This window comes from Phascolarctos cinereus, unplaced genomic scaffold (assembly GCF_003287225.1).
Source record: "Phascolarctos cinereus isolate Bilbo 61053 unplaced genomic scaffold, phaCin_HiC Scaffold_1;HRSCAF=81, whole genome shotgun sequence".
NCBI lineage: Eukaryota > Metazoa > Chordata > Mammalia > Diprotodontia > Phascolarctidae > Phascolarctos > Phascolarctos cinereus.
Genome location: NW_027555514.1, coordinates 202,821,124 through 203,109,481, shown reverse-complemented (window position 1 = coordinate 203,109,481; position 288,358 = coordinate 202,821,124). Strand labels below are relative to the sequence as shown.

Below are 288,358 nucleotides of genomic sequence, written 5' to 3'. Positions count from 1 at the left end.
GCATCCCATAAATTTTGATATGTTGTCTCATTGTTGTCATTCTCTGTGATGAAACCATTGATTATTTCTATGATTTGTTCTTTCACCCACTCTTTAGGACTAGATTATTTTGTTTTCAAGTAATTTTTAATCTATCATGGCCATTTATTAAATGTAATTTTTATTCCATCATAATGTAAAAAGGATGCATTTGCTATTTCTGCCTTTCTGCATTTGAACATGTAGTTTTAATGCCCTAATACATGGTTGGGTTTTTTTTGTGTATGTCATATACCACTGAAAAAAAGGTATATTCTTTTCTGTCACCATTCAGTTTTCTCCAAAAGTCTATCATATTTAATTTTTCTAAAAATTTTACTCACATCCTTAATGTCTGTGTTGTTTATTTTGTGGTTAGATTTATTTATTTCTTATGCCCAAAGTACTATAAAACCATGCTTACCTTTTACCAAGCAATATCACTATTAACTCTGTATCCCAAAGAGAAAAAAAAAAGGAAAAAGATCTATGGAGACAAAAATATTTATAGCAGCTCTTTTAGCGGTGGCCAAAAAATGGAAATTGAGGGGATGTCTATCAATTGGGGAAGTGGTGAATAGTTATTGTATGTGATTGTGATGGAATACTCTTGTACTATAAAATAATGACAAGCAGGATGATCTCAGAAAAACCTGGAAAGATTTCCATGAACATTGTACATAGTAACAGTAATACTGTATGATGATCTACTGTGAATAACTTAGTTATTACTCAGCAATACAATGATCCAAGACAATTCTCAAGGACTTATAATGAAAGGTCCTGTCCATCTCCAGAGAGAGAACTGGAGGGGCCTAAACACAGATCAATTTACTTTATTTTTCTTGTGTTTTTTTTTTGTCTGTATTCTTTCACGACATAACTTACATGGAAATGTGTTTTGCATGACTACACATGTATAAACTATGTCAAATTGCTTGCCTTCTCAGTGGGGGAAAGGGAGAGAGGGAGAATAGTTTGAACTCAAAATTCAAAAAAAGAATGTTAAAATTGTTTTTATATGTGATTGGGAAAAATAAAATAATTAAAAATTATTAATATTATAAAATTAGTTAAATAAATACTTTAGAGGAGGGCAGAGCCAGGATGGCAGAGTAAAAGCAATGATTTTCTTGAGCTCTCCCCCAAACCCCTCCAAATACCTGTAAAAAATGGCTCTAAAGAAATTCTAAAGCAGTAGAACCCACAAAAAGACAAAGTGAAACAATTTATAGCCCAAGACAGCCTGGATGGTTGATTGGAAAGGTATATTGTGCATGGCTGGTAGAGGAGCACAGTTCAATGGGCACACAGGCCTCAGAGAACCTGGAGCAGGCCTCAGAGGACTGAATCTCATGCAGCTGTGCCAGTTTCCAGACTTCTCAACCCATGAACGTTAAAGACAACTTAGAAGGTCAGTAGGAAAAGTCTGTGTCTGCTGTGAGACAGAAGCTGGTCCCAGCCCCAGTCCCTGAGCATGGCCCAGGGGCAGCACCTGCTTCCAGAGATTCTGGCCCATAGACTGAGGGAGAATCAAGTGACTGATCAGAGGGGATTGCATGGATCTCTTTGCTGGTGCAGGATTCTCTTGCCTTTCCTTGGATCTGGGTCACAGTTCTGGGTGGCAGTCTTGGGGCAATGAGGAGCATTGGCATGGTAGAGTTTGTCGTGGCTGTGGAGAGAGAATCCTCCTCAGAGTTCCAAGGCAGAAAACAGTGCTAGTGCTAGTGCTAGTGCATAGACCAGAGCAGAAGCCAGGAAAGGAGAAACACCTTGCCACCCTGGAAGAACTGAAAATTTACAGGTCCCTAGAAATATCTCTGAAAACAGCTGCCCAAAACCCCCAAAACTTGGGACAGTACATTCTCCACACTGGAAGCAGACCCCTACCTTAACAAAGAGTTTAAAGCTCAAGTAATTGGCTGGGATCATGAGCAAGCAGTGCAAAAAGAATCAGACCATAGAATCTTTCTTTGGTAACAAAGAAAATCAAAACATACAACCAGAAGAAGACAACAAAGTCAAAGCTCCCACATCCAAACACCTTCAAGAAAAATATGAAGTGGTCCCAGGCCATGGAAGAGCTCAAAAAGAATTTTGAGAAGCAAGTCAGAGAAGTAGAGGAAACACTGAGAGTAATGCAAGAAAATCATGAAAAACAAGTCAACAGCTTGCTAAAGGAGACCCCAAAAAAATACTGAAGAAAATAATACCTTAAAAAATACCCTAACCCAAGTGGCAAAAGAGGTCCAAAAAGCCAATGAGGAGAAGAGTGCCCTAAAAAGCAAAATTGGCCAAATGGAAAAGGAAGTCCAAAAGATTGCTGAAGAAAATACTTCCTTAAAAATTAGAATGGTGCAATTGGAAGCTAGTGACTTTATGAGAAATCAAGACACTGTAAAACAAATCCAAAAGAATGAAAAAATAGAAAACAATGTGAAATATCTCACTGGAAAAACAACTGACCTGGAAAATAGGTCTAGGAGAGAGAATTTAAAAATTATTGGACTATCTGAAAGCCATGATCAAAAAAAGAGCCTAGACATCATCTTTCAAGAAATTACCAAGGAAAACTGCCCTGATACTTTAGAACCAGAGGGAAAAATAGAAATTCAAAGAATCCACCGATCTCCCCCTGAAAGAGATCCCCACAGGAAAACTCCTAGGAATATTATAGCCAAATGCCAGAGTTCCCAGGTCAAGGAGAAACTGTTGCAAGCAGCCAGAAAGAAACAACAATTCAAGTACTGTGTAAACACAATCAGGAAAACACAAGGTTTAGCAGCTTCTACATTAAGAGACCGCAGGGCTTGGAACAGAATATTACGGAGGGCAAAGGAGATAGGATTACAACCAAGAATCACCTACCTAGCAAAACTGAGTATAATCTTTCAGGGAAAAAATGATCATTCAGTGAAATAGAGGACTTTCAAGCATTCTTGATGAAAAGACCAGAGCTGAATAGAAAATTTGACTTTCAGATGCACCACTCAAGTGGAACATGAAGAGGTAAACAGGAAAGAGAAATCATAAGAGATTTATTAAAGTTGAACTGTTTGCATTCCTGTATGTGAAGATGATATTTGTAACTCATGAGACCTTTGTCAGTATTAGGGTTGTTGGAAGGTAAAAATTATATGTATGTATGTATAGATAGATAGATAGATAGATAGATAGATAGATAGATAGAGGGCACAGGATGAGTTGAAGATGAAGGGGTGATATCTGGAGAATAAAATTAAGGGGTGAGAGAGGATTATACTGGGAGAAGGAGAAAGGGAGACATAGAAAGGGATAAATTGTTTCATATAAAACAGACAAGAAAAGGCTTTTACAGTGGAAGGGAAATGGGGAAAGATGAAAGGGAATGAATAGGGGAGAAGGGGACAAGAGAGTAGGAGGACAATCGAGGGGAGGGCAGATTGGGGAAGGGGGTAATCAGAAGCAAACACTTCTAAGGAGGGACAGGGTCAAAAGAGAGAATAGAATAAATGGGAGGTGGGATAGGATGAAGGGAAATATACTTAGTTTTTCACAACATGACTACTGTGGAAGTGTTTATGGGACTACACATATATAACCTGTATTGAGTTGCTTGCCTTCTCAATGAGGGTGGGTGGGGAGGGAGGAAGGGAGAAAACATTTGGAACTCAAAGTTTTAAAAACAAAAGTTAAAAATTTTCACATGCAGCTGGGAAATAAGAAACATAGGAAATGGGATATAGAAATCTATCCTGCCCTATAGGAAAATTGAAGGGGATAAAAGAAGGGGATGAGAGATAGAAGGGAGGGCAGATTAGGAGAAGGGGTATTCAGAAAGCATGCCATCTTGGGATAGGAGAGGGACAAGATGGGGAGAAAATTTGGAACTCAAAATCTTGTGTAAGTTAACGTTGAAAACTAAAAATAAATAAATTAATAATATTGTAATTTTAAAAAAAGTTTTAAAAAAGTGTTTTCTAATTGTGTTCATATGGTTCCTGGGTTTGTTTTGGTAGGTAGACTTCTAAATATTTTATAATGTCTGCGGTAACTTTAAATGAAATTTGTCTTTCCGCCTTTTGCATTGAGCTTTGTTGGTAATATATAGAAATGACAATGATTTATGTGGGTTTATTTTGTAGCCTGCAACTTTGCTAAAGTTGCTTATTATTTCAAGCAGTTTTCTCCTTCATTCTCTAGGATTCTCTAAGTATATCATCATATCATCTGCAAAGAGTGATAGCTTTGTTTCTTCTTTGCCTATTTTAATACCTTCAATTTCTTTTTTCTTCTCTTAGCCTTCTATTTTCTTATAAGGCAGGATAGATTTCTATACTCCATTTCCTGTGTTTCTTATTTCCCAGTTGCATGTGAAAACAATTTTTTTTAACATGTGTTTTTAAAACTTTGGGTTCCAAATTTTCTCCCTTCCTCCCTCCCCACCCACTCTCATTGAAAAGGCGAGCAACTCAATACAGGTTATACATGTGTAGTCATGCAAACACTTCCATAGTAGTCATGTTGTGAAAAGCTAAGTGTATTTCCCTTCATCCTATCCTGCCCCCCATTTATTCTATTCTCTCTTTTGACCCTGTCCCTCTTTAGAAGTGTTTGCTTCTGATTACTCTCTCCCTAAATTAATTTATATATTCAGTACCATACCAATCAAACTACCAAAAGTTTATTTTTGTAAGGCCAGAAAAAATAATAACAAAATTCATCTGTAGGAACAAAAGATCAAGACTATCAAGTCTTCACTATCCCACAAAAACTGTTGGGAAAACTGAAATGTGGTCTGGCAGAAACTAGGTATAAACCAGCATCTCCTACCATCTTCCAAGACACGCTTCAAGTAAGTACATGATTTAAACAAAAAGGATGGCATAAAAAATTGGAGGAGCATGGAAGAAATTACCTCAGATCTAAGGGTAAGGGAAGAGTTTTGTTGCTGGGGGTTTTTTTTGGTAAATTTTTTATTCATTTTAAACTTAAATACAAAACAAGAAAAGACAAGGAAAAGAACATTTTTGTGTACATAGCAAAACACAAGAGGATTCAACATAAAACAACAAATTTCCATTTCAAGAAAACTTATAGAATGATTACTACACATTGTTTTCAAAGCTACCCAATTTTTCTTTGATTCTTTATAGGTTTTCTTTTGTTCTCTGGTGTGCACCTTTTACTTTATTTTTTCCTCCCTGCCCCACTCTCACCCTAAAGAAGGCTACAATTAAACACCAACATATATGCGATACAGAAATATCTATAAACATACACATATATGTAAGACCATACTATGCACAATTCCTCTTTTGAAAACTGCCACTTCATATCCTTTGACCATTTATCAATTGGAGAATGGCATTTATTCTTTTTTATGTTAATAGTATTTTATTTTTTTCCAATTACATATGAAAATAGTTTTCAACATTCATTTTTTAATAAGATTTTGAGTTCCAAATTTTTCTCCCTCCCTGCCTCCCCTTCCTCCTCCCTAATGCAATCTAATAGAAGTTATACATGTGCAATCATGTTAAACATATTTCCACGTAAGTCATATTGTGAAAGAAGAAGCAGCAGAACAAAAGGGAAAAAAACCCATAAAAAAAAAGAAAGTTAAAATAGTATGCTTTGATCTGCATTCACACTTCATTAGTTCTTGCTCTGGAGGTGGATAGCATCTTCCTTCGAAGGTCCAAGTTTTTCCATATTTTTCTAAACCGACCAACTTATCATTTCCTACATCACAGCAGTATTCCAACATAATCACATCTTATCTGAGAAATTGTCCATGAAAGGTTTTCCCTAATTTTCTGCATTCTTTCTATTCTTGGCTACATTGGTTTTATTTAAACAAAAAAAAATTTTTTTAATTTAACACTTCAACAATGCTCTCACCTTATAATATAGTTTAAGGTCTGATACTGCTGAATCTCCTTCCTGATCTTTTTTCCCCCTATTTCTTTGAAATTCCTGACCTTTTGTTCTTCCAAATGAACTTTGTTATTGTTTTTTATAACTCAGTAAGATTTTTTTTAGTAATTTAATTGGGATGGCATTGAATAAACAGATTAAGTAAAATTGTCATTTTTATTATATTGACTTTACCTGCCCATGAACAATAAATATTATTCCAACTATTAGATCTGAGTTTATGTATAAAAAGTGTTTTATGTTTATGTTCATGTAGTTCCTGTGTCTGTGTTGGCAGGTATACTCTTAGATATTTTATACTGTCTGGTCATTTTAAGAGGTCTAAAACAATACTGAATAATATTGGTGATACATAGCATACTTTCCCTAGTTTTCTCTTTTGATTAAATCTATTTTAGCTTTAACTTTGTCTGAAATCATGATTACTACCCCCTGCTTTTTTTTAAATAATAAATTCTACTCCAGTCCTTTATTTTATCTTTGTGTGTATCTCTCATTTTTATTGTGTTTCCTGAAAGCAACAAATTTCTAATTCAAAGTTTTAATCTGGTATCCATTTTCATTTTATAAGTAAATTCATCCCATTTATGTTCTAAGCTATAATTACTTGTATATTTCCTTCCTTCTTATTTTTCCTCACTATCCTCCTTACTCCTCTACTTTACTTCTTCCCACTGACTTACCCTCCTATTCTTTCACCTGCCCACCCCTCTAAGAACCCCTCCTTTTTTCTCCCCCCCATCCTATCCCCTCATCCTCTTATTTCTTTCCAAATTTAGAAGACTTTTATACCCTTCTGGAAATATATGTTGTTCCCTTTTTGACCCATTCCCCGATTGAGAGTAAGGTTCCAGCACTACCCTCACCCCCAATTTTTTGTATCAATTCTTTTCATGCCTCATTTGTATGAGACAATTATTCCTTTTTAATCTCTCCCTACACAGTTTTATTTTTTTAGAATGACCCCTCATACACAGCTCAGCTCAAGTCTTTCTTTCAAACTACTCTAAAAATGATGACAATCATAAATGTACTGCTAATATATTTACATATATGAAGTAAACAACTTGACCTTATTGAGTGCCTTATAATTGGTCTTTAATGTTTATCTTGTATTTCTCCTGGATCTGATATTCCAAATTTTCCATCAAATTCTGCTGTTTTTCTCACAAATGCCTGAAAGTCTTTCAATTCATTAAATGTCTGGGGGGTTTTTTGTTTGTTTTTTTCATTCAGGATTATACTTAACTTTGCTGGGTAAATTACCCTTGGTCATAACCCCAACTCTTTTGCTCTACAGAATATAATATTCTAAGACCTCTAGTCCTTCAATGTCATAGCTGCTAGGTCATGAATAATCTTTATTTTAGCTCCATGATATTTAAACTGGTTTTTTTCTTGTTACTTCCAATATTTTCTCCTTAGCCTAGGAAGCTTTGAAACTTGGCTATGATATTCCTGTAAGTTTTCCTCCAGGGATCTCTTTCAGGTGGTGGTCAGTGGATTTTTTTTTTCTATTTCTGTTTTTCCTTCTTGTTCTAGAACCTCAGGACAATTTTCTTTGATAATTTCTTGTAATAGTGCATCAAGATTCTTTTTTTATGGTAAATTTCAGGTAGCCCAACTATTCCTATATTATTTCTCCTCAATATGTTATCTATATCAATTGTTTTTCTAATTACTTATTTCACATTCTCTTCTATTTTTTCATTCTTTTTATTTTTTTTTATTTTTTGTTGTCTTATAACATCATTAGCTTCCCTTTGCCTGATTCTAGTTTTCAAGGAATTATTTTCTTCTTTAAGTTTTTGATTCTCTATTTCAAAGTGGTTGATGTTCTTTTCATAATTTTCTTGATTTTCTTGGATTGCTCTTATTTTTTTCTAGGTTTTACTTGATCTCTCTTATTTGATTTTTAAATTGCCTTTTAAGTTCTTCCAAGAACTCTTTTTGTGCTTGGGATCATTTGCTGTTTCTCGTTGAAAAAGGAGTGGGTTTTTTTTTTTTAGCTCCACTAGCTTCCTCTGAATATGAAACCAGATCTTCTCTATCCCCATAGTAACTATCTATGTTTGGGTTCTTTCTCCTTTGTCTACTCATTTTTATTTTGTTTTTTAGCAGCTATTAATATAATCAAGTTCTAATCCACACTGTGAAGAATGATGCCTCAAGCCTCAGGTCCTTCTTACTTTGATTTTCTGAGGTTTGTTCCAGGGTTCAACCTTGGGCTCTCCTTTCCACTCCTAATCACAACTAGGGCCCCCAGGTACATTGTCCCACAAACACTCTTGCTCTCTGCAAACACTCTTGTTCCCTGAAGTTCCTCAGATGGATGCAAACTACACTTGAGTTCTCTGTCCTGGAAATGAAACTAGGAACTATGCAAGTGCCCACAGCCAGCCAGCAGGGTCTTTGCCCCTCTGCTACTGCACTCACCAGGTGTGTGCTAGCTCCTTCTTCCCCCACAACCACAGCCTAGGACCGAGTCTGGTGAGCACAGCTGTGCTTGGCATCCTTTGACAGTGGAAGATCCTTCAATCTTCTCCTACTTGGTCTTCCAGCCTCCTCATTGTCCATGAGATGAAAGTTCCTGAGGCTGAGGCTGCTTCCCGATCCAGCTGCCCCTAGAGCTTCTTGCTTTTAATTACTTAGAGTCAGCCTGGAGGTGTTTGCCCTTCACTGAGGCAGAGCCTCTTCCCCTGGAGGTCAGGTCTTTCCGAGGTCTTTTCAAGTTGTCTTAGGAGGACATCTGCTTTACCCTGACTTTTATTCATTTCTGCTACTCTAGGTACCCGTTGAGGCGATGTTCTGTCTTTTTTTTTTTTGAAGAATTTTGGAGAGCTGAAAGTTTTCTGACCTACTCTGCCATCTTTGCAGAATCTTCTCCCTATGGGAAGAGTTTGTGAATACAAAACAGATAGTAAGGTTCACAGGAGATAAAATGGACAATTTTGATCACATAAAATTAGTTTCTGCACAAATAAAACCAATTCAGCTAAAATTTGAAGAGAAGTGGAAAATTATGAAAAAATATTTGCAGCAAGTTTCTCTGATAAAAGTCTCATTTCTAATACAGTCAATCTTCAACATTCACACATTTAAGTTTTGCAACTTCAAGCATTCATGTGATTTTATTAGTAACTTCATTTTCACTTTTGCATTGGCAACTCTGCACATTTGAAGGTATGCACAGCAGAGAAAAAAATGAGTGTGATGATGGATGCAAGTTTGTGGAGTAGCTAATATCCTACTAGGTGCTTCACTAGTCTTATTCACTCTACCATTGTAGAATTAAGAGCAACCTGTGCATTCATTGCATATTTTCAAAACTCAAGTTTTGTGTTGCAATTATGTCCCAAAAGCATAGTGCAAGTCCTTTGGGCTTTAAGCTCGAGCATGCAAAGTCAGTGATGCAGCTTAGTAAGAAAATAAAGATGTTAGATTAACTTTGTGCTGGATTGTCTGCAACCACTGTCAGCTACAAGTTTGGTGTTAACAAATAAATGTGTGTGTATATAGGGAAGTGATTCGTATTTATAAGAATAAGAGCCATTCATGATAGAAAATGCTATCCACATCCAGAGAAAGAACTAATGGAGTGTGAATGCAGATCAAAGCATACTATTTTAACTTTCTTTTTTTTTCATGGGTTTTTTTCCCTTTTGTTCTGCTGCTTCTTCTTTCACAATATGACTTATGTGGAAATATGTTTAACATGGTTGCACATGTATAACTTCTATCAGACTGTATTAGGGAGGAAGAAGGGGAGGCAGGGAGGGAGAAAAATTTGGAACTCAAAAATCTTATTAAAAAATGAATGTTGAAAACTATTTTCATATGTAATTGGAAAAAAATAAAATACTATTAACATAAAAAAAGAATAAATGCCATTCTCCAATTGATAAATAGTCAAAGGATATGAAGAGGCAGTTTTCAAAAGAGGAAATCCAAGCAATTAACAGCCATGTGAAAAAAAATGCTTTAAAATTAAAGAATAATTTTATTAGTTAATAGCCACATTATTAAATAATCATTAAATAACATTTTATTATTATGTAATCATTAGAGAAATATAAATTAAAACAATTTTGAGTTACCATCTCACAGCCATTAGACTGTCAAAGCAGATAAAAAGGAAAATGGCATGCTGAAGAGGCTGTGGGGGAAAAGGTGCATTAAAACACTGTTGATGGAGCTGTGAACTCATTCAGGCATTCTGAAAAGCAATGTAAAATTATGCCCCTGATATTATTCAATTATGCATATCAATTATACTGCTATTAGGTTTATACTCCAAAGAGACCAAAGAAAGAGGAAAAGGACTCATATTTACAGAAATATTTGTAGGAGCTCTTTTTGTGGTGGCAAAGAGTTGGTACCCAAACAATTGAGAAATGGCTGGCCAAGATATGATATATGAAGTGATGGGATACTACTATGCTACAAGAAATGTTGGAGGGGATGGTTTCAGAAAAGCCCAAAAAGACTTGTGTGAACTAAGGAAAAGTGAAGTGAACAGAACCTGAAGAACAATTTATACAATAAAAACAATATTGTGAAGATAAATACCTTTGAAAGATTTGGTCATTTTTATCATTTCAGTGACCAATTACAATTCCACAGTGACTCATAAGGAAATATAACATCCATCTCCAGAGAGAAAGCTGTACTCAGAGTGCAGACTGAAATACATTTTCCTTTGAAAGAGGGGAGGAAAGAAAATGAATCCATTTGGACATGTTGGTTTTAAGATGTCTACAGGACATCTAGTTTAAGATGTTCAATAGGCAGTTGAAGATAGCAGCAAAGAGGTTAGGCTGGATAAGCATGTCTATGAATCATCAATATAGAAATAATAATTGAATCCATGGGAGCTAATAAGTTTACGAAGTGAAATAGTTTAGAAAGAGAAGAAAAGAGGACCCTAGACTGAACTCTTGAGGACAACCACTATTATCAGTATGACTTGTATGCAGATCCAGCAAAGGAGAACTAGAAGAAACATTCAGACAGGTAGGAGAAGACCCAGGATAGAGGTGTGTCTTGGAAACCTAGAGAGGTTTTCTGGAGAGGAAACCTACAGAGGTTAAGAAAAGGAGGGTGGTTAACAGTTGTTAACAGTTAACAGTGTCAAAGGCTACAGAGAGGATCAAAAAGGATGAAGATTGAGAAAAGGCCATTAGATTTAGCAATAAAAAAATTACTAGTAACTTTGAAGAGTGTAGTTTCAGTTGAATGATGAGGCTAGAATGTAAAGAATTAAAAAGAAAGTGAGAGCAAATGAAGCAAAGGCACCTCTTGTAGACAGCCATAAATGTAGCCACAGAAAGGAGAGATATTGGATGATAGATAGCAGGGATGGATGGATCAGGTGAGGATTTTTGAGAATGAGAAAGACATGGGCATGTTTATAAGCAGTAGGAAAGCAGCCCTTTCATGGCAATGATAAGAGTGAGAAAGACAGAGAAGGTAATCTTCTGAAGAAGATAATATGGAATGGGGAGCACTTGTGCTTGTAGAGATGTTTGCTTTGGCAAGGAGAAGGGACACCGTCTTATGTAAGGCAGATAAAAGCAGGGAATATGAGGCAAGGTATTTAACTGAGAGGGTGGGGGAGAGAAGCCATGGGAGATTTGAGGAGTGATTAAAAAAAAGTTTAGAAAAGCAAATATATGTGTAACAGTTCTTGTTATGGTAGCAAAGAACTGGAAATTAAGGGCATGCCTTAGTAGTATTATAGTATCAAAGAACAAATTATAATATATAAATGTAGTGGAATATTATGGTAAGAAATAATGAAAGGAACAGTTTCAGAGAAATCTAGGAAAACTGTGTGAATTGATAAAGAGTGAAGTGAGTGGAAGTCTAGAAAAATTTATACAATAATAACAACATCAGGCAGACTTAAGAATGCTGATTAAGACAATAATCAATGAAGACTCTGTGAGATGAAGATGAAACATGAAACCCTCTTCTTGATCAAGAAGAAATGGACTCAGTGTGCTTATCAAGACATTTTTTGGACATGGTTAATTCAGGAATTTATTTTGCATGCTTATGTGTATTAGTTACATGAATTTTTTTTCAATGGTAGGGCTGATGGGAGAAAGAGAAAATAATTTTTGTAACTGAATAAAATATTTCTAAAAGAAAATATATTTACAAAGAAGTTATATGTAATAAGAACAGTTAGTACAAAAAGTTTCCCCCAAAAGCTTGAGGTGCACTCTTCCACAAATACAGAGTCCATTATAGGGAGAGTAGGCAGAGAACATGTGTGGCAAAGAGGTTTCTCCCAACTCCTAGCTCTAGAAGTCATTTTTCTCTTCATGTAGTTGTTGAATGCAGACAAAAGAAGGGCTACTTGATCCTGACCACAGGGTAGAAACAGGTTCAAACCAGTTGGGCCTGTTTTTGTGGTTTCTCTGGAAACTCCCTATTGTACCTGGAGCCTGCTGTTCTGACCACATGTCACCATTCCCCAAGCCTCCCCAGCCTTCTCTATGGATTTTCGGGTGATTTTGCAAAACAACTTATGTAACAGCTTAAGTATGCTGTGCCTTTAATGAGACTCCTTCCCTGTTGAAGTATATTTAAACTGTGCCTTTTCTGCCCCTCCTGCATGCTCTAGTACTTCAGTGCTGTGTGGTGTCCAGAATTGCATTTCCTTTGCCTTGATTAAAGACCCTTGTTGTTACTACTTTGGTAGTCTTCTATATTTCAGATTGACACTTCTGGGTCAGAAGTGGGATTCAAAGACTCCTGCTTAGATGGCCACCATTTTCAGCTTCAGACACTCACCAGTATAGACCCCTTCTGAAAGTCCATATTCAACTCAATGATTCAGTTTGATAGGTGATCTCTCAAATGCCTCTCGTCTCTTTCAGTTAAGTTCCTGGCTCTTTGATTGGATGTTTATTAAAAGACCCATGGGCAATTTTGGGTCCACTACAACAACAACACCACCCCAAAGGGGTGTTTTCAATTATGAACTGTGTACTTACAAGTACCTCGATATTTGGCAGAATTTAACAAAGTCTGAGCACCAACACTAATGGCCATAGTGGGGCTCCTTTGATCACAACAAAACTAACTTTTTGTGGTTTACTCTTGATTCCGTTGGCCCCAAGATCATAGGCCTTGAGTGGGACACCTTTTTTTAATAGCTCCTTCAGGAGGACATCTCCAAATTAAAGAGTTAGAAAGAACAAATTTAAAGTCAGGTTAAGGTTTCAAACAAAGATATCAAACAACTTAAAAAGGCCCTGAAAGATAGTTTTGAAAAGCCAGTCTCTCCAAAAAGTCCTCTTTTTCTACCCTTCACTTTGTCTGAGGACCTCTTACCCCATTTTCCCTTCAAAGTCAAAAGAACAGGAGACACTAAAACATTCCAGGCATCTTTTACCCCCAGAGCAAGGCCAAACTCTACATCATGGCCAAAGACTTTCCTAAGGCCTGCAGGAATTCTGTAGATTTTGCTTGCAAGTTTGTGCATTCTATACCTACCAACTTGGCCTCTCTGACTTTTATCAGCTTACCAGGTACTTTGTTGCTGTCTGAGAGATTGAGAGGTTGTGACCCCTCAAAGACTGAAGTACACGACAGGTCATCTGGAACGAATTGACAGACTCAAGCATTCTTTAAGTCAAGGTGGCAAAGATTTATTGTTAAGCTTTCCAATGGGCAAGGATTCTTAAGGGTCCTGCAACCTTAGAGTGGTACAGTTAAAGTTTACATAGGATAAAATACAATAAAACATGTGCCAAATATGCTAACTAGGTGATTCAGGGTGGGATTAGGGACTGGTTAAGGAGTGGTCAGTTCTTAAAAGAACATGCACTTCTTGTACCCACTGCACAGGCGTTTTACCCAGAGTTCACTAGGAAAAGCCCACAAAGAAGGCCACATGGAGGTGTGGTTTTAGGCCTGCTACATCACTAAGTTAACTAGAGGTCAGGGACAACTGAGAGTTGTCCAGTCTGCCACCAATCAATGTCTTGTTTGACAAGATAGATGTAGGGAGTATACATATGTCTTAAGTCTAGAATACAGTTAATGAGGAGCCCAGGATGTAGATAATGAGGTAGGGTGGTAGTATAGATAGTATAGTGGGTAGGATATCTTTATGACCCAGTGCAAAGCCACTTCAAACTAATAATTCCTTCAGGTGCTGTTTGTAACTACACCAAGGAGAGAGATAAGAGTCTTGCTGGGGCCCACTCATGAGTAATTGCTAGGCACAGTGTCCTTGGGCTGGGAAGAAATTGTCAGAGACAGTGTTTCGGAGGCTAGGGAGAAATTGGGGTCCAAGTACAAGCACCCAAACACAAACACCTAAGCACCCCATCACTTTTAGGCCCTAAGGATGCCACCCATTGGTTTTGAATGCTCCTTGGGATAATCACCTTGAGCACATTGGGCTCATTACCTGGAAAAGATAGGGCCTGATGTTCATTTTTAAAAGAGGCTCAGAAAATTGGGGAATCCTTATTAGAAGTAATCCTCTAGGCTTTCCTTGAGCCAGCTGACTGGGGGAAAATTCAGTCCTGCACCCAAAACACAGGAGAGTTGTTGTCTTTTTTTATTTTTATAAGATTCTCGTCAACCTTCCAAGCCAATTCTGGCCTCTCTCCTGATAGTCCAGATACCTTTAACACTCTCTATGTGGCAGGATTGAATAATCCCTCTTTGGTTCTTATTAAGGGAGGTAAATTAGATTGGAATATGACTCCTACATCTGATTTGATTCATTTAGTTAGTAAGTACCAACAAATACTAGTAGGAGAGAAGGTTAAAGATACCAAAGGGGGAAAAATTTTTAAAAAAGAATTAGATCATGACCCTGCAGCTACAACAGTTGCAGCAGAGGCAATAGACCTCTGATTAATCTCTACCCTTAGATTTTTCCCCATGGGATACCAAGCCCCAACCCCCAGAGTAACAAGATATGCTTTTATTGTAAAAACAAAACAATATAAAACAAAAACATGAGCTACAGCACCATCAAATGCCACCTACCTCCTCCTCTGTTTAGAACTTCTCCCAGCCCCCTGCAAAAAACCCCAATTGATCTAGCTCAAATTAATGGGGCTTCAGGTAAGAGAGGATTTTTCTCATGGTGTCCACTTCTTCAGTTGGGGTCACTTACCTTTTGGTGACTTCTTATCGTTTTGAGATCTTCATTGATACTGGTACCACGATGTCTGTCCTAAACCCCACTGCCTTTCCAACCCCCTCCCTAAGAGTTCTAGAAAGGCTTCAGTAGTGGGGATCTGTGCAGTCTGTGTATATATTTCCCACCCCCTTCCCTTTATCCTTGGTGATTTGTTTAGAAACCATCCCTTTGAGAGAAATGATTATTTCTCTCTTACACTAATACCCAATTATTGAGATTAAGGTTTTCCCTTTCTACTTCCTCACTTAGAAATAATCCCCTTTAGGGTATTGTGCCAGTCTCTGAAGGGCATTACTGATAGACCCAAATCAATCTTGGGTGGGAGGCCACCCAACTAGAAAACCTTACATAGAAAATCTAATCTCCCTGAATTCTAGCCTTTTGTGTTCTATTCAGGCAGGCTTAGGTGGACAAAGATCCCTTTGTCTACATTGCCCAAGGCTACTGTTGTCTGGGTAGTGAGGTGTAAGAGTGACATAATCCCAGCCCCTCATAGAATACACCTACTTTTTATTACTATTCTCATTGTTAACCAATGAGAATTGATTTCCTCTGTTGGGAGCACCCATTCTTCCAAGGGCATATGAGCATTGAATAGGCTCCATGATTTGGCTTTGGTTTATGAGAGAAAACAAATGAATATTGTATTAATTATATGCTAGTCTTAATTAATAAAGTTATTACTTATTCCAAAATTATGCCTCTCAAACTTTTCATTCATCACACCTTAATTCTCTCCTCAGATACTCTTTACCTTCTAGGCATCAATTTTCTCAAGGGCCACAACTGAGTTCTTTCCACAAATGATATTCTCTCTTTCTCTCTCTCTCTCTCTCCCTCTCTCTCTCTCTCTGTCTCCTCCCAACCTGTCCCCCCACTCTTCCCCCATACTCTTGTTGCCCCATCTTTGTTTGCTCCTCCCCACCCCTCAAGGAGGTTCCACTATTCCTCCAGACATCTAGCACACCCCCAACTGATCCCTCTAAGCCTCTCCCTTATGTCCCACAGTATCCCTCCTCCGGAGAGGTGGTTGAAGGGATCAGGCCCCGCGTCAATGACTACTTATCCTCTGACCTCCTGGCTCATTGCACTAGCCCTTGTAACACCCCATCCTTCCTGTCCATGAGCCTGGCAGCTGCAGGTGGTGCTTTGTCCAGGACCTCTGCACTATCAATGCTTGTGTGATCCCCTAGAACACACATATGATCCCTAACATTCATACCCTTCTGAATCCTATCCCCCTTGACTCCACTGTTTACACCTCCACTGATTTGTGTAGTGCCTTTTTCAGTGTTCCCTTTGACTCTCATAGTCAGTTCCTTTGAGCCTTCACCTGGGTAGGCCAGCAGTATACCTGGACTGTACTAACTCAAGGCTACACTGAAAGCCCCATATATTTCTCACAGATCTTGAGAGCAGACCTTGCTGACATTGAGTTGCCTTCAGGTTCCACCCTTCTCCAATATGTAGCTAATTTACTCCTGTGCTCTCAAGATCTTGAATCTTCCAAGATCGATTCCATTTTTCTCCTTACCTCCTGAGTGGATCCCCTGGGACAAAGTTTCTAGGACTGTGTTTGTCAGTCTCAAAGTGGCCTTCTCATGGCCTCCAGCTATTGGCTGCTCTTACTACTCCCTCCCCTTCCATCTTTTTCTAGTGGAAAAAAAGGAGAATAGCCCTGGTGTTTTGTGTCAGAAACATGGGGACAATTTCTGACCACTCAGGTACTATGGTGGCCCTCAAGCTATTGCTGTGGCTTCTGACCTTTGGTCTCGATGGAAGAGGTGACTCTAGACTCTGCTTTAACCTTGCATGTTCCCCCATGCAATTGAGACTCTTCTAAACTCTCATCTCACCCAGCATTTCTCCATCAGCCACCTTGTGGACTACAGGCCTCCCTTCTATCCAAACCAAATGTCACCATCTCCTAGTATAAGACTCTTAACCCAGCTACCTTTCTCCCTGATGTAGACGATGGGCCCTGATTACACCAAGGATCATAATTGTGTTAAAATTGTTGACTTTATTTTAACCCTATTAGAGGATCTCCAGAAAACTGAGTTAGAAAACCCAGATTATTCCTGGTACACTGATGATTCCTACTTTTGAATTGATTCCGGTGACCTGACAGCAGGGTATGTCATCACCACCACTGAGGAAGTCATAGAGGTAGGACCCATCCCTTCAGCCTCTTCAGCCCAACAGGCCATACTTGAAGCACTGACCCAAGCCTGTGAATTAGCAAAAGAAAAACAGTGGCATTTCCACTTCCAGGAGCCAAGATGGCAGAGTAAGAAGTTAAATCCCTCTCACCCTCTCTTATTAACCTCTGAAAGCTCAGAAAATATTGTCCCAGGAAAAACCCTGGAACAGCTAAACCACCAGAAAAACAGGGTGCAGCAGTGCTATAGCCTATAAAGTTTGAAGGATTAATAGGAAAGGCCCCTCTTGCCCTGGGCTAGGGGGAGCAGTATAGAATGGGAGACTTCCCAGTAAGCTAGTGAGAAGCCCCACCTCAGCATACCAGGGGGAGATCCTGAACCACAGGTAGTAGAGCAGGCAAACACCAACACCAGGACCCCCCAAATACCTCAGTATGGGCAAGGGAACCAGTGGGAACCGGCTTAGAAAACCACCACATGCCATGCGTTCTCTGGCAGCCAAGTTTCCTGGTGCCTAAGCAAAACTCTGGGAAGCACAACTCCAAGATGGAAATCCCCAGGTGGAGAAACATCCTGCAGCAGCAAAACATCTATCTACAAGGAGCCAAAGAAGGGTGTGAAAGGCCCAGTGAGCAGGCATCCTGTAACCTCCAACTGCCAGCATCTGAGACTTCAACATAGAGCCAGTGTCCAGGCCCCAGGCTCTCAGAACAAGAAGCTTGGGTCAGTGTCCCCTGCTACCTAGCAGGAGAGCTCACTTTTTTTTAAAAGGCCAGGAAATAAGCAAACAGCATGAGCAAAAAGAAATGCACCATAGATTCTTATTACGGGGACAGTGAAGATCAAGGCAAAACTTCTGAAGAGGACAACATTGTCAACAAACCCACATCTGAAATCTCAAAAGGGAATATGAACTGATCTGAGGCCCAAAAACCCTTCTTAGAAGAGCTCAAGAAAGATTTTAAGAGTCAAATAAGAGAGGTAGAAGAAAAATTGGGAAAAGAAATGAGAGGTATGCAAGAGAGAGTCAATACCTTGGAAAAAGAAGAACAAAAATTGCCTGTAGAAAACAAGTCCCTAAAAAATACAATTGGCCAACTGGAATGAAAAGTACACTGAAGAAAACAGCTCCTTGAAAAGTAGAACTGGCCAACTGGAAAAGGAGACACAAAAACTCACTGAAGAGAGGAACTTAAAAAATAAAATGGGTCAAATGGAAAAGGATGTACAAAATCTAATAGAAGAAAACAATTTGTTAATAATTTGAATTGAGCAAGTAGAAGCTAATGACTCTATGAGAGAGCAAGAATCAGTCAAACAGAAGAATGAAAAAATAGATGAAAATGTAAAATACCTAATTGGTAAAACAACTGACCTGGAAAATTGATCCAGGAGAGACAATTTAAAATTATTGGTCTACCTGAAAATCATGATGAAAAAAAGAGCCTGGGCAGCATCTTTCAGGAAACCATAAAGTAAAACTGCCCTAAGATCCTAGAACCAGAGTGTAAAATAGCCATAGAAAGAATCCACCAATCACCTCCTGAGATTCCCAAATTGAAAACGCCAACGAATATGGTAGCCAAATTCCAAAATTACCAGGTCAAAGAGAAAATACTGCAAGCGGCCAGAAAGAAACAATTTAAATATCATGAAACCACAGTCAGAATTATGCAGGACCATGTAACTTCTACATTAAAAGACTGTAGGGCGTGGAATATGATATTCCATAAGGCAAAGGAGCTTGGATTACAACCAAGGATCAACTATCCAGCGAAAATGAGCATGATCTTTCATGGGAGGAGATGGACATTCAATGAAATAGGGGTCTTCCAAACCTTCCTGATAAAAAGACCAGAGCTCAACAGAAAATTTGATCTTCAAATATAAGAATCAAGAGAGACATAAAAAGGTAAACAGGACAGAAAAAAACAGAAAAAAACCAACATGTTATTAATAAGGGCAAACTATTTACATCCCTACAATGGAAGATGACTTTTGTAACTCCTGAGGACTGTATTGTTATTATATCATTTTAAAGGGGTATATGTAGAGGGGATGAGTATAAGTTGACTTTGATGTAATGATAAAACAAAATCTAATTAAGTAGGTTAAATGGATGTAAGTAAGTGGATTAATCTGATCTAATTAAGGGATTGTTCTGGGAGAAAAGGAAAGGAGGAGGCAGACAAGGGTAAATTACCTTACAGTAAAAGGCACAAAAACTATTACAGCAGGAAAGAAGGGAGGGAGATGAGCATTGTTTGAACCTTACTCTCATCAGATTTGGCTCAAGGAAGGAATAACATCATCAGCTAGGTATAGAAATCTAACTTGCCTTATAGGCAGTAGCAGGGAAAAGGGGAAAGAAAAGGGAGAGGGGGCTAGAAGGGAAGGAAGAAGTAGTAAGGGTAAAGGGCAGAAAAGGTAGGGGGTAATAGAAGGGAGGTAAGACTGAGGGGGGTGACAGTCAAAAGCAAAACACTAGTGAGGAGGGGAAAGAAGAAAGAAAAGGGAAATAGGTTGGAGAGAAAGACACAGATAGTAATCATAACTGTGAATGTTCTCAGATGAAGGAATTAAAGCCATCTATAGTCATATAAAAAATGCTCTAAATCGTTATTGATTAGAGAAATGCAAATCAACAACTCTGAGGTACCGCATCACACCTATCAGATTGGCCAACATGACAAAACAGGAAAATGATAAATGTTGGAGAAGATGTGGGAAAATTGGAACACTAATACATTGTGGGTGGAGTTGTGAAATGATCCAAACATTTTGGAGAACAATTTGGAACTATGCCCAAAGGGCTACAAAAATGTGCATACCCTTTGATCCAGCAATAGCACTTCTAGGGCTATATCCCAAAGAGATCAAACAAATGGGAAAAGGACCCACATGTAAAAAACTATTCATAGCAGCTCTTTTTGTGGTGGCAAAGAATTGGAAATTGAGGGGATGCCCATCAATTGGGGAATGGCTGAGCAAGTTGTGGTATATGAATGTAATGGAATACTATTGTGCTATAAGAAATGATGAACAGGCTGACTTCAGAAAAACCTGGAAAGGCTTATATGGTCTGATGCTGAGTAAAGTGAGCAGAACCAAGAGGATTTTGTACACAATAACAGCCACTTTATGCAATGACTAAGATTGTTAAACTGAACCCTTCTCAGCATTACGAGGACCTAAGCCATCTCCAGAAGCCTCGGGATGGAAAATGCTGTCCACATCCAAAGAAAGAACTATGGAAGTCGAATCGCTATCACTTATTTTTACCTTCTGTTGAGTTTTGTTTCATCTTTCTGATGGTTCGTCCTATTGGTTTTGATCTTTACTTTCAACTTCACTGATGTAAAAATATGTTTAATGGGTATGTAAATGTAAAGCCTATATCAGATTGTGCACCGTCTTGGGAAGGGTGGAGGGGAGGAAGGGGGAGAAAAATTTTCAACTCAAAAGCATATGAAAGTGATTGTTGATAAATCAAAATAAATTAATAAAATTAAAAAAAAAAAGAAAAAGACCAACACACGTAGAGTAAAGGTAAAAAGGCTGGAGCAGAATATATTATGCTTCAGCTGAATTTAAATAAAAAAAAGCAGGGGTAGCAATCGTGATCTCAGACAAAGCAAAAACAAAAATAGATCTTATCAAAAGAGATAAAGAAAGAAACTACATTGTGCTAAAAGGCACCATAGACAATGAAGTAATAGTACTAAATATATATGCACCAAATGGTATAGCATCCAAATTCTTAGAGGAGAAGTTAAGGGAGTTACAGGAAGAAATAGAGAGCAAAACAACCTTCTCCCCGAACTAGATAAATCTAACCACAAAATAAACAGGAAAGAAGTTAAGGAGGTAAATAGAATATTAGAAAAGCTAGGTGTGGTAGACCTCTGGAGGAAAGTGAAAGGGGATAAAAGGAATATACTTTTTTTCTCGGCAGTACATGGCACACAAAAATTGACCATGTACTAGGGCATAAAAATCTCACAATCCAATACAGAAAGATGGAAATATTAAATGCATCCTTTCAGATCAGGAGGCAATAAAAATTATATGTAATAAATAGCGATGGGGGCAGCTAGGTGGCACAGTGGATAGAGCACTGGCCCTGAAGTCAGGAGGACATGAGTTCAAATCCGGCCTTAGACCAAACACTTGACACTTACTATCTGTGTGACCATGGGCAAGTCACTTAACCCCAATTGCCTAAAAAAGGAAAAAATAAAATAAAAAAAATAAATAGCCATGGAAAGATTGACTAAAAAATAATTGGGTCAAACAACAAATCATAGAAACAATCAATAACTTCATTCAAGAGAAAGACAATAATGAGACAACTTACCAAAACTTATGGGATATAGCAAAAACAGTTCTTAGGAGAAGTTTTACATCTCTAAATGCTTACATGAATAAAACAGAGAAAGAGGAGATCAATGAATTGGGCATACAACTGAAAAAACTTTAAAAAGAATAAATTAAAAATTCTCAATTAAATATCAAATTAGAAATTTGAAAACCAGAGGACAGATTAATAAAATTGAAATTAAGAAAACTATTGAACTAATAAATAAAACTAAGCTGGTTTTATGGGGGAAAAAACAATAAAATAGATAAACCTTTGGTTAATTTAGTTTAAAAAAAGAAAGAAGAAAACCAAATTACCAGTATCAAATATGAAAAGAGTGAATCCAACACCAAGGAAGAGGAAATTAAAACAATAATTAGGAACTATTTTACCCAACTGTATGCTAATAAATTTGACAATCTCAGTGAAATAGATGAATATTTACAAAAAATATAAATTGCTGAGACTAACAGAAGAGGAAGTAAAATATTTAAACAAGCCCATCTTAGAAAAAGCAATTGAACAAACCATTGATGAACTCCCTAGGAAAAAATCTCCAGTAAAATCCAGATGGATTTACAAGCAAATTCTATCAAACATTTGAAGAACAATTAATTCCAATATTATATGGACTATTTGGGAAAATAGGTGAAGAAGGAGTCTTACCAAATATTTTTTATGATACAAATAGGGTGCTGATACCTAAACTAGGAATAGACAAAACAGAAAGAAAATTATGGACCAATTCGCCTAATGAATCTAGATGCAAAAATTTTAAATGAAATATTAGCAAATAGATTACAGTAACTTATCACAAGAATACTATACTATGGCCAGGTAGGATTTATACCAGGAATGCAGGACTGATTCAATATTAGGAAAACTATCAGCATAATTGATCATATCAACAACAAAACTAACAGAAACCATATGATCACCTCAATAGATGCAGAAAATGCTTTTGACAAAATATAACACCCATTCCTATTAAAAACACTAGAGAATAGGAATAAATGGAGTCTTCCTTAAAATAATAAGTAGCATCTACCTAAAACCTTCAGTAAGCATCATATATAATGGGGACAGGGTAGAAGCATTTCCAATAAGATCGGGGTGAAACAAGGATGTCCATTATCACCACTGTTGTTCAATATCATATTGGAAATGTTAGCTTTAGCAATAAGAGAAGAAAAAGAAATTGAAGGCATTAGAATAGGCAAAGAAGAAGCAAAGCTATCACTCTTTGCAGATGATATGATGATATACTTAGAGAATCCTAGAGAATGAAGGAAAAAACTGCTTGAAATAATAAGCAACTTTAGCAAAGTTGCAGGCTACAAAATAAACCCACATAAATCATTGTCATTTCTATATATTACCAACAAAGCTCAATGCAAAAGGTGGAAAGACAAATTCCATTTAAAGTTATTGTAGACATTATAAAATATTTAGAAGTCTACCTACTGAAACAAACCCAAGAACCATATGAACACAATTAGAATACACTTTTTTAAAACTTTTTTAAAAATCACAATATTATTAATTAATTTATTTTTAGTTTTCAACATTCACTTACACAAGATTTTGAGTTCCAAATTTTCTCCCCATCTCGTCCCTCTCCTATCCCAAGATGGCATGCTTTCTGAATACCCCTTCTCCTAATCTGCCCTCCCTTCTATCTCTCCTCCCCTTCCCCTTCAATTTTCCTAAAGGGCAGGATAGATTTCTATATCCGCTATGTTTCTTATTTCCCAGTTGCATGTGAAAATTTTTAACTTTTGTTTTTAAAACTTTGAGTTCCAAATGTTTTCTCACTTCCTCCCTCCCCACCCACCCTCACTGAGAAGGCAAGCAACTCAATACAGGTTATATTTGTGTAGTCACATAAACACTTCCATAGTAGTCATGTTGTGAAAAACTGAGTCTATTTCCCTTCATCCTCTGAGGCCTGCTCCAGGTTCGCTGAGGCCTGTGTGCCCATGTTGAACTGTGCTCCTCTACCAGCCTGCACAATATACCTTTCCAATCAACCATCCAGGCCATCTTGGGCTATAAATTTGTTTCACTCTGCCTTTTTGTGGGTTCTGCTGCTTTAGAATTTCTTTAGAGCCATCTTTTACAGGTATTGGAAGGGTTTGGGGGAGAGCTCAAGAAAAAGTCACTGCTTTTACTCTGCCATCTTGGCTCCACTTCCTCTACAAAACACTTTTCACACAAATAAAGTCAGATTTGAATAATTAGAAAAACATCAGTTGCTCATGAGTAGGCCTAGCTAATATAATAAAAATGACAATTCTACCTAAGCTAATTTACTTATTTAGTGCCATACCAATCAAACTACCAAAAATTATTTTATAGAGGTAGAAAAAATAATAAGATTCATTTGGAATAACAAAAGGTCCAGAATATGAAAGGATCTAATGAAAAGAAATGCTAAGGAAGGTCCCTAGCCATTCCAGATCTTAAATTATATTATAAAGCAGCAATCATCAAAACTACTTGATACTGGCTAAGAAACAGAGTAATGGATCAGTGGAATAGATTAGGTATGCAAGACACAGTAGTCAATGATTATAGTAATCTAGTGTTTGATAAATCCAAAGACCCCAGCTTCTGGGATAAGAATGCACTATTTGACAAAAACTGCTGGGAAAACTGGAAGACAGTGTCGCATGGACCAAAATCTCACACCATATACCAAAATAAAGTCAAAATGGGTTCATGATTTAGATATAAAGGTTGATACTATAAGCAAACTGGGAGAGTAAGGAATAGTTCATCTGTCAAATTTATGGAGAACAGAAGAATTTATGACCAAGCAGGAGATGGAGAACATTATGAAACGCAAAATGGATAATTTTGATTACATTAAATTGAAAAGTTTTTTCACAAACAAAGTCAATGCAACCAAGATTAGGAGGGAAGCAGAAAACTGGGAAAGAATTTTTACAACCAGTGTCTCTGATAAGGGCTTCATTATATGTAGAGAGAACTCATTATAATCTCATTATATAGAGAACTAAGTCAAATTTGTAAGAATACAAGTCATTCCCCAACTGACAAATGGTCAAAGAATATGAACAGGCAGTTCTCAGATGAAGAAATTAAAGCTATCTATAGTCATATGAAACAATGCTCTAAATCAATATTGATTAGAGAAATGCAAATCAAAACAACTCTGAGGTTGGCCAACATGACAAAACAGGAAAATGATAAATGTTGGGGAAGGTGTGGGAAAATTGGAACACTAATGCATTGTTGGTGGAGTTATGAAATGATCCAATCATTTTGGAGAGCAATTTGGAACTATGCCCAAAGGGCTATAAAAATGTGCATACCTTTGATCCAGCAACAGCACTTCTAGGGTTGTATCCCAAAGAGATCATACAAATGGGAAAAGGACCTACCCGTACAAAAATATTTACAGCAGCTCTTTTTGTGGTGGCAAAGAATCGGAAATTGAGGGGATGCCCATCAATTGGGGAATGGCTGAGCAAGTTGTGGTATACGAATGTGATGGAATACTTTTGTGCTATAAGAAATGATGAGCAGGATGACTTCAGAAAAACCTGGAAAGACTTGTGTGGACTGATGCTGAGTGAAGTGAGAAGAACCAGGAGAATGTTGTACACAGTAACAGCCACGTTGTGTGATGACAACTTTGATAGACTCAGCCCTTTAAAGCAATGCAAGAATCTAAGACATCTCCAAAGATCTCATGATGGAAAATGCTATCCACATCCAAAGAAAGAATGATGGAGTTTGAATGCAGATCAAAGCATAGTATTTGCTATTTTTTTCTTCTCTTGTCTTTTGTTTCCTATTTCTGGTGGTTCCTCCTATTGGTTCTAATTCTTCCTTACAACATGACTAATTTGAAAATATGTTTAATAGGAATGTATATGTAGAGTCTATATCAGATTGCATGCCGTCTTGAGGAGGGAGGTAGGGAGGAAAAGGGAGAAAAAATTTAAACTCAAAAGCTTATGGAAGTTATTGTTGATAAATCAAAATAAATTAGTAAAAAAATTTTTTAAAAAGATCTTTGGAATTGTTTGTGTGAAATAGCACATACTACTTAGCTTGTGGTACCCTCATCTGAGGAAATGCTGTGTTCTATGAGCAAAGCAGAATTGATGTGGCTCAAAAGAAATATGAGATGCTCAAATTTAGAGAAGCCACCCTGAAATATTCCCATGGACTATTTGTGCCTGACTTGTGGTAGAACATTCCAAGCTCGTATTGGTCTGATCAGCCACCGTGAGGAACACTGAAACTTGACTCTAGCATAGTGATGTCATTTTAGTCCTCTTCAAGAATGAAATAGAATAATCAGCCAGCTAATTTGTATAATAGCTTTTAAATTTCAAAATTATCCATTTTACATTCTATGATATCTCTTGTTTGATCACGAACTCTTACTTTATCCATAGATCTAACATTCTCCCATAATTTACTTGCGCAATCACCCTTTATGTAAAAATTAATTATCCATTTTGACCTTTTTTATATGGGGTGTGAGATAATGGTTTATGCCTACTTCCTGCCAACCTGCTTTCCAGCTTTCCTGGCAATGTTTGTCAAATGCTGTGTTCTTCCTCCAAACGCTTGGTCTTTGGCTTTATCAGACAAGACCAATGGTTTTTTCCACTACCCGGCATTTTTTGTGATTGATGATACACAATCATTCAACTGAATTCCGTGAAAATAAAGGTATATTCAATCATCAAAAAAAAAAAAAGAAGAAAAAGAAAAACAGTGAACATTTACATGTACAGTAGGTATGCCTTTGGGGTGACACATGACTTCAGGATATTGTGGAAATATCAATAGTTTTTTACTCCCTCTGGCCCTCCATTAAAAACAGGATCCAGAGTTTGCTTGATTCCTTCTTGTTGCCAGCAGCAGTGGCTAATATTAAGTTTTCAGGACACTCTCCTGAGGACTCTCCCCATGCCTGAGGAAATGCTCTTGCTGACTTGTGTACCAAGCAGGTCTCCATGTAACCCTCAGTCCTCATAGTCCTGTCCTCCACGTTTGTGGGGCCTGTCTCTAGATTGATACTGATCCTGGAAGAAATTGTGACAGCCCAAGAGACCATGTCCTAGCCTGTCCAGGACAGACTTGAATGAGAGGGGTGCACAAAGAATTCTGGCCTTTCGCACAAAACAAATGGTCTCCTAGTTCTCCTCAACTCCCTGTGACATCTTATGATTGAATATTTACATTCCCTAAGTCACTGGGGCCCTGACATACTTCTTAGTTTGACCTGCCAGTATTAGTGGGAGAAGATGAGATGAACTGCACATGATGTTTTATCTGCAATGTGAAGTCTGCTACAAGCATAACATTAGCCAACCCCTTTGGCCTTCCCCAGGCTAATTCCTCTCCCCAAAGCCCCCTTTCAACTCTGGAAGATTTGTTTCATTCAGATCCTGCCCTCATCTGGATATAAGTTTGGATTTGTCATGGTTTGTATGTTTTCCTGGTGAGTGGAGACTTTTCCTTGCAGCAAGCCACTGCAACAGCTATAGTGTTTGCTAGAAAGGATTTTCCCCACCTGGGGGATCCCCAAAGAAATCATAGTGGTAGAGAGGAAGCTATTTCACCAGTTAAGTTGACACCCAGCTGTTGGCTGCTTGGTCAGTACTTCAGCACCTACACTGAGCTTACACCCCCTGTCTTCTGACCTGGTAGACAGTATCAATGGAATGATTAAGGTTCAGTGGTCTAACTTTTTAAATGTTTTGAGTTTGTTTTGGCCCAGAGCACTTCCCCTAGTCCTTTTGAAACTTAGGGCAACCCTTTTGGGAAAATTTTCCTTTTCACCTTTTGAGATTGATACTTGGGCACGTGATGCCCCTCCTTTTACCCCACGGTGACTCCCTCACCACCAAGGTTTCCCTTCTGTCCTACTGCAGGGATTCACTCAGGATGTCTTGTTTCTCAGTAAGTTTCTAGGGACCAAGCCCTAGATCAGTCTAATTTGCAGCTGGAAGAGGGACTGGGTCTATTGGAAAAGACACCTGTGCAAGGACCCTACCACGCTCTCTTGACCAATTCCTCTACCACTAAAGCTGACTGGAGTTGACAGTTAGATATATCTGTCTCATTTAAAGAGGAACCCACCACTGGTGAACCTTCATCTGACCTGGAAAAAGAAGCAGATGATAGCAGTAAGATAGCAGAAGATCCCCCAAGATGCCGGCCATGAGCTGTTACATGACACCACTTTTCAGTTTTGTGTTTTTTTTTTTCACTCTATTGCTTTGTTGCATCTGTTCTTGCTCTTCGTTACCTTGTCCATTGGCTCTCCCACAGCACATATCCCCACGCCAGCTGTGGAGCCCAGCACTGTTATTAATGCTTTGTTTACTATTTATGGTCGTAGCCATCTTGCTCACCAGTTTGGGCTTCTGGCCCTACCTGCCCTTTTTTGTTCCTTCTCTATCCTCTACCACTTGAGCAATTCCTTTGCTCCTGGACTCCAGCAGGTTGTGTCTTCTCTGGGGCTTAAGCTTAATTCCTGTTGGATCTATGCTTGTAGCAGCATTTCTGGCCTGGGCCTGGAATTACTCACCCATCCTGTTGATCTGACTTGTTTTGTCATTGTGGTTTCTCTGGAAACTTCCTGTTGTTGCACCTGGAGCCTGCTGTTGTGACCAGATGTCACCATTCCCCAAGCCTTCCAAGCCTTCTATATGGACTTTTGGTGATTTTGCGCAACAACTTATGTAACCGCTTTGACAAGCTGTGCCTTTTATGAGACTACCTCCCTGTTAGAGTGTATTTAAACCGTGCCCTTTCTGCCCCTCCTGGGCACTCCAGTACTTCAGTACTATGTGGTGTCCAGAATTGCAATTCCCTTGCCTTACTGTTGCTACTTTGGTAGTCCTCTTTATTTCAGATTGTCATAGCCTTCACAAAGATCTCTTTATATACCTCTCTGCTTATATACCAAATCCAGCACTTCTCTTTACCACAATGGCTCATGCTCCCTGCAGCTATTTGCATCAATTCTCTCCCAATGCAGCCAGTTCCATAGACCCTCTGGTGGTCACCACTATGAATGCCACACCTATAGCCCACTAGACCTTTTGAAAATCTAGAGCTCTGTGTCTGAACAATTTCATTATGAGATACTCATTTCTTTTTTTAATTTTTTTTTTTTGGAGAGACAATCGGGGTTAAGTGACTTGCCCAGGGTCACACAGCTAGTAAGTGTCAAGTGTCTGAGGCTGGATTTGAACTGAGATCCTCCTGACTCCAAGGCTGGAACTCTATCCACTGTGCCACCTAGCTGCCCTTATGCTCCCTTCTCTTTAAGAAAGAACACAACTCAAGGTCCTCTGTTTTTCTTGTTTCTTCTGCTTTTATTAGATGGTTAACACTATCACTATATAACCCCTTTCAATCACTTTCATTCAATCAAACTTTGTTTCTAGGTTTCTCTTGACAAATATATATATTTGAAATTTCATAATCAGCTCTGCTTTTTCATTATATAATATTTGAAAGTACTCCATTTCATTAAAAGTCCATCCCCTTTCCCCCCCTCCCCGCCCACTTCAGCTTTACAGGGTAGGTTATTCTTGGTTGTAAGCCCACATCTTTTGCCTTTTGTAATATCATATTGTGGGATTTTCATTCATTTATAGTAGAAGCTGTTGGATTTTTTATCTTGACTGATTTTAAGATACTTGAACTTCTTTTTTCTGGATGTCATATTTGATTATGTTACGGAATATTTAACAAAGAAAGAGGTTTATTTTGCCCTGGCACAGCTAGGATATGTGAAAAGAATATAGTGGCATTAAGCTTCTCTGTATGCAGGCCCTTGACTCTATCTGGAAATGTGTCTGGTCAGACATCAAACTATAGCTATTTGCATGGTCTCAGAACCCACAAAATCTAGGAGGCATGAAGCTCTCACATGACTTGAGCTTTTTATTGGCCCTAGACCAAGAAGTTACATCAGAGAAAGTAGGGCCAATCAGGTCTTGTAGGGAGAAGAAGCTTTGCCAGGGAATCCATTGGGAAACTAGGGCAGAAGGGTTGTATACAGAGGGGAAACTTTGTCAGAGTAAGGGAAGCTGTGTCAGGAAACTGATATCCTACAACAGTGAAGTTCAAATTTGCCTAGCATACCCCCTCCTCCATTTTACAAAATTTTGTGCACCCCATTTATTTTAGAGAATTTCCTTCATTTTTCCTCTCCCTTCCCTCCTCTCCAAGTACATTCCTCTTCCTTACTTTTCTATTCTTCTTTAGAGGTCATTCAAACATAATAGAATCACACCCAGGCTTTCTGTGCAATTAGATTGCCTTTAATAACCCTGGTGATGATAAAATTCTGTTCGGTTAGGTGTATCATCTCCTTATATTAGAATGAAATGAGTTTAACTTTGTTTAGTACCTTTTGATTTATCAGTCATGTACATCCTTTTATGCTTCTCTTGAGTCCTAAATTTGAAAGTCAAATTTTCTGTTTAGTTCTGTTTTTTTTTTTTTCAATCAGGAATATCTGAAAGTCCTCTATATCATTAAGTATCCATTTTTCACCCCGAAGGATTATACTGTTTTGCTGGGTAGGTTATTCTTAGTTGTAATCCTAAGATCTGTTGCTTTCTGTAATATGTTGCAAGCCTTCTGTTTTTGTTTTTGTTTTTGTTTTTGTTTTTTAGTGGTGTCTGCTAAATCTTATGTGAGCTTGACAGTTGCTCTGTGGTTCTTGAATTACTTATTTCTGGCTGAGGAAAAGTCTCTTTGATTTGGGAGCTTTGGATTTTGGCTATAATATTTGTGGGAATTATCATTTTGTGGGGTTTTTTTTTTGGTGGCTAGTAGTGAATTCTTTCAAGTTCTTCTTTTCCCTCTAATTCTAAGATCTGGGCAGTTTTCCTTCATGGTTTCTTCAAATATTATGTCTAAGTTCTTTTCTTGTGACTGTTGTTGTTCCCAGCTTTTAATGATTCTTTTTTTTTTCCTTTTTGGTGAGGCAATTGGGGTGACTCCACCAGGGTCACACAGCTAGTAAGTGTCAAGTGTCTGAGGCTGGATTTCAACTCACGTCCTCCTGACACTTTTTCTATGAGATATTTCACTTTTTCTTCCATTTCTTCAGTCTTTTGACTTTCTTGTTTCTTGGTGTCTTATGGAATTATTATCTTGCATTTGGGCAATTCTGATTTTTAAGAGTTATTTTCTTTAGTAATGTTTCGTACCTTTTTTTTTAAACCAAGCTGTTAATTCTCTTTTTACAACTTTCTTGCATAGTTCTCATTTCTTTCCTGATTTTTTATCTACCTCTTATATTTGGTTTTTGAAATTATTTTTATTTTTATTATTTTGCTTTTTCTTCTCTTTCCTTAACTCATAGGGATACTTATTGGGCTTGTATACAATCTGCACTTTTCTTTGAGCTTTGCTTGTAGATGTTTTCAAATTACTGTTGTGTTTGTCTTGAGCTTCTCTGTCACCATAGCTCTTTATTTAAGTTGGGTCCTTTTTTTGTTTGCTCATTCTTCCAGCCTACTTCTTAACTTTGAACTCCATGTTAGAGTTGGGCTCTGCTCACTTCAGCAGGGGAAGTCGAGGAGACCTCTGATCTGAGCTTCTGTCTTTTTTATGTCCTTCTTCTACTTCACAGCTCAGTCTAAAAGCCTGCAAGTTTTTGGTGCACTCATGCAGGAAAAAGAGGGGGAGGAAAGCCTTAATTGGGCTAGTTAGTGCCATACTCATTTCTGACCAAACAGTCAATCAAAAATCTGTTTCTTCACCATGTGGTTATCAGCGTGGGAAAAAAAAAACCCAACAAAACTTGTGCATGTTCTCAAGTGGAGGAACATGTCAGTACTCAAAAGAAGAAAGGCAAGCAATCAATAATCATTCTTAATAATAATTAAAAAATCATTAAAATAATAAAAGGAATGCAAATTAAAACAATTGTAAGGTTATACCTCACACTAATCAGATTTACAAAAATGGCAAAAAAAATTTGTGTTTGAGTAACTATGGACAGACATGCACACTAATACACTGTGAGTGGAATTACAACCATTCTAGAAAGCAATTTGACTCAAAAAAGGTCATTCAACTATTCACACCCTTTGACTCAGCTATACTACTGCTAGGTACATACCCTCAAAAGATCAAGGAAAGAGGGAAAGAACCTGTATGTCCCCAAAAATATTTATAGTGGCACTTGTTGTAGCAGAGAACTGAAAATAACATGGGTGCCCATAAATCGGGGGATGATTGAACAAATTATAGCACATCAGAGTAATGGAATGTCATTGGATAGTATGAATTGTCAAAAGGGATGGATAGAGAGAAACATGGGAAGAGTTATATATGACCTGATGCAGAGTAAAGAGAGCAGAAACAGAACAACTTATACAATGACTATAATGTTATAAAGGAAAATAATGCAGTGATTCATTGCGAAGGATGATGATTAATATTTACTATTTCTTGACAGAAAGGTGATGGACTAGAAAGTGTAGAATAACATATATATGGCCAATGTGTGGATTTGTGTAATGTGACTATGCTTATCATAGTCAAGGGAAGGGAAAGGAAGTTTTGGGGTGTTTTTTTGTGTTGGGGGGAGTTTGGAAGAAAGAGGATGGGTTATAATAATGAGACCAAAGAAAGATAGAAAAGTTTCACTGAAACATTTTAAAATGCACAGAAGAGATTAAAAGGAAGTTCACAGGAAGACACAGAGAATACCAGTTTTGATACCATCATGCTGAATTTATCAAATATTAAAAAAACAACAACAACCCAATCTTGTACATTCATGGTTTCCTATTTGCTCCTCTTTTTCTGTGCTTTTTTATATATATGAAAAATAATCATATTTGTTGATGCTTGTCAAGTTCAATAATCAAAAAGAAAATATTTAAAACCACATACAAAGTAGACATGTTATTCTTTGGGGTGTATTAGCAGCATTAGCAGCTGGGTGGGTATAGAGGGAAGGACAAGGAAAGATCTCATGCCTGAAATAGGTCCCAGAAGACATGGGCTAAATGTTGATGAATTTGGAACTGGCTGAATGAACAGCCCGAAGAGTAATTATTAATGTGTTGTTGTCAACTTGGACAGAGGTCTCTAGTGTGATGCTCCAATGATCTATCTTTGATCCTGTTCCATTCAATATTTTTATCAGTTATTTAGATGAGTTCATAGAAGGCATTGGTATACAATTTGTAGATAACAAAAAGTTGATAAGGTTACCTAACATAATGCAGTCTCACTCTACAACATATGAATCTATAAAGGATATAGATGGTGGGCATGATTCAGGGTTGGAATTTGGCAAGATGTGATTAATGAAAGTACAGTTGGGCAAGTGATTTGAGCCTAGAACATAGTGTAGATTTGAACCACTTCACCAAGGAGAGAGGGAAGAGTGTAGCTAATTCAGGCATATGGCCTGGGGAAGAACTGAATGTTGGAGGGAATAGAATTTTATGACTTCTTAGCTATCTTGCTAAAGATGATCCTGACTCACAATAGAGATTGGTGACTGTATCATGTCATCTGTGCAGTAGCACTGATTTTCCTGGTACCGCTCATGTTCATTACCATCATTTTACATCAGAAGACCCTTTATGAATTGGCTATGATGTTAACTCCCAACACTCATTTCATTTTTTTTTTATCATTGGTAGTTATTTTTTAAATGTAAACAGTATGTTATTATTTCCAATTACATGTAAAAAGTTTTCAACATCCATTTTTCATAAGATTTTGAGTTCCAAATTATTCTTCCTCCCTTCCTGCCCTCCCTTCTCCCCAAGATGGCAATTTGATACAGGTTATACATGTGCAAACATGTTAAACATATTTCCACATTAGTCATATTGTGAAAGAAGAAACAAAACAAAAGGAAAAAGCCATGAAAAAAACCCAAAGAAAGTGAAAATACTATGTCTTCATCTGCATTCAGGCTCCATCAGTTCTTTCTCTGGATGTGGATAGCACTTTCCATCATGAGTGTTTTGGAATTGTCTTGGATCACTGTATTGCTGAGAAGAGCTAAGTCTATCATAGTTGATCATTGCACAATGTTGCTGTTACCATGTGCAATATTCTCCTAGTTCTACTCACTTCACTCAGCATCAGTTTATGTAAGTCTTTCCAGCCAACACCCACTTCCAATGTTACATCCCAAGTACCCCCAACACCTCACTTCCAACATGGATGACACTCCTTCTGGAGGTTATTGAATTTTGTCATCTTTCAGTCTTCATTTTATTTGTAGCATGCTCCTCTTCCAGTGTTGCTTGTGTCAGGCTTTTCAAATCTTTAAGGTCTTAGTTGTTTGGTAGTAGCCTTAAGGCAATTTGAGTGGTAGAAGGTCCCTTAGGGGAGTTGTGGGACCTTGTCACTAATGGGCAGGATATAATAGGAGTGGCGTCTGTTTTACTTACCCTGGACTGCTTTCTCTTTAAAGAAGTAGGACAATTGATAAATGGTCAAAGGATATGAACAGGCAGTTGTCAGACGAAGAAATTAAAGCCATCTACAGTCATATGAAAAAATGCTCTAAATCACTATTGATTAGAGAAATGCAAATCCAAACAACTCTGAGGTACCACAGCACACCTATCAGATTGGCCAACATGACAAAACAGGTAAATGATAAATGTTGGAGAAGATGTGGGAAAAGTGTTGGTAGAGTTGTGAAATGATCCAACCATTCTGGAGAGTGATTTGGAACTATGCCCAAAGGGCTATAAAAGTGTGCATAACCTTTGACCCAGCAATAGCACTTCTAGGGCTGTATCCCAAAGAGATCATACAAATGGGAAAAAGACCTACATGTACACAAATATTTATAGTAGCTCTTTTTGTGATGGCAAAGAATTGGAAATCAATTGGAAATTGATGCTCATCAATTGGGGAATGGCTGAACAAGTTGTGGTATATGAATGTAATGGAATACTATTGTGCTCTAAGAAATGAGAGCAAGCAGACTTCAGAAAAACCTGGAAAGAATTGCATGGACTGATGCTGAGTGAAGTGAGAAGAACCAGAGAATGTTGTACACAGTAACAGCCATGTTTGTGTGATGACTAACTTTGATAGACTTAGCCCTTCTCAGCAATGCAAGAATCTAAGACATATCCAAAGGTCTCATGATGGAAAATGCCGTCCATATCCAAAGAATGAACTATGGATTTTGAATGCTGATCGAAGCATATTATTTTCTATTTTTTTTCTTCTGTTTTGTTTTGTTTCCTCCTTCTGGTGGTTCCTCCTATTGGTTCTAATTCTTCCTTATAACATGACTAATGTGAAAATGTTTAATAGGAATGTATATGTAGAGTCTGTATCAGATCGCATGCCATCTTGAGGAGGGATGTGGGGAAAGAAGGGGGAGAAAAAATTTAAACTCAAAAGCTTATGGAAGTGATTGTTGATAAATCAAAATAAATTAATAAATTTTTTTTTTTAAAAAGCAGGAGGCCATCCCCAGGACTTGATTGGTTTGAAGGACTGGAGCTCAAACCATTGATATAGCTTCCTCTTCACTTGGAGCATATATGCTTTTGAAGATTAGGAACTCCTCAATCCTGGCAGAATTCTCATTGCTGTGTGAGTCTGCATACCTCTAGGATCATGTAGTATTCCATGATAAATGCAGAGGTAGAGAAACTGCATCCAGTTGAATCAATGTTATGTTTTTATTTAATTTCTCATGTATACTTTGTTGTATCCCAGGTATAGATAGTCTTTATTACTCAAAGCATCAAGTCCAATACCTGTTATAGGCTTTAAAGGCATTTTCCCCAAATATATGCTATAAAAGATTGGAAAACAACAGTAACTTGAGATTCACTGTCCAGGACACCACTGTAGTCCATATTCTCAATTTTCCCCATCACTTCTATACAAGGTCCTCTTAGTGCACATGGAATAGATCCATAAAAAACTGATGATGAGGTTAGTGTGACTGTCCTCACGGCCCAATACTGGCTCCTTTTTCTGCCCCAGTTTTCCAAAGCTGGATCAAAAGGTTCTACTTTCTTTCTTTGGCTAGGCAATAGGGTTAAGTGACTTGCCCAGGGTCACACAGCTAGTGTTATGTGTCTGAGGCTGCATTTGAACTCGGGTCCTCCTGAATCTAGGGCCAGTGCTCTATCCACTGCACCACATAGCTGCCCAAGGTTCTACTTTCTTAATGACTTAACCCGCATCCTCTTTGCTAGCAAATACACCATAAGTATAGCCATCTAATCCAAAATTATAATAAGAGAGTGTTACTTTGATGATTACTTTATGGGGATATTGTTATGTCATATACTCATGCCCTCTATTTCCTTGGTCACATGATGCAGCTACATGAAGCCCTGGATAGAGTGGTGGGTCAGGAGTCAGGAGAATCATAGTCCTAGTCTGGCCCAAGACAATAGCTAGCAGTATGACCTTGGGCAAGTCACAACCTTTGTCTGTCTCAATTTGCTCAACTGTAAAAGGGGAACAATAATAGTATCTACCTCCCAGGGTGGTCATGAGGATCAAATGAGAAAATATTTGTAAAGTGCTGCACTTAGCATCTAGCAAATAGTAGGTGCTTAATAAATGCTTATTCCTATACCTCTCCAAGAAGAAAAGGATTGTACACTGACCTCTCACCAAATTGTCTCTGAACCTGTGACTGTAACTTAACATAGATGGTGCTATGCTTTGCTTCCATGATTCACATTCAAGAAAGTATGGGGTCTGCTGAAGTTGAGTCCTTTGTAGTAGATTTACCCCTGAAGTTCAGGAATCTTGCCTAAGAGTTGTGAGCAATGGTTTCTGTGTCTGCATGGTTGTGATGAATGAGAAACATGAAGATCATGTAACAAAGCCCTGGATTAATTTCCACAATGCCATTTTACTTTCATTTTCAGGATCCACAGTACCTATCTGTATGTCTCTCCATATATTGCTCCATTCTGAGGAGGAATTTGATAGGCTTTTCTCCTTTATGCTGTACAGTATTAGAGATGAAATTAGTAGTCATCTTCTAATCCTCCACTCTTCATTGACATCTCATCAGTTGGTATACCTGAACATGCCAGGTGACATCTGACCTTGTATCAAGGAGGTTATTCATTGCTATTTTGGCAGTCCCCCTTAGATTCTCTTGTCAGTATCATCACTATGTCTAGCTTAGGGGTCTTCCAATATGTCAGGCCTATGATTTTCTGTCTAAATCATGTCTCCCAGTGTTGATTTCCTGGGGGACATAGTTCACATCCAGGGAAAATGCCAATATGGACCCTCTGGTATTTGTTTACCACATAGGGTATTTTTTTAAGGCTTCAAAAAATAACAGATATGATTTTAATTTAATTTCAAATAAAGGAAACAATATCTACAGAATAAGGTAACCAAAGTAAAAACATCTGCAAACTGAAAAGCAGGTAAGATTAAAGAGTAACAAAAGACAAAAAAAGGAAGATGAAGTAGAATTTATAATTCTGGTATTGGGGGACAAGACTAACACAACATCTTCCATTATAGGCTAATTGGTTTGTGTGTTAGGTTACCAAGTAATAGCTGAAAATAGACCTATAGTATAATCATATAGGGTATTGCTTTAGCCTTACTTACAGATGAAATGGCATTTTTAGGTTTTACTGTGACATTAAGTTTCTCTATAGGACTGTCTCCTTTGATTAGAAAGATTCCCATATCTTTAAGATCCTTAGAAAGTTATCAATTATGCACACACACACACACACACACACACACACACACACACAGAGTTGAAATTCTCAGGAAGACTAGAAAATCTTCCTGAGCTATCTCACCTGTGTTAATTGTGGTCTTAACTGTATACTCTCCCAAGTGTTTCATTTTTCTTCCTAATATATTCAGAATGCTTTCATTCTTAAGGACTGGATCTATTTCTAATATTAGGAGACTATGCTTTTCAACTTCAAAACCAAAATAATACCACTCTACTGCATTAGTTTCTATTTTGTTTTCTAGAAATTTTCCTATATGAGCTCACATTAGTACGTAAATATTAATGCAAACAATAAATGTGCAATATCATAGCAAAATGTTCTACGGGATATGGTGCTTAAACACAGCAACAGATATGAATTCAAATTGCAAAAACAGTACCAGTAACTTCTTCATGTATCATAACATAGCAATTAATTATGCCAAATCCAATGGTCTTTAGACACTGATGATCACTCTCTTCTCCTTGATACTCTCTCCTAAGTTTTTGGGACACCCTTTTCTCTTGGTTCTTGTATTGTTCCTCATTCTCCTTTGCTGGATCCTTATCCAGATCATATCTTTCAACTGTAGGAGTCCCAAAGAGTTCTTACTCTTCTTTTTACTTCACTTGGTGATCTCATCAGCTCCCATCACAATCTTTATGCTGATGATTTTCAAATCTACCTATACAGCTCTAATCTCTCTGCTGACCTTTAACCTTGCATCTCTAATTGCTTTTCAGACATCTCAAACATCTCAATGTCCAGTAGACATTGTAAACTCAACATGTTCAAAATGGAACTCATCTTTCCCCTTCTCCTTTTCCTATTATTGTAGAGGGCAATGCCATCCTCCTAGTCCCTCAGGCTCACAAACTAGGGGTTATCTTTACTCCTCACTATTTCTCACTGCTCCACATCCTGCCCCATATCCAATCTGTTGCCAAGGTCTGTTGATTTCACCTTTGTACCTTCTTTTCTCTGATACTGCCTCCACCCTGGCATAGGCCCTCATTAACCTACCCCCCCCATTTGGCAAACTCCAGTACCACCTATCACCTTCAGATCAAATACAAAATTCTCCATTTTGAGCTCAAAGCCCTTCATTATTCAGTGCACCTCTAACTCTCTTTCCAGTCTTCTTATACCTTACTCCCTGCCATCTACTCTTTGAACCAATGACTTTGGCCTCCTTATTCTTTCTTGAATAAGACACACCACGGAGCCAAAAACAGCTCCAGGTTGGCTATCTTCAAAGTCTGGAATTCTCTCCCTCATCTCTACCTGTGGGCTTCTCTGGTTTCTTTCCCATTTTTAACCTACAGGAAGCCTTTTCCAGTACTTCTTAATCATAGTGCTTTCTCTTTTATTTCCTATCTATTCTCTTCATAGCTTGTTTGTAGGTATGTTTGGTTGTTGTCTCTTTAAATATATTGTAGCTTCCTCAGCATGTCTCTGATATCCAGCTTGCCTCTCTAGTGATTTTTGAGATTTTTCCTTGGGAGAGCCTCTCTTGTTTTTGAGATGAGACGACTTCATCTGACTCCCAGAAAAGGGCTCATTCAGTCTTGCATATTTTCTAGCATTTCTAATCTGTTTAAAAATCTCCAATTTATGTTTGTTGTTTGCTTGGATACATGGGTTTAATCACTATTCCACATTTGTGATGGTGTTTAGTGTAATCAGTGTTTGGTGGGAAAGGTGCAAGTTGATGTATGTAAGCTTGGGGCTATTCTCTCTCCTTAAGCTAAGGGTTAGTAACCAGAGAAGCAGTTTTGGTTTTGAATCTGACTCATACCTGTAGACCAGAAATATTTAAAATGGCAGGTAGAGATGTCTTTTCCAATGCCCCTTTTGGAGACAGTTGAGCCTGCTCATAGAGATAATCTATCCATGCGACCCCTGCACATGAACTGCATTTTAGACAGCCCTTGACATTCTTTTCATTATTGTGTAAATTATTCTCCCAGTTCTATATCCTTTGTTCTGTATCTGTTCATAAGATGTATGGTCAATTCAGGTATACGCAGAGAACTTAGTCTTAGGGAGGAACTGGGATACTTTTTGTGTTATCAGGGAAGGAGATTAGGTGATGACACTGAATTTTGAGGAATGGAGGATATGGGGCTGTGAGAACTCATGTTGGATGGCTTCAAACCAAAATACCAAGAATAATGAGATTTTTGGCTAATACACAGAACCATTATTAAAACAAAATGTAGAACTCACTTCTCATTTTCTCAAAGGATTTTTTAAAAACAGTGCAGCAAAATACCTTCCTTTTGGGGCAGCTAGGTGGCGCAGTGGATAGAGCACCGGCCCTGAAGTCAGGAGGACCTGAGTTCAAATCCAGCCTCAGACCAAACACTTGACACGTACTAGCTGTGTGACCCTGGGCAAGTCACTTAACCCCAATTGCCCCCTCCCCCAAATACCTTCCTTTTTCTTCTAGAGGAAGCTAATGTGGGACATTTTTGAAGAAACTGATTAGACTTTATGGATATTTGAAAACTGTTCATGTAGGTATTCAGTAATGAATAGGCAATGGCAGAATCCAAAGAGATGTGACTTTTTAATGATTTTATAGTTGGGAGGGTGACTCAAATTCTAAAGCATCATCTGTCAGGTAGTCATTTATTTATGTAATTAACTTATTCGTGTTTTATATAAGTAGAATACATAGTAAATTGTATTCCTCTTCCCCAATCCTGCTATTCATTTCATTTTTTTTTTTATTCATTCTTTAAAAAAATTATTTTGGGAACTTTAGTAAAGAACATTTCTAAATACAATTAAGTTCCTGACTTTCTTTAATTTTTAGGAAGCTTCTGTTAAAATTAGAGTTTGATAGGACAGCTAGGTGGCACAGTGAATAGAGCACCGGCCCTAGATTCAGGAGGACCTGAGTTCAAATGTGACCTCAGACACATAACACGTATTAGCTGTGTGACCCTGGGCAAGTCACTTAACTCCATTGCCTAGGCCCCCCCCAAAAAAAATTAGATTTTGAGAAGTGCTCAAGTTAACATGTGAAATGTGAAGAAAGCTCTAACTTTTTAATAGCTTTTTAAATGCATTTTCTTCAGCTCTTTAATGCACGTCTGCAGTGACATGACAGTATTTGGCAATTTAGTTTTATTCTTATTACTGAATGCAACTGGTTAGGTTGCATTTAGGTATGGTTTTAGAAGGGTAACAGTTTTAGAAGCAAAATTGGATTTTTATTACTCTATTAAAATAAATTTACATCCAATTGCCTCACCAAAAAAAAATTTAGAAACATGATACTTCTAAATTTTTTTTTTGGTTCCCATGAAAGTAAACTTTGTAATTCTAGTTTTAAAGTACAAAACTGGTTAGTTATATGTTTCCTTATATTCAAAATTCCAAGAGTAATTTTAACACCAATTAAACTGTGCTTTAAGATTTTTATATTTCTGTGATATATACATAATAAATCAATTTCAATCACCAAGTTCTTCCTCATCACTGAAATATGCACTTTTCTTTATCCTTGGGCGTCTTGAATCATCTGATGTTGAGGGTTCCCCTGCACTGGCCTTCCATCTTTGTTGGTCTTCTTCAATTTTGGCTTGCTATATAATGGATTTAAGAAAAAAGTTTGGATGTTATTTCTTTTATACTGAGAATAACCAAAAGTTATAACTGTATTTTTATTATGCAAAATCATTTTTGCTTATTTTTTAATGAATGCAATGGATAACGCAGTGGAGAGAGAGAGTCATGAGACTTGGGTTGTAATCCTACCTCCAACACTAATAAGATGTGTATAATCACAGGAAAGACAATGAATCTTTCAAAACCTGTTTCCTCATCTGTAGAATGGGAATAACAATACTTATACTACCAAGGAAATCGCTTTGCAAACTTTTAAGATTATAGAAATGCCAAATGTCAGTATTGTTCAAATGAATGGAAAAAATAATTTGACTTATGCTTTTTACATTAAGTAACTCAAGCTACTGTGTCATAAAAATAATTTTTACTCAAATAAGGAAATTATATCCACTATTTTCAAAGGTATTTCTTTTGTACTCACCATGGATGAGTATATAACTTTTCTGTCTTTTTTTGGTGGAGTTCTTTCAGGAAACAATGCTGTGGGTAAATGAAGATTTTTTTTCTGTCATATAGTAATTAAGATTAGTTTCATTTTTTGCCTCTGTAGTAGAAGTAGAGGCAAGACTATGAGAAACACTGTGGGACACTGGTCTAGAAGAACACTGGAAATGCTACTCTAACACATTATACCCATTTGTCTTGACAGAAAATTTCCCCCCCCCAGTTTATGTTGAAGAGTGGAAAGGTGGAGAGACAAGTGGTGATAGAAGTAGGGCTCCTGTGGCTCTTCTATGCCTACATAAGTGGTTTCTGGCAGTATGCAGAAAGTAGTGAGTTGCTAATTGCAGGAAGATGGAAAGTTATACTAACCTGGAAAGCTATGGCTTGGCTGAGGCTATCAAGAGCAGGGTCTTCTCCTTCATCTTCACTTTCTTCCACTTCTTCACTGAAATACACACATATACATACACATGCACAGATGTGTGTACATATTATATATATCATACATACATACATATATATGTATATATGTGTGTATATATATATATGTGTGTGTGTGTGTGTTCATTTCTATATTTTTCTCTCAAATCAGAACATATATGACCGATAGTAGGTACACATTAGGCAATGTAATATCTTATTCTCAGAGAAGAATGATATACATACATTTCTTCTTCCAGTTCAATAATTTTCTTTCTCTTTCTCTTTTTCTTTTCTTTCTTTTTTGGTGGTTCATGTTCTCCAAGCACATTTTTTGGACAAGCGTAACTTAGGTGACCTGTTTCCTTTGTTACGTTTTTATTATTTGAGGGGAAAAAAAAGACATTAAAAAGTATTGTGTGGGTGAGCAGGAATTTTTTTTTTGTTTGTGGTTAAGAACAATATGTTGTTGGAATTAAAAAAAAACAAATCCAAAGAAGTCACGTCAGAACAAGCACAAGATTACTATGACACTGGTAACATTTCTTATCTCTTCATTAAAAAAAGCAAAACAAAATGGAAACCAAAACCTGGAATGACAAAGCTTGCATTTTTTTTTTGTATTATATGAATTTTTCTACAAATCAAAGATTTTTCAGTTGGAATGGACCTCAGCAACCATTAGTCTAATCCAAAGAAAAGGGAAAAAAGGAATCCCTACTATGATATCCTGGACAAGTAGTCATCAACACTTTGCTTGAAGACCTCTAATGAGGCAGAAACTCACAGCTAAGGGAGCCCATGCTACTTCTAGCTGTCAGGAAGTTTTTCCTGACATAAAGGCCTTTATTTGCTTCTTTGCAACTTCTGCCTATTGCCCTTAGTTCTGCCCTCTGGGACCAAACAGAAAAAATTCAAATACTTGAACATAGCTATCACATCTCCTTTGAGTTTTCTCTTCTACTGGCTTAGCATCCTCATTTCCTTAAATTGAAGTCCATATAGCATGGCCTCAAGGACCTTCAATATCTTGGTAGCCTTCCTCTAGTTACTTCCCAGCTTATTAATACCAATCATTATTAAATTATTGTGCCCAAAATATACAATACTCCAGATGTGGACTGATTAGGGATGAGTATAGGAAAACTATCATCTCCTTATTTTGTGATATAATGCCTTTTTTAATATTACAGCCCAAAATTTAATTAGCTTCTTTTGGCTACCACATTATAGAGTAACTCATATCAAGTTTATAGTTCACTAACTGTCAGATCTTTCTCAGAACAACTACTGTCTAACTATGCCTTCTCCATCTTTTATTTGTTGACTTTTTGAACCCAAGGGTAAGCAAGACTTTACATTTATTTTTGCTGAATCTCATCTAATTAGATTAAGCCCAAAGCTCTAGCTAGTCAAGATCTTTTTGGACCCGATTCTGTCATAGAGTGTGGTAGCTGTCCTCCGCTTTGTGTCTTCCACAGATGAGTATACTATCTGTGTCTTTATCTGAATCACTGATAAAATTTTTTTTTTAATTTAAATTTTAAAAAGAACAGAGCCAAGAACAGATCCCTGGAGTACTCTACTGGAGACCAAGTTGATATTGAATAATCATTCAATTTATCATTCAATCATTCAATAGTCATTAATAACTATTCTTTGATTCTAATCATTCAAACAATGGTAAATTTCTGTAAATGTGTTATTGCCTCGTCCACATTCTCCAGCTTTTCAACAGGAATAGTATAAAATATTTTATCAAATGATTTGCTAAAATCTAAAGTATGTATACAAAATTTCCTTGATCTACAATTTGAATAAGACTGGGAAATAATTACTTTATATATTATTTTACAAGTTTTACTTAAAGACTAAAAAAAAGTCTATCTCAAAAATAACTTAAATTTCAAGATTCAGAGACTGAAATGCTCCAATAGATCTGTGATTTCACTGAGGTCAGTACTCCAATGACGCATATTGCAATACAGTCATACCTGACATGCCTGAGTATGCCATGTGATTCCTGAAACTCTACTATGTTAAAAATAACTCAAATGTAAATGGATACAAAATAACATGTACACACTCTGAAATTATTGTGACACTGAAGCTTATCTAGGATGCAAAGATTACAAATAGAACAATTAGAAAAACATTGATACTAAATTAGTGAATAAGCTCTCTCTATGACAAAAAGATCTAAGAGCATGGTGCTTTTAGAATTAAGGGTTTTAAAAAAATGGCAAAAAAGACAGGAGATGTATTCACAGGTTTCAGAAACTGGAGTAAATACCACTGCCAAATGCCTAGGACTTATTCTTGCATCCACTTTTACTGGTGACAAAAATGGAGGAGGGAGAGAGGATGTGTTGCAGAAATTTATTTTCTACACCATTCCAGTTTATATCCAGGCATTTCCTTTACCCCAATTTCAGTTACACCTATGGATATGTCCACTGAATCTACCATATAGTTATCTGGTTAAAAAATGAAGGGAATGAGGCCTTAAGGGCCCATTAAACTATGAGCTCCTCGAGAATAGGGACTGCTTTTTTGTCTACCTGCTTAGTACAGTGCCTGGCATATACCAGTTGCTTGAATTCTTTTTAACAAGCTTGTTGTTATGAAATTTTGTTCTGTGGTCACAATATACTTTTCCTAGCTACGGAGCGTAGTTTGAAACAGTACAATTTAATTTTATGCTGCATTTTGGAGGATTCTTAGTATGTGAAGTGTAATGATACAGCCACCAAAAACATATCCTTATTAGATAAAATATTCTGCAATTTTTCAAATTTTTCAAATTTTTTCTTCCACAAAGTACTACTCCTATGCCTCTTTGTGGAACTGAGGTGACCTAATTGGTCAGGGATTATAGGCACCAGCAGGTTCTACCTTGCTAGAAAGGTTTCAAGTATGATCTGAGAAAGAGATTGAGTCTTCAGTTTGGGGATTAACCTAGAGAAGGTCATAATCAGTAGGGTGGCCACTTGAAGATGGACCATGGGAAAAAAAAAAAAGAAAAATATATAGGTGTGGTCCCAGTCCTTCTGCTTCTGCAGAGGCAATGGCAAAGCATTAAAAGAAGGCACTCAGAATCACAGCTTTAAAGCTATTAAGACCATCAAACAAATACAAAAAACTCACATCTATATATTTTTCTCAAGAAAAGAATAAGAAGGTTTTGGTCATGGCAAACACTGAATAATATCACCAAAAATAAAAAGCTTACGTGTTAATAGGCAGGAAACTGACTCGGTACAATCAGACGATTAGTGTTAAAAAGTAAAGATCAAAATTAGTACAAAGTTAGATAAACAAAAAATCAGAAAAAGATATGGCATATGTGTGTGTGTGTGTGTGTGTGTGTGTGTGTGTATATATACATATATATATATACACACATATATATATATATCTATATATGGCAACTCAATCCTGATGAGTCAAACAACTTATTGATAGCTTAAAATATGGGCAATGGAAGAAAAAAGAGTACACAGATGGATTATAATACTTTTATTTATTTATAATTAATTAAATTTTAGTTTTCAATATTCACTTCCATAAGATTTTGAGTATGATACTTTTATAAAGAAGTTTAACTGCTAGAAATCAGTTGCCAAAATAAGGAAACCTTTAAAAGTCTAAAAAATTGCCTTAATTAGCAAACATAACTTGATCACCAAAGACATTACGAATAGAAACACCTCATAAAACAGGAAAGCAGTGGAGGGAAAAAACAATTTAGAGAAAGTTTACCAAGAGATCCAGCAAAGCAGATTCACCTCAAAGACAAAATGGAAGGATAACAAAGAGAAGGAAAATGGAAAAGAACTGCAAAGATTTTTATAAAAAATTTTTTCCACCATCAAGGATAGTGAAGCTACCATGCTTGGATTCTAAGATCACAATGATGGATATGCTTACAGAAGTATTACATCAAAGTGAACAAATATGGAAAAAGAAGTTAGATTAGAACAAGTATATATTGTAGACATGATAGGGACCCACATAATGGTGAGGTTGAGAGACTGATTCACAAGACATCTGAAGGAGAATAAAATACCAGAGATACGGAAAAATCTCAGATATAATTAACAAAATTAATAAAAAGGAGATGGAGAAATCCACAACTACCAACCTATAACTCTATCTTTGCATCTACATAAAGTTTTTATGAGAATCATTTAAACATATACTGAAAGCATACTTGAAAAGGATATGCTTAGAGATTAGGAAGACTTTTGTAAGCAATATTACACAATAGACCACTATTGACCATCATACAACAGACTGAAAAATATAAAGAATACAAGATTCTTCTCTGTGTTGTTCACTGACACACAAAAAAAACACAGTTGATTTAGCAGAGCACAACATACTGGTGTCTCCTATTCACACATTTAAATTATTCAGAGGGCTGATAGGTGGAACAGTGGACAGTGTTGGGCTTGGAGTCCAGAAAACTCATCTTCATGAGCCCAAACCTGGCTTCAGACACTTACTAATTGTGGGACCCTAAGCAAGTGACAACCCTGTTTACCTCGGTTTCCTCATCTGTAAAATGAGCTGGAGAAGGAAATGGCAAGCCACTCCAGTATCTTTACCAAGAAAACCCCTAATGGGTCATGAAGAGTCAGACACAACTGAAAATGACTAAAGAGCAAATTATTCAAAATTTCTTGGGTCATGACATTTGCTGACAACTCTCCTTCACAAAATATCAAGAGAGGTAAGGAACAGGGAGACCTTTCTAGCTGAAGGAGTTTTTCGTTGTCATAGAAGAAAGACAGTGCTAGGTCCAAGGTGAAAAGGGATTCCATATGAATAGTGAGGTCCTTCATTTGTTTCTGTCTGAAGATAACATTGTCCTAGTTACATCAAATCCTAGAATGCTGCAGAGCATCATGAAAGAGTTCTGTAATCATTGAAAAGAGTTTGGCTTAACCACACATAAAGGGAAAAGCAATGAGGAATGCCGGTGTCCCAGATTATGGACTGCAGGTAGGAGGACAAGCTTTATTGCTTATCCATCAATTTATATGTCTGGGACAGTCAGTACAAATGGACAATGATTTGAGGGAATCAGATTTAAACAGAAGAGTAGGTTGTATTTCTCTCAGGAAACCGTAAAGTTTCTTTAATAGTCCCCAACTTTTTCTCAAAACAAAGTCCTATCTTTTTAATATCTACCAGTGTTGCAGAATCTTTCCAAGTCATGAGAAAGTACAATCTCTAAAGAATCAAAAGATGGCATCACATAAGAGTACAATAGTGTCATATGGTGGGTGTGAATAGGCTGAAACATTTAAAAATAAGAAACTATTTTACTATTAAACTATTATTTAACAATAAGAAACTATTTAACTATTTATTATTTAACAAATAAGAAACTTCAAAGAAGAGGATATTTTCAGGGAATGGTTTGAGGAAAAAGAAGAATTACTGGTCATGGGTAAATTCTTGCAATTTCAGGAGAAATTGAGGAAGTCTCTCACCGTGACAGGTAAATCCACTGTGGCAAATTTAAGGGACAATATGAACACAAATTGAAGAGAATAGGAAGGAACAGATGGGTTGTGAAATATATTATTGGAAAGAATATACAAACTGTTTAGTACCCAAGTGATTTTTCATTTTATTCTTACTCAAATCTTGACTATGTACTCCAGGTTAAAGGAAATTAACTTGATAACTGGCATGTATTACAGAACTGAAAATCAGGGAAAAGAAAAATTATATCTGAACATGGTAAATTCCTCCTAGGAATTTAGATACTCAAGACTCTTCACATACATCCTCCTTACATCACAGTTTTATGAACCAGAGTACTAGATAACTACCATTAATGAAAAACGGATGTGAAACATACTGAATATTAATGTTTAGAAAATTTTGTAAAGTTTTTTTTTTACTTACTCCACATTCATAACACCTAGATTTATCAAAGTAGTTGCGCCTTCAGATGAACTCAGCAGCTCTTCCATTGTCAATAGCAATGCTTGCTTTTATCACTCTCCCAAATAACTAAACCATGGAAGGGTGGGGAGAGGGGAAGAAAGTAGAGCAAAGAGTAAATTTTACAAATCAGAGAATTCAATTTTTTTCCCAAACTGCAAATGTGATTTTTTAAAAGTTAATTTAGTTACTGTGATATAGGGATGCCTGCTTACCTGAAGCAAGTGCTACTAAGCAGTGGGTCTCCTATGTTCTCTCTCTTTTGAATCCTCTTTTCATTTTGGAAAGGTGAAGGCCTATGAAGCTCCGTAGCCTTTTCATTTATTATATGTTTTCCCAGCCAATCTACTGAATTCTCTTGGACTTTATTTTCATCTTTTATCCCCCTTTATTCTTTGAGTGGGTGGTCAGACAGGCAAGGTCTTTATGCTGCCTAGATGACTGGCCTACCTGCTTATTGTTTAGTGTCCTCGAACAGTTTTGTACTGATTCTTCATCCAAAAACAAAATAAATGCAACACCTTTACTCTTCCTGGTATCTTTGTCTTTCATAATAGTAACCCTGAAAAGAAATAAACAAAAGTACTGATAATCCAAAATGGGCATAAGTCAATACTTGGGAGGTGCAAATAAAATCAGTATGTTCACATATAATTACTTTAATGCATAATGAATTAATTTAGTAAATCAGCAAAGAAAATATAGTGCTAATTTAATAAAATAAAAAGTATTTTAATTGCTATACTCCATCAAACTTAAATCAGTGGTTGAAGAATGGCATAAATTGGAACAATGGAATCTTCAAGAAAAAACAATTCTTTCTTTTTTGTTATCAAGAAAGGCAATACATCTTTGAAATTAAAAAAAAATTACTTGCAATGTCTATTACTTTGCCTTGTCTGACTAGATTTTTAAAAGCTCCCTGATCCTTCTAATGCGTTATGAATGACATACTAAAATGGAAGGGTGATCTATTCCCCTCTCTCTGTTCCTTAGTTCTCTGCAATAACACTGGCAGTTTAGAGCCTGTTGGCATCAAGGGTTCAGAGCCTCCCTTTCCTGGCACTGGCAGAGGCTGCTTTCCCTGCCACTGGCATTGGTGCTTCCAGGTTGCAGCCCTTGGCAGGCTTTTGCTCCTGAAAGATTGTGGCCAGGCTGGTTGTTATGGCCTGATGAAATTTCCACAGCCTGGAGCTGGGGTTCTATGGCACTGGGAAGAAGGGGATGAGAGTTTAAGGGTGGGTTTTAATGTAAGTCTATGTTATGTCCTTGGGGTTGCTAGTGTAGCCTCTCTGACAGTAGCATGGGATATGGGGAAAGGGTGCTAAGTGAGCTCAGAGTCAGTGAGTGTCAGTTCCTGGATTTTTCTTTAACTTTCTGGGTATCCTAGACTATGGAAACAGCAGAAGTTCCTTTATCTTTGGCACATTATTTCTGTTTTGAAGAGGTCTGAGAGGTTGTGGGGATCAGAGAAAATGTCTAGTCTGCCATCTTGTTGCTCACCTTTCAGATGATTTTGAAAGAATAAGGTAAGAAATGTTTTATTTTTTGGTAGGCTTCCTTTGACTTCCTAGCAAATGTGGTGATTTAGAAGTTAAGATTACTTATTTTGCCAAAGAATTATGTTATTTAACCTAATATTTTTGACATGTACATACATTCATACACAAGATAAAATATTCTTAACTAATTATTCTTTCAAAATAAGATAAAAGATTCACTCTGAACTAGATCCTTCCTAGTCTAGGGAATGGTGCTGAGCATCTGGGAAAATTTTTCTTTGTTTGCCATCTTTGCTCTTTGGAATAATTAAGTCCTTTATAAACATACACTCACATGGAGACTCTCTAAGGAGTTTATTATTCCATTTTATAACTGTATTTCTTTATGTAAGTACTGGTTAGTAGTAGTGACAAGATATCAGTAAAAAAATTAAAGATGCCTATACATTCAAGTTGCATCTGGTTAAATATTTTATTTTTCCAACTTGACTCAGTGATTTTTTTGTTACAGTTGGGAACTATTTTATAAATATTCTAGTGATTGTGAAAAACAATGATAAGAGGTTTTATAGTTGGACTTCAGTTTTTTACAAATTTAAAAAATCATACTTGACTCATTTTTATCCATGCACACTGAAGTAACCTATTATTTTACTTTTCAGGAATATGATATAAACACACACCTTAGTTTTGCAAGAACAGTTCTAGCCTCTAACTCAGTATACAAACTCTTATAAACAAATGGTTGCAGAAGTCTGACACTGTAGTGCAAAGGATCAAATGAAAATTTAATTTTGATTTAAAATCCAGAACAAAAGATTACATGAATTAGATAAAATCAGTTTTCACATTCTTATGATCACAGGATATGTATCTCAGAAAATCTGGCACTTTTCAATTAGAGCTAAATATCTGGTGGAAAGGAAGAGATCCATGCCTTTCTAGGTATTTCTACATAATCAGACTTAAATTTAACCCTTAAATGTTACTACGTACATTTGTATAACTGCAAAGATCAATGAAATTTTAGTTTGTTAAATATCTATTTGGGTACTCCCAAGGTATATGGTGTAAGAAAGGGATACATGGAAAAAGTTCAGTTGAAGGTAGGACCTAAAATTGGATTTGGTAACTTTCCTTTAGTACTCTATACATATAGTATATGTAATATCTGATTACTTTTGTGATTAGAATGAGTTTTAGAAACCAGGGTTTCATCGAAAAGTACAATGGGGGGAGGGGAGCAGCTAGGTGGCACAGTGGATAGAGCTCCAGCCTTGGAGTCAGGAGGACCTAAGTTCAAATCTGGCCTCAGACACTTAACACTTACTAGCTGTGTGACCCTGGGCAAGTTACTTAACCCTGATTGCCTTACTAAAAAACAAAAATCAAGCAAACAAAAAATACAATAGGGGCAGGATATGTAAATTTTTCAGTGCTGTGTTTTTGTGGTTTTAATGTGAAGGTCATGACAAAATTCTGAGCAACACCTAGATCATCTTGTAAAGAGGCACATTAAAGTAGCTATTATCACTGTGTACCTTCCAGATACTTCTGTGGTCTGCTAAGAGCTCGAAATAGATTATATGTTGTAGGTACATGTGTTATGATTTTGCTCTTCTGAGTATTGACATCTGGTTACTACTACCTGCTGAGAAAAATTATGTTAAACAGAACAGAAAAAGTTCTGCACATTCAAATCAGATGCATGACTATAAAAAATTATGTTAAAAAAAAGCATTTCCTAAATCTATATATTTCAAAAATATAAAAGCAATCTATTAACTGGGAGACTTCATTGATAGCCGTTTGTGAATGTCATCAGGAAAACTGATGTTTAGAAAACGATCATGAAGCACTGGTCCCTATGTTTCCACTGAATTGGAGATTAAGGTTATATTTCATAACATTTTAATATTAACATAATTTATTAACACTTCTGTTGTTGTCAACAAGTACAAAGCATAATTTATTAACATCTCTATACCAATAAAATACAAGTCCTGCACCTCCACAAACGCCTGCTGAACACATCTGCTTGCCAGTTAGACCCTTGTTTTAAACTTGACATCATCTAAAATGAATCTGGCAGGGCGGCTAGGTGGTACAGTGGATAGAGCTCTGGCCTTGAAGTCAGGAGGACCTGAGTTCAAATTTGACCTCAGACACTTGACACTTATTAGCTGTATGATGCTGGACAAGTCACTTAATCCCAATTGCCTCAACCAAAAAAAAAAATGAATTTAGCACCACTTGCCCCAAATTGCAACATTTTTCAGTTAACTGTAAGAAGATAAAAATGTGGCCCCATTGTTCAATACAGCCTGTGAATGCCTGTTGGTTCCTCAATACCCTCATTAAGCATGCATGCTCTTGATTCATGTATAAATGACTGTCATAAAGATTTTTTATATATGAGAAGGTAGGTACACATGTTTAGTGTTCTCTCTGTCTATGGTATTAATAAGGTTTGAGTTTTTTCCCATGCTTTTGGTTATCTTCCCCACCTTCAGGTATCTTGTCCCTCAATGTTATTACAATTTTGTTGCCTTTAGCATGTATCTCTTCTACATATATCAGGTTCAATCTGGTTATTTCTCCCCTCTTTGTTCTCTTTATTGCCATTTCAATCCCCTCTATAAGCGAATTCAGAGTGATTTTTAGGGTTCACTATGTCCATTATTCTTGATGGAGCAAATTAGTTTGTCATAAAGCTTTTAATAGATTTTTCCAATTTTTCTTGAGTCTTCTTCTCATTCCCCCCTTCCCCCCAGAGGAAACAGAAAAATGTTGGTTTATGATTGACCCAAATATTTCTAAGAATTTTCTTTATTTCCTCTTCATCCACTACAAAATCTCTCTCTCCCTCTCTCTGTCTTTTTGGTGAGGCAGTTGGGGTTAAGTGAGAAATCTCTTTTCTAAAAGGGCTTATAAGTTTCTGAGAAGAAATACGAACCTAGGTTTTTTTTTCAATTCAACAAATATTAATTAAATATTTGCTTTGTGCAAGGCATTGTGCCTGGGTGGGTTTTTGGTGCAGGCCTAAAGGACCCTAAGTATCTCCCTGAAGCAAACAGGTTCTGAACCATCCTTACATTCCCCAACTTTTTGCAGCTGGAATAAACCTTGCCAAGAATTCAATTCAATTCAATAAAAATGTATTAAGTACCTACTATGTGTAGAACTCTGTGGTAGGCACCAGAGATATAAAAACAAAAACCCCAATAGTACTTGCCCTCAAGAAGCTCACATTCTAGTATAAAGTTAGAAGTGGAAGAAAAATATGAAGAATCCTGCTTCTATCACTTTAATTCATGGGCAAGCCATTTAAGTTTGTAGAGCCTCAGTTTCTTATTTTGCTAAATAGAGAGAATAATGTTCTACCACCTCACAAAGTTCTTTTAAAGCTAAGATTTAATCATTTACGTAAAATGCCTTTTAAGTTACGTGATTCCTTCGAACCTGTTTTTTCTTCTTCTATTTTTGGTATTACCCTTTTGACCCAGGAGCTCTAAATTTTGGCTAAGATATTACTGCTTGGTTTCTGTGGGGTTTCTTTCAGGAAGTGACTAACATATTGATTCTATTTTTGTTTTATTTTCGGTTCCAATGCATCTAAGCAATTTAATTTTGTGATCTCTTGAAACACAGTGTACAGGTTTTTAATTTGGTCATATTTGCTCTGATGATTTTAAAATTGTTTCTCTTCAAACTGTTTTCCAGATCTCTGGAAGTCAGTCTCTGATTTCTCCTACTTGCTCCAGGAAGCTCATTATTTGGAAAACCTCAACATCATTTAAGATCTCATCAGCTTTGGTATTCTACTTCCTCATGACGTTCTACCTCTCTGATTGGAGGGTGGGGCCATAAATTCCACCTCTAAGGAGAGATATCAGCTCAGACATCTCATTTCCCACTTGGCTGCACAATCTTGGGTCTTTCCTAACTGACCTCTTTTCACCATGCCCTTAAATTGGGTGCTTTTCCCCTACCCCCAAGTTTTCAGCATCATTTTGTATTTTGTTTTCCTCCATTAGATTATAAGCAGCCCTGTTTCCCTCTTGTGGTCCTAAAAGGACCTGACCATCTTAGGCTTTATGGAAGGACTTAATGTGAGGTGCTCTGCCCCAACCCCCCACCCTTGGCCATTCAGGTACTCAGTAGCACTGTTTCCTGCTGTGGTTTCATCCTTTATGGTAAAGAGAATTTCTTTTATCTATTTGTTGGTTCCTCCTTTTAGTTTCATTCTTAAATGTCACTAGAATGATTTTGCTTAGTTGAATCTCTTGCCATGTTTTTAATGAACTGATTTTAACTTTTGCTTCTCTGTCTTTTGAGGAGATGCTGCTTGTAACTTTTTCCATAATCTTTCTATCTAAGATTTTAGAAACACATTTTTATTCTAAACCAGTGTTGCCTTTCGCTGCTATATCTCAGCTTGGCATGTTCATTAAGAGACTGTAACTAAGATTTTAGAGGCTTTTTTGGACCTGTTTATTAAGACAATTGACTTATACCTGTTATAGTTTCATGTGAAATTATAATTAGCATTGATATTCTTTCCTTTGTCTATCTCCTGTTTTGGGGGTGTGTAATAAGTATAGTTATATAGGTCAAGTTAGAATTGTTTTAATTGCATACCATATCTTTTTCTGATTTTTATTATTTTTTCTAGCTTTGTACTAATTTTGATCTTTGCTTTAACAAGGTAAGGTGATAGCCTGATACCCAGAGATCTAATTCAGGAATGAATCCCACATCAGGGATAATAATTTATTGGTTGTTAAAATAGAATCTATTTTATTCTTAGTAATAGCATTCAATGTTTGCCATGACCAGAGTCTTCTGACTCTTTCTTTGACATTTCACAATGTGAAATTTTTGATGATCTACAAGTCTTTGGCCTCTCTCATTCCTTATTCCTAACCCATGTTTTCCAATATTTTTTCCAAAATCTTCATTTATTTCCACTTTGTACTGAGGTCATATTCATGCCATTTGGAGAATTACTGAGTTATGAGAATTTCTCTTCAGCCTCTGCAACATGTATTGGTCTATAACCTGCAATTGCTTTGGAACACAAATTTGGATTTATGTTAGAAAAGTAACTAAACTGTTCGCTTTCTTTTTATTTTAATTTTTTCAATGACTTTTTAATTTATTTATTTTTAGTTTTCAACAATCACTTCCATAAGCTTTTGAGTTTTAAATTTTCTCCCCCTCCCTCATTACCTCCCTCCCCAAGACGGCATCAATCTGATACAGGCTCTACATATACATTTCTATTAAACATATTTTCACATTAGTCATGTTGTAAAGAAGAAATAGAACCAACAGGAGGAACCACAAGAAAGAGGAAACAAAACAAAACAGAAGAAAAAAAAGAGCAAATAGTGTGTTTCGATCTGCTTTCAAACTGCATAGTTCTTTCTCTGGATGTGGATAGCATTTTCCATCATCAGACTTTTAGAGATGTCTTAGATCCTTGCATTGCTGAGAAGAGCTAAGTCTACTAAAGTAGACAACGTGGCTGTTACTGTACAACATTCTCCTGGTTCTGCTCACTTCACTCAGCATCAATATGTACAAGTCTTTCCAGGTTGGTTTTTTTTATTTTAATTTTTAGGCAATTGGGATTAAGTGACTTGCCCAGGGTCACACAGGTAGCAAGTGTTAAGTGTTTATTCTGAGGCTGCATTTGAACTGATGTCCTCCTGACTTCAGGGCCAATGCTCTATCCACTGAGCCACCTAGCTGCCCCAATAATGACTTCAAACTTTTTTTTTCTTTTTTGGTGAGGCAGTCTGGGTTAAGTGACTTGCCCAAGGTCACACAGTTCGTTCATGTCAAGTGTCTGAGGACTGCTCCAAGGCTGCAGCTCTTTTCACTGCCCCTCCAGGTTTTTCTGAAGTCAGCCTGCTCATCATTTCTTATAATACAATAGTGTTCCATTACATTCATACGCCACCACTTGTTCAGCCACTCCCCAACTGATGGACATTCCCTCAATTCCCAATTCTTTGCCACCACAGAAAGAGCTGCTATAAACATTTTTGTACATGTAGGTCCTTTTCTCATTTTTATGATCTCTTTGGGATACTGCCCTAGAAGTGCTATGCTGGCACAAAGGGTATGCACATTTTTATAGCCCTTTGGGCATAGTTCCAAATTGCTCTCCAAAATGGCTGGATCTAAACTGTTCACTTTCAATCAATTAATCAACAAGCATTTATTAGGTACCTACTATTTATCAGGAACTATGCTAGGTGCTGGGGATACAAATTCAAAAATGAGATTGTCACTACTCTCAAGATGCTTATTATATTCTACTGAGGGGAAAAATGTGTATATATAAGTATATACGAAGCAATTATGAAACAATTGGGAGGGGCACTAGTATGTAGGTAGTATTTAAGCTGAGTTTTGAAGGATATTAGGGATTCTAAGAGGTAGCGGTAAGGAGAACATTCCATGCACAGAGAACAGCCAGGACAAATGCACATGTGTGAAGAACAGTAAACACGTCAGTTTAGCTAAACTAAAGTATTTGTGAAAGGGTGCAATATGTAATAAGGCTGGAGATGTAGGCTTGGACAAGTTGTGAAAAGCTTTAAAAGACAAATCAAAGAGTTTATATTTGATCCTAATGGTAATGGGGAGCTACTGGGGAGTGACACAGACTATTCAGAAACTCACTTTGGCCTCTTTGTGGAGAACAGAATTGAGAAGAGAGAGACTAATTAGGAAATTATTTATTACATTAATCCAAGAAAGAGGTAATGAGGGCCTAACCTAGAGCAGGAACTATGTGAGTAGAGAGAAGTGGACAGATTTGAGAGATTCTGTAGAATTAGAATGAAAATGGCTTACAAATGTATTGGTTGAGAAAGAGTGAAGAATTGAGAATGACATTAATATTTTGAACCTGGGTGACAAGAAGGATGGTAGTGGACAGATATAGGGAAGTTCAGAAAACAGGTTTAAGGGGAAAGATAATGAGTTGTTTTGGACATGTGGAGTTTTTTTTGTTGGGGGGGGGTGAGGCAATCTGGGTTAAGTGACTTGCCCAGGGTCACAAAGCTAGTAAGTTTCAAGTGTCTGAGGCCAGATTTGAAAGATGTGGAGTTTTGAGATGCCTACAGGACATCCAATTTTAAATGGCCAAAAGGCATTTCCTGATGGAGACTGAATTTAGGAGAAAGACTAGGGCTGGATATATACATCTGAGAATAATCTGCATAAAGCAACTAATGAAGCCACCAAATGATAAAGTGTAGAGACAGAATAAAGCCTTGCAGTATACCCAGACTTAGGGGGTATAATCAATATGAGGAGGTGGGGAATAGGGAGGGAAAAGGGGAAGATCATTGTCTAGAAAAGACAGAAAGAGATGTGAGACCAATGATACATGAAGAAGGTTGGGCCTTGGTGAGGAGAAAGGTTATTTCCTCATCAGTGACTAGTGTAAAGTAGGAAAGAATAGGGAATAAGACCAATGGGTTCTGAGACGTAGAAAAAGGAAGAGAGAGCCCACCTTCTGACCTTTTACTATATTTATACCCCAAAGAGTTCACAGAATCACAGAATTTTAAACTTACAGGGGACCTTCAGTCGCTATTTAGTTAAACCTATACCTGAAAAAGAATCACCACTACAACGTATCTGACAAGGGTCAGCTTTTGTTTGAAGGCCTACAGTAAGTAGGAATAGCTCTAATTATTTAGAAATTTTTCTTTTATTAAAGCCTAAACTGGCCCCTTGCAACTTCTACCCAAAGAAAGAGGGAAGAGTTCCATAAAGCAGCACTTTCTGTGGTAGAAAAAAAGCCAAATTAAACCAAGGGTATGGACATAAATTAGGTAATGGCTGAACAAACTATGGAGATCTATGAGTACAATTAAACATTATCATGCCAAACTTTTTTTAATCATGTACTCCTATTAATAATGAATCACAGTAATGAATCACTGAAGGAATTCAGAGGAACATGGGAAGAATGTGGTACAGTGAAAAGAGTGCCGGATTTGGAGTTAGAGCACCTGATTTTGAGTCTTTGCTATGTTGATTACTTACTACCAATTTAACTTTGGGCAAGTCATTTAACCTCTCTGGGACTCGGTTTACTCACCTATAAAATGAGAAGGACTAGATTATATCTAAGTCTCTTCCAGCTCTAAATCTATGATCCTATATATGATACTTGTATAAAATGATACTGAGTGAAATAAGTACAGCTAAAACAAAAATACAAAGACTATATTAATGCTAACAAAAACAACACTTAAAAATGCTGATTCAGATTAACTTTAATGACCATTCTCGTCTTAGAGAAAGATGATGAAGACTCAATAAAACTAATTATGGAATATATAATCACCCTGTAGGAATCAAAATACCTGATTGATCAGAACTCTTAACATTCTCTGATCACGTCAGCTAACTTATTATAGTCAGACATTGGTATAGAGATCTTCTGTTGAGAGAAGTCTATCCGTGCACACTGGCTATTGTTCTGCAAATTATAATCTTAGAAGGTTGAATAGAAATAATGAGAAGTTAAGTAACTTTCCTAGCCAATATGTTTCGAAAGTGAAATTTGAACATGGGTTTTCCTGACTCCAAGGTCAGTTTTTTATCTACTACACTGTGCTGAGGTGTTAAATAGAAATGAAACCATGTTAAAAAACAACAATAAAAAACAGTTTAAGAAACTTAAAAGTTAAAATGGATACTTACTTTACAACTTTTCCATATTTGGAAAATATCTGCAATAGAGACCATAAAGGGAGACAATTCATTCTAACAACATACAAGTGTGTGAATATTCCAGTCACCACAAATTATAAACTGATGAAATTCTTCTTTAGTGAAAGTCATAAAAAGTTCTACAATCCAGTTCTAAAATTTAGGTTTAAGACAAAGAAAGTAAGGTAAATGATTTTTTTATTGCCTATGGGTACAATACACCTTTCCAGTTTTATTAGTTGGGTTATTCAAACATATCTAGTGAGTATGTGGGAATATAATGGTGCCCATCCAATCAAGGGTACCAGTACTATATTGGTACCTCCATAAAGGCAATGCCCCTAAACTCTTTTCTTTCCCCACCCTAGAGTAGTGCTCTGTACACAGCAGGCACTAAAAAGTTTGATCAATTGTCATTGGTATTGATGTTAATGTAAAACAATTCTACCTTCATTTACTAATGGGAAAAAAATACCAGTTTCAAAGCCTGGGGAGAAGTCACAAGTAGGTATCCAATTGTTTGGACCAATGGGGTAAAACTCAAATAGAAACCATTCTCTGCTGCCACATTTTGACTTAGAAAAACCACAAATATTATTTACATTGGATTGTATTTTTATTTTATCAAGTGTTTACCAATTATTTTTATTTTAAAAATTTTACATATAATTTGCTCTTCACTGAACAAAAACATTTTAAAAATTTTCTTTTAAACCCTTTTCATTAACCTGCAAACAAATTTAACTAGTCCAGCAAGACAAGTTTCCACATCCTAATTACATTTTAATTTGATTTGGTGACACGTCTGGTCTAGGCGTGTTTTGTTATTTTAGAAAAAAGCAAACAAACCCACTGTAGGATGGGCTCCTAAATTAGAAGAGATGGGAGAAATTGCAGAATACTAGGTACCCACTTGTGTTACCTATAGACACTGTACAACAGAAATAAAGTTGTCTGAGATAACTTCCTGATGCCCTATCTTTGAAGAATGGACACATTAATATTTGCAGATTTTCTCATATATATGTAAACATACACTTGTTACAGATTTAACAGATTTGCATTTAAGTAATAAATAAGCAATTCTGCCAGGGTACACTCCATTCATTTAGGACCCCAATATAGTTTGTATAGACTTCGATAAAGGTATTTATAAATAAATTTGCTTACCCTGTATAAGTCACTGTTTGTCAGAGAAAAAGGCAAGTTGGATACATATACAGTGCTTTTATACGTGGTGCTAATCCACCACTCATTTCTGTATCAAGAAGGGGAAAAAAGATATAATCAGTTCAAATATAGCTGCTATCTGTCTTTCTAAGAAAACACAATACCCAGCATGTTTTAGTTTGCAGATCTGGTGGTTTAAATAAAAAAAGATCTGAAGCTTGGAATTCAGGAGAAAGCTTAGGTTATTATTAGCTACTGTAAACAGTTGCAAATCATCAATATTAAAAAGCAAACATTTACTACAGTTAATGTATTACTCTAATCCAATGGTCTCCAAACTTTTTTGATCACTCTTCTTTATCAGTAAAAGTTTTTTAAAGCACATACCACCAATATATTTACTTATTTATAAATTATAAAGATGTATAACTGTATAATTATGTATATTACAAACACAAAAAATTTTACAAGTATTTATATAAAGATCAAATAACTTCTGATCTAAGAGTAAATAGGGAACCACTAGAGTTTACGGAATAAGAGAATGATATGGTCAGACCCATCTTTAGGAAAATCATTTTGGCAGCTATATGGAGGATGGAGTGGAGTGGAGTGGAGAGGCAAAGCAATTTGTAGCCTCTTACAGTGGTCCAGGAGAGAGATCATAAGGACCTGAACTAGGTTGGTAGCTATGTTAGTAAAGAAAAGGGGACAGATGTGAGAAAAATTGTAAAAGCAGAAATGATAAGATTTGGAGGCAAGGGAGACTGAAAAGTCTAGGATGACACCAAAATTTCCTACCTAGGTGAATGGATGATAGTTTCCTTGATGAAAATAAGAAAGCAGGCAAAGATAATGTAATGAGATTTAATCTCAACCCATCCATACCACTGGATTTTCTGATGTCTAAAAATTTGAGCGTTGGCTGAACCCTCTTACCATACTCACCAAATGTTTTCCTCCTGGATGGCCTTCCTTAACGATTGTTCAGAGCTATTCTCTGAAATAATTATGTTTTTAGGGTTTCTCACTTATCAACTCAACACATTCCAAACCAAACTTATTATCTTTCCCCTCAAACCTACCCCTTTCCAAATTTCTTAATTACTGTTAAAGGCATACTCCCAATCACCCAGGCTTGCAGCCTAGGCATCATCTGCAACCCCTCACTCTCTCACCCCAAAATCTAATCTGTTGCCAAGGCCTGCCAATTTTACCTTTGCAACATTTTATACACAACCCCTTCTCTCCTCTGACACTGCTACCACTTTGGTGCAGGCCCTCCTCACCTCATATATAGACTATTGCAATAGAATATGAATAAGTTTCCCTGCTTCAAGTCTCTCTCCACTCTCCCTAATCTCCACTCAGCTATCAAATTGATCTTCTTAAAGTACAGATCTAATCTTCCCTCACTCACCTTCAGTACTCCAGCGACTGCCTATTATCTCCAGAGTCAAATATAAAAATCCGGTCATTCAAAGCCCTTCACAACCTGGCTCCCTCCTAGTATTTCAAAATCTTCTTACTCCTCTCACTCCCCCTACCCCAACTTCCCCACCCCCACCTCCTACCCAGACTCTGTGATCCAGCCATACTAGCTTCTTTGCTGTTCCTCTCTCAAGATACTCCATCTCTAGACTCCTTATAATGATAATATTTTCCCTCACCTCCACTTCCTTGCTTCCTTCAAGTCCCAGCTAAAATCCTACCTTCTATTAGAAGCTTTTCCTGATACCCCTCAATGTCAGTGTCTTCCCAGTATCAATTATCTCCAATTTATCCTATATATGGTTTGTTTGTACATAGTTTACATCTTATCTCCCTTATTAGTCTATAAGCTACTTAAGGACCAGAAACTCTAGCAAGAGGTGGGAAAATGGAAATGAAATAGTAGGTAGGGTAGTAGGGCAGATGGCAGACACCTAGGTAGGCTTGGGTTTTCTGGTGGATACTAGGTGGGATGTGAAACATGCTCTAGAGATAACCAGACATTATGGGTTAGTTAAATTTGTACTCACCTCTTCACTAATCTAGACAGCAATGCCCCAGAGCAGAATTACAAAGCTGAGCAGATCAACTTCCTCAGTGAACTGAGGTACAATCTCTTGAGGTCCAGTCTGGAGGGTGCTATTCCAGGTGGAGAAAAGGGAAGTAGATGCCAAGAGGCCCAGGTAGGACTGGATTTCCTGGTGGATTACTGGTTAGGCTGTGGTTCATGGTCTGGGACCACCTTCATATCCACAGAAGACTGAATGTTGGCTATATACTGTTCACCATTAGAATGAAGTAATTTGTAGTCCTGCTATGAGTATGTTACTTCCCCTACAATTTGGGGCTCCAGGTAATAAAAAAGGGCCAATACTTTTTAATTTAGGTATGGGCTCCTATGGACTTAGCATGAAGAACAAATTGTTATGTCCATACAGAGGAAGATATCTTGGGAGGAGGGGGAAGTGAGTGTTACTGAGTACTTGTGTACACTTCAGACTGAGCTCCCAACAAGGACTGGGAAAAATATTATTTTTGAAAGCTTCTAGCTATGTTTTGTATTTAGGATACCTGAAGCCAGGTTCATCACAAAGTAGTTATAAAGTACTTGATAATTGTGACAGCAAAAGAAAGGAGGAAAGTGGAATAGCAAGCAGTAATAGCAATAGGTTTGAATAACAGATTTGTTGAAAATAGAGGAGCCCAATTTTGTTTTTATGAAGTCTCTTGTCCCACCTTGATACCTGAATAAAATGACAAATCTTGTTGAAGTTTTCCCGTAGGCCATTGTTTTCCCAGGTTACTTTTTGGCATGATATCGTTGTTGGATGACAGCTGACTTGTGACTGAAAACTTTCCCTACATGTTAAATTCACAGGATTTCTTTACAGTATGATTTATCTGATGTTGATTAAAGTAGTTGTTCAGGTTAAAGGCTTTCCTACATTGATGGCAAAAGATTTCTCTTTAATATGATTTTTTTGATGTTGAGTCAAATAAGATTTTCCCATATTTGTCACATTCACAGGGTCTTCATTTTGTATAATTCAATGATGTCTCTCCTAAGGCTAATTAATGCTAAATCTGAAGAATTTTTCCACATTTATTAAATTTATAGTGGCTTTCTCCAATATGAAGTCTTTGCACTTGAGTAAGATTTAAACAGTTAAAGAAAGCTTTCCCACGCTCATAATATGCATAGGGTTTCTTTTCAGTAGACTGTCATGCATAATAACATGGAAAGAAGAATCAAAGAAGGCTTTTCTACTAATCTATTACGTGGATAGGCGTTTTTCTCCTGTGTACATAATCTGATGTCTTGTGGAGACCACTGCTAATGAAATATATGTTTTATACAGGGGAAAGATATGAGGTCAAAAAAAGAACGAAAAAAAAAGTAGTTGTTTTATCTTCTATCTAAAACCAGAAGGGAATTTATCATCCCAGACTGGTCCAGTAGCAAATAATTAAGATTTCTTTTATTCTGATTTATTGTTGGTTCAAAAAAACTATTCTCAAGTTGAAGAGGCTAAGCTGGTGAAATGATAGGAAGTAGTTCAGTCCAGATCTCTTATACAACTCTTCAACAAAGGTAGAGGAAGAGTATCACATCAAATGGTGATCAGGAAATTCAAGGAGAAACTAGATTGGGTAACTTTTTTTTAGCCTAGGATTATACAGGAAGACAGCCAGAAGTGCCTTTGGGCACTGGAGAGGGGAGGGTCTAACCAAGAAATCCTGCAAAGCTTTCCAGCCTTGATAGAGCCAGTACAGGGAGGTAGACTAGGAATAAGCCAACAGCTAAGTGTATTCAATCCAAGACCAACAACGTGTGGACCAGGGTTGGGGCCTATTGGAGCCCCAGACCAGGGGTGAGTCTACAGCTGTGTTGCTCTGCAGTAATTAGATCAGGGTGTAGTTTTGTATCAAGGCAGTGAGCAAGAGCTACAGCTGTGTCTGACCTCAGAATACCTTTTAGCCTGTACATTAGGAATGGGGTTCACAGCTGTGTACCAGGCCAGGGAACTTGGACTAGGGGCAAGCCTTCAGATCTATTGCTCTGATCTGGTGGAGTGTTCTAGTCAATTGGCTGATGCTGAGGCTATCTACTACAGGACTGACTAAGGTTAAACCTGCAATTGTGTTGCACAGACTTAGAACCAAGTCAGAAACCTGAAAAGCTCAGACCAAGAAGGCCACAATCAGACAGATCATACCCCAGATTAGACTGAGTAGGGAAGTCATCTGACTCTCAACCAAATCATTCAACTGAAAACTGTTCTATTTAAAGTTAAAAAACAATCTCTTAATTGCTAAATCTAAGGGCATTTTTTCAATCCCCATCCTTCTTGACCTCTCTATAGCCTTTGTACTGTACTATCACCCTCTTCTCTCTGATACCCTCTTTTCTCTAGGTTTTCATGATAGTATTCTTTCCTGGTTCTCTTACTATCTAACTGACTACTCTCAGTGTCCTTTGTTAGATCTTCATTGAGGTCACATACTCATGGGTGTCCCCCCAAAGGCTCAATCCTGGCTTCTTCCATACTGTTTTGCTTGGTGATCTCATCACTTCTATGGATTCAATTATCATTGCTATGCTGATGATTCTCACATCTATTTATCTAGTGCTAAACTTTCCTGTGACCTCCAGTTCCACATATCTAACTGCTTATTGGACATTTCACACTAGATAGTCTGTAGACATTTTAAATTCAACATGTCAATAAGCGAACTCATTATCTTTTCCCCAAAACTCACCCTTCTTTCTAGTTACTCTATTACTGTTGGGAGTACCACCATCAGTCCCACAGGCTCACATTCCAGGTGTTCTCAACTCCTCACTCTCTAACTTCCCAATATCTAAGCTGTTGCCAAGTCTTATCAATACTATTTTTGTAATATCTCTTGTATGTAGCCCCTTCTCTGATACTGCTACCATCTGGTGCAGGCCTTCATCACCTTATGCCTAGACCAGAGGTGGGGAACCTGTGGCCCTTTGACATAATCCAAACTTCACAGAACAAATCCCCTTAATAAAAGGATTTGTTCTGTAAAACTTTGACTCAGTCAAAAGGCCACACTTAAAGACCTAGAAGGCCACATGTGTCCTCAAGGCCACAAGTTCCCCTCCCCTGGCCTAGACTATTGCAACAACCTCTGGTGGTATCCCTGTCTCAAGTCTCTCCCCATTCCAGTCCATCCTCTACTCAGCTATCAGTCATATTCCTAAAGGTTCCTAGCCTCCATGTTTTTTTTTCCAATCTAGTCAATAAATTCTAGTGGCTCCCTGTCATTTCGAGGGTCAAATATAAAATCCTGTTTGGCTCTTAAAAATCTTCATAATCCTCCCTCTTCCTCTCACACATTTCTAGTCTTCTTACTTTTATTCCTCTCCACATACTCTATAATCCAAAAAGGACTGAACTCCTTGTGGTTTCTTTTACATGATACTCTACCCCTGGATTGTATACATTTTCACTGACTGTCCTCCATGCATGAAATGAGGAGGGATCCTCATCTCTGCCTTCTGACTTCCCTGGCTTCCTTCAAGTCTCAGCTAAAATATCACCATCTGCATGAAGCCTTTCACGATCATCCTATAAGAATCTTTCCCATTTATTATTATTATTATTTCCAATTTATCCTGAATACAACTTGTTTGCACGTAGTTCTTTGCATGTCGTTGTCCCTACTACACTCTGAACTTCTGGAAACAGGGACTGTCTTTTGCCTTCATATCCTCAATGGTCCCTAGACTTTAATAAATGACTTGAGGTCTTTGGGGAACATAGCACTCAACACTCAGAGGAAGAAGCAATGAAACATCAGATAATAAAAATGAGGGCCAGATTCGCTCCACCTGGATGTATCCAGAACCTGGCCTTGATGCTAAATTCTAATTCAGGAAGTAAGGCTGGAAAAATAAGTAAACAAAAGAAATGGATAATAATGAAATCATAAGGGTCCATGGTTTCTAAGAAATATACCCAGACAAAAGGAATAACTCCACAACTTCTACAAGCAACATTTCAAACAAAAACACAGCTTGGTCACAAGGTCAAGTAAAATTCCTGGAAGAATAATGCAAGAATTTAAAATAAATGATATTATAAATGTTTCCTCTAGAGCCAGGGTGGGCAAACCATAGCCAATGGGACAAATTTGGTGCCCCAGTCAAGAATAGTTTTTACAGGGGGGGCGCAGCCAAGATGGCTGAGTGAAAGCAGTGACTTGCTTGAGCTCTCCCCCAAACGCCTCCAAATACTCACAAAAAATGGCTCTAAACAAATTCTGAAGCAGCAGAACCCACAAAAAGACAGAGTGAAACAAATTTCCAGCCCAAGACAATCTGGATGATTCATCAGAAAGGTATATTTATCATGCTGGGCTGGGAGCACAGCACAGTGCGGTGCGGACGCGCAGGCCGCAGCGAACTTGCAGCAGGCCTCGGAGGACTGAATCTTGGGCAGCTGTGGAAGTTTCCAGACTCCTCAATCCATGAATGCCAAAGACAACTTAGAAGGTCAGTGGGAAAAGTCTGTTTCTGTGGTGCTGAGAAAGGAAGGCGGGGTCTCAGCTCCATTCCCCAAAAGCATGGCCCTGGGAGCAGCTGCTTCCTGAGCTTCTGGCCCATAGACTGAGGGGGAATCCAGTGGCTGATCAGAGAGGGATTGCAGGGATCTCTTTGCCAGTGCTGAGGCAGAAATCTCCTGCTTTGCCCATGTTTGGATCTGGGTCACGGTTCTGGGCAGCGGTGCTGGGGTGAGGAGAAGCGCTGGTGTGGTGGAGCTTGTTGTGGCTGTGGAGAGGAACCCCTCCTCACAGTTCCAGGACAGAAAGGAGTACTTGTAGTCACAGGCCAGGAAAGGAGTAAACACCTCACCCCTTATCATACCACCTTGGAAGAACTGAAAATTTACAGGTCCCTACAAGTATCTCTGAAAACAGCTGTACAAACCCCTGAAGCTTGGGACAGTACATTCTCCACATTGGAAGCAGACTTTACCTTAACAAAGAGTTTAAAACTCAAGTAATTGGCTGGATCATGAGCAAGCAGCGCAAAAAAGTCAGACTATATTATCTTACTTTGGTGAAAAGAAGATCAAAATATGCAACCAGAAGACAACAAAGTCAAAGCTCCTACATCCAAAGCCTCCAAGAAAAATATGAATCAGTCCCAGGCCTTGGAAGAGCTCAAAAGGGATTTTGAGAAGCAAGTAAGGGAAGCAGAGGAAAAACTGGGAAGAGAAATGAGAGTGATGCAAGAAAATAATGAAAAACAAGTCAACAGCTTGCTAAAGGAGACCCAAAAAATACTGAAGAAAATAACACCTTAAAAAATAGCCTAACCCAAATGGCAAAAGAGGTCCAAAAAGCCAATGAGGAGAAAATGCCCTAAAAAGAAAAATTGGCCAAATGGAAAAGGAAGTCCAAAAGATTACTGAAGAAAATACTTCCTTAAAAATTAGAATAGAGCAATTGGAAGCTAGTGACTTTATGAGAAATCAAGACACTGTAAAACAAATCCAAAAGAATGAAAAATTAGAAAACAATGTGAAATATCTCATTGGAAAAACAACTGACCTGGAAAATAGATCCAGGAGAGAGAATTTAAAAATTATTGGACTATCTGAAAGCCATGATCAAAAAAAGAGCCTAGACATCATCTTTCAAGAAATTATCAAGGAAAACTGCCCTGATATATTAGAACCAGAGGCAAAATAGAAATTGAAAGAATCCACAGATCTCCTCCTGAAAGAGATCCCCAAAGGAAAACTCCTAGGAATATTGTAGCCAAATTCCAGAGTTCCCAGGTCAAGGAGAAAATATTACAAGCTGCCAGAAGAAACAATTCAAGTACTGTGGAAACACAATCAGGATAACACAAGATTTAGCAGCTTCTACATTAAAGGACCGCAGGGCATGGAATATAATATTCCAGAGGGCAAAGGAGATAGGATTACAACCAAGAATCACCTACCCAGCAAAACTGAGTATAATTCTTCAAGGGAAAAAATGGTCATTCAGTGAAATAGAGGACTTTCAAGCATTCTTGATGAAAAGACCAGAGCTGAATAGAAAATGTGACTTTCAAATACAGGACTCAAGTGGAACATGAAGAGGTAAATAGGAAAGAGAAATCATAAGAGACTTATTAAGATTAAACTGTTTACATTCCTGCATGGAAAGATGATATTTATAACTCATGAGACCTTTGTCAGTATTAGGGTAGTTGAAGGAAAAAAATTATACGTATGCATATATATATATATAGATAGATAGATAGATAGATAGAGGGCACAGGGTGAGTTGAAGATTAAGGGGTCATATCTGGAGAATAAAATTAAAGGATGAGAGAGGATTTTACTTGGAGAAGAAGAAAGGGAGAGGTAGAATGGGGTAAATTATCTCACAAAAAAAAGTCTCTTACAGTGGAGGGGAAATGGGGGAAGAGGAGGAAATAACGTACCATTAAATTGGGTATGGAAATCTGTCTTACCCTACAGGAAAATAGGGGGAGAAGGGGACAAGAGAGAAGGGGGATGATAGAGAGGAGGGCAGATTGGAAAAAGGGGTAATCAGAAGTAAATACTTCTGAGGAGGGACAGCATCAAAAGAAAGAATAGGATAAATGGGAGAGCAGGATAGGATTAAGGGAAATAGAGTTAGTTTTTCACAACATGTCTACTATGGACGTGTTTTGCATAACTGCACATGTACAACTTATATTGAGTTGCTTGCCTTTTCAGTGAGGGTGGGTGGGGAGGGAGGAAGAGAAAATTTGAAATCTAAAGTTTTAAAAACATATGTTTAAAAAAATGTTTTCACATGCTACTGGGAAATAAGAAATACAGGAAATGGTGTACAGAAGTCTATCCTGCCCTACAGGAAAATAGAAGGGGAAGGGGATAAGAGAATGGGGGGGAGAGATAGAAGAGAGGACAGACTAAGGGAAGGGATATTCAGAATGCATGCCATCTTGGGGTGGAGGGAGGGTTGAGATGGGGTGAAAATTTGGAACTCAAAAACTTGTGGAAGTGAATGTTGAAAACTAAAAATAAATATATTTATATTAAAAAAAGAAATGAAAAAAAGAACAGTTTTTACACTTTAAAATGAAGTTTTATTGTATTTTAAAATGTAGAGCTCACAGTACACAAGCAGGCAGCAGACCAGATCTAACCCTCAGGTCATAGTCTGCCAACCTGTAATCTAGAGGAAACAGTTGGGAATGAAATAAAAGCTCCAGAGAAGATGTGGAAGAATAGGAAAACAAACCTTACCCAAACAATAGACTCAATGAAAATCAGAATGGATCAAATAGAAATCAGTGATTCTCTAAGTCAACAAAAATACTGGAAAACAAACATTGAAAAAAAATTAAATTAAGAGCTCTCCTATTAAAAATATTGATATCAAAAAAGGTCAAGGTGAGAAAATCAGAAAAGCATTGGACCTGGAGTCAGGAAGACCTGAATTCAAATGCAGAGTTACATAATTACTAGTTGTCTGATTCTGTGCAAGTCACTTGACCTCTCCATGCCTCAGTTTCCTCTCCTGCACAGTGGGGATAATAGCACATATGTCACAGAGTTGTTGCAAGGATCAAATGAAATAATATTTGTAAAACTTGGCAAATCTCAACAACAACCACATAAGTACTAGCTATTATCATTATTATTTTATCACAAATAAAAGCTATCTGGCTCTATTAGACCATACAACAAAGTGAAAGTAGAAAAGATACACTGGTCACCTAGTATAATAAGTTCCAAAATGAAAACTTCCTAGAACATCACAGTCAAATTTGAGAGCTTCCAGGTCAAAGGAAAAAAACAAACAATTGCAAGCAGCCAGAATAAGAGTCAGTCAAGAAACCACAGATTTTCATAAAATTTGACAACAATTATGATAAAAGAGAGAAAATCTTGAAATACAATATTCAAAAAGGCATATGAACAAAACATAATTTGTCCGGCAAAACTGAGTGTAATCTTACAGTGGAAAAATGTTTCTGATGAAAAGACCATAGCTCAGGAGGAACCTTGGAATACAAAGAGGCAACAGAAACATGAAAAGGTAAATACACTGAGCAATCTCAGGGTTTACATTCTAATGGTGGAGAAGAAACAAGTGTCCCCTTAGAACTTTAATTTTATGAAAGATAGGTCACAGGGAGAGTTAAGGCAGAGGGCCTAGGAATGGTTTTGGTATATTTCGATTATTGTAAAAGAAAGAAAAAGGATAGAAAATGGAGTAAACTAAAGAAGAAAGGTGGAACATATTATCTCTGATAACTGTGGTGTGTGGAAAAGCAATACAAAAATTTCAAAGGGTAGAAGTGAACCCCAATTTCAACTTAACCAGACTAAGAAGGATAGTGTGCATGCATCTCTCTCTCTCTCTCACTCACACACACACACACACACACACACACACACACACACACACAGATTTTCACGTAGAAATACATTTAAATTTATAGGGAAACAGGAGGCAACTGGTGGGGTAGTAAGATGAAGAGAAAATATAGGAAGAAATTAGTAATCAGTAAACAGATTGCAATCTGAGAGAGCGGATGGCAAAGGAGGATTTAAAAAAATATCAAGGGTCTGGTCTGATCAGGGTCTGCTCAAGGTGAAAAGAGATGGCAGAAGAGCAGAAGCAGATCTCTTCAATTATATATCACTAAAACTATATCCCACTTCTTTTTTGTAAAGCTGGGGAGGAAGGGAGGAAGGGAGCAAAGAGAAGAAAAAACATAAGAGAAAAAGATGGAGGGAGACATACAATTAAAAATCATAACTGTAAATAGAATGAAATAACTTCAAAATGGGACAAAATAGGAGGACAGATTAGAAAGCAGATAAACAATATACTATTTACAAAAAACATACCGAAAAAAAGATTCAGAAGTTAAATACAGAGAAAGGAACAAAATCTATTATGCTCCAGGTGAATTCAAAAAAGCAAACGTACATTTATGATCTCAGACACGCCAATGGTAACAGGGAAAGTATACTATGCTTTAAAAAATATATTATTCAAAACATCAAAAAAAGACTTACTACGTGACCCTAGGTAAGTACTTAACCTCTATCTACCTCAGTTTCTTCAAGTGCAAAATGGGGATAATAACAGCACCCACCTTACAGGATTGTTTTGAAGATCAAATGAGATATCCGTAAAGTGCCTAGCAAAATGTCTGGCTTGTGCTGTAGTTCAATCCTGCCTGACCCTTTGTGACCCCCATGGACCATACTGTCCATAGGGTTTTCTTAGCAAAGATACTACAGTGGTTTGCCATTTCTTTCTCCAGTGGATTAAGGCAAACAGAGGTCAAATGACTTGCCCAGCGTCTGAGGCCAGATTTGAATTTACACCTTCCTGACTCCAGGCCCAGTGCTCTTTATCCACTGAACCCTCTAGGTGCCTCAACTGGCACACAGTTGGTGTTTAATAAATGCTTCGTTCTTACTTCCTCTGTTAAAATGAAAAAAAGTTAAACATATAAAGTTCTTTCTGTTTGATCACTTACATTTAGGATTTCACGTTCTCTAGATTTGTGTATTTGTATTTTAAAGTTTCTATTCAGTAATGGTCTTTTCATCAGGAATACTTGGAAAGGATTATATTCAATTTTGCAGAATAGGTTACCCTTGGTTTTAAGCCTGTATCTTTTGTGGCCTGAAATATCATATTCTATGTTTTCTACTCCTACTAAATCTTCTGTGATCCTGTATGTTGTTCCTTGGTAGCTGAACTCTTTTTCTTTTTTCCTTAATAGTATTTTATTTTTTCCAATTACATGTAAAGACAACATTCATTTTTATAAGATTTTGAATTCCAAATTTTTTCTCCCTCCCTCTCCAAGATGGCATGATACATGCATGTATAATCATATTAAACATATTTCCATATTAGTCATGTTGTGAAAGAAGAATTAGAACAAAAGGGGAAAATAACAAGAAAAAAAAAAAAGGAAAAATAGTGTGCTTTGATCTGCATTCGACTCCATAGTTCTTTCTCTGGATATAGACAGCATATTCCATATTGAATCTTTTGGAATTGTCTTAGATCGTTGTATTGCTGAGAAGGGCTAAGTCTACCAGAGTTGGTCATCACACAGCCACACAGCATTGCTGGTACTGTGTACAATGTTCTCCTGGTTGTACTCACTTCACTCAGCATCAGTTCATGTACGTCTTTCCAGGTTTTTCTGAAATCCACCTGCTCATCAATTCTTATAGAACAATAGTATTCCATTACATTCATATACCACAACTTGTTCAGATACTCCCCCATTGATGGGCATCACCTCAATTTCCAATTCTTTGCAATCATAAAAAGAGCTGCTATAAATGTTTTTGCACATGTGGGTCTTTTTCCCTTTTTTGTAATCTCTTTAGTATACAGACCTAGTAGCAGTATTGCTGAATTAAAGGGTATACACAGTTTTATAGCCCTTTGGGCCGAGTTCCAAATTGCTCTCCAGAATGGTTGCATCAGTTCACAACTCCACAAACAGTGCATCAATGTTGAAGTTTTTTCTTTCTGGTTGTTTGTAATATTTTTTTCTTTGACCTGGAAGCTCTGGATTTTGGCCATAATGTTCTCTGAGTATTGTTAGCTCTCCTTAATCTGTTTTCTAGATCCACTGTTTTTGATATGAAGAGCTCATTCTCCCAATGATCTATGCCAAGAAACCTAGCACTGCTGATCTGGACAAGAGCTCAGGGGCTGAGTCTGTGATCTTGGTTCCTCTGAGAAGCTCACCTTACCAGTGCTATCCTGGTTATGGGACTTCTGCTCTGGGTATCCCTAAACTTGGGGTTCCAGGTGCTGGTCTGAACTACTGGCCCCATGGAAGACACTGTGCTGCTGGCCTGAGTCCATGGTACCCATCATGAGACTTTCCATCATGAGTCTTTATGTCTCACATCCTTGCATTCTGAGAAAAGCCAAGTCTATAAACATTAGTCATCACACAATGTGGTTGTTACTGTGTATAATGTTCTCCTGGTTCTGCTCACTTCACTCAGCATTGGTACATATAAGTCTTTCCAGGTTCTTCTGAAGTCTGCCTGCTCATCATTTTTTTTTTTTGGCCAAAGACAAGGTTTATTAGAACATCGATCAGGGGTGTGGAAGATTTAAAGAATCCGCCACATTGGCAAGACTCTTAAGGAATCTAAGCATTTGTATTGCTAATACAAGGAGGCCAGATCTTAAGAATCTGAGCCTTGGCTAGATTATAAGAATTTGAGCACCTTAATGGAGGCCAGATGGACTTTATAAGACTGTGGGAGGGATCTAGGAGTGGCCAAGTGGTCTGGGGTGACTGGAGGAGGGATCTAAGGAAGACCTGAATGGGAGAGGCCAGTAAGCTGGGGTGACTGTGAGGGACCTAGACCACATAGCCAGGGGAGAATGAAGCCTAGATAGGATTAAGGGTGGGAAGTGGCTGGGGGTCACAAGGAGGTAAGACAATGGAGGGCTAGGAACAGAGAAATTGGGAGATTGGGTGTAGGCCATAATGAAAGGCCAATTGATAGGATTATAGCCTCTGGCAAACACCAGAGATTTGGCCATGTGAGAAAGTTCAAGGTTTTTCCCTTTTTGGGTCCAGATCCCAAAGACATGGTCACAGTCACACCTAAATGGGTCACACCCAAACCTGACCTCAACAATATTCCTATGAGTTTTCTTCATAGGATCTGTTTCAGGTGGTGATCAATGGATCATTTTCTATTTCTACATTCTCCCCTTGTTCTTATGCTTCAGGACAATTTTCTTTAATTATTTCTTATTGTATGAAGATTATTTTTTTGATCATAGCTTTCAGGTAGTCCAATTATTCTTATGTTTTCTCTTCTTGATCTGCTCTGTAGATCAGCTGTTTTTCTTATGATGTTTCACTTTCTCTCTATTTTTTCATTCTTTATATTTTGTTTTATTTCTTGATCTCTTATAACTTCACTGGCTTCTCCTTGCCCAATTCTAATTTTCAAGGTGTCATTTTCTTCCTTAAGATTCTGGATCTCGGGGCAGCTAGGTGGCACAGTGGATAGAGCACCAGCCCTGGATTCAGGAGGAACTGAGTTCAAATCTGGCCTCAGACACATAACACTTACTAGCTGTGTGACCCTGGGCAAGTCACTTAACCCCACTGCCTAGCCAAAAATAGAAAAAAGAAAAAAAAAGATTCTAGATCTCCTTTTCTAATTGGCTGACTTTTTTCCTTAATCTTATTTTTCTTGGATTTTTTTTTAAATTTAAGTTTTCTTCAATCTCTCTCATTTGATTTTTAAAGTCTTTTTTGAGTTCTACAAATTCTGTTTGGGCAGGTGCCCATTTGACATTACTCTTTGGGGTGGCAGAGGGTTTCTTTGCTTCAATATCCTCCTGTGAAGATGAAACTCGGTCTTCTCTATTCCCTTAATAACTTTCTATGATTGTATTCTTTCTCCTTTGCCTGTGCATCTTTTTTTTTGTAGTAATAGCTTAATTTTTGTAATCACCTGTAGTCCTGGGGTATGAGGATGGTGCCTCTGGCCCCGGATATTCAGTTCTCCCCTCTAGCCTGGAACAAAAACCAAACCTTCGGCCTCCTGTAAGTGCCCACAGCCAGAGGCATCCCTGCCCCACTGCTTCTGCACTCACTGGCCATGTGCTGGTTCCTTCTTACCCCCAGCCATTCTCTGCAGCACAGCTGGGTTTGGCATTCCTTGTCAGCAGGCTCAGATGCCCAATTCCTCTCACTGTCCCACAGCGGTAAAAGTTCCTGTGTCTGGGGCAGAGGCAGCCCCCCAACCCAGTTAACCCTAGAGTTTGCTGCTTGTTGTTTAAGCAGACCTTAGCCTGAAGGTGTTTTCATAAGGACCAAACTTCATCCTGGAATTTTTCTTCAGATCTTCTCAGATTGTGCCAGATGGACTCCTGTTGTGCCCCTATTCTTATTTATTTTTACACCCCCCACTTTGTTCACCCTGAAGCACTATTTTATATGCTTTGTGGGGGAAAATCTTTAGAGCTTGGAATTTTCTGACCTACTCCACCATCTTCCCAGAATCCTCTCCCCTCTCCTTCATTTTCTCACAGTGCTTTTCCTAGTTCTTCTTTACTGTATTGGAACATAAACTCATGGGCAGGAATGTCACTGCTGATTTTTGTATCCTCAATGTATTTATTAATTAAGCACTTAATAACTGTCTGGTGATGAGGGATGTTTGCCTGGAGAAGAAACTTGGGAGGAGCAGGGTATGGAAGCTGTTGCAAGTAATTGAAGGCCAGCCACATGTAAGAGTGAATTGTGGGAATTAAAGAGAGGAGGATTTCAGCTTGTATAAGGAAATTTTAAGGCAGCCAGGTGATACGCTGGATAGAATGTCTGGCCTGAAATCAGGAAGACTCATCTTCCTAAATTCAAATCTGGTCTCAGACATTTACTAGCTATGTGACCCTGGGGGCAAGCCACTTAACCCTATTTTCCTCAGTGCATCATCTGCAAAATGAGTTGAAGAAAGAAATGGCAAACCATTCCAGTATCTTTGCCAAGAAAACCCAAGTGGGGTACACGACTGAACAACAACAAAAGGAAATGTTCTAATAATTACAGATGTCTAAAAATAGAATGGGCTACAAGTGGTTTCTCCTTTACTAAGGGCCTTTAAGCAAAGGTAGAATGACTGACCACATGCTGGGGACATTGTAGAGTGAATTTCTGTACACAATGGATTAGATGGTATCAGAGTTTCTTTCCAATTCTGAGATTCTATGACTATGCAAAAATAAATGAACATACAAAAAACAAAACAAATAAACAAACAAAAAAATGGGTCTCAAAGTAGTGATTTTCAAAGGACCTGAATCCCGTATGGCATTGTATATAGAATGGTATATTTGGAGACAGGGTGGCTCAGTCTCCAGTATATATAACTGGTTGATCCTGGGCCACTCTTTCAACCTCAGTTTCCTCATCTATAAAACAAGTATAACAGCACCTGCTATACAAGGTTGTTACTCCTTGACACATATTATTTGATCTAGTGACACTGGCCTCCTGGCTGTCCTATAAACAAGACACTCCATCTCTTGATTCTGAGCAATTTCTCTGGCTGTCTCTCTTGCCTAGAACACTCTCCTGTGCCAACTTCAACTAAAGACCTTTCTGGGTTTCTTCAAGTCCCAATCACAATCTCATCTTCTACAGGAAGCCTCCAGAATCCCTATTAATTCCAATGCCTTCCTTCTTTTAATTATTTCCTATTTATCCTGTGTATGGCTTGCTTTGCATATTTTTGTTTGCATATTGTCTCCCCCATTAGACTGTAAGCTCCTTGAAGGCAGGAACTGTCTTTTGACTCTTTTGTATCCTCAGCACTTAATGTGTATTGATTGATTTTTGGGAGATTTAAATAAGACAGCATGATATAAATGTCTGCTATTTATTATTATACTAAGAAAAGATACTTGTGTAGAAATGCACCCTCTCTGAAGGAAGAAGTGAAATAGGGAACAACTGAGTGAATATCAAAGGAAAGAGAAAGAGAAGTGAAAGTTGAGGGAAAATGATTGTTAAGTGTTCAGATAAAGGAGAAAATAATTAATTGCTGTAGAGACTAGTAATGTTATAAGAATGCCAAAACCTAGATATCTGCTAGAAATCTCATTCCATAAATACAAAGCTTCTACTAATTTTGGAAGCAGAATTAGTAATGAAGAGAACTGTTATTTTAGACTGAATTCTGACTAACAATGAATTGGCTGGGGAAACAGAAAAAAAGAGGAATTTTGAGAGAAAGTGATATAATTATGGTTTGTGATAGTCAAAAGGGGAACTCTGGTCATGGCAAACCACATACTCTAGATATTAGGAAAGTAGACTTCAAAAAGTTCAGGAAAGAAAAAAAGGTAGGTATGATACTACTTTTGTGTTTGGTAGTACTCGGTCATCTTGGCTATGAAGATGCCTTAGTTTCTTAATGCTATATTAGTACAGTGTAAGGTACATAGCAGTTCTACCATATTGGAAAAGAATTAAGTACAGCCTCAGCAAAAGACTGCCTTTAATCTAAAAACCAACCTAATTACATGTAGATAATGTTATTACTAGTAGATAGGCCACTAGGTAACAAATTATTTAGTCATGGAAATCCCAAACATAAAAGAAAAATACAAAGTAGTGTTTGGCCCCTTTTTACTTCTTTACTATTAGTGGCAAGTGGTAGAAAGGGGCAGAAGGTGTTAATTTTTTAAAAAATAAAGTCTATAAATATTTAATCTGGCTCTTGGAAATTTCTAAATGTAAGACTGTTATCCAATAACCAATAAGTTGAAAACAGAAGAACTGAATCATACCACAGGCTTGAAAGTAGCTGGAGAACTTTAAATGACTTCTATGTATAGAACCCTTTTCTAGACTTGCTCCTCCAACATGCACACAGATTCCAAGATTGGGCCCTTATAGGGCAGTTACTATTTCAGGTTTTAGAGGGAACGTGGTGTGTGGCTACTCCTTGGGCTATAGGTTGTTGATAAGCTACCACTAGAGTGGTTTATTTTAATAGTCAGTCAGTAACTCTTAGCAAAGGCCTTTACTCACAAGACATGGAAAGAATAATTATACAACATTTCCAGTCCCTAAGGCAGAGGTAGGAAATCTGGCGTCTCAAGGTCCCATATAGCCATCTAGGTCCAATCGTGGCCCTTTGATTGAATCTAAACTTCACATAATAAAAGGATTTGTTCTGTAAAACTTGGACTCAGTTAAAAGGCTGCACACAAGGACCTTGAAGCTGCAGGCTCCCCACCCCTGCCCTAGGGCACATTCTCCCACATATGCATTTTAGAGTCTTTTGGAGGGGAAAATGTTCATAAACTCGAAGTACAACAGTAATGGGGAAGATGTGAAGGGAGTATATGTAGCCAAGGCAAGTCACAACTATGGCCTACAAGGCCTTGATATCTTTTTTCTCTCTGGAGAGTCTGCATGAAGTTAACTGAGAGGTGTGGCATTGGTGATACATCAGTTGTTCTACTGCTAGGCTGGGCTACTTGGCTGGCTGTTGACTGTATTTCTCAAAGGGCATGGTGTATTAATCCATTTGACTCACTAGGCTCTTTTCAATGAGCAGCTGCAGTCTCTATGACCTACAACATCAGGCTTGTCTGTGTGAGGCAATTGCCTTGAGTCACACAGGTAGTTATAGTGCTCTTTTTGGGTTTTTTTGGTGAGGCAATCGGAGGTTAAGTGACTTGCCCATGGACACACAGCTAGTGTCAAGTATGTGAGGTCATCAGGTCCTGCTGACTTCCAAGTCCAGAGCTCTATCCACTGTGTCACCTAGCTGCACCCTATAGCATTCTTTTAAAAAGGGTACAGACCCTTACCCTGAATTGGCAGAAGTCGTTCTAGTTCTACTCCCCTCAGGGCCTCAGTTCTGGGGTTTGTTACCTCCCAAGCAGGAAGTGGGAGAGGAATAGCCTCTTTTTTTTTTTTTACTACTCTTTCTGGTTACTTTGGTAAGAGACTTAATTCTAACTTATTTGTGACCATCTAGCACATATCTACCTTTCTCTTATGCTTACTGGATGGGACAAGTTACTGAAGTAATCTATGTCCTGGTTGTATATGTTAGCATTTTGTAGTTGAGCTAGTCAAACCCTAAGATTCCTTAAAAAGGACAAAATAATTCAATTATACCTGAAAGAGCCTCATCTTCATATCTCATTGTCTCTATCTTTTCTCCTTCAACTTAGCTGAAGTTTGGGGGGGGTGCCACATACTTCCATTTATATCTGCTATAACATTTTCTGAGACTAAAGCATTACTGGGTTAGACAGCTTTCCCTTTGTTTCCCAATTGATTTAAACAAACCACCTTTAAGAAAAATAATTAAGAATAAAATCAATACCTGTGTTTGTTGGAAAAACAAATTCTATATTTAAGAAACGCAAAAGAATAGAGTTAACCTACTGTGGTGAAGAGAGAACCAGATTTAGAGGCACAATGACCTGAGTTCAAGTCTTGTCTCTGATGCATATTTGCCATGTGACCCTGGACAAGCCACTTAATCTCTGTCTGACGCAACTTGCCAAAATTCTAAATTATAGAATAACTGCCTAGTTTCCTCACAATAAAGCATTTCCTACAGTAATGAAATCACAGGTCAGAATAAGAAAAAAACAAGATCAAGAACATCTCTCCCCTTCAGTTGTAAATACACAACAATCCCCTCTTTTGGTGTAAAACATACTTTGACACTGACCAAGTCACTAAACTTCAGTTTGCCTCAGTTTCCTGATTTGTAAAATGGGGCTAATAATAACACCTACCTCCCAGGGCTGTTGTGAGAATCAAATGAGATCACTGTGAAGCGTTTAACACAGTGATTGGCACATACATGAGTTCTATAAATGCTAGCTATTGTTATTACTATTACTCTCATAACGTAATTTTCCATAGCTTTATTAGGCTGGTAATTAAAAAAAAAATCTCAGGCCCTTAAATAGTTGCATTTTCCTTGTTAGTAAATCAGAAAGGAAAGTGTCCTGTGACCCCAGTGAAATGAGACTGTAACTAAATTAATCATTTTAATTAAAAATGAAAGAAAGTGGGATATAGCTTGCATAGCTATACTGTTGTTCCAGGAACCTATGTTTGTTTCATTGGCTGAAGCCTGACAATGACACTAAATAAGTAAAGAAGAAGTGGTATATGGGGTGTGTGTGTGTGCGTGTGTGTGTGTGTGTGTGTGTGTGTGTGTGTGTGCGTGTGTGTATTTTTTCATCTGGATCGTCTGCGTTCAAGACAACGTAATGGACACAGCAGGTATTTAAAAATGGTTGCTGAAAACCCTGATAAAGGCAGGTGGGAGTAAATAAACGAGTCTGGAAGGCTGGGGATGAAAGACAGTAGAAACTCACGTGAAGCGGTGCTTACCTTTCGCTCACAGCACATAGCGCCGAGATTCAATCCGACTTTACCTCTTTAGCTCCGACAACTATCAAGGACATCACCAGGCCCGCGGTCTTAAAAACCACAACAGCAGGCCCTCTTTTTTTGTTATTGCAGCCTCGTCGCTTTTCTGATGACGTAAGGCGCTCATACTCACGCTTTCAGGCTGAGGCGATGGACAAGTGGCGTAATACGTAATCACCCGCGCGCTGGATGTGATGCTGTAGGAGAAACGGCGGAGCGTGGTCTGGTGGTTCGGTTTGCGGTGAGTCCGCGCGGCGGTGAAGGTTCTCGGCTTTTGGAGGAATCGGCCTGGGGCGGGGTCCCCCAGGTAACTTTGGTGCTGGTGGTGAGTCTTTTTCTTGACTGGTTCTGTGATAATCGGTTAGGCCTGTATGCGGGTAACAACCCCTTCTTTGCCTGAATGCCTCTGGGGAGCTAGGAGTGAGGGAGGCTGGTGTAGGGCCTCCAGCTTTGATCCAGCCTGGGTGGACGATTTCCTTTTCCCTTTAAAAAAACAACGCCCCCCCGCCCCCGCCCCCCCAAAACTAACGGAAACAGCATACCAACAAACGCAAAAGGAGAATAGGTGACACGACATCAATCATATTACGTTAGAGCTGTACTCCAAAGTTCTCATTTTACGGAAGGGAAGGGAACAGGCATTTGCATAGCGCCTATTATGTGCCATGTACTTTTACAAATATTAATCCTCACCCTGTGAGGTAGGTGCTGAATATTATTCCCATCTTACCGTTTAGGAAACTAAGGCAAGTAGAGCTTAAGTGACTGACTCAGGGTGACACAGCTAGGAAGTGAGATGCCGAAATCGCTCTCAGATCTTCCTGACCCCGACCCCCAGCCAGAGGTCTACTCACGGAGCCATCTAGCCGCCACGTTTTATAGAGGGGAAAATTGAAGCCCGGGTGGAGCAGATGTCTTTTTTGTTGCCCTTTGTTAGCGGTTGGCTCTTTTGACATAGTGGTGTTCGGTGATTTGCAGCCATGTAGTGTCACTGGGATAATATTGATGTTAAATGTCATCATTTTTGCTTTGGTGAGCAGCTTGAGAATTATTTAAAGCACTGTGTAGTTTCCCAAATGGGTAGCTAGGTGGCGCAATGGATAGAACAGGGTCTGAAGTCAGGGAGACCTGAGTTCAAATGAGGTCACAGACGCTACCATTGTGACCCCGGGTGAGTCACTTAACACTGTTTGCCTCCGTTGCCTCGTCAGTAAAATGAGCGGGGGAAGGAAATGGCAAACTAATCCAATATCCTTGCCAAGAAACCTCAAATGGGGTCATGAAGAGTTAGACAGGGCTGAAAAAAATATCTACACACATATGTATATATACATTCATATACACATATCTCATTCTGTATTCTGAATCTTTCACTTCTCTGTCCAGAGGAAGATAGTATGTTTCATTATTAGTCTTTTGGAATGGTGGTTGGTCATTAAACTGATAAAAGAGTTCCTAAATCTTTCAAAGTTATCAGTCCTTACTATTTTGTTGTTGTATAAATTGTTCTCCTGTTTGTTTCATTCTTCAAGGGTTTCCAGGTCTCTCAAAAAGTATCCCATTCATCATTTCTTACAGCACAACAATATCACCGCAAAATCACATTTATATACCATAATCTGTTCCGCCATCTCCAAATTTATGAGTACCCCTTCAGATTCCTTTTCTTTGCTACCTCACAAAGAAATATAAAAATGCTTGTACTTTCTTACTTAAACTCTGTTTTGCTTAGTACTAATTCCTCTCTTAAACTGCCCTCTTGGTTACCCCTTTTCCACTTTCTGTCATGTTTCCCTATTGCATGGATTATTTCTGTACCCATTCTTTCCTTCCTTGACCAATTCTGATGAAAGTGAGGTTCAAGTATTAGATGCTCTCCCCACCTCTTCTTTCTTGTTTGTATAGAGTTATACTTATGTATCTAAATTATGTGAGATCATTTTCTCTAACTTTCCTTTCCCTTCCCCTTCATTATTCCTTTTCCCTTTTCTTTCCATTCTTCTATTAGATAATCAAGACAAAACCAAACCACTCCCAGGCCTAATCTAATTGGACTCTATGGCCCTTGATGTTAGGGTTCAGAGGGGACATTGCATCATCTCCTCATATTTGAATGTAAACAGTTTAATAAAAAGTATTTACCATTTTATGTTTCTCTTACCTCCTGTGTTTGAACTTCAAAGTGTCTATGGAGCTTTGGTCTTTTTATCAGGAATTTTTAAGAAGTCTTCTATAAAGTACAGTTTTCTTGCCTGTATGATATACTCAGTTTTGCTAGGTAATTTATTATTGGCTGTAAGCCTGGATCCTTTTTCACCTGGAATATGGTATGCTACACTCTGCTGCTTCATATTGATGACTGCTGAATTGTTCCTGACTCTGGCTCCTTGGTTCTTGAATTCTTTCTGACTGCTTAAATGATTTTTTCTTTTACCTGGAGTTTTTATTTTGGGGTTTCTATCAAGAGCTGACAGATGGATTCTTTATATTTCCACTTTACTTTCTGGTTCTAAGAAATCTGGACAGTTTTCTTAGATTTCTTGAAATATTATGCCTAGGCTCTTTTCAGTCATGGCATTGAAATGGTCTAAAGATTATTAAAGTTTTTTTCTCCTCAGTCTGTTTTCTAGCTCAGTTGTTTTTGCTGTGTTATTTTCTTCTGTTTTTTCTAGCCTTCTGACTTTGAATATTTCTTGATATCTCATGGAAATATTAGCTTCTATTTGCTCTGTTCTGATTTTCAGTGAGTTTGTTGTGTGGGCAAGATTTTGTACCTCTTATGGCGGCGGGGTGTCAACTCCCTTTCTAATTCTTTCTTCCAAAACTCATTTCTTTTCCAATTTTTTTTTCTTAAGTGATCACACTCAATGTGTAAAAAAAAGTTAGCTCTTTTAAACTCTTGTTTCATCTTTCCCTAAAATTCTTATTGTGTTTGTGCCCTTGTGCCCAATCTGTTCTTCTCTGAAGCATTCATTGCCTGTAGATGTTTAAGAGTCACTCTCTTCTTCGTTTGTGTCTTGAGCATCCCTGCTACCATAATAGTTCCTTATGCTAGAATGCTTCTTTTGTTTGCTCATTCTTCCAGCTTACTTCCTTGACCTCAGATGATATTAAGGCTGGGCTCTGTACTTCAGGAGGGAAAGTCTGCTGGGCTGGTCTTGTTGCTGCTTTCTTGGAGATACTGAGCTCTCAGAGTTGTCTGATCCAGGATGAAGTCTGATTGCTGCCTTTTTGGTTTGAACTCTACAAATTCATAACTTGGGTTTGGATTTGAACAAGAGTAGACTGATGCTGGACTTAGCTACTGTCAGCATGCGCTAGTTATTCCTTTGTAGGCTTCAGATTGGACTAGAATCCGGAAGTGAGACTGTTTTCCCTGGAGGTCTTGGTCACACTGCAGCTGTGTGCTAATGAACCTATTCTTTGCTAGAACCTATTCATTCCACTACTGCTCCTTTTTACCAGAACCACACTTGTGAGCACAGATCTCCTCAGTCTGTTCTGGATCTGACCACTGAAGCTGTATAGTAAGCAACTGAGATGCCAGGTGACACTTGTACTCTTGCCTGCACTAACATACTCTGCCTGTAGCATGATCCTGTCCAGACCTGTGTCCTCATACCTCTCTCTGTCTCCCCATGCTGACCTGGGCAGGAAAAATGATTCACTGTGAGTTTTTCTTGGATTTTCCCATTAGGATTCAGCATCTTCTGGATTTTTTGTAGGAATTTTGCAGGGGAGAATCTCACTTTTAAAAAGATGTGTTTGTATGTGTATTGTGTATACATACTACCACATACATATGTGCACACACATAGACATATATTTTTGAGTCAACAAAAATCTGCCTTTTCACTTTTCACCTTGACCCCAAATTTCCCTCCCTAACTTGAGAACTAAAGAAAAACAAACCCCATTACCAACATATATAATAAATCAAAACAAATGTCCACATTGGCTGTGTCAAAAAATATGCATATATATGTTTCATTCTGCACCATGAGTCTTTTATCTCTCTTATCAGTAGGTAGAAACATGTTTCATCATTAGGCCTCTGGAATAATGGTTGGTCATTATGCTTGACATGAACTCCTAATTCCTTTCAAGTTGTTTGCCTTTATCATATTGATGTCATTATACAAATTGTTCTGGTTTTATTCACTTCACTCTATCAACCAATATAAGTATTCCTAGCTTTCTTCATAATTTCCTACAACATGATAGTATTCCAATCACATTTATATGTGATTGGAATACTTTGTTTATCCATTCTCTAATTTATGTGGACCCCCTAAGATTCACAATCTTTACCATCTCAGAAACAGTTTTTGGGTATATCCTTCTTCCTTATTTTCCTTAGTATTGATCCCTCCCTCAAATTTTCACTCCGCCTCTACCCTTTTCAATTTCTTTTTCAAATGAAATGTATTTCTGTATGTGTGAGTGTGTGCATGCATGTGTATATGTGTACTGGTGTGTGTATTCTTCCTTTGTAAACCAGTTTAGATGAGAGTGAGGTTCAGGTGTCACCTGGTCCCATCACTCCCTTCTCCTTGTTTATAGATGTCTACTTGGGTATCTTGATTATATGAAATAATTTTCTATAAATCCCTGCTCCCCACCTCTCCCCATGTATTTCTCTTCCCATTCTTTTCATAAACTCATGAAGACATAAAAGAACCACTCCCAGAACTACTCTAATTGGACTCCCTTTGTGACTCTTGGTGCTAACTGGGGCCCAGAGGGGATGGATATATATATATCTATCTCATCTGGGTATCACAGTAGATAGAGCACTCGACCTGTAGTTAGGAAAATCTGAATTCATATCCCATCTCAGAAACTTACTAGCTGTGTGACTTTGGGCATGTCACTTGACCTCTATTTACCTCAGTTTCCTCAACTGTAAAATGGAGATGATAATAATAGCACCCACTTCTCAGGGTTCTTATGTGGACAAAATGAGCTAATATTTGTAAATCACTTAGCACAGTGCCTGGCACACAATAAGTGCTATATAAATGCTTATTCCCTTTCTTTTTCATTCCATCTTTGTTTAGTCCTTTATCATCATTCATTCATGTTTATCTTTTTAATGTTTCTCTTTATTCCTGTATTTGGTTTTTTTTTTGATATTTTAATTTTATTAATTTATTTTGATTTATCAACAATCACTTCCATATGCTTTTGAGTTGAAAATTTTTCTCCCCCTTTCTCCCCCCCCCCCTCCCCAAGATGGCACACAATCTGATATAGGCTTTACATTTACATACCCATTAGACATTTTCACATTAGTGAAGTTGTAAGTAAGAATTAAAACCAATAGGAGGAACCATCAGAAAGAAGAAACAAAACTCAACAGAAGGTGAAAATAAGTGATAGTGATTTGACTTCCATGGTTCTTTCTTTGGATGTGGACAGCGTTTTCCATCCTGAGGCCTCTGGAGATGTCTTAGATCCTTGTAATGCTGAGAAGGGTTCAGTTTAACAATCTTAGTCATTGCTTAATGTGGCTGTTATTGTGTACAAAGTCCTCTTGGTTTTGCTCACTTCACTCAGCATCAGACCATATAAGTCTTTCCAGGTTTTTCTGAAGGCAGCCTGTTCATCATTTCTTATAGCGCAATAGTATTCCATTACATTCATATACCACAACTTGCTCAGCCATTCCCCAATTGATGGGCATCCTCTCAATTTCCCATTCTTTGCCACCACAAAAAGAGCTGCTATGAATATTTTTGTACATGTGGGTCCTTTTCCCATTTGTTTGATCTCTTTGGGATATAGCCCTATTTATTCCTGTATTTGACATGAGCATATTTGTATACAGCAGGGAAGGAGCCAGTCGATCAAGAGAGATTGAGATAAGAGAAAGATAGTATAGACAATGTATTGGAAAAGTTAGGAAGGAATGGAATGAAGGGTGCCTATGGAAAGGTTTGCCATGACAAGAAGAAGGGCCATCTCTTCATCCTAGACTGAAGTGAAAGAGGAAATCACGAAGGAAAATGTTTGAATGATGTGAGAGATGTGGAGGAGGAGAAAAAGGATTTTTCAGTGAGGTTCTTCAGTGCAGTGGGAGACTTGAGGAGAGATGAAGTTTCAGAAAACCACTGAGTGTGATGGAATAACAAATCAAATAGAGTTGAATAGAATGTTTGCCTTGCTTTAATGTAGAATGCACAGTTGATGTTATAATGTGTGTTTTACAATATATATTAGCATAATAGCAAATCTATGTAATTTATAAATAAGCATACATGTATTGAGCCAGAAGAATGTCTTGTTCATGGTTCACAGAAAGGATCCCAGTGTCACTGGATCAGAGAGTATGCAGTGTGAAATAAGGTGTAAAGACTAGAAGGTGATGAAAAGAAACACTAGGTTAGAAAGGCTTTGAACACCAACAGAGGATCTTGTATTTGATCCCAGAGGAGATAAGAAAGCCACTGGAGTTTTTTGAATAAATGGAGACAGGAGAAGTGGCTGGTCATGATATTGTCTGACTTGTGTTTTAGTCACTTTAGCAGCTGAGTGGAAGACTGATTGGAGTGGGCAGGCCAACTCATCAATAAGCTGTTGTAGTCTGAGTTTGAGGTTATGAGGGCCTGTATCACTGGGGTAGCAGTATCAAAGGAGAGAAGGGGGTATATTTAAGAGATATTGCAAAGGTGAAATCGACAGGCTGGATATGGAAAATAAGATTGAGAGGGGCACCTGGATTGGGAGCCTGAAGGACTGGAAAGTTAAGAAGAGAGGAGGATTTAGGGGGGGAAATGAGTTCTGTTTTGGACATTCTGAGTTTCAGAAATCTCCTGGACACCTAGAAAGATGTCTGAAAAGCAGTTGGAGAGGCAAAATTGGAGGTTAGTGAGGAGATTAGGGCAGAATAGGTAGGTATGAGAGTCATCAGAATAGAAATGGTATTTAAATCCATTGAAACTAATGAGATCAGCAAGCCGCATAGTCTGGAGGGACATGATATAAGGGCCCAGGACAGAACTTTTTGAGACATCTATGATTAGAGAGCATGAACTGAATGATGATCCAACAAAGGACACAATGGAGCTTTCATATATGTAGGAGGTGAACTAGGAGCGAATGATGTCTCCAAACTTAGTATCAAGGAAGAGAGAGTGATTAACAATGTTTAATATCTAATGCTGCAGAGAAATTGAAGAGAAAGAGAATTGAGAAAAGGCCATTGGATTTGGCAACTAAGATCATTGCTAACTTTGGAGAGAACATTTTCATTGGAATGATGAGGTTGGAAGCTGGGTTGTATGGATTTAAGAAGAGTGAGAGGAGAGAAAGTAGAGGCATCTATTGTAGATGGTTTTTTTCAAGGAGTTGGGGACAAAGGACAGAAGTCTAGATAAAGGATGATAGTGGGAATGGAAAAGTCAAGTGAGAGTTTTTTGAGGATTGAGGGGAGGAACCAGGGAAATGTTTGAGGTAGTAGAGAAAGAGCCGTTAAACAGAGATTGAAGATAAGTTTTTAGAGAGGGGATGACTGAGGAGCAGTTTGTTGGAGGAGATGGGTTGGAATGAGATTGCTTGTCCAGGTGGAGTGGTGAGCCTTGTTAAGGAATAAATCCAATTTTATGTGAGAGGGGGGTAAAGGAGGAGGTATAGGCAGGAAGCACCTGAGTGACAGCAGATGAGAAAGAAGAGGGAGCTGGTAGTGAATGGTTTCAATTTTTTCTGTGAAATATGAAGCAAGCTTCTCAGCTGATAGGGTAGGGGAAGAGGGAGCCATGGGAGGTTTGAGGAAGGTTGAAAAGGTTTGGAAGAACTCCTGTGATAAGATAGTAAAAGATAGTAAGTTGATAAGAAAGATTTAAAATCTCTAGTTACCAGAGACAGACTGAAGATGGTTGGTTGCCGCGGGTCTCCTGACAGCTGCCTGAAATTCTTTGGTGGGCCGTATGTTGTGCAGACCTGGTTTAGAAGGATTATCTAAAAGCAGTAAAGTCCCAGTTGATGTTGTCTAACAAAACTGTTTAGTGACCCCAGTCAGAATGATTGTGTGACTTTCTTTGCCTTCATTCAGCAGCATCTATGTAGTGTGTGATCCCAGGTCGAGGCTTGGAAGGGCAAAATTAAGAGATAAGGGGGCCAAAGGATTCAAGAAAAGAGGACTGTGTAGAGTTGAACTGATTCACCAAGGAGTTAAGATGGGGAAAAGAGGACAGAGTGGCTACTGTAGGGGAGATGGCCAGAAGAGAACTGAGAGGTCACAAGATTGGAGGTTCCAGTGTGAACAAAGAAGAGGTTTTGGTAAGGGAAGGCAGGAGAGGTGGAAAGCCAATAAATTAAAGTCAAATGAGGAGATTTTGGAATTCTTAAATGTGGAGGTGGTATATTTTTGAGTGATCATAAGATCAAGTACATAATAATTTTTGTACATGGTAGAAGAGTAGGTCATGGAAAGTAAGTTGAGGAACTGAGTGCATAGGATGTTTGAGGGAGAGAGTAATAAGACATCTCATTATACCCAACCTGCTCTCTTAGTTGTCAAATACAGTGACCTCTGCCGAATCCTCATCAATCTTGACTTTTCTGCATCTTTTGACACAGAGCCTCTTTCTGCACTGGGGTTTATGCCCTGTTATGCTATCTCAATTCCTTACCTCAGAAGAGCCTGTTGTGCTATGGTTCATGGGGTCACAAAGAGTCGAATACAACTGAATAACTGAACAATCACAAAAATATATGGGTTGGACTAGTCACTTTCCCAACTCTTAAATTTTGAGTTTCTCTGATTTGTTAATGTGGTTGTAGTTGTGTATATTCTTCTCTTTTGTCTGCTTTTATTTCTTCACTTTGTAATTGTATTTCTCACTGTGTAATATTATTGTATTCATATGCCGTAGTGTTTTCAGCATTTGCCCTTGATGTAAAACTTTCTTTAAAGTTTTTACTACATCTACAAATATTTTGTTGTTCATTGGTCCTTTATTTCTTTCTTTGACTTTCTTGAAGTATTTATCCACTAATGTTATTGCTGTTGTGAGATAGTATGGACAGTTCAGTCGTTTTTCTTGCATGATTCCAAATTAAAACCCAGAATAGTTGGACCACTTCACAGTTTTAACTTGATACGTCAGTATGCTTTCTCTTAATACAGCCCTTCCAACATTGATTTTTCTTTTTTTCACTTTTGCCATTTTGGTGGGTGATTAAAAACTCGAGTTGTTTTGATTCCCATTTCTCTTACTCAGTCATCTCAAACATATTTTAGGTGGCCATTTTTAGTTTGTAAATCATCATTTGACTTCTCTACCATATCCCTGCAGTGGGTACCTTCTACATCCCTCCCCTTTCAGTTTCTTTTTGTGTCCCCCCATTAGATTGTTAATTCCTTGAGGGCAGACTGTTTTTCTTTTTGTATGCCCAGTGCTTACTGCAGTGCCTTGCCCATAGTAGATGCTTAATAAATATTTATTGACTATTGAAAGGAAATTTGTAATGCTTTGTAAAGCCATGGAATGAAATAATTTATCTGCTAAGGCTAATTCTGTATTCAAAATATAAAAGTGAGGGAGGTGTAAAGTTAATTGCTTAATTTTGTAATATTGCCATGGAATTATTTTTCGTCTTGAATATGTTTAATGATAGGAAATATTAGCATGACTTATTTGAAGTTGAGTATATTAAGATGGCATTTAACTTTGATAAAAAGGACAATATTTAATATGGTTGAAATTTTTAAGTATGTCCTTAAATTTTATAAAACCTTTTATTCATTTCATTAATTTTATTTCTTGTTTATTTTCATTATAAATGGCCTCCTAGGCCCAGAATCCTGCCTTATGTTTTTAATGCTGTGAAGTTTATGGCAATGTGAATTATACGTATTTGTGACTTTTATCTTAGATTAACTGTTTAATTCTTTGTATAGAAACAGCTGTTTAAATCTGTACTTTTTCCCTCCTTTATAGGAGTTCGTTGATTCCTGAAAAAATACAAGTAAGTGCTCTTATTTATTTGGAGGGACGGTGATAGATTAGCCAAATTCATTTTTAACAGTAGTATTTTTAGTCATATCAAAGTAATTATTATTTCATCCAAAGATATGGGATTATTTTAAGTTTTTTTCTTTTTAAAAAATTATTTGTTTTTCGTTTTCAACATTCACTTCTATAAGATTTTGAGTTCTAAGTTTTCTCATCACTCCTCTCTCCCCTCCCTAAGATGGTGTGCAATCTGATAACATAGGCTTATTTTAACTTTTATTGATGTTTACTTAAAAAAGTTTTAGCATAAATGTTTTCATAATCTTCCCACTTCAAAAAAAACCAAAGCTATTTTTGAAGTTTAAATTTTCTCCAGAATTTTTGAATGGAGAAGGGAAACTGACTGATCTTTGTATTAGAGAAACTCACTTTACTTTCAGAGATTCACTCTATTTAGACCACTCTATTTTTCTATTTTAGATCAGATATATACTTTTCACCCAATATCCCTCATACCCTTAAAACAATATCTCTTGGAAAACAAAAATACTTATATTTATATAGACATACATTAATAAATCACATTGATTATAGACTTCACTTAAGTTTTCTTTATTCAAACCACATTTTTGCGGGGGGAGGTGGAAGCATGGCCTCTGTTCCAGTAAATACAGTGTAAAAACATATACCCTTTGTAAGGTTCTGTACTGGCTGGGCGGGGGTGGGAGAATAAGGAGGGGATAAATGAATGACTAACTGCCACCCTAAAGTTAACAATCTAGCAAGGAAAAGAAGGCAAATATGCAAATAATTGTAATGTAGAACAAAATGTGATTATACATTGGTTTGTGCAAGGCTTGTGGATTATATCAGTTTGAGAGCATCAAGGAAAGTTTTATGGCAAGTGGTAACTGTATCTGAAACTTGAAAGTTGGGGAGGACTCAAGCAGTCAGATGGGTGAATGAAGAACATTTCATGGGTAAGCACACTTACAAAGGTGGTTTAGGATTATACAGGAGTGTGGTTGAGTTGTCCAATTTGGCTGAGTCATCAAGTGTTTAAAGGGGTTGTATAAAAATTGGAAAGGTAGAGGGCTTTGACTGCTAGGCTGAGGAGTTTATTAAGTAGTTTATCCTGGTAAGTATACAAATATAAAAAAAAGTGGTTCTTTTTTTCTTTTTTATTCCTTAGTGGCATATAGAAGAGATGATATTTGGTCTGAAGGACGCTATGAGTATGACAGACTTCCAAGAGAACGCTTACCTCCTAGAAGTCATCCTGAGGTTAGTTGCTTTTATAAATAGAACACCACAAAATGACTTTTGGAGTTTTTAATAGATTATCATTAAAATTATTACTTTACTTTTCAAAGAAAACAGAGTAGTAAATTCCATAGGATTAAAAAACTCTCTTAAAATACTGGTAGGATTATAGGTATTATTTGCTTACTTTTCCATTGGAAATAAGGCAATCAGACATAAAGCATAGATGGCTTTCATATAGTGTGAATGTGAGGACTAGTGATAGCATCAATGAATTATGTTTGCATAATCCTTCAGAGTTTCCAAAGTGTTTTCATCATAGTTGTGCTGTGAGACAGGTTTTGTAAGTGCTACTATTTCCATTTTACAGAGTAGAAAACTGACATTTGGAGAGGTTATATCTTGCCCAGTGTGACAAATGAAATTTTCCGAGATACAGATTTTCTGGCTAACTAATAATCAATTTATTAATTATGGCTAGCAAATATTTAATAAAATAACATCAGTGTCACTCTCGGAAATCAAAGATGAACCTTGGGGAACACTGAATGCCTTTGGAAAATGGCTCGTACCTGAGGGTGGAAATAAACTATGATTGGTTAGCAACTATTAAGGAGGTGGCCGAAGACCTTTCAGCTCTTCCTGCTGAGGACATGATGAGGCTCAGCTGCCTCCTGGCCTATCTGGATGAAGGTATCCATGTCTACCCAGTTCATGAACAATGGATGATGGTGGGCTAAGACTTCTCCTTAGATAAGTTTCTCTTTGTAAGGTCTTCTTGTTGGGGGTCCCATGAAAGATCGAAAAGCATGTGGCCTTTGGATTTGGGCAGTCTCATCCATCAGAGACAGACTGAATAACCTACAGGGGCTGGTTTCTGAATGAGGAAATAAGAAGGGAAAACCTTCATCCTAATTTAATAATTGGTTAATTATGTGAGAGAAATAATCATTTGTCTCACCCAAAGTGTAAAGCAAATGATGACGATGTGAGTCTGGCATAGCAGATGAAGACTGTGGAGAGTTTAGCTAGATTTTAACAAAATATTTTTCAGATATGATTCATTTGGACAAAAATGGTTAGATGATAGTGCCATTAGGCAAATTCTGAATTAGTTGAATGCCTGGGCCCAAAGGAGTAGTCCTTAACTTATTTTTGTTTGTTTTTTATCATCTTAGAAGTAGGTTTCCAGTAGGATGCTCTAGGGCTATGTGATTGCCCTATATTGATTAACATTTTCATCACTGACATGGATAATGGAATAGGATGGCATATCCATCAGATTTCCAGATGTCACAAAGCTGTGATGGGTAGCTAACATCTTTCAGGATTTTACTCTAGAACTTAACATCTAGTCTTCAGAAATATCTTGATAGCCTAGAATATTAGATGCAGGCTAGTAAGACATATTTTAATAGAAATAAATACAAAATCTTACACTTGAGTTCCAGAAATCAGCTGCACAAATATAAAATTGAGTAGGTGTTGTTCTGCAGCATTTTGCCTGAAAAAGATGTGAGATTTTCAGTCTACTAAAAGCTGTGCATATGATCTGAAGTAGTGTGGCAGCCAAGAAAGCAATTTCAATCTTAAGCTACATTAAGAAAGGAATGGAGTCCAGGTCTAGAGAGGTGATAGTCTCATTTTTCTTTGTCTTGGTCAGACCACATCTGGAATATTGCAATCATATCTAGATTTCATGTTTTAGGAAGGTATTGATAAGCTGAAGAGTGTCCACTATAGCTGTCTGCAAGAAATGGAAGTGCTGGCTTTATGTGAAGGAAATTAGACTTTTATAGTATTAGAATTAATGGTTCTTCATACATCTGATAGAATTTACTTGTAATTACATCTTTTCCTAATGATTTTTCCTTTTTAACTCTTTTTTGCATTGTTCAATATATTTTTCTGAGATTAGGATATTTAAGTCCTCTTGTTAATTTGAGTATTTTTATTTTTGTAAAATATTCATGTATTTCATTTAGATTATAAGTTTTATTCATATATTGAAATAGTTTCTGATGTAATAATGAAATAGTTTCTAATAATTTTTGTTACCACAATGGTTGTGTATTCACTTTTTATTTTAGATATAGTTATTTTGATATTCTTCTTTTAAAAAATTACATACCCTAGTGATTGTTTTTGGCATTCTTTTTGTTGTATTTCCAGTATACTAGCTTTTATTTATTGATTTTTTAAAGTTTTGTTTTCAGTTTCGTTATTCTCCAATTTTCAGTATTTTTCATTTGGTTCTTAATTGGGATTTAAAACATTTATTAGCTTTTCTAATTATTTAGTTGCGTATGCATTTGCTGATCTCTTTTATTGATTAAAGTGTTTTATGTCTACATGTGCACACAATCGTATATGTATATGTATGTATATACATGTATACACACATTTCCCCTAAAGACGCTTTTGATGGCATCTCTAAAACTTTGGCATGTTGTCTTATTGTTGTGCTTATCTTTAATGAAATTATCAGTTGTTTGTTTGATTGGTTTTTTTGACCCATCGTTCTTTAGGATTTAGTCTCCAATAATTTTTAATTTTTGTTTGTAAGTACGTTTTTCAGTATTATTTTTGTTGTATTGTGGTCCATAAAAGATGTTTAGTATTTTTGCTTTAGGCATTTGTTTGTAAGATTTCCTAATTCATGGTCAGTTTTTGTAAAGGTACCATAAATAGCTGAGAAATATGACTTTTCTCATTTACATTTGAAAATTTTCTGGTGTTTCATTTTTAGAAATTCTATTCAACACCTTACCTTATTTCTCGTTTCTTTTTTGTTTTCATTTATCGAAGTTTAGGAGAGTTAAGTTGAAGTTCTCCACTACTGTAGTTTTACTAGCTGGGGTATAGGATGCTCAGGGAAGACTAGTACCTCTGATGTGAGAGCTGCTGCGACCTTTTAGAACTGTTTTCTGCTTCGGGGTCCACCTGATTCTTCCAACTCTCACCTGTGGCTCCAAGAAGTTATAACATACATAGCAGCCATATTCTGGTAAACTGTTTTGGCAAATGGGCTAAACCAGGTTGAGGCTAACAGAGGGGGTCTCAAATTCTCTAGTGACTTAGGGAGATATTTATCCCAAGCATGTGAAGACTTTCCTTGGCAGAAGGGATGGATGAGAACAGTTTGTTTGAACAGTCACGAAGGCAGCTGTAGCAGGTGCTGTGGAGCATTTAGAGCTTGGTCAGACACCAGAAATGCCAAGGTCATCCTCTGCATCCTGTTATTTCTTTATAAATTCAGAAGACTTTTAAAAATATCCTTTTATATGTATATGTTGTTCCTTCTTTAACCCAATTCTGATGAGAGTAAGGTTCCAGCACTACCAGCCCTCCATTCCAACCTGTTTCCTCTGTATCAGTTCTTCCTTTCATACCTTTTTTATGTGAGATAATTGCTCCTTTTAACCTTTCCCTACCCAGTTTTGTTTTTTAGAATCACCCCATCATATTTAGCTCAGTCCAGGCCCTTCTTTCAAACTACCCAAGTAATGATGACAGTCTTAAGAGTATTGATAACATTTTCATACATAAGAAGTAAACAGTTTGATCTTATTGAGGGCCTTATAATTGGTCTTTAATGTTTACCTTATGTTTCTCCTGAATCTTATATGACCATTGAGTTTTGATCTCTTTGTTATAATGCCTGAAAATCTTTCAGTACATTACATGTCCATTTAAAAAAGCGTTCAGGATTATACTCAACTTTACTGAGTAAGTTATTTTTGGTGGCAACCACAGCTTTTTTGCTCTTTGAAATATAATGTTGCAAGACCTTTGTCTTTTAATGTAGAAGCTACTAGGTCTTGTGTGATAATCCTGATTATAGCTTTGCAATATTTAAATTTTTTTCCTTGTTGTAGTATTTTCTCTGTAACCTAGGAGCTTTGAAACTTGGCTATGATATTTCCTCCTGGAATCTCTTTCAGGTGGTGATTTGTGGATTTTTTCTATTTCTACTTAGTCTTTTTGTTCTAAAACTTAAGGGCGATTTTCCTAAATAATTTCTTGTAATATTGTATCAAGATTCTTTTTTTGATTGTAACTTTCAGGTGGTCCAGCAGTCCTTATATTGTCTCTCCTTGATTTGGTTTCCAGATCTCTAGTTTTTCTAATGAGATGTTTCCCATTTTCTTCTCTTTTTTCATTCTTTTGATTTTGTTTTATTATTTCTTGATGTCTTATAAAATTATTAGCTTTTGCTTGCCCAATTCTGGTTTTCAAGGAGTATTTTCTTCTTTAAGTTTTTAGATCTCTTTTTCATACCCTTTTCTACTGATTCTCAGCCCAAAGGGAATGTAAATTTTAATCTCTGAAATTTGTTTTGTTTTTTTCTCTTATAGAGCAGCCTTAACCCCAAATCACTCTGGCCCCAGACCAAGCCCTCCTTGGTCATTGTTTGGGTCCTGACTGGCTCAGAATGAATGTAAATAACAATTGTTTCTGTTTTGGCCAGAAAGTCTGAGGGTCTTCCCTGCCCAGATCCGTGTGGTTTGTACTTCATTCTCGAAGAGGACTATGACATCAGGGAGATGATGACATGACTTGCAATTGACTTTGATTTGAGTGAGGGACAGCTGTGCAAAGTCACCAACTTAATTTTTTCCTCCAGAGCCATCTAGGTCCAGTGGCCAGATATCATTCAGGATGACTGGAGATGGCCCAGGATGCAGTGGGAGACCTTGGCCCTTTTATTCAGCAGAGTCTCTTAGCCATTGCTGGCAAAATTTTTACAGGAGTCCTTAATGGACTGATTCTTCACCTGGAAGATAGTCATTTATCTGAGAGCTAGCATGGCTTCAGAAAGGGCTGAAGAATGATAGATATGGTGTTTGCTGCCTGACAACTGCAGGAAAAATGCTAGGAGCAGAACAGAGGTCTGTACACAATGTTTGTTGATCTAATGATGAAATTTGATGCTGTCTGTCATGAAAGCTTGTGGGAAATTATGGCAAAATTTGATTGCTCAGAGAAGTTCATCAATATTGTGTGTCAGTTTCATGATGACATGCTTGGGTTCTGGATAATGGACAATGTTCTTATACTTTTCCAGTCACCAGTGGAATGAAGTAGGGTTCTGTGCTTGCTCTCATACTTTTTATCATTATGGGTTCAGCAATGTTGTTGGACACTTTCATTGAAGATGAAAATGGCATCAAGGTCAGCTACTGCACTGCTGGTAAATTATTTAACTTGAAAAGCCACAAACCAAAACTAGAATGAAGGGAGAGTTGGTACATAATTTTTAGTTTGCAGATGATTGGTCACTCAGTGTAGCCTCTGAAGCTGAGGTCAGTTCTCTGCTGCTTGTGTTAATTTGGCCTAACAACACCAAGAAAGTAGGTTCTCTCCCAGCCAGCACCACACCATCCATATTTGGAACTATTGGTTATAGCAGATGGAGAAATTTTGAATGCTGTGGATGAGTTCACTTACCTTGACAGTAAACTTTCCAGGGCTGAACATATAGATGATGAGGTTGATGGATATATTACCAGAGTTAGCTCAGTGTTTGGGATGATTCAAAAGAAAGTGTGGGAGAGAAGTGATGTAAGACTGCCTACCAAACTGAAGATCTACAGAGATGTTATGGTTTTTTTTTGTTTTGTTTTGTTTTGTTTTTAGGCAATTGGGATTAAGTGACTTGCCCAGGGTCACACAGCTAGTAAGTGTCAAAGTTTGGTGTGAGGCTGGATTTGAACTCAGGTCCTTCTGACTTCAGGACCAGTGCTCTATCCACTGTGCCACCTAGCTGCCCTCAGAGATGTTATGTTGACCTCATTGTTGTATGCCTGTGAAACTTCGAGAGTCTACCAGTGCCATGCCAGGAAACTGAATTGTTCTCATTTGGATTGTCTTAGGAAGATTCTGAAGATCACTTGGCAAATAAGGTGTTGGACACTGAAGTCCTTTCTTAAACTAAATTGCCAAACATTCAAATTCTGCTATAGAGAACACAACTCAGATGGACTGGCCACTTTATTTGAATGCCAAATGTCTGAAAGACTATTTTATGGAGAACTCACAGAATGTAAGCACTCACATGGAGGTGAGAAGAAGAGATAGAAAATTACCCTTAAGGTGTCTCTGAAGAACTTTGGAATCGATTATGAGATATGGTAGACACTGATACTGAATTACGCAGCATGGCATGCCCACATCAAAGGTGGTGTTGTACTCTGTGTGCAAAGCAGAATTGCAGTAGCTCAAAAGGAATATGAGATGTGCAAATTTTGAGACATGTTCATTCCAAATGTTCTTATGGATTATTTGTGTCTGACCTGTGGTAGAGCCTCCTGAGCTCATGTTGATCTGATTATCCACAGTCGGACACACTGTGCCTGGTGTACAGAGTGATGTCATTTTGGTCCTCTTAAAGAGTGAAGGACAACAACCACTGTTACTATCTGTTTCTCCTCGTACCTCTTTAACCTTTTCCTCTACTAATTTAAATGCTATTCCATTTGGCGCATATGTGTTTAGCGTTGACATTAATTCACTGTCTATGGTACCTTTCAGCAGAATTTAGTTCTTTTTCTTTTAATTTGTTCTAATTTTGCTGTTGCCTTGTCTTAAATCATAATAGTTACCTCTACCTTTTTTGTTTCAATTGAACCTTGATATATTGTGCTCTAGCTACTTCTTCTAGTTCTATGGGAGTGTTTATGTTTCTGATGTATTTCTTATGATCGACATATTATTAGATTCTCTTTTCTAATCTTTTTTGCTCTTTTCTCTTTTATGAGTGAGTTCATTCCATTCATATTCACAGTTATTATTGTTAATTGTGTTTTCCCCTCCGTCTGTTTCTCTTTAACCTTTCTTTCTATTTTTTCCCCACACTACCCCATTCCTGAAGAAAAAGATGGTAAGAGAGAAGGAATATGCTTATCACCAATGGCCTAGGTTTGTTGCAGTCTGCTTCTGTTTTCTTGTCCCCTTCTCTTTTCCTTGACTAGTGCTGAATTGCAGGTTCCTGTAATGTCTTTCCTTCTTCTTTTAAACCCCTCTTTGAGATTTACCTTCTTGGGAGTCTCCCCCCCCAAAAAAAAATTCCGTTCATCTATTCTCTCACTTTTTTCTCCTCTCCTTCTACCCTTTTACTGCTGTTTCCTTAAAATGCAGAAATGCGGTGCTGTGTATATTTGTGTGTATTTTTCTCTGTTGATAAGATTAGATGAGAAAGAAGTTTGCAGTGTCAGTTATTACTCCTGTCCCTTCTGCCTTGTTTATATAATCTTCTACTTGTAAGTCTTGATTATGTGAGATAGTGTTCACTATTCTTCCTTTTACCCATATTTTCCATGCTTTAAGATTATTAAAGCAGAATAGATCCACAACTAGGACATCTGTCTTGTCAGATTTCCTTTATTAGCTCCCATGACAATATAGTTCTGATAGGACATGTTTCATTTCCCCATGTTAGAATTTGAATGTTTAATCTTAATTAGAATTGTATGATGACTTGCTCATTGATTCTCTTGTTTCTGTTCTGTCCAGTTTTTCATTTTATAGTTTCTTCTTAGCTCTGTTTTTTTCATCAGAAAGGCTCAGAATGGTTCATTTTTTACCCCATGTAGTATTTATTATATTCAGTTTTTCTGTGTAAGTTATTTTTGGTTGTATATCTGTATGTTTTGCCTTTTGAAATATTGTATCCAAGTTATCTCATCTTTATAATTGTGCCTTCTAAATCATTTGTGATCCTGACTGTGGCTCCTCAGCACTTAAATTTTTCTCCCTGCCTGTTTGCCGTATTTTTCTTTTACCTGGAACCTCTGAATTTTGGCTATAAGATTCTTGGGAATTTTTGTTTCAGTATTTCAATCAGTGATCAGTGAATTCTTCTCTTTTCATTTTTCTTTTTTTGGTTTAAGCAGTCCCAGCAGTTTTCTCTTACATTTCTTGAAATTTGATGTCTAAATTAATTTTTAAACTTACTTTCTTTTAACTTTTAAATTTCTTCCAGAAATTCTAGTTGAGCTTGTACCTGAGGTGTGTTTTTTAATTTAATTATTTACTTGTACATATTTTGTATCAGTTCTCTTTCTTTGAGTTTATGTCTTGAGCATCCCTGTCACCAGGAGAACACGTAAAAAATTTTTTTTGCTAGTTCTTTGACCTTGCTTCTTGAATAAATTCATGTTAGGACAACTCTTTGCATTTCTGGTGGGCATATCTGGGCTGACCTTTTATCCTTTTGTGTCCTGCTGCTCCTTTTTTTGGGATAATGTTTTTATCCTATTTTGTTACAGGATCTCAAGGACAGTTAGGACTTGGGATCAAACAATCCCTCAGTCTTGCCAAAGTTTTCTGATCCCTACCATAGTCTGATGGCTAGTCCTGACCTGGCTTTTGGTCTAAGCAGTATACTTGTTGCAGTGTCCTTAGTTGGCATTTCAGTAGTTTGCTCCTGAACTTTGCCGTTATTCACCAGCTCCGAAGCTTTACTTGTCCAGTAACAGACGTGCAGGTTCCTTTTAATCTAAGGATCTAGACTTGCCCTAATTAATTTATTGCTGGGGTCTGTACCTGACATTTTGCAGACAAAGAGTCAAAGCCACACTGCTGCTGCTTGTTTCTGGTTTTGCTTCTTCCTCAGTGTGTGAGGTTGCTCCTTTTAGTCTGCTTTGCATCTGTATTTCTCAACTGGGTAGTGTGTGATTAATCTCCCAGTTAGCCCATATTTCTGTATCCTGTAAAAAGATCAGTTCCCTTTACTGGATTCCATGCTAAAATGCTGTCGTGTCCATTCCGTGACCTCTTCCCCATTGTCCATAAAGTTGTATTTCTCATGAAGTATTTTATTTTATTTTATTTTATTTTATTTATTTTATGTTATGTTATATTATTTTATTTTAGCGAGGCAGTGGGGTGAAGTAACTTGCCCGGAGTCACACAGCTAGTAAGTGTTATGTGTCTGAGGCCGTATTTGAACTCAGGTCCTCCTGACTTCAGGGCCGGTGCTCTATCCACTGTGCCACCTAGCTGCCCCACCTCTAAGAATTTGGATGCTATACCACTTGGTGCATATGTTTAGTAATGACATTACTTCATTGTCTGTGATGCCTTTTAATAGGATGTAGTTTTCTTCCTTATTTCTTTTAATAAAATCTGTTTTTGCTTTTGTTTTGTCTGAGATCAGAATTGCTAACCCTGCTTTTTTTACATCAGCTGAAGCATAATATATTCTCCTTCAGCCTTTTACCTTTACCCTGTGTGTCCCCTCTGTTTCAAATATATTTCCTGTAAACAACATATTGTAGGATTATGGTTTTTAATACGTTCTATCCATTCTGCTGTTCACTTCTGTTTTATGAAAGAGTTTCATCCCATTTACATTCACAGTTTTGATTACTATCTGTGTCTTTCTCTCCATTCTGTTCTCCATTCCCCTGTTTATGCTTTTCTTTCTCCTTTTCTCCCTTTCCCTCCTCCTTTCTATCAGCCCCCTCCCTTTTCTTTCCCTTTTCCATTACTACTTTTTTCATCCTTTTTATCCCCTCATCCCTTTTCTTTCCCCTTTCCTCTCCTACTGCCTCTATGGCAAATTAAATTTCTATACCTGAACCAAATCTGATGAGAGTAAAGTTCAAACAATGCTCATCTTCCTCCCTTCTTTCCCCATACTGTAATATGTCTTTATGTCTCTTCATGTGATGTAATTTACCCTTTTCTGCTTCCTCCTTTCCTCTTCTCCCATTACAATTCATTTTCACCATTTCATTTCACCATTTATCATCACATCGAAGTTAGTTTAAACCCATCCCCTCTGTCTATATATATATCTCTTCTAAATGTCGTAATAAAGATACAATTCTCAGGAGTTATAAGTATCATCTTCCCATGTAGTTTACCTTTATTGAATAACATGTTATTGTTTTTTCCCCTTTCTCATTTACCTTTTTATGCTTCTCTTGAGTCTTATATTTGAAGATCAAATTTTTCATTGAGTTCTGGTCTTTTCATCAGAAAAGTATGAAAGTCATCTATATCATTGAATGTTCATCTCCTCCCCTGAAAGATATGCTCAGTTTTGCTGGATAGTTGATCCTTGGTTGTGATCTAAGCTCCTTTGCCTTACGAAATATCATATTCCAAGCCCTCAGATGTTTTAATGTAGAAGCTGAAAGGTCCTGTGTCATCCTGACTGTGGTTACACAATATTTGAATTGCTTCTTTCTGGCTGCTTTCAGAATTTTCTCCTTGACCTGATATTTCTGGAATTTGGCTACAATATTCCTTGGCATTTTCAATTTGGAATCTCTATCAAGAGGTGATTAGTGGATTCTATTTTTACCCTCTGGTCTGTGAACCTCAGGATGATTTCCTGAAAGATGCTGTCCAGGCTCTTTTTTTCATCATGGCTTTCAGATAGACTAAAAGTTCTTAAGTTATCTCTCCTGGATCTATTTTCCAGGTCAGTTGTTTTTCCAGTGAGGAATTTTACATTTTCTTCTATTTTTTATCTTGTTGATTTTGTTTTACTGATTCTTGATGTCTCATAGAGTTATTAGCTTCCAGCTGCCCAGTTCTAATTTTTAATGAATTGTTTTCTTCAGTTAACTTTTGTATCTCCTTTTCCATTTGGCCCATTTTACTTTTTAGGGAGTTGTTTTCTTTTTCTTTTTTTTGCAGCCAAAGACAAGAACATTCGTCGTATTGGGCAGACTCTTAAGGAGTCTGAACATTAGTAAACTGTTGGCTAGATTTTAAGAATCTAAGTAGTGGCTAGATTATAAGAATTAAGCATCTTAATGGAGATGAGATAGACCTTATATACAGAAAGACTGTGGGAGGGATCTAGGAGTGGCCAAGTAGTCTATGAAGTAATAGAACTGCAGGGGTGGCCAAGGGAGAATGGAGCCTAGATAGGATTAAGGTTGGGAAGTGGCTAGGGGGTGCCCACAGGGAGGTAAGACAATGGAGGGCCAGGGTGGGTTAAGGGCAACAGAGATTGGGCATGGCCAATTGATGGGATTATAGCCTCAGGCCAAAAGCCAGATATTTGGCCATGTGGGAAAGTCCAGAGTTTTTCCTTTCTGGGGCCCAGATCCCAATCCCATCATTCCCCCCTCAAACAAATGGGACCCAAATTCTTTTGGAGTAAGGGGTGAAGGTCTTGGCTTCTGAAATTGCTTCCTGCTGGCAAGGGGCATAGAGCTGTCCCTCCTTCAAGAGGTTCCCAAAGAGGAGGTTGACTGGAACCCAGCACAGGCTGCATCCAGGGAACAATGTGGGGACATTGGCTGGTATTCACTGTTTGTTACCAACTGTAGGTGAATGGCCTATAGTCTGGAAGACACAAATCTGACAGAAAAAACTGCAGGGCCCATATATAAGGCAGCGACTAGATTTAGGGCCCAAATGAGAAGATAAAATGTCATTAGCTCTATTTGGATTCAGATAATTTAATTTTCCAACCATGCAGTATCAGTTCCACCTCATAGCCAGACTTAAGAATAGCCAGGTGGGTAACATTCCCTTTCAAAGGAATATAATGAGGAAACTGAGCCAGGAGGATCCCATCTTAGACTGAGGCTAAAATTGTCTTCTCAGCATTTCCCATGCTAACTTCCTACCAGTACCACCTTCTCTTAGTAGCTTGTGGCTTTTCTCTCAGATGGATTATTGATTATCAATGGATAATCAGACCCATCAGACAACTCAAAATAAAATCCTATGAGCTTTTACTTCAAACAGCAAGTTTTACTAATCACAGCTTAGGAAAAGCTTTTGCAGGATTTACATCTGAAACTTAAATTTGTCCTGGTGTAAAAAGCCAATCATTAGAGATTTCTATACACTTGCAAATTCCCAGCAAGCCATACATAACCCAAACAAGCTTTTTGGCTAGTTTAGACATCAAAACAATAAATGACAATAGTTAAATTATTTTAGTGGTAACCAAATTATGAAAAATTGCTTGACATAACTGATAAAGAAAGTTCACCAATTTGAAACTTGAAACAAACCCATTACCAATCAGGTGACTTCATTTTTGTTAAATGCACTTCGAAATTACACAGAGAATCAACATCTCATCATTAACAGTTAGTAATACAAACGTAAAAGAGCGTGCTTACCCAAGTTTGGAGGCTAGCTTGTTTACCTTGAGCAGGATATGCTGAACCTGGGTGATGCTTCCAGGCAAAGGTTGCCCAGAGCCCAGGGCCATTGCCAGGGGGGCCCACACTGTAGCTGCTGCCCCTCCCCCCTCCTTCCTTTCCCAGGTGGGGGAGGAGGAATAGAAGGTGAGGGCAGAAGGGTGAAACTCTCTTCTCCATGAGAAGGGTTAACAAAGATACCCTTTTGACTCAAGGGAAGGGTTGTACCAGGTTGTACAGGTGTTTCAAAACTCCTTAATGATCAATCACATAACCTCCAGAATATGTCAAGATACTTTGAGCTGTTCTAACTTTCCCTGTAACCTCCATGAAGGAGGATTCAGAGGTGCAGAGGAAAGTAAGAGTAATCCTCAGGGATCCAAAAAGCAACTGCAGTTTTCCCCAATTCCTTAGCACTGAGGGAATTAACAAAATTGAGCATACGCTTCCGGATAGGGCATCCATCCTTGTCCTCTATGCTGTGGAAGGTACCCAGGTCCATGGCCTTCAACCAACCCAGTGGACCGAGAGCCTGAGAGTGACAGGCCGAGTGCAAGACAGCCTCGTAACTGTCTGCCAGAAAAGCACCTCCAAGCCTTGGTGCTTGGAGAGCAACCCTAACTGCAGAGCAAGAAAGGAGGGGAGGGGGGCGGCTTACACGACTTCCACTCTTGGCTGGAGATCTTGGGCTTAGGCAGTTTCCCCATATGGGCCACCAAAATGATACAGTTTAGGGGTTCAGGGTGCTGGGACCCCAATATCACAAGACGCGGGTGCTGCCCAAAAGGATTCGACCCAAGCCTTCTTTCAGTCAAAGACAAGGTTTATTAGAACATCCATCATATTGGGCAGACTCTTAAGGAGTCTGAATATTGGTAAGCTATTGGCTAGATTATAAGAATCTAAGCTGAGTTTTCTCCAGTGTACTTTTTTTCCATTTTTTTTTAAAAGAATTGTTAAATTTTTCTTCAGCTGCCCTTATTTGACTTTTAAAATCTTTTTTCAGCTCTTCTAAGAAGCCTCTTTGGGCTTGAGACCAATTCATATTCCCTTCTGAGTTTTCAGATGTGGGCATATTGACAATGTTATCCTCCCCTTAATTTGTGTTTTGATCTTTCCTGTCACCAAGATACTTTTCTATTGTCATTGTTTTTCTATGTTGCTTCTTGCTCAGGTTGTTTGCCTTTTTTTTGGGGGGGGGGGATGGCTTTTAAAGTTGATCTCTGCTTCTGGGCCACAGGGGCTTCTTGTGCTGGGGGCTAAGGCCTGGTTGCTGGTTTGCTGAGGTGGGATTTGTGTCTTCCAGACTATAGGCCATTCACCTGCAGTTGGTAACAAACAGTGAATACCAGCCAATGTCTCCACATTGTTCCCTGGATGCAGCCTGTGCTGGGTTCCAGTCAACCTCCTCTTTGGGAACCTCTTGAAGGAGGGACAGCTTTACGCCCCTTGCCAGCAGGAAGCAATTTCAGAAGCCGAGACCTTCGCCCTTTACTCCAAAAGAATTTGGGTCCCATTTGTTTGAGGGGGGAATGATGGGATTGGGATCTGGGCCCCAGAAAGGAAAAACTCTGGACTTTCCCACATGGCCAAATATCTGGACATCTCCTGGTTCTGCTCACTTCACTCAGCATCAGTCCATGCAAGTCTTTCCAGGTTTTTCTGAAATCTGCTTGCTCTCATTTCTTAGAGCACAGAAGTATTCCATTACATTCATATACCACAACTTGTTCAGCCATTCCCCAATAGATAGGCATCCCCTCAATTTCCAATGCTTTGCCACCACAGAAAGAGCTGCTATGAATATTTTTGTATATGTGGGTCCTTTTCCCGTTTGTATGATCTCTTTGTTATATATCCCTAGAAGTGCTATTGCTGGATCAAACAGTATGCACATTTTTGTAGCTCTTTGGGCATAGTTCCAAATTGCTCTCCAAAATGGTTGGATCGTTTCACAACTCTAGCAACAATGCATTAGTGTTCCAATTTTCCCACATCTTCAACATTTATCATTTTCCTGTTTTGTTATGTTGGCCAATCTGATAGGTGTGATATGGTACCTCAGAGTTATTTTGATTTGCATTTCTCTAATCAATAGTGATTTCGTCCCAGAGTTTTGTTGAGGTGCCAGGAGACTTGGCTGCCAGAGAATGCATGTGGTGGTTTTCTGAGCCGGTGTCCACCAGTTCCCCTGCCCATACTGAGGCATTTGGGGGTCCTGGTGTTGATGTCTTCCTGCTCTGCCACCCTGGGGTTCAAGATCCCCCCCTGGCGTGATGAGGTCAGTCTTTCCACCAGTTTGCTGGGATGCCTCCCATTCTGTACTGCTCCCCCTTCCCCAGAGCGAGAGGGGCCTTTCCCATCAATCACCCAAGCTTCCTGTGCTACAGTACTGCTGTACTTTGTCTTTTTGCTGGTTCAGCGGCCTTTCCCATCAATCACCCAAGCTTCCTGTGCTACAATACTGCACCTTGTCTTTTTGCTGGTTCAGCTGTTCCAGGGTTTTTCCTGGGATGATATTTTCTGGGCTTTCAGAGGTTAGTAAGGGAGAATGAGAATGACTTTCTTCATACTCCGCCATCTTGGCGTGTAAAGACAATTTTTAAACATTCATTTTTAAAACTTTGAGATCCACATTCTCTCCCTTCTCCCTCCCCACTCACCCTCTTTGTGAAGGCAAGCACTTTGATATGGGTTTTATACTTGTGTACTCATGCAAAACACTTCCATAAAAGTCATGTGAAAGACTTATTTTCCCTCTATCTTATTTTGCCCCAGGTTTATTCTATTTTCTCTTTTCACCCTGTCTCTCCTCAAAAGTGTTTGCTTCTAATTACCCCCTCCCCCAGTCTGCCTTCCTTTCTATCATCCTCCTCTTCTTTTATTCCCTTCCCCTCCTACTTTCCTGTAGGGTAAGATAGATTTCCATATCCAATTAAATGTACATGTTATTCCCTCCTTAAGCCAAATTCCAATGAGAATAAGGTTTATTCCCCCTTACTCTCTCACTTCCTTCCCCTTACCAACCTTTCTTTTGCCTCTTTTAACTGATGTATCCCATGCTACCTTGCCCTTTCTCTTTCTTCCAGTATAATCTTCTCTCATCCCTTAGTTTTAATTTTTAGATGTAATTCCTTCATATTCAACTGACCCTGTGCCCTCTTTTTCTGTATATATTCCCTGCAAGTACTCTAATACTGAGAAAGGCTTAATGAGTTACAAATATCATCTTTCCATGTAGGAATGCAAACAGTTCAACTTTAATAAGTCCCTTATGATTTCTCTTTCCTGTTTACCTTATGCTTCTCTTGAATCTTTTATATGAAAGTCAGTTTTTCTATTTGGCTCTGGTCTTTTCTCAAGAATGCATTAAATTCCTTTGTGTCATTGAATATAATTTTTTTTTTTGGTCTTCATGGATTACATTCAGTTTTGCTGGGTAGATAATTCTTGGTTTTAATCCTAGCTCCTTTGACCTCTGGAATATCATATTCCTAGCCCTTTGATCCGTTAATGTAGAAGCTGCTAAATCTTATGTTATCCTGATTGTGGTTCCACAATACTTGAATTATTTCTTTCTGGCTACTTGGAATATTTTCTTTTTAACCTGGGAACTCTGGAGTGTGGCTGTAATATTCCTGGGAGTTTTCATTTTGGGATCTCTTTTAGAAAGTGACTGGTAAATCCTTTCAATTTCTGTTTTACCCTATACTTCCAGAATGGCAGTTTTTGTTGATAATTTCTTGAAGGAAGCTGTTTAGGCTCTTTTTTTGATCATGGCTTTCAGGTAGTCCAATAATTTTTAAATTATCTCTCCTGGAACTATTTTCTAGGTCAGTTGTTTTTCTGATGTGATATTTCACATTGTCTTCTATTTTTTCATTCTTTGGTTTTGTTTTATAATTTCTTGATTTCTCATAGTCATTAGCTTCCATTTACTCCATTCTAGTTTTTGAGGAATTATTGTTTTTTTTTTCAATTGAACTTTTGGACCTCCTTTTCCATTTGACCAGTTCTACTTTTTAAAGCATTCTTCTCCTTATTGGCTTTTTGGACCTTTTTTGCCATTTGGTCTATTATATTTTTTAAAGTTTTTTTTTCTTCAATTTTTTTAGGTCTTCTTTACCAAGCTATTGACTCTTTTTTTCATGATTTTCTTGCATCACTCTCATTTCTTTTCCTAATTTTTCCTTAACCTCTATCTGTGTTCAGCTGCCATCAGTTCTTTCTCTGGGGATGGATAGCATTTTTCATCATAGTCCTTCAGAGTTGTCTTGGATCATTTTATCACTGAGAATACCTAACTCATTCATAGCTGATCATCTTATAATATTGCTGTTACTTTGTACACAGTACATTTCACTTTGCATGAACTCATGTAAGTTTTTCTAGGTTTTTCTGAGAGCATCCTGCTCATCATTTCTTATATAGTATGTTAGTGTTCTATCATCATCACATACCACAACTTGTTCATCCATTCCTCAACTGGTGGTCATCCTCTCGATTTCTAATTCTTTATGCCCAGAAAAGAGCTGCTATACATATTTTTGTACATATAGGTCCTTTTCCTTTTTTTTTAACCTTGTTTTGGATACAGACCTAGTAGTGATGTTGCTGTACTTTTGTACATATAAATCCTTTTCCTTTTTGTTTATTATCTCTTTTGGAATATAGCCCTAGTAGTGGTATTGTTAAATCAAAGGCTATGCATGATTTTATAGCCCTTTGGACATATTTTATTATTATTTTTTCCTTTATAAAGCAGTAAACTTAAATCCAATCAGATCTGAATTTATAATCACTTATGATAAACATTTAAAAACATTTTTGTTTTAAATCCAATGCTCTTAGCCCTTTAAAGAGGAATATTCTCCACAAATTTATATATTCCCTTAAAGAGACACATGGTAACAATTCCTGCTCTGATTCTCTCCTACTTCGTTAAGGGAACTAAAAAAAAGTCCCCTTGCTTCTTAGAGGCTTGTCAGAAGGAGCCACCCTCCCGAAAATCTCAGGCTTCAGCAATTTAAACAGGTCGTAGTCAGGTCTTTTCACTCTGATATAGTGAGTCCAGCCTTTCTTTTTAGTCTATATTGCAGTATCTCTAGTGAGCAGCACCTGGAGTCAATTCCCCTTTTTCCATGCCTGGACGAGAATCTAATCACCAGGCTGGAACTTGGGCACAGGAAAGTAGAGAACTTTGAGCAATGATTCCTTTCTTCAGTCAGGTGACTCCAATTTTGTTGAATGCATTTTCAAATTTTCTTACATACAAAATTGAGCATCTCTTCACCATTGGCATTGTATACTGGTCGTATCTAATTAAGGAACTAATAATAATAGTTAACATTTATAGTGTCTGCCCTCTACCATTGTGTTAGGCACCTTCCAATCATGTGAGATAAACTGAGGTAACTTGCTTAATGTCACCTAGTTAACAAATTTCAGATCCATACATTTTCCCAATTTACCTTAGTGCCAAATAGTATAATAAATTCTGACTTAAGCATTAAATTAAGAGCATCACATTTCATTTAAAATATTACCAGAATGAATTTAATTGCCTTTTGGTTGTGTTCTGGTACACGAAAAATTTTTCTGTTTTATGTGAGGCAGAAGAGATTAAGTGCTACCTCTCTTTTTGATCTGAGGGGAAAAGGTTCCCCTTTTCTTTCTTGTCTTTCCCTCCACATTCAAAACTTGGCCAGAGTTAGAATGGAGAAAGAGAGAGAATTTTTTTTTTCCTCAACAATTCTCCAAAAGTTTCCAAACCTTTTACTCTCAAACTGTCTGTTCACACTGTTCATGCAAATAGATTATGCTTTTCTCTCTACCCATACTTCTTTCATTCCAGAAGCTTAATTTTCTCTCTCTTTCTCGTCTGAGGCTAGAGTTAGGAAGGGGGAAAATGAAAAGCTACAGCCCTTGCTGACTGCATTTTAACCTTACAGAGTCACAACGTACACACAAACTTGCTCTCCCCACAGCACACACACAGAGACACAAAACAGAATGCAACAAATCCTGCTCCCCATTTCTCGTGCCCTGGATGACAGGAAGCATAGACAGCTCCTCTTATTCTGAAAGAATCTTTGTTAAATCACTGCAGTTACTTAGTCTAGCCCCTGATGGGCTATCTTCCGGTAACTTTGGGAGGGGATTCCCGCCACTCGACTTTGACTGAGACTTTCCCATGTCTCTTTATTGTTATTTCTGGGTGGAGGCTTTCTGTTTCTTGACTGGGGTTTCTTAGGCTCCTCAATCTGTACTCAACCAGGCTAGCCCTCTCGAAGAAGCCCTTAGTTTCTTGCCTCAGATCTCTTAGAACATTCAACCCCAGACTCAACAGAACTAGCCTATGCCCCACCCTATCCAGTCCCCCGGGAATCCAGAACAAAGGCTTATCTGGGTCTGTGCACAGACTTATGTGACCAGTCGTTCTGTGAGTGGTTCCTGTCCCCTTAGGTCGTTTTCTGTTCTCTGCTTCAGCCTCCTTTTGGGCCTTCTCCCATCAGAGGAGAGTCACTCCCACACCCCACTGAGGACCACGGCTAAGACTTCGGCGGGATGTCCTGCCGTTCAGTCGAAGACCCCCTCCGCTTCCGGGGGGGGGGGGATCCTGGGGCAAGACCCCAAAACTGTGTGGGATGATGACCACTGAAATCAAGAATTTAGAGTCTGAATCAGAGATCAGAAATGTCTTTATTCTTTCTCAGGAGAAAGGACACAATCCCTGTTGCTCAAGCGGCGGCAGCCAGGGAGTGCGCCCACTGGCTGTGAGAAGCAGAGTTTTATAGCCCTAATGTGTGCCCCCTCCCACTCTCTTACGTCTTTTCCCCATTGGCTGGGTACTCAAGGCATACAATCTAAATGCAGCAACTAATACCCAATAGAAGCAAACATACCCACATTTGGGAGCTAGATGTATGCATGTACCAGGAAGCAGAAGCCACCAGGAGTTGCCTGTGCTGAGGTAGATTTGGAGAAAGGGAAGCTTAACTCAGGGTTTTCTAGAAGAATGAAACTCAGGCCTGAGGGAACTGCACTTTAGGCCATCTCTCACATCCTGAAGGGTTTTGTCTAATATTAAGTCCTTATCCCAGTAGTTTTTTTTTCATTATTTCCTTTGAAATTCTTGCCATTTTGATTTCTTCAGATGCATTTTGTTTTTTATTTTGTCTCATTCAATAATTTAATTCTTGACCGATGGACATGACACTGAATAAATAAATTAAGTTGTTTTATTATTTTTGTTATATTGGCATGGTCTTTATTTTTTTATGTCAAAAATATATTTTGTAGTTTGTCAACAAACACTTATTAAGTGCTTACTTTGTACTTCACTGGGATACCAAGAAAGGTAAGAACACAGTAACTGCCCTCAGAGAGCTCACTTTCTAATGGGAGAAATAGCACAGGTGCAAATGGAAGGTAGACTGAAAGGGAAGGTACTGGGTAGGGGCAGGGAGGGTGACAGGAGGGGAAATTGGGAAACATTTCTTGTGGAAATTAGGATTTTAGTTGAATCTTCAAGTAATCTGGGGAAGTCAGGAGGCAGAGGTAAGTAAAGAGAGAGATGATTCTAGTATGGGGGACAGCTAGGTGTCTTGAATAAAATTCTGAGAGACAGAGTTACTGAGTATAATTAATTAATGTATAAGTAACCAAAATATAAATAATCTATTAACTAGACTAGCCAGTAATCAATAAATTGATGGTCAATGATTTCTCCCAGTAACCAAAGACAAAGACTCAGGGTCTTGGATCATCTTAAATGCCCCATATCTTTTTGACTGCACATTATTTGGTCCCTCCTCTGACAAGCAAATGATTCAGGCCTCCCCAAATTTTAAGAAAGGGAGCAAGGACTGAAGGTCATCCCTAGTCTCCCCCTCCCCCCTGAGATCTAACCGAAACTGTGTCCTATGTATAGAATAAACAAAACTCAGATTTCCAATTGGGTGGGGCTCAGCCCAGTCTATTTAAGGACAGATGCCTTGGGGCTAGGAGTGGATTAGTTTCTTTATGCCCCTAAGAGACTGACTGGCCTTTTGTGGAGTGGGGTTTTGACAAAAATGGGAGGTAAAAGGCTGGATCACAAACTAATAATTGGTTGTTAGTATAAGAGTATAATATTAACTTCCTTCAAGTGTATAGAGATGGGGTGGAGAAATGGAGTGTCTTGTGTGAGGAACAGCAAGAAGACCAGTGTTGCTAGATCATAGTATTTTTGGCGGGAAGTATAAGAATACTGGAAAGGCAGCAATGGGATTAAGTTGTTTGAAAAGCCAGAGGATTTTATAGGTTATTAGGGAGTTTACTGAATAGTGACTGACATGGTCAAATTGTACTTTAAAAAAATCACTTTAGGGGCAGTTAGGTGGCACAGTGGATACAGTAATAGGGAAATTAGGAATGTGGAAGGTTTTGGGGGAAAGATAATGAATTCAGTTTTGAACATGTTGAGTTTCAGGTGTCTTTTGGATATCAGTTTTGACATATCTGAAAAATAGTTGGAGGTGTGAGACTGGAAGTCAGAGAGGTTTGAGAATTGTCAGCACAGAGATGGTAAACTCATGGGAGCTGGTGACATTGATATGTGTAGTATAGGTGTGGAAGAGAAGAGGGCCTGGAACACAACTCCAGTGGATGTCTCTGGTTAGGAAAGACAGGCAGATGAGAGGCTTTGGAGATAACATAATGATTCTATTAAGGAGATGGAACATCTTGTTTGAATATCCAAAAGGTAGTTGATACTGTGCAAGACTGGAATTCAGAAGAGAAGTTAAGGCTGGATTTACAAATCTGGGGTCATCCATGTCAAAATAATAACTAAATTTATGGGAGTTCATAAGATCCAAGCAATATAGTGTAGAGAAAGGAGAATGGAGGACCCTAACCCTTGGGGAATGCCCACCAGTGGTGGTTGTGACCTAGACCTGGATCCAGCAAAAGAGACTGAGCAGAAGTGTTCAGATGAGTAAGAAGAAAACCAGGAATAGAACAATGTCATTAAAATCTAGAGTAGAGAGACTATCCCTTGAAGACGGCAATTGACATTAGATTTGGCAATGGAGATCATTGGTGACTTGGGAGATTACTCACTGTAATCCGCAATCAATGTGACAAACAAAGAGTCATGTACTTACTAAAGTTTTTATGCAATGTCATGAAGGATATTTTTGGAAAGTTCCAAATGGGAATGGTATTCCCTTTTAATGCATATAAATAGCTCAGTGTACAGAGCACTGAGCCTGGAGTCAGGAAGATCTGAGTTCAAATTTGGTTTTAGACACTTACTAGCTGTGTGATCTTGGGCAAGTCACTTAACCTCTGTTTGCCTAGATGGCACCTACGATACTCATTGGATAGAAAACTACACCTGTAGTCAGGAAGACCTGAGTTCAAATGTGGCCTCGGACACTTAGTAACTCTGTGATCCTGGGCTAGCCAGTTGGTCTCTCTCTGTTGTAATCCACTGGAGAAAGAAATGACAAACTACTCCAGTATCTTTGCCAAGAAAATCCTATGGATGTGCTGTGTTCCCTGCAGTCATGAAGAGTTGGAAGCAACTGAACAACATGAATGGAGAGGATCTTTTTTTTTTTTAAGCAGTTGGGGTTAAGTGACTTGCCCAGGGTCACACAGCTAGTGTCAAGTGTCTGAGGCCAGATTTGAATTCAGGTCTTCCTGACTCCAAGGCCAGAGCTCTGTCTACTGCACCGCCTAGCTGCCCCTGAGGGTCTCTTTTTTTTTTTGAAGATGACATTTATCTTGTTAGGCTCTAGAGCATGACCTTTCCTTCTTACTGAGATCCAAAATTAATCAAAATTGATTGGCCTTGTTGATTGTGATTGGCACAGGGAAATAAAGTAGATTAAATAGCTCTTTGTATAAATTAGGATATATAAGCAAATGGACAGCCTATTGAATTAGTTTATTAGTATTCTCAAAGGAAAAAATTTTTATACTGATACCGGACTCTGTAGTTTTGGGTTCAAATCTGTCAGAAACAATTTATCATCAATATTGGGGCAACACTAGCCCTGGAGTCAGGAGGACCTGAGTTCAAGTCCAGCTTCAGATTCTTACTAGCAGTGTGTGTGACCCTGGGCAAGTCACTTTAACCCCAATTGGCCTCTCTCCTCAAATTATCATCAATCTAAAAGCATTTCCAACTTGGAAAGAGGGGTGTCCAAACTGTCATGTCAACTGTTGTCCTCCAACATGACTGCCCCAAGATGATTTCTTTCTTTCTATTTTTTTTTAGGCGATTGGGGTTAAATGACTTGCCCAGGGTCACACAGCTAGTGAGCGTTATGTATCTGAGGTTGGATTTGAACTCAGGTCCTTCACTACGCCACCTAGCTGCTGCCCCCCCCCCAATAATTTCTTGACCTTTGTCTTGCCACTGAATTTGGATGACTCTGAGGGAAAGACAGCAAGGTTGATGAATTCTGCCCCGCTCATATGCAATTCATGCACGAGTCAAGACATCACCCTTGTGATGTCATTGGTCCTCTTTGAGAAGGCAGGACGAATAACAGCAAAATTTTCTCAACATAGCAATCTAACCAATAACCTGCTGTGGTCAAAATGGTCATTAATCTCCTTCCTGGGCTTATATTTAAAGACCTTATATTTATCATTGTGAAATGTATTAGAAATAATGCCATAAATATTTATAAAATATTTTTCTGTACTTGCCTCAGAACTTGTCTTTTGTTTCCCATTCTCATAGTTTACATAAGATATCACTGAACTCATAGTCAGAGAATGTGATATAATTTGTGCAAAAAATTAGAGAAACTTGTTGATATGATATAACAGCAGTTGTTAATTTTTAAAAGATGAAATAGAGTATAGAAAAATATTCCTAGGATCAACAGGAACTTAACTTAGCATGTCCTTATAAAAGAAAACAAGTATTCCTTAGAACTTGACTGGAGTTATTTTAGACACATGGAAAAAATGTTAATATTTAGAGTGTATTCTGGGAAGATGGTGGAGTAGGTCAGAAAACTTTTAGCTCTCCAGATTTCCTCCACCAAAAAAGACAGAACATTGCCTCAGAGCAGCAGAAATAAATGTGGGGTAAAGCAGTTGTACTCCTAAGACAATTTGAGAAGACCCCAGGAAAGATGCAACTTCTAGGGGCCTAAGTGAAGAGGAAATACTTTCAGTCCAACTCTGCTGAATCAACAAACAACAAGCTCTGAGGGGCAGCTGGGTTGAGAGACAGCCTCAGCCTTAGAAACTTTCATTTTGCAGACAGTGTTGGGGGGTTTGACTTTAGTAGGAGGAGATTAAAGGACCTTTCACTGTCAAGGGATGCCAAGCACAGCTGTGCTGACCAGACTTGTCCAGAGCTGGGCTGGGCTACCACAGAGGGCAAGGAGCTAGCATGCATCTGGTGAATGCACAAAGGGTAAGGGACCCTGTTGGCTGTGGGCACTTGCAAGAGAGCAGAGTCCCTGGTTTCAGTTCTAGATAGCTGTAGTTTGCAGCCACCAGAGGGACTGTAGAGAGCAAGATCATTTGCCGGACGGTGTGCTTGACGGCCCCAGCCATGGCTTAGGAATGGAGGGGAGATTCCAAGTTTGGGCCCTGAGAGAGACGTCAGAAAATAATAGTAAGAAGGACCTGAGGCTTGGGGCATCATTCTCCATACTTTGGGAACTTTATTACACTAATAGCTGCTAAAAAAAAAATTAAAAATGAGTAAGCAAAGGAGAAATAACCCGACCATATAGATAGTTACTATGTGGATAGAGAGCTGTGTTCATATTCATAGGAAGATAATGGAGGAAAAGAAGTCACTCCTTTTTCAGTGAGAAACATCAAATGGTCTCAAGCACAAAAAGAGTTCTTGGAAGAGCTTAAAAAAGACTTTAAAAATCAAATAAGAGATTACTGAAAAATTAGGGGGAAAAATGAGAACAATCCAAGAAAATTATGAAAAGAAAGTCAACCAATTTGAAATAGAAAATCAAAAACTTAAGGAAGAAAATAATTCTTTGAAAACTGGAATTGTGCAGGAGGAAGCCAATGCCATCCTAAGACACCAAGAAATCAAACAACAAAATCAAAAGAATGAAAAAATAGAAGAGAAAGTGAAACGTCAGAAAAACAACTGATCTGGAGAACAGATTGAGGAGAAATAATATAAGAGTAGTTGGACTGCCAGAAAATTAGGATAAAAAAAGAATCTTGATGCCATATTATGAGAAATTATCAAGGGAAAGTTGCCCTGAAGTTCTAGAACAAGAAGGCAAAGCAGAAATAGAAAAAAATCCACTGATCACCACATGAAAGAGATGCCAGGAGGGAAACTTACAGGAATGTCATAGCCAAGTTTCAAAGCTCCCAGATTAAGGAGAAAATATTGGAAGCAACAAGAAGAAAAAAAGCCAATTTAAATATTATGGAGCTACAGTAAGGATTACACTAGACCTAGCAGCTATTCCATTGAAGGACCATAGGTCTTGGAATACTGTATTCTGTAGAGCAAAAGAGCTGGGGTTGTGACCAAGGGTAACTTACCCAGCAAAGTTAAGTATAATCCTGAATGAAAAAAACAAAGGACATTTAATTAAATGAAAAACTTTCAGGTATTTGTGATGAAAAGAGTAGAACTTAAAGGAAATTTTGACATATAACATCCAGGAGAAATATAAGGTAAACATTAAAGACCAATAATACAGGACTCAATAAAGTCAAATTGTTTACTTTGTGTATGTGAAAATATTAGCAGTACTCTTCTGATTATCATCATTATTTGTATAGTTTGAAAGAAATAAAAAGGTATAATTATCTCATATGAATGAGGCATAAAAAGAAATTGATACAGAAGAAGCTAGTAGCGGGGAAGGGCAGATGAAGCAGGAACCTTACTCTCATTGGGAATGGGTTAAAGAGGGAACAACATACATATCTAGAAGGGTATAAAAGTCTTCTAAATTCAAAAGAAATAAGTGGGCAAAAGGATAAGGTATGGGGAGAAGATAAGGGAGGGACTTTTAGAGGCGTGGGCAGATAGTAGATAGTGGATAGAAATAAACCAGAGGAGTGAAAACAGGTAGGGTAAGTAGGGTGAGAAAGATAGTGAGGAAAAATAAGAAAGAGGAAAATACACAAGTGATTGTACCTTAGAATGTGAATGGGACGAATTTGCCCATAAAATGGAAATGGACAGCAGATTAAAAATTTCATTTCAACAATATGTTGCTTTTAGGAAACATTAAAAAAAAATGAGATACACACAAAGATAAAATAAAGGGAGTACATTTTGTTGCGTAAAAAAAGCAGGGATAGTAATCATGATCTCAGACAAAGTTAAAGTTAAAAGTAATTTAACCAAAAGTGAAAAAATAGAGAAACTACACTGTGTATCAACAACATTCGGTATTATTTTAGACCATTTGAATACCTAGACAGTAGAAAGTATATGAGTATATACCTGCAAAACAAACACAGGAACTATATGAACATAAACATAAAAGACTTTTTATACAAATAAACTCAGATCTAGATAATTGAAGTAATATTTATTGTTCATGGGTGGGTAAAGCCACTGTGATTTTTAAAATGACTATTTTACCTAACTAATCTATTTATTCAGTGTTATCCCAATTAAATTACTAAAAAATTATCTTCCTGAGTTAGAAAATATAATAACGTTCATTTGGAAGAGCAAAAGGTCAGGAACTTCAAAGAAACCAGGGAAAAAAGATATAAAGGAAGTAGATTCAGCAGTATTATTAGGTGAGAGCATTGTTGAAGTGTAAAACAAAGTTAATTTCAATTATTTTAAATTAAAAATTTCTTGTATAAATAAAACCTGTATAGCCAAGGATAGAAGGAATGCAAAAAATGGGGAGGGGGAGAACTTTTATAGACAGTCTCTCAAATAAGATATGATTAAATTGGAATACTGCTGTGGCGTAGAGAATGATGAGCTGGTTAAATTAGAAAAACATGGGAAGACTTGAAACTATGAAGGAAGAAGCTATCCACCTTCAGAGAAACAGATGACAGGCGGAAATAAGCATAGTATTGTCCTGTATATGTGTGTATGAGTGTATATGTGTATATATGTGTATGTTTATAGATATGTTTGTGAATCCATGCTTAATTTGTAGCCTTCTTTGGGGTTGGGGGGAAGTAAAAACTGCACAGCAGAGAGCAAAAGAAGAGCAACAAGAAAGCAAAGTTGGGCAGCTTTGAAAACCAGGTGTAGTATTAAAGATTTTCTTGCAATAGAAATTTATTGTTTTATATTGAATCTTTTCATATGGTCTGCTGTGTGCATGGCAGTATTTTTTTTCCTCTTCTCATTTTGTATTTAAGTTTAAAATAAAAGCTATAAGAAAAAAAAAACCAAAAAGAATATTAATTCTTCTTATCCAAATAAATGCTGTTGTGTGAAAATTAAATTGTTAATAAGGGTATAGAAAAATCAGAAATGGTAAGACCAAAATAAATGATTCTGGGACAGTTTTGGTTACCATGAAATAGATGTTTGGTAGACACAGTAATGTAAAATAGCACAGTTTTGTCATTAAGCAATCGTGGTTTTTTTTGTACCTCTGCCTTTATGTAATCTTAGGCATGTTACTTCTCCAATCTGGGCCTCAGTTTGCCATCTTTAAAATCAGTCTTATACCACCACGTGCCCTCTGAGTTATACAAAATAGTTCCTTCTACTTCTTTGTTTATTGCTATCATACTATCTTTTAAGGTGTTATTTTTTCCATTACAAATGGATTGTTAGACTAGATGGCTCCATACCAGTTTGATAGATAATCTTCAAATATGAAATGTACTTCAAATGTGAAGTCAATTAGATTTGGCAGTTAAGAGTTCTGTAGTAATTTTGGTGAACCTAGTTTCACTTGAATGGTGAAATTGGAAGCCAGATTGCCAAATCAGATAGTGCACTTTCTGACACTGGAGTGCTTCACACACAAATAATGTTGAATTATTTCAACGTTCAAATAAGATTGAATTATATATAATATTGTTTGGCAAACTGAACTACACGACCTTTGAGGTCTCTTCTGTTTTTGTGTTTTTAAATCTTTAAATTACAGGGGACTTTATTTGGGAAGGGACAGTACTGATTGTTTTGACTTGTTGCTAATGTGTTCGTTTCTTATTATTACCAATTCCTGTTCAAATAGAAGTGTTTAATATCTTAATATTTAATATCTTAATATATAACCTGTCCTGATATCAGAGGATTTGTTCTTTATCCTGCTTAAGTCTACTTAATATATACGTAATACATACAAACACACCTAGTCTTATAGGTCATAACTGATCACAACCCACAGATTGGTTTTTAGAGAAGAGGGTAAATGAAATTATGTTGGTATGTTATGTGTTTTATGAATTCTTTTTTGCTCTGAACTTAGGATACAATTGAATTCTGAATAAATAAGTTCTAAAGATTTAAAGAAGTTCTGAAAGCAGCTTCGTTGGAACTCAGTTAACTATAAACACCAGTAATATCTTCCTTTCATGTGTGAAATCAGTGATTTTATTGCTTCCAAAATAGTATCATCAAAGCGCCATGCGTCTTTCTAATTTAGTAGCTGTTGGGTTTGCAGAATCTAAATTTATAGTATACTAGAAATACTTTAAGGTAACGGCCACTAATTTTGGTCATTTGCTCCATTTTGCAGAAGCTCAGAAATATCGAGATTAATGTATAAACTTTCAGCTTTTTACTTAAGCCTTTTGCCAGTCTATACAAATGCATTTAACTTTTATATATTACATTTGTATAGAGCTTTAATAGTTTTTCTAAATACTTTCACACTTTAGTTTACCTTAATGTAGAAAAGAAATGGCATAGTTTTTATAGTTAGCTTTCTTTCACTAAACAGCTTACTTAAAATTTTCTGGTGTTTTAAAGGCTTTATGAGGGTTAGGTTTAATAAGAATTTTTTTCCAAGTTTACTCACTTTATTTTTACTTTTTTTTTTGCACTTTATTTAAAGGCAAAGACTCCTGTGCTTTTAAAAAAGCCATTTTAGTAGTGAAATTAGTGATTTTATACATTTCTTTTTGTCTGTTTTAGGATGACTACCATAGAGTAGTTAATATCGTACCCAAGAAACCACCACTGCTAGACAGACCTGGTGAAGGAGGCTACAATAGATATGGTTATGGTCATGTTGATTACCTAGAATATGACGAGGGCCGCAGTTTTTCTCATGATCAAAGAAGTGGTCCATGCCAAAGAGGCATATGTAATTTTTCCCCCGTCACTTTTTTGTTCCTATACTTTTAAAACATTGATTGGATGCAATTTTTGACTGCTCTGTGGTCATGTAGAGTATTGAATAAATATTTCTGACTTGATCCTTTAAAATGCCTGCTGCATAAAAGTGGTGGGTGAGACCTATATAGGCATCTTATCCTCTTCCCTCCTCTTTTCACTAGGTGGGCAAGTGATTGGATCATCTGTTGCCTTGGCACTCTAGGGATGAGTAGATACTCCCTATCTGTGTGGCTATTCTTAACATTAGGTATCTACCTATAATTGTTTTGAGCATTTAAGATGAAAGAAGACAGTAGAATTTGTGTTAGTTGTCAAGATTCTGTGTGTGTGTGTGTGTGTGTGTGTGTGTGTTCATTCCAGGCTGCCTGCTAACCTAGAGAACAAAAACTATTGTATCTTTTATTCTTTTTTTTTCTGATCTAATGCTTCATTGGTAGCTGGCAGTCTCTTGGTGTGATTTGTTTCTTCTCTCCTGCCTTCACATTTGACGTTCCTCTGCTAGTCCTTTTCTTCAATGTCCTGAATTAATAGGTAATGAAGCATGTGTCAAGATTAAATAAAATTACTTGGTAAACATAATAATTCTCATTGGATCTTTCAATCTTATCTTGATATACAGTGTAAGATGTTGGTCTATAACTAGTTTTTGCCATACTGTTTCCTAGTTTTCCCAGAAGTTTTTGTGAAATAGTGAGTTCTTGTCTCACAAGCTAGGTTCTTTGGGTTTATCAAACTTTATTTGTTTTTTTTTTTTGGCTAGGCAGTGGGGTTAAGTGACTTGCCCAGGGTCACACAGCTAGTAAGTGTTATGTGTCTGAGGCCGGATTTGAACTCAGGTCCTTCTGACTCCAGGGCTGGTGCTCTATCCACTGCGCCGCCTAGCTGCCCCCGGGTTTATCAAACTTTAGATAACTGTGGTCATTTATTTACTATTTAGTCTTATGTACCTAATCTATTTCACTGCTACACCAATCTATTTCTTAGCCAGTACCAGATAGTTTTGATGATTACTTCTTTATTATAGTTTGAAATCTGGTATATAGCTAGGTCATCTTCCTTCACATTTTTTTCATTAATTCCCTTGATATTCTTGACCTTTTGTTCTTCCAGATGAATTTTGGTATTAGCTTTTCTAGCTCTATAAAAGAAATATTTGGCAGATTGATTGGTTTGGCACTGAAGGAATAAATTGATTTAGGTGGAATTGTCATTTTTTTTAATTGACTCTGTCTATCCATGAGCAGCTAATATTATTATTTCCGGTTGTTTAGATCTTAATTTATTTGTGTGAAAAGTGTTTTATAATTGTGTACCAATAGTTCCTGAATTTGTCTTGGCAGGTAGACTCCCAAATATTTTATATTGTCCATAGTTATTATAAATGAAATTTCTGTTTTTGTCTTTTGTTACTGGATTTTTTGGGATAATATATAGAAGTGTTGATGATTTATGTGGTTTTATTTTATATACTGCAACTTTGCTGAAGTTAAAATTATTTCAACTAGTTTTTTAATGGATTGTCTAGGGTTCTCTAAGTATACCATCTTATCATCTGCAAAGAGTGATAGTTTTTCTTTCCTCATTGCCTATTTTAATTATTTTTCTTTTCTTACTGGTATAGCTAGCATTTCTAGTACATTATTGAATAATAGTGGTGATAATGGGTATCCTTGTTTCACACCTGATCTTATTGGGAAGGCTTCAAGGTTATCCTTGAATGATTACTAATGGTTTTATATAGTTACTACTTATCGTTGAAGGAAAGATCCATTTATTCTCATGCTCTCTAATGTTTTTAGTAGGAAGAGGTATTGTATTTTGTCAATAGCTTTTTTGGCATCTGTTGAGATAATCATGATTTCTGTTAGTTTTTTTATTGATGGTGGTCAGTTATGCTAATAGTTTTCCTAATATTGAACCAGCTCTGTATTCCTGGTATAAAACCCACCTGGTCATAGTGTGTAATCCTTTTGATATATTGCTGTAATCTCATTGGTAGTGTTTTGTTTAAATTTTTTTCATCAATATTCATTGTGGAAATGAGTCTATAATTTTCTTTCTCTTTTTCTTCTCTTCCTGGTATAGCTATCAGCATCATATTTGAGTTGTAAAAGGAATTTGGTAGGACTCCTTCTTTGCCTGTTTTTCCAAATAATTTATATTGCATTGAAATTAATTGTTCTTTAAATGTTTGATAGAATTCACTTGTAAATTCTGGCCCTGGATATTTTTTCTGTTCATTAATGGCTTGTTCAGTTTCTTTTTCTAAAATGAGATTATTGAAGTATTCTGTTTTCTCTTCTGTTAATCTACCTATTTATATTTTTGTAAATATTCATCCATTTCACTTAGATTGTCAAATTTATTAGCATACAGTTGGCTAAAACAACTCCTAATTATTGCTGTAATTTCCTCTTTATTTTTGGTGGGTTTATCTTTTTTATTTTAAATGCTGGTAATTTGGTTTTCTAATTTTTTTCAGTCAAAATGGTTTATCTGTTTAATGGTTTCTTTCAATTTTATTAGTTCTCATTTGATTTTCAGGATTTCTAATTTGGTGTTTAAATCTCTCTTTCTTTAGCCCTTTATTAAATGTAATTTTTATTGCATCATGATCTGAGAAGGATGTATTTAATATTTCTGCCTTTCTGCATTTGCTTCTTTGCCCTATACATGATCAATTTTGTGTAGGTTTCATGTACTGTTGAAAAAAGAGTGTATTTCTTTATATCCCCATCAACTTTCTTCCAGAGGTCTGTCATGTCTCACTGTCTAAAATTCTTTTCACCTCCTTAACTTCTCCCTTTTTTTTGGTTAGATTTATCTAGTTCTGAATGCAGAAAGTTGAAGTTCCCCACTAGTACAGTTTTACTCTCTATTTTCTCTTGCAACTAATTTAATTTCTCCTTTAGAAATTTGGATGCTATACCATTTGATATTACTTCATTATCTATAGTACCTTTTAGCAAGATGTAATTTCTTTCCTTGTCTCTTTTAATTAGATCTATTTTTGCTTTTGCTTTGTCTAAGATCATGATTGCTACCTCTGCTTTTTTAAGTTAAGGTGAAGCACAATATATTCTACTCCAGCCTTTTACCTTCACTATGTGTATGTCTCTGCTTTAAATGTGTTTCTTGCAAACAACAGGATTCTGATTTTTAATCCACTTTGCTGCTTCCATTTTATGGGTGACTTCATCCCATTCACATATTCCCGTATTTATACTTGTCTCTCTCACTCTCTCTCTCTTTCTCTCTCTCTCTCTTTCTCTCTCTCTGTCCCTCTCTCTCCCTCTCACCTCTCCCTCCCTCCCTCTCTGTCCCTCCTCACCAGTTTTTTCCTTCCACTGCTTTCCTCATTCTGCCTTCCCTTCTATTATTACTGTCCCCCCTGCTTCCTTGTCCCCCATCTACTTCCTTTTAAAGTAAGGTAAATTTCTGTACCTAAATGAATCTATGTATTATTCCGTTGTAGAGGCGAATCTGTTGAGAGTAAGTTTCAAGCAGTGCTCACCCTGCTCCCTCCACTCTAATAGGTCTTTCATGCCTCTCCATATGTGATAATTTACCCCAGTCTTTCTCTCCCTTCCCTCTTCTCCTAGTGCTATCCTCTTTCTCATCCCTTAATTTTTTTAAATATCATCCCATCAAAGTTAGCATATACCTGCCCCATCTGTCTATGTATACTTCTTCTAACTGCCCAATAGCGATAGTTATTAAGAGTTACAAATTTGACCTTCCCTTGTAAGGATGTAAATAGTTTAACCTTATTGAATAATTCGTTTTCCTTTTCACATTTAACTTTTTATGCTTCTCTTGATTCTTATATTTGCAAATCATATTTTGTTCGGCTTTGATCTTTCATCAGGAATGTTTGAAAGTCCTTGATTTCATTGAATGTCTATTTCCCCCCCGAAGGATTATGCTCAGTTTTGCTGCATAGTTGGTTTTTGGTTGTAATCCAAGCTCCTTTGCCTTCTAGAATATCACATACCAAGCCTTCTGATCCTGTAATGTAGAAGCTGCTAAATCCTCTGTAATTCTCAGTGTGGCTCCCTAATATTTGATCAGTTTCTTCCTGGCTGCTTGCAGTATTTTCTTCTTGACCTGACAATTCTGTAATTTGGCTATAATATTAATGAGAATTTTCATTTTGGAATCTCTTTCAGTAGGTCATTGATAGAGTCTTTCAGTTACCATTTTGCCCTCTGCTTCTAGGATATTGAGGCAGTTTTCCTTTATAATTTTTTGAGAGATGCTGTCCATGCTTTTTTTTTTGATCACGGCTTTCAGGCAGCCCAGTAATTCTTAAATTAAATTATCTCTGACCGATCTGTTTTCCAGGTCAGTTTTTCCAGTGAGATAGTTCACATTTTCATCTATTTTTTCATTCTTTTGATTTTGTTGATTGCATTTTCTTTTTTTTTGTTTGTTTGCTTGTTTTTGTCTAGGCAATGAAGTTTAAGTGACTTACCCAAGGTCATACAGCTAGTAAGTGTCAAGTGTCTGAGGCTGGATTTGAACTCAGATTCTCGGATTTGCACTTTTCTTGTTATTAGTGATTTAGAACATTTTTTCTTTCAGATTTCTTCTGAAAACTGCTTATTCATATCTTATGACCATTTATCAAATAGATACTCTCAGATTTTAGGCATTTTTATTTTTACTTTTTTAGGTTTAGAAGTTCTTTTTCCTTTTGATGGGTAAAGGATGGGTGCTGGATAGGAGCAGCTAAGTGATGCAGTAAATAGAGCCCCGGCCTTGGAATCAGGAGGATCCAAACTTGACAGTTACTAGCTGTGTGACCCTGGGCAAGTCAGTTAGCCCCCGATTGCCTCAAAAAAAAAAAAGAATGAGGACTGGACCTGTGATTTCGCTGGGTGAGGAATCTAGCAAACTACTCAAAATGTTGCCTTGACCACAGAGAGGTTAAGTGACTTAGCTAGGGTCACATAGCTATTATGTCTTAGAAGTAGGACTTGAACCCAAGTCTTCCTGATTTCAAGAAAAACCATGCTATGCTGTGCTGCATCTCTGAATAAATTAGAATGAAGATATCCTTCAGTGAAATTGGGAAATAAGAATGGATGCTGTACTTTCCTTTAATTCATTGTGCCTTTGGATTAAATCCATGAATACCCAAAGATTTCGTTTTCTTGTTGGTTTATTGCATGTAAGATTAACAGATTCTTTTTTTCTCAACAATAATAACATATTTCTCATGATTTTTTTTCTTAAAATCTTAGGTGATTTAATTTTTGTTAAGGATTTAGAGTTCATGTTTGTTCTTTTGTTGACTTAAAAAAATTTACTGTTGTTAAAGACTTTGAACTTTCTAGATGTGTTTCCTGATATTTTGAAATACTATTTAATAAGACTTATTTGAGAGTGTAAAAAGTTACAGTTGCAAAACTGCAGATGCTGTAACCAGATTTAGATTAGCTATTTGTTTATCTATTTTTGATGAGTCCATTGGGGTTAAGTGACTTGCCTAGGGTCACACAGCAACAAAGTGTCGAATTTGTGAGCCTGGTTTTAAACTCAGGTGGTTTGACTGCAGGACTCTATCTACTGTGCCACCTAGCTGCCCCTAGACCAGCTATTCTTACACTGGAGTTCATAGACTCCCAAAAGATCTATGGATAGATTTTAGGAGAGTCTTTACATTTTTTTCAATATAATTCATTTCCTTTGTTATATTATACATTTTATTTTACGTATAACAACATTATTCCAAAAGGAAGTATGGGTTCCAGCAAACTGCCAAAGGAGTCTTTGGCATTAAAAAAAAAAGAAAAATAAGAAAAAATTGCTGATCAGTTTAGATCTTTTTAAAAGCCGTTGGATGCATTGCAGTGATGTTGCTTAAGAAATATGTTGGGATTGGTTGAGAAAACGTGGTCACATCCTGTAGTTTATTAATTGCAAGCCAGTTCAGGACCAAGGGATTTGAGGTGAGGATCAAGCCAGGAGGAAGCATTCCAGCCAAATTCTTGAGAAAGAATTTCTTTAGAATGAGGAGAGTGTCTTGGGCTCAGTCTCTTTTCTATCTAATCCCTTTCCCAGAGGAAGTCCTTGTAAGTTTTGAGGGTTCAGAAGATTTTGGATTAATGGCGTCTTCTCCAGTATTGCCTCAGTTAATTAGCAACCGTATCTTCAAGATGTAGGAGCTCAGCAAAAAAACTGCGCCATGTGTAAGGGGAATTTAATGAGTTCTACACAAAATGAAGGAAAGGAATTCTTGGCAACTAGGAGCTACCATTTTGCTGCTTATGTTTTATAAGTTTGAGCTCACTTTTCCCAGCACTCTGTTCTAGTAGAAAGTGTATCACAGACTTTTCAGAGGAGAAGGATGGTTTAGTATCAGTACTTCTTACTATATAAATTTAGTAGATACTCCTTTATAAAACCTAATTAAGTTTGCCTGATTAATTGCTGTTAACTGATAATCATGTGGAGATGGCTGATGAACTATAATGTATACATACATACGTGTGTGTGTGTGTGTGTGTGTGTGTGTGTGTGTGTGTATAAAACTGTAGAAGCACATTTCTCAACCCTTCAGTGGCATCCCTAAAAGGCAATTTGCAAGTGTGTCTGTATGTTAGGAACAGGATCCTCAGTGTTTACCAAAGGGCTATATATTGAGTTCAAAGTCATCGAACATGGTAGCTACATGCTAGGTTCTGGGATTACAAAAACCAACAAAAAAACCCCCACCCAACTGTCAAAAAAACCCTAACAGTCTGTTAAGGAATAATTAGACATGTAAACATAAATATGATAGGAGATATAGTAACATGCACAAACTGCTATGAGAGGAAGGGAGAAAACAAAGATTGCTTTTCTTTCAGGGCATTATAACAGAAGACTTCAGGTAGGAGATAACATCCGTAGGAAGTCTTTTAGGATGAGAAGAATTTTTACTTTTTTATAAGTTACCAAAATGTAGCTAAATATCACTCATTTTAACCAAGTTAGTTTTATTGTAATCCTTATTTTAAGGAGGAACACTTCTTCACAGACTGCATTCAGGAGAATGTAAAAAGCCATTTGGTCCCATTGGATATCAGTTTTTTAGAGTTACAGATATAGGACCTGGGGTATAGGGTGAATATTTTTTTTACTACCAGTTACTTCGGTTATGGTGAATTGGAATTTGTAAAGGCTGCAGACAAGATTGAGTTTGATGTCAGTGTGCTTTGGCTTTCCTGCTTGGTTAAACCATTATTTCTATTATTTGTTGCTGTTGTGTTTTCTTTATGCATTTTCCATGACTTATGTTAGAAAGTAAGAATGAGTATTTTAGATTTATATGTTGTTTTAGTACGAAATCATTCATGCATTTGGCTGACACATAAGTGATTGATGTTTTCAGGTTCTACTTAGTTTTAATTGTAGCTGAGAAAGGAAATGACCATGTTAAAAGGAGAAAATAGTAAGTTTAGTATAGGACTTAAATCTGGAAAAGACTGGAATCAGTCATCAAAAGAAAGGTCAAATAGAAAATAAAAAATAATACTTGAGAAAATATACTTAGGCATTGGCTGGAAGCAAATTAATATTTTTTTTTGTGCTGTTTGTCATGGGCAGAGAATAGTTGTGATGGTGATGATGGTGATGATGAAAGCTAGTATCTATATAGTACCTCCTATGTGCTAGACACTGCTAAATGATTTACAAATAATATCTCATTTGGTCCTTACAACAACTCTGGGAGGTAGGTGCTGTTATCATTCTATGAATATGCAGTTGAAGGAAACTGAGTCAAACAGATTAAGTGAATTGCTGTTAAGGTCATACAGCTAGTAAGGCTGGTTTGAGTTCTTAAAGAATAAGCCAACTTGAGTTCTTAAATTAGTGGGGTAGCTCATTAGGGACCTCTCTTTTCAGCGAGGCTTTTCTTTTAGTTGTTAAAATATTTTACCTATAAATCTAAGGCAAATATTCAAAAAGTGGATTTTTGTTTTCTTCTATATTTGGTTTTTGCCACTGAGGTTCACAGATTTAAAGCTGAAATGGACCCTTATAGGTTCCCCCATCAAGTTTAGCCATCAGACTCCAAATCTACACAGATTTTCAGATGTGCTTGGTTTATCTAAAATAGTTACAGTCATAGTTTTAGGTTCATAGTCATATTTTACCTATGCTTAATCAAAATAATTTAGATGTAATATATTTATGTAAGTATACAAATGTGTAATAAGTATCTTTTTATGTTTCAGGATGAGACCAGCTATCGATGGGCAAGGGATGAACATCCCATAAGTAGACAGCCTGACTATAGGTAAAAAAGTGAGAATAACTTCTGTTAATGTACCTTCTTTCTCACCTGTTAGATGTGTTTTATCAGGTTTCATTTTTGGTGACTAGCATCTGAATATAAATTTCAGATAGATATCTAAAATGTCTGTATTGGGGTAGGGATATTTTTTCATGCAACCAGGATTTATTATATTCCTTTTACAGACATATTTTTATACTAGTGGTGGTAGCACTGTGCAGTACATTCATGAATGTTTTCCATCACATAACGTATTTGAATAACTACATTTACATTTTTTGTGTAATCTTTAAGCTTCAAAGAAGTAGCTGATGGTCTTTTCTCTCGTTGTTTGTGAACAGGAACTTCTAATCATACTCTCTTCATTTATGTATTAAACAAAAAAAAAATCCAAGGAATTGTTTAGGCCATAGTAAAAATTTTTCATATTTTTGAGACTCTGATATGTATGTACAAGTAGTAATACATACCTCAGTAGACCTCAGTATCATCAGTGTGCTAAGACTAAGGGTTTAAATGCTTAGTTATCTAGAAAACACATTCAGAGTGAATCATTCTCCATTGGTCAGATCACTTGAAATTTTTACTGAGAGAGAGAGAGTTAGAGAGAGTTGTGTTTATGATAGACATAGAGCTTAGGATATAGTATGCACTTAATTGATTGATCACTTGATATGGGAGGCATAGTGAATAGAGTTCTAATTCTGTCACCATAAAGACCAGGCCTAAAATCCTATCTCTGACACATCTAAGCCCATAAAAGTTCAAAAAGTGGATTTTGGTTTTCCTCTGCAGATAATTTTAGTTTTAGCCAGATGTTCATAGATTTAGAGCTAAAAGGGACATAAGATGTCATCTGATCTAATGTCCAGGCTCTTTGACTCCAAATCTCATAGAGGTTTTCAGATATGCTTGGGTTTTCTAAAATAATTCCAGTCAGTCTTAGTTTGCTCATAGTCATATTTTACCTTTGTTTAATCAAAATCATTTAAATGATAATATGCCAGTAGGTAACACTCTCAGACTAAAAGTTGCAAAGAAGATGCTGACCTGTATTGTTATAGGGAGTTTACTGAGGAGTTCCTACACTAATGAAACCACAGGTCCAGTATATATTTATATAATGTCTTACGTGTGTATATGTATACATGTGTGTATAGACATATGTAGATATAAGTATATGTGTATATACATGATAAAATCTAAGAAGATGTATAATATTTTGTTGTTTTTTTTTAATGGGAAAGGAACATTTTTCTTTCCAAGTACAATAAACATTTCCTAAATTTGCAATAACATTCATTCCTTTAACATGCTTCCTGTTTCTAGAGCATCAAACCAGATACTGGGTTATCAGACCCTATCTACCATCTCATATTCTACAAATGGGTAAAATGAAGCCCCAAGATATTAAATAACTTGCTTTAGGTTAGTAAGTATCTGTGGGGGAAAAAACTACCCTGGATGACCAAAAAGGGAAACTGAGGCAGAGCTCCAAGCCAAAACACTTTATTAAAGGGACCTGGCTCCCTTCAGTGAAGCAGACCCCGGACCTTCTTCGCTTTCTCAGGTGCCCCCTCCTTCCAGGGCCCTTATTATTGTAAGGTTGGATATCTAGACATTCAAGAGGGGCTATCAGATACAGAATAATTCCACTGGTTGGCGTATGATGCATAGGCTAAAATAAGCAAAACAATATATCATCAGGGTCATGAATTGGGCAAGGCAGGAAATATTTCCCCTGACCAGGTGGTTACAAGATGGATGGGCTATTTCTAAGGTTGGACAATAGGACATGATTCAGACTATACGTATGTCCCAAGAACATTTTTGGGGGAGCTAGAGGACTTTCTGTACCATTGCAAAACTTGTGCTTGATTGAGTCATGGAATTTGAGCAAAACAGGATGAAGTTGTCTATGTCAGGGTTCCTGCAGTCTTGTGGTTGTGCAATTAAGTTCTATGGCTGGTAAACAAGTATTAACCATTATATTAAAAGCTGGGGGCCTGTTATAGGACCTTCCTATCACAATCTATATTCTTATGCAACTTGTACAAAATATAGATTAAGAATAATTAGATGGCTAAGTATGTATTACTAGGTGAATATAGTAAAATAATTTTTGTCCCTTATGAAATAATAATGAACACACTTATACTAATTAGGGTTTGAGTAAGAGTCCTCAAGGAAATCAACTTTCTCATATCAAAAAAAGGATTTAAACCTATGTCATTAACTCCAAAGTCATATTTTTTGCCTCTGTAGCTAATTGTCTTTGCTTTCAGACGATATCAGTAAATATTTATTAAACACTTACTGGAGGAAGCTAGGCCTGGAGTCAGGAAGACTCATATTCCTGAGTTCAGATGTGACCTCAGACACTTACTAGGTGAGTGACCCTGGGCAAGTCACTTAATCCTTGTTTGCCTCAGTTTTCTCATTTGTAAAATGAACTGGAGAAGAAAATAGCAAACCACTCCAGTATCTTTGCCAAGAAAACCCCAGAGGGGTCATAAAGAGTCAGACATGACTGGAAAATGATTGAAGGTGCTTATTAAGTGCCAGGCATCGTGCTAAATGCTGGTGATGCAAAAGAAAGGCAAAAGACAGTCTCTGGCCTCAGATAGCTTGAATTCTGATGAGGGAAACATCATTTAAACAAATGTATACAAAACAGGCTTATACAGGATAAGTATAGCTTATGGTCTGTAGTGGGGTATAAGACACACACAAAAAAGAGTTTTATGAGGTTTAAAAGCAATAGGCTTTACAGAGGAGGTAACAGATTTGGTTTTTAGATGGATAGGAATTTAGCCAGTAAAGGAAAGAAAATTATATTTAAGCCATAGGAAAAAGTGTGCACAGAGGAACATACTGGAAAAAGAAGAAATTACTGTTAGTAGGGGAGAATGAAAGAAAGTAAAGTTAGTTTATTTGGAGGGTGGAGTACATGAAAGGCATTAATATGAAATAGAAGTGCGGAGTCATATGATAGAGGGCCTTGAATGCCAGGAAAAGGAGTTTAAATTTTACTTGGCAGGTAATAGGGAGTTCAGATTACATATTGGAATCTCTTCTGATTTTGCATGAGAGTGATAAATAGGTAGAATAAAGGTGAATTAAACATAAATGCTTTCATATTTTTTGTGAAACTCTAAATGGTCACATACACTTATAAAGAATTTTAACCATTAAACCTAATCTTTACAAGTCGTATTCTTATTATTTAAAATATGAATTAACAGTGTTACCAAGTGGTCAGATAAATTTCAGAAGTTAGCTTCTTTGTTTTTCATTGGTATTCATTTTTATACTTTCAAATTTTGGGTAGATTTTTAAAAGTTAATATTTCACTTAGTTTTAGATTTAGAAAAAATACCTGGTTTTTTTTTCTTTAATGGTTCCATATTTAAAAATAAGACATTTAAGAAAATGGTGAAAATATAGCTAAGTATATATTGCATAAATCATTCAGGCTTTCCTCAGTGACAGACTCTTAGGATTATAATACACTTTATAGATTTAATACCCCTATTCTGGCAACCTCATTATTGTATGGCTCACACCCATTCATACACTTTTAGCTCTCAAGAAAAGATGTCAGTTTTTGTAAATTATATCTGATTTTTTATCTGTATGCTACAGACATGTTTTGCTAAAACAATATCTTCAGTTGATTACTAAGTAGACTGGCAAGTGTACTTTGGAATCCCTGTTAAAGATGGTTTTAGTGTGGGCTGTTGGCTTCTGTGTGTAAATAATTTCATGCAAGGAATGTCATAATATTATTCATTAAAATGAGATTCTATTTATATCAAAAAAATATTTTTGTAACTGTTTTGAATTGGGTCTAAAAATGCAACCACCACTTGTAAAATTCTTCCTTTTTAGGTTCTATTATATTTTTAATGCTTCCATTTTATCTTCTACAATCATTTCCATCTCTTAACTGTCAGTAATTCTTCAACTCTCTCTAATTATGAAAAATGTTTTCTTCCTTGATCCTCTAACTTGTTTATGATGTGACCTTTTATATCTAGATCAGTTATCCATTTAGAGCTTATTATAGCGTATGTATGCACACACACACATACAGTACTATACAACATGTATATATTATGGGAAACTGTGTAAACCTAATAGTAACCAGACTTCTCTCCAGTTTCTTTAATAGTTCTTATTGAATAATAAGTCCTTACTTCACAAGTTTGGTCTTTAGAACACTTGTGTTTTTTTAAATCTAAAGTGATTTTTAAAAATTATTTATTTTTAGTTTTCAGCATTCACTTCCATAAGATTTTGAGTTTTAAATTTTTTCTCCCTCTTTTTCCTCCCTGCCTCCCCACAATGGCGTGCAGTCTGATGCAGGCTCTACTTATACATTCATATTAAGCATATTTTCCCATTAGTCATGATGTAAATAACAATTAGAACTAATGGGAGGAACCACAAGAATGAAGCAATGAAACAAAACAACAAAGGAAAAGAAGAGTAAATAGTATGCTTCCGTTTGCATTCAGACTGCATGGTCTTTCTCTGTGTGTGGATAGCATTTTTCAACTTGAGACTTTTGGAGTTGGCCTAGATCCTTGCATTGTGAAGAAGAGCGAAGTCTTATCAAAGTCAGTCATCACACCGTGTGGCTGTTACTGTGTACAGTGTTCTCTTGGTTCTGCTCATTTCACTCTGCATCAGTTCATATAAGTCTTTCCAGGTTTTTCTGAAGTCTGTCTGCTCATCATTTCTTAAAGCACAATAGTATTCCGTTACATTCATATACCACAACTTGTTGAGCCATTCTCCCATTGATGGGCATCCCCTCAATTTCCAATTCTTTGCCACTACAAAAAGAGCTGCCATAAATATTTTTGTACATGTGGATGCTTTTCCCATTTTTATAATTTCTTTGGGACATAGCCCTAGAAGTGCTATTGCTTGGATCAAAGGGTATGCACATTTTTATAGCCCTTTGTGTATAGTTCCAAATTGCTCTCCAGAATGTTTGGATCATTTCACAGCTCCACCAAGAATGCATTAGTGTTCCAATTTTCCCATATCTTCTGCAACATATATCATTTTCCTGTCTTTTGTACCTAACCTGTTCCATTGATCCACCACTCTACTTCTTAGCTAGTACCAAGTAGTTTTGATGATTGCTACTTTATAGTACAATTTAAGATCTGGTACAGCTAGGCTACCTTCCCTTGCATTTATTTTCATTAATTCTCTTAATATTCTGAACCTTTTGTTCTTCCAGATAAATTTGGTTATTGTTTTTTTCTGGCTGTATAAAATAATTTTTTGGTAGTTTGATTGGTATGGCACTGAATAAGTAAATTAATTTAGGTAGCATTGTCATTTTTATTATATTAGCGCGGCCTACCCATGAGCAATTGATATTATTTAGATATGACTTTATTTCTGTGAAAAATGTTTTATAATTGTGTTCATATAGTTCCTGGTTTTGTTTTAGCAGGTAGACTTCCAAGTATTTTCTAATGTCTACAGTAATTTTGAATGGAATTTCTCTTTTTATCTGTTGCTGTTGGGCTTTGTTAGTAATATATAGAAGTACCAGTGATTTGTATGGTTTTATTTTATATCCTGCAACTTTGTTAAATGTATTTATTATTTCAAGTAATTTCTTAATTGATTATCTAGGTCTGCCATCATATCATCTGCAAAGAGTGATAGCTTTGTTTCTTCTTTGCCTATTCTAATTCCTTTAATTTCTTTTTCTTTTCCTATTATTACAGCTAACATTTCTAGCACAATATTGAATAACAGTGGTGATAATGGACATCCTTGTTTTTACCCCTGATCATATTGGAAATGCTTCTAGCTTATCCCCTTTACATATAATGCTTGCTGATTATTTTTTGGATAGGTGCTATCTATCGTTTTAAAGAAGACTCCATTTATTCCTGTGCCCTCTTCTTTTCAATAGGAATGGGTGTTGTATTTTGTAAAATACTGTTTCTACATCCATTGAGATAATCATATAATTTCTGTTAGTTTTATTGTTGATAGGTCAATTACGCTGATAGCTTTCCTAATATTGAACCAGCCCTGCAGTCCTGGTATAAATTCTACCTTATCATAGTGTATGATCCTTGAGATAAGTTGTAATCTCTTTGCTAGTGTTTTATTTAAAATTTTTGCTTTTATATTCATTAAGGACATTAGTCTGTAATTTTCTTTCTCTGTTTTGGCTCTTTCTGGTTTAGGTATCAGCACAATATTTGTATCATAAAAGAATTTGGTAGGACTCCTTCTTCATCTGTTTTCCCAAATAGTTTATATAATAGTAGAATTAATTGTTCTTTAAATGTTTGATAGAATTCTTTTTTTTTGTTTGTTTTTTTGTTTTTTAGCTAGGCAATGAGGTTAAGTGACTTGCCCAGGTTTACACAGCTAGTTAAGCGTTATGTGTCTGGATCTGGATTTGAACTCAGGTCCTCCTGAATCCAGGGCCAGTGTTCTATCCACTGCGCCACCTAGCTGCCCTGATAGAATTCATTTGTAAATCTGTCTGGCCCTGGAGATTTTTTCTTAGGGAGTTTATTGATGACTTGTTCAATTTCTTTTTTTGAAATAGGATTGTTTAAGTATTTTACTTCCTTTTCTGTTAATCTAGGCAATTTATATTTTTAAAATATCCATTTCACTAAGATTTTCAAATTTATTGGCATACAGTTGCGCAGAATATTTCCTACTTATTGTTTTGATTTCCTCTTCATTGATGGTGAATTCACCATTTTCATTTTTAATGCTGGTAATTTGGTTTTCTTTCTTTTTTTTTCCAATCAAATTAACCAAAAGTTTATCAATTTTATTGTTGTTTTTTTTTCATAAAACCAGCTCTTAGTTTTATTCATTAGTTCAATAGTTTTCTTAATTTCAATCTTGTTATTCTCTCCTTTGGTTTTCAGAATTTCTAATTTGATATTTAATTGAGGATTTTTAATTTGCTTTTCTAGCTTTTTTAGTTGTATGCCCAGTTCATTGATCTCTTCTTTCTCTATTTTATTCATGTAAGTATTTAGAGATATAAAGCTTTCCCTAAGCACAGCTTTCGCTGCATCCCATAAGTTTTGCTATGTTGTCTCATTATTGTCATTCTCCTGGATGACGTTACTGTTTCTATGATTTATTGTTTGACCCACTCATTCTTTAGGATTAGATTATTTAGTTTCCAGTTAATTTTTAGTCTGTTCTTCCATGGACCTTTATTACATGTAATTTTTATTGCATCATGATCTGAAAAAGATGAATTTAATATTTCTGTCTTTCTGCATTGGATTGTGAGGTTTTTATGCCCGAGTACATTTTCAATTTTTGTGTGCCATGTACTGCCGAGAAAAAACAAGCATATTCCTTTCTATCCCCATTCATTTCCTCCAGAGGTCTACCGTATTTAATTTTTCTAAAATTCTATTTATCTCCTTAACTTCTTTCTTGTTTATTTTGTGGTTAGATTTCTGTAGTCCAGAGAGGGGGAGGTTTTTGTCTCCCACTAGTGTAGTTTTGCTGTCTGTTTCTTCCTGTATCTTTCCGAACTTCTTCTCTAAGAGTTTGGATGCTATACCACTTGGTGCATATTTGTTCAGTAATGATATTACTTCTTTGTCTATGGTGCCTTTTAGCAGGATGTAGTTTCCTTCCTTATCTCTTTTAATTAGATCTGTTTTTGCTTTTGCTTTGTCTGACATCAGGATTGCTGCTCCTGCTTTTTTTACTTCAGGTGAAGCATAATATATTCTGCTCCAGCCCTTTATCTTTATTCTTATATGTATCTCTCTGCTTCAGATGTGTTGCTTTTTTTTGGGGGGGGGCGGCTAGGCAGTGGGATTAAGTGACTTGCCCAGGGTCACACAGCCAGTAATTGTCAAGTGGCTGAGGCCAGACTTGAACTCAGGTCCTCCTGACTCCAGGGCCAGTACTTTATCCACTGTGCCACCTAGCTGCCTCTGGATGTGTTTCTTGTAAATAGCATATTGTAGGATTGTGGTTCTTAATCTACTGTGCTATCCATTTCTACTTTAATGGGATTTTTAATACCATTCATATTCACAGTTATAACTACTGTCCCTGTCTTCCTCTCCATCCTGTCCACCCCCCCCCCATTTATGCTTTTCTCTCTCCTTTCTCTCTTACCCTCCTCACTGGAGTTTTGCTTTTAACCACTTCCTGCCGTAGTCTGCCCTCCCTTCTATTAGCCTCCTCCCTTTTCTTCCCCTTTCCCTTTCTACTTCTTCCCTCCCTTCTATTCACTCCCTTCCTTTTCTTTTCCCTTTCCCTTCCTACTTCCTGTAGAATAAGTTAGATTTCTATACCTGACTGATTATCTTATTCCCTCTTTGAACCAAATCTGATGAGAGTAAGGTTCAAACAATGCTCATCTCCCTACCTTCTTTCCCTCTGCTGTAATAGGTTTTTGTGCCTTTTACTGTAAGGTAATTTACCCTTGTTTGCCTTCTCCTTTCCTCTTCTCCCAGTACACTCCGTTTCCACCACTTAATTAGATTTTTTAACAGCACATTAAAGTTAGCTTATACTCATGCCTTCTGTCTAAGTATACCCCTTTTAAATGTCATAATAACATTACAGTTCTCAAGAGTTACATGTGTTATCTTCCCTTGTAGGGATGTAAACAGTTTGCTCTTATTAATATCATGTTTTTTTTTTCTTTTTATGCCTCTCTTGAGTCTTGTACTTGAAGCTCAGATTTTCTGTTGAGCTCTGGTCTTTTCATCAGGAACTTTTGGAAGTCCCCTATTTCGTTGAATGACTGTCTCTCCCCTGAAAGATTATGCTCAGTTTTGCTGGGTAGTTAATCCTTGGTTGTAATCCAAGCTCCTTTGCCTTATGGAATATTGTATTTCACGCCCTCTGACCTTTTAATGTAGGAGCTGGAAGGTCCTGAGTAATTTAAATTGTTTCTTTCTGGCTGCTTGCAATATTTTCTCTTTGATCTGGTAATTTTGGAATTTGGCTACTATTTTCCTTGGCGTTTTCAATTTGGAATCTCTTTCAAGAGGTGATTGGTGGATTCTTTTGATTACTAATTTACTCTCTGGTTCTAGGACCTCAGGGCAGTTTTCTTTGATGATTTCCTGAAATATGTTCTGCAGGCTCTTTTTTCATCGTGGTTTTCAGGTAGACCAGTGATTTTTAAATTGTCTTCTCTTGGGTCTATTTTCCAAGTCAGTTGTTTTACCAATGAGGTATTTTGCATTTTCTTTTATTTTTTAATTCTTTTGTTTCTGTTTGACTGCTTCTTTCTCTGTCATAGAGTCATTAGCCTCCACTTGCCCCATTCTAATTTTTAAGGAGTTGTTTTCTTCTGTTGGATTTTGTGCCTCCTTTTCCATTTGGACCATTTTACTTTTTAAGGAGTTTTTTATTCAGTGAGTTTTTGTGCCACCTTTTTTTATTTGGTCAATTCTATTTTTTAAGGACTTGTTTTCTACAGTTAATTTTTGTACTTTTCCAAATTATTGACTCTTTCTTGCATACCTCTCATTTCTTTTCCCAATTTTTCTTCCACCTCTTTTATTTGACTTTTAAAATCCTTCTTGAACTCTTTCAAGAAGGCTTTTTGGGCTTGAGACCAGTTGATATTCCCCCTTGAAGTTTCAGATGTGGGTATGTTGATGATGTCATCCTCTTCTGAATTTGTGCCTTGATCTTCCCTTTCCCCATAATAAGAACCTATGTTCAATGTCTGTTTCTACTTTTTGTGCATGGTGTTTGCCTGTTTTCTGACTTAAAAAAGCTCTCCTTGCTGGGGTGTAGAGGGAGCTTACCCAAGCTTCTTTTCCTGCTCATCCAGGCCTTGAATCTGAATGTTTGGCTCCTGCTCACCCGGGCCTTGCACAGGGATACTTTGCTATGGTGGATGTCTGTCAGCCTAGAGTTTTGCCTGCTGGTGTTGTGCTTCCCAGAGTTGAGTGGAGGCACCAGGTGATTTGATGGAGAATGCCTTCGTCAGGGGTTGTTTTCCCCAGTTGGTATCTACCAGTTCCCCTGCCAGCATTGAAGTTCTTGGGGGATTGCTCCACCAGCCTGGGTCTCAGGATCTTGTATGCTTGCTATGCTGAGGTGGAGCCTGCCGCTAGGTTCCTTGGATCCCTCCAGTCCATTACTGCTTCCCCTCCCCCAGAGTGAGTGGTACCTTTCCCGTTAATCCCCCAAGCTTCCTGGGCTACCATACTGCAATGCACTGGGGTCTTTTTGCTAGCTCAGGGTATTTTCTGGGCTTTCAGTAGTTAATAAGGGAGAGTAATAGCAACTTACTTCTTACTCTATCTGCGTTCCCAGAAGCTGAAAAAAGTAATTTTTTTGGGTTATATTTTAAGTTCCAGACTATCTCTGACCCAACATTTGACTCATAGTATACATATGTATACTTATTTATACATACATACTGTGTATATTTCCATTTATCAGTTGTTTCTCTAGAAGTGGATAGCATCTTCCTTCATAGGTCTTTCATAGTTGATTTGAATATTTATAGTACTCTGAATAACTTGGTTGTTCACAGTTGTTCCTTGTACAATATTGTTATTGTATACAGTGTTGTTCTCTTAGTTCTACTCACTTTACTTTTCATTATTTCATGCAAGTCTTTCCATGCTCATCATTCATTCATTTATCTGTCTGTCTATCTATCCATCCATCCTGTTGCCAGCAATCAGATAGTACACTGAACAGGAAGGCGCGAAATAAATATGAGATGTGGGCCAGGAGGAGCAGTAAGGACTGACTCAGTTTATTCATCTAAGGGTACAGCATATATAGAGAAAATCTAGCCTAACTTCAAATGAGTCATCCCATGAGATACTCCCCGAACATCTGCTGATAAATGACAATACCTATTTCCTCATTATCAGAGTTCCTAGATTGGGTTGTGAACTCCGAGGCTTTTTCCTGGCACTTAGGCGCCACCTGCATAGAGGAGTCAAAGTGGTATTTTTAGTGGTATTTTATTTTTTTCCAATTACATGTAAAGATAGTTTTCAGCATTCATTTTTTTATAAGATTTTAAGTTCCAAATTTTTTCTCCCTCCCACCTCCACAAGATGGCAAGAAATTTGATATAGATTACATATGCTCAGTCTTGTAAAATATATCTATTTTAGTCATATAGTGAACAGAGAAACAGAACAAAAGGAAAACAAAAAAAAGGTGAAAGTACTATGCTTCAATCTGTGTTCATACTCTATGGTATGTGGATAGCGTTTTCTATCATGAGTCTTTTGGAATTGCATTGCTGAGAATAGCTAAGTCTTTCAATAATTGATCATCAGAGTTTTGTTCTTACTGTGTACAATGTTCTCCTGGTTCTGTTCACTTCACTATGCTTTAGTTCATGTAGGTCTTTCCAGGTTTTTCTGAAATCCACCTGCTCATCATTTCTTATAGCACAATAGTGTTGTTACATCATATACTACAACTTGTTTAGCCATTCCCCAATTGATGAGTATGCCCTCGTTTTCAGTTCTTTGACATTATAAAAAAAGCTGCTATAAATATTTTTGTGTATGACACAGCCTTCAGAGATAGATGCTGTTATTATTATCTCCATTTTCCAGATGAGGAAATGGAGGTAGACAATGCTTAAGTGACTTGCCTTTTAGGCCATGAAACTATGTAGTGTTTGAGGCCAGATTTGACTTCAGGTCTTCCTGATTCGAGGACCTGCACTCAATCCATTGAGCCACCTGCCCACCTTTCTAGAGTCTTAGTTCAGAGTGTCAGGGACCTCAGACCTCATGAGCTTAGACTATCCTTGTCTGAGCACTATCACTGGTGCCTACACCAATTTCTCAGTGCTTCCAAAGTCTCTGCCCCAGAACTTTGCTAAGGGAGTCTTCTCTTCTTACTGCCTTCTGACCGAGATCCTTACAGGCTACACAACTCCCTGGCTTGACCTGACTTTGGTCTAATTGAAATTCCAGTCTACATTGTTTCTGGTTTTGCTGGCAGCCCCATAGGTATTGGTTTTGGTCTTTTGGCTGACTTCTTGTGCAGTTAAATCCAAGTCGGATATCTTGATCATTTTAGTCTGGGAGCCATGATGGTTGAACAGTAGGAAGCAGTGCAGCTGAGGTCTTTTCCACAAAACTCTTCTAAACAGATCTAGAAAATATACTAGATAATCCTCATGGTAAAATTCAGAAAAAGTTACTGTGATTCCTTTTTCTGGCTCATCTTGACATAGGGAGTCAGATAGGTCTATGGACATCAGGTATGAAGAAAACTCTTTTACCCTGCTCATCATCTAGATGCCTTCTGTCACTATCACTTCCTTCACCTTTGTGCCTCCTGTATGTCAGGCACTGTGCTAAGTGCTGAGGATGCAAAAAGAGGGAAAACTCAGTAAATGTTTATTGACTGGATTAATTAATGTACTGAAGTGTTGTCATTTGTGCTATGGCCTTGATATTCCTGCTATCATTTCTGTTCATTACTGCTGTACATTAGGAGACCCTCTGGAAACTGCAAACATTGGCATCACCCACCACACTGACTAAATCTTTAAAATCTGAGCCTTGCTCCTTCCAAAAGCTATGGCTAGGTTGTTAGGTTTTTTAAAGTGATCCAGGGGCCCAAGGCCCAAATCATTGACAGATCTCCCCAGTAACCTGAGTATCAATATTAATGCATGAAGATCTGACCAAGGAGTCTTCAGGATTAATATAAGCTTTTCATTTTTGTTTTTAATATTTCATTTTTTCCAATTACATGTAAAAATAAATTTTAATATTCATTTGTAAAAATTTTTAGTTCCAAATTCTCTTCCTGCTTTCCCTCACCATTCATTGAGAAGGCAAGCAGTTTGTTATAGGTCGTACATGTGTAGTCATGTAAAACATATTCCATATTAGTTATATTGTGGAAGCACAGACCAAAAAAAAAATCCACAAGGAAAATAAAAAAATTTGAAAAGTGTGCTTCTGTCCGCATTCAACTTCTATCAGTTCTTTCTCTGGAAGTGGATATCATTTTTCATCATAAAACCTTTGGAATTGTCTTAGATCCTTGCGTTACTGAGAACAGCTAAATCATTCATAGTTAATTATCGTACAGCATTGCTGTTACTGTAGAGAATGTTCTGCTATTTATGCTCTCCTCAATTTGCATGATTTCGTGTAAATCTTTCCAGAGTTTTCTGAAAACATCCTGTTAATCATTTCTTAAAGCACAGTAGTAGTCACAGTCATATACCACAACTTGTTCAGTCATTCCCCAGTTGATGGGCATGCCCCCAATTTCCAATTCATTGCTCCACAAAAAGAGCTGCTATAAATATTTTTGTACATATGAATCCTTTTCATTTTTCATTTTTTTTTGATCTCTTTGAGACCCAGACCCTCCTGGTGGTATTGCTAGATCAAAGGGTATATACAGTTGTATATCTTTTGGTCATATTTCCAAATTGCTCTCCAGAATGGTTGGGTAAGTTCACAATTCATCAGTAGTGCATTATGGTCTCAATTTTCCCATATCCTCTCCAGATTTGTCATTTTCCCTTTTCTGTCATTTAGACAATCTGATGGGTGTAAGGTGGTATCGCAGAGTTGTTTTAATTTGCATTTCTCTAATAGTGATTTAGAACATTTTTTCATATGACTATAGATACTTTGGATTACTTCTTTTTTTAATTTTATTTTTAAAATTTTTTTGTTTATTTTTAGTTTTCAGCAATCACTTCCACAGGATTTTGAGTTCCAGATTTTCTCCCCATCTCATCCCTCCCCTCACCCGAAGACGGCATGCATTCTACCCCTTCTCCTAATCTGCCCTCCCTTCTATCTCTTCCTGCTACCCTTCTCTTAACCCTTTCCCCTTCTATTTTCCAGGACAAGATAAATTTCTATACCTCATTGGCTGTATATCTTATTTCCCAGTTGCATGTGAAAACAATTATTAACATTTGTTTTTAAAACTTTGGGTTCCACATTTTCTCCCTTTCTCCCTCTCCACCCACACTCACTGAGAAGGCAGGCAACTCTGTACAGGTTACATGTATACATGTGTAGTCATGTTGTGAAAAACTTAACTATATTTCCCTTCATCCTATGCTGCCCCTGTTTATTCTCTCTTTTGAACCTGTCCCTCCTCAGAAGTGTCTGCTTCTGATTACCTCCATCCCCAATCTGCCCTCCCTTCTATCATTTTCCCACTTCTTATCCCCCCCCCCTTTTTCTTGTAGGGTAAGATAAATTTCCATACCCAATTGAGTGTGTTATTCCCTCCTTAATCCAAAACTGATGAGAGTAAGATTCACTCATTTCCTTTCACCTTCCCCCACTTCCCCTCCACTGTAAAAGTCTTTTCTTGTGTTTTATGTGAGATAATTTACCCCATTCTATCTGTCCCTTTCTCCTTCTCCAGTATAATCCTCTCTCACCCTTTAATTTTATTCCCCATATATCATCCCTTCATCTTCAACTCACCTGTCCCTTATGATTTTTCTTTCCTGTTTACCTCTTCATGCTTCTCTTGAGTCTTGTATTTGAAAGTCAAGTTTTCTATTCAGCTCTGGTCATTTCATCAACAATGCTTGAAAGTCCTGTATTTCACTGAATGTCCATTTTTTTCCCCTGAAGGCTTAGACTCAGTTTTGCTGGGTGGGTAATTCTTGGCTGTAATCCTACCTCCAGAATATTATATTCTGATCCCTCTGATCCCTTCATGTTAAAACTGCTAAATCTTGTGTTATGCTGATTATGTTTTGACAACACTTGAATTGTTTCTTTCTGGCTGCTTGCAGTATTTTCTCCTTGACCTGATAACTCTGGAATTTAGCTACAATATTCCTAGGAGTTTTCCTTTGGGGATCTCTTTCAGGAGGTGATCAGTGGATTCTTTCAATTTCTATTTTGCCCTCTGGTTCCAAAATATCAGGACAGTTTTCCTTGATAATTTCTTGAAAGATGATGTCTAGGTTCTTTTTTTATCTTGGCTTTCAGATAGTCCAATAATTTTAAAATTCTCTCTCCTGGATCTGTTTTCCAGGTGAGTTGTTTTTTCAGTGAGATATTTCACATTATCTTCTGCTTTTTCATTCTTTTGGTTTTGTCTTGATTTCTCATAAAGTCATTAGCTTCCAGTTGCTCCATTCTAATTTTCAAGGAAGATTTTTTTTTTCTGTTTGGTGAGACAGTTGTGGTTAAGTGACTTGCCCAGAGTCACACAGATAGTGAGTGTTATGTGTCTGAGGTCAGAATTGAACTCAGGTCCTCCTGACTCCAAGGCTGGAGCTCTATCTCCTGCGCCACCTGGCTGCCCCAAGGAAGTATTTTCTTCAGTAAGCTTTTGGACTTCCTTTTTTATTTGGCCAGTTCTGCTTTTTAAGGCATTCTTCTCCTCATTGACTTTTTGGACCTCTTTTGCCATTTGGGTTAGTCTATTTTTTAAGGTGTTATTTTCTTCAGTATTTTTTGAGGTCTCCTTTAGCAGGCTGTTGACTTGTTTTTTGTGATTTTCCTGCATCACTCTCATTTCTCTTCCCAGTTTTTCCTGTACTACTCTTACTTGCTTCTAATAATACTTTTTGAGCACTTCCATGGCCTAGGACTGATTCATATTTTTCTTGTAGGTGTTGGATGTAGGAGCTTTGAATTTGTTGTCTTCTTCTGGTTGTATGTTTTGATCTCTGTTACCAATGAAAGATTCTGTGGTCTGACTTTTTTTGTGCAGTTTACTTATGTTTCCAGCCAATTACTTGACTATTAAACTCTTTGTTAATGTAGGGGTCTGCTTCCAGTGTACTGTCCCAAGCTTCAGGTTTTATGCAGCTGTTTTCAAAGATACTTCTAGGAACCTGTAAATTTTCAGTTCTTCCAAGGTGGCATAATCAAGGGCGAGGTGTTTACTCCTTTTCTGGCCTGTACTCTGGTCTGTGAGTGACCACAAGCGCTCTTTTCTGTCTTGAAACTGTGTGGAGGATTTCCACTTTACCACGCCAGAACTCCTCCTTGTCCAGGACCGCCAGCCAGAACTGTGACCTAGATCCAAGCACAAACAAAGCAAGAGATTCCTGCCTCAGCACCAGCAAAGAGATCACTGCAGTATCCCTCTCTGGTCAGCCATTCAGTTCCCTCTCAGTCAGTGAGTTCCAAGAGCTCCAGAAGCAGCTACCACCCCATGGCTGTGGCTAGACTGGGGCTGGGACTGAACTTATCTCTGAACCCGGTCACAGACTTTTCCTACTGACCTTCTAACTTGTCTTTGGTGTTTGTGGGTTGAGAAGTCTGGAAACTGCCACAGATGCCCGTGATTCAGACCCCTGAGGCCTGATCTGTACCTGTGCTCCCACACTGAACTGCGCTCCTCTCACTGCCCAGCACAATCGATCTTTCCAGTCAACCATCCAGGTTGTGTTGGGCTGGAAATTTGCTTCACTCTGTCTTTTTGTGGGTTCTGCTGCTCTAGAATTTGTTTAGAGTCATTTTTTTACAGGTAATTGAAGGGGTTTGGGGGAGACCTCAAGCAAGTCACTGCTTTTACTCTGCCATCTTGTCTCTGCCCCACCTTGGATTACTTCTTCTGAAAACTGCCTGTTCATATTTCATATCCTTTGGTCATTTATCACTTGTATTCTTATAAATTTGACTTAGTTCTCTATATATTTGAGTAATGAGGACTTTATTAGGGAGATTTACTGCAAATGTGTTTTGTAGTAGTTTTTTGCTTTCCAAAAGTAATCTAGGCTGCGTTGGTTTTATTTATTCAAAAATTTTAAACTTTAATGTAATTAAAATTATCCATTTTATATCCTTTGACATTCGCTGTCTCTTGTTTAACCATAAATTCTTCCTTTATCCCTAGATCTGACAAGAAACTATTGTATATCCCCTAATTTGCTTATGATATCACCTTTTATGTCTAAATCGTATACCCATTTTGACCATACCATGGTATACAGTATGAGATGATGGTCTATACTTAGTTTCCAAAAAACAGCTTTCTAGTTTTCCCAGAATTTTGTGTCAAATAGTGAGTTCTTGTCCCCAAAGCTAGGATCTTTGTTTTAACAAACACCAGATTATTACAGTTATTTACTACTATGTGTTGTGTACCTAATCTATTCCACTGATCCACCACTCTTCTTTTCTTTCAGTACCAGATTGTTTTGTTTAATACTGCTTTGTAATATAGTTACAGATCTGGTACTGCTAGAATACCTTCCTTTACTTTTTTTTTCATTGATTGCCTTGATATTCCTGACCTTTGTTCTTCCAGATGAATTTTGTTTTCACTTTTTCTAGCTCTAGAAAATAACTTTTTTGATTGGTATGGCATTGAAGATGTAAATTAGTTTAGGTAGAATTACAATTTTTATTATATTGGTTTGGCACACCCATGAGCAATTGCTGTCTTTCCAGTTATTTAGATCTGACTGTATTTGTGTAAAAAGGTTTTTGTAATTGTGTTCCTGTAGGTTTTAGGTTTGTCTTGGCAGATAGATTCCCATGTATTTTATATTGTCTGTAGTTATTTTAAATGGAATTTCCCTTTTTCTTCCTGTTGTATTTTCTTGGTAATGCATAGAAATGCTGATGACTTAAGTGGGTTTGTTTTATATCCTTCAACTTTGCTAAAATTGTTAATTAATTCATTAGTTTTTTAGTTAATTCTCTAGGGTTTGCTAAGTATACCGTTTTGTTATATGCAAAGAGTGATAATTTTGTTTCCTCATTGCCTATTTAATTCCTTTCATTTCTTTTTCTTATTATTATAGCTAACATTTCTAAAACAATATTGTATAATAGTGGTGATAATGGGCATCCTTGTTTCATCCTTCATCTTATTAGGAAAGCTTCGAGGTTATCCCCATTAGAGATAAAGTTTGCTGATGGTTTTAGATAGATATTACTTATCATTTTAAAGAAAGTTCCCTTTATTATGTAGTATTTTTAATAGGAATAAATGTTGCATTTTGTCAAGTTTTTTCTGCATCTGTTTAAATAATCATATGATTTCTGTTGATATGATCAGTTATGCTAGCAGTTTTCCTAATATCAAACTAGCCCTACATTCCTGTTATATAAATCCCTCTTGTTTCATGTGATGTATTGTTGTAATCTCATTGCTAGTGTTTCGTTTAAAATTTTTGTATCTATATTCATTAGAAAAATTGATCTATAGTTTTCTTTCTGTGTTTCTGCTCTTCCTGGTTTGGGTATCAGCATCATATTTGTGTTGTAAAAGGAATTTGGTAGGACTCCTTTACCTATTTTTCCAAATGTTTTTTATGGTATTGGGATTAATTGTTCTTTAAATTTTTGGTGGACTTCACTTGTGAATCCATCTGGTCCTGGTGATTTTTTATTGGGCAACTCATTAATGGCTTGCTCCACTCACACCTAGGCGCAACAGACCTTTCCTGCTGACCTAATAAATTGTCTTTGGTGTCTGTGGGCTGAGATGTCTGGAACTGCCACCACTGCCAGTGATTCATTTGCCTAGAGGGCTACTTGGGGTTTGCTGGAGCCCAGTCTGCATTGGTGCCTGCACTCCTCTCTCACCTTGGTGCAACAGACCTTTCCTGCTGACCTCCAAGTTGTCTTGGACTGAAAATTTGTTTCACTCCATGTTTTTGTGGGCTCTGCTGCTGTAGAATTTGTTTAGTCATTTTTTTTTCTTTTATTAATTTATTTTGATTTATCAACACTCACTTCCATATGCTTTTAAGTTTAAAATTTTTCTTCCCCTTTCTCCCCACCACCCTCTCCAAGACAGCACACAATCATATTTTCACATAAGTGAAGTTGTAAATAAAAATTAAAACCAATAGGAGGAACCATCAGAAAGAAGAAACAGAACTCAACAGAAGAGGAAAAAAAAATCCATCCTTTTTTTCACCCTGTTTATGCTTTTCTTTCTCCTTTCTCCTTCCCCCCCACTAGTGTTTTGCTTTTGACCACCACCTCCTTCAGTCTCTCCTCCCTTTTATTAACCCTTTCCTTTTTCTTCCCTCCCTTCTCTTCTTCCCTTTTCCCTCCTACTGCCTATAGGGCAAGTTAGATTTCTGTACCTAACTGATTATGTTATTCCCTTCTTGGGCCTGATATGATGAGAGTAAGGTTCAAACAGTGCTCCTCCCCACCTTCCCTCTGCTGTAATAGGATTTTCTGTCTTTTCCTGTAATGTAATTTACCCTTGTCTGCCTCCTCCTTTCTCAGTACTTTCTAAGATCAGACTAATCCACTTACTTGGATCCATTTAACCCACTTGATTATATTTTTTTTATCATTACATCAAAGTCAACTAATATCCACCCCTTTATGTATACTCCTTTAACATGGTGTAATAACAATACAGTTCTCAAGAGTTGCAAGTGTCATCTTCCCTTGTAGGGATGTAAACAGCCCCTTATTAACAACATTGTATCTTTCTGTCCCATTTACCTTTTTATGTCTTTCTTGAATCTTGTACTTGAAGATCAAATTTTTTGTTGAGCTCTGGTCTTTTTATCAGGAAGGTTTGGAAGTCCCCTTTTGTTGAATATCCATCTCCTCCCTTGAAAAATCATGCTCATTTTCGCAGGGTAGTTGATCCTTGGCTGCAATCCAAGCTCCTTTGCCTTATGGAATATCATATTCCATGCCTACCATCTTTTAATGTAGCAGGGACAAGGTCCTGCATGATCCTGACTGTAGTTCCATGATATTTAAATTGTTTCTTTCTGGCTGCTTGCAGCACCTTCTCTTTCATCTGGTAATTTTGGAATTTTGCTATTATATTCCTTGGCGTTTGTCAATTTGGGATCTCTTTCAGGTGGTGAGCGTGTATTCTTTCTATGGTTATTTTACCTTCTGGTTCTAGGACTTCAGGCAGTTTTCCTTTATGATTTCCTGAAAGATACTGTCCAGGCTCTTTTTTTCATCATAATTTTCAGGTAGTCCAATAATTTTTAAATTGTCTCCCCTGGATTGATTTTCCAGGTCGGTTGTTTTACCGATGAGGTATTTTACGTTTTCATCTATTTTTTCATTATTTTGTTTCTGGTTGACTGATTCTTGCTCTCTCATAGAGTCATTAGTTTCCATTTGTCCAATTCTAGTTTTTAACAGATTGTTTTCTTCTGTTAGTTTTTGTACTTGCTTCTCAATTGGCCAATTGTATTTTTAAGGGATTTGTTTTCTTCAGTGTACTTTTTTTCCAGTTTGCCAATTGTGTTTTATAGGGACTTGTTTTCTTCAGTGTACTTTTTTTCCAATTGGCCAATTGTATTTTTTAAGGACTCTTCTACCTCTCTCATTAGACTTTTAAAATCCTTCTTGAGCTCTTCTAAGAAGGCTTTTTGGGCTTCAGACCAGTTCATATTCCCTTTTGATGTTGCAGATGTGGGTTTGTTGACAATGTTGTCCTCTTCAGAATTTCTGTCTTGATCTTCACTCTTCTCATAATATGAATCTATGGTACGTTTCTTTTTACTCATGGTTTCTTTATTCCCTGGTCTTTAAAGATATTGAGCTCTCCTGCTGGGAAACAGAGGGCAGTGACCCAGGCGTCTTGTGTTGGGAGCCTATGTCTTGGTCACTGGCTTTGTGTGCTGGGGCCTCTTATGTTGGCAGTTGTAGGCTGTAGGGTTCTGGCAGCTTACCTTGTGTTGGGCTGGAACTTTCAGGCAGTTCTAGGTTGCCTGTTTTTCCTTTCCTTTAGCTTTCTTCATCTCCTTTTAGATGGGTGCTGCAGGGTGTTTATCTGCCTGGGGCCCCTTGGAATATTGCCTCCCTTGTTTCTGCTAATGCACTGGGAGATTCCTTTGTGGTACAGTTCCGAGGCACCTGGTGGTTTTCTGATCTGGTTTCCACCAGTTCCCCTGCCCTCACTGAGGCACTCAGAGGTCCAGGTGTTGGTGTTTGCCTGCTGTACCACCTGGTCTTCAGGATCTCCTCCTGGAGGCTGTAGGGTTCTGCCAGCTTACCTGCTGTTGGGTTAGAATCAGCAAGGCTGAGACTTTAGGAAGGCTCTAGGTTGCCTTCTTCAGCTCCTTTCAGATGAATGCTGCAGGGTGCTTATCTGCCTGGGGCCCTTTGTAGTGCTGTTTCCCATATTTTTGCTGAGGCACTGGGAGACCTGTTTGCTGGACTACTGCACTGCTGTTCCCCGTCTTTCTTCTAGTTTAGCTGTTCCAGGGTTGTGTTTTTTTTCCTGGGGTGATATTTTCTGTGTTTTCAGAGGTTGATAGGGGAGGGTGAGAGCGACTACCTTTTTACTCTACCATCTTGGCTTCCAGAAGCAGAAGTGTTGTTTGGTCATTTTTAAAAAGTATTTGGAATGGTTTGGGAGAGAGCTCGAGTGAGTTCTCCGCTGTCTTAGCTTCATCTCCAGATACTAAACTCTTATCAGAGAATTTTCATGCAAAGTCCATCTCCCCCCCCCCCCATTCCACCACTTCCCTGCCCATCCTTGATGCATTAATATTGTCTGTGTCGAAGGTTTCAGTTTCAGGTTCCCTCTTCTGCTATAGACATAGTTTGTGTTCCTTCAGTTACTTTCATCTTTTTTTTTAATGTGTCCCTCTTCCCCCTACCTCTCTTATCCTCACCCTTTTTTCATTTGATATTCCCCTTTCCTCTCCTGCCCCTTCAGCTAGTCTTTTTCTTACCTTTAAATTTCATTTTTGCACCCCTTTCTGACAATTTTTTTGTCACTCTTCATTATCTGTTTTCCCTTTCTGTTTATACCCTCATTCTCTGATTCAAGACCCCTAGAACTATCTGGTCTCTCTCTTTTCTGTGTATTTTTCATGTAATCAAAGCTCAAAGGTATCCATCCTAGGCTGTCTGTAGGTCTTAACTCTTGGCTTCTCCATTTGCATTGTACCTCATTTCCAGAACAATGGCAATTGTTGCAGTTGTGGGAGAGGATATTTCCATGGTAAGGACCCTTCCCTGATTATGCACCCACTATAAAAAGAAGAGGGGAAATTAAATGACCAAAATAAAAAGTTAGTAACTTTTAATTTATACTTGATAAAAAATGTCAGAAACTACCATGTACAGTCAAATGGCAGCAAAGATGATGTCCAGCTTAACAAAACAAATAATGAAGTCTTCAGAAACTTAGTTTTGTAGAGCAGACTAAATCATAAATTAACTGTCTGTGTTAGGAGTTCTTAACCTGGGTTCCAAGACTTTGATATTTTCATCTTTTAATAACTGTGTTTCAATATGATTTGTTTCCATTCAATATGATTTGTTTCCATTCGAGTAAGATTTATAGTCCTCTAAACACATTTTTAGAAGTGGTCCTTATTGTTCACCAGACTGTCAGAGTATTTGATGATATAAAAACAAAAACCTAACATCAAAACCCTTGGTTTAAAAGAATGATTTCTGGTCAAATGGATTTACACATGATTTATTTCAAATATTTAAAGAAGAATTCATATGTATGCAATACAAAGCAGTCTCAAAAGTTGCAATGTAACATTCAATTAAACTACACGTGTAAAATTCATAATTCTGATATCTAAATCACTTAGGGATAAAGGAGAGGAAGAGACCTATTTGATCATCTAATCAGTATTGATACAAAAAATTTTAAATAAAATATCAGCACAGATACTACAAAATATTTAAAATATATAGAAAATTTTGATAAAATGTCAGCACAGAAATCAAAACAACATATTTAAAATATTGTTCATTGTGAATAATTTGAATTTAAATCTTCACTTTAAAGGTAGGTCCATGTTAAAAAAAAAAGTTCATGTACCATTATATGAACAAAACCAACACAATTTCAATAATAAATCTTGAATAAGTCTTTGGGATTCATCATTCTTGTTAAGAATTCTAAAAAAACTTAGTGAATATTATTTGCTTTGATCAAAATTATATCTGAAATGAATAACTATCATTACTAGCAAAGAAGATTCATTTAAAGCTTTCTTGTTTTGTACAAGATAAACCAAGAATGCACCATCAACCTGTAATTCTTGACTATATTCTGGAAATGCTAGTCATAACAAAATAGAGAAATTAAAAGTACAGTATAAACATTGGCAGAGTAGAATTAAGATTGTCAGTATTTGTGGGTATTGTGGGTTTTTTTTCTTTTTTTCCACTTTTTGGTGAGGCAGTTGAGGTGAAGTGACTTACCCAGGGTCCTACAGCTAGCAAGAGTTAAGTGTCTGAGTCTGAATTTGAACTCAGTTCTTCTGACTCCAAGGCCAGAGCTCTATCCACTGGGCCACCTACCTGACTCGTATGGTTTTTCTTAGAATAGGGGTGGGAAACCTGTGGTTTTGAGGAGATTCCTTACCCCTGTCTTAGGACATATTAAAGACTCAGTAATGTAACTAATAAAAAGAAATAAAATGATTTTTAAAAAATTAATATTTTTTTTTAGTTTTTGTTTTTAGTTTTCAGCATTCACTTTTATAGGATTTTGAGTTCTCAGTTTTTCTCCCTCTGTACCCTCCTCCTTCCCCACAATGGCATGAAGTCTGATATAGGCTCTACATATGCAGTCATTAAACATATTTCCACATTAGTCATGTTCTGAAAGAAGAATCAGAACAAAAGGGAAAAACCAGGAAGAGAAAACAAAAAAAGCTAATACTGTGCTTTGACATGCATTCAGACTCCATAGTTCTTTCTCTGCATGGAGATAGCGTTTTCCATCATGAGTCTTTTCCAATTTTCCAATTCCATTTCTGAGAAGAGCTAAATGTATCAAAGTTGGTCATCACACAGTGTTGCTGTTACTATATACAATGTTCTCCTGGTTGTGCTCACTTCACTCAGCATCAGTTCATGTAAGTCTTTCCAGGTTTTTTTGAAGTCTGGCTGTTCATCAGTTCTTATAGAACAATGGTATTCCATTACATTCATATACCATAACTTGTTTAGCCATTCCCCAGTTAATAGCCATCACCTGAATTTGCAATTCATTGCCATCACAAAAAGTGCTGCTATAAATGTTTTTGTACATGTGAATCCTTATTTATGATCTCTTTGGGATACAAACCTAGTAATGGTGTTGCTGAATCAAAGGGTATTTTATAGCCCTTTAAGTTTAATTCCAAATTGCTCTTCAGGATGATTAGATCAGTTCACAACTCTACCAACAATGCACTAATGTTCCAGTTTTCCAACATCTTCTCCAACATTTATCATTTACTTCAGAGTTTTTAATTTGCATTTCTCTTATCAATAGTGATTTAGAGCATTTTTTCATATTACTATAGATAACATTAATTTCTTCCTCTGAAAACTGGCTGTTCATATCCTTTGGCCATTTATCAATTGAGAAATGATTTGTATTCTTAAAAATTTGACTCATTTCTCTGTATATTTTAGAAATGAGGCCTTTAACAGAGACACTGGCTGTAAAAGTTGTTCCCTAGCTTTCTGTTTCCCTTCTAACTTGGTTGCATTGGGTTTGTTTGAACAAAACCTTTTTAATTTAATGTAATAAAAAATATTTATTTTTGCATTTTATAATGTTCTTTATCTCTTATTTCATCATAAATTCTTTCTCTGTAGATTTGACAGGATTCTTTGCTGTACTAATTTGCTTCTAGTTTTCAATCTTTATGGGTGTAAGATGTTGGTCTATGCCTTGTTTCTGCTATACTGTTCTCCAGTTTTCTCAGTTGTTGGTCAAATAGTGTGTTCATATCCCAGAAGCTGGCGTCTTTGGGTTTATCAAACAGTAGATTACTGTAGTCATTGACTGCTGTGTCTTGTGTACCTAACCTATTCCACTGATCCACCACTCTATTTCTTAGCCAAGTAGTTTTGATGGTTGATGCTTTTTAATACGGTGTTAGATCTCGTATGGCTCAGCCACCTTTCCTTGCATTTCTTTTAAAAAATTCCCTTGATATATTCTGGATCTTTTATTCTTCCAGATGAATTTTGTTATTTTTTTTTCTAGCTCTGTGAAATAATTTTTGATAGTTTGATTGGTGTGGCACTGAATAAGTAAATTAATTTAGGTACAGTTGTCATTTTTATTTTATTTGCTTGGCCTGCTTACGAGCAACTGATAGTTTTTCACTTGTTTACATCTGACTTAATTTGTATGAAAAGTGTTATGTAATTGTGTTCATATAGTTTCTGGGTTTGTCCTGGCAGGTAGACGCCCAAATATTTTATATTGTCTGTATTATTTTAAGTGGAATTTCTCTTTCTATCTCTTACTGCTGTGCTTTGTTAGTAATATGCAGAAATGCCAATGACTTATGTGGGTTTATTTTATATCCTGCAACTTTGATAAAATTGTTAATTATTTTGAGTAGTTTTTTTGTTGATTGTCTAGAATTCTCTAAGTATACCACTGTATTTTCTTCAAAGAGTGATTGTTTTGTCTCTTCACTGCTTTTTCCACTTCTTTCAATTTCTTTTCTTTTATTGCTAAAGCTAACATTTCTAGTACATTATTGAATGAGTGATGATTATGGACATCCCTGTTTCATCCATGATCTCATTCAAAATGCTCCTAGCTTATCCCTATTACATCTGATGCTTGTTGAAGGTTTTAGATAGATGTTACTTTTCATTTTAAGGAAAACTGCATTTATTCCTATGTTCTCTAGTGTTTTTAATAGGAATGGGTGTTGTAATTTGTCAAAAGCTTTTTCTTCATCTATGGAGATAATCATATGATTTCTGTTGGTTTTGTTCTTGATGGGGCCAATTATGTTGTTAGTTTTCCTAATATTGAACCAGCCCTGTATTCCTGGCATGCATCCCACCTGGTCATAGTAGATTATTCTTATGAAAAGTTGCTATAATCTCTTTGTTAACATTTTATTTAAATTTTTTGCGTCTATTTTTATTAGGGAAATTGATCTATACTTTTCTTTCTCTGTTTTGGCTCTTCCCAGTTTAGATATCAGCACTGTCTTTGTATGATAAAAAGCATTTGGTCTGGCTCCACCTATTTTCCAAATAATTTATATAGTATTGGAATCTTTAAGTGTTTGGCAGAATTCACCTTTAAATCCATCTGGCTCTGTATATTTTTTCTTAAGTACTTCATTGATGGCTTGTTTAATTTCTTTTTCTCAATTTATTTTATTTCCTCTTCACTTAACTTGGGCAGTTCACATTTTTGCAAGTAATTGTCCATTTCACTTAGATTGTCAGATTTATTGACATACAGTTGGGCAAAACAGCCTCTGATTATTGTTTTAATTTTTTCTTCATTAGTGGTGAATTCACCCTCTTTTTTTTTTGATACTGGTAATTTGGTGTTTTTTTGGGGGTTTTTTGGCTAGGCAGTGGGGTTAAGTGACTTGCCCAAGGTCAAACAGCTAGTAAGTGTTATGTGTCTGAGGCCCGATTTGAACTCAGGTCCTCCTGAAACCTGGGCTGGTGCTCTATCCACTGCGCCACCTAACTGCCCCTGGTTTTCTTCTTTTTAAAAAAATCAAATTAACCAAAGGTTTATCTGGTGTTTTGTTTGTTTGTTTTTTTCATAAAACCAGGTCTTAGTTTTCTTTATTTCAGTTTTATTAATCTCTCCTTTGATTTTCAGAATTCTATTTTGATATTTAATTGGGGATTTTTAATTCGTTCTTTTTCCAGCTTTTTTAGTTGTTTGGTCAATTCATTGATCTTTCTCTATTTTATTCATGTAAGCATTTAGTGATATAAAATTTCCCCTAAGAACTGATTTGGTTGCATCTCACAAGTTTTGGTATGGTGTCTCATTGTCATTCTCTTGGATGAAGTTATTATTTCTGTGGTTTGTTGTTTAACTCACTCATTCTTTAGGATTAGATTATTTAGCTTCCAATTAATTTTTAGCCAATCTTTCCATGGCCCCTTGTTACAGGTAGTTTTTATTGCATCGTGATCTGAAAAGGATATATTCAATATTTCTGCCTCTATGCATTGGAGTGTGAGGTTTTTATGCCCTAGTACATGGTCAGTATTTGTGTAGGTGCCATGTATTGCTGAGAAAAAGGTATATTCCTTTCTGTACCCATTCAGTTTTCCCCAGAGGTCTACCATATCTAACTTTTCTAAAATTCTATTCACCTCCTCAACTTCTTTCTTGTTTATTTCGTGGTTAGATTCGTCTAGTCCAGAGAGGGGAGGTTTTTGTCCCCCACTAGTATAGTTTTCTGTCTATTTCTTCCTGTATCCTCCTGAACTTCTCTAAGAATTTGGGTACTATTCCACTTGGTGCATATATGTTTAGTAATGATATTACTTCATTGTCTGTGGTGCCTTTTAGCAGGATGTAATTTCCTTTTGCTTTTTCTTTGTCTGAGATCTGGATTGTTACCTCTTTTTTTTTTTTACTTCAACTGAAGCACAATATATTCTATTCCAGGCTTTTACAGCTTTATCCTGTGTGTTTCCCTATGTTTTAAATGTGTTTCTTGTAAACTACATTTTGTAGAATTATGGTTATTAAACCATTCTGCTATCCATTTCCATTTTATGGGAGAGTTCTTCCCATTCCCTTTCACAGTTACGATTACTATCTGTGTCTTTCTCTCCATCTTCCCTCAACCACTGTATGTGCTTTTCTTTCTCCTTTCTCCCTTTCCCTCCTCACAAGAGTTTTGCTTTTGACCACCACCTCCCTCAATCTGCCCTGCCTTCTGTCAGCCCCCTCCCTTTTCTTTCCCTTTTCACTTATTACTTCTTCCTTCCCTTCTACCTCCCCCCTCTGCCTGCAAGGTAAGTTAGATTTCTATACGTGAGTGTGTATGTCATTCCCTCCTTGAACCAAATCCTATGTCAGTAAGGTTCAAACAATGCTCATCTTCCTCCCTTCTTTCCCTCTACTCTAATAGGTCTTTGGCCCTCTTCATGTGATGTAATTTACTCTTTTCTGCCTCATCTTTCCCTCTTCTCATGGTACAATCCTTTTTTTTCCTACCCCAGTAATTTTTTTTTTTTGATCATCACATCAGTGTCAGCTTATACTCATGCCCTGTGCTATGTATACCCCTTCATACAGTTCTCAGGAGTTACGAGGATCTTCTTCCCATGTAGGGATGTAAACAGTTTAACCATTACTGAATTACCTATTGTTTTTTTTTTTCCTGTTTACCCTTTTATGCTTCTCTTGAATCTTGTATTTGAAGATTGAATTTTCTGTTCAGCTCTGGCTTTTCATCAGGATAGTTTGGAAGTCTCCTATTTCATTGAATGTTGATATTCTCCCTGGAAAGATTATGCTCAGTTTTGCTGGATAGTTGATTCTTGGTTGTAATCTAAGCTCTTTTGCCTTCTAGAATATGACATTCTAAGCTCTCTGATACTTTAGTGTAGAAGCTGCAAGGTCCTGCGTAATCCTGACTGTGGTTCCACAATATTTAATTTGGTTTTTTTTTCCAATTGTTTATAGTATTTTCTCCTTAACCTGATAATTTGGAATTTGGCTACAGTATTCATTTTGGGTTCTCTTTCAAGAGATGATCAGTGGATTCTTTCAATGACAATTTTGCCCTCTGGTTCTAGAATATCAGGGCAGTTTTCCTTGATAATTTCTTGAAAGATGCTGTCCAGGCTCTTCCCCCCCCCATCATGGCTTTCAGCTAGACTAATAGTTTTTAAATTATTTCTCCTGGATTTGTTTTCCAGGTCAGTTGTTTTTCCTGTGAGGTATTTTACATTTTCTTCTATTTTTTCATCCTTTTGATTTTGTTAGACTGATTCTTTGTTTCATAGAGTCATTAGCTTCCACTTGCCCAATTTTAATTTTTAATGAATTGTTTTATTCAGTTAGCTTTTGTACCTCCTTTTCCATTTTGCCAATGCTACTTTTTAAGGAGCTCTTCTCTTCACTGAATTTTTGTACCTCCTTTTCCATTTGGTTGATTCTGCTTTTTAGGGAGTTTTCTTCACTGAATTTTTGTACCTCTTTTTCCCTTTGGTCCATTGTATATTTTAAGGAAATTTTTTCATCAGTCAATTTTGTTCTTACTTTTCCAAGCTATTGACTCTGTCTCGGTTACTTCTCATTTCTTTTCCCAATTTTTCTAATATATTGCTTATTTGACTTTTGAAATCCTTCTTGAGCTCTTCAAAGAAGGCTTTTGGGATTTGCGACCAATTCATATTCTCCCTTGAGATTTCAGATGTAGGTGTATGTTGTTCCCTTCTGAGTTTGTGTTTTTATCTTCCCTGTCCTCATAGAAATTGTCTGTGGTCAGTGTTCAGTTTGGCTTTTTGCTCGTGTTGTTTGCCCATTTCCTGGCTTTTAAAGTTGAGATCTCTTGCTGGAATACAGGAGGTCCTGTCCCAGGCTTCTTGTGCTTGGGGCCAGGGTCCTAGTCACTGGCTTTGTGTACTGGGACCTCAGGTGCCATTAAGCCATAGGCTATAGGTGTCTGGCAGCTTACCTGGTGCTGAGCTGGGGTCCTAGTGGTAATATCTGGCATGTGCCAGGTAGGGTTTTTCTACATTTCCCTGGGTCTGCACTGGAGCTCCGTGAAGTACTGCTGCTGGAGGATGCCTGCCTACATAGGGCTGTGCCTGATTACAGTGAAGTTCAACAGATGGAAGATACTGCTATCCTTTGGCTATGTTGAAGCCCGGGGTGGGGGTGTCTGCCCATTAGGGGATGCCTACCTGCTCAGGGATGCACTGAAACATGTGGTGGTTCTCTGAGCTGGAATGTACCAGTTCCCCTGGCTATGCTAAAACACATGGGGCATCCTAGTCGGGGGTCGTGGTGTTGGCTTTTGCCTGCTCCACCACCCTGGGGCTTAGGATCTCCTGCTGGTTTGCTGAGGTGGGGTTTGCTGCTGGCTTGCTGGGACACTTCTTGGCCTAGGGTGTACTTCCCTCTTACCAGAGTGAAGTGGACCTTTTTCACTGATCCTCCAAGTTTTCTCTGCTGAAAAACTGCTCCACCCAGTCTTTTTGTTGGCTCCTCTGTTTCAGGATTTTTCTTGGTGTGCTGTTTTTTCTTTTTTTCAGAGGTCAGTATTGGAGAATGACAGTGATTTACTGTTTAGTCTGCCATCTTGGCTGGTAGAAGTCAACTCCAATAGAAATGATTAAAAACTTAAGTAAGTTAGCAAGATACAAAATAAAGCCATAGAAATCACAAACATTTCCTGTATGCACTAATATCTATATATACTAATAAAAACTAAGGAAATGAAAAAAATTCATTTAAAATAACTACAAAATACATAGTACATTTGAGAGTTAACCTACCAAAACACACTTAGGAATTGCATAAATACACTATAAAGTGTTCTTTAAAGGAATACTGAAATAATTACTCATTTAACCAAAGTCAGTCCAGAGGAAGAAAATTCTCATATAGCTAATAGTCACAGAAGTACTTTTTGTAGTAGCAAAGAAATGGAAACTGTATGTGTGCCTGTTTTTAGGGATAGGGCAGAACAAAATCTGGTACATGAAAGTAAAGGAAAACTATTGTGCCTCAAGGAAGAAATATGAATGCAGCAAAGTAGATAGATCCAAGAGCCTTAAATACATAATGACTCTAGTAAAATAATTAAAAACTATACTGAAAGGAACATGAATTCAGACGAGTATCAGTGATCACTTTGGATAGTAGAAAACAGAATGAAATGCATTTTTCTCCAGAGGGTGAGAAGTGCTGTCCCTCTCTGAAATTTGAATGTACTGTTCAGTGAGGTAGCCTTTTAATCTGTTTTGTTTTGTTTTTCTTTGTTTTGGTGAAAGATTGATTTAACATGGAGCTTAGAAGGAATTTACTGGTATCAATAAAATGACTAAAAAAAAGAGTAGAATAGGTACTGTTTTGTGTCTAATGGTTCTAATGTAGTTGTTTTACATGTGGGGTGGGGTGGTAGGCAGGTTGAAGAACTCATTTCCTTTGTAACCTTTGGCTAGTCATTTAAGTTACTAGTCATCATTTACCTCATCTGTAAAATGTATAGGGTTGGATCAGATGGCCTTTGAAGTTACTTCCTCCTCTTCTAACCTTTTTGTATGCCTTCTTGCTATGGATTTTTGAATATTTGTTTAGAATATAATAGCTATTTCTTCAAGAGTTGTTCAGTCCAAATTGTGAAGCAGTAGTGATAGATGCTATTACATTTTCCTGTCTCATAGTTGGATTTTATGGGGGTGCCAAAACTTATGTGAAAGTGAACTAACAGGCCTTATAACGATTATATAAAGTGCTACTTATAAAGTAATCATTATCACTTATTTTGGTTTGTGTTTTTAAAAATATATAGTAATTTTTATTTTATTTTCTCCAAAGGGACACTAGAGATGGCTTTAGAAGAAAAACTTTCTACTCTTCCCATCACATGAGAGAACGGTCTCCTCACAAAAGGGAAAATCCATTCTTCCGGGAGTCTCCTGTAAATCGAAAAGATTCTCCTCATAGCAGATCTGGCTCCAGTGTTAGCAGCAGAAGTTACTCTCCAGAACGGAGTAAAGCTTATTCTTTTCACCAGTCTCAGCATAGAAGTATGTGTTTAGTTTTTTGTGTTTAGTTTTCTCTCACACATACATGCCATACCATGATTTGTGTGTCTTTGGCATGGTCTTGCAGATAAATCAAAATGGTATCACATTTATTTTTAAATTTATTTTAATTTAAATTTATTTTAAATTTAATTTTAAAATCTCTTACATTGACACATTTTAGTGTCAGTTTCTGTCATTCCCAAATCATGAAAGCAAGTAAACTGATATTTTTTCAGTTATTTCTCTATTATTAATTTTACAATCACGTATTATATATCATGTCTATTGACTTTGAACTGCTTTAAAAAAAACAGCAACTCTGATATAATTTGTGGGTGTGTGACATTCTAAGAAATTCTGATACTTCAAAGAAAGTACTGAAGTGACACTGAATACTCTCAGGAGTGATATATGGCATTATCTTCTTTGATTTGCCTGTGTGTTTAAGTTGTTCATTTTTGTTCCTTTTTTCATTTATTCCTCTTTTTGTTCTCAGTTCACTGTGCGATTCAAAGAATAAATGTTTTGTTTTAAACATCTTTTTCTGCTGACTGATGAGGAGGAGGAAAAATAGCCTCAGATTTTCCTGTATGCCTTCTGCTGGGTTGATCCATTCATTACTTCATCCATCTAACAAATATTTATGGAGTGGAATGTTTCCCATATAAATATTGTTTTTCTAAGGAGCAGTGAGGACTACACAGCTGCATAATGTTGTATGCATTTACTTTGAGCCAATAGAGGTGGGTGTGGTGGCATACACCTTTAATCTCAGTTCTTGGAGGCTGAAGCTGGCAGGTGTCTTAGGAGTTCTGAGTCACAATGGACTATGTGATCAGGTGTCTGCATGCAGCTAAGATTTTAATGTGTTGAGCCCTGAGAGAGAACCAGCCCATTTCAGAAACATAGCAGGTCAAAGTTCTCATGCTTATGAGTAGTCCTTATGTAATAATCTCAGTATTTCCAGACTGGGCTAGTAAGATGAGGGGAGAGGAGGTTGACAGGGTGGGGAAAAGATGGAGATTGATTCTTAATGATTTGTGTTGTGTTTGCTAATTTAAAAGATGATTTTACAATCTGATGTTTTCAAAACCCTTCTCTCCAAACTAATGTTTCCAACACTTGAATCTTGAGGTGTCCAATATCTTGGAATGCAAAAATGTAACATAGTAAATGATTTGGATTGGCAGAAGAGGTTAAAAAAAATACCACCCATAGCTGTACTAGAAGTCTTTGTGATACTGATTGTAAGGACTGCTATCTCCTTTTTTCTGACAGTAAAGAAAACAGCCATTTATAGGATGCTTAAAATAGTTATATCATAGCTATGATGCTGTAAAGTAATTATGGTAGTAAATAGAAAGGTTAAGCTTGTTTTTTTCATTTTATATATATATCATAACAATCATTTGCAGAAAGATCAGGTTTTCATTTAATTATTTTCATTCTATGTGACATATTCAGTGGCCACAAACCCCTGTACATCTTGGAGATAAATATGGAGAAAGCAAAAATAAAACATTCCCATTTTTAGAAGCTTTAATACTATTTTTTATCTAATTTCCTTGAAACATATTAAGGAACTTAAAAGTAGTTAAGTAAATTGAAAGTGACTAAATAGAAAGTTAAATAAATATTTTGTTGTTTTAAATTGATTTTCACTTAATTATTTAGTTTTGAAAATGGAATTCTTTAATCAAGAAAATAAATTTATCTCTTGAATTTATTCTTCATAAATAATTCTCATTGATTCTCTCTTATACTAGAAAAAATGATTATTAGGTTCTCATAATGTTACTGTGTTCGTAACTAGAGCACGTATATGTCTGTATATATGTATATTGTTGTATATGTATATGTATAAAAATGGAATTAGTCAATTCACTTTTATCACATAATATTTAAATGACAGCAATGTATCATAATGTAGCAAAGAAAAGATGTTGGAGATGTCTGTTTTCAACAGTGAGAAAAGGCAAAAGTAAGGCAAAAGGCCTTTCTAAAGAAGCACTGCAGACACAACCAAAAAGAACAGCAGTCTCTTGTCCTTAAGGAGCTTACATTTTAACAAGGGAACATAAACCAAAAAAGGGAGCTCAAGTTGAGAAAGCATTGGGGGGTGGGGGGAGGTATATTCACAGGGATGCTGTGTTGAAATCTGGAAAGTTACCAGCAGAGGGAGGAAGATAATGAAGGATAATGAAGGTTGACTGGCTTGAGCTCCTTCCCAAATGGAGTCCCCAGGAGGAACTCACCAGTGGGAGAAGGGATCTGTAGTAATTAATTACCAGCAAGTTTATCCATAAAAATATGTTCAAAGGAATAAAAGTAAAAATAGTTATGTACGACTGTCATATTTGACTTTTAAATCCTATACATATATAAATGGCCTAAATTTGCTGCCTGCTTTTTCTGATAATGTTTTTCATTAGAAAAAGATTATCAGTGATTCCAATCATCTGATCATTTTAAACATATTTTATATTTCTATCAGTGTAGCAAACCCATCAAAATGCTTTATGTTCTGTGGTAAACCACTAGTCTTGAATTCTATGCCATCAGAGCCCAAAATGTCAGGTTCTGTTAAGCTGGAGAGGTTTTCAGTATTGGCAGTAGATTCTGTCTTTCATTTGAAATCTAGCCAAGCTAAGGTCAGGGACTCTTGTCACTGGGATGGCATTGGGATGATTAAATTATTAGCGTAAGAACTCGTAGTTGAAAATCTCAATTGAGATTGGGCATGTTTATTAATACATAAATGGTTCAGTAACACAGCTTTACTTGTAAAGATCTAGAGTAGTATTGTGATAGGGCTAGCATTTCTTGATGCAACTTCCTTTCGCCCCAGATTCTCTGATAGTTTCCTGATTGAGAGGCATGAAAATTCCCAATCATGTGTAATCTGGGCCTCTCAGACTTGATGGGTGCCTGATACCATGCAGGTTGCCACATCCTGATGACTTACTAGCCAAATGGATTTCTAGATAGAGACAAGATGAGGGGGACCATATCCAGAGAAGCATAGTGCCACTGTGTCCTTATTGCATAACAATACTGTTTTAGGGCAAGGTAAACCTCCTTTGTTAAATGCACAGTGACTCTTGAGTGCCGTCATCAGACTGAACTAAGAGGATGCTGTTTTTGTGCCTCACCTACAACAAATACTTAGTTCCATGTAGCAATGTGTATGTTAGACATAATGGAGGGAATTTTAATTTTCTTGCTCTTAAAGATTTTTGAATCTTGAAGCATTGAGAAAATTTAAAGGTTCAAATGATGTCCCAAAATCTTAGAAAACCAAATTTAAATCTTTATAGACCAGAGACCTTATTTTTATAAGCATTCCTTTACATATTCTCCGGTAGAATTAAAAAAAATATGCAATTTGAGGTTCTAGAACCTCTCTTAGTAACTAATTACATAGCATTTATGAAAAAAAATATTATGCATCTCAATTTAAACCCACTTATCCACTAGATGAGGAAAACTTTCAATATCTTCCTTTTTTAGTATCTTGTATTTTTTTAAAAAATTGTTCCACATTCTGTTCTTTTTTGAAAAATTCTGCTTGTTTTTAAATCTCCTTCCTAGCCTTATTTTCTTTCTTTAAAAAAAAGTTTTTTTAATTAACTTCTCTTATTTTTACTTTACCTTCATTTGTTGATATATCACCAACCCCATTCTCTAATAAGCCATCATTTACAACAATGTATAAAATGAAAAAGGAAGAATTGCCATATAATTAAACCAATTAACATATTGACTAAATCTGATGGTATGTGCAATCTTCTATGCCTTTAGTCAATCTCATAGAGAAGGGAGGTACGTTTTCTTAGGTCATTATAATTACATAGTGTTCAGACAATTTGGGGGGTTGATTTTGTTAAAAATCATTGTATATATTTTTACCTGGTTCGGTTCACTGTATCTCATAGATCTTCTTATGCTTCTCTGGATCTTTTATATTCATTGTTTTTATGGGTCAGTATACTATCTTGCATTATATACATATAATTTCTTTTAGCCTTTCTGGTTCTTTAGGCCTCTACCTTGTTCCCAGTTTTTTACATTGACCAGGAAGTACTGCTGTAGATATTTTGGGGTATATAATATCATTTTTTCTGCTGGTTTTATTTTCTCATCTTAAAAGTATTGATTTTTCCATGCTAGGCATCAGACAGAACCAGAGTAGTTCATGCTGTAAGTAAATTATTATAACTCCTTAAATTAAAATTTGTTTTATAGTCTCCTACAGTCACATAGATATAGCCAGGATAGAACTTAGCCCATCTACTTCAAACCTCTTGTTTTACAAAACTAGAAAACTAGAGTCCACAAAGCTTTTATTAACTGTAGAACCCATAGGTTTTTATTTTGGGTATACATGAAAATAACCAGATATTCTTTATATTACAATTATATAATTTTCTTTTTGCTCACAGTTTTATTCCCTAATATAAATACTTATGTTCACTCTGTTGCTGAGCTTTTCTCCTTCCTTTACTTATTCTCTCCTTTATATCCATGCTGATGCCTCATTATAACATGGAAGTTACCTGTGGTTATTGAAGACTATGTCATATGGTTATGAATTCTGAAAGGTTCTTGAATGTTAGAAAGGCTTTGAATGCAGATCCCATGACATACTATTTGCTCTCCAAGAACCAATCTACCTATGTAGATTGTATGGAGAGACTTATCACTAATAAGTTAGCCTTTTGGTGATTTTGTTTGGCCATCACAATTCATAAAATAAAATCCTGAAATGGTTCTCAGGACTTCCTGCCAAGATGGCTATCAGAATGGAAATAAACCATCTAGCTCTTAGATACTTTGTCCCACACATTCTTGAAGTTCGCATCAGACAAATTAATGATCAAGAAATTTAATGAGAAACTAATTTAAGTGACTTCTTTCACTCCAGAGCTGCGCAAAAAGTTGTCCAGAGTCCCACAGGCAGTAGAAAAGGGTACCCTCTAGCAGGCCTAGTGCCAGCATGACCAGAGTTGTGACGTGCACACTGAAAAGGCCTGTTTCAGAAGCAGCAAGGATGGAGAACTCCCCTCAGAAAGTCCCAGGGTCACCAGAAAGCCCCAGAGTGGAAATCTTTCCTAGTCTAGGGAACAGCAATGGACAACAACCAGTATAGTGTCAAGCAGCGTGGTGTTGCCAAGACAACCCAGAAGTAGGAGCACTGAGGTCCCTACGTTTCTTCTGAGGTGCCAAAGAGGGCCCTGAAGATCAAGAGCACTGAAACTCAACGATTCAAGGGAGCCTAACCACAGAATGTAGAGGTCAGCAGAAAAATCCAGGAGACACAGGGTGAGACCAAGCAGGGCTGATCACCCTACCCAAAAATTTAGCAAGATAGCGGAGCCTGGACCTGGTCCAAAGCCCAGTGTATTGACTAAGACTGGACAGACGCACTAGTTTTACAATCTAAAGATTCCCCTCTCCCCAAAAAAAGAGAGTAACGTAAAAACAGTTACAAGCAGAGAATCAAAGAGAAAAAATGGATTTTCCATAAGGATAACATAAATACTTAGAAGAAATGAAGCCAGAAAAAAATGAAATAAGATTCTGGAGGAAAGAATTAGAATGAGAATAAGTAGTTTAGAATAAAAAGTAGTAAGCCTTACCTAAGAATTGGACTCCGAAAACTAGAATTGACAAAGCAGAAATCATACAGTAGCTAGGTGGTACAGTGGATATTGAGTGTGGAACTTAGAATCAGGAAGACATCAGTTCATATTTTGTCTCAGACATTTATTTAGTGTGGTAAGTTACTTCATCTCTTTCAGCCTCAGTTTCCTCATCAGTAATATGGGGAAAGTAATAGTACTTATACTTCACAGGATTGTTGTACAGATAAATGAGATAACATATATAAAGTGCTTCAAAAGCTGTGAAACACTATATAAATGTTAGCTATTATTATTATTAAGAAATGTCAGAACAAAATAAAAATATTCAAAAAGTAGAATTCCATTTTGAATATATCTTAAAAACAATTGACTTGAAGAAGTTTGAGGAGAGAGAATTTAAGAAACTGGAATCCTGAAGACCATGATTAGGAGGGGGGTAAAAAGTCTGGACACAATCCAGAGCTCCCATATTAATATAAAAAAAAATGCTGTAGATATCCAGAAAGAAGTTAGGTACTGAAGAACTATAGCCAGGTTCCCTTAAGACTTAGCAACTCTGATGATGATGATGATGATGATGATGATGATGATGATGGTGGTGGTGGTGGTGGTGGTGGTGGTGGTGGTGGTGGTGATGGTGATGGTGATAGTGCTTATATGGTGCCTTTGTGATCCCCATTTTACAGGTTGAGGAAACAGGTATATAGTAGTTAAGTGATTTGATCACACAGCCAAATAAGTGTTTGTGGTAGATTTGACTCAAATCTTGTGACTCAAGGTCCACTTGGCACTGACTATTGCACCACCTAGCTGCCTAATGAGATCTCAGAATGCAGTATTTCAGAAGACAAAGGACAGAGGCTTAAAAGTCAGAATAGTTTACCCTGTGTAGTTAAATATAATCTTATGAGGGGAAAAATGAATCTTTAATGTACTACAGGATTTTGAAGTATTTTTGATGAAAGACCAAAGATGAGTAGGATCTTTGACATATAACCAAAAGAGTTCTGAGAGACCTAGAAAGGTAAATTTATTCGAGCAATTAAAAAGCAGCATATGTTGATATAGTGCTAACATTCTAATAAGCTTGGGATTCTTGAATTGGAGTCCATAAACTTGTTTTCTTTTTTTTTTTTTTGACAGCTAGATTTCACTGTAACTTGTCTTCCCCTATATTCTTATGTATTTTATTATGTGCTTTTTAAAAACTTTTTAAAAAGATGCTCTAAGTCACTGTCGATTAGAGAAATGCAAATCAAACAACTCTGAGGTACCACATCACACCTATCAGACTGGCCAACATTGCAAAACAGGAAAATGATAAATGTTGGAGAAGATGTGGGAAAAGTGTTGGTAGAGTTGTGAAATGATCCAACCATTTTGGAGAGCAATTTGGAGCTATGCACAAAGGGCTATAAAAATGTGCATACCCTTTGACCCAGCAATAGCACTTCTAGGGCTGTATCCCAAATAGATCATACAAATGGGAAAAGGACCCAAATACAAAAATATTTATAGCAGCTCTTTTTGTGGTGGCAAAGAATTGGAAATTGAGAGGATGCCCATCAGTTGGGGAATGGCTGAACAAGTTGTGGTATATGAAAGTAATGGAATACTATTGCGCTATAAGAAATGATGAACAAGCTGACTTCAGAAAACCTGGAAACACTTGTATGGACTGATGCTGAGTGAAGTGGGCAGAACCAGGAGAACGTTGTACACAGTAACAGCCATGTTGTATGATGACTAATATTGATAGACTTAGCCCTTCTCAGTGATGCAAGGATCTAAGACGTCTTCAGAGGCCTCAGGATGGAAAATGCTATCCACAAAGAAGAAAGAACTATGGAGTTTGAATGCAGATTGAAGCATACTATTTGCTATTTTTTTTCCCTCTGTTTTGTTTCCTCTTTCTGGTAGCTCCTCCTATTGGCTCTAATTCTTACTTACAACATCATTAATGTGAAAATATGTTTAATAGAAATGTATATGTATAGCCTATATCAGATTAAGCACTGAATTGGGGAGAGAGGTAGGGAGAGAGTGGGAGAAAAGTTTGAAGCTCAGAAGCTTATGGAAGTGATCGTTGATAATTCAAAATAAATTAATTTTAAGAAAAACAACTTTTTCTGAGAAAGGGTCCATAATCTTTACCACACTGCCACAGGTGGGTTCAATACACACACACACACACACACACACACACACACACACGCAATCATGAGGAGAATAAACAAGTCTCCCTTAAGAAGGAAAATAAGAAACACAATAGTCCTAGGTGATTGAGTAGGAAGATTACTAATGTTCTGAGAGTTTTGAAAGAGAAAAGGTAAAAGGAATACACTAGAAGGAATACACTAGTGTTGAAAGGAAGAAGAAAAAGGGTGGAATTAGCTATTTTCCATAATTGAAATATTTTGAGAATGGTATATAAACATAGAGGAAGTGAAAGGGGGAGGGGGCATTAGACAAACCTCGTTCTTCTCTAAAATGAACAAATGAGGGCTGTTGAATACACCCACAATCATTTTGGTGCAGAAATTCATCAAAATCAGCAGGTAAACAAATTGGAATGGGGTGTACAAATGAGGGAGGATAGTACTGGGAAAGAAATGGTCAAAAACAGAATAGACTTCTTCATCCTAAAAGATGGAGGGAGATAGGGAAGGGAAGAGAGAGAAAGAACTATATTCTTTATATCCTAGGGATTCTTTATTTTGCCTCTTAAGATGGTTGACTTATACCTGAACAAATTACGGTAAATGAATGTAATGGGACACTATTGTGTCATAAGAAATGATTGAAGAGATACTTTCAGGTATTCCTTGGTAATGTGAACAGATGTAGAGTAAAATGAGAAGAACCAAGAATATAATTTATACAAGGACAACAGCATTTTAAAGAGTGACAGTTTTAAAAGACAGGAACTTGGATCAATACAGTGACCGTTATCTTGAGAAGACCTACAATGAAGTGTGTTACCCACTTCCTAATAAAGAAGTGGTGAACAGAGGCATACCTTTTTGGACATGGTCACTCTGTAGATTTTCTTTGCTTGATGATGCTTATTTGTTACAATTGGCTTTTTTCCCCTCTCTTTTTAAAGTGTCTGTGCTATTTTGTGGAGATTGGGGGGCTCGCAGAAGTGATGATGAGGGGAAACAAAGCTATCCATTGTAACATTTTTAAAAATTCCTAGAAAAGTATAGAAGGAAGTGCGGAGAAGCAAGGGTAATTTTGAAAGTAACATGTAGAATTTGTTTTTAAATGTTTTCATTAAAAAATTTGTTAAATTTTTTAAAAAGCAAGCATTTTAAAATTGAGATTTGTGTTTTCATTTAGAATTTTTTTTCTGCTCTGTATACAGAAATACTCTTTTTTGTAACGTATGTGTGTTTGTGTGTGTTTTGGTGTTTTAAGTTCAGAATACAAGAAGTTTTTTTTAAACATAGGACCCACAGGAGCTGTGAAGGAGTTATGGCTGAATGACTTTGGAGAGGCAAATAAAGGAATTGTCTGAATTAATTTTTTATTCTGTGGTCAAAGCTACTCTTCCTCTTAGAAGTCAACATCTTAGGTAGGGGACATGTATTCCAGTTTCGAGTTACTCTGTGGGTCTCTATTCTTAAAACTTGATCACAATTCCCTACTGATGTATTTATCTTTGAATTATCAGCCAGATGACAAAATTAACTCAAAACATAGGCAGTTATTGAAATTTTCACAGTAAAAACAAATTAGTCATGAAACATTTCCACCATCCTCCCCCAAATGTAGCCCACAGCATTGAGCATGGACACAGAGGTCGCAAGTAGATTGGTGCACATGTGGGGAAAATATGTGGAGAGGTATGCGCATGGAAGGCCCGTGTGTGCTGAAGCCTCAAGAGGTAAAACTCATGCCTCCAATGCTACAAAGGTCTTTACTTTGATTGAACTGATCTTGATATTGTTGTGTCTGCTGGACCCTGCTATGCTGAATAACATAGCAATATAGAGAGTTGAATGCTGTCCTAGGAGTCAGCTTTGAATTCTGTCACAGAGAATTTAGATTTGTGACCCTGGGCCAGTTACTTAGCCTTTCTCAGTCTCTTTTTTTCTCATTTGTAAAATGAGGAAGTTAGACTCATTGACCTCTGATGTCCCTTTTGTAAGTTGCAGATTTTGTAATCAGTTGCAGAGGGAAAAATAAAGAAGATAGCATATACTTTGATAATCTATGATTTCAATGCTAAGATTGATATCATTGGCAATAATATAAAATATCCTGGAAAACCTGACTTCAAAGGTTTGTAAACTATAGGAAAGCTTCAGGAATATATTTCTTGAATATGCCTATGTATTCTGGAACAGTCATATTATGCTGGTTATGAGAATCTTAATAACATTTAAAAATGAAATTTATTATATTTTAACAGACAGAAAGTGTCCGGTTACCGAAGAGAGTTCTTTTTGAGCCAGCTATTCATGTCTTTTCAACTTCATATAAATATATAAATAAATATGTGTGTGTGTGTGTGTGTGTGTGTATAAAATCTTAAAATAAAGCTCAAAATGAGAAAATATGGTACCCCATTGAGACAACTCCATTTTGACTTACTGAAAAATAAACTGATAATGCTAAACAATTGGAAATGGATAAAAGAATGAATTTCATCAGACTGTCACTATTTTTAAGGGTATCCATGTATGTTAATCATTTATTATGACACAATGGAAATTGCACTGAATTTGGAATCAGAGAACCTGATGTTAAAATCCTGCCTCTCACTACCTCTAATCTTGGCTCAGTTGCTGATCTTGCGATTGATCTGTCCTAATTTATTCTTCTTTAAAATGAACATGTTTCACTAGATGGTCTTTTAAGTACTTTTCCAGCTGTTTTCCAGCTCAAAATCAAATGATTTTGTACATGTAAGAAAACTTAAGTGGATGAAAAATGCTTATTTATGGTATGTTTGAATGGACAACCTATAAAGTTGATCCATATATGTCTGAGTGGGCCAGATTGCTTTTAGGAAAATGCACAGTACTTTTAGTGACCTGAAACATCTCTCTGAAACAAAATCTTTTTTCAATCTCAGTAAACTTTCTATGAAGTTTAATGGCTGCGTGTCATAGTATACCACACACAGAGTCTCAAAGGAGTGCAAGTTGCAAGTCAAGAAAAGGACAATGTTATTGAGTACATGTAGAATAGGAAAAGAACTGGAACAGGTTATATCAACAAAATGGTTATCACACATTTTGAGTGCTACCCATGAAATATAAAAAAAGCTTAATGGAAGGCCTCTAGTAGTTGCATAGATTCTCAATGGATTATCTCTAGGAGAATATAGACAGAAATAACAAAGAATATGGAGATGAAAATGCATTGCAATTGGTAAAAGGTAGCTCTTCTTGTGAAGGCCAACCCACATGATTTTGTCACCTCATTCTTATTGTTTCATCTATCATTCACCCTCATTCTTATATTCTATTTCTCTCTCTCTCAAGGGAAGAAATCCAAGTTAAGTATAGCCATATTAAAAGAAAAATGAAATGCATATTAAAGCAGTTCTGAGGTTTTAACTCATATCTATCAGGTGGGCAAAACTGACAAAAATTGAAAATGACAAATTGATAGAGGGCCTGTGGAAAACACGGGCAAATCGATGTAACACTGACTTCATTGCTCTTGCTCACATTTGACGCTCCATCTTCTGACTCCATGCTTTTTCATTGGTTGCCTCCCAAACCCCAAAGTGTTCTTCCTTCTCTGCTCAAACCTCACCTTCTATAAAAGGCCCTTCCCAGATCTTCTCAGTGACTTTCCTTTGAAATTACTTGTTTATATCTTGTACATACATAGTTATTTGCATGTTATTTCCCCCAATAGAATGTGTGCTCTTTGATTATTAGGATTGTTGCTGTTGCCTTTCTTTCTTATGCTTAGCATTTATTGTGCTTAATAAATGCTTGTTGACTTAACTGATGAGTTGTTGGTGCAGCTGTAAATTGGTCCAGCTATTCTTAAAAGCAGTTTGGAACTGTGCACAAAAAGATACTAAAGCGTATGCTTTGACTTAGTAATACCACTACTCGGCTTATACCTCCAAGAAATCAAAAGAAGAGGAAGAGGTCATATATATACAAAAATCTTTGGTAGTAGCTCTTTTTGAAGTGGCAGACAACTGGAAACTGAGGGACATGCTCTTCAACAAGTGAGGGCAACAAACATTTATTAAGTGTCTGTTGGTGTCATTAACTCTGCTAAGTGCTGCATATACAAAGAAAGGCAAAAACAGGCCCACCTCAAAGAGTTCACAGTCTGTTGGAGTGGCTGACATGCAAACAACAATTTACAGACAGACAAGATCAGTTTTACTTCTTGGAATACCAAGCTTCCTCCAAGGCCCATGTTAAGTGGATATCTTTTAAGAGACTCCTAATTTCCTCAATTGTTAATGTGAACCATTCCCTCACCCTCAGTCTGTATATATTCTTGATTTACTGACATGTAAATATCATATCCCTTTAGTAGAATGCAGGCTTCTTGAGATCAGGGTGCATTTCACTTTTATATTTTCATCCTCAGGGCCAGCATAGTTTCTGACACGGATGATGCACTTTTTTTTTTTTGAGTCAAATTGAATTTAGAATGTGTGAAGGGGAGTAATATGAAAAAGAGTAGGAAAAATATAATGAAGTCAGATTGTGGATGATCTTAAATAACTGGCTAAAGAATTAGTAGTTTATTGTATTGATCATTGAATGTTTTTTTCAACAAGGGAGAAACATGAACCTAAGAATCAGGAAAGTTAATTGGGCATCTTTATGTAGGATACTTTGGAGAGGAGATGAATTAGAGAAAAGGCCTTCTGGTGAGAAGACAATCTAGGCTAGAAGTGATATAAGTACTTAAACTGGATGTAGCAGTCTGCTTAGAGAAGAGGGGTAGCTTTGAGAGAGATTTATGAAGGTGGAGATGACAGAAAAAATTGATTTGAATGAAGAGGTGAAAAAAGAAGGAAGAATCAGATGATTCTGAGGTCTTGAGCCTAGATAAGTTGTGAATATAATCAGTGCATTGGAAGTACCACCAAAAATAAGCATGTGGAAAGAGGCCTGGGTTTAGAGACAAATGTTAGATAGGTGTGAGGTACCAACAGGATAAGTGAGTAGAAATATACACAAGACAATTTATGTAGTATCAGTACTTGAAAGTATTCATTTATTCATTCACTCTTTCCTTCATTCATTCGCTGTACATTTATTGAGAGCCTACTGTGTGAAGATATACCAAGTACTATGAAGTTTACGAATATGACTAAGACATAGTCTTTGATCTCAAAGAAGTGCTTTACCCTGTTAAATTCATTATTAATTACCTTCTGTCTTCACTTTTGGGATACATATATTTCTTACCCAGAAATAGTTATCCTTTGTAGTTATTTGTGCCATCACCACGATGCACCATTCTGTATTGTAGTGGACTCTGGCTTGTTGCTGGTTTTGGACTGAAACATTTCCTCATGTACGTGGTTGGTTATAGCTTCTATGATCAGTTCAACATTGAGTATTTGGGGGGACATGAGGGCAGTCACTTGGAACCATATATGCTGTAAAATTCTTGCTACTTTGATCTTTGCTGCTTGTCTTGGGCTTCTTTGCATTTTCTGAGAGCACAGAGAGGTGCTGGTGTTAACTCCTACCTGCCCACCTTTCTCCAGAGTCCGTGCGTGCTGGTGCCTGCTACAAACAGCAAAATGAAGGAGAGCCAGGAAGAGGTAAGTGTTGAAGCTGAATTCTCATTTGGGATTGGCATGGGAGGGACGTGCTAGTTGTGGGGAGGGTAAAGGGTTGGACATTTGGTGCATTCTGTTCTTTACTTGCACAATGGAAAGATCAGAACTAAAGCTTGAAAATACATGTACAATAACACATAAGTATACACACACATATGTATGTATACATATTTGCATATACGTACACATATCACTATGGTGTAGTAGATAGAGAGCAAGATTTGGATTCAAGATGATGAGTTCAATTCCTACCTCTGACATATTCTGGCTGTATGGCCCTAGTTAAGTCATTTAACCTCTCAGTACCTGAAATAGATAATAAGTTATAGTACATTTGTTCATTTCCATTGGCTAAAGGCAGTTTCCTCAGCGGGAGCTCCTACAACAGTGAAGTCACAGGGCCTTTCTATTTGCCTGTCTGCCCACCTAGTTGGTATAAATGGTTGGGGGATAGGGTGAAGTGAAGGTTAGAAGTTGGGGAAGAGATCCACTTAAATCTTTCTACTATGGTTCCAGTCTTTTCTCTACCTGTTCTTCTTGGATGGAGAAGTGGAAAGGTTGAAGTACACATTATAGCTATATTAGAAGAATCACGAGCAGATAAAAATGGATAGCGCTCAAGCCAGAGGATTTCATCCTTTCATATTTTTCCTGCTCGTATGCTTTTCCCACTGTCTGTATTCTGTCTCCAGCTTCTTCCCCCAAGATGAATAATGTTTGTTCAGTGTCTTGTTAGATTACCTTATTGCCCCAGATATTCACTGCAGAAAATCTTTTCAGAAAAAAAATAGTATATAACTATACCTGAAAAACAAGAATCATTGGTCATACTGACCATTTCAGGAGCAAGTTTATACTTTACATGGATCAAGAGCAGAAAAAATTTACATTTATAATAATATGAGAGCAGTTGAAAATAGAAGCTTTAAACTTATTTAAATAAATTAAATAGGGGGCAGCTAGGTGGCGCAGTGGATAGAGCACCGGCCCTAAAGTCAGAAGGACCTGAGTTCAAATCTGGCCTCAGACCAAACACTTGACACAAGCTGTGTGACCGTAGGCAAGTCACTTAACCCCCATTGCCTAAAAAACAAAAAGCAAAAAAAACTGAATTAACTAACTGGAGTAAAGATTCATCACAATACCTAAGAGTAAAATTAGGATTTGTATTTTGCCATATCCAAAGAGGTCTACTGTCCTCTTTATACAGAGAAATGCAGTTCTTTGGTGGGTTAACAAAGTGCAGCAGTCTGTGGAACAATTACTCCATGTAAAATTAGTTTCACTGATCTATTTGGGGATTGAACTTTATCCCTCATTGCTATCATATCTTTCCCCTACTCCTTCTGACTCCAAGCCCTATGAAGAGATTTATTGACTGAAAAGGATACAAAATCACTTCATAAAACTTAAATTGAGTGTTTGGAGGAGGAATGAGGATTTACATTATTACATAATTGCTTATATGTCAATTATGTCTACTTACATTGTTATTTCTCTTGTAAATTCCTAAAGGGCAAAATCTGTGCTTGTTCAGTTTGTTTTATTCAAAGCTTAAGGTAGTGTCACATGTAGTTGGGTGCCTCTTATTTGTGCCACTTGTAAATTATTGGATTATTAAAATTGGATATTGTAGAGAGAGATTGTCGGGAGTTGCTAAGAATAGAAGAGAGCTCATTATTGGCTATACAGAGAAAATCATAGTAGCCTTTGTACTTCAGGTTCAGGGCTGATTTTTATTCTTTCAAGTCAGTCATTTGTTCCTTATTCCTCCTATATCAGAAGTGGTAGTAGAAGTTTCTTGTCTGCAGTAGATTTTGCCTCAGTATCATGGTTTTCATGTTTCTGATTTTATCTGTTTACTTACTGCTAGCTTTAGTACTGCCCTATGTTGACTTTCAGCTTCTGAATTATCTCCGACTCTTTAATGATTACCAAGCTTTGTCCTATGGGCCATTCTGTGCCTTCAGCTTCTCGATGATTTTATGGTGCCCTATTGCTTTCCCTTTTCTGACATAGTGCTCTCTGACTTCATCTTTAGCTAACATGTAATTTCTAAGAATATAATCATGTGTTATTTGGACTTTTAGTTTACTTGGCTTTGTCTGAGTTTGTCTTATCCACTACTGCCCACAAACCACCATGATTTAGCCCTTTCTTTTCATCACTAGCCAAATAGTTGTTTTGGTTCATTTTGATTTTTGCTCATACAATTGCACCAAGGGATTTATTCTTTATTTGTAAAACATAATATAATAATTATTATAATAATAGTTGACATTTACAGAGTAATTTAAGATTGCAAGGCACTTAATATGCATTAATTCATTTGATTTTAGTTTGAATTTAGTAAGGTTTTATAATTACTAATTGCTCAAGTTTACCATTCATTTTACAGGTTGCATTCATTTAAGCATTTTGTTGTATATAACCTACTATGATGACTATATTGTTTTTAAAATGTTTTGCTGAAATTTTAAAATGTGTTTTGCTGAAGTGTTCAAATAACATTACACATTTTGTGCTCAAGTAACTAAACTTCAGGCTCACTGGTTTCAACAAACACGATTAAATTGTTTTGAATTGTGTCTTACTAATTTGTATTTTGCTTTATTATGTAAACATTTGAGATCAATAGGCACCATTACTAAATTATACTATTATCTTTATTTTATTTTATTTTTTTAGCAATACTGATGCTTAACTAATAGTGGTGGTCACTGCAATCATGGCCTTTGGTAATTTTGGTGCTACATAATGAATGCCTATTTTAAAAGTAGGCATTTTGGTATGTGACTCACCTACATGTGGGAAGCACTCATGACTACTACAGCTCTCATTCTGCTGTTTCTCCCTTGGTGACTCTTATGGTTGCCTGTTGGGTAACAGCTAGTGGAAATGGCAGGCATGTCTCTTGTACTTCTAGTTTCTTCAGACCTTTGAATACTATCTAGTGCTTGGCAAGGTCAACAGTCCTAGATATTATCAGCTTGATTTGAGTACCTTAATAAACTGTGTAGACCCTTACTTTTACCTTAAGGAATTTGAGATTCCTTCTTGAAAAACAGAAAATGCTGTGGAAAAAGGTGAAATTTTTTTTTATAGTAACCATAACATTTTAAAAGTATATTTCCACTAATGCCTTAAAATTTTTTTTAAAGGTAAAGAGAGACCTTCTGGCCAGTCTTTGAAAACATCAAGAGATACTTCTCCCTCCAGTTCCACAGCAGCTCCCTCATCAAAGGTTTGTTTTGCTTCTTTAGATTAATAAAAAAAAAAAGATCAACTGAATGATATAAATTAACCAGAATTAATTAAGAGCTTACTATTTGCAGTTCCAGGTTGTTTTGGTGGTTGTCTGTAGATTTTTAATGGCATTTAAATCAGGTGAGTTTCCAGGCCAGTGAAGCATATTCTTAATCTTTTGGGATATATTGTTTCCATTTGAAATTCTGATAATTCTAGAACAGTTCTACTGATTCATATCTTTTGACCATTTATCTATTGAGGTAAGACCCTTTATCTTATGGTAGCTGTTTTTAAAGGGAAGAATTACTCATTAAAATTTTGATAATTTATTAAATGCCTATTAATTTTTAGGTACAGGGCACTCAAATGTGGAAATTCATCCTCATTGTCATTAGAATCTATTTATATATTGTTTTGAAGTTTACAAAATGTTTTTCTCACAAAAATTATATGAAGTAAATAGTTTTAATCATCAATACTAATTTTACTGATGAGGAAGCAAAGAGGAAGAAGCAGAGTGGCTTGACTTACTTGAATTAGCTCTCAGGACTAAGACCCAAGCTCTTTATACTACATAACATTTCATTTCATAAATTGTTTCTACCTTAAGGGAGGTATACTTTTTATTTTTATTTTAACATTCAAAAGTCTTTTCAAATTTTAATAGAATTTTTTTTTCATTAGGTCTTGGATAAACCTAGCAGGCTAACTGAAAAGGAGCTTGCTGAAGCTGCAAACAAGTGGGCTGCAGAAAAATTAGAGAAGACTGATGAGAATAACTTACCAGAAATTTCTGATTATGATGTAAGAACCACCTTTCTCTGTCTACTTTCTCCATAGTTGAGAGATAGTTTATTGTCTTAATATATACCATTTATTAGAAGAAAAGCAATGGAATTGCCATTTCATTATTTCTTAGATATTTAGATATTTTATAGATAGATGGCTAGTTTTAGTATTGTGTGTGTGTGTGTGTGTGTGTGTGTATTCATTCTCTTTGTGTTTAGAAAATAAGGTAAAAGATTTTTCTTTTAATCTAGACTTGTGATTTTGTCAGTTTAGATAGCTGCAAGTAAAGGAACTCCCTCTGTGATTGCAGAACATCGAACCCATTACTTGGGGCACTAGGATAATGCATTGCCTGTGGTCATGAAATTAGAATATTTTAGAGGCAGATCTTGAATTCTGTGATCCTGACTCTAAAGTTAACATTTTCTTGCTTTTGCTGCATTGCCTTTTGCTATCAAGATAGATTATATCCTAAAAGAGCATGAGTTCGTAACAGAAGAAAAGAAAACTGATAGATTAAAACTTATGTTGAGACTTTAAAAGGCGTAGTAAAATTTATGTATTAGTGTGAGTTTCTTCTAGGTTGGGATTACTAGGTAGTTTCCCAGGATTACTTAAATGCCTTGGGGCAAATATATTTATCAGGGAGTTTCAGTGGAAAATGTTTTTTGTTTTTGTTTTTGTTTTAATAAGGTTTAGAATAATTATTAATGACATTTCAGCTATCAGTGGTGGTAATAACATTGCTTATATAATTGTGCGATTGTGGTATTGTACTGTAATTTCAGCAGTAACAGGAATATATCCTTCAGAATGTAATATTGATATTGGTTTAAAAAATTGAAAATTATCTGATAGACTGAACTTTTTCAAAAGAGACCTGCTCTACACCAGGCAGGCGTGCCTAATTCAGTCTGACTTTGAATATGATTACTTTTCTCAGCTGAAAATAAGAGGCTAAATGTGTTTTAATAAAGAATGGGATGAGAGAATTGTTCTGTTAACTGCTATGTTTGGCCTCCTGCTCAGTATTGTTAGCATTTCTTTAGACTTTTAGCCTTTTTGTATCTAAAAGTAAGTCACCTTAATCACCACTCTGTAAACATAACCTTCATAGTCCACCTTTTATTGAAAATCTCACTTTAGCCTGGCAGTCCTTCACACTGCTGTGGATATTGTTTTTTGAGCATCCTATTGATAACTTAGAAAGAAAAGTTTAGGAAGATCACAATATTGGCTCAGATATGTGAAGCAGTAGTGAACAAGTATTTCAGTAGTTCTAGACATCTCCTGGAACTCTCTGCTAAACACGTAGTACTTAATTTATTGATTTGTCTAGTTATAAGTGAGCAGAAGAACAAAGGAGTGGCATTCTATTTTGGATCTTATTTTCACTAACAGGAACAAACTATTTCCTGGAATGTATTGCTAAAGATCTTGGGTACTTACCTTCTGTCTTTAATACCTCTATCTTTAAAGTTTTGATAGAATAGAAAAAACTTGTACGTTGTCTTGCATACAACCTAGGTTTGGATAGAGTAGATTTAAAAGGAATCAGTGGAAGGATAGGTAGCATCCCATAGATCAAGAATCTATAGAAGTTAGCCTTGAAGGATAATAAATTCAAAAAGAATTCTGATGAGGAAAAAAAAGGGGATCTCAGCTAAAGAGATCAGTAAGGATTCATAGGGAATTCATTGACAAACTTTGATTTTAAAAAGGTATGTACAGTAAGGGCAGGTAACAGAAAAGTTGTCAGGACCAATAAAACCAAGAACAATCTGAGGCTATTAAGGAAAGCCAAGACAGAAATGAGGAGGAGATGGTGCTGGGTCCTGGTATGAGGGATTTAGCCTGGAGAAGAGAAAACTTTAGAGGGCATTATAGTTGTCTTTAAGTATTTTGAAGGCCTCACCTGGAAAAGACATTACACTTGTTTTATTTTGCCACAGAGGGTAGAATTGAGAGTAATGGAATGAAAATTGCAAAGAGGCAAATTTAGGTGTGATGTAAAGGAAAAACTAGAGCTATTCAGAAGTGGACTGCATTTGGTGGTAATATATTCTTATTATGTTCTTCATTTGAGATTTAAAAGCAAAGACTGAGTAACTTGTTTAGTGCGTTGTTTTTTTTTTTAGGCAGTTGGGTTTAAGTAACTTGCCCTGGGTCACACAGCTAGTAAATGTTACAGTGTTTGGTCTGAGGCCAGATTTGAATTCAGGTCCTCCTGACTTCAGGGCCAGTGCTGTATCTACTGCACCACCTAGCTGCCTCAGTTTAGTACATTATGAAGGAAGTTCTTAGTCAGATCATGTTGGATTAGATGGCTGAGGTCCTATCCAGCTTTGAAATTCCGTGATTCTTTGGGTCAGTGAGGCGATAAAGTTCAAAGAAATATGTGTGGACTGTTCGGATAAGAGGTGTGTGACTAAAGAAAAATTTAGATTTATTTTAGTGAGCATTTTAAAAATCATTAACCTTTTTTAAAAAGCCATTTTTTCCCTGTTGTGTTTAATTTTCAGTTTAAATACTTTTCCTCTCTTTTAATTTTTCTAAAACCGAGGCCTATTTGGTTTAATATTTCCTATGATATACCAACCATGAAAAGCAATATTGAGAAGTAGAGAGAGAAAGCTGATCTTGAAGCCAGGATGGCCTGTGCACAAGTCACTTGAAATATTAATGCAGAGAAGGTGACAACCAACATTGCTAGAGGATATTTTTTTCACTTCCTTTCCTGAGAGTTCTCTTTTTCAGTAAAATCATAGGTCTAATGCCTATGATTATCTCATATTTTAATAATTAGGCCTGCAAATGTAATGATTTCAGAAGCTCCTTTAAGAATATATGATTTTGGGGCAGCTAGATGGCGCACTGGCCCTCGATTCAGGAGGACCTGAGTTCAAATTTGACCTCAGATACATAACATTTACTAGCTGTGTGACCCTGGGCAAGTCACTTAACCCCATTGCTTAGGCAAAGAAAAAAAAAAGAATGTATGGTTTCCCTTCTTTCCCTTTTTTGCTCTTGGCCTCTTACAATCTGTGGCGTTCTTGTTCGTGGAGGCTGCAGTATAAAGATGACTAAGTCTAAGAAGCATACCACTCATAAGCAGTCATAAAAATGACACAGAAATGGCATCAAGAAACCTGGGTCACAGAGATATGAGTCTCTGAAAGGGATTGACCCCAAGATTCTGAGAAATATATGCTTTGCCAAGAAACATAACAAGAAGGGGCTGAAGAAGATGTAGACCAGCAATACTAAAGCCAGCAAGGCTTGAGCAGAGGCTTCTAAGACCAAACTCCCCAGGCCCAAGATCCCCAAGGCCGGAGCCCAATATGCTCTAATGCTCAAGATGGCCTCAAGCATCTCGTCCCTAGGGTTAGCACCAAACCCATAGGCCCCAGCATCATGAAGCTCAACTCTAAGGTTGCCAGAACCAGTGACCCCAAGGACACCAATTCTGACCCCAGGGTCACCAAGATCAATCCCGTAGCAGCCAAGTCTGAAGACAAAGTCACCAAGTCTTATTCCAAGGTTATGAAGCCCAGTTATTCCAAGTCTTCCAAGGCTGTTAAGCCTACTGACTTCAAGCCTCCCAAATTCATCAACCCTGAGGGCACCAAATCCAAAGATTCTGGGGCATAAAGCAACTAGTCCCAATCTTTCAAAATTGCTGCTTCAGGACAGAAGGACTTGTTTCAATCCTAAACCACTTTTTATCCCCCAGCCAGGGTGTGATTGTTCACTGTTTTGTATAAGTAAAGTGGTGAATCATAAGAAAAAAAGAGAGTATGTGGCTTCGTAGTACTTCAAGATTTGAACCCAGGCCCAATTGAGATGAAAATGAAATTTGGAAGCAAAAGTAGCCTGCATCTGATGTTGTTGCATTTATGAACCCTAGTACTGTGAACAACTTACCTGTACTCACGACTGTTTATAAGCCTCTTGATTTCTGTGGCACCACACTTTTCTATCACCTCACTCTTTCAGCTTTCCTTCTCCATTTTCTGCTGTGACATGTTACATCGCGGCCCAAAGTCTACTATAGTCTTGCGAATGAGTACTAAAAGTTACTGTTACACAGAATTTTAATTAGCGTCTTGTTCTTTCCTCTTTTCTCTCCTCCCAGCCTAATTCTGGCTCAAAAATATAATACGTTGTAGATTAAACTAGTTTCATTTATGTAATTTTCCATTTGTAATACTTCTTGGTGAACTGTTTGCAAAGCAGTGATGTGAAGTTAGAACAGTTTACCCACACAAATATTATTTAAAAAATTTTGCTGTTCTCTATTAAGTGTGTTTCTGAATACTATGACCAAAAATAAAACTAGTTTATTGCTTAAAATGAGCTATCAAAAATAAAACCATAGCTGATTGTTTGAAATGAGCTACTTATATTACCTTTAAAGTTACTACTTCCTTTTTCAGGTTTTCTCCTTTGTTCTTTAAAAAATCTGTAATCTGAAGTAGCAGAAATTCAGATTCAGAGAGCAGATTCAGAAATCAAATAAAACCTACCCCTTATAATAAATTGTAAATTCTTAATTCCCTGTTTCTTTTCTGATTTTTCTTATACCACTCCTCTGTATCCCAGTGCAGATAGTAAATTCTTTAAAGACTATTCCTGGAAGAGATGACAGATACTTTGGTTTAATCACAGTCAAGGATGTTGAATAAATTAGCTTAGAAGCTTCATCTCACCCACTATTAAGAAAGATACCTTTCTTCATATTTCCTTTATATATTTTCATCATGCATTGTGAAATCAAAAGAATTAAAAACACTATTTAAATGATTAAGGATTATCTCTTTCCTTAATATAATTTCTGCTGCCATTTGTATCCTAGAAACAAGTATACGAAACATCCTTTACATAATTTATTAATTCTTATTACATTTTCTTTATTTTAAGTATTTCCCAATCACATTTTAAAAAAATTTTAACATTCATCTTTTATAATTTTGAGCTCCAAATTCTCCTCTGCCCGTCCCTTATCTATTGAGAAGGCAAACAATACAATTATACATATGAAGTCAAGAAAAACATGTTTCCATATTAGCTGTGTTGTTTAAAAAAAAAAAAGACCACACACACGAATACAAGAAAAATAAAGTGAAAAGAGTGTGCTTCAGTCTGTACTCAGAGATCATCAGTTTTCCCTCCAGAAGTAGATAACATTTATCAACATGAGTCCTTTGGAATTGACTTGAATCACTGTTTTGATCAGAATAGCTAAGCCTTTTTTACAATATTGCTGTTACTGTATACAGTGTTCTTCTGGTTCTGCTCAGTTCACTTTGTGTAAGTTCATATAAGTCTTCCCAACTTTTTCTGAAACAAACCCTTCTTCATTTCTCAAATCACATTATTACTGTATTACAATCATATACCACAGCTGGTTCAGCTATTCCCCAGTTGATGGGCATCCTTTCTTTGCCACCACAAAAACAGCTACTATAAATTTTTTTTGTGCATGTTGGTCTTTTTCCTATTTGTATGATCTCTTTGGGATACAGACCTAGAAGTGGTATTGCTGGGTCAAAGGGTATGTTTTGTAGCCCTTTGTGCAGAGTTCCAAATTGCTGTCCAGAATGGTTGGATCAGTTTACAACTCCACCAACAATGTATTAGTGTTCCAATTTTCCCACATCTTCTCCAGCTTTCTTAATTTTCCTTTTCTGTCATGATAGCCGATCTGATAGGTATTAGGAGATACCTGAGAATTGTATTAATTTGCTTTTCTCTAATCAGTAATGGTTTAGAGTACTTTTTCTTGTGACAGATTTGATTTCTTCTTATGAAAACTGTAGTTCATATCCTTTGACCAGTTTGGTCAATTTGGGAATGGCTCTTATCTTTATAAATTTGCCTTCATTCCCTACATATTTGAGAAGTGAAGCCTTTATAAGAGAAACTTGTAAAAAAAAATTTCTTCCCACTTTCCTGCTTTCCTTTTAATTTTGGCTGCTTTGGTTTTGCTTGAGCAAAACCTTTTTAATTTCATGTAATCAAAATTATCCTTTACATCATTTAAAAAATAATTTAATATCACTTTTATTCTTTTTAAAGTGTGGGTCTTCAGCTCCATTGTACAATGACCAACCAGAAGAGCCTGAGACAAATGCCACAGATAGTATTGAACTGTTTGAAGGATAACCAGGTAACCAGTCGCTCAAAAGCAATAGCATCGAAGACCAAAGAAATTGAACAGGTATTCTGATTTTTAAAAATATGTTATACTAACTGAGATATTTCAGTGGATAAAGATTATTGTAAAAATAGCATAATTTCACATTAAATGTTGAGAGTGACCCCTTCCTGACAGAAGGAAAAAAGTGTGTGTTACCAACATTAAGGATTATGTGTGTGTATGTTTTTATATATACATATATACATTATATATAATGTGTGTGTGTGTGTGTGTATATATATGCATACTATATATGTATATATATTCTATGAAGAGAGATATGGACTGTAGCTTCTTTTCACTTCTTATTCTGAATAAGAATGACAAAATTTCACTCTCTGAAGGGACCTCAGCAGGATTTTATTGAGATTTTACCTAGTACTCACATAGTATTTATAGCTTTGAACACAACAACACTTTTTGTCATAATTAGCATTTGTCACTAGCTTTTGCTCATTCTGAACTTTAGCACTGTTAACATAATTTTTATAGAACTTTGATTAAGCTTTTATATTTACTTTCTTGTTTTATCTTCTATACATGCTTTATTTAAAAAAGTAAGTTTATCAATGAATTTCCTATACAGTCACATTAGGCAATTTACCCTTTTCTTCCTTATCAGAATTGCTTCTTTATGCCGTAAGAATTCCATCAAGGACTTCCCATCATTCCTGAGTTTATCTCTCTAGTATAATTTTACTTACTTCAATTTGCTTATCTCTACTCTACTTGAATCCTATCTATAGATCTACTCTCTTTCTTCTGAAGTCTTTTAAATATGTATTCCCCAGACATGTTACATATGGACCAAGTCCAGTTTCCTTTTCCTCCATTATAAATGTGAAGATGAAATTTTCATTTCAATTTAATGGTTTGGAAGCTGGACTAGATGACGTTGTCTGTTCTAATTCCAGTATTTAGTGATCGTTAATCATATTGCCATTTTTATGTATTGCCTAGAAGAAATGTAGAGTAAATATCAAATAGTTATATATTTTACTTAGTTCTCCTTAGTACAAGATTATTCAATAACTTTATATATTTAAAATATTGGACTTTCTTCCATTCATAACTATACCTAATTTAATTGCAGTCTCCAAATTGCAGTTCTCTCTAAATGAAAGGGAATGAGCATTTATACAGTGCGTACTGTGTTCCAGGCACTTTATTAAGAGCTATTTATAAATAGTATCCCATTTGATACTTACAGCACTTCTGTGAGGTGGGTACTATAATTATCTCCATTTTACAGTTGAGGAAATTGAGACAAAGTGACCCTTGCCCAGGGTCACACCACTAATAAATGTCTGATGCCAAATTTTAATATGATGATAGCTAACATTCATATGGTGCTTGCTATGTGCCAGATGGTGTATGAAATACTTTGCAGTTGTCTCATTTAATCCTCACAACAGTTCTGGGTGATAGGAGCTATTATTATCATCCCCATTTTTAGGCAGACAGAAGTTAAGTGACTTGCCCAGGGTCATACAGCTTCTAAATGTATGAGGCCATATTTGAACTCGGGTCTTCCTGACTCTAGGCTCATCACTATCCACTGTGCCACCAGCTGCCTCAGTATAATAATAGCTAGTATTTATATAGCATCTACATTATATAGCCTAGCCAGGCACTATTTTAAGCACTTTAAAAATATTATCTAATTTCTAAAGAGTTTCATATTGTGTCCAAGTAGTTTTATTTGTTAGACTGTTTTACATATATGGTAAAACTACACTTACCGTGGCTGTTATTGATGTTTAGAAATTTATCACTTTCCCTCTCACTCCCTACACTATTGAAAAAGAAGAAAAAAAGTAAACATGACAACTTACTAAAGTGAAAATTTTGGAATTTACATTTATTATATTATTTTCATTATCATCATAGAAATTATCATTTCATTATCATCATAAAAATTATTCAGATTTACCTGTCTTCCTCATTCATTTTATTTTAACAAATTACTGTTAGAGAGACCTCTAAAGCTATGGTCATGAAAATAGAGACCTATCATGAAAATGAACACTCTTTCCTAATATATATTAAATAATTGTTGCATATTAATTAATAATTATATATTTATATGATTATGTAATTGTATTGGTGTGTAATAATTAATATTGTATGTTTATTTACAAATTATACACATGGACTGTCATACCAACACATTATAAAACATAGACAATGTAATATCAACTGTGCATTCTTTGAAGCAAGGTAAACATTCTAGTCATCTGTGATTGATTCACTATCCCATTATACTGAGTAACTTTTTGAAACTTCATATCTTTTCATGCCTCCCATTCTATCTCCTCACACCTTCTTAGCTAGAGATTTCATGGAAAAAATGCAGACGATTCATTGAAATCTTTCTTCTCTCTTCCTCTGCATCTCACATTATTTAGATATCTTTTCTTTTCCTTTTTTCTTTTTTTTCTTTTTGTTTGTTTTTTGGTGAGGTAATTGGGGTTAAGTGACTTACCCAAAGTTGCACAGCTAGTAAGTGTTATGTGTGTGAGGCCAGATTTGAACTCAGGTCCTCCTAACTCCAGGGCCAGTGCACTACCTGCTCTACCACCTAGCTGCCCCTGTTGTTTTGGGGGTTTTTTGTTTATTTGTTTGTTTGTTTGTTTGTTTTGGTTTTTTTTGGTGAGGCAATTGGTGTTAAGTGACTTGCCCAGAGTCACAGAACTAGTGGGTGTTATGTGTCTGGGGCCAGATTTGAACTCAAGTCCTCCTGACTGCAGGGCCAGTGCTCTGTCCACTGCACCACCTGGCTGCCCCCAGATATCTTCTTCCACAGTCTTCTTTGCCCCAGTCTAGGATGAAGAGGTGGCTCTTCTCCTTACCAAGGCAAACTTCCCTGTAGGCAGCCTTGATCCTATCCCCTACCAATTTCTTTAGCAAATTGCCCTTACTATTTTTCTCTTATCTTCATTCTCTCCTGATGTACTGGCTCCTTCCTTGCTGCCCTCAGATATGCTCATGTGAAACACAGGAGTAAAGAGAAACTTAAAAATATAAACATGAATGAACAGTGATAAAAAACTAAACAGATGACTTGCCCAAAGTCTCATAGGTAATACATTTCTGTGATGGGATTAGAATTCAAATTTTCCTGACTTCAGACCCAGTCTCTATTCTTTATGCCACCCAGATGATATACATATCCCTTCTGAACCCTGACACCATTGGGAGTAGTAGAGGGAGTTTAATTAGACTATAAGTAGGCCATCTAGATGGCACAGTGGATAGAGTGCCAGACCAGGAGTCAGGAAGGCTCATCTTCCTGAGTTCAAATCTGATTTCAGACACTTAGTGGCCATGTGGCCTGGGCAAGTCACTTAACCCTGTTTCCTCATCTGTAAAATGAACTGGAAAGGCCAACCACTCCAGTAGCTCTGCCAAGAAAACCCCAAATGGGGTCACAAAGAGTCAGACATCACTGAAAATGGCTGGTCAGCAACATGAGAGCTTATGTCATATGTCTTGATGATCTTAAGAAAAAACTGCAAAGATTGGGAAAGAAGAATGCACTGGGGGAGAAGGAAAAGGAAAGAAGTGCAAAATGACTGCAGTCAAAGAAGTGCAAAATGAATTCAGCAGGATAGGGAAAATATCTATATTTGTAGAACTAAATATAAAGCTGTTTACAAACCTTTAAAGTGTTATATAAATGTTAGCTATGAAACCACTCTCCTGTGATGCAGTCACCTGTGGAGTCCCACCTCCATGTCAAAACAGTTTTCTCTTTCCACTTAAGGGAGCTGATTCCTGATCCCCAGTTTTATTTCTAAGCTCCCAGCTCTCCCATTGCCCCCAGGAAGGGAAAGACATGGCTCGTAGGCCTGGAAAGAGTACTCCTATATATAAACCTCATTCTTTGAGTACATGCCCCAAAGATTTTTCTCTGTGCATTTCTACTTCTAACAGTTATTTCAGTAATAAAGAATATGGTTTCTAGTTCAAGAACTAGTTAAATTCTTCTCCTTTCCCTCCCTTCTCCAGTTCCTTAGATCTCCTTTGAAATTAGACCACAGATGGTCTTTTTGATCTATTAATTGAACTTAAACAAGGTGAGAATTTTGAAGAAGCCTTAGAACCATGTAAGTGTTGATTTAATGTCTTGCTATCTGTAATTGTTTAACTTTGTAATATTTCTTTCTTTAATATCTTTATATGTCAGATACTCAACTCACTTCTGATTCATGTTTCTTGCTTTTTTAGTGTGTGACTGATATCTTTTTAAAAAACAATGTATATCACAGTAGATTCCTAATACTCTCCCTCCTACGCCACTTCCTGTATACGTTGAACCTTTGCTTTTAACCAGGGCAACTGGTTAATTAAAAGTTATTGATCATGTCTGTCAGCATGTGTATTCTACCATGTTATGTCCACAGTCCATTATTATCAATCCTCTGGAATCAAGATTATTTAGTATATACTCTTGACATCCTAGAGACTCTGAACTCCTGTGTCTCATCATCCAAACTCCACTCCATTCCTCCACCACCCAGTTCCTCATTTCCGTCCCACTCAGTCCTCCTACCCAAAAGTTTCATCCTAACTCCACCCAGGCCTTCCACTGTGACCTCTAGAATGTTTGTTCCATAGGCAATAGACTTCCCTTTATTTTAAATCTATTCTTCTTTCACTTCTTCCATCTACTAGCTCTTACCAAAACCTAGTTTTTTTTTCTGATGACATAATCTCCCTCTTCAGTCCTGGCTGTACCTTTATTCATTCTCCTTGATTTACTGGTTCAGCTGAGGGAAACACTCCTTGCATCTCCATTGCTTTTTCCAGATTCTCCCTTTTCCTCTTTCATTTCAGGAACCAGTTTCATGCTATTCATATCTGCCACCCAATCAAAATTCTGGTAACTCTTATCTACAGGCCTCATCCTTTTCCTTTCTCAGTGAATTTGATACCCTCCTTATTTTTCTCTCTTCTCACACTCCTATCCTTATTCTAGCGGACTTCATTGTACATACTGATTTTTCCTGAAATACCCTAACCACTCATTTCCTCTACCTACTCACCTACCACCCCACCTCAGCCCCACTACAAAGATGATCATACCCTTAATCTTAACTATCACCAGTGTACCACCTCTACCTTCAAGGATTCTGAAATCCCTTTATTTGAACATAATCTGTTGTCTTTTTTTTTTACCTCTCCCTCTCCCTTTCCTTATGTGACCCTACCTTTTGTCCTCATCTTCACCTGCAATCCCTTGACTCTTCAATTCTGTTAGGCCATCTTCCCTCCAGTAGTCACTCCCTCCTTTTCTCCCTATCTTGACTCCTTGGTGAACCAGTTCAGCTCTACACTGTCCTCTTCTTGAATCCGTAAACCCCTTGTCATATCACTGAGCCTTGCCTCAGCCTTGGATTACCCCCATCATTCATCATACCTCCACGTGTACTTCTAACAGAGATGGAGAAAATCACTCAACTGTTCTGACTGGGTCCATACAAATTTATATTACATAATCTCACTGGAGCCTTACTTCTACTAGGCAATTCTACTATACCTATCTAGTTTATCATTCACTTTCCCACTTTCCACGTCAGCTCTTCCAAACCTTTTCATTCCTCCTTAAACTTCCAATGACTCCCCTCTCCCCAACTCTCTCAGCTGAGAATCTTGCCTTACAATTTACAGAAAAAAAAATTTAAGTCATTCTCTGTGAACTTCCTCTTCTCATTTTCATCTCCTATCACTCAGGTGTCTTCTGCCACTTTTTTCTCCATCATCCCTGTCTCACATGATAAAGTGGCCTTACTCCTTACCAAAGCTAATCCCTTTAAATGTTCAAGCAATTCCATTATATCCTGTCTCCTGTAACAAATCACCCCACTCTGTCAGCTCCACCCTTTGAGCTATTTTCAATCTTTCTCTTTCTCTTGGCTCATTTCCTCTGCCTTCAGACATGCTCATGTCTCCCCTATCTGGAAAAAAATCCTTCCTTGATCCTTTCATTTCTGCTAACACTTGTCCTATTTCTCTTCTGCCTTTTATAGCTAAATTCATCATAAAGACCCCCTACAATAGATGCCTCCACTTCCTATCTCTTCACTCTTATTAGCTCCTTACAATTTGACTTCTGATCTTATTATTCCATGGAACCTTCTCTCTCCAGAGTTACTAATGATCTCTTAGTTGCCAAATCCAGTGGCCTTTTCTTAGTCTCAGTTTCTTCATCTGTAAAATGGGGATGATAATAATAATATTAAACCTACTTCCCAGAGTGGTTGTGAAGATTAAATGAGATAATATTTATGAAGTGCTTAGCACAATGCCTGGACATGGTAGACACTATATAAATTCTAGCTATTATTATTAGTCCTAGAATATAAGCTCTTTGAGGATCTGGATTGTTTCATTTTTGTCTTTGTGTCCTCAGTTCACAGTACCAGGTATATAATAGGTACTTAATAAATGCTTGCTGAATTTTCTTGAATTAAGTTGACTGTGAAGATGTGTTCTACTCTAAAATATTATTTGTGGAGTTTAACCTTTTCCATTCTTACTCCCTTTCCTAAAATGTCCTTGATAAATGTGCAGATTGGTCTAATAACACTTTTGTAGAGATTGGAAGGTAACATGACTAAGTAATTACTGATCAGACCTAAAGCAGAGCCTTTGGGGACATCCTTGGTGAGTTTGTCTGGCATAGATGAAGATCTGGCAGAGGAGACTAAGGTGAGTCACCGCACAAGTAGGAGGAGAACAGATAGAGCAGTGTCACAAAATCCTAGAGTATCTGTGAAGAGAAAGTGATCAACAGTTTGAAATGAAGCAGAGAGGTCAAGAGAGAGAAGGATTATTAAAAGGTAGTTAGATTTGACAATTAAACTTCCTAACTTTGGAGAGAGCAGTTTCATTTGAATAATGCTGGCCAGAAGCCAGATTGCAGAGAATTTAGAAAAAGGAAAAAAGAAAGGAAGATGTGGAACTAAGTATAATCGTTATTTTTCAAAGAATGTGTGATGATAGAGGATGATCCCATTTAACATAATAGGATTTAATGACAGATTTTTAAGGATGGTGGGAATTGGGGTGTTTTTGTGGGCAATAGAGAAGGAACCAAGATTAGAGAAGTGAAGAACTGAATAGAGAAAAAATGAGATTGATAGTAGAGGCAGTCACATCTGAAGTTATGATGTTAGAACCTAGATGTGGCATTTGCATTTTATTGATATAGAAAGTAGGTTGTGTGAGAAATTTTTCCACTTCTTTTTCATGACTTGTTTTTCTCCTCCAGTTTTATCCTTAAATGATCTTGGGTTGATTAAGTTCTCTTGCCATGCTTTCTGTAACTTGTTTTTTCCTTCTTCACTTCATAGTATTTTAGGAGGTGATACTAATCATAATCTTCCAATGTCTTCCAGTGTAAGATATTATGAATGAGTTTGCATTCTAAATAGGTGTTGCCCTGAACTTTCATTTATTTCCCAATGACATTTAGTAAGTGCTTGATAAATATGTGTTGCTTAATTGATTGCTCATACCAACTTTTTTATCATAACTGCGGTATACCGCTTAAGCTTCTCTAGGAAATGAGGATAGATCATCTTTATTTAGGCTCCGTTATCTATTTCCAACTTCTGAGGGAATTCAGTAACTCAATGAAGTAGATATGGATGGATCTGCTCATTTGTATTCTTTTAGTTTTATTGTAATTCTAATTTTTGTTCTAATAAGCCATCTCTAAAATGTCTCGCTGTCATTTCATTGATATAGGGAATTCCCAAGTTAGGAAATTATCTCTGCCAATGAAAATTGTCACCTTCACCTTAACTTATAATCTTAGAAAGCTGCTTAGAGTGTTGAGAGCTTAAATGACTTGCCTAGTGTCACAGCCACAAAGTGTCAGAGATATGACTTCAATGCATTCCTTTGCAGCTTTGAGGCCAACTCTATCCATTATGCCACAGCTCAAGATTCATAACTAGGCTTTCTTTTTATCCAAGTATAGTCAGTTTCATTAATAACATAATACTTGGCTTTTATATGTCAAGTACCTCCCACTTCTGCTGTTGAAAAGGAAATATCTCTGATATGCTTAGTAGTGCTTTCAACAGAAATAGAGAAGTTAGGCAAATTCAATCCATCAGCAGTCATTTCTCAAGTTCCTATTATGTACTGTGTATTATGTATTTTGTACTAGCTAGGCACTGGCAAAACAAAACTCCTTTTATGTACTATGGTAGACATTTGGGGGCACAAAGACAAAAATGAACTAGTCCCTGCCCTCAAGAAGCTTAAATATTCAATTTAGAAAGACAACATTTACACAAAAAGTATATACACAAAGTGAACATTTACTGTAACTTTAAAAAATATTGTAACATTTAGAACTAAATTTCAATCTAGACTTTTTTTTTGCTTGAGTGATTACATTCTATTGAAAAGTTTTTGCACAAACAAAGCCAATGCAACCAAGATTAGAAGGAAAGTAGAAAATAGGGAAAGAATTTTTATAACCAGTCTCTCTGATAAGGGCCTCATTTCTAAAATATATAGAGAATTAAGTCAAATTTATAACAATATAAGTCATTCTCCGATTGACAAATGGTCAAAGATACGAACAGGCAGTTCTCAGATGAAGAAATGAAAGCCATCTATAGTCATATGAAAAAATGCTGTCATTATTGGTTAGAGAAATACAAATCAAAAAACCCTGAGGTACCACATCACACCTGTCAAATTGGTCAACATGACAAAACAGGAAATGATAAATGTTGGAGATGTGGGAAAATTGGAACACCAATGCATTGTTGGTGGAGTTGTGAAATGATCCAACCATTTTGGAGAGCAATTTGGAATTATGCCCAAAGGACTATAAAAATGTGCATAACCTCATTTCTAAAATGTATGAAGAATTAAGTCAAATTTATAAGAATACAAGTCGTTCTTCAACTGATAAATGGTCAAAGGATATGAACAGGCAGCTTTCAGATGAAGAAATTAAAGCCATCTATAGTCATATGAAAAACTATATCACTATTGATTAGCAAAATGCAAATCAATATGTTTTTACTTGTGTAATTCTTTGTGGTTCAGGAGCGGAATATTCCAGAAGACTAGATTTTTTTTTCTCTTGTAATTTTAATAACTAGATCAAATCCTAGAAAAAAAAATCATAACCCTACCTGTTGAATTCATTATATATTTTTAAATTGAAAAGCAAAATGTACATAGTATGGGGGCAGCTAGGTGGCGCAGTGGATAGAGCACTGGCCCTGAAGTCAGGAGGACCTGAGTTCAAATCCAGCCTCAGACCAAACACTTGACACTTACTAGCTGTGTGACCCTGGGCAAGTCACTTAACCCCAATTTCCTAAAAGCAAAATAAAATAAAATTAAATTAAACAAAATGTACATAGTATGGATTCACATTTTCACATACAGCCTTTTTTCTTTATGTAAATGTTCACTTTACTTGCTGTTTGCTAAATTAAGGATAAAACATATGTACATCTATCCATATGTATACGGATATATACATGTATTAAACACTAAGCTTTAAATCATTGTATTTAGCACAATGCTAGATTTCTAATTATGAATTATACCTCACTGACTTTTTTGTGGAACTAAAAATATTTTGTTTTCCAGAATAAGGTTCCATTTCTTGAAATGTTGTAATATTTTTGTTTCAAATTATTTAAAATACTCTGAAATCTGAGAGTATTGCAAAAAGTACCATTTAAGAAAAGAGAAAATAACATAAAATGGAACCTTTACATGTAAGATTTAGTAGCTCAAGTTCAGTGTTTTATTAGCAGCTTAGTGTGCTTTGTGTAGTACCATGGTTAATATAAAATGTGTTTATCTCTTAAATTTAATAATTAAAATACTATCTTTTGAATTCTCTGCAGTCATTTTATAGTTGTGTTTCTGATTATTGCACAACTTTTTTTCAAATCTGGATTCTTTATGTTTTTATTTTAAATTATAGTGCTTTCCATTCCACAGAAATTGTCAGTTTCTTTTGTTTAGGGAATAGAAAGAGCAAGGTGTGTTACTGAAGTAAGTCATACTTCAGCTGTGTTGTCATCTTGACTGACATCTTAACTAAACATGCTTGTTTTAGAATTAGAATCTTCATACTATCAACAATTAAATTTTATACAAATATTTCTAAGTGTTCCTACTCATGAATGAATCTTTCCCACTTAAAGGAGGGGTGACATCATTCAGAAAAAATTATCTTCTCAGTCTTGCAAATGAAAATAATTTTTTTGAGGAATTTGGTAAAATACAACTACTAGATTTGGGGGAATTTTCAGGGGAACTCATAAATGACAACCTCAACTTCTGCTGTAAAGAGAGTGCCGTATCATAACTTGTTTTCCTTAGGTGCAATATTTTAGTTAATTTTAAGACTACTACTGTAACAGATCACATTTTAACTCAAATATACATTCCTTTCATTCAGTAAGTGTACTGTTACTTTGTTGAAATGTGTATCTAATTCCTAAGCCTTTCACTATCAGTGACCTTTGTTAAAATAATAGCTATTTATTCAAAATAGTGTATAATTTCAAGCACCTATAGTTCCAAAGCAAACTTCATCAAAGTACCAGGTAGGATGGACTTGTTAATTGAGAAATCTTTGTTATGCTTGAGGCATCTAGGTGCTTCATTAGATAAGAGTGCTTCCTGGGCCTAGAGTCAGGACCTGAATTCAAATCTGTCCTCAGACGCTTAGTTGCTGTGTGACTCTGGATGAGTCACATAACCAACCATAGTTTGCCTAGGAGGTAGCTAGGTGGATTAGTGGATATTGCACTGGGCTTTTAATTGAGAAGACCTGAGTTCAAAGCTGGCCTCAGACACTTACTAGCTGTGTGACCCTGGGCACAATACTTAACCTCTGTTTGCTTTGATCCACTGGTGAAGGAAATGGCAAGCGACTCCAGTAACTCTTTGCCAAGAAAACCCCATGGTTTGTGAACACAAGGATCACAAAGAGTTAGATATGACTCAACAACAACAAAACAAGAACCATTGCTCTTATCTGTGCCTTGGATTTCTGAATTGATACTATACTGTATTTCAAGACCTGTATCAACAACAAATTTATTTCTATTTCAAACAAGAATTTAAAATATCCACACCTTTTTGGACTATGTAATCTCAAAGATCCCTTTCATTTCTAAAATTCTGCTAAATCAAAAATTCAATTAAAATTCTGTAATCCTAATCTGCTTCTTATTCATTTCCTATAAAAAACTAAGATAAACCCATGCAAAGGAAGAGCTACATGACTTACCTTTCATAATAAAACCTTTTTGAAGTTTGTTACGGAGATAACTTTTTGTACAATTTTGTAACTATAAATTCGGGGGGAAATATGAGACAAATGCTTGAGATTTTCAGTTTAATTTGTGGTGCCTTATTGTGTAGCTGCAGGCATATTCAAGGTAGTGTATCAATCTGAGCTAATTAAGAGAATAATATTAAGAACACAAAAAAGTAGCTAAGTTAAATTTAATATGAAAAATCATATGTGCTTATAAACATCTGGATATTTGTACAGTATAATCTATCTTTGGATTTGTTTATAGGAGCTGTTTTTAAGAGCAAAATACTAATGGAAACATTCAAATCCTAAACACTTATTATCGTATTGATATTGATGATTTCAATTTAGCACATTATTCAGCTTCAGATTCTGGTTCTGCCACTTAAATCACTTTGAGACATTAGACAAGTCATTCTGTGTTGACCTTAGTTTTCACAGGGTTTTGAGAACATTCAAGTGAGGTAACCTAAGTGTAATTGTAACTGTAAAGCTGTATCTAAATGTCAGCTCTTATTGGATAATTCTGTAGTTGCTACATTTAAAAGGAAATTGTTGTGTATTTTTAAGAACCTTTACCTTTTAAAAAAAAACTTTTTGGCATTAACATCTTAAAATTATAAATAAATATGTGCAGTAGAATGCTATGCAAGTAGTAGAGGAATTCTTGAACCAAAGAATATGTGCAAATTCACTGTGATAGAATAATAGAACATAAGTTATAGTGTCTTAGAATGTTAGAGTTGTAAAAGATCTTAGAGATTGTCTAATCCTGGGGTTCTTAACCTTGGGTCTCTGATATTATTTTAACAATATTTTTATAACTTGTTTTAGTATCCTTTGTAATTCTATGTATTTTTTTTTATGCACTTAAAAACCTGCTGAGGAGTCCATGACACACAAAAGGTTAAGAACCTTGGTCTAATTCAGCTCCCTCTTTTTATAAATCAGTCAGCTGGGGTTTATCTCAGAGTACTCTATTTCAGATATTCTCTTTTAGTGAAAGTATACTGTTCACTCTCCACCGTAATTGTTCTGCTTCATCCCTCACTTATCTCATTCCCTTTGCTCATGCCATCCTGCCTGCATAGAATGGATTTCTTCCATCTTGCCAGTTAACTCCTTCTACCTTTTTTTCAAGACTCAACTCAGATGCCCCTTTCTTCATGAAACGTTGCTTTTGATTACACCTACCGGAAAATGATCTTTAATAATTCCTGAAGTTACCTTTGTTTTCCTCACCCTGCCACATCCCAGGGAAGCATCCCATATATCAAAGAATATTGGTGTTGGTTTTTTTTTAGGGGGGAGAGAGACATGGTAGAAGAGATAAAACAATTAGTAAACCTGATCAGTACACTGAAAAAAATCTGAAAATGTATTCAGAGTTCCATACATTGATTTCCCATCTCTACAAAGCAGTAAAAGCAGTTATCTTTTCATAACTTTTTTGGGGGGCCATGCTGGGTTTTTATAATTTTACAGTGTTTACTTCGGATTGTTTTGTGGTTATTCTTTCCATTTGCATTGCTTTAGTCGTGTATATTGTTTTCTTGGCTCTGTTTAGCATGATTCTTAATCACTTTACATGTCTTTCCATGCTGCCCTGTATTCATCACACTCGTTGCTTACAATACAGGCATATTCCATTGCACTCATGTTTCTTTAGCCATCATTCAGTTGGTGGACATCTACTTTGTTTCCAATTCCTTGCTGTCACATAAAATAATAGTGCTGTTGTAAATATTTTGATAATTATGGTGCCTTTCTTTATATCATTGGCCTTCTTGAACTGTATATCTAGTAGTGCAACCTCTGGTTGAAAGGGTATGGACATTTTAATCATTCTATTTGCCTAATTTCAAATTGTTTTTGAAAATAGTCGTGCTGATTTACAGCATTGCCTACAATGTACTAGTGTATTTATCTTCTCACAACTCTGTCAACATTGACTTTGCATGTTTTATCATCTTTGCCAATTTTTTCTGACTGGAGTTGGAGTTGTTTCTAAATGCCTAAGTGTGCTCCAAACTGCACTAATAAGATCACCCAATATATCTGTAAGATATTGATGTATCTTGGAGTGCAAAATAGTGTTATTTGAATTTGCTTTGTGTTATATTTGACTGACTTGCTTTTGGTTTCATTGTTTGTAATTGGGATCAAGTTTAACCACTATGTTCCTTGACATGTGGTTGTATTTTTGTTTTGTTTTGTTTGTTTTTTTTTCCTGGAGGCAATATACAGCTTCTTTCAATTGACATTTTCTTTTCTGTGTTTAGAAGTTCTGGGCAGTTTTCTTGTATTACTTCTTTCATTGTGGTGTTCAGGTTTTTTGACTTGTCATGTTCTTCTGACAGGTCTGTGGTTTTTAAGTTGTCTGTGCACATCCTGTCTTCAAGATTAATTTCTTTTTCTTGTGTTGAGAACATGTATTATTTTAATGTTATTGGGTTTTTTTTGTTTCTCCCATATATTTGCTTCTCACATTAATCCAGGATATTTATTTTGAATTTTGAATTAGTTGTTCTCTCTTTTATTTCTTTGGACATACTCATCACGGATTAAAGTTCTTCTGTTCTGCTAATAGTATTTGCTGTGCCAATCACAAAGTCTGCCATTTGCTCCCTTTAATGTCTTCCCTCAAGATACTGATTTTTCTCTTCATCCATTTGGGAAGATCCTGTTGTCGTGCTGTGCCCTCATATGCTCTACAATGTCCTCTGTTGTATCAGAGTTTGGTTCCATTTCCTTTATCTAAAAATATTTTGAGATGTTTGCAGTCATTTAAATGTTTTTGTAGCTATTTTCTCATCTCTTTTAGTAACTTTTCTTTTGTTTCAACAATTCAGAGGTTCCCAATTTATTTGGCCTACCACCCCTTTAAAAAAAAATTACTCAGTGCCCCCCTGGAAATCTGCTTTCTTTAACCCTGTAACAATTTTTTTTTAATTTATGCAATTTCAAACTACTAGGGCCCCCCTGGACTCTTCCAACACCACCAAGGGGGGCTGTATTGCCCACTGTGGGAACCTATGCAACTGTTTGTTCTCTAATTTTCAAGTAAATTGTTGTTGATATCATTAAAATTTTCCTTACTAGCTTTCCCTTTCTTCTGTCCTAGAGAGTTTTCCTATTTTTAAAGTAAAAAGAAAAAAGACAATTAAAAAATCAGTAAACTTGGTCAATATATCAAAGAAGTCTGAAAATATGGTCAGGTCACCACACTCGTAAACCTCCCACCTCTTTTAAGAGGTATTTTTTCAGATCTCTTCTATGTAGTCATGCCTCTTTGTAATTTTACAACAGTTACTTTTGATTCTTTTTTGTGATTCTTTCCATTTTAATTTTTGTAGTTTTTAATGTATATTTTTCTCTTGGCTTTGCTTATTTCAAGCTGCGTCATTACTTGTAGATCTTTCCGTGCTTATCTGTATTTATCATATTCATAATTTGTTAGAAAATAATATTCCACTACATTCAATGATTATAATTTATTTAGCCCTTCCTCAGTCAATAGGGAACTTGTTTCTGATTTGCTATTTAAAAAAAGATGCTTTTGTAAATGTTTTTGGTTTATATAGAGATTTTCATCTTATCAAGGTCTTCATTGAGGTTTTAACCTAGTGGTATAATCTTTAGGTCAAATATGGATATTTTAGTCACTGTTTGCCTTATTTCAAATTACTTTCAGCTGTGGAAATTATACTGATTCTCAGTACTAACAACGATGGACTAGAGTACCTGTCTTCTCATAACCCCTCAAATGTTGAAGCAGGGTATTGCTTTCTTAAACAATCTTACTCTTTCAATTTATTGAATGATTTAATTCATTTGTGTTTAAAGTTAAGAGAGTTAGGTTTACATTTTATACCATTTTTCTCTAATATTGGGCTTCTTCCCTCCAAATTAATATTTTTTCTTCTTCTTTTATAAAGACAGTACTTTGTCATTTCATTTATTTTGACTTAATCTCCTTTAATGTAACCCTATTCCTATTGGTTCTCTTCCTCTCATTCAAACATAATCTTTCCCTTCGTTGCCCATTTCCCTACCTGTGAAGTTTGTCTTAACTTTTAATTCCTTCTTTTTTCTTTTTTCTCTAGTTATCTAATTCTTCCCCTCTTATTTTCTTTTTTGTTAAGTAGTCAAATCAAATTCCCCTGTTTGTCCTCTCCTTTAACTTCTTTTGTTTGTTTTAATTTCCTTTTTCTGACTTTTTTCCAAAAAGAATTTTCTCCTTCTTTTCTTTAATTAGCTTCCCATTCTGTCTTTTGTAGACTTTTATTCATTGGTTCATGGCCTTTATACTTGTTTGTTTCTTCTTTAGTTTTTGTATTCCTCATGGAATTAAAGCTTCCAAGGAACCTACTTTGAGTTCTCTCTTCTAAACAGTTTCTATATTATTGCTTTGTAAATCTTGCACCCTGGTTCCCTTTTCCTGTTGTGTATCACTTTTAGAAACATTAATGCTATACAGGTGGAGAAGAGAAGTATTTTCTAATGGAGCAATTTCCTTTGTTCCTGACTATGCAGTTCATTACTACTTGTTGCTCTCCCCATGATCTTATTTCTCCTAAATATCATGAAACCTCATCTCTGGTTCCATGCCTTCATTTGCCCACAGGAGCTCTGGTTCCTCTTGAGTCAAGATGAGTTGTCAATTTAAGCACCAAATACCTTCAGATTGGGGCCAGCTAGGTGGCGCAATGGATAGAGCACTGGCCCTGAAGTCAAAAGGACCTGAGTTGAAATCTGACCTCAGACCAAACACTTGACACTTACGAGCTGTGTGACCCTGGGCAAGTCACTTAACCCCAACTGCCTAAAAAAAAAAAAGTGAATTCCTTTAGGGGCAGCTAGGTGGCACAGTGGATAGAGCACTGGCCCTGAAGTCAGGAGGACCTGAGTTCAAATCCGGCCTCAGACCAAACACTTGACACTTACGAGCTGTGTGACCCTGGGCAAGTCACTTAACCCCAACTGCCTAAAAAAAAAAAAAAGTGAATTCCTTTAGGGGCAGCTAGGTGGCGCAGTGGATAGAGCACTGGCCCTGAAGTCAGGAGGACCTGAGTTCAAATCCGGCCTCAGACCAAACACTTGACACATACTAGCTATGTGACCCTGGGCAAGTCACTTCACCCCAATTGCCTAAAAAAGCAAAAAAAAATACCTTCAGATTATACCTTACAATAGTAAGGTCTCCATTTCCCATTATGAATATCTTTCTCCCTCCTCTGGAGCCATCTTCAGTAGGACCCCTTTCCACCATTGAACCAAGGTTTCTCCCTTTCTTTCCCTCTGTTTCATTCCCTCTTTTTGACATCTCACCCTTTTTTCCTGTAATCCCTCTTATTCTCTGCATTGTAATACATCACATTTTCCCCTTTCCCCTTCTATGTGACTTCCACTTATGCCGTGTGACAATTTAGTCACTTTTAGTGACTATTTCAGTTAACATTTTTTGTAATGTATTTCAGGCCTCTTCCTCTACCATCTCTTTTTCTATCTTATTTCCATTTTTGTCCTCTTTTGTGGATTTCTCCTTTTAGAAAGCTGTTTCTGTGTTGTTGATATTGTTGTTAACCTCAAAGATTTCTTTCTCCTTTTAAATTTCCCATTTTCCTTGACTGTTATGTTTGCCTACCTTTCTTATTATTTCTGTTTTCTCGTGTGTTTGCAAAGCACATGAGTAAGTTCACATTTTCTTGATAGGAATGCTTCAAATGCCTCTTTTATTGAAGGTCCATCTTTTTCTTTATTGCTGAAATGCTCAGGATTGTAGAGTATGTCACCTTGAGTTGCATCTTGGAAATCTTTTGCCCTTTAGAACACTTTCCATTCCCTCAGTTTCTGATCTTTGTGAAATAGTCTTGTGTTTTTCAAATTTCCTTTGTAGTTATTTCAAGGTCTTTTTTCTGCTCCTTTGAATTATTTCCCTCTTGAAATCTCTAGATTCTTTTCATTGGCATTTGTTATCTATATTTGGAATTTCTAGGTTGTTTTCATATTTTTTTCCTTGTATTATAGTATTAAAGGGTTTTTAATTTGTTTTTTAACTTGTAATGTTCTTTTGGGATACCCATTATCCTTACGTTTTCTTTAAGCATCTTCCCTTTCAGATCAATATGTGTTACTTGTATAAAGATCTTGTTTTCTTTTAATGTTTTTGCTTTTTGCTTTTCTTTCTCTAAATTTTCTTTACTTCCGTATAGTTCTCTTATTATTAGTTTTTCTTTATATCCTTGGTGAGGTTTGCTACTATAGTGGATGTAGCCATAAATTCTGCTTTCGCAATTCTTATTTCTCTCGAAAACCATTTGGGAATATGCTACTGTGATTCCATGCTGTGTCTTGGATGTGGATTTTGTTGTTGTTTGTCTTGCAATTTTTTTTTTCCATAGATGTTGGACTGATTTTGAAGACCATGTTCCTTTCTATTATTAATGTCTTCATTGTCAGTTTATCTGTTTGTGCTGAAAGTCTTTAATTCAGTTCTCTTCTGCCTGAGATCTTAGGTAATTTCCAACTTTTTTCCTTTTAGTCTCCTATTAGTCACTGTCTGAGTCCTTTTTTTAGTAATTTCCCTTAGGACTGGATCTCAGAGCTTTCTTTGACTCCTCAAAAGCTAAAGAACTGATTTTTATAGTTTCTGCCCCAAATGACATCTAGGCCTCAACTGGAGGGAGACCAAGTCTCCTTTTCCTTCAGGCCTTTTGGAGCCCCTCACAGAAGTTGGCACTATGCCATCATTACCCTCTATTCCACTGCCAGTATGCCATTCCATGCCAAAAAACTTCCCATTACTTGTGGTGCAAGAAATGGAGGATGAGTGGGAAGGACATATTTGAATTCTGTGTCAGGCCCATTGGTCAACTTCTGTAGCCCTCCCAGAGGGTATTAAATGATGGGACAAATTAGTAGTAAGCAATTTAGGAATTAGCATTCTCATTTAATTCATGAGTTTTGTTAGGCTTCTTGAGGTCTTGGCCTATGGCAATAGCTATGATTGTTTTTCTTCTGTCACATTGCTTTTTGGGGCAATTTTTCAGAATTGATAGAGATTAGAGAAAGTGAATCATCCTCATCAATGTTGGTACTCATATTGTGGTATTTTTTAAGCTAAGGAACTGTTTGGGAAAAGGACTCTGGTATTCTAAATTAAAGCAATATAGGAAATTGTAAAATATCGACTACTATGTAGTAATCCCAGAATTTACTGAATATATTTCCTCTTTCTTAGAAAACAATGGACCTATTTTCAGATGAAGAAATTAAAGCTATCTATAATCATGTGAAAAAATGGTCTAAATCACTATTGATTATAGAAATGCAAATTAAAACAACTCTGAGGTAGCACCTCACACCTATCTGACTGGCTAATATGGCCAAAAAAGAAAATGATAAATGATGGAAATACTGAAAAATTGGAACGCTAATGAATTGTTTGTGGAGTTGTGAACTGATCCAGCCATTCTGGAGAGTAATTTGGAACTATGCCCAAAGGGTTATAAAATTGTGCGTACCCTTTGATCCAGCAATACCATTACTGGGTCTATATTATATTATATATTATATAGGTCTATAAGAGATCATAAAAAAAGGAAAAAGTCCCACATGTACAAAAATATTTATAGCAGGTCTTTTTGTATGAACTGATGCTGAGTGAAGTGAGCCGAACCAGAACATTGTACACAGTAACAGCAATATTGTGTGATGATGACTGTGATAGACTTAGCTCTTCTCAGCAATACAACAATCCAAGACAAATAGCAAATGCTATCCACATCCAGAGAAAGGGCTATGGAGTCTGAATGCAGATTGAAGCATACTATTTTCTCTCTCTTTTTTTTCTTTTTCTATCTCGTGGTTTTTCCATTTTGTTCTGATTCTTCTTTTACAGCGTAACTAATGTGGAAATATGTTTAATATGATTATACATGTATAGCTTATATCAGATTGCATGCTGTCTTAGGGAGGATGGAGGAGAGAGCAGGGAAGAATTAGGAGCTCAAAATCCTATAAAAGTGAGCAAAAGGAGAAAAAAATGTGGAATTCAAAATCCTACAAAAGTGAATGTTGAAAACTATTGGAAAAAATAAAATACTGTTAAGTGGATTATAAAGAAAAATGAACCTGTACAATAAAGCTAAAGGTCAGTTAGGTGACTCATCATAATGGCATTCATAGAAATTGGCCTTTTTGGTTTTAATCTCTTGGACAACATACCTGGGATATTCTAGGAGTATGTCTATTATAACTTCCTCATTTAAGATTTGTTACTCTATATTGACAATAGACTGAAAGTAGACTGTTAAAAAATGTAAAATGTCAAAACTATAAGGAGTTTGTAATTGATCAGAAGTTTTATGGAGTACTGAGTCCATATCTTTAGCTTTGGAAGACAGACACAGGTGAAAGTTACGTTATGACTTCCATTGGCACCCCCACAAGGTATCCTCTGTCTCCTGTTGCCAATCTGATCTCTTGCTTACAATATGGAGAACCTCTGGTACACATAGGAGCAACTTTGACCTCAGACTTTCCATCTCCTATTGTGATGGAAATCCTCACTTTAAGGGAGGAGGAAGAGGAAAGTTGGTGGGAGTGGGAATTTCTTATTTTGCTGTAAGATTTCCTGCCTAATCTCTAGCCTTTGGAGGGAAGAAGAGCAGTGAAATGGGACCCCCCATTTCTCCATTGCCTTTCATTTCATGCTGTCCTTGTCCTCTGCCTGATCCGCAGCCTTCTCTGAGATGAGCATAATTAAGCAAATGAATCTACACAATGGCCATATTCAAAAATATACATATATTTCTGCACTTGGGGACCTATCACCTCTCTATTAAAAGATGGACAAAATGTTGCCTCATAAGCTTTCTAGAGCCATGGTTGCTCATTGAATTTATCAAAATTTCAAGTCTTTCAAAGTTGTGTTTCTTTAAATTGTTACTATCCTTGTATAGATTGTTCTGTTTCTGCTTACTTCATTCTTTCTCAGTTTATGTATGTAGGATTCTCTGAATTCTCTTTTGTTCCTTTTCATGGCAGAATCATATTCCATTTCATTCATAACTACAATCCATTTAACCATTATCAATTTAGGAGACTGTCCTTAGATTCTAGGATCAGGAATTTTGTTTTACTTGTGACTTTTTCCATTAATATTAGCTACCTCCCAACTCCTTCCCCCACTTCTGTCTCCACTTTTTCTCCTAATCAGGTTGAGATAATTCTCTGTGTGTGTGTGTGTGTGTGTGTGTGTGTGTGTGTGTGTGTGTGTATGTGTGTGTGTGTGTGTGTGTTCAAGTCTACTTTGTCTAGTCCCATAAAGGTGAGATTCATCTTACATTCCCTTTCACCTCCTACTCCCCTTTAAATGTTTGTATATTTTTTTCTCATATACCCAGATTATGAGGAATAGCAAGTTCTACTCATTCTTCCTCTTTTTTACGTTGAGTTTGTTCTTGTACTCTTTCTTTTCTTTCTCCTCTTCAAACCCTCAGAACAGAACCAATTTCTCCCCAGACCTCTAGTTTTCTTATTTAAAGACATTAACATTCTGAGGGAAAGTTGTTTCTTCATCACGTATTAGGATGTCACAAATGTATCATATGTCCCTTTTCACTTGTTGAAATAAATGTACATTTCTACACTTCTCAGGACTTTTGTGTTTGTATTGTTTTAAAATTCAGTTTTATATTTATTTTCAATCCCAAATGCTCTGCCTTCCTCAACCCATTGAGAAGGCAGGAATTAAATATAATTCTTATAATTATAATGGAATATTAACCCATTATCATATAAAATCATGCAAAATATATTTCCATGTTAGTCATGTTCCAGTGGAATTTTAAAAAAAAAACTACGAGAAAAAGAAAGAAAAAAAAATACTTCAATCTTATGAGTCCCAACAGTTCTCTATCAGAAAGTGGATAGTATTTCTCATCATGAGTCCTTTGTAATTGTGGTAGATCATTGTACTGAGCTCAATCTTTCATAATTTTTTTCTACATCTTTACAGTATTGCTGTTGTGTAAATTGTATTCCTGGTTCTACTTATTTCACTTTGCATCGATTCAGACAGGTCTTCCCCAGGTTTTTCTGAAAACATCTCCATCATTTCTTAAAGCACAATAGCATTCCATCATGTTCATGTACCTTGACTCGGTCAGCCATTCCTTAATTCATGGGCATGCTCTCAAGTTTCCCTATTTTTTTTTTTTGCTACCTCAAAAAGACCTTCTATAAATATTTTTGTACATATGGGTCCTTTTCCTCTTTCTTTGACCTCTTTGGGTTAAAGACCTATTAGTGGTTTTTTCGAAGGTTACACACCCTTTTATAGTTTGGGGGACATAGTTCCAATTTCATTTCCAGAATAGTTGGACCACTTCATAGCTCCACTAGTAGCACATTAGTGAGCCTATTTTCCCACATCCCCTCTAGCATTCATTGTTTTACTTTTCTGTCATCATAGTCAGTCAGAGGTGTTTATACCTGTATTTCTCTAATTATGAGTGATGTAGAACATTTTTCTTATGACTATTAATAGCTTTGATTTCTTCTTTTGAAAACTGCTTCTTCATATCTTGGCTATTTATAAATGGGCATTGACTCTTATTCTTATAAATTTGGCTCAGCTCCATATATGTTTGAGAAATAAGACTTTCATCAAAGAAATATGTTTGTATTTCAGAGTTCCACTTGGCTCTGATCTTTTCATCATAAATGTGTGAAAGTACTCTATTCCACTAATGGTCTATTTTTTTTCCACATAGGATGGTAGTAAGTTATTCTTGGTTGTAAGCCTATATAGTTTGTCTTTTAGAATGTTGCATTCCAAGATTTACTTTTGTTTATACTAGAAACTACCCAGTCTATGTGATCTTGTCTGTAATGTTTTTGTAGTGTTTTGAATGACTTCTTTCTGGGTGCTTATAGCATTTTTTTTTATTTAGCTCTAGATTTTGGCTATAACATTCCTGAGGATTTTCCTTTTGTGATTTCTTTCAGGAAGTGACCCAATGGATTCTTTTTATCTTCATTTTTTCCTATCTTTACTGTGTTCTCTGATTCTAACATCTGAACAGTTTTCATGTATGATATCTCAAAATACAGTATTCAGCCTTTTTTGGGGGGAAATGTGAATGAATGGTGGTGGAATCATGTTTTTGTTTGTTTTGTTTTTTTGTGAGTCCGATATCAACTAGATGGTAAGTTTATTGAAAATTGGATTTGGAGTCATAGAATCTATTTCAAATCCTGGAATGATATTTACCACTTGTATGACTTTGAGAAAGTCACAATCTCTCTAAGTCTCAGTTTCCTCATTTATAAAATTATGAGGGTAAAATAGATGATCAGCTTAAAATCTTCGCATTCCCATAGTGCCTAGCATAGAGCTCCATGTATTTTAAGAGCTTAATAAAGTTATTGATAACAGAGAATCTCAATTCCTATCCCCAAGCTACAGAGTGCCATTGGTCTTCCCAGGCATTTCAGATCAAAGAAGGAATAATTCTACAGTTGGGGAATGGGGAGTTTTTCAACATTCACTTCCACAAAGATTTTGAGTTCCAAATTTTTTCCGCATCTCTCCCCCCCCACCTCAAGATGGCGTGCATTCTGATTAGTCCTTCCCCCATCTGCCTTCCCTTCTATCACTCCCCTCCCCTCCTCTCTTATCCCCTTCCCTTTCTATTTTCCTGTAGGGTGTGATAGATTTCTATATCCCATTGCCTGTGTATCCCTATTTCCCCATTGCATGATAAACAATTTTTAACAATTGTTTTTTAAAACTTTAAGTTCCAAATTCTTTCCCTTCCTTTTTCCCTACCCACTCTTATTAAGAAGGCAAGCAATTTGATACAGATTATACATGTGTAGTCATGAAAACATTTCCATAGTAGTCGTATTGTGAAAGACTAACTATATTTCCCTCCATCCTATCCTTCCTCCCATGTTATTCTGTTCTTTCCTTTGACCCTGTGCATCCTCAAAAGTATTTGCTTCTGATTACCTCCTTTCCCAGTCTGCCCTCCCTTCTATCACCACCACCTTTTATCCCCTTTCCCACTACTTTCCTCTAGGGTAAGATAAATTTTCATATCCTATTGTGTATGTTGTTCCCTCCTTAAGCCAAATCCAGTGAAAGTAAGGATTACTTATTCCCTCTCACCTCCCTACTCCACTGTAAAAGCTTTTTCTTACCTCTTTTATGTGAGATAATTTACCTCATTCTACCTCTCCCTTTCTCCTTCTGGTACATTCCTCTGTTACCCCTTAATTTTCTTTTTTAGGTATCATTCCTTCATATTCAACTCACCCTGTGCCCTCTGGCTGTATATGTTCCCTCCAACTACCTTAATAATGAGAAAGATCTCATGAGTTACAAATAACATCTTTCCATGTAGGAATATAAGCAGTTCAACTTTAATAAGTCCCTTGTGATTTCTCTTTTCTATATTCTGTTTTCATGCTTCTCTTGAGTCTTATATTTGAAATCAGTTTTCTGTTTAGCTCTGGCTTCTCTAGAAAGCATTAAATTCCTCTACATCATTGATTGTCAATTTCCCTTCCCCCCAACCCCCATTGATTACACTCAGTTTTGCTGGTTGTAATCCTCACTCCTTTGCCCTCTAGAATATCATTCCAAGCCCTCTGATCTTTTACTGTAGAAGCTGCTAAAACTTGTGTTATCCTGATTCTGTTTCCACAGTACTTGAATTGTTTCTTTCTGGCTGCTTGCAATATTTTCTCCTTGACCTGGGAAGTCTGGAATTTGGCTGTAATATTCCTAGGAGTTTTCATTTCAAGATCTCTTCCAGGAGATGATCAATGTATTCTTTCAATTTCTATTTTACCCTGTGGTTCTAGGATACCAGGGCAATTTTCCTTGATAATTTCTTGAAAGATGATATCTAGGCTCTTTTTTTGGTCATAGCTTTCAGGTAGTCCTATAATTTTTAAATCATCTCTCCTGGATCAGTATTCCAGGTCAGTTGTTTTTCCATTGACTTATTTCACACTGTCTTCTATCTTTTCATTCTTTTGTTTTATAATTTTTTGATTTCTTACATTGTCATTAGCTTCCATTAGCTCCATTTTTATTTTTAAGGAATTATTTTCTTCAGTGAACTTTTGGACTTTTTTATCCACTTGGCCAATTCTGCCTTTTAAGGCATTTTTCTCCTCATTGACTTTTTGGACCTCTTTTGCCATTTGGTCTATTTTTTAAGATGTTGTTTTCTTGAGTACTTTTTAGGGTCTCTTTTAGCAAGCTGTTGACTCATTTTTCATTATTTTCTTGCATCACTCTCATTTCTCTTCCCAGTTTTTCCTCTACTTCTCTTACTTGATTTCCAAATCCTCTTTGAGCTTGTATATGACCTGAGACCAATGCCTGTTTTCCTTGGGGGTTTTGGATGTAGGAGCTTTGACTTTGTTGTCTTCTGGTTGTATATTTTGATCTTCCTTGTCACCAAAGTAAGATTCTATAGTCTAATTTTTTTCCCTTTGTTTGCTTATCTTTCCAGCCAATTGCTTGACTTTTAAACTCTTTGTTAAGGTAGGTCTCTGCTTCCAGTGTGGAGGGCAAACTGTCCCAACTTTCAGGGGTTTTGTGCAGCTGTTTTCAAAGATACTTCAAGGGACCTGTAAGTTTTCAGTTCCTCTAAGGTGGTATGATCTAAAGAGAGGTTTACCCCTCTCCTGTCCTCTGGTCTGTGCGTGACCACAAGCACTCTTTTCTGCCCTGAAACTGTGAGGAGGATTCCCTTTCTACTGCTTCCACAAGCTCTGCTATGCCAGCACTCCTCCTTGCCTCAAGGCTGCCACCCAGATCCTAGTATGGGCAAAGCAAGAGAATTCTGCCTCAGTGCCAACAGACCCCTGTAAAAAAAAAAGTTGTTTGATCCCCTTACTGTATGTAGGCTGAGATCTCCAGAAGCAGCTGCTGCCTGTCCAAAACTATGCTGGGGCTCAGTCCAGGGCCAGACCACGTTCCTCTTCCACCCAGGTTCCATAGACCTTTCCTACTGACCTTCTAAGTTGTCTTTGGCATTTGTGGGTTGAGAAGTCTGGAAACTGCCACAGTTGCCAGTGATTCAGTCCCCTGAGGCCTGCTCCAGGCCCTGTCTGTCCCAGCAAGGCTTGCACTAGACTACCCTCTTCTCCCTGCCCAGCGCAACAGATTTTTCCTGTCCACTATCCAGGTTGTCTTGGTCTGAAAATTTGTTTCACTTTGTCTTTTTGTGTATTCTGCTGCTCTAAAATTCGTTTAGTCATTTTTTACAGATGTTTGGAAGGGGTTTGGGGAAGAGCTCAAGTAAGTCCCTGCTTTCACTCTACCATCTTGACTCCACCCCCCAGGAATCATGATTTTCAAGGAGTTCAATGACTTTTAAATTATTTTTCCTTGACCTGTCTTCTGGATTATTGTTTTTAAATATCAGGCATCCTATATTTTACTCTATATTTTCAATCTTTTTATTTTATTCTAATATTCACATAATAATATAGTTTTGAGGTTTTTTTCCTGCCAATCTCTAGTTTCCAGGAAAATCTATTATTTGGGTAAGATTTAACACTTTTTTTCTTTTTTTTTTTTTTTTTAGGCAGTTGGGGTTAAGTGACTTGCCCAGAGTCACACAGCCAGTAAGTGTCAAGTATTTGGTCTGAGGCCGGATTTGAACTCAGGTCCTCCTGACTTCAGGGCCGGCACTGTGCCACCTAGCTGCCCGGATTTAACACTTTTTCATCTAAGCTGTTTATTCTCCTCTTTAAAAAAATTTAATATTCTCTGTGTCTTTCTGAGATTCCCTCCCTTATCCTGTGTTCTTGCCCTCCTATTTCTTTGTATGTCAAGAATACTTTTATACTCTATGAAACATATATGTTACTCCTTTTTTGCCAGTGACAATAACATTCCCTCCCTACCCACTTTCCACCTTATCCTGCCCTACACTGTAATAGTTCTTCCATTCATTCCTCTTTTGTATGAGATAATTTGCTCCATCTTATCTCTCTCTATCCAATTTCATTTTTTTAGGATCATCCAGTCATAGTCAACTCAGCCCCAAGACTTTAATCTATCTTTTTTGAACTACTCTGATAATGATAATCGAAGGAAACATTTTAATCTTATTAATCAATCCCTTAGTCTTTCATGTTTACCTTCTTAAGTTTCTCCTGATTCTTTTAAGTCAGATTTTCTGTTGGGTTCTGGTCTTTTCCTCACGAATTTCCTTTTTTTTTTTTTCCATTGACGGATTACACTCAGCTTTGCTGGGTTGCTTATTCTTGATTGCAAATCCTTTGCAAAGAGTTCCTTTGCTCTTTAGAATATTGTGTTCTATGCCCTTTGGTCTTTTAATGTAGAAGCTGCTAAATCTTGTGTTATCCTGAGTGTGGCTCCACAATATTTAAATTTTTTTCCCTAGATGCTTATAATATTTTCTCCTTGACCTGGGAGCTTTGAAACTTAGTTTTAATCTTCCTGTGAGTTTTCATTTTGGGATCTCTTTTAAGCAGGTATTGGTAGATTTTTTTAAATTTCTATTTTACCCTCTATTTCTAGAACTTCACTCCCCTCTCTCCACCCCAAAACAGCATTCAATCTGACATAGGCTCTACATTTACATTCATGTTAAACATATTTTCACGTTAGTCATGTTTTAAAGCAGAATTAGAACCAATTGGAGGAACCATGAGAAAAGCGGAAAAAAAAGAGAGCAAATAGTATGCTTTGGTCTGCATTCAGACTCCATCTCTAGATGTGGGTAGCATTTTCCATCATGAGTCTTCTGTAGTTGTCTTAGATCCTTGCATTGCTAAGAAGAGGTAAGTCTATCAGTTAGTCATTTTCACAGTGTTTCAGTTAAGTGTGTATAATGTTCCTTCGGTTCTCCTCACTTCACTCAGCATCAGTTCTTGTAAGTCTTTCTAAGTTTTTCTGAAGTCTACCTACTTATCTTTCTTATGGAACAATAGTATTCCATTACATTCATATATCACAACTTGTTCAGCCATTCCCCAGTTGATGGGCATCCCCTCAATTTCTAATTCTTTGCCATCACAAAAAAGAGCTGCTATAAATGTTTTTGTACATGTGGGTCATTTTCCCATTTTTATGATCTCTTGGGGATACAGACCTTGAAGTGCTATTGCTGGCTCAAATGGTATGTACAGTTTTGTAGCCCTTTGGGCATAGTTCCAAATTGCTCTCCAGAATGGTTGGATCAGTTCACAACTCTACCAGCAATGCATTAGTGTTCCAGTTTTCCATATCTTCTCAAACATTTATCATTTTTGTGTTTTGTCGTGTTAGCCATTGTGATAGGTATGAGGTAGTTTTAATTTGCATTTCTGTAATCAATAGTAACTTAAGTTTTAAGAAGTTATTTTCTTCAAGGTTTTGGATCTCCTTTTCTAGTTGGTTCCTTTTCTTTCTTAATTTTCTTGCTTTTCCTGTATTAATCTTATTTCTTTCCTCAGTCTCTCTTATTTGATTTTTAAAGTCTTTTTTAACCTCTTCCAGGAATGCTTTTTGGAATTTTGACCGTTTTACATTTTTCTTTGAAGTCTTTTTTTTTTTCTGAGTTTGAGCTCTGATCTTTTCTGTCACCATAGTAGCTATCTATGATTGGTTCTTTCTCTGTTTTTTATTCATTTTTAACAGCCTATTTCTTGCCTGTTAACTTTATGTTAGGATTGGGCTCTGCTCCAGGAGTATGAGGAATAATGTCTCAGGCTTCAAGTTTTTCCTACTGTTTTTTTCTTAGCTCTACCTTAGCTCTGTCTAGGAACCTTTGACCTCTTCGTTCTTCCATTGTTTTATAATCCAAGGCCAGTCTGTGTGGTCACTTTTCCTCTGGTTCACACATTGGTCTATAAGTGATGACAAGCACTTCTCTCTGCCCCTGAGCCACAGCCAGGCCCCCCAGCACTGCTGCCACCCTGAATGCTTTTGCTCCCTGTGTGTGGCAAGCATCAGCTTACTTCTCTGCCTTGAAACCAAGATCAGAGATTCTGCTGTCATGCAAGTGACTACAACCAATAGGACCCAGGCCCCTCTGTAACCATATTCAGTGGAGTGACCCCATCTAGTCAGCACACCTGGTACTCAACCCCTATGGTACTTGTGGGATAAAAGCTCCTAAAGGTAAGGCTCCCCACAGCAAAACTGCCCCAAGGACTTGTTGTTTGTTCACTTTGCAGTATCTGCCTGGAGGCATCTGTATTTCAATTAGGCCAGACCACCACCTGGGGAGGTCATATCTTTCCTAACTTCCTCCCAGTTGTCTTTGACTTGATTGTTTCACCCTGTCTTTTGATAATTTATGCTGTTCTAAATTTACTTTGAGGCATTATTTTAAGTGTTTTGTAGGTAGTTTTTGGAGAGTTGATCATTTCCTACTTTATTCCACCATCTTCTATTTATTCTCCTCATCTTTTCCTTTAGAGTTTGTTTTTGTTTTTCATTAAAAACAAAACCTCTTGCTTCATTTCTTACAGGTATTTATGTAATACTTGTGGAAAATGTATTTTTCTTTCCTTGCGTCTCAGCTTACTTTTGTGTTTCATATTGCTCCCTTCTAGGTTGGATTCTTCATTTGACCCATCTCTGCAATGTTAGTTCATGTAATGTACCACAACTAGACTCTAATCCCCTGCTGTACTTTTTTGTGTAGTATTTGGCCTTGCTTGTCATGATCAGGTTTGCCTAGATTCCTGTGCTTATCTTGGGATCCCCACCCCTTAAATATTTGGAGTTCAGTGTTATATTTTCAAAATCCTCTGTGGTATCTAAAGATAGAGTGCTTGGGAACTTGGAGCCCCTGAGTCCCTGGACTGTCTGGTTCTTGATGCCGCCACTGTCCTCTGGCCTTTTCACGCCTCTTGACTTCCAAAGTCCCTGTTATATATTTCTGACCACTGTGACCTTTGGCAAAATAGCCTTTCATTCTTGCTGTCCCTAGACACAGAGCCCTGCAAGCTACACATGTCTTTGGTCAGGGTAGGAGACTACTAGATGATTTGCCTCTTCTGTATGCCCCCTTTTCTACTATTCATCGACTTTTGGCTGAAATTTTGTGCAGTTCTAGAAGTAGGTTATTTAGTTACTTGTTGGCCTTCTTGATTGTTAGCCTTGCTATGGATTTCATGTTTTTGCTGGAGTAGGTATGTGGAAGTTAGGCAGTCTGTCTCTATATAGGCATCCATTTTAACCTCAGGTTCCACCTCCAGCTTAAAATGTATTGTTTCTGAGAACAAATTCTAAAATCTTTAATAGTTTTAAAATGTGTTCAGTCATTTGGTAAAGAGAAAAGGCCAGAAAGAAGCAAGTGCTCCTTCTTATCCAGTCTTTGGAAGGCTTACATTATATAGGATTTAAACAAAAGTACTCACACACAAACCACACATACATCATTAAACAGTTTTATACACATACATAATTAAACCATTTTACTGAGAGTACAACTTGAAAGCAAGGTAGATTCAGATGTATATCAGTAAATATAAACATCCAGTAAAATTTGGGCAAATCCAAACCACATGCTTAGGTGGACTCAAAATAAGACCTGGGTGTGGACATCTAAAACACCAATATTTTGAATGGATCCCAGGACCTGAGGAAACCCAGTATTCCTTGTAGCCATCTCTGGTGTTCCTGGAGATTTACTGAGGTCACGATGACGTTTTGGGTTCAAACAATCTCTAGTCACATAAGGTTAGGTTAAAACATTATTAATAAATGACAAAGAATGATCTGCATGTTTGAAACATAATTCTTTTTTCTTTTTCCCCAAATCCACCCTTCTTCCAAAGTTTCTTATTTTGATTGAAAGTGCCACCATTTTTCCAGTCTCCCTGTTATATAACTTCAGTGTTATCCTTGGTTGCCCATTTTCTTTGTCCCCACACACATTCAGTCCCCAAATCTTGTTTTTATGTGCACAGCATCTCTTGCATTTTCCTTCTATGTTCACATAGACACCACCCTGAGACCCTTATCATTTCTCATCTGAATTGTTATATTAGCCTTCTAGTTTGATGGCCTGCCTCACATCTCTCCCCTATAAAATCCAACCTCTACACAGCTGCCAAAGTAGTTTTCCTTAAGCACAGATCTGACAATGTCACTCTGATATTCAGCTAACAGTAGTGGCTCCCAGGGGCCTCTAGGATTCTTCTGTTTGGCTTTTGGACAAGTAGTTGGCACAGTAAATAGAGTGTTGCGCCTGGAGTCCAGAGTTCAAATCTGGCTTCTGACACTAACTGTGTGATTCTGGGCAAGTCGCTTAACCTAGTTGGCCTCAGTTTCTTCATCTATAAAATGAGCTGAAAAAGGAAATTGCAAACCACTCCTGTTCTCTTTGCCAAGAAAATTCCAAGTGGAGTCACAAAGAATTGTTGGACGTGACTGAAATAACTGAACAACAACAACAATTGGGCTTTTACAATACGGCCTTGACATATTTTTCCACATACATTACTCCCTTTCCTGTATTCTAGAGTACACTCTACCAGACCTTCTCTCTGTTCTCCCCACGTGGCACTGGCCACTCACCCTCATCACTCCTGCTTCACCTCTCCTTCATGGAATCTTTCCTTTTCCCTCAAAATGTAGTTCACGAATCTCCCCAGTTCTTTATGCACTCTCTCCCTATCTTTTATTTAACTACTTTGTATTTATCATATAATCATTCAATGTTCCTTTGTTCTGCAGTGATTCTATATATAAATGCTATCTTCCAGTGCTAGACTATAAATTACTTGAGTGTAGGGATTGTTACATCTATTTTTTTTTCCTTTGGCAGTTGAGGTTAAGTGACTTGCCTAGAATCACACCACTAGTGTCAAGTGTCTGAGGCTGGATGCTGGATTTGAACTCAGGTCCACCTGACTCCAGAGATGGTGCTCTATCTACTGTGCCACCTAGCTGCCCTTACATCTTTTTATCTTTATCCTCATAGCCTAGGATAGTGCCTGGCTCATAGTAGGCACTACACAATCACTTTTGTTGATTATTTGATTGATTGATTCTTCACCCTGACCATAATAACTATAAGCAGGTTATCATACCTGAAATTCTTTCAGTGGTCCCTCAACTCCAAGACTGTCTTCATATAGGTTAAGCTAGTGATTCCCAAATTTTACCTAGCATTGTCCCCCCCACCCCCATTTTTTTAACAAAAATATAGCACCCTCCATTTTTGTGTAAAAATAAATCTATGTAAATAATCTACTTAGCTTATTTTTTTGGCATAAAATTGGGAATTTGTTTTTATTTTAACAACAAAAATAATATATAGTCATATACATATAGATGAAAGTTGTATAATTTTTAATATTTCTAACATACAATAGCCACAGTATTATTAATGTTAATGTTGAACTTTTTTGGTGCAAAATTTCTCAAATGTCAGTTGTTTTGGACATTACTACTCATAATTCTTTTCCTACCACTAATCAAGATTGATGTTTTGTCTTTATAACAACTATAGTGTGACATCAGTCAGTCAACAAGTATTTATTAAGTGCAAAGTATGTTGTAGGCCCTTTGCTAAGTGCTGGGGATACAAAGGAAGGGGGGAAACATAGCCCCTACCCTCGGGGAGCTCACAATCTATTGGGAGAGATAACACACAAACTACTCTGTACCAACAAGTTTTATGGATTGTAAATTGAGATAACATTGTAAATTGAGAAGCATGAAAAGCATCTTAGAGAAGGTGGTATTTTAGTTGAGAATTGAAGAAAACTGGAAAGCAGATAAGGAAAAGAATTCCAGGCAGGAGAGACAGTAAGTGAAAATGCTCAGAGTCAGGTGATAGAATATCTTGTTCTGGGAACATCAAGGAGACCAACATCTCTGTATGGCAAATGGAAGAGAGCAAAAGATCCTATTTAATACAGATGATATCATTAAAAAAAGGTAAGATTTAACTCTGATTCATAAACTAGAGAACTCTTATTTATTCAGATCAATAATATATTCCAGATTCAAGTACTTAATCAAATATGTTCAGATGGAATAAGACCAAATATATCATTTATTAAAAACTAATGAATTCCTTAACCATTCATATTAGAAATATGTAAGTCCATAAAAAATGAGAACTATTTAGACCAATCCAATTATTACTGAGTGTACTTTTAAAAAATTCTACTTTCATTTCTGTTATTTTTTATATTGGTAATGTCAAAAATTTTATTAAAAATAACTATCTGTGTCTCAAACTTTTTCTCAGATGGGGTCACCTGACCTGTTTGGATTGTAATATGAATTTGAAGACATTTAACTGATTTATTTTAAAATACTTGGTTTCCCAAAAGTTTCTATCAAATACAGATATTTCAGGAGGCCATTATATAAAATGGGTCAATTTCATCTCTATTATCATCTCCCTGAAAAATCTTAATTTCTTCTTTAGATTAAAAGGTACAGCTTTTATTTCAGAGTACTATGGCATGATAAAGCCAGGATGTTTTGAAATAATGTAAAAGTGCTCTGTGCTTCAACTTTTTTCTTAGTCTCTTAACTTTGTTTAAATCTGAATTCTGACTTCACCACTCAACTGAAATTTCTTTCTTCAGAGCTACCAGTGATCTCTTAATTGTCTAATCTAATGCCCTTTCCTCAAATCCTCCTTCTTGACCTCTGTGCAGGCTTTGACATTGTCAGTTATTCCTTTCTTGATACTCTCTTCTCTCTAAGTTTCTGTGATACTACTCTTTCTTGGTTCTCCTGCCTGTTTGACTGTTCCTTCTCAGTTTTCTTTACTGGAAAAAAAATAATGATGATAATAATAATAATAGCTAGCACTTGAAGATTTACAAAGTAGTTTACATATTATTTCATTTGGTCTGACAGCAGCTTTTGAAGGTGAGGAAATTGAGGCTGTGAGAGATTAAGTGATTTGTATACACAACTCTTAACACAGTGCCTTGCACATAATAGGTGCTTATAAATGCTTATTGAATGGCTATTCTACACTATATCTTAAGAAAATTTTGGAAAGAACCTGCCTTTTAATGAACTTTTTTTTAAAATAAGGTTGATATCTCTTGTAACAACTTGAAAACTTCTGTGTAGCTCCTCCTTCTTATTTCTTGATACCAAATGATTGTTTGTAAAGCGTATACTATGTTCATATTGCACACATTCAAAACTATACAGTTTAACTAGAATTTATATTCAATCTTTCTTTCTCCAGTTCATGGGAAAGTTTACATGTAGCCTCCTCCCCTCATGCCTTTCTCCTTAACCGCATAATTATGTAAGATAATACATTCTATTCCCTTCCTTCCTCATATTCTCCTAGTGTATTGTTTTCCTTACTCTTTTTTCTAGATATGTTATTTTCTTCTGAATTTGTTTCTTGAATGATCCTGGCTCCATAATATTTCCTTTTCATGTATAGTTGATTCTGTTTACTCATTTCTCTAGCCTTACTTCCTAGATTGGCACTACTTCATTGCTTAACTCGTAAATTTCATGGCTTTGTCTCACATATTTAGTGTTCCCTTCTTCTACTTCTTCAATCTGCCATTCTTTTTTTTTCTCTGCTCTATTTGTAGCCCACCGTTATTTCCATTGTTTCCTGTATTCTTTTTCTTCTGCTTTATTTGCTCAACTTTATTCCTCATCTTCTGTCAGTAATCTTTCTGTTTTCTGTCTACCTCTTCACCTGTGGCAGTCAACAAGCATTGATTAAGCATTATGCCAAGTGCAAGAGATAGAAAAATAGCAAAATCATGGTCCCTGTCTTCAAGGGGCTCACATTCTAACAGGGGAGACAACATGCAAATAACTGTGTATACAAATTATATACAATTCAAGTGGAAGGGTAGGAGCTGAGAAAGACCTACTGTAGGAGGTAGGATTTCAGCTGAGTTAAGAGATAAGAAAGTAAGAAGGTAGAAATTAGGAGGGAAAGCATGCAACAATGTAAAGGAAAACCTGTGTGGAATGTAGTATATACTGCTAGATACTGTGTTGATTGCCTTTGCTTAAATGTTTTTCTTTGTTACAAGGAAGGGTTGGATGAGGGAATGGGAGAATGGGTAAGTAGAAAGGGAGTGGTAGGTACAGGGCTAAAAGCAAACATCTTTACTGAATAAAATTGTGATGCTAAAGAAATAGAAGAATACTTTCAAAAGAATAAAATACCCAAAGTAACAAGAGACTAAACTTTAAAAATGCAACATCAGATAAGAAAATAGAACTAGATATAAAGGAACTATTAAAAGAGGAGGCAATAAATCCCCTGGTCCAGGTGAAGAGTTCTGTACTACACAAATTATACTCAGAAGAAAAAGCATGCACGTTTACAAACTAAATGACTTAAGCAATTTAAGAATTTATTCCTTATGATCCAGTTGGATTTATATGAGGGATACAAGGATGTTTCAACATTAAGAAAATGATCAGGTAATTAATTTTTTTTCATACAAAAACACAGGGTAATCTCAATAGATGCAGTAAAAGACTTTGATAGGGGCAGCTAGGTAGTGCAGTGGATAGAGCACTGGCCCTGGAGTCAGGAGGACCTGAGTTCAGATGTGGCCTCAGACACATAACACTCACTAGTTGTGTGACCCTGGGCAAATCACTTACCCCAATTGCCTCACAAGAAAAAAAAACCACGAACCCTTTAATAAAGTGCTTTGCTCTTTTATGCTAAAAAACCATGCAAAGTATATGTAGAGGAATTTTTTTAAAATAATAACTATCTAGATTGAAATTGACTAGAAGAGTGAATTGGCTATTATTGCTTAGGCTTATTGATTTGTCTAATACATGTTTGATAAGCAACAAATACATATGTACATATTATATATCTGTGTGTATATACATATATGTCTAGACATACATATTACATGTATACATACATACCAATAAACATATGAGACACTGGTGAGTGCAGCCTTCAGAAGGCTTAGAATTTTTAGGGAAAGTATGAGAGAAATTATTATTAAATAACAAATTATTAGGGAGATTTCTGACCTTACCCCCCAAAATTTACCCCATCTAGACTGTCTTATCTAGGTGGAGTTGTTGCCTCACCCAACTAGAAAACCCTACAAAAAATTTAATCTCAGGTGAATTCAGCTCATTGTTTTCTGCTTGGGTAGTAGCAAGGGGGTAGATCCTCTATCCAGACTGCCAAAGGCTGGGGGTGATTTGGAAGCAAATGATATAAAGTCACATCACCCTAGCACCTCATTAGAATAAGCCCACCTCATTGTAATATTCATTCTCTCTCATTACTTGTTAAGCAGAGTCTATTTGCCACCCTCAGAAACACCCACTTTTCCAAGGGCATATAAACATTGACAGGCTTCCGTGACCCCTTTTATTAATTATATGCTAGCATGATTACCCAAAAATTATCTTTCTTGAAGTTTTTATATGTCACAAATAAAATATGCTAACAAGTAATTGTAACATAAACGGTATGTAAAAAATACCATAGGGAAGTTATAATGGGTATCTCCCCACTACTTTCCATCTTGCTTTCTTCTGGGATCAGGAGTAACTTAGAAGGCAAAGTTAACAAAGCTAATAGCTGCAAATTCCACTCTGCTTGTTAAAACAATCCCATTCTGCCCCTTCTACTCCAACAGATTGCCCCTTCTCTCATCTCCATTCTGTAACTTATTTTCAGTCTCTTTCTACTGGCTCATTTCCTCCTGCCTACAAACATGCTCATGTCTCTACTATTCTGAAAAAGAAACCTCACTTGATCCATCTATCCTCACTAATTATCATCCTATCAAATCTGTATGCATCTTGTATGTACCTCTTTCTGTGACTTATGTATACCTAATTATGTACATATAGTCTCACTCATTAGAATGTAAGCATCTTCAAGGCAAAAACTAATTTGTTTTGTTTTGTTTTAGCTTTTTTGTATTCTCATCTCTTAGCACAGTGCCTGGCCTAAAATAATTGCTTGTAGGTGGACCAATAAGTAGAAATACACTCTAGTACCAGTTAGCAGCTGCAGACTAATAGGCCAGCTGCGGCAATACCAAAGACAAGCGGTCTCATTGCCTATTCCCCACCCACTTATGAGTTAGGTTGGCTGATTTTTTTTTCTTAAGGATTTCTTAATCTGAGTTGGGGAACAGTAGTGCATATTTTCTTATTGTCCCATTAGTTCTAGACTTTCCTCTTCAACCCAGTTTGAGCTGAAGAAGAAGAAAGCTCTCCTGTTTCTTTAAGGGGAAAAAAAGAAGACTCTCAGTCTATCCCTACCTCCACCTCCATCCTGATTTTTAAATTGAACAATTAAAACAAAAGCTTAGACCCAAGGCCATTTTTGACTAGCTGAGAATAGATCATTGGATAATAAATTCATCCTTTCTGTCCTTCTCAACCCTGTTCATTAAAGACTAAGAAGAGTATAGTGACTCTTCTTATATAATTATAAATTGTTTTCCAGAATACTCTGACTAGTTCTAAGTCCCACCATGATTGTAGTTTGCTTCACCATAACCCCCATTGACCATTTTTATTTTTTTTTCATCTTTGCTAGTTTGATGGATATGAAATGAAACCTGAGGTCCTCTGTACCACTCCCTTCCAACAAAACAGTTAGTTAGGAACATTTTTTTTTCTTGAAAAGGTAAGGTATTGGGACAGCTAGCTGGCACAGTGGATAGAGCATCAGCCCTGGAGTCAGGAGGACCCGAGTTCAAGTCCAGCCTCAGACACATAACATTTACTAGTTGTGTGACCCTGGGAGAGTCACTTAACCCCATTGCCTAGCCAGAAAAAATAAAAATAGGTAAGGTATGAAACAGATTTTGCTTTTGAAGGCTTAACCTTCCGTCTCAAGAGAGGTGTTATAACTGAGGTATGGTTGTTGTTATATGGTTGTTTTATAGTCTACTGCCTTGCCATCCCATTTAAATCCTGTCATTCTTTTTAGGATTATTATAGGATCATAGATTTGGAGCTGGAAGGGACCTCAGGAGGCTATCTAGTCCAGTTCCCTCATTTTACAGATGAGGAAACTGAGATCCAGAGAGGTGAAGTGACTTACTTAGGTCACATAGGTAGTAAGTGAAAGCTGGGATATTTATAGGTAAGGCAAAATAAAACTAGAAATTTACTCTAATATACTTTCTTTTGTACCAATGGATATTATATACATTTGTATAAGAATTTTTTCACTCTTTTAAGGGTTGTTGAAACTATGGAGTTTATTTATAGAAGCCTTTTTTATAGTTTCCTTTAATTTTAAATTCTACTTTAAAATACTTTTGTAAGAATTATTTCATTTAATAGTATACTTGGCCTGACAATAAATCTTATGTGGTTATAATCTTATAGCGTATTATGTCAAGTATAAAGTGATTATACTTTCTGTTTTCTTTTATGGTATAACTTGGATGGTATAAAAAAATCATTTCCCAAGTTCATAACAGAATAGTCTATTAATTTATTCTTTTAACTGTATGATTAAAATTATATCTGTCCATCAGTCTAAGATTATAACTAAGAAAACAAAGTTTAAAAGTTGAGTGCAGTGTAAATAGCCCTGAATCTGTTCAGTTTTGTGAAAAGGGATTACATGCTTTTTAAAAAAATGTAATTAAGACCATTATACTGAAATTTTATCTTTTAAGGTTGTTTGTACTATTCCAACTGAGTTTGGCTCCTTTTGTTCTTAAAACTAAGATGTACAAGGCCAAGTTCTGTTAAATGAATTAGCATACAGAGTCTGCAATTCCCCACTTCAGCAATCTTGAGTAAGTACTACCTTGACTCATTGAAGTTGATCGAAAGTGTTTAAGAAAAAAGCTGAACTACAAATATCTCCTTTGATTTTCATGCAGTGTATGTGTATTTTCATTTCTGATTTTATTTTTTTAATTGGCTTGAATCCTTTGAGCTTCCTAAGTAAAGTCAACTTAAACAGTAATATTTCTGCATCAGTATTGCCTGCTGATTTTTTGTTCTAAAATGTGGAGGCTTTTATATAAATTATTTTTTCATTTTTTCTCCTTTTTTATTTTTAGTTAATGATGCTAATCAAACTTGTAGTGTTGCTATTTATTATGAGAAAAAAATTAAATTTACTTTTAATTTGAATAGTTTGTTGTGTGCCTTTAGTTTGGGGGAAGTGTTTCCTCTTGAGTGCAAGTCAACAACAATAGAAATTTGTCTTGTAAAGTAGCATTTTGATCCGCTTTAGTTCTTTTTGTCTTTCTTCCATGTCATTAGATAACAACAAAAAAAAAGATGTAATTCTTATCTTGCTTGCTTATTAAAGGAGCTAATTCTAAAAATATATATAGTAAAATCTGCTTTACTTGGACTGTAATAATTGAAAACTTAAAACATGTTTTATATGAACTAAAGTTTATTTTTGTGCTATCTATTAAAATATTTTGGCAAGCAAATTTATATGATGAGCAAGATTGTAAGGGGCATGAACGTGAATACAACTAATTTATAAATGAATTTCATTTGTTGATCCAGCTAAGCCTTGGCAGGACTTTAACTTAAATATTTTGTTTGTAACTGGTAGTTGAATTATTGTATATGAAATCAACAAACTGTTGTTTCTGTATGATCTAATTCAGTTGCATTTATTATTTTATTTTTATAAGCAGATATTCTCTCCCACTTTCATGGTTCCCTTCCCCACATTGAACAGTTTTTAAAAAGATGTGTTTTTAAGCTTATAGTAAAAGGCAATTATTGGGTATCCACTTTAAGTAGTATGTTATTATACATCTGGAGTAATTTTTAAAAATAGACCGTTTTTACACTTGATTTTGTAAGAGGAAGATGAGAAACATAAACATGCACAATTACAACTATCTATTAAAGTAACAATGTTATCCTCAACATTTTGAAAATTGAGAAAGTAATTAAAGAGACTAGAGCTAGGCAAATTTAGTCTAGAAGGATTTGGTGAAGGAGGTTTCTATCAAAATTTTGGAAAAAGACAGAAAGGAGTTCTGAGGAAATAAAATCTCAAAATGAAGAAAGAATTTGACGTGTGTGGGAGGTGTCAGATAAATGTGTTGCTCAGAACAAAGAATAAATATCTTTAGTGGAAAAATATAAGATATTAGTAGTAACTGGTGACCAGAGTATTGGTGAAGGCCTAGGATTGTGAATAAATAATTCAACTACAGAGGTTATTGAGAGCCCTTCAGGGTATAGGGTACAGAGAAATGAAATAGCTAATACTTGGGGCAGAATTTGAACTCAGATCTTCTAGACTCCAAATCCAGCTCTCTAGCCAACCTGCCATCTAGCAAACTAATGCAACAATACATTTTTACAGTTAACTTAGTGTTAAGAAGTTATTCAGAAAAAAAAATCCTAACCATAAATATTTATGTAACCATAACCTCCAATTCCTTGACCCCTCAATTTTCTCCTACACTAACTACTCTCTCCTCTTCTCCCCATCTTGACTGTTTAGTGAACCAATGCAGTTCTACACTCTTCTCTTGAGTTCCTAGCCCCTTTATCATATCACCAGTTGGGCCCTTCCACTCCTCAGCTTTGGATCACTCCCATCAGTCATGCCTTCGCTCCTGTACGTGTAGTGCTAAATGAAAGTGAAGAGAATCACATAACTGTTCTGACTGGATCTCCTACAAATTTATGTTACACGATCTCAAAAAGGCCTTCACTGCTGCCGCAAAATGCTACTGAACCTCATCACCTCACTATCCCAGTTTTCATAGTGGCTCCTTCAAAACCTTTTCTTCCCTCTTCAAACCTGCCATGGCTCCCCCTTCCCCAACTTTTCTCAGTTGAGAACTCTGTATCATATTTTACAGAAAAAATTAAGACCATTTCCTGTGCTCCCTCTTCTCCCCTCTTCCTCATCTCATATCACTCGTGTCTTCTTCCACTGTCTCCTCTTTCACCTCTGTCTCATATAATGAGATGACCGTACTTGTTTCCAAACCTAACCCTGCTCAGGTGATCCCATCACATTCTATACCATCTCCTCCAAAAGATTGCCCCCTCTATCATTTATTTTCAATCCCTTTCTGTCTACTGACTGCCTGCAAACATATTCAGTTCTCAGAAACCCTCACTTTGATCCTCTATCCCTGCTAACTAGCTGTTTGATTAGCACAATGCCTGGCATGTAGTAGATACTTATCTCAAAATATCAGGTCTGAGATGATGGTCTGTTCCTAATTTCTGGGTGACCTCTTTGTTTTTTTTAAGAAGCATTTTGTATATTCTGCTGAGATGGATGTTGGGGTCATCTAGGTTGCATGAGGACAGAAAGCTTAGAGTAAGATAGAGTCATTGCAGGAATAGTAAAAGGACTAGCATGCAGCCGGGAGGGCCCAGTTGTACCTGCATATTGTAAATTTGTTATACGACCAGTCAGCATAGTGTCCTTTGCTGGTTCGTCATACATAAGTTGATCTTTTCCTCTAACTGGATATTCTTCAAGGCACGGTGCCATATCCTCTTTTCTACTATTGCTGTGTGATCTTTTGGTGACATTACTTGTTTCCATGTTGTCAGTTATCATCTCTTTTTCTAATTAAAATTTTTTTCAGTTAACAAGCATTTATTTTATCTCTCACCTCCCCCTCCATACCATGAAGTATGGTACAATAAAAACCTTGTAAAAAAATAGGCACAAACAAAAAAAATTCTCATATTGAACATATCTAAAAATGTATGTCTTATCCTTGCGTAGACCCAGTGATAGCACTACTAGGCCTGCACCTCAAAGAGATATTAAAAAAGAGAACAAGGACTCATTTGTCCAGAAATATTTTTAATACCTCTTTTCGTGGTGACTAATATAACTGGAACCGAAGGGGTGCCTAACAATTGGGGAATGTTTAAACAAATTATACTATATTCATATTCTGTTGACTATTATTGTGCCCAAAAAATGATAAAAGTATGACTTTAGAGAAACTAGGGAATACCTGTATGAAAAATACAAAATGAAGTGAGCAGAACCAGAAGAACAATTTATGTTTCAACAACCACATTGTCAAAACAACTTTGAAAGACTTGAGAACTCTGATGAATTCAAGAACTCTTCTTTTCTCCAAAGTCCATATCTCATCCAAACAGTTCTGTCAAAGGCACCACCACCTCAACATCATCCTCAGTTGCTCACTCTTCTCTCTTTACAGTTACCAAATATTGTCCTTTCTACCTTTATAGCAGCGCTTCTTAAACTGTGTGTCTGTCAAGTAACTGAATGTGGGCATTGCGAAAAATTTGGCAACAGTAAAAGATTTCTGAATGTGTAGTGACCAAATATCAAAATTAGACTCTTAATGAAAATCCCAGGTGTTTCTGGCAGCACTTTCCCATGTTGCAACGCACGCTTTCACTGCAGCCTTGATTCTGAACTCACTTTGCACGGTGCATGCCATCATGCCATGCAGTGCCAAGAAACTCTGCCGGAAACACCTTGGCTCAAATTTGAGACTATTGTCTTTAATAAATGGCAAAATTATATGTATACCAAAGAATTGTTTTAAAATAAATTTCTTTATGATTTATTATCAGCAAATGTTTGACTTGTATGCTTACATGTATATTTATATTTTCATATTGTGTGTATGTGTGCATATTTATATATTTGTATATTTCATATACCGATATATTTGTGATTGGTAAAATTCTCAGGCAAAAAGGGGTTTCCACTGGAATAAGTTTAAGAAGCACTGTGCACTGGCTGCTTGGGTTGAATTAATTCGAAGCAGGACCCACGTCTTCTGCCCTTGAATTTCGGGGTTCCCAGCACCACAGACCACAACACTAACCAAGGGATGCTAATTTTGATACCCCTACTCAAATTAATCAGTGTATATTCAATTTAGTGTGATTTGATAAATATCAGGATTGTATTAGTGAATTAAGTAGAATCAGATTAAGTTTAAGTTAGTTATGTATGTTAGGAAAAGAGTTATGAGTAATCCACTATGTATTAATGTTGACATTATATTTGACTTGTCAGCTAGATTCATATTGTTAGATATGTAATAAGAATATAATTATTGCATTAAACACACACACGCGCACGCACACACACATTCTGTAACGTGTTATAATAAGGTTCATTTATGTTGCCGTACCTCCTTCCCGCTATGGATCACTGCTGTCCACTCCCTGCTGACTTATGCTTCAAACCTGCAACTTCCTTGGACCCTTTGATAACTGTTAGTCAAACACTAAGTTCTTATGACCTTTGGAAAGCCCCAGCTGAGAGGACCTGAAGTCGATGGCCTATGGAATAGCGCATGATTTGTGAAAAAGTCTGTTAACAAAGTAGTTATGATTGATGGACATTTCCCTTAGCCAACCATACAATCTCACCATATTTGGAATTGACTTAATCAGTGAATTGTAATGCCTTCTTCTCTTTTTAGTACTGTGTCAAGTATATAAAAGTAGCTAGCATCCTATGGGAAGGATCATTGATTATGAGGAATTTCTTGGACCCAATTAATTAGGGACCACCAGACTCCATAACAAATGGAATGTGCTTGGACATCTTCTCAGGGGCTTTTGTTACAGATTAGAATTTTATGGCCCGTAGCTATTATGAAAAATTCACAGGCTTTAATATTTATGATTCTTTCAAGATTTATATTAAATACCTTGTGTGATTTAACCATAATAATAATATGATAGTTCATGTTTGTATGTTTTTGTTTACAGTGCGCTTTTTCCTCACTGAAGCTTTGTTGACTTACATAGGTATGATTATACTCATTTTATAAATGAGGAAATTAAAGCTCAGATATGTTGAATAACTTGCTCAGGATCAAATCTGCTTAAAAGTTGTGTTATTTAAACTCAACTTCTGACTCTTAAGTCCAGTGCTCTTTCCCTTCTCCCACAATGCCTTTCATCAACATTGTACTGTTCCAAATGGATGCACTCCCCATATATTATTAAAGATCAATCTCCTTTCAGTGTCATAGATAGGGGATGAATTTTTTTTTATTTAATATATAATTATAAATTCATTTTTAAAAATTTTGAATTCCAAATTCTCTCCTCCACAAACTCTCCCACATCCATTGAGAAGGCAAGGAGTATATCAGTTATTTATATGAATTGATGCAAAATATTTCCATATTCACCATGTTTTTCCTACCCCCACCCAGAAGAGCAAGAATAATTAAGTGAAAAGTGTATGCTTCAATCTTATTCAGAGTTCATCAGTTCTCTCTAGAGGTGGATTTTTCATCGTGAGTACTTTGGAATATCTTGGATCATTTTTTTAGTTAGAGTGACCAAGTCTTTCACAGTTGATCATCACTACAGTATTGCTGTTACTGTGTTCTCCTGATTCTACTCACTTTGCTTTGCATCAATTCATATAAGTATTTCCAACATTTTCTGAAAGCATCCCACTCATGATTTCTTATAGCACAATAGTATTTCATCACAGTCATGTACCACTATTTGTTCAGTTGATGGGAATGCCCTAAATTAACAATTTTTTGCCACCACAAAAAGAACTGCTATAAATATGTTTGTACTCATAGATCCTTTCCCTTTTTTTTTTTTAAATCTCTTTGGGATACACACCTAGGAGTGCTATGCTGGAAGAAAGGATATGCACGGTTTTATAGCCCTTTGGCCGTAGTTCCAAGGCGCTCTCCAGATTGGTTGGAGCAGTTCACAACTCCACCAAACAGTACTTTAGTGTCCCAGTTTTCCCACTTCCCCTCTAATATTTATCATTTTCCTTTCCTGACATATTAGTCAATCTAATAGGTGAGGTGGTACCTCAGGGTTGTTTTGATTTGCATTTCTCTAATCAATAGTAATTTAGAGCATTTTTTTATTTAACTATGGATAGCTTGGATTTCTTCTTCTGAAAACTGCCTGTTCATATCTTTTGATCATTTATCAATTAGGGAATAACTTGTATTCTTATAAACTTGACCCAGTTCTCTATATGTTCGAGAAATAAGGCCTTTATCAGTAACATTTGCTGTAAAACTTTTTCCCCAATTTTTTTCTTTCCTTCTAATTTTGGCTGCATTGGTTTTGCTTGTGTTGTGCAAACCATTTTTAATTTAATGTAATCAGAATTATCCATTTTACATCCTGTAATGCTCTCTGTCTTTTGTTTGGTCATAAATTTTTCCGTTATCCATAGATCTGACAGGTAAGCTATTCCATGCTCCCCTAATTTGCCCAGGGTATTAACCTTTATGTCTGAATTGTTGAGATGAATGAAAAGCCCCAAGAGACAGTTTCTTGGTAATTAATAATCAATTTATTAATTAGGGTAGCAAATAAATTGATGGTCAGTGTTTTCTCTCTGTAACCAAAGACAAGAGACCATGAAGATCATCAGATGCTTAAATACTTTTAGAAAAGTGGGTGCCCCTGACAAGTGGGAAGTAGCCCTAATTAGTGAACAATCAATTTGTGGATGGACATATTAATGAGTGAGTGGGTCAAAAGTCTTCAGCTCCTCCTGCTCAGAACTTGACTTGATCATGAGACTTGACAAAAGAATCCACCTCCACGTAGACCACTTCAGTTGAGCAAGTGGGGAGGGGGGGGGGGCAGGTTTCAATGTTTTTTACACCTAGAATTCACCTAGATTAGATTCTCTTTACACTTTAATCAGAAATAAGCTCTCCCAGTTGGGTGGGATCCTGCTCAAGATTGAGGAGAATTGGGGGCAGGCCTGGAGTCAGGAGGACCTGAGTTCAAACCCAGCCTCAGACACATAACACTCACTAGCTATGTGACTCTGGGCAAACCCCTTAACCACAATTGCCTCACAAAAATTAAAAAAAAAAAGATTGAGAAGAATTGTTCCTAGAGGATTAGGCCAGTCTCATCACTAGTGCTTTCCTTCCGAGACTGTCTGACTTCTACTGCTAGTCTCTGAATGAGGAAGTAAAAAGAGAAAAAAAAAACCTACTTATAATTAGTCTACTAATAATTGGTTATTAATAATAGAAAAAAAAATTCTCTCATCATGTACCCATTTTGACGCTGTCTTGGTATATGGTATGCAATGTTAGTCTCTACCTAGTTTTTGCCAAACTGTTTTCCAATTTCCCTAGCAATTTTTGTCAAATTGTGAGTTCTTGTTAAAAAAAACTAGGATCTTTATATTTATCGTACTAGATTACTGTGATCATTTACAACTATGTATTGTGTACCTAATCTATTCCATTGATCCACTCCTCTATCTCTTAGCCAGTGCGAGATTGTTTTGGTGATAACCACTTTATAATACAGTTTGAGATTTGGTACATCTAGGCCACCTTCCTTCCCATTTTTTTCATTGATTCCCTTGATATTCTTAATCTTTTGTTCTTCCAGATGGATTTTGGTTTTCTTTTTTTCTAGTATTACAAAATAATTTTTAGTAGTTTGATCGGTATGGCACTGAAGAAATACATTAATTTAGGTAAAATTGTCATTTTTATTATATTAGCCAGGCCTACCCATGAGCAATTAATGTTGTTCACATCTGACTTTATTTGTGTGAAAACTGCTTTGTAATTGTGTTCCTGTACTTTCTGGGTTTGTCTTGGCTGGTAGACTCCCAAGTATTTTATATTATCTACACTTTCTGTAAATGGAGTTTCTCTATCTCTTGCTGCTGGAATTTGTTGGTAATGTGTAGAAATACTGATAATTTATGTGGATTTATTTTATATCTTATAACTTTGATAAAGTTATTAATTAAGCTAGTTTTTTAGTTGATTCTCCAGAATTCTCTAAGCATATCATCCTGTCATCTACAAAGAGTAATTGTTTTGTTTCCTCATTGCCTATTCAGATTCCTTCCATTTCCTTTTCTTCTCTTATTGCTATAGATAGCATTTCTAGTACAATATTGAATAACATGGTAATAATGAGCCTCCTTGCTACATACCTGATCTTCATGGGAAGTTTTCTAGCTTGTCATCATTACCTTATGCTTGCTGATGGTTTTAGATAAATACTACTTATTTTAAGGAATGTTCCATTTATTCTTATGCTTTCTAGTGTTTTTAATAGGAATAAGTGTTGTATTTTCTCCAAAGCTTTTTCTGCATCTATTGAGAAATTCGTTTTATTTTTGTTGGTTTTGTTATTAATATGGTCAGTTATGCTGACAAGCTCTCTATTTCTTAACCAGTGCAAAATTGTTTTGATAATTACAACTTTGAAGTAACAGTTTCAGATCTGATATTGTTGGTCCCTAACCTTCCCATTTTTTTTTCAATGATTCAGTTGATGCTCTTGACCTTTTCCTCCACATGAATTTTGTTAATATTTTTTTCAAGATTTGCAAAGTAATTCTTGGTATTTTAGTTAGTGTGGCATTGAATGAAATTAATTTAGATAGTATTGCCATTTTTACTACATTAGCACAGTCTACACATGAGCAATTGATATTTCTCCAATTATTTACATGTCTTTATGTGAAGAATATTTTGTAATTGTATTCAGATAGCTCTTCTGTATGTCTTGGCAGATATGCTTTTATATATGTTGTACTATATCTATAATCATTTTAAATGGAGTTTCATTTCTTATTTCTTCCTAATACACAGAAATGCTGAAGATTTGCGTTAGTTTATTTTATATCCTAAAACTTTGCTGAATTTGTTAATGTTTTGGTTTTTTTAGGGGGTATGGTGGTAAGCAGTGGGGTTAAGTGACTTGCCCAGGGTCACACAGCTAGTGAGGGTCTTTTGAACTCAAGTCCTCCTCACTCCGGGGCCAGTGCTGTATCCACTGCACCACCTAGCTGCCCCCTGTTAACCATTTTGATTAGTTTTTTAGCTGATTCTCTAGGGTTCTGATTCTCTAAGTAAACCATGGCATCATCTGCAAAAAGTAATAGTTTTGCTTCCTCTTTGCCAGTTTTTCTTTTCTTTTCTTGTTCTATTGCTATAGCTAGCATTTCTGGTATAATACCAAATAGTAATTGTAATAATGGATATCCTTTTCACCTCTAATCTTCTTGAAAAGGCTTCTAGTTCTCCTTGTTACAGATTCTATCCCTTGTTTCTGGGTGGGAGTTTTATTAGATTGCTGCTTGACTTAGCCGCTGTTAATTTGCTCACTAGGATGCTCTGTAGGTTCAAAGCAGCTGAACTGCTGGCTTGCCTTTTGGTTTGGAAAGCTACTCTCTGCTTCTAGCGTCAGAACTGCCTTTGTGAATATTATTTGCTTCCTGGAACTTGTTCTGTGCTTAGTACGTAAATAAAGTCATTGCTCACAATTGCTTTTCCCCCTCCCAGAAGCATTAAACAGAACTGGGCAGTGAGCACCAGAGCTACCCAATGACACCCATTCCTGTACCCATTGCTTGCTCAAAGTTCTGTTTCTGCCCCTGTGCTTCTTGCCCTGGTGTCCTGCTTTAGCCTTCTTTCTCTGTCATGCTGTACATCTTCTTAGCTACATCCCATTCCCCATTATCCATGGACATCTCTGTCCATCTCCCTAAATTGTTGTGAATTCAAAAAGTGACTCTTTTTGACATCTTATTGGCTTTCCCAGTCAGAATTTGGTCTGGTACTTTCTGTAGAGCTTTGTGAAGGGGGGGCAGGGAGGCAAGTTAGATTCGAATGCTTCTTCTTGCTCTGCCATCTTGATTCTCTCTCACTGTGCTGTCTTTACTCTCCTGTATGCTGTTGAAAGGTGTTATATTTATTTATATTTCAGATCAGAACAATAATTGAATTAGAAGTGATGCTAGTGAATTTACTCTCCTACAGTTTTTACTCCTAACCATATTTTTAAATGTGTTTCGTCTTTCTAGGTTTATCGACAAGACTGTGAAACTTTTGGGATGGTTGTAAAAATGCTGATTGATAAAGATCCTTCATTAGAAAAGTCTGTGCAGTTCGCTTTGAGGCAGAATTTACATGAAATAGGTGAGCGATGCATTGAAGAACTGAAGCATTTCATTACAGAATATGATGCTGCCAATCAAGAATTTGGGGAGCCTTTCTAAGATTACATGCTGAGGCAAAAGATAATGTACTTCTTTGTTGTTTTTTTTCTGGATTATATAGATCCTTAATATATGGAATACTTTTATAGGTACTTAGGAAGATATTTTAGTATACTTAGCCACACATTTAGATATCTTTATCATTATTATATTGAAAGAATATCTAAAAATCTTTTTATTAGCACTGAGCAAAGGTTCTTGATCTATAACTTAACATAAGCTTTTTTTGTAGGATGAAGAGTGTCAGTTCTTTTTTTCCAGTATGCCTATTTGCAAAAAAATATGTCCTAGAGGTTAGTTTTCTACAATTGTTTGTCTCCAGTCTCAGACAGTATACAATCATATGCTTTGTCATACGAATTTAAACTTAGTTTACCAATTAGATATTACTTTGAAATCATTTTTTTCCAAGTCATTGAAAACCCTTTGAATTTCCACATGACCTGCATTTCAAAAGTTCTATGACTTGATGTCATGGTTTTATTGCTTGACTTGTTTCTTAAGCCTTCAAACTTTTACAACCTTAAACATTCTAATAATCTACTTTCTACGTTAGCTGACTGCTTGAAGTTATCACAGTTTAAATGTACTAATTTGATTGTGTAAAAATTGCTTTAAAAAATCCTAAAGCTCCAATAAGTTCTACATCCAAGAATGTAGGATTTTCAATATTAAAAGATTTTCCACAAATTTTATAGGCCTAGAAAGAATTCTTTATCAACATGAGAAACAATAGATTTTTTTTTTCCACATAGGTCTTTATTTCAGAGTTTATCAGTTTGTCTTTTGTTCTGTGGATCATTAGGAAACTAACAGATCGTACAAGTGATTTCAGCTTAAAGGTTTGTTTATTTAGGGACTCCCAGGACCATGGATATTCTGCCAATTTTTGAGGTTAGGTGTGGCAGATTTATTTTTTCTTTTTGTTACATTAATAAGTCACAGAGTTTCAAATCATGTTATTATTACTGCCTGCTTTCCTTATCTGTCCAATGTCTCTTCTCTAACCTGAATTCTGCCATCATTTTTAGTGGCTTATTTTGATAATGTTTTGAAGGCTTCCAAATAGTAGGGACCAAAATTATGTTAAATGTTCATTTCCAGCTAGCCATTTATTTAAAAATCATGCTAGAATGGAAATAAGGAAACAGTGTAATTGGTACTGGATATGATGAGTACCACACCTGAAAATTGAAAGAGTAAGAGAAAGATGTAATTCCAAATCATCCCCAACCTCAGCCTTGCCAAATTAGGCCACTTTGAGTCATAATTTTTGATACTTAGTATCACAGTTTCTTAACCATAAACTAGAAGTAATCCTTATCCATCATCCTTGATATTCTTCTCCAATTGTCTGAGACTAATTTGTTGGCTACCTAGCCTAGAGAAAACTAAGGCAACAGTAGTTTTATTATTCAATTCTCTGTTTCCTTTTTCTTTCATTCAATTTTATTAAGTAATATCACTTCCTGAATAAAAAGTGAGAAAATATAGAGATACCAAAAACAATGAACAATTTTTTTGTTGAGCATCATTAAAAATAATTTTACTAAGTTAAAGTCTATCAGCTAACCAGTTAAATATAGTTTTGTTCTTCCTGTCCTCAAAACATTGTGTTTAGTAGCTAAAGGTTTTTTGTGGTTAGCCATCAATAATATTTTTGGTAGGGATATCTGTTAATTATAGAAAAAAAGGTAGACTTTAAAGAGTAACTTTGCAGCATGTAAATTCAAATGTGAACTAGAGTGGTTTATGTTGTAAGTTCTCCTTCTTAAAATGTTTTTATTAGAATTACCCATTATTTTCTGCAGAATATCCCCAGGTAATGTGCTGTACTTTCAGTATGTCTTCTTAAAGTCTTGCTGTGCATGTAGTTGAAATTCAAAGGGAAAATGGAGTTTTGTGACGCCTACTTGTATAAACTTTAAAAAAAATAAATAAAACAACCAGTTTGAAATCATTGGATTGTCTTTTATTGTAGCAATCTTCATTTCATTGTGTCATTAAAATGAAAAATTCATTTCACGTTAATACAGATATAACTTGGCACTACCTTAACCACCAAACCCACAGGGGGATTGTCCCTTATGGTCTCATGGGTTATCATATTCCATCATGGAGTTTACCAGAATCTGAGGAATCTACAGTGAAACTTATTATCCCTCCCTCTGAACTATTTCTGCCCATGTTTCTACTATTTAATTTACTATTTATGATTTACTCTAGCTCTGAACTTTGTTGTCACTCATAACTTTCCTTTATCCATATTCTAGTTACTTTTCCGTGGAAATCTCCCTCCATACTGTAACATACAAGTTTTTCCCTTCCACCCCCATTTTCTCTCAGCTGAAGACCTCTCCTCTTTGCTGAGAAAATTAAGTTCATTAAACATAAATTCCCTCTTTACCCCTTCATCTCAAAAGCCTTTGACATTATCTCCTTTCTCTCACTCTTTGACTGTAAGGTGCCCCATCTCCTTGCCAAGATCTACCCTTTTTACATATGCTCTCTTGATCTTTGATCTTTCTGTATTCTTCAACAGTTTGCAGCTTTAATTCTTCCTTTCTATCAACTATTTCCAGCCTCTCAATATTTACTAGCTCCTTCCCTACCACCTTTAACCATGTACCAGTCTCCTCCATCCTCAAAAAACCTTTCATAGATGATATCATCCACTCTAGATAGATAGATAGATAGATAGATGGATAGATGTGGCAAGACACATCAATCAAGCAGTGAGGTTGAACAGGTGTAATGGCAGTAGTGAGATGTAACAGCAGCAGTGAAGTGAAATGGCAGCAACATGCCAAGTTTGCCTAATGACAAGAAGACTATTCCTAGCAAGACCAGGATGGGGTTCCTGCAGGTGTTTGTCCAAGCTCAGGGACCACTTAGGGCTGGTTTGACTCAGTTCTGTGGTTTAATTGTAGCAGAGTTCATCTAAATGTTAAGAGCAAAGAACTATGGTTATGCCAAGCTCAGGGCACAGCTTATTTGCTGGGCTTTAGATCTGGAAAATAAGGTGAGTCCTAGTAGTAAGAAAAGGGGAGTGGAAAGACAAGTGGTCTTGGCATGGGCCTTCTGCTATTTCCCCCTTTTGTTCAAGGGAAGAGGTCTAAAAGAAACCTTTTCCTTCTAACCAAGAAAGGAGCTTCTTCCATTATGTCTGAGAGGAATTGTAGTACAGAAAACCACTTCCACCGATCTTTAACAGACAACTGATGGGAATAGGAGGGACATCAGAGACAAGAAGATGGTGACACCCACTAGAGGAAGAAAAAACCAGAGGCATGCCATTGTTGGTACACAAAATTAGTGAACCAATAAAGAAGTAGAGGGCCAAACAAGAGGAGGTGTAAAATGAATAGCAACAAGGAGAAGAGTGAGTATGACCAGATTCCTGGCAGGAGAAAACCTTTGATGGAATTCCAGATATTAAAAGGCCATTTCTTCTGTCTGAGACCATGAAGCCACTGGGCCTGATTGTAGATTTTCAGGATATTAGTCTTAATCTGGCCAGTGGCATTGATTTAAGTGCAGCAGGAGGTGTTGGTGACAGCACATATTACCAAAGAGGTAATCAGTGGCTAGTCAGTGATTCAGACCTCATCCAGAATCTTGTCTGGATATCAGCTACTTCTAGGTCCGTGGTAGATGAACCTTGAAGTCCCTGGTGGGTTCCACCATGCATTCAGGAGTGGAGGCTTTTTTTCATGTGGAAGAGATGGATCTAGTTTTCCACCCTTGCAAGACTAGCTTAAAACCTTGCAATAAGGTTTTTCTCCTAATTCCCACAATTGAATAGTTTTCTTACATGAAAGAAGTTGGACTAGACCCATAAGTGAACAGAAACTAAGCTAGCTCTAGGATTGAGTCACAAGATGAAGTCAGTGTGGTTCACTCAGTTTCCACAATTAACCACTTGCTGTCCCAATCCCTTCAATTCACTCAATTTTCCCCTTTTTGCCCTTATAGGGGAATGGGCAACCCACTCTCTCCACAGATCACTTACCTATGAACCATAATTACATGAAGCCAGGTTACAGATCAAACTACTTAGAGGGCTCACAATAGACTAGTTTTGAGAAGGGAGATTCACATGTCACTTGGTCACATGTAACCAAGTAAACTTAAAACATAAACATCATGAAACAGGAGACCAAAGCAATACAGTAATTATCAGTATTAACTAATGTCAAGTCTCTTTTTGTCTTAGTAACTCATTCTCACACATTTTCCATTTAATCAGCACATCTTGAGTTCCCAATGTCTCATGTGGTTGTATAGTCGCCTAGATATTTTCTCTTGGACGGTAGGCTTCATTCTCAGGGGAGCTCTGATAGCGCTTCTCTGGTTCCAAATCTAGAGGTTCCTAGATAATTTTGTAAGTAATAAGACAATACAATTTAGTACAAGGGCAAGGTGTATCAACCAACGAGATTTTTTATTTTTAGTACTGTCTGAGTATGAAGCAGTGTAAAATTAAAGCCCTAGAAGGGGGCATCATGGATTATGAGGAAGATCTGAGGTCCACTTCATTAGAAGGGGCCATGGGCCCTTTAATAAAATGCCATTAACTCAGAGCTCTGCTTCAGTTTCTTTTATTTTAGGTTGGACAATTTTGGACTCCACATGGCTCATTGTTAGATCCTGAGTTTTCCATGGTAGTTTACCACTACAGAGGTACCTGTTGCAAAGAAGTCAAGAGGGAGGAGGAGCTAAGATAGCAGAGTAAAGCAGAGACTCACCTGAGCTCTCCCCCAAAATCCTCCAAATAGCTTTTAAAAATTACTCTAAACAAATTCTAGAGCAGCAGAACCCACAAAAAGATGGATTGAAAAAAATTTCCAGCCCGAGACAAGTTGAAAGGTCAGCAAGAAAAATCTGTTGTATCAGGGTGAGAGGCGCATGGTCCAGCCTGAGCTGGGACCCAGGTCTACAAACCTGGAGCAAGCCTGAGGCAACTGAATCACTGGTTGCAATGAGTTTCCAGACCTCTCAGCCCACAGATGCCAAAGACAACTTGGAAGGTCAGCAGGAAGGGGCTGTTGTACCTGGCTTACAGTGGAGCGCAATCCATTGCAGGCGCACCAGCACAGCCCCAGTCCTAGCAAACCAGGAGCAAGCCTTGGGAGCTACTGAATCAGCAGCAGCAGCGGCGGCTGCTTCCAAAGCTCTCAACACACAGATGGCAAGAGGGGTCAAACAACTCATCAGAAGGAGATTACAGGGCTCTTTTTGCTAGCACTGAGGCAAGACTCTGTTGCTTTGCCCACACTCAGATCCAGGTACCAGTCCTGGGTGGCCATCCGAGGGTGACAAGGAGCACTAGCATAGCAGAGCTTGTGGCCACAGTGAATGGGGACCCCTCTTCACAGTTCCAGGGCAGAAAACAGTGCTGCTCACAGACCAGAGCACAGGCCACCTTGGAAGAACTGAAAACTTACAGGTCCCTAGAAGTATCTCTGAAAAGAGCTGGACAAAACCCCTGAAACTTGGGACAGTGCACTCTCCACCCTGGAAGCAGAGCCCTACTTTAACAAACAGAAGTCAACTAATAGGCTGGGGAAATAACCAAACAACAGAAAGAAGAAGAAGAAAAAAAAAGAACTGAATATAAAAAGTTGTGGTGACAAGGTAGATCAAAACACACACTCAGAAGATAGCCAAGTCAAAGCTCCTATATCCAAAGTCTCCAAGAAAAATGAGTTGGTCTCAGGCCATGGAAGAGCTCAAAAAGGATTTGGAAAATCAAGTAAGAGAGGTAGAGGAACAATTGGGAAGACAAATAAGAGTGGTGCAAGAAAATTATGAAAAATGAGTCAATCACTTGGTAAAAGAGACACAAAAAAATACTGAGGAAAATCAAATCTTAAAAAACTGATTATGCCAAATGATAAAAAGCCAATGAGGAGAAGAATGCCTTAAAAAGCGGAATTGGCCAGATGGAAAAGAAGGTCCAAAAGCTTACTGAAGAAAATAATTCCTTAAAAATTAGAGTGGAGGAAATGGAAGCTAGTGACTATGAGAAATCAAGAAGCAATCAAACAAATCACTTTTGAGGAGGGACAAGGTGAAAGAGAGAAAATAGAATAAACAGATGGGGGAATAGGATGGAGAGAAATACAGTTAGCAGTAGTAACTGAAAAAAATTTGAAGTAAGTTTTTTCATTTTGATTTTTTGTTTTTTAATTTTTTTAATTTATTTTGATTTATCAATAATCACTTCCATATGCTTTTGAGTTTAAATTTTTTCTCTCCCTTCCTCCCTACCACCCTCCCCAAGAACGGTGCACAATCTGATATAAGCTATACATTTACATTCCTATTAAACATATTTAAGTTTTTCTGATAAGGCCTCATTTCTCAAACATAGAGAGAACTGAGTCACATTTATAAAAATAAGAGCCATTCTCCAATTGATAAATTATCAAAAGATGTGATCAGTTTTCAGATGAAGTAATCAAAGCTATCTATAGCCATATTTAAAAAAATACTGTAAGTCACTATTGATTAGAGAAATGCAAATCAAAACAATTCTGAAGTACTACCTCATACCTATTAGATTGACTAATAGGACAGAAAAGATAAATGACATGTTGGAGGGGATGTGGAAAAAAATGATGCATTGTTGGTGGAGTTGTGAACAGATTCAACCATTCTGTAGAGCGATTTGGAACTATGCCCAAAGGGCTATAAAACCATGCATACCCTTTGACTTAGCAATACCACTGCTTGGTCTGTATCCCAAAAGAGATTAAAAAAAAAAAAAGAAGGGTGCAGCTAGGTGGTACAGTGGTTAGAGCACCAGCCCTGGATTCAGGAGTACCTGAGTTCAAATCTGGCCTCAGACACATAACACTTACTAGCTGTGTGACCCTGGGCAAGTCACTTAACCCCATTGCCTATACAAAAATAAGTAAATAAATAAATGAAATGTTTTTTAAAAAAAGGAAAAAGACCTATATGGACAAAAAATATTTATAGCAGCTCATTTCTGGGAGCAAAGAAGTAAAAAATGAGGGGATATCCATCAATTGGGAAATGGCTGAATAAGCTGTGGCATGTGATTTTGATGGAACACTATTGTACTATAAGAAATGAGGAGGAGGGTGCTCTTAGAAAAACTTGAACTGATGCAAAGTCAAATGTGCTGTGTACAAAGTAACAGCAATATTGTAAGATGATCAGTTGTGAATGACTTAGCTCTTCTCAGCAATACAAGGATCCAAGACAACTCTGAAGGACTTAGGATGAAAAATGCTATCCATCCCCAGAGAAAGAACTGATGATGTCTGGATACAGATTGAAGCATTTTTTTTTTGCTTTCTTTATTTTTCGTGAGTTTTTTTTAGTTTTCTTTCACAGCATGACTATTATGAATATGTTTTGCATGACTACACACGTATAACCTATACATGTTATATTCATGTTATACATGAGAAGGCAATTGCTTGCCTTCTCAATGAGGGGGTGGTATGGTGAGGGAGGAAAGGAGAGAATTTGAAACTCAAAGATTTTTTTAAAATGTTAAAAAATTTAAGTAGTAAAGAAATTTTTTAAATGGTTTAGAGCAAAAAAAAAATTTTGGGGGGGGCATGAAGCAGTGGGGTGAAGTGACTTGCCCAGGGTCAAGCAGCTAGTACGTTTCAAGTGTCCAAGGCTAGATTTCAACTCAAGCCTTCCTAAATCCAGGGCCAGTGCTCTATCCACTGCACCATCTAGCTGCCTCCAAAAATTTTTTCTTAAAAAAGAAATCAAGAGACCTCACCAAGAAGGGACAGATGAGTCCTCTCTTCAATCATGACACCCAAGATTTCGGTCCTCCAAGGGAGCAGAGTGAGGCCAAAGATGGGAGCTCAGGAATCAGGGATAGGAAAAGTCATTTACCACCAGTCACGAAATCATGAATTGAACATGGCACAATAGGACTCTGCAGGTACTGTACCTCAGGTGGCCCTGTGAAGGGCAGGAGGAAATCCTCTTTCAAATCCTACTTTGGACACCAATATTGTTAACTCTGAAAAATAAAGTACCAAAGAGCCCATTGGAGGAGAGAAAACTAGATATGCGTGCCAAACGGTCTAAGACTGAGGAGATCCAACACACCAACACTAAGCCAATAGATGGATGGATGGATAGATAGATAGATAGATAGATAGATAGATAGATAGATAGATAGATAGATAGATGGATAGATAAGATACATGTGGCAAGACAAAAAATCAAGCAGTGATGTATAATGGCTGCAATAAGGCAAGTTTGCCTAGTGAAAAGAAGTCTATTCCTTGCAGGGCCAGGATTCAGTTCTTGCAGGTGCTTGCCCAAGTTCAGGGACTACCTAGGGTTGATTTGAGCCGGTTCTGTGGTTTAACTATAGCAGAATTCATCTAGAGAGTGAGGCCAGAGGACTGTTGTTATTCCAAGCTCAGGGAACAGCTTGCTTGCTGGGCCTTACACCTGGAAAACAAGGTGTCTCCTAATAGTAAGGAAAGAGAAGAGTGGTCTTGGTGTAGAGTCCTTGATATTCCCCACCTTCTGTGTTGACTCTCTTAATGGTGGAGAGTTAAGCCTAAGGATCCCTGACTTCTAATGCATTGGACTTTTATGCTTTGGTGACTAGGAAGGAAGTTCAAGCCTTAGTCCTTTGGACCAACTAAATCTTAGGGATAGTTTTGTTTCCTTTTAAGCAAGCTTGGGATATGCATAGTAAATTTCCAGCTATTTAGTAGGGCCTACTGTCATTATTCTTAGTCAAATTAGTAGTCAAGATCATGCCTCTCATGTTCTACCTCTTGCTGATAAGATCTTAAAAGTTTTCTAAGAGATCTTCCACCATTTCAATGACTTTAGGGCTATGAGTAGATAATTCTGACCATGGGGATTTGGGAAGTAGTAACAGAGCTTAAGGTGAATTTACTGCTAGAAAGAGTGGAAAGAGAGCAAGATAATGGCCTCCTGAAGAAAGAATATCAGTGTAGTTGAATATGAAAAGTTTAGGTTTTAGCTACTCCCTTTGGTAGAAAATTCTGCCTTGTCTCTTAATGGTGGTGGGTAATATTGGGGAGGGGGGATCATTAATATGCATTCAATGCCAGGGCCCAAACCCCACCCTTGTTTGCCAACAGAAAGCGCCAAAATATCCTATTTTTGAAGTGTGAACATTTACTTCAGATTGTCCTGATTCTCTGACAGCCTTCACGCTTATTGGGGAGGGATGATAGAAAATTTACCATCCACAGTGTTTCTCAGTGTAAAGGAGTGACAATGAGTAGGAGAATTACCAGGAATATTAGGTGGACATTGCATAGATGATGACACAGAACAGTTAGTGATTCTCATCATAGTTCAGTGTCACCTACAGTAAGATAGCTAAGAGCTCATAAACCTTATGCAGCCTATTATAGGTTCAGTTAGTGTTTCCCTAAAAGGTATTAAAACTGTTTTCAAGATTTAATTGCTTTAATCTTATGGAAGTAAATGTTGAAAACTAAAAATAAGTAAATTTTTTTAAAAGTAAAAAAACATATTTAATCGGTTTAAAGGAATGTCTCAGGCCATTGATGTAGTTTTCTCGTTGTCTAGGTATAAGATAGCCAGGATACAAGGGGCTGGAGTTCCTTACTCCAGCTTGTGACCACATATGAACCACATTGGGAAGGAAGCTGTGCTCAACTGAATCAATGCTTTAGAATGAATGAGCATTTCTTTCATTTCCTGAATATCCTTCCCTTGCTATGGCTAAGTAAAATATTAGATTGGTTGCAAAGGTCTCATTTCATTCTAGTTTTGGAACTAAATTATGAGAGGGCCAACTTAAGTGGGGCCACCTCATCAAGGAAGCAGAAGGGAGCAAACATTTACTAAGCAGTTAATATGTGCCAGGCATTGTGTTAGATGGTTTACAAATATTATCTTACTTGATCCTCATAATAACCCTAGGATGTAGGTGATAGTATTGTCTCAGTTTTATAGTTGAGGAAATTAAGACCGACAAGATTAAGTAACTTGTCCAGGGTCACATAGCTAGCAAGTGTCTGAGACTAGATTTGAACTCAGGTCTTCCTAACTCCAGGCGCAGTGCTCTATCAACTATGCCACTTAACTGCCTGGAGTTTGATACCAAGGCGTTGCTCCCTTTAGAAGCCTGTGATTAAGGGCTTCCTTCTTCTAGACAACAAATTATCCAGGTACTCAAAATTACCACCAGGTTGGATAAGGGATCACCTTTCTTTCAGGTAAATTTGTGTTCATCATAAGTATGCAGAGATATGTTCCCCTTCCACATGACATAAAGTAAGGCACCTTCCTGTAATTCCACCTTAACTCCGGGAAGGAGTCATTTGAACCAACCCTAGAGGGAAGGAGACCAGCCAATTGAGGGAGACACTGATTTCCCTGAGGGCCCTTTGAGGGGTCAAGGACCTCAAGTCCTGCATGACTGCAGGAAACAAAATGAAGAAGGACCAGAGAGTCAACTGGGACAACAGCTAAAAGCAGTCTTTGTTTGATAAGTATTCTTAGAGACTGAGTTCAATAAATCATTGTACCAGAGCATGTCAGAGTGGTGCTAATTCATTAAGGACACTGCTTCTGGGCAGTCGAACCACTCAACCCTGGGACTCAGGGGCATGATAGCTGTTGTTTCAAGAATCTACTCCAGTGTTTTATAATATCAAGCCAGGCCCTGTCTCAAGCCTGCTTCACTGTGAAGTGGAGACCCTGATTAGAGGCAGTTGTGTAAGGAGGCTTTGTTCTACATAGGATCTATGTTATGAAAGTTTTGATGGTAACTTCTGTGATGGCAGGCTTGCCTGACATTACAGCGCCATCTCTCCAGTGGGTATCAGCTATGATATTGGTTACTCTGTTAAGCACAAGTAGCTCCCTCTTACTTAGAGGAATAATATGGTATTGTATTCACTGAAACATAGCCTCGAAGCCCCCATATCCAACTCTTTCTCCACTCCCCAACTTCTGCTGCTCTCCTAAGGGCATCATTAAGGTTGTTCAGTTCAGCGGAGGGTATGTGATGCCTCTTATGGATGATGAAATGCCCTACAACCAACTATATATATATATATATATATATATTAATATATATATATATATAATATATATATATATATATATATATATATATATATATATATATATATATATATTTATATGCAAACCTCCAAAATTCCTCTATTGGCCCTGATTCAAATGGGAGAGCCTTTGCTTATCCAGCCCTATCCCCTGTCAACAGTGACCACTGCCCATGAACCAGATCTTATCTGCCTTATCTCTTAAGACTCTCAAGCATGTTAACCATGTGGCTTGCAAATCAGTGAATTTGGGGGACTTGCTGGACTTGCTCTGTCCTTTAGGATATCCTACATTTGCATATACCATTCTTTGAATGGCTGAAGCCACATGTGAGCTAAGTAAACCAGCAATCCTCTTGAGGTTTTGGAAAAGCCACATCCTGTTTTTAAACATACTTCTTTTTAAAATTTCATTCCCTCTTTTGCTTGCCCCTCTCCATCAGACAACCAGCTGTAGAGTGAATTTATCTTTGGGGAGCCAAGTATGCAAACTTTCACCTTTTAGCCACCTAAAAAGGACAAAGGGCTTCTGATTAGTCAGGTTGACTTTCCAAGAGCAAATTGTAAGCTGATGGAACTCTGCAATTGACAAAACCTCTTGAGTTTTTTATATGAACTGCCTGTTCATATCTTTTGACCATTTATCAATTGAGGAATGACTTGTATTCTTATAAATTTGACTTAATTCTCTATATATTTTAGAAATGAGGCCCTTATCAGAGACACTGGTTGTAAAAATTCTTTCCCAGTTTTCTACTTTCCTTCTAATCTTGGTTGCATTGATTTTGTTTGTGCAAAAACTTTTTTAATTGAATGTAATCAAAATTATCCGTTTGCATTTTGTAATGTTTTCTATCTCCTGTTTGGTCATGAATTCTTCTGTTCTCCATAAATCTGATAGGTAAACTATTCCTTGCTCTCCCAGTTTGCTTATAGTATCAGTCTTTATATCTAAATCATGAACCCATTTTGACTTTATCTTGGTATATATACGTGAGATTTTGGTCTATGCCTAGTTTCTGCCATACTCTTTTCCAGTTTTCTCAGCAGTTTTTGTCAAATAGCGTGTTCTTATCCCAGAAGCTAGGGTCTTTGGGTTTATCGAATAGTAGATTACTATAGTCATTGACTACTGTGTCTTGCATACCTAACCTTATTCCACTGATCCAGACTCTATTTCTTAGCCAGCACCAAGTATTTTGATGATTGCTGCTTTATAATACAATTTAAGATCTGGAATTGCTAGGCCACCTTCGCCTGCATTTCTTTTCATTAGTTCCCATTCTGGACCTTTTGTTATTCTAAATGAATGTCGTTATTATTTTTTCTAGCTCTATAAAATAATTTTTGGTAGTTTGATTGGTATTGCACTGAATAAGTAAATTAGCTTATGTAGAATTGTAATTTTTATTATATTAACTCGGCCTACCCATGAGCAACTGATATTTTTCCAATTATTTAGATCTGACTTTATTTGTGTGGAGAGGGTTTTGTAATTGTGTTCGTATAGTTCCTGGGTTAGACCAACACTTTAGATCAGAGGTGTTAAACTCATGGCCCACAAGCCACAAAACTTCCAAATAAAGCCTGAACCAGGTTAAAATGTAATTGGGAAATGTTTAATAAAATAAATAAAAATACAGTACAGCATAGATAATTTGTGATTTTCTAAGTCAATATGTGGCCCATAGGGAACTGTTTCTACTTGAGTTCAACACTACCATATTAGGCCATGTTCTACAATACATTCTGAATGGAGACATTATCTTAATATTGCACATCATGCCATGAAAAAACTAAAAGAGAACCAGATCATGTGCCTGTCACAGCTATAGCTTATTATAAATTATAAAAGATAAAATAGATAACTTTGATTACATGAAACTGGAAAGCGTCTACACAGATAAAATTACTGTAACTAGGAAGTGGCTGAATGGGAAAAAATTTTTGTGGCAAGTTTTTCAGGTAAGAGGTTAGTATTAAAGATATATAAATAACAAACACATATGCATAAATGTGTGGGTATATACATATGTGTAAATGTGTGTTTCTCTCTCCATCTCTGTCTGTCTTTCTCAGCAATTCCCCATTAGATAAATGGTCAAGAAATATGAACAAATAGTTCTCAGAAGAAGAATTGCAGAGTATTCACAACCAGATCAAGAATGCTCTAAAACACTAGACCAATCAGAAAAATGCAAATCAAAAACAATGCTGAGGTTTCATCTCACAACCTACAAATTGGCAAAGATGACAAAAAATGGTAAATGTCAATGTTGGAAGAGTTTTGTGATTACAGGCACAATGAAAATAAAGTGATGAAAATGTTCATACCCTTTAAACCAGAGACTCTATTACTAGGCTTACACCCCACAGAAGCCATTAAAAGTCCCTAAATATCCCCAGATATTTACAATGACACTTTTTGTGATTGCAACACATTGGAAACAAAGTAGATGCCCATCAATTGGGGAATGAATTTAATGTTACATTATTGTATTGTAAAACATAATGCATGTGGTCAGCTAGGTGGTGCAGTGGATAGAGCACCGGCCCTGGAGTCAGCAGAACCTGAGTTCAAATCTGACCTCAGACACATAACACTCACTAGCTGTGTGAATGTGGAAAGTCACTTAATCCCAATTGCCTCACCCCAAAAAAATTATGAATGTGATGAATATAGAGAAGCATGGAATGAGCTACATGAGCTGAGACAGAGTGACCACAGTAATGTAAATGGAAAAAATCACTACACATAAAAAAATAAAAAGCGAATGTAGCAAAATGATAAAACTCAAGCATGATTCAAAAGAAGACATGAAAGAATAGTACCAACCCATACTTCTGTAGAGGTGGGAAGTCTAAGGATGTTATTTTTACATGTTTTCAGACCGTTTCAATGTATTAATTAGTTGCACTGGTTTTTTCCTCTTCTTTTTCTTTCTTTTTTTTTCCTTCTTTTTTTGCTACTATTTGTTATATGAGATGGCTGTCCAGGATGGGAGGGAGAGAAGGATCCTAACGAAAGCTATGATGATAGAAAAAACAAACAAAAAAAAACTTCAATGAAAGCTTATTTAAAAAATAAGCTAAAAAAATTTTGGTGCATTAAAAAATGCACTAAATGACATGCCATTTAAACACTTAAAAGGAAAAGTTAAGGGAGTTTTAGGAAGAGATAGTAGAACCATAATAGTGGGGGATCTCAAGATAATCCTTTCAGATCTAGACAAATTTAACCAAAATATAAACAAGAAAGATGTTAAGTACCTGAAGAGAATTTTAGAAAAGTTAGATATAACCTTGGGAGATTATTAAATACTTTCTCAACGGGATTGGAGTACAGATGTATGAGGGAAAGAAGACAGATTTTCATTTGAAAAAAGTTAATTAAAAAATAGGAGATACAAGAAAACATCCATACTAATAATTGTGATCATGGATTTTTTTGAAGTATTCCACTGGCATGCTGACACATATTTTGTAGGTACTTATTGATTACATCTGGCAAAAACACAAATACAGCACAGTCCCAGCTGCTTCCTTGAACATTTCCCTCAGTTTCAATACTTTTTGATGTTTTAGGATCACAAATCTCCTTAAAGAAACTCATAGTTCTTTGGAGTTCTTCCTATCCCTCACAGGAAATAAAATGCCTGTTTGCCATATTGTTGCCTCCCACTCTTAGAGTCACAGAACAGGTTGTTGGTATAACTGGTCACTGCATTGATCACTGCCCCTTAGTTTTTCAAAATTATTTGTCTTTACTATATGTGTGTGTGTGTGTGTGTGTGTGTGTGTGTGTGTATGTATATGTATATGCTTTATTCTTAATTTAAAAAACCTGCAGTGTACTTAACAGACACAACTCGTAAACTTAGTAACATCCAAGGAGATGAAGGTACAAACTGTATCTTTCAAATTGTGTATGACAGGGGCAGCTAGGTGGCACAGTGGATTAGAGCACCAGCCCTAAAGTCAGGAGGACCTGAGTTCAAATGTGATTTCAGACCACACACTTAACACTTACTAGCTGTGTGACTCTGGGCAAGTCAGTTAACCCCAATTGCCTAAAAAAAAAATCTACTTAAAATGTGTATGACATTCTTTAGCAGTTGGGTTATCATTTGTGTTGGCAAAACATTTAAAACTATCTGCTAGCTACAGAGTTCAAATGCGTGGTCTCCGTAGTTACTGAGCTAAGAAATAATGCAATTCTTGCTTTTGTCCCTTTTCCTTTTTTGAGTTTGTTGTCCTTTGTCCAAGTTGAGCAGTAAGTAGCTCTGATGTTGGACTGGAGAGGTCATCTGTATAGCAGGAATCTCTCAGCAGTTGTGGTTTAGGAATAGATTGCCCAAGAAAGTATCCTTCTTCTGAATCAGAAGAAGAGGTTGAACGTAAAAAGTCATTGTCACCGTAAAGTCTAATAAATTTATCACCTACTTGATTCTGTTTTGCATAATCTGAAGCAGCATGAACATATTGTCTATAGAGCTCTACATTTTGTATGTAAGCTTGGAGCTCATGAGCACTTTAATTTTGATTAAATTTTCCATAGTTATCTGGAGAGTAAGGCCAATGCTTATCTTTAGGAGAGTACTTTCTTTCTGTAGTCAAATTCAGTGCATTGTCTGAGCAAGATTTTCTATTTCTCCTGTGGCAATGAGGATGAGGCCATGGTCCCCATTCCTCAAAGTGATAAACTCCTCTCCTACTTGGTTGGTTGATTTCAATATTGTCATAGGTTTTATTGTAAATAACATCATCTGAAAATTTAACTTGTGGGCTGGTCTGAGACTTAGATCTTCTCAGTACTGTCAGGTGCACTTATTTCTCTTTGGCCAATATATTTTCTGGACACAACTCAGAGCTTAGACTCTTTAAGAATTCAGTATTCCTAGAGAAGAATTTAAAGTTCCAATAGCGCTCTTTTTCTCACACTCCTCTCTCTCTATTTCCTGGAAGTTTTGCAAAAAATATAATGAAGGCCTTGACTTGCTTTCTTTATCTACTGAGGTCCCTAGAAGAAAAGATGAATGGATTATTCTAATAATCCTGAAATATTAACAGAAATGAAGACAACTAACAATTCAATTCAACATTAAACAGATGTAGAGCAGTGTGCTCTGCTTCACATTTTTTCACCTATAGAATGGGATCATAAGGTTGTGAAGAAAAAGTTGAGTCAGGTCCCTTCTAGCTCTAAATATATGATTCTTTGGTAAGGGTGCTTTGAAAATAATACTACTTACATACTACTTTACTTGTTTTACTATTAGTATCATAAGCCTCATGAAATAGCATAGGATTTAAATAAATTGTGCTATGTTCAAGTAAGACCTTTAATAATTATTGGAGAGAACACCTGGTAACACACTATTTCAGGCATGTTATTGCCAAAAAACATTTACCTATGAAGGGAAGAGAAGTGAAATTGAGGACTTAAAAAACTGTGTGTACGTTAACCCTGAATGTGCTATATTAATAGCACATTACCTTTCAAGGTCATATTAATCTATCCCCATCTATCAAATATTGTTTGACTATTGCATTCTCCTTTCTACTCACATCCCCAAGAATATGAGTAGGACATTAAATCAACTTGCCAGTGGTCACACAAATAGTGATAGGGACTGGTTAAACATATTGTTAAGACTGATATATGAGGCATGACTATAAAATAGCAAAATTGATTCCAAAAGCTACACATGAAAATCAATTTCAGACACACATGTATAAAAATATTTATAACGGTTCTCTTTTGTGGTGGCAAAGAATTGGAAATTGGGGGGATGCCCATCAGTTGGGGAATGGCTGAACAAGTTGTGGTATATGAATATAATGGAATACTATTGTGCTATAAGAAATGATGAGCAGGCAGACTTCAGAAAAACCTGGGAAGATTTATATGAACTGATGCTGAGTGAAGTAAGCAAAACCAGGAGAACACAGTACACAGTAACAGCCACATTGTGTGATGACTAACTTTGGCAGACTTATCTCTTAGCAATGCAAGGATCTAAGACATCTCCAAAGGCCTTGTGATGGAAAATGCTGTCCACAAAGAAAAAAGAACTATGGAGTTTGAATTCAGATTGAAGCATATTATTTGCTATTTTTTTTTCTTCTGTTGTGTTTTGTTTCCTCTTTCTGGTGCTTCCTCCTATTGGTTCTAATTCTTACTTACAACATCACTATGTGAAAATGTTTAATAGGAATGTATATGTATAGCCTATATCAGATTGCATGTTGTCTTGGAGAGGAAGGTGGGGAGGGAGGGGGAGAAAAATTTAAAACTCAAAAGCTTATGGAAGTGATTGTTGATAATTCAAAATAAATTAATAAAAAATTATTTAAAAAAATAAGTGCAGATCTAAATAATTGGATAAATATTGTTCATTAGTAAACTAATTTAATAGAATAAAGCTGACAATCCTTCCTAATGAAACTACCAAAGAATTATTGTATAGTGCTAGAAAAAAAAATTAATCACTTCTAATGAAGCAACAATATCCCATTACATTGATATAACATCTCCTAATTGATGGACTTTGTTTCCAGTTCTGTGCTACAACATAAAGTGTTACTATAAAAATTTTTTGTGCTTATGGGTCTTTTCCCTCTTTTCTTCAATTTCTTTGGAGGTTTCAGCCTAGTAGTGGTATTGCTAGGCCAAAGGGTGTGAATAGTTTAGTGACATTTTAGGCATAGTTCCAAATTGCTTTCCAGAACACTGGACCAATTTGCTCCTCCAAGGCATCAGTGTTCTCCTATCCCTTCCAACAATTCTCATTGTCTGTTTTTTTCATCTTTGTCTATCTGATATGTGTGAGGTAGAATCTATAGGGAAAACGGGAAAGAAGGTGGCCTAGTAGTACCAGATCTCAAACTATAATTCAAAGGATTAATCATAGAAACAGTTTCATACTGGTTAAGAAATTGAGAGGTTGATAGATTATGTACACAGTTTACAGAAGCAAATGAGCAGAGGAGCCCAGTGTTTGATAGATCAAAACTATCACCAAAGATCACAAAGATCTTAACTACTAGAGCAAGAACTTATTCAATAAAAACTGTGTATACTACATGGTATACCAAGAAAAGTTCCAAATGGGTATATGATTTATACATGAAGAGTAACATCATAAACAAATAAGGGGAGCAAGGGGAAATTACCTGTTAGTTCTATGGATAGAGGAAGAGTTCATTATCAAACACATTATAGAAAGTATCACAGAGCATAAAATGTATAATTTTGATTACGTAAAATTAAAAAGTTGTTGGACAGAAGAACACAATGCAGCTAAAATTAGAAAAAGCAAGTAGGTAAGGGAAAGGAATAAAGGTAGGGAAGAAGGGGGGAAATCTTTGTGGTGAATTCTCTGATAAAGGTTCCTTATATTTCTAAGAAATATAGGGAACTGATTAATATTTATAATGAGTTATTTCCAAATTGATAAATGGTCAAAAGATATGAATAGGCAGTTTTCAGAGAAAGAAATCCAAGCTATCAATATCCATATGAAAAAATATTCCAAATCTCTAATAATTAGAAAAATGCTAATTATAGCAACCATGAGGTTCTATCTCCTACCCATCAGAATGGCAAAGTTGGCAAAAAAGAACAATGACAAATAGCAAAGGGGCTATGAGAAAACAGGCACAATAATGCACTACTGAGGGAGCTGTGAACTGGTCCAGCCATTCTGGGAAGTAATTTGAAACTATTTCTCAAAGTTAATAAATTGTGCATACCTTTTAATTCAGTGATACTACTACTAGGCCTATACTCCAAAAAGATTTTTTTTAAAAAGAGGACTTAAATATACAAAAATATTTATAGCAGTTCTTTTTTTGGTGGCAAAGAACTGGAAACTGAGGGAGCACCTATCAATGAGAGAATGATTGAACAAGTAATTGTACTGTATATGAATGTGATAGAATGTTATCATGATATATGAAATGATGAAAGGGATGATTTCAGAGAAATATGGGAAGACTTGTATGAACTGATGCACAATGATTTGAGCAGAATCAGGAGAAAATTTTATATGAAATAATAATGTTGTAAAGACAAACATCTTAGAAATACATAAGAACTCTGAACACAATGACCAACCATAATTCCAAAGGATTAATGATTAAACATGCTAACCACTTCCTTACAAAGAGGTAGTAGATTCAAAGTAAAGATGAAGACTTTCTTTTTTAACATGGCCAACCCAGGAATTTCTTTTGCTTGACTATACATATTTGTTTTTGTTTTCTTTTGAGAGCTATAAATTAGTGTATTTTTCAGGTAAACAATTGGTACATTGTACATTGTACATAATCAGTGCCCCACTTGGGACATGACTTTCTCACAAGATCAAAAAAAATGGTATTTGAACTTTCTCCCTGTTGCAGTGGTAATAGGTTCCTTAAATCCACTTTACTGTTCTTACTTACTGGTTTGTCAATGGAATTGTCTACAGTGGTGGTGAAGTAAGTAGAAAAAGCTATATATACAATAACTAAAATAATTAAAGGTGAAAGAAAAATGAAAACTAAAACTTAATGTTGAATTATTATGAACAAGCTCGGTTCTGGAGAAGAACTCCAGAAGAACTGGAGAAAAGTGTTACTATACGTATTTATTATAGGGCTTTTGGTTTTCTTTCTTTTTTGAATGGGAGTGGGAGGCAGAAGGTGGAAGAGAAAAAGGGCAGATTTTCATTAACTGAAAAAATTTTAATTAAAAAAGGAAATGCTAGGGGGAAAAGAATGGCAAGAAAAATTGAAACCTTAAAAAAATTGGTGTGAAAAAACACAAAACTCCCTTAAGAAGTGAATGCCCTGAAAATGAGAACAGGCTAGAAAAAACACAACAGTCTGATGAGACAACAATATTAAAAACAAAAACAAAAGACTGAAAAGGGCCAAAATTCAGCAGACATTTTGAAATGGAAACGCAGGCTCTTTTGATATCTTCTTTTTCGCCTTTTTTTTTTTTTGGTGAGGCAATTGGGGTTAAGTGACTTGCCCAGGGTCACACAGCTAGTAAGTGTCAAGAGTCTGAGGACAGATTTGAATTCAGGTCCTCCTGACTCTGCCAGCTAGCTGCCCCCTCTTTTGATATCTTATGAAAATACAAGCTATAAAATTTTGAGCATATAGCCCCTAAAAAGGATATTTCTTCTCAGGAGAGTGATCTGAATGTAGCATTTTCATTTTTCAAACTTGTATTTTTTCCCATTGTGAAAAACACAGAACCAAAGTTTTCTGCCGCCTTTTTTTCCTCTCTCTCTTCAGTCATTTATCTCCAATATGCGCTTACCCCTTACTTCACTGTTTCCTCCAATTAATAAGCTTGGCCCAAAGTTATTCAAAATTGCAAAACTTTGCTGCGATGTGTCATATTCTGGAACAAAGTTGTTCTGCTTGCCTACCTCTCTCCCATCACATAAAACCTCTTCACTTAATTTCAAAGCAAAAACAAAACAAAAACAAAACCCTGGAAATACTTGGAATTTGGGATAGACAGTATGCAAAAGCTTTTTACTAGGTGTCTAATCTAAACTTTATTTTTCCCTAGTGCCTAGCTCAGTGCTTTACCCCTGGTAAGTACTTAATACATGTTTGTTTGAATGAACAGTCATTCTAGTAATCCTAATAATAGTAATTCTTATTAATATAAGTCTTGTTAAAATGTTAAATGCAGGAGAAAAATAGGCATTCTAGGAAAAACTGATTAGATCAGAAAACATATATACATACATATATATATATATATATATATATATACACACACACATATGACAAAAAATGTGCTTCCAGTCATCATTTGTTAATTAAAAATTATGAATTAAGCACAAATATATTGACAGAAAAAATGATTAAATATGAATGGTAAATCATTAAGGGAACATTGTCCAGAAGAAAGAAAAGTAATGAATGTATCATCTTGATACTTAGGGCTCTAGTTTTACTGCATATTTTACTGCATTTACTGAATAACTTTAGGAACTTCAGGTACTTTCACTTCTCAATGTGTGTTGGAGGAATGGTGGGGAAAGAGAAACCTGGAAACAAGGAAAATTGAAAATACTGTTATAATAGTCCAGACATAAAGTGAGGTGAAACTGAGCTAGGATGGTGCCAACAATTTACAAAATTAATTGGATTGGGGTTGAGGAAAGAAAGGGTTATAAAGGAGTCAAAGATTTATAGGTTTCTAATATAAACATCTGAGAAAATGGTAATACCTTGGATAGGAACAGATAATTTAGGTGGAATTTGCTGGCACTTGAAAAATTAAAATGTTTGATGAATATGTGAGATTGCTACTAAATATTCCTACACTGAAACTGCTTCCCTTTGGCAGCAATGAGACCCATATGCTTGTTGACAAATTATTGTTTTATATTAGATCAACCCATTGAAGTTGCTCTGTTTGACTACAGAGTTGGGTATGGATGTACAAAATGCATTATGTAATTTGAGGAATATTATGCTAACAGCTTAGGAAGCAATTTTCTAAGAAGATCATTATTTATTGTAATGGCACACTGAATTTAAGACTCTTACAGTTTCTAAATGATTAAAAAAACACAACTGAGCAAAATGATTATTAACCAAAAATGTGGGGAGATCCAGAGTTCTCTCCTAAAGTTCTGATTTTAAAAAGTTCAGTTTCTGGGGCAGCTAGGTGGTGCAGTGGATAGAGCACCAGCCCTGGATTCAGGAGGACCTGAGTTCAAATCTGGCCTCAGACACATAACACTTACTAGCTGTGTGACCCTGGGCAAGTCACTTAACCCCGTTGCCTAACCAAAAAAAATAAAAATAAAAAGTTCAGTCTCTTGAAGGATGTTGCTGATAATGAGACTGGACTAACTTTCTTGGTTAAGACCACACCCTGGTTTGAGTCTATTATAGATTGCCCAAGGCTGGGGGTGGTCTGGGTGTAGAGATCATTTCTGTGTCCAAGGGTAACAGGCTGTCATTCTCAGCCCCTCATTTTAATATAGCCCACCTCCCATTGTGTAAACCAATCAGAGTTGATTGCCACTCCTTCCGAAAGAACATATAAGTTCTGAGTCCACTGCTATGATTGTCTTTGGTCTAAGAGAGACAACCAAATCACCATCCTTTTATTAATAATGTAGTAGCCTTATTAATAAAATTATTAAAATACCCAGAAACTATGTCTAGATAACCTTTTTAATCATCACACAGCTTTACTTCCAACAATGGCTATAGGAAACTGTTGCCAGACCTTACTCCAATGTACACATATACTCAGGTTTCACACTGTCACCTGCTGCTCCCTGAAGAACTCTTCTTGGTTAAAATTTACAGCATTCAGTTGAAACAAATTTCCAGAGAAAATATTCCAAGCAAGTGTTTGAGAAGTCACAAGACTCAAGTTGTAAAAACAAATTCCATACATAGCTTAGTTTATACTGATATAGATTAACATATAAACCCCATGGAAAGGGAGGGGAGAGGGGGAAGACAGACAGAGACACAGAGAGAGACACACACAGAGAGGAGGAAGCAGAATACAGGGCAACTTTCTGTCAAAAGATTTTATGAACTCGAACAAAGGAATCATTGTTAGTGGTTGCAAACACCCCACTTTTACTTATACCACAGATAGACACACATTAAACACATTACTGGAGACTATTCAAAGCCAAAAGCAATCTTTTCTTTTAACCCATGGCTCCCTGAGCAAATTGAGGGTCTTCAAAGCCAGTGTCATTGTGTGTGTGTGTGTGTGTGTGTGTGTGTGTGGCTTTCCTACTAACCATAACAGGGACATGGGACTCTTGGCCTCTGGAGTTGTTCAAGAAGAGTAATTCCCCAGTTACAGTCCAGGAGACTTTCCACCCTACCCCCAGTCACCTTTCTGATAAAAGACCAGACCCAAGAAAGGTCTCCATTTCTCTAACATGAAAAATCTCCCCTATCCTCATTAAACCCTATTTCTCCCCCTCCCCCCCATTGCCTAAAGGAAAAAGAGAAAGCCTTTTAAACTCTTTGTTCTAATGGTTAAACCATCATCAGTACCCAAAATAAGGGCTCTGGACTGATAGAGATACTTGAGCAACCCCCTCTAGGTCACTTTAGAACCTTATTTAATCTCATTTTAGGAGAGATCCCTCTTTAGGCGCTCTCAAACTGAGTGTTCCTACCACTGGGTGTCTGTGGCAGGTCATTGTGACTTTAAACAGAAACAAAAATAGAAAACAGCATCTAGGCAGATGCTCAACTACAATTGAGCTTCTCACTGCAGTTAAACTAAGCAGGACCATTTCTGGACATTCTCTGCATAGAAATTTGTTAGGGTTTTCTGGCCAATCACCTGCCCCTTAGCAGCCTCCGCTCCAAAGCCAAGCCCAAACTGAAAAAAAAAATCTCCAGACCTTTAATAAAGGCAGACTTTGGCTGGGGAAAGATCTAGAGACAGGGCCACAGGGTCGAGAGAGAGGGGGATGGTACTGCTTCCAGGGAAGCACAAAGGGAGCCCATACACCAATCCACCTTCAACTCCCTAAGACTGGGAATGAAAAGGAGTATGATGCTTCTAGGCTGAGGTCAGTGTAGTGGGAATGGGGGAATGAGGGAGGTGAAAGCAGGTCAGAGGAGGGGCTATCCCTAGGCCTCAGCAACTCAGCTACACAGTGGACCCAGGAATCCAATGGCTTTGTTCCTGATCCCACCCAATCTTCTCCACTCACACTACCACTTAAAGTTACCAGAACGTGAGGATAATGGGGTGCTTGGGTGCTTATATTTGGGTGCTTGTACTTGGACCTCAATTTCTCTCTAGCCTCAGAAACACTGTCTTTGACGATTTCTCCCCAGCCCAAGGACTCTGTGCCTAGCAATTACTCATGAGTGGGCCCCACCAAGACCCTGATCTCTCTCCTCGGTACAGTAACAAGCAGCACCTGAAGGAATTATTAGTTTGAACTGGCTTTGTACTGTGTCATAAAGACATTCTTACTCATTGGACTATCTATTCTACCACCCTACCTCATTATCTGCATCCTGGACTCCTCATTATCTGTATTCTAGACTTAAGACATATGTATACTCCCTACATCTATCTTGTCAAACAAGACATTGATTGGTGGCAGACTGGACAACTCTCAGTTGTCCCTGTCCTCTAGTTAACTTAGTGACATAGCAGGCCTAAAACCACACCTCCATGTGGCCCCCCCTTGTGGGCTTTTCCCAGTGAACTCTGGGTAAAATGCCTGTGCAGTAGATACAACAAGTGCATGTTTCTTTAAGAACTGACCACTCCTTAACCACTCCGTAATCCTGCCCTGAATCACCTACTTAGCATATTTGACACATGTTTTATCATGTTTTATCCTATATAAACTTTAACTGTACCACTTTAAGGTTTCAGGATGCTTAAGAATCCTTGCCTGCTGAAAAGCATAACAATAAACTTTTTGCAACTTGACTTAAAGATTGCTTGAGTTTGTGAATTCATTCCAGATGACCTCATCAAGGAGAGGCCTGGGGAATCCTCACCCAGTTCAGCAGCAAGCTGCCAGCCAGCTGAGGAGCTGCTATCTTCCAGAGTAACAAAAAACCAGCTTAAAACAGTAATCCCTTCATTTTCTGCCGGCAGAGCCTTGGCTAAGCATTCTGGGTGCCCTCTCTCTGCTAGATTTGATTTTCCCTTACCCTCACCTGATGATCTCTAGTTGGGATTTGAATGGACTTGGCCTCCAATAGAATCCTTTAGCAGCCAGCTTTCCAGAACTATCCCTTCTGACCTTATAAAGGGCAAGTCTCCACCAAGTCAAATGAACTGTTTATTTCTTGAAAGTCATTATAGACTCCTACTGCCTTGTCCCAGCAGCTCCTTTACCTTTATAGGGCTGCTCCCTTCTATTCTTTAAGCACCAGTGAACCAGTTACCAGATTTCAATTCTTAGTAGGGAAGGAATTGGGGAGGAGGGGTTGTGGGAAGACTGAGAGATTGGGGGTGGGCCGATAACAGAGTTGGTGGCTGGAGGATGCTGAAATGCAAATTCTGTGTACTAAAACATTTAAGTAAACTTCTCTTCACACAAATACCACCTCCTTTAAAATCATCTCCAACTTGCCCATAACAATAAAGTCAGCAAACAGCAGGACTAAAACAGGTACCCATTTTGAAAGGAGTCATTAACATATGAATTACTCTTAGTATTCATTCTCAAACTCAAGAAAAGGCCAGCAGGCTAACTTTGGAGATTTTTTTCAGTCAGTAAAAGCTAGAAAAGGATATGTAAAAAATGTTCTTACTGAAATGGGTTAATAAGAGTTTGATAAATGGGGTAAAAAGTGCACGTATTGCCTAAATCCCCAAAACTGCCCCATTAAAGCCAATCCCCTGTCGACCTGAAAGTTGGTTAAAGAGACAACAAGGTAGGTGATAAGTAAATTCATATTGTTTTATTCCCTTAAGTTAGCTCACGTACATGTTACATGGAGCCAGAGGTTTAACTCTAACTGAATCAAGCAATTTTAGGAAGACATTTAAACCCTTACTCAGGATGTTTGTGTTACTAAAAAAAAAAAATACAACCTCCATATGTTTTTTAATACATAGCATTGGAAAGGAAGTTTCTTAGTTGAATAGGTTGTAAATACAATAAAATAGGAGATGCCAAAGTGTCAATTGAAATTATAGATCCAGGATATCTGTGTTTCCCCTACATATGTCCATAGGATATCAAGATAAGAAAAGTCCCACTATTCAAGAGAGTGTCTGGTCCCAGGTATCCTGTCTCTAGTGATCACAAACAGGAATATGTGGGATGCTGCTGAAATTAAAAAAACAAACACAGAGGTATCCAAGGAGAAATAGAAAGTTAATTTATTGTTATTATTTCAAATCTCAAGATTTGGGTGTCCCTCCACCAGAATGCTCTGATGAGGAGAAACAAAGACACAGAAGCAGAAAGCCAGGTTAAATAGTCCTAACAGGTAAATTCCCCCTCCCACTAGCTGTAATGGAGGGAACTGGAAGGCATCTGAGGTCCTTTCAAGGGGAGATAAGGGGAGTAGATAAGGAACCTTTTAAGGGTTTTCTGGAGCCAGATTCTTTTGGGTCGAGGGGCAAAGGTGCATCTGAATAAGATTAAAAGGTAGGCTAAGGCTTAACAACTAGACAGATTTTAACTACTGATAAATGGCACTAAAAAAAAGAACTTACAGAAACCTATGCTTAACCCTATCCTACCTCCTGAACTTCTTACCAAATTTAGAATAGTCTTATCCCAAACTTTAGTTACACTGAGAAGTCTTCACTGGGACATCCCATTCAATCCCTCCTCTTGTTTTATACTATCTGAAGACTTCTCACCCTCCACTAAATCTTAGTAACCATAAGGGTAGTCTCAAACTGGCACTCAACCCTGACTCTTCAGAACCATCAGCTTGATTTCTTTCCCTTCTATCTTAACCAAAATGGGATAGGGAGTCCTGCATAAAGGGGAGACACAGCGGGAGTAGGATAATTCCCCTCCAATGTTACAATCCAAGTGTTTTAGAAATACAATACAATTTAGAAACAGTAATAACTTTTGTAATACTAACAATAAACTTAAGATAACATCAATTGCATTTCCATATAATCGCATATAAAAATTATCATTGTTATGATAGCTTTAACACTTGGCACCTTTCACATTAAATCTGAATTCAAATTCTTCTTAGCTCTCTTTCCTCCCTCTCTATCACCCCTTTAAGTAAATATAGGCATTGACAAATCAAAGAGGCAGCCCCTTCATAATACAGATACAGAGACCCAAAAGAAAACAATAATACAATTGTCCCTCTAAGATTCAAAAAGTCTTTTCTTATACAGCTGTCTGGTAGGGAACACCATCAATGAAGTCCTCTGGTCCTTGGTATTTGTTCCAGCCATCTCCAGCACAGCATCTTCTTCTTCTTATCTTCTTGTAGCAACCAGTTTTCTGTCCATTCTCCTACAAAAGTGATCTTAACACAACTTTAAATTACCATTTTTAATCCTTAAAACCTTGATCATTTTTACAAGCTCAAAATTGAAATCATGGCCAATTGTCATGTTCAAGAAATTCACATCAGAACCCAGTGTCCCATACTTTACATTAATCCATTATTAATTTCCTCACAAGGAGGATGAGATTTCATTAAGGGATTAATAACAGGCTCTAGTACATACATATCAATTTTTAACACAGTACATACAAGATCTTAAACTTTTAGTCATATCATGTTTCTTTGATGGCATTTACAAAATAAACCACAAGCCATTCTTCTTTTAACATTATTAATTGTAACAAACTTTAAACAAGTATTATATTATCCAAATAACAAAATAAAATTCTCACAAACCCCTGACCTAATTGTAAAGAACCCTAACTCATATGGGAACACACAGAGGAACCCTAGTCCCAGTTCTATAGTAACCTAAAATGTTCCATAATCTCACATTGCCTAAGGAACATCTCTAAAATGAGTCCTAAATAGCTTGCATGCCTTTCCACTCTTGTTCATAAAACCTTACTAAATTGGTGCAAAAGTTCTTAAATAACACAAATTCCAGAGTATTATTAAGGAAACTGAATTCCTAGTTATCACAGAATCCCTCATAAGTCTTTAGTTAAAGGCACATAGAGATGGTTCAGTTTTCCCAGTCACAGAGGACTAGGTTCAAACAATACAACAAAGTTTTCTCATAATTACATCAAGTCAGGTACAGATTGAACTAGTCAGAGAGCTCACAATAGACTAGTTTTGAGAAGGGAGATTCACAAACCTTAGACATGAACCATACAAATCAATACAATCAGTATTACCAATGTTAACTAACATTAAGTTCTTTGCTCATGTACAATAGGTTTAATTCATAGGCAGTTCAAAAAGGGAGCTCTGCTTCTCTTGGCTTAAGTCTAGAAGTCCCCAGAATTTGGTTCTCTATTTTTGATATCATCTGCTGCTTCTGTTCTTACCTACATCCTGTACTTGGTATGAGAATCACTTAAAATGTGAAGATCCAACCATAAAATGAGCTCTCCTGCCTTTTAAAATTACCAGACACTTTAATAAAGGAGAAATAATTTCAATTACTTTTACCACTATCCTATACAATTTTTGTGTAAAAATCCAAATTTGAGATCTTCTTACCTAAACATGCTTAAAGCTTGGATTTCCATGATAGATACATTTTGGAAGCCAATCATATACATCTGTATATAATTCTTAGAGGAATCAGTCTAATCCTGTTGCTTTTCTCAAAATTTGCTATCCTATATAATTAGACATCTATCACATTACACCTTTGTCTTATTATTTTGTCTAAACATTTCCTCCTTAGGAGGATGTTATCCCTATATTATTATTATTTGGCCATGAATGTAAGTTAAAATTGTAAGCTATTCATACTTGCATCCTATTATGGTAACTCAAGAGATGTTCCAGAGGGACAAGGTCATGTATCATATCAGAAGGAAAGAACTTCCTTAGCTCTATTTGATTCCAGGCATGAGTCATATCTGATAGCCAATCATGCAGTCACTGGATGTTAAAAGCAGGGCTTAGGATTAATCAGGTGGGGAATTTTCCTTTTCAGAAAGGAAATAGCACAATTGGGAAATAGAGTCAGGAAGATCCTACCTAGGCTGTGTCCAAGGTCGTCCTCAAAACTCTTCCTAGGCACAGACATCCACCTTTATCAGTTCTCAGCCTGCAGCACATGCCATTCTACTATTGGCTTCATGACAACTCAGACAATTATCCTGGTAATCAGAGCTCAAAACAATAGTAAATTTCTGTCCCATAAAATTACAAATCCTAGGTAATAAGAATTTAATCTCACATTGGTAATAGTAAGAGACTGATCACAGAAAAATACTACTGCTTTCATAATTCCTTTAAACAATGGGAACATCTTGAGGTGAGTATAATCATTTAAGATCAACTGAATCCAACCAGGGCCAAAAACCCGAACCAATCCTTTTTTTGTTTTCTCTGAGTGAACTAAAAACACCCTTTTCCAGGACCAGATGGAACTGACCAGCATTTTTTCTGTTTGTTATCACTAAGTCCAGGATGTCTGGGACCAAACACTCTCCCGAACAATGGGACTTTTCTTATCTTGGTATTTTATGCACATAGACTATGCTATGTCATGTTAATGGTAAAAAGAAACACAGATATTTTGGTCTATAATTTCAATTGACACTGACATTCTCCTGTTTTATTGCATTTACAACCCACTCAATTAAGAAAATTCCTTTCCCATGCTATATGTTAAACAAACACATGGAGGCTGTATTTTTTTTAACACAGACATCCTGAGTCTGATCACTCCAAACTGTATAAAACCTCTCTCATTTTGACTTGCTCTAATCATAGAAACTTACTATAAAAGGAAAAAGAGCAAGGACATGTCAAATATGGCAGGTTAAAACATTCTTAGCTTTGTTTAAATTCAGATAGAGTTGAAGTTCTCCCATCATGCAGTATCTGTCATTTTTCTGAGATACTGATTTAACTCAAACAACTATATCTGAATTCAAACTCAAAACAAAATTAGTTATAGTCCCAAGAGCCTTTTACCTCAAACAGCAAGCTTCACTAATCACAGCTTAAAGCTGGATATAGTTAATTTTACTCCCATGGAGTTGCAATAAACAACAAAAATTTACCAGGACTCACATAAGAGATCCCACTTTTACATCTTTCTCAAGTTTAAACTTGTCCTGTACAAAAACCCAATCATTAGAAATCGTTTTTATCTATGGTACATAAACTTTCAACTTCTCAGCATGCCAAATTCATTGTTCAGTAACTCCAAACAAGTTTTTTCTCAGGGCAGATGACCTTCCCCACCACAGATGGTTTCCAGGGATCCTGGCAAGTTTACAAAATAAGGGGAATTGCCATGGGCCCCTCCTTTTTACACATAAGTCAATCAATCATCTTAGGTTTTGACATTAAAACAATAACCCCAAATAACTTAGTTAACAATCTCACAAATTTCATAAATTGTAACAAAACAATTTTAACTGAAAATTCCCTTGAAGTAAAGACAAAATTTGGAAATGTTATGCTTTCCTTAATTACAATACTTAAAAGGAAATGTTACAAAACAGGATCATATAGAATGCACCAACAGTCCTGATTCATTTCAGATACACATATACTAAATGGAAAATGTAGAAATAAATTTGCTGCATGGAATTATTTAAGTATAGCATGCTAAAATTCTGTCTTTATGAACTCCAAAAAGAGGGGAATGGGAATGTAAAACTGCCACCATGAATCGTTGAAAGTGAGTTAACTAAAGGCAATGGGCTTTATAATTTGAGGTGCTGACAGCTAATGGCTCTTGGGAAAATTGAGGTTTTTGATGTTACCATTTGTGATTATAAATCTAGATTTTATTTGGTTGAAGTTTATCTTGAAACTAAATTATAATGTAGTCTCATTTAAAATGGATGTGTTCTCCTATTAGGATAATTGTGGTAAATCAGATGTAAAATATTTATTTAATTGTAATTAATGTAAAACATATTTCATAATTGGCATTAGGACAATATACTTGAAAATGACATAGACCAGGAAAACCTGAGTTCAAATCCCATCTCAAAAATTTACTAGTTATATGACTCTGAGGAAGTCGTTTTACCAGTTTGCCTCAGTTTCCTCATTGTATAAAATGGGATAATGATTAGCACCTCCTTCCCCCCCTTGTTATGAGAATCAAATTATTTACACACACATACACACACACACACACACACAAAACTGTTTTAAATGTTTTCTCAAGCCTCAAGCCTTCCCAGCACCACCAAGTCCCTCCCTTTTAGAAGAGGACCTTGACTCATATTTTACTGAGAAAATAGAGTGTCTTCTCTCAGGAGGAAACTCTTTTCCTCTACACTAAACAAAATCCTTTGACATCATCCCCATTTCCTCCATCTTCTACTCAAATCTCTGAGGAAGAGGAAGTCTTTATCTTGCCAAAGCCAGACTTACATGCTTGATCACTTCTTTCATTTCCAAAAGCAAATCTGGCCTTGTAAATAACACTATTTTCTAATCTTCAGTCTCTCCTTATATACTGGTTCCTTCCTTATTGAGTAGAAGTGTACATAAGTCTCTTAATTATTAAAAAAAAACCCAAACTCCTTTCATTTGACCCCAATATTCCTAATTTGACCCTAGTATCCCTGAAGCTATCATTCCATATCTCTCTTCTTTCACATCTAAGCTCCAAAGAAGGCTGTCTACACACCTTCAACTTGGCATCCTCTCACTTCTCAGCCTCTTGCAATCTAGGTCTAGCTTCATCAAATGAAATTGCTCTCTTCAAAGTTACCAATGATCTTGACAAATGTTACTGCCTTTTCCTTATTTTTTTTTATAGCTTTAGAAAAATTGACACTGATCCCTTCTCCCAGACACACTTTCCTTGTCAAGTTTCTTTGAAACTTGGTCTCTCTTGACTCTGTGTATCTGTCAACTATAAATGACTTAGCTTTTCTCAGCAATACAGCAACCTAGGAAAATTCTGAAGGACTATAATGAAAAATGTTAACCATTTCCAGAGAAAGAACTGATAGAGTCTGAATGCAGATCAAAGCATACCTTCTCTTTACTTTATTTTTATTTTTTTATTTTTGTTCTTTATTTTTCTCAGGGATTTTTGTCTGTTTTTTCCTTCACAACATGACTAACATGCAAATATGTTTTGCATGACTGCACATGTATAACATATCAGATTGTTTAGCTGCTCAATGAGGAGAGGAGGTGACAGAGGAAGGAAAAGGAATTTGGAACTTAAAATTAAAAAAAACATGTTAAAATTGTTTTTATATGTAATTGGGGAAAAATAAAATATTAAATAAAACAAAAAAAGTTAAAAAAATGAAACAACACAACATCCTTCAATCCTAGTCCTGCAATGTAGACAAATGTATGTTCTTTATAGAGTCACAACAAATAGAAGTTACTTCTACCTTTAGAAATTCATTTCTCTGGGACCACACATCAGACTTCTTTAAAAAATATATTTTTTAATAACTACCTTTAAATCTATTCCTTTTTCCAACACGATTATGGCCTTCCTTTTTCAATACTAACTCTTAAAAATAAGGAAACAAATATTCTAATTCCAAGAGTCTGATACCATGTTTGCCAAAGACCTAAAGCAATAACCAAAATCTGAAACTTAGCCTCACTGTACCTTTCTAAATCTGGCCCATTTTTTTTCCCCAAAATTCCTTGTTTTTCCTTCAAGAGAAGAAGGGGCATAATTGTTCTTTTTCCCTAGTGATCATTGCTGGAAAGCTTCTTTCATTCTGGCCTTTGACTGCAGTTAAGACCACACTGGAAACTAGTAAAACACTGCAAAATCATGTAGGTTTTTTTTTTCATTTTGGATTCACTACCACTTATCTGCTGAACCATGCTTGGGTTTAAAAAAAAACTAATAAAAGCCTTTAATACATCAACATTTAAAATCAGCAGGAAGCAGATGCCAATCTAAAAACTTTATTTTTTTCTTTTCTTTCTTTTTTTTTTTTTGAGCAGGCAACGGGGTTAAGTGACTTGCCGTGGTCACACAGCCAGTAAGTGTTATGTGTCTGAGGCTGGATTTGAACTCAGGGCTCCTGACTCCAGGGCTGGTGCTCTATCCACTGTGCCACCTAGCTGCCCCATTTTTTCTTTTATTTTCAAAAGTAAGTATCAGAATTATTTATTTTTGGAATAGGTGATGTCCAAACAAATATTTCCTCCTGTTCCTTCACCTGTAGTCCACTCCTATAAAGCACTAAAAACTATCAGCCCCAGATTGGCTTTCTCTTTCCCTCCCCTTGTTCCTTATTTACTTATTTCAATACGGAAAAGATATCTTTGCTTTGTATAGTGGGTCAATAGTTACATCCACTCATTGACTGAGAACAAAAGATACATGTTTTTCACCCCTTACACCTGTTATTGGTATTAAATGTTAGCATTGGAGTTTGTTTGGAGTGTTCACAGTTCCCTGTCTGTTTGATAGGAAAAGAAAATAATTCTACTCCATATGGGTATCAGACCTAAAAGACAGATTTCTGCTGTAAAGAAGACTTTTTTCCACTTATGTATTTTAATTTTTTTTTCTTTTAAGAATTCCTTCATATTTTTGACAGATGATCAAAAGCAAATGTGTGATTATAGTTATTTAACCTACCTTAAGTTTAAAGTTGAAGGGTGCATGGGTACATATTAACAAGACTGATGTAGCTAAACCAAACAATAATATTACTGGCTCTAATTATTAAAAATACATATGTATAACATGTTTCTTTAGGCAGGTTTTTAAATGCTAAGTACAGCATAAGAATATTCAAATAACTACAGAGTTTGAGGTTATTATTAAGCAATATTTTTAGTTCATCTTTTTGATTTGAGATTACCCTGAATGGATATGGATTTTAGGGTTTGTCCTTTGGACATTCTCTTTTCTACTGAGACTTAATTTTTGTTTTTTAATAAATTGCATACAGTTGCAGGAATAATTTTGGCTGGCACAAAGCAGGCACTGAATAAATGCTTGTTTCCTTCCTTCTTACAACTATTCTTATTATTAATTCTAGTTTTAAGGTTTGCAAAGCACTTTATGTGTTATATTGTCTGATCCTCCCAGCAGCCCTGGTTGGTAAGTAATATTATTCTCATTTTATAGATGAAGAAACTGAGTGAGAGAGGTTAAGTGACTCGCCTTGGGTCTAAGCTAAGTAAGTGTCTGAGGCCTTATTTGAATTCAAGTCTTCCTAAGTCCAAGTCCAGCACTCAATGCTAGTAATAAAATAAGGAACCTAGCTACCAGTATGATGAATAAATACTACAAGCTTACGAAAATAGTGGAGAAATTGCTGGAAGGAAGGAACAAGGCTGTAACAACTATCCCTCCAAAAGGGAAAAAATTTAAGCTGAGAAATTCCAGATTGGTTTATGTGACAGGATGAGTACCTTACCAGAGTTTCCCCCTTCTTCCCAGACTCCCAAAGATATTACAAGCCTAGTTTTCCCTAAAAGTTGACAAGACTGTCCCAGAGCACTGATTTGCCCCTGTGACTCCCTTGAAAACAGCTTCCTAGTATCCTCTAGCCATATTGAAAGAGTTTTTGCATTTTTGCTGATATCCTTTATAAGCCATAGTTAAGCAAATCCCTTTATGTTAAATGTTCAATGACCTACAAATGCCTCATTAAATCTCAACATCAAGCCTGAGCTAATAAGGTACCCATTTGTCACAGTTTATAAATGGGACAAAAGGGCTTTATAGCTTGCACAGAAGTTGAGTTGAGGGAAAAGCACTACAAAAATGGAGGCTAGGAAGATCAGATGGCCAGATATGGAAATGTGGCAACTTGAGGCAAGGGCCTCACTTGTGGTTACAGGGAGTTCTCTAAATGGGACAGAAAACAGAGTAATTAGCTAACTGGACCCCAGGGGAAGCTCACAGAGAAGGTTAAGAAAACATCAGGTCTAATATTTGCCTGGTTGTTGTTGACCAGCCTGCAGAAATTGCACTGTCAGCTTAACAAAATTGAAAGTATACTGGTATGGACCAATATCTCACCCCATCATGGACCATGGACCAGTATCTCACACCACTTACTAAGATAGGTTCAAAATGGAAATATGACCTAGATATAAAGAAGAATTTTACAAGAAAATTAGAAGAACATGGAACATATTACTTATCAGACTTATGGATAGAAGAGACAGAGAGCAAAATTAGGTATATAATGGATAATTTTGATTACATTAAGTTAAGAGGTTTTTCTATAAATAAAACAAATAAAGCCAAAATGAGAAGGCAAGCAGAAAATTAGGGGAAAATTTTATAGACAGTTTATCAGATAAATGCCTCATATCTAAAATATATAAAGAACTTTGCCAATCAATAAGAATATGAGCCATTCCCCCAATTAATAAATGGTCAAAGGATATGAACAGGCAGTTTTCCAACAAAGAAATGAAAACAATTTATAGTTATATTAAAAATGCTCTAAATCTTTATTGATTAGAGAAATGCAGATTGAAACAACTTGGAGATACATTTTACATGTACCAGATTGGCTAAAATGACAGAAGGAGAAAATGACAAATATTGGAGAGGACATGGAAAATTGGGACACTAATTCTTTATTGATGGAATTGTAAAATGATTGAACCATTTTGGAAAGCAATCTGGATTTGTGCCCAAAGAGTTATTAAATTACCTATACCCTTTGACCCAGGAATACTGATGGGGTGCTTGGGTGCTTATATTTGGGTGCTTGTACTTGGACCCAAATTTCTCCCCAGCCTCAGAAACACTGTCCCTGACAGTTTCTCCCCAGCCCAAGGACACTGTGCTTGGCAATTACTCATGAATGGGCCCCAGCAAGACCCTGATCTCTCTCCTTGGTACAGTTACAAACAGCACCTGAAGGAATTATTAGTTTGAAGTGGCTTTGCAGTGGATCATAAAGACATTCTTACCCACTGGACTATCTATCCTACCACCCTACCTCATTATGTACATCCTGGGCTCCTCATTAACTGTATTCTAGACTTAAGACATATGTATACTTCCTACATCTATCTTGTCAAACAAGACATTGATTGGTGGCAGACTGGACAACTCTTAGTTGTCCCTGTCCTCTAGTTAACTTAGTGATATAGCAGGCCTAAAACCACACCTCCATGTGGCCCCCCCTTGTGGGCTTTTCCCAGTGAACTCTGGGTAAAATGCCTGTGCAGTGGGTACAAGAAGTGCATGTTCTTTTAAGAACTGACCTCTCCTTAACTACTCCCTAATCCCACCCTGAATCCCCTAGTTAGCATATTTGGCACATGTTTTATTGTATTTTATCCTATATAAACTTTAACTGTACCACTTTAAGGTTTCAGGATGCTTAAGAATCCTTGCCTGCTGAAAAGCGTAACAATAAACTTTTTGCCAACTTGACTTAAAGAATGCTTGAGGCTGTGAATTCATTCCAGATGACCCATCATGTACTTCAGTCTTTGAGGGGTCACAACCTCTCACACGGCAACATTTATGGCGCCAAACATGGGGCTTGTCTGAAGTCTCAGGTCTTCTCCTCTCGTCCTGTAGTTGGGTTGCCCCTCAAGCACCTACGAAGGCTTGCTGCGGCTGGGTCGAGCCTGCAACAGGCTCTAGTGGATTTCTCTCTTGACAAGGGACACTTTGTTGGGAACTTCTGCAGGTTTTTTCTTCCTCACCAGGATGCTGGTCAAGGCGAGTAGACTACAGTCGCCAGTCCTTTTTTTGTTTGCTTGTTTTTTTGTTTGTTTTTTTTTTAGGCTTATAGGCAAAGAGGATGGGCCCGTCTCTCTCTACATCTCAAGATTCACCCCTAGATTATCTTTTATAGAACTGGAGAAAGCTTATTCTCCAAGACCTTAAGGAAATTTTTGCCTGCTCTCCATATGATCTGGAGAACACGAAAAAATTGTCTGATTTGTGCAGGGGATTTCTGACAAGTCTCTCTGAGTTTTTGGATTCTCCCTGTCATTACATGTTATCTGTTCTGTGTATATCTGTGTGTTATGAGTGAGTGTCCATGTGTAATCTGATACCCTTTGCAGCCAGGTAGCAAGAATAAGCATTCCAAGGGCTGCAGCTGGACTCTGGAATGCCACTTTCTTTCTCCCCCTTTTCCTCCCTGATAACAGCAGCCTCAGAGGAGTGGGTGGATGGGAGAGAGAAAAATACTTTATTATTTAGGTTATATGATTGGTAAAAGGCAAGTTGAGAAGGATCCTAGAAGTGTCAGATCAGAATTAGAAAGAAATAAGATATGTGCAGTTTTAAAGGGACTTTAATCAAAGTCCATCAGAGGGATAAGTAGGTAGAAGGGAAGGCAAGACAGTTAAAGCATGTAGGAATGAGAGGAGTATGGATAAAAAAAAAAGCATAATCTATTTGCATGAACAGTGTCAACAGACGGTTTGAGAGTAAAAGGTTTTGAAACTTTTGGAGAGTTGTTAGGGAAAAAAAATTCATTCTCCCTCTCTCTCTTTACATTCCAACTTTGGCCAAGTTGTTGAATGTAGAAGAGAGAAAGATAAAGAGGAAAGAAGGGTGAACCTTTTCCCCTCAGATCAAAAACAGAGGTAGCACTTGCAGCTCTATTTGTTGTGGCAGAGAACTGGAAATTGCAGGGATGCCCATCAGCTGGGGAATGGCTGAATAAGTTGTGGTTGTGATGGAATGCTGCTGTGTTATAAGAAATGATGAGCTCAGTAATTTTCAACAACACATGGAAAGACTTGCACGAAATAATGAAGAGTGAAATGAGCAAAACTGAGAGAGCATTGTACACAATAAGAGCAATATTCTTTTAAGAATGACTTTGAGTGAATAAGTTATTTTGTCTTTTATAAATACCCAAATCACCTATAAAGGACAGAGAAAGGACTGAAAATAGAAGTATGTATAAAATAATTTTACACAAATATGCCTATTCATGGCCAATGGTAGCCATCTCTAGGGCAGGGGGAGGGAGGGAAGAAATAAAAAGAAAAAAAGAAGTTTACATGATAATTTTGTTGTATATTTAAAGGAATAGCAAGCTGTGCATAAGTAGATTTGCAGTTTTGTGTATAATTATCTCTTTTTATACTATGTTATGGAAATGCTTGTTTTATTTCATAAATTAAAAATAAACAACAACAAAAAAATAAAAAAAGAAAGTAAATTGGCCTAGCATATTCAGCAACTAAAGACGGAACTCTTGGCCTTTAAGGATTGTCAAAATAAGGCAAAGGGGCATCTAATGCCTCTGGTAAACCCACAAGTAAAGAGAGCCCTCCTGATGGGGATGGATACTGACAAGCCTAAGCTGGAAACCTAGCAATCTGGTGACGGAAATACAGTCTCTCAGAGGTTTTGCCCTGAAGTCAGAACCGCAAGAACATTAGAATTGAACTGAGAAAGAGTTCTGGGCAATCCTAATGAAAACAGGCCCAGACTTAGCCTATTACTAAACACAAGTGTGATTTCCTCCATTGAAAGACTTAGAGGGTGAGCAAATTTAACCAACAAGGAACCAGGGAGGTTATAAGAGAAGTTCAAACAGCAGCCAGTCACTGGAGCAATGGCTACTAAGGGCATAGGTTAATATGCAGAGTCTCAACTGCAGAGTTCCATAGACTTAGAGAGTATTCTGAGGAATTACTTGTAGCTAATTAGAATAATTGGAAGCTCCGATAGGGAACATCTTTTGTCCATTTTTAGGTGGTTGAGATGAGGAGTTACATACATGTATATATGTTTACTCCATAAATATGAATTTGAGTTGCAAATGACTCCCTGATGGGACTCTTCAAGGGAGTTAAATTAAGTTTCTAATGAGAGTGATTTTGATAGATTGTATCTATTTGGCCCTTTCAGGGCCTACCACAATCTATGACCAGCTTGCTTCGGGGGCAATTAGATCCCATTTTCTGGGTGGAGCTCCATCTAAATGGCTTCAGACTTTAGCTAAAGATTTTCTTGGTCACACAACCATATAGGTGTGGGCAGATAGAGTAGTGAAATTTGGGTGGGAGATGGGGATGGCAGTGGCTTTCAGGCTGTCAGTGAGAAAGACATTCTATGTGTGGTGAAGGAAGCTTTATCACAGTGGGAAAAGGGGGTAAATGACACTCTTTTTCTTTAGCAAGAAACTGTGGATGTGGCTTCTGAAACATGAGATTGATGATAGCAATTGATCAGCAGCCTATGTGGCTGATATCAGGGACAAAGGCAGTAAGGTCCCTTCAGCCTCTCCTAAACTTAAAGGATCTCCTATGGTCCCCACACCACTTGGTAGTCCTGAGTCCTACACATCTTTGCATTCAGATTTGAATAAGTTTAGGAGTGAGTTTCCCTAGGGCTGAGGCCAAGCTTCCCTTGAGGATCAGATCATCCTAGCCATAGGTCCTCAAGGATTGTAGTGACCCAGAAAGGGAATATAAACCAAAAGTACAAGGGATTATTTGACATAAGCAGCCAGGTTACCATAATATCAGGGAACACTGAATGGATACACAGAGGCACCTCAGTTTCCAAAGGGGGTTTTGGTGGGGCATACCACCAAGGAGAGAGGCATTTTTTTTCAGATGAAAGTGGGTAGAAGACCCTTTGTGTGGGTCACAGTGGTAGCAGCTAATCAGAGGGAACGTATTATGGGAATGAACATTATGAACTCTTAAAGTCAGTACCTGTACAGGCCCTTTTGACAAAGTTCTGTGCCAGCCACTGTGGGTAGGGCTAAATGGAAATCTTTTGTTAACCTGAACCATCCCATGTAGTTAATACCAAACAATAATAAGTCCCAGGAAGAGGACTGGGGTGCTAAAACATATTTCTTCTCTAGTGATACAAATAAAGGAGGCTTGAGCACTTCCCTGTACTATCTCCCCTATAACAACCCAATGTGGCCAATGAAGAAGGCAGATGAAACCTGGCAGCTTAGAGCAAACTACTGGGAGCTACTCAAAGTTGTCATGCCCACGAAGGAAGAAAAGAAGGAAGGAAGGATTTATTAAGTGTCTAATATATCTCAACCACTGAGCTAAATGCTTTTATTAGCTCATTTAGGGTTAGGGTTAACCTCCTGTTGAAAACATCGTATAATAGATAATGTACAATACGCTTAAAAAGATTAGATTTTTGAATTCTTCAAATGGAATGAACAGTAAGTCAAACCTTGCATTTCAGATTAAATAACTTTGAAGTACTGGCAAATAGGACTATCTATATAAATACTACACTAATTATATTATAGGCTTGACTCTTAGTAAATTCAGTCATGACTCAAAGTAATGGCTTTATGGTAATGACTGTGTGAAAATACTATGGGATGACCTATTCCATTTTCTGGGTTTTTGTTGTTGTTGTTGTTGTTGTTTTGTTTGTTTTAGGCAATGGGGTTAAGTGACTTGCCCAGGGTCACACAGCTAGGAAGTATTATGTGTCTGAGGCTGGATTTGAACTCAGGTCCTCCTGAGTCCAGGGCTGGCGTCTATGAACTGCACCACCTAGCTGCCCTGACCTATTCCATTTTCTAAAGACACCTTTGTTGGCTTCCTCAGCAGATTTTTAGAGGATGGAATGGAAATAAAACAGAAATTGTCTCACAACCTAGAGGCTACGTACCCAAGTTAGGACTGGCACTCTTTGAAGATGTGTTTTATGGGAAAGCTCCTTATGGTGGGCTGAGTCCTGGTACTATCCACCTCTCCAGGTAGACAAACCTGTGATTGTAGGATCATAGTCTTAGAGCTAAAAGGCATCTTACAGGTCCTGAAGTGCTTCTTCCGTTCTTTCCCTCTACTTTAGAGATGGGACCCAGAGAGGTTAAATAAATTGCCTAAGGTCCAATACTAGAGGTGCTAGTCCTTTCTTAACACCCCATACACCCACATTAATTATATGTAAAATATGGTAATTGGATCCAGCCCAGTAGAAATATGCAGCACCAATTAGAATAATGTGACCATATCATGGGATTCATTACTCACACTAATAAGGACATAGATGTACACTCCTCATGAACACTTCCATCAAACATTGATTAGCTATTTCTCATTCAAGTCTCCTAACTCCTAACTATTCAAATTGTCTTTCATGTTTGGATTTCACCAATTTTTTCACCCTTGACATTGTCAGCTCCCCAGCTTCTTTCAAAGCACAGCTTGTCACTTCCCACAGAAACCTTTCTCAAATGTTTCATTTGTTCCTGTTCTCCCCTTATAAAATTATTTATGGATTTCCTTATCTGAGCATGTTGTATTCTGCTCATTTGAATGTAAGCTCTTTAAGCATAGAAATGTGTTCATTTTTGTCTTTGTATCCCTGGTGCCTCATTACCAGTAGACAGTACAAGAATTTAATAAGTGTGTTTTGAATTATATATAGCATATTTTAAAAAAAAATTTATGGTTTTGCTTATATGGCATTCATTTCTAAAAATATTCTTTACCATCCCCCCCTTACTACTCAATGTCATCTCTTGTAATACTTTTTAAAAGAAAAAGGGTGAAAACTTCAGCCAAACCAGTCAATACATTGACTGTGTTTGACATTCCACACTTAGCTCCTCACCTCGGCAGAGGAGGAGGACTTTCTCAACACTTTTTCTTGGGTCGAGCTTGATCATTATAATTGCTTAGTGTTTAGTTTCATTTTATTTCTGCTTACATTATGATTTCTTAAGGCAAATATTCTATTATATTAATTTATTGCATTTCCCACCCCTCCATCTTGAGTAGCTACTTTGTTTCCAATTTTATTCTATCACAAAAAATGCAGGTATCATTATTTTTGTTCTTAAAATGATCAAGATATTAAAGATGAAGACACTTTCTTGAAGGGTAATATTTTGCTTCTAGAAAACAATAACAAATCTTTGAGAAAGAGATGATGAGTCATGCAAAAGTACTAATTCAGAGTTCCATGAGCTGTTCAATAAAATATCCAAACTAATTGAGCTTCCAGACAATATATTATCTAAAATCAATAGAGCAATTTCTATTCTGCAAGACTATGTAAGCTACCTATGAGTTTCGTTAAAAAAAAACTTCATGATGTTTGAAATGCATAGAAACAATTCCAATTGTTTGAAAGGCATAGAAGGCGATGGAATATGATAACTGGTGAATGGAGCATAGTAACACTAAATAGTGTAGGAGTCCAGAAAGGGAATTGATCAAAAACAACAGGTGTAATGATAGGTGGATATAATCACCCTGGTATTTTGATTCAATTCCAATTTGAGTAAATATTCATATCTTTGTAGAAAGGGTCAGAGTTTCCTCCCTCAATTGAAATTTGATTGTCCATTAGTACTGATAGTACTAGCACTATTCTGGAACATTGATTCAACATTAATACAGATGTATGTCCTTCCATTATCACTTACCTGTAATAGGTGTACCCTGGAGTTCTGATCTTAGTACAAATGCTATTTAGCTGGTGACGTAATTATCATAATATCATTCTGACCAGAATTTTGAGTACAAAGCTGTAAAATGTAAAAACTAATAACTTAGCAGGGCAAAATCCATTCATTTGTTCTAGAAATTTGGGTAGTGCAAAGTAGTTCATGTGAATTAGCCTTTGGGACCTATGCTTAATTATGTATTTTAGCAGAGGAGGAATGCTTTCTACATTAATTTTAAGTTCTTTTTTCTAAGGTCACTAGCAGTATAATACATTTCCCTTTAATCTATCACAGCTGGTGAAGTAAAGGATGTATGATTTGGAAAACATTTCCTTAAAACTGAACTAAGAGTGGTGACAGCTTTGTAATAAATAAATGAATAGAAAGCTAGATGAAGTACAGTAGAATTAGAGTTACACAGAGAACTGACCTGGAAGCCAGGAAGACTTGAGTTCTAATCCTGTTTGTGACACATATTGGCTCTTTGACTCTAGGCAAATCATTTAGCCTCTAGTTCTAGGCAACTTCCTAAAATTGTAAATTAAAGAGAAAATGCTGATCTCCATTGAGAGAATGAGTTTCCTAACCTGGAAATTCCCTATATCAATGATATAACCCCTATCCGTATCTATGATGCTTTTGAGAAGCAGGCCATATCCACTGCAAGAAGAGAGTATATGACAAGATGGTAGCCTTCAAATTGAAATGATTGTTTCCTTGGTTTGGAGAGGAGGGAATTGTAAAGGGGAGTTCTGAGGTGGGAAGAGAGAGATTATTTGTGAATCTGCAGTAAAATTTAAGGAGTTGCAAAAACTTCTTGCCCGAGGATTTTGGAGTTGATCTTTATTGACAGAAGTCTAGGGTTACTAAGAAGTGTGATACAAATTAGCTCTTCACGCTAAAAGAGAATTTTGCATTGAAGATTAAAAAATCTTTCACATGCTTTAGGGAAATTTCAGGCTTTTTAAATGTCTCTTTAATTTTAAATTTTAAATTGCCTTCAGCTGAAAATTTTACTTTAGATGGCACAATATCCAGGTGGGTAGTTAGAGTGATAGTCTTATCATGCCTGAGTTATCTAAATGCCCTGGAGTTAGATACCATAGAAAACTGTTCAAACTGTTTTAGGACATTACATACAATTTGGTAAATTCTTAATTTACTAAATCAGGGGTTTTCAGACTATTTAAGTACCAAAAACTTAATACTAAAAAGAAATTGTGGCCATCTCTAGCATTCAGCAGCAGGCAGGAACCAGACACTTCCTCCCTTTTCTTCTTCCCACCTGACTCTGGTCTATTTCTTGCCCTCTAGAAGCAAAGTTCTCCTGCCTCATGACCAGGTTCTAATACTTTAAATCTCTGCCTGTATTTGCTTGTTGTGAAGTGGACCTTCTAGGGTCTCTCAACTCACATTATTTCCTATTAAGAGGTTGAACCTCAAGGAAGGACTTCAAATAGTTTATAATTTTGATAAACCACTATCTACCCACTCATATTGTGCCTGGACTTGTGACTCAATGGGAAATGTACTCCTATTCCCTTTACCCCTCCCCCACCCCACTTTACTCCCTCATCCCAATGATTCTGAAACCTTGGTATGATTTGCAAAGCACTTTACAAATATCTATTTTGATCCTCACAACAATGCTGGACAGTAGGTACTATTATTACCCCAATTTTACAGATAGGGAAAGAGAGGCAAACAGAGGTTAAGTGAATCGCCCAGGGTCATACAGGTGGTGTCTGAGATAACATTTGAACTTTCCCTCACCCTAGTCCACTGCTGCCCTACCCCTCCAATCTCCCACTTCAAATCTGCCACTATTTCTTCTGTGCCCTCTGGATATTAATAAGCTTTCTTTTTATTTTAAACATCTTGTTTTTTTATTTCTTGGCTCTTTTGACCTTTACTGATACATGGCTCCACCCTGATGACACTGCTTCAGCACTCTTTTCAGTACTTTCTGTACTTTCTTTCAAACCCCAAACTTTACTTGTCTTGTTGAGAGCCAAAATACTTTTTGCTTCCCTTTGTCACTTCCAGACTCTTCCTCTACGACTTCCAATAAGCAAGCTCTTCTCTGAGATTCAAGCTGTCCAAATGTATCACTCAATCTAGATCCTGGTTGCTATTATATATGTACCCCAGCACATTCTCCTTCCTTCCTCAATGAGTTTAGTGCCTGGCTCAGTCTTTTTTCACTATGCTCTGATAACCAGGTGATTTCAACATACATATTGATGCTCCTCATATATCCTAACTTTCCAATTTGTCAATCCAATCAATTCCCCTCATCTGCTCCTACACTCCACCTCAGCTACACACAGAGATGGTCATACAATTGACCTTGCCATCAACCAAGAACTCCCCTGTTTCTCTCCTCCTAAACTTAAATCTAGTTCTGCCCTCTTTGTTGATCTCCAGTCTCACATCCCCACCTGTCTCTCGGATATTTCAAATTGCATGTCCAGTAGATGTCTTAAACTCAACAGGTTCAAAACTGAATTCATTATCTTTTTCCCCAAGCCCTCCCTTTGAAAAACTTTTCTATTACTGTGGAGGGCACATCCAGCCTCCCAGTCACTCAGGCTCCCAACCATCATTGTCATCCTTGACTCCTCACTCTCACTTTACATATCCAATTTGTTGTCAAGTCTTCTTTTTTAGGCAATTGGGGTTAAATGACTTGCCCAGGGTCACACAGCTAGTAAGTGTCAAGTGTTTGGTCGAGGCCAGATTTGAACTCAGGTCCTCCTGATTTCAGAGCTGGTGCCTTATCCAATGCACCATCTAGCTGCCCCTGTCAAGTCTTCTTATTATCTTCATAACATCTCTAGTATACATTCCCTTCTTTCTACTTACATAGCCACCACCCTAGTTCAGGCCCTCAGTGTCTCTTGCCTATATTATTGCAATAGCCTTCCAGTTCATCTCCTTCCCTCAAATCTTTGAAGTAGGGACTGTAATCCATTTTCCCTTCAGCTGCCAATGTGATTTTTCTAAACCATAAGTCTGACATCACACTCCTGCTTAGTGAGCACCACTTGCTCACTGTCAACTCTTGAGATCAAATGCAAACTCTTCTATCCTTTAAAGCTCTTTATTACTTGGTCCCTTTCAAATCATATTACATTATTACATTTACTTCCACTCTATGATCCAGTTGAATTGGTCTATTTGCTATTCCTCAAACATGTCACTGCAGCTTTGGACTCTGGGCTGTTCCCTATCCCTGGAATGCTCTACCCCCTCACCTCTGCCTCTTGGTTTCCTTGGCTTCCTTTAAGATGCAGCTTAGGTCATACCTTCTACAGAAGGTCTAACCTGGTTCCCCCAATTGCTAGTGCCATCTCCTCTCAGATTACTTTCCATCTAATCAGTATATACCTTGTATGCACCTTGTTATTTGCATGTTATGTCCTCTATTAGCATGCATGCTCCTTCTGGTTTTATGGGGGGAAAACCACAATAAAAAAGATAAACCATTGGTTATTTTGATTTAAAGAAGAAAGAATAAAACCAAATCACCAGTATCAAAAATGAAAAAGGTGATTTCACCACCAGTGAAGGGGAAATTAAAACAATTATTAGGACCTGTTTTGTCCAACTGTATGCCAACAAATCTGACAATCTAAATGAAATACATAAATATTTACAAAAATCTAAAGTGCCCAGATTAACAGAAGAGGAAATAGAATATTTAAATAACCCAATCTTAGAAAAATAAATTGAACAGGCCATCAATGAACCCCTCCCCCCAAGAAAAAAATCCCCAAGGTCAGATGCATTCACAAGTGAATTCTACCAAACATTTAAAGGACAATTAATTTCAATAATATGCAAAGTATTTGGGAAAATACGCAAAGAAGGAGTCCTACCAAATTTCTCTTACAACACAAATATGATGCTGATACCTAAATCAGGAAGAACAAAAACAGACAGAATGTATACTCCTTAAGGGTAAGCTTTGTTTTTGACTTTCTTTGTATCCCTAGTGCTTAGCACAATGCCTGGTACATACTAAGTGTTTAATAAATGCTTGTTGACTGATTGGAGTCTGATGAAGTGGTATTTGTGTATTTGTGCATACACATACATGTACATATATATATAAGCACATGCCTATTGTAGGTTAAGGTTTGCACAGAGCATCACATATCTTATCTGATCCTTGAGGTAAGTACTCCAAGTATAATTACCCCCATTTTATAGATGGAGAAACTGGGATTCAGACAAAAGGAATCAGCAAAAATCAATAGTAGAATTCTAAGCCAGAGATCTCCTTGAGTCCAAGTCCAATACTATATCTAATATCTAACTGCTTCTTTTTCCTTCTCATTATATATATATATATATATATATATATATGTGTGTGTGTGTGTGTGTGTGTGTGTGTGTGTGTGTGTGTGTATCATAAGATATGTATATACATATATCATGATAAGGTATATGTGTATCTGTATATACAGCATTCTAATAGTGATAAGAAACAAACAACACTGCCTATGAGAAGTTAATGTTTGTATAATGTAAAATCTTTGAAATTTGTAGCCATGATTTATGATCATTAATCCATGAAATGCTATACTAAAAGATGGTCTTCGCTTACAACTTGTCCTGAAGGTAGCAAGTAGGCTTTCAATATTATTCATTATCCAACCTAACTTATATTTTGATTCTATCTGTCTAACCTGCAACTCTCAGGGAAGGTTCTTGGTTCCTGTTCTTTCTTTATCTTGATGTAAAGTCAACTGATTAGTCTTACTGCTAGTCACCATTTTGATTCTCTCTAGGCCTGGAGAAGTAGGCTATTATAGGTCTGTATCTTTCTGATTTACAGTATACGAGTGTTGGGACATGGTCCATCATAACATCACCTGTCCCTAGGATGAAATGAAAGGTTGGAGTGTAGGTTGCCCAGAAAAGGCAGATTTGTGAAGGAAATTGAGTATGAAAGGATGAGGTTGACCAATAGCTCTTGATTTTCTGAATGAGGTGCAAACAGAAGCTCTTTTTTTTTTTCAATCAAAATCTCTTCTTGTCTACTGAACTTGACTAAGTGCAAGGCTGCTGAAGATATTGACTATGTTATCACAGCTTTGCACACAGAAGGCATGTGATGCATTACTTGGTTAGAAGAATACAAAGGAAAGAAGACTTGACAAGAAGTGAAGAAATAACTGAGTTATAACCCCAGTTCTTCTGCTTACTAACATCACCTCGTGCAAGTCATGGAATGATAGAATTTCAGAATCTGAAAGAATCTTGGTTTCCATCAGGTTCAAATTGTATCAGAATTTAAATGCCCTCTACAATATACCTAACAAGTGGCATCCAGCTTTTGTATTAGGGCATTCAATTGATTTGAGGAGGTACTAGCAACCTTCTGATTCAATAATTAAAAAAAAAATCACATTTATTGCAATGATTTAATATTTACAATGTTCTTTCCTCACAACCATCCCATGGGGTAGGTGGAAGAATGAGGTGCAGAGAGACTGTGCCCAAGGATACACAACACTCTTTGCACTCCATTTCCCTGCCTAGAAAATAAGGGATTTTATGTAGCTAACCTTATTCCCTTCTAATATTAAAAATTCTATGATGTGTGATTAGTAGAATTACATGGCCCCAGATCTTGCTTCTTGTTTTAATATGGGCTGGGAAGGCAAGAAAAAAGCAGATTAAAGATTTTTGTATTATTTTAGGAAAGGTTAAAGCAGTTCTTGGCCTAGTGTTTAAGGATTCTTTCTGTGCTCCTTTGGGCCAAGTAGCCCAGTATTTGTATGACATTGGATTTCAACTATGTCATCTGCCTCACTATGATTTAAAATGGATTAGTGACTCATATTGATGGGGTTGGGATCGGCACCCCAGAAAGGAAAAACCCTGGACTTTCCCCAAATCTCTGGCATTTGCCTGAGGCTATAATCCCATCAACTGGTTTTTCATTGTGGCTACACCCAATCTCCCCTCCATTGTCTTACCTCCCTATGGCCCCCTGGCCATTTCCCACCCTTAATCCTAGCTAGCTCCATTCTCCCTTGGCCATGAGGTCCAGGTCCTGACCTGGGAGTTCTGTTCACCCCAGTTTACTGGCCACTCCTAGATCCCTCCCATAGTCATTCTGTATATAAGCTCCACCTTGTCTCTATTAAGATGCTTAGATTCTTAAATCTAGCCACTGCTGGGATTCTTATAATCTAGCCAATAGCTTACTAATGTTCAGACTCCTTAAGAGTCTGCCCAATATGACGGATGTTCTAATAAACCTTATCTTTGGCTGAAAGAAGGCTTGGGTCAAATTCTTTCAGACAGGACCTGCATGTTGTGATTTTGAGATCCCAGGACCCCATAACCCCTAAACTGTATCAATATGGTCTCAGAATATCCATCAAAACTGAGAGGCCTAGACTACATACGAATGGGCCTTTTTATGGCCTTTAAGTGACCAGCTTAGATGGTACAGTGGATAGAGTGCTGGACTTGAAGTCAAAGAAGACCTGATTTTGATCATATTTCTGACATTTTTAGTTCTGTGACCCTGGGCAAGCCACTTGGCCTCTCTAAGCCTCAATTTCCTTATGTATAAAATGGGAATAATAATAGCACCTACCCCTCTGGGTGGGATATACAGGGTATTAAGGGAAGACTAGTATCTCCAGAGTGAAGGCTGATGAGCCCTTTTCAGGGCTGCTTATCCACATTTGGTGTCCACTTATGGCTCCAAGAAGCTATAGCATGCACAAAGGACATGGCCTACTTTCTTTTTATCCTTTTTCTTAAAGTTTAATTCATGGTGTCAATTTAATTCCATATATAAAATGTTTCACAAAATTACACTTTACACTTATATTTGAGTATCTCACTTCTATTTCCTAATTCAAGAAAAGGAAACCGCAGGTGAGTACGAACAGTCAAAATATAAAACAGAATATCTGCTTTACTATGACCTCCTAAAATGGTTCATAATTTTCTCAGTTGTATTGATTTAGAAAATGAATGTCAGAGAGTAGAATGGTGGAGGTCAGAAAATTCCAAGATCTTCCTCCACAAAAAAGATAAAATAGCACCTCAGGGCTCAGGAGAACAGGAGTAGAACAGTGGTCCTCCTGGACAACTGGGAGAAGATCTGAAGAAAAATCCCAGTGAAGAGTAAACACCTCCAGGCTAGGGACTGCTTAAACAATAAATAGCAAGCCTTGGAGTTAGCTGGGTTGGTAGGCTGCCTCAGCTCTAGCTCCAGTAACTTTTACCCCGGGGGCTAGTGAGGGGTCTCTGAACCAGGGAAGATCCAGGGAATCTTTGCTGACAAGGAATGTCAAACCCAGCTTTGCTGCAGACATGCAGAACCAGCACATATCCAGTGAATGCAGAAACAGTGGGGTGGGGACTCTGCTGGCTGTGGGAACTTTCCAGGAGGCTGGGGGTCTTGGTTCTAGTTCCAGGCTAGAAGGGAGAATTGAAGGAGGATATGAGGCCAGAGGTACCATCATCCATACCTCTTACCATCCCCAGGACTAGAGGTGATTACAAAAACTAAACTATTACCAAAAAAAAAATGCGTAGCCAAAGGAGAAAGAACCCAACTACAGAGAGTTACTATGAGAATATAGACAAAGGGTTCATCTTCAGAGGAGGATACTGAAGTAAAGAAATGCTCTTCTACCCCAAAGAGTAATGTCAAATGGTCACCTGCCCAAAAAGAATTCATAGAAGAACTTAAAAAAGACTTTAAAAATCAAATCAGGAAGATTGAGGAAAAACTAAAAAAAAAAAGGACAATCCAAGAAAAACAAGAACATTAAAGTCAACCAATTAGAAAAGGAGATCCAGAATCTTATGGAAGAAAAATGACTCCTTATTATGCCCAAAGGGCTATAAAATTATGGATATCCTTTGACCTATAAATACCACTTCTAGGTCTGCATCCCAAAGAGATCATATAAATGGGAAAAGGATTCATATACACAAAAATATTTATAGCAGCTCTTTTTTGTGGGGGCCCAAGAATTGGAATTTGAGGGATGTCCATCAATTGGGGAATGACTGAACAAATCGTGGTATATGAATGTAATGGAATACTATTGTACTATAAGAAATGATGAGCAAGTAGACTTCAGAAAAACCTGGAAAGACTTGTATGGACTGATGCTGAGGGAAGTGAGCAGAACCAGAAGAATGTTGTACACAGTAACAGCCATGTTGTGCGATGGCTAACTTTGATAGACTTAGCTCTTCTCAGCAATGCAAGGATCTAAGACTTCTCCAAAAGACTCATGATGGAAAACACTACCCACATCCAGAGAAAGAACTGTGGAGTTTGAATGCAGATTGAAACATGCTAGTTGTCTTTTTTCTTTCTTCTGTTTTTTTTCTTCTTTCTTGTGGTTCTTCCTGTTGGTTCTAATTCTTCTTTACAACATGACTAACGTGAAAATATGTTTAATAGGAATGTATATGTAGAGCCTATATTAGGTTGCATGCCACCTTGGGGAGGGAGGTCTGGAGGGAGGGGGAGAAAATTTAGAACTCAAAAGCTTATGGAAGTGATTGTTCAAAACTAAAAATAAATAAATTAATAAAAAGAAAGAAAAGAAAAGTAAAAGATTAAAACACCTCCCACAAATGCCATAGCACAGTTTCCAGTTTCAGTGCCAGATCATACATAGTTTTTCTTCCAGTTGGTAAGAAAAAGTGGAAAGGGAAGAAGAGGAAAGTAATTATTTGGATTATGTCTTTAAATTCTTAGGTAAAAGTACACTTCTAATGCTTCAATGTGGAGAAAGTCTGGACTGCTTTTCACATTTGGTAGTCAATCCTGCCAAGCTGTTTTGTTTTCTGAAAGAGGCACAAGAGGAACATACAGAACCAATTTAGCTAAACATAACCATCGTCTTTGTAATTTTATTCCTTCCCTTTCACATATATAGACACAGCCTGAACTCACATCAATACTAGATTAGGGAGAGCAATATTTTTTACTACATCTACTTTTTCCATGCTCTGTATATATAACTAGAAAACCTCAAAATAAAACTATCCACGTGAACAGTAATGAACAAAGAAAGCTAAGCATCTGAAAGCAGTTCAAAATTCCTATGAAGCATACATATCTAGTTATCGCAACTTCAGACCAAACTTTACCCTTTTTAGAAATTATATGTGTATGAGTGTATAAATACGTACTTATGCGTATACACATATACATATAAATGTAAAAGAAACATTTACCAGTTACACAGTCACAAAGGGGTAGAACTGTAAGAACTCATTCAATGTGTTATTAAATTAAGAGAAAAAACGTAGAGGGAAGGCATTCCTGCCCTCCCAAAAGAAACAGTAACCAATTCAGACTTTCAGTCTACAAATTAATCTTTAAAAATAAATTTAGATGGAGCATATATGTAAACAGCATAACACCAAAAGTACTCAATGTGGAAGGAATGTAGATGATTTTCTTTAGAAAATTAAGCTACCATTTGTTTATTAATAAAATAAAGAACCCAAAATAATAACATTTCTTCTCTCATACCACAAAGATCAATTTCATCTTGAGGATGTGTATGTGTGGTGGGGAGTAGAAATTAGCATTTTTTAAACTCAAGTTGATGAGCTGACTGACACATACAAGCTTAAAAAAAATTTTTTTTTAAAGATTTTATTTCTACTACAATCACTGTGGGTTTATTTTGATGAGTAATTGGCCTGGATGAGGCAAGTAATATGACAACCCTGAGAGTTCAGCAAGCAGAACAATACCAACTATGCTTATATTTCAGTTGAGTTAATCTCTCTTAAAAGGAGTTTACTAATTTAAAAGATGGTTTCCAGAGTAAGATGGGGGAAGGTGGAAAAAAGGATCATTAAGATTTAGAGGTGGAAGATACTTTGGAGTTCATCTAGTGATCCTGCCTCATTTTACAGGTATATGTGCAGAGAAGGATTGACTTCCTTATAGGAACAAAGCTAGAAAGTAGCAGAGCCAGAATCCAAAGCGAGTCCTCTAGATACAGCACTCTCCATAGTGTGTCTCTGAATGGAAAGATCATCCTTATAGTCTATAAAAACAATAACTCCACACTTTCAAATAGACTTGGTGAAAGACCACTTTAGTAATAGTACTTTCTATTTTAGTGGCAACTTCATCCTGAGAATCTCATATTGGCTAATTTTTAGCTATCTCCACACAGGCAAAGGGAAGCATCTCATTTACAAATTTTGATTAGATTATAAAGTAATACACAGGTACAATGGATATTTTCAGAAAAATACCAGAGGAAATGTTGGCAGTTGTGCAAGTCATCCACAGAGTATCAGTATAGAAACAATCTCTAAGGAAAGTTTAATAAAGATCATCCTATCACTTCACCCATTGGGTGAATTGGATACATTAAAATTCTTTATCTTGATCTGCACTCATTAATCCCAAGTTCTAGATGGTAAATATTTTTAAGGAAATAAGAATTAATAATAATTCTTAGTGGCTATTAAACATTTTAAATTACCATAGTTCTTAAATAGTGTCTGTGTTTTAACTGTGTTTCAGTCTACTGGAAGTATATTTACATGAGGGAGAACAGTTTGGGTGAGAAGTTGTCCCCTTGATGTGCATAAATATTTAAAATACAGTTGTCTGTAGTTCGCTCTTTTAAGAATGTACTTACTGACCTTCTTTTTTAAACCTTTAAGTACATATTATTGACAAATCTTAACAGATATAGAGAGGAAGCCAAAGAAAAGCAGAACAACATTTACTGAACTTTGAAAGAAAAGATAATTATAGTGGTTAACTGCTAACAGGAAGTTTGTGGTGAGGTGGTGAAGAGATCTTTCTTTAAAACATTTCAAATTTATAATAAATTATCAGATAATCATTGCCCCTTTTCTTCTTTGGGGAAATCCCAAAGCTTTGTAATTTAAATTTACTTTATGGAAAATTAACTTGCACTTTACTTACTATGGAAATGGCCGTAGTAAAAAGCTAGAACCTGCTAAGTGGTGGCTACTTTACATTAGATATAAAATCAGCAACAAAAGGGAAAAAAGATGGCTTTAAACATATTACAGGGAGCCAAACAGCCTCTATTTAAAATAAAAGCAATCACAGTTCAGTTCTTGGAATACACTTGGAAATGCTTTTTGCAATGTTGCTGCTACACACTGCCAATACTGTGCATAAATGGAAACATTTTCAAAAAGAATTGTTACTAAAGTCAAAGACCATAATTGCAAACTGTGGGGTCTGTACTTCAGATAAAAGGGCGGCAAAGTAAGATTGTTCAATTTTCATCAGGTTATTGACAAATCATTTCGGAGAGGCAGCCTGCAAAGCAAGACAACAAGTGCTTTGGTATGTTAAAACCAACAATTTGAACACATATCTTAGAAAGTACATGAACAGAAAAAGCAAAAAGAGGTTAATGAAAAAACACAGGTCTAACTTTTTTTTGGATGCATTAATGCACTGAAAATAAAAGGCATGTCTATCCAGGGTTTGCCACAAATTTACAAGTGAGAAAAATAAAATTAATTTAATTTTTTTCAGGTCATGTAAGACTAACCTTAAGAGACCTTAAAAGCACACTCTAATACAAATGCTCATAATTCTAAGAAAAATGACAGCTACACTGTTGGTGGAGTTGTGAACTGATCCAACCATTCTGGAGGGCAATTTGAAACTGTGCCCAAATGGCAATCAAAGTGTGCATATCAGTAATATCACTACTAGGTCTGTATCCCAAAGAGATCATAAAAAAGGGGTAAAGACCTATATGTACAAAAATGTTTGTACCAGTTCTTTTTGTGGTGGCAAAAAAATTAGAAATTGAGGGATGCCCATCAATTGGGGAATGGCTGAACAAGTTGTGGTATATGAATGTAATGGAATACTATTGTGCTAAAAGAAATGATTTCATAAAAATCCTGGAAAGACTTACATGAGCTGATGCAAAGTGAAATGAGCAGAATCAGGAGAACATTGTATACAGTAACAGCAATATTGTACAATGATCAACTATGATTGACTTAGCTCTTCTCAGCAAAATAGCAATCCAAGACAATTCTGAAGGATTCATGATAGAAAATGCTATCTACATCCAGAGAAAGAACTGATGGGTTCTAAATACATATGATTTTCACTTTTTTTTTTCATGATTTCTTTACTTTGGATCTGTGTCTTCTTTCACATGACTAATATGGAAATATGCTTTACACGATTGTACATATATAACCTGTATGAAATCGAATGCCATTTTAGGGAGGAGGGAGGGATAGGAGGGACAGAGAAAAATTTGAAACTCAAATTTTTTAAAAAAACAAATGTTAAAAATTGTCTTTACATGTAATTAGAAAAAATACCGTTTGAAAGTTAAAAAAGAAAAAGAAAAAAATGACAGCTGCTTGCTGGTTTATAGCTATGAGTATTAAAATGTTTATATTGTCTTATGCTTCTACCTCCCTGACATTTTAATTGATTATAAATGTATTTTATAAACTCCATTAAATCAGTTCATGCTGAGCAATCATTCTATGTTCCAAATGTGCCCCAAAAGATAAGTTGACTTTAATGTATTTAATCATGAACATAATACAAAGACAGAGGAAGAATTATTATGTACTCTTTGAGAGGTTCCTCTTCTCTTTATAACTGGAAATATTCTTTGACAGTGAACCTGCCGTTAAGGAACTCTTCCTGGAAAAACTGTATCATTTTGGCAAATGGTAAAGTGATCTGATTATTCTGTCATATATCTGCCAAGTGTCATGACATCAATGTGCTATAATTTGTAAAACATGTTTCTTCATACCATATTTCTTTTGTTAGAGAGAAAGAATAGAAGAAAGCTAAATAAGATTTAATATACTCTTTCAGACCAGATCTTTTCCATGGCACAAAAATATTAATTCCCTAACATATACAGTTTCTCTGATTCAGTTTAGAGCTACTGAAAACAATGTGACATAGTTACTGGATGAGCCGTACTGGAAGTCAAGGCACAAAACTACCATTTCCCTAGAAGAGGCCATCTTGATTTAGGGCATAGCAAGAATCTCTTCCTATAGTGCCTACTGGGATGTCCATGAACAGCAGCAAGTACCAGTGATCGTCCTCTCCCACCCCATCACTCACACTAATTTTCTAAGGAGATCAGTATATTGTGCTCTATTCGAGTGAGCAAGTGTCTCTGAATGTAGTTCCACCCTTGCAACTCTGTACTCCCTTATCAAATGAATATTGTGACTGCAAGGAAATGAAAGAATATTAAAAAACAAAACAAAACAAACCTAAAATTTCCTTCATATTCTTCTTTGGAAGTAATTAGAATGTATATTTTAAGCAGCTTGAATAGTTTTAGGTTGAAGGGAGAGTTAGAAAATCCTAACTTTGTTTTCCTTGAGGTGAAAAAAGATCCATTTCTCCAAGTTGGAAGGGGTCTATTATCTAAAGTCACCCCTTCAAATTCATTCTTCACTATTGGTATGAGCTTTAAAATTAATTTTATTTTAAACAAAAATATTCCTGAATAACAGTTTAACCAGGAAACGACCTAAATTACTAGTTTACTAATGAAGATAAGCTTTTCAGTAAGCTTAATGTTCTCCCACAAATATAAAGTATTCATATCTGAGGCACTTCGAAGAGTCACTAATCCCTGGAAATTGAATCAATAAAATCTTTATCCTTCTAAATGAAGCTATCCTTGATATACAATTCTTTGTATTTAGACCTCCAGTTCTCATAGAGGGTTTTAGTCAAACTTTTCTGAGTTATTACATTCTTCTCAGGTTTTCACTGGCCTTCAAAAAACAATCCTTAATTAAAACAGTTTTTTAAAAAAAATAGGGATCATTTTTATTTTGCTGTTTTCAGAATTATCATAGGACAGGACATTAAGGAGGCAGAGGGAAGGGGGAAGGGGGAAACCAGGTTCTTCTCTTACTTTCGCCCACATCTGACTCCAGTCTTAATAGTTTGCCTAACAACCCCGTAAGAATTTTTGGTTTTTCTCTCCCCTCAGCTAATACTAAATTTTATTCAGGAGACCCAAGCTGACTCATTACAGGATTCTGTAAAGCAGGGACTTTCATAATGGACTCTTGATAGAAAAAAAAATGGATACATTCACAGTAACTTTGGCTTTGCTGGCTAAATCACATTAATAAAATGATATAACTTTAATTGCCAAAATATTTGAGACAATGGACTTACTTAGGGATAAATTACCAATTGGAACCAATTTTTTATAAGGGAGAAAAACAAAGTTACTAGCCTACTGAGTTACACCAATCTATTAATCTCTAACATCCTTCTTTTTAAAAATAATAATTTTATGCTTTTAAAAAAAATCTCCACATGGCAACAAATGGCTAAGCTTTGAAGTTTGAGGTTTAATCACGAAATCTGTGAACTCTAAGTATGGATAATGTGGATAATTTCTGACACGTTTTAGTTTTAATATGCAAAGTATTCAGTTAACCTGTAAAACCTTTGTATAAACATTTTTTGGAGAGCTTGTAAAATATCCCCTTCTTTGTTTCCTGACTCTCTAGTTGAAGGCATTTAGAAACACTCTGGTATGGGCAGAATGCTTTATTTTACTTTCTACAGCCCCTAGCTGGTGTATAGACCATAATCATCTAAGTTGGAACCATGACATTTAAAGCACACTGAATTGGATCCAACCAGACAATAAAATAAATGACTTGTTTAAATTTAAAATTCCCTGGTGGGAGTAATTATTGTTTTTTTTTTTAATTTTTAATTTTTTAATTTCTTTTGGGAGTAATTATTGTTCAAGAGGAAAGGGTTTGACAAATATTATATCATCCTTTCAGAGCTGTCTCAATGTATGAAGAATCTTTAGGTTGAAGCTTAATTCTAGATGACTCTATCTAGCTGTTATACGATCTCCCTGCATTGGTCTAAAAACAGACATATGACTAGACAAAGTTGCATCTCCCCAGGTGCTAGAAGTACAGTCTTGATAATAGAAAGGAACTGAAATATTGACACTTAACTGAGTATAATGGGGGAAAAAGTAAAAGTTTAGTGAAAAAAGATCAGTTGTCACCTAAGTGACAGGCACCAGTTGAGTTCACACATCTCAGAGCCTAAGACAAACATTTAGTAGTTAACACCCATCTATACCTTAGCCTGCCTGCAATCAATCAATCAATAAACATTTATTAAGTACCTACTGTGTGCCAGGCACAGTGCTAAGCATTGGGGACACAAAAAGAGGCAAATGACAGTCCTTGCCCTCAAGATTCCAAATGGACTTCTTTTATTGATGAGGTGGGGAAGGGGAAAAGGATAAATAGAACATAACCATATGTAAAAGTAGAGGCATGGATAATGATAACTTTCTTAATATATACACTGATTATATCTTGTATTCTTTTTGTTCTTTGTAAACTCGGCCTAAAGCATATGTACCCCCCCCCCACGCATTTTGGTATTATTTTTGTTAGAGTTAGAAGGGCTTATGTTTCCACAGGTAGAATAATACAGAGATTTAAAGAACAACAGCTCCAGGAAGTAGTACATTGTAGGTGGGCTCGGGCTTAGCCAATAAAAAGTAAGTGGATTGTTCCAAAAAGACCCCCAAATCAAGATAAGGGTTGAGCCAGCTCAGACCAGTTAGGGTCAACCTGAGGACACCTGAAAAATGTTAGTGAGCCTGCTTAATGAACTTCATTACTATTATCTGACACACCCCGCATAAAATTAGAGTCTCATTAACGAGT

The 288,358-nt window shown here is 36.7% G+C and overlaps 2 protein-coding genes across 2 annotated transcripts; one reads left to right on the top strand and one right to left on the bottom strand.

Annotated features, from left to right (window-relative positions):
- Window positions 1-40,785: 40,785 nt before the first annotated feature.
- On the bottom strand, window positions 40,786-59,338 carry LOC110203299 (zinc finger CCHC-type and RNA-binding motif-containing protein 1). The gene is given in 8 exon segments (XM_078156521.1): window positions 40,786-40,967; window positions 41,824-41,899; window positions 42,121-42,239; window positions 47,797-47,904; window positions 48,286-48,397; window positions 58,074-58,102; window positions 59,253-59,312; window positions 59,315-59,338. Coding segments are annotated over 8 exon segments (660 nt in total). The 3' UTR covers window positions 40,786-40,835.
- Window positions 59,339-79,387: 20,049 nt separating this feature from the next.
- PPHLN1 (periphilin 1) lies at window positions 79,388-232,495 on the top strand. The gene is given in 11 exon segments (XM_020979755.2): window positions 79,388-79,555; window positions 89,175-89,202; window positions 90,382-90,473; window positions 127,088-127,149; window positions 158,359-158,570; window positions 171,927-171,983; window positions 175,163-175,245; window positions 175,935-176,054; window positions 182,118-182,198; window positions 182,200-182,259; window positions 230,341-232,495. Coding segments are annotated over 10 exon segments (963 nt in total). The 5' UTR covers window positions 79,388-79,555; window positions 89,175-89,201; the 3' UTR covers window positions 230,536-232,495.
- Window positions 232,496-288,358: the final 55,863 nt, after the last annotated feature.